This window comes from Poecilia mexicana, unplaced genomic scaffold (assembly GCF_051168715.1).
Source record: "Poecilia mexicana isolate PSO_F unplaced genomic scaffold, ASM5116871v1 scaffold_11, whole genome shotgun sequence".
NCBI lineage: Eukaryota > Metazoa > Chordata > Actinopteri > Cyprinodontiformes > Poeciliidae > Poecilia > Poecilia mexicana.
The window spans coordinates 11,448,093-11,684,477 of NW_028263380.1; the positions used below are offsets into that span (position 1 = coordinate 11,448,093).

General features: G+C 40.2%; 14 protein-coding genes and 2 pseudogenes across 20 annotated transcripts in view; 8 read left to right on the forward strand and 8 right to left on the reverse strand.

Moving 5' to 3' along the window:
* Positions 1 to 228: 228 nt before the first annotated feature.
* On the reverse strand, positions 229 to 1,775 carry LOC106905997 (ladderlectin pseudogene; annotated as a pseudogene).
* Positions 1,776 to 2,268: 493 nt separating this feature from the next.
* rapgef5a (Rap guanine nucleotide exchange factor (GEF) 5a) lies at positions 2,269 to 50,843 on the reverse strand. The gene is made up of 26 exons (XM_088010194.1): positions 48,793 to 50,843; positions 37,803 to 37,853; positions 34,662 to 34,768; positions 34,054 to 34,175; positions 32,450 to 32,627; positions 27,170 to 27,251; positions 26,990 to 27,038; positions 26,791 to 26,864; positions 23,683 to 23,865; positions 16,608 to 16,753; positions 15,644 to 15,744; positions 11,014 to 11,092; positions 10,791 to 10,935; positions 9,285 to 9,376; positions 9,163 to 9,193; positions 8,939 to 9,017; positions 8,567 to 8,716; positions 8,228 to 8,325; positions 7,783 to 7,905; positions 6,967 to 7,145; positions 6,785 to 6,875; positions 6,645 to 6,695; positions 6,410 to 6,497; positions 6,260 to 6,324; positions 5,932 to 5,986; positions 2,269 to 5,009 (listed from the first exon to the last, which is right to left on the reverse strand). Exons 1-26 carry the CDS (start codon positions 48,934 to 48,936, stop codon positions 4,891 to 4,893), a joined length of 2,682 nt encoding a protein of 893 aa, XP_087866320.1. The 5' UTR covers positions 48,937 to 50,843; the 3' UTR covers positions 2,269 to 4,890.
* Positions 50,844 to 63,072: 12,229 nt separating this feature from the next.
* LOC106921012 (interleukin-6-like) lies at positions 63,073 to 64,503 on the forward strand. The gene is made up of 4 exons (XM_088009955.1): positions 63,073 to 63,279; positions 63,386 to 63,466; positions 63,547 to 63,690; positions 64,288 to 64,503. The coding sequence occupies exons 1-4, from the start codon at positions 63,088 to 63,090 to the stop codon at positions 64,501 to 64,503; spliced, it is 633 nt and encodes a 210-aa protein (XP_087866081.1). The 5' UTR covers positions 63,073 to 63,087.
* A 1,308-nt stretch (positions 64,504 to 65,811) lies between these two features.
* On the reverse strand, positions 65,812 to 68,842 carry tomm7 (translocase of outer mitochondrial membrane 7 homolog (yeast)). The gene is made up of 3 exons (XM_014992424.2): positions 68,676 to 68,842; positions 67,229 to 67,277; positions 65,812 to 65,994 (listed from the first exon to the last, which is right to left on the reverse strand). Exons 1-3 carry the CDS (start codon positions 68,776 to 68,778, stop codon positions 65,979 to 65,981), a joined length of 168 nt encoding a protein of 55 aa, XP_014847910.1. The 5' UTR covers positions 68,779 to 68,842; the 3' UTR covers positions 65,812 to 65,978.
* A 1,124-nt stretch (positions 68,843 to 69,966) lies between these two features.
* hycc1 (hyccin PI4KA lipid kinase complex subunit 1) lies at positions 69,967 to 93,435 on the reverse strand. 2 transcript variants are annotated; one of them, XM_088010196.1, is made up of 12 exons: positions 93,246 to 93,435; positions 83,731 to 83,808; positions 81,818 to 81,919; positions 81,469 to 81,648; positions 80,652 to 80,732; positions 80,445 to 80,560; positions 78,047 to 78,142; positions 77,306 to 77,422; positions 76,511 to 76,598; positions 75,229 to 75,385; positions 74,009 to 74,349; positions 71,929 to 72,069 (listed from the first exon to the last, which is right to left on the reverse strand). In XM_088010196.1, exons 2-11 carry the CDS (start codon positions 83,779 to 83,781, stop codon positions 74,054 to 74,056), a joined length of 1,284 nt encoding a protein of 427 aa, XP_087866322.1. In that variant the 5' UTR covers positions 83,782 to 83,808; positions 93,246 to 93,435; the 3' UTR covers positions 71,929 to 72,069; positions 74,009 to 74,053. The 2 variants fall into 2 exon arrangements, with proteins under 2 accessions (XP_087866321.1, XP_087866322.1); XM_088010195.1 differs by lacking the exon at positions 74,009 to 74,349 and having other exon boundaries at positions 69,967 to 72,069.
* Positions 93,436 to 94,495: 1,060 nt separating this feature from the next.
* Positions 94,496 to 97,405, reverse strand: LOC106921017 (uncharacterized). 2 transcript variants are annotated; one of them, XM_014992429.2, is made up of 4 exons: positions 97,266 to 97,405; positions 96,604 to 96,685; positions 96,265 to 96,486; positions 94,496 to 96,167 (listed from the first exon to the last, which is right to left on the reverse strand). In XM_014992429.2, exons 1-4 carry the CDS (start codon positions 97,314 to 97,316, stop codon positions 95,770 to 95,772), a joined length of 753 nt encoding a protein of 250 aa, XP_014847915.2. In that variant the 5' UTR covers positions 97,317 to 97,405; the 3' UTR covers positions 94,496 to 95,769. The 2 variants fall into 2 exon arrangements, with proteins under 2 accessions (XP_014847915.2, XP_014847914.2); XM_014992428.2 differs by having other exon boundaries at positions 96,595 to 96,685.
* Positions 97,372 to 104,027, forward strand: klhl7 (kelch-like family member 7). Of its 3 annotated transcripts, none has more exons than XM_088010197.1 (12): positions 97,372 to 97,463; positions 98,415 to 98,842; positions 99,216 to 99,309; positions 99,756 to 99,880; positions 99,965 to 100,140; positions 100,222 to 100,396; positions 100,513 to 100,655; positions 100,813 to 101,053; positions 101,213 to 101,414; positions 102,775 to 102,872; positions 102,957 to 103,140; positions 103,327 to 104,027. In XM_088010197.1, exons 2-12 carry the CDS (start codon positions 98,521 to 98,523, stop codon positions 103,484 to 103,486), a joined length of 1,920 nt encoding a protein of 639 aa, XP_087866323.1. In that variant the 5' UTR covers positions 97,372 to 97,463; positions 98,415 to 98,520; the 3' UTR covers positions 103,487 to 104,027. The 3 variants fall into 3 exon arrangements, with proteins under 3 accessions (XP_087866323.1, XP_014847921.2, XP_014847923.2); XM_014992437.2 differs by lacking the exon at positions 97,372 to 97,463 and having other exon boundaries at positions 98,175 to 98,649; positions 98,740 to 98,842; XM_014992435.2 differs by lacking the exon at positions 97,372 to 97,463 and having other exon boundaries at positions 98,169 to 98,842.
* A 1,144-nt stretch (positions 104,028 to 105,171) lies between these two features.
* Positions 105,172 to 110,681, reverse strand: aste1b (asteroid structure-specific endonuclease 1b). Of its 2 annotated transcripts, none has more exons than XM_014992432.2 (7): positions 110,599 to 110,681; positions 109,716 to 109,966; positions 109,023 to 109,289; positions 107,938 to 108,890; positions 106,974 to 107,205; positions 106,711 to 106,903; positions 105,172 to 106,613 (listed from the first exon to the last, which is right to left on the reverse strand). In XM_014992432.2, the coding sequence occupies exons 2-7, from the start codon at positions 109,951 to 109,953 to the stop codon at positions 106,295 to 106,297; spliced, it is 2,202 nt and encodes a 733-aa protein (XP_014847918.2). In that variant the 5' UTR covers positions 109,954 to 109,966; positions 110,599 to 110,681; the 3' UTR covers positions 105,172 to 106,294. The 2 variants fall into 2 exon arrangements, with proteins under 2 accessions (XP_014847918.2, XP_014847917.2); XM_014992431.2 differs by lacking the exon at positions 110,599 to 110,681 and adding an exon at positions 110,195 to 110,366.
* Positions 110,581 to 118,178, forward strand: smarcc1b (SWI/SNF related BAF chromatin remodeling complex subunit C1b). The gene is made up of 28 exons (XM_014992430.2): positions 110,581 to 110,736; positions 111,082 to 111,201; positions 111,923 to 112,008; positions 112,103 to 112,184; positions 112,272 to 112,364; positions 112,491 to 112,560; positions 112,676 to 112,745; positions 112,899 to 112,974; positions 113,379 to 113,504; positions 113,763 to 113,842; positions 113,944 to 114,050; positions 114,156 to 114,215; positions 114,303 to 114,331; positions 114,469 to 114,584; positions 114,681 to 114,752; positions 114,843 to 114,956; positions 115,027 to 115,180; positions 115,264 to 115,374; positions 115,453 to 115,512; positions 115,691 to 115,949; positions 116,028 to 116,099; positions 116,198 to 116,238; positions 116,321 to 116,429; positions 116,530 to 116,660; positions 116,925 to 117,059; positions 117,389 to 117,521; positions 117,675 to 117,758; positions 117,862 to 118,178. The coding sequence occupies exons 1-28, from the start codon at positions 110,581 to 110,583 to the stop codon at positions 117,927 to 117,929; spliced, it is 2,814 nt and encodes a 937-aa protein (XP_014847916.2). The 3' UTR covers positions 117,930 to 118,178.
* An 8,913-nt stretch (positions 118,179 to 127,091) lies between these two features.
* cspg5b (chondroitin sulfate proteoglycan 5b) lies at positions 127,092 to 143,598 on the forward strand. Its single transcript, XM_014992438.2, has 6 exons — positions 127,092 to 127,251; positions 133,059 to 133,827; positions 135,740 to 135,928; positions 136,130 to 136,292; positions 138,996 to 139,154; positions 142,593 to 143,598. Exons 1-6 carry the CDS (start codon positions 127,167 to 127,169, stop codon positions 143,139 to 143,141), a joined length of 1,914 nt encoding a protein of 637 aa, XP_014847924.2. The 5' UTR covers positions 127,092 to 127,166; the 3' UTR covers positions 143,142 to 143,598.
* Positions 143,599 to 155,054: 11,456 nt separating this feature from the next.
* mrpl3 (mitochondrial ribosomal protein L3) lies at positions 155,055 to 175,019 on the reverse strand. The gene is made up of 11 exons (XM_014992441.2): positions 174,941 to 175,019; positions 174,759 to 174,862; positions 170,477 to 170,658; positions 170,295 to 170,386; positions 168,982 to 169,080; positions 167,283 to 167,382; positions 167,136 to 167,196; positions 166,498 to 166,609; positions 166,327 to 166,404; positions 166,137 to 166,214; positions 155,055 to 155,255 (listed from the first exon to the last, which is right to left on the reverse strand). The coding sequence occupies exons 2-11, from the start codon at positions 174,839 to 174,841 to the stop codon at positions 155,106 to 155,108; spliced, it is 1,035 nt and encodes a 344-aa protein (XP_014847927.1). The 5' UTR covers positions 174,842 to 174,862; positions 174,941 to 175,019; the 3' UTR covers positions 155,055 to 155,105.
* On the forward strand, positions 159,062 to 161,198 carry LOC148156414 (uncharacterized; annotated as a pseudogene).
* Positions 162,706 to 164,607, forward strand: LOC148156415 (uncharacterized). Its single transcript, XM_088010199.1, has 2 exons — positions 162,706 to 164,009; positions 164,549 to 164,607. The coding sequence occupies exons 1-2, from the start codon at positions 163,049 to 163,051 to the stop codon at positions 164,605 to 164,607; spliced, it is 1,020 nt and encodes a 339-aa protein (XP_087866325.1). The 5' UTR covers positions 162,706 to 163,048.
* A 3,445-nt stretch (positions 175,020 to 178,464) lies between the features above and the next one.
* Positions 178,465 to 206,623, reverse strand: cpne4b (copine IVb). Its single transcript, XM_088010200.1, has 15 exons — positions 205,848 to 206,623; positions 201,719 to 201,898; positions 197,007 to 197,078; positions 196,683 to 196,757; positions 196,038 to 196,121; positions 195,411 to 195,500; positions 190,869 to 190,970; positions 190,581 to 190,667; positions 187,268 to 187,327; positions 187,013 to 187,146; positions 185,322 to 185,376; positions 185,023 to 185,074; positions 184,304 to 184,437; positions 183,632 to 183,868; positions 178,465 to 179,827 (listed from the first exon to the last, which is right to left on the reverse strand). Exons 1-15 carry the CDS (start codon positions 206,016 to 206,018, stop codon positions 179,696 to 179,698), a joined length of 1,665 nt encoding a protein of 554 aa, XP_087866326.1. The 5' UTR covers positions 206,019 to 206,623; the 3' UTR covers positions 178,465 to 179,695.
* A 10,048-nt stretch (positions 206,624 to 216,671) lies between these two features.
* dync1li1 (dynein, cytoplasmic 1, light intermediate chain 1) lies at positions 216,672 to 226,350 on the forward strand. The gene is made up of 13 exons (XM_014992447.2): positions 216,672 to 216,818; positions 217,075 to 217,148; positions 219,659 to 219,775; positions 219,893 to 220,123; positions 220,267 to 220,421; positions 221,339 to 221,432; positions 221,924 to 222,059; positions 222,157 to 222,268; positions 223,421 to 223,480; positions 223,600 to 223,644; positions 223,756 to 223,843; positions 223,966 to 224,085; positions 226,095 to 226,350. The coding sequence occupies exons 1-13, from the start codon at positions 216,715 to 216,717 to the stop codon at positions 226,211 to 226,213; spliced, it is 1,455 nt and encodes a 484-aa protein (XP_014847933.1). The 5' UTR covers positions 216,672 to 216,714; the 3' UTR covers positions 226,214 to 226,350.
* A 3,711-nt stretch (positions 226,351 to 230,061) lies between these two features.
* Positions 230,062 to 236,385, forward strand: part of LOC106921026 (catenin beta-1-like) — a 10,952-nt gene continuing 4,628 nt past the window's right edge. Inside the window, exons 1-8 of one of the 2 annotated variants that reach the window (XM_014992444.2) lie at positions 230,062 to 230,218; positions 231,194 to 231,243; positions 233,101 to 233,310; positions 233,440 to 233,690; positions 233,786 to 234,024; positions 235,684 to 235,885; positions 235,965 to 236,109; positions 236,198 to 236,301. In XM_014992444.2, the coding sequence (XP_014847930.1) occupies positions 231,231 to 231,243; positions 233,101 to 233,310; positions 233,440 to 233,690; positions 233,786 to 234,024; positions 235,684 to 235,885; positions 235,965 to 236,109; positions 236,198 to 236,301 (1,164 nt within the window). In that variant the 5' untranslated portion in view covers positions 230,062 to 230,218; positions 231,194 to 231,230. Of the gene's footprint in view, positions 230,219 to 230,677; positions 231,026 to 231,193; positions 231,244 to 233,100; positions 233,311 to 233,439; positions 233,691 to 233,785; positions 234,025 to 235,683; positions 235,886 to 235,964; positions 236,110 to 236,197; positions 236,302 to 236,385 lie in introns of those variants that run through there. The other variant, XM_014992445.2, reaches the window with a different exon arrangement.

Genomic DNA, 236,385 nt, shown 5'->3' on the forward strand with positions numbered 1-236,385 from the left:
TACAGATGTACAATTTATATTTGTTTTAGTATAAAATACCTTATCTAACCTAAAACGTACTTCTAATTATCTTTATTACAGGAATATAGTTTGATTGATTAAAACTCGAATGATTTAAGATGTTATTCTCCCTCCTAATTAAACCTGTGAAACATGTCATCTAATCTCTGTTATGGTTTTAATATTCCTCACTTCATACATAGATGGAGATAATGAAACCATTGAAAACAAGGACTTATAATTTTAATAAACATTATCAGATTCCTTCAAAACTTAGTTTTTCATGGCGTCACAAAGTAAAAATATTTTTTATACTTCATCAAAATAAAATTTTGTGTACAAAGATGCAAATTTCTTTCATCTCATACACATCTAAAAGATAATATTAGGATACAAAGAAGTATTGATAAGGAGTGATAAAGCAAGGTCCAATTATACAAGTTAAACAAATTATACAAAATATTTGCACTTTTTATGATCAACAAATTTAAAACAACTGAACAGATTTAGAATAACATTGTCTGCAGCTATTGCAAATCTAGGCGAGCTTTACAAACAGAGGAGTATTTGTCTGTGCACACTTTATCGTTCCATCCCTTGGCTGAGCCCCAGTTAGTGTGCACACACGGTTCAGATCCTCCTGCATTATTTGGCTCTCCTGCATTCCACAGCTTGAAGTTGAATCGAGATCCGTCAGACCAGAAGTATGTTCCATCCTTCTGAGCGTCAGACAGTCCGATCCAGTTGATTCCCTCGGCGTGATCAAAGTTTCTGATCAGCATTTTGACAAAGTTCTCTTCTTCCAGACTGTGGATGGACACCAGGTTGGCTCCTTGGTTCACACAGTGCTGCTCTGCATCAGCCCAGGTCATCAAGGTGGCGACGTACTTGTAGCAGCGTCCATTGAAGCCAAACCAGAACGGGGGACAGCCGCCCCGCTGTAGTGTCATTTCCTGTCTGTCTGAAGGAACAACAGCAGCCAGAGAGAGACCAAACATGAAGAACAGCAAAATCATCTTGGAGTCTGATGTTCTTGATTCTGAGAGATTTCAGTGTTTTGCTGGAGGGATGGATGCTGAGGAGAGTTCTGGAGAGACAGGAGTTCACCTGTTCTCTTTTATATTCGTCAGAAAAGGGCGTCTATCGTGTTCCTGTTAATGAGCTACTTTAGTGTTTGCTTTGATTTCCCATAAACGCTGTCCCTTATTGGAACTCTTTATCCGTTTCCTTAACACAGAATGATAATCAATGAAGTTAAGTTTTTTCATATAGCACATTCAAGCAACAAGTTCAAAGTGTTTATGTCATAAAAACACAAGAATAAAAGGAAGTACTTATAAGAAGTACTTATTAACTGACCAGAACATTTGGTTTAATATTTAGAAATTATGTCATCAGACAGACAAGAAGAACAAAGTTAAGTTGCAAGTCTGGTATTTTGAAGAAATAACTAAATAAATAAGTACAAAATAAATTATGGTAAAAGAAACACAAATTATTTGAAAATTTGGGAAAATAAATAAATAAATAAATAAATAAAAAGATAAATTAATAAATAAAAAAAAATAAAGTGTCCCAGACGGTTATTGCTCTATTTTTATTTCCTTATTCTATTCCTGTAAATGTTAATGGTTTACAAGATAAATCTATTCTTGTTCCACTGAAAAGATGCAAAGGTTCAGAAATAAGATGGAGCCATATCTAATATGGTCTTGAAAAGCATCTACGATTTGGCTTTATATATCTTTTATGAAAAGACATGAAAAGCATGGACTGAAAATAGTTTCATTTCAATTTTGGGTTGAAAATAATCATTTCATGTTTGATCCTGACATGACGAGATAAGTCAACACTAGTGTCATGTAATAAATTCTTTTTAATGAGGGGATGTTGATGTCTTTGGAAGAAATTGTTTCAAAATTTGACACCACGAAAACACTTCTTGAAATATTTATGAGTAAGAAGCTTTAACTCATTAACACAAAACTACATGCCACTGTTTACATCCAGAGAGGGAATTTGTGACAAAAAATGCTTTAACAGAGGTTTAATTTCATTATCTTATAATTGGCTCATTTATGGCTCTTCGGAAACATCGCCCAGACTTAAATCATTGGGAAAAAATATGTCAATTGAGTCAAAAAGAGCATCTGTGGACGTCTCATATCCTAGACTGTAATTTTCAATTGAATTTTGAATGACGAAGCTGCATTTTAGAGAAATAAAAGACTTCAGTTGCCTGAGGTTTGAAGAAGACAAGGAGACGAGTTGCTTTGTGATTCACTTCTTTTCCATTTTACAACTGATAAATAACATACCAAACATAGGCATATTTACACATAAACAATATTACAATTGTACAAAGCCTTTTCCTTAAACTCTTACATTGTGAATTTTGTGTATTTTTTTTAATCATGCAAACAGGTTTTGAACAACAGCTTTAAAAAAACAGAACTGTACACTTCTATAACAGCGGCTAATAAAACACTGAATACAGCCTCCTGTTGTCCGTTCAACGTTTGACAGACTTATTGCACTTCTGCTGCCCTCTAGTGGCTACATTACAGCACAAAACGTATTTGACCCCCGGATGCTTTGCAGCTTTAATTAATCTCACATCTGCTCTCCTCAAAAAAACTGTGGATGGCACAAAAACCAAAGACATTTAGTCACTATAAATAAACACAGGTTTTTAATAAATAACCAACTTAACTTCTTTACACATGATCAGCAAAGGGTGTCTGTATGTACATCATGCACGGCTCTATGCTAACCAAAAAGAAAACATTTGAATGTCACTTTGAACTCAAACAGATGTGTGCTCTGATGCATAAGCCTTACCAACTATTCGCTGTGAGAGCGTCACCAGGTGCATCTTTACAATAAAAGCTTGTAATATTGTTAAAGAAGATTTAATTGTGATTATCGTATAAAAAAGTTGACATCTCAAATTGATTTATCTCAGTACACCAAGAGGTTGCTGGTATGCTGTTTAACAGGTTTCAGGCATAACTGCGCTCAATTTAAGACTGTGACATTTTTTCGCTGTTATCCCGACCGACTTCTCGAAGAACAAATACAAACCAGCAGATTTACCGGCACAGTTTCGGTTTCCAAAAGTAAAACTTCTTAAACGATAAGCGCTTGAACATCATCTTTCACTTTTATCGGCTCTAATCCTGTTAAGACAAAGCGTTTAAAGCTCTCAACAATGCTTCCAAATGGATCCAAATCGTAATGGTGACAGTCAGACTGATAACTTTTCATTTTGAAATATTTCTTCACACCATGAACCTAGAAAACATTTGGCACAGTTTGGGGAAATGTCTCCTACTGATGCAACAACTATGAAAAAAGAAAAACAAAAAAAGAAGCTCTTTCTCTGAAATCCAAATGAACACTTGTAAGAGAATCTTCACAGTATTGCACTTTATCCCTAATTGAAACCTTATAAAAGTCCAAAAAAGGCAGCAAATGCTTGTCTGAGTTAACATTTAGAATATCACAGCTGCACTGTTGCAAGGAAGTGACAAGAAGGGAGGAAAAACAAAAACAAAAGGCATTTACAGAAATGTAATAAAATAACCAATGAGCAACAAGAAGGATTTGTTGATTTGTAAGCATCAGTATATCAGACAATAGCTTTCTGCTTTCGTGCTGCATTTGTGTGTGGGCATAAAATAGAAAATGTTATTATCTAGTCAGGCTTTCCCCCACAGTGACTTGAAAAAAAAAATCTCAAAGCCATTTCCTTTGGTTCCATTAATCTGTCAGTGTCCTGAATTAGTTCTCACAGTATAAATGAGATTGTTTCGAAATGAAACATTATTTTCAGTCAGTAGGTATTAATCATCCGTCTTCTTTCTATGAAAGTGAATCAGTGGTACAAAGCTGTTCTGTTGTGCTGCACTTTGAATAAAAGACATCGACACAATAAACCTTAAAGATATATATGTATATATAAAAAAAAGAAGAAAAAAAAAGAGCAAAACATTGATCTCCGCTGGGACCGTTTCCTTGGAGACCAGGCTCAATAGCACATCTCGACAAAAAGCATCTCTGCAAGGAGTCAGGTTGGCTTCGCATGATCCAAGGAGCGGACGTCATGCTTGTTAACGGGGCAAACAGGACAGGAGAGCTGCAGCGCGGCCGGGCTGCAGCGCTCAACAGAAACGCTTGGCACTGAAAACCGCCAGCTCCACGGTATGTACAAAGCTAACTAATCGTTTCTATTCACAATAAAACATCATAGAGGTGAGAGTACGAGGGTTTGTTTCAGGCTTTCAAACCCAGAACCAGTTGGCTTCAGTTATTCCTGCACAATAACTAAAAAAGGCTGCACAACCTAATAGCAAGTCTGTGAAAATAAGTGAGAGTTATGCAATAGAAATCATATTGGACAGTCTATGATGCACAGTTAGTTTTTTTTCCTTTCTTTTTTTGTTAAAAAAAAAAAAGAAAATCTAAATGCTTTTGGGTTTGAAATGGAGACGCGGTTATCAAGTCTTTGTTGATGTTCAATGGGAGCAGCGAGATTCACAAAAATAAAGGAACAGGAAAATAACCAACTGATGACGAGAACAAAACAAAACAAAGGCCTAATCAGCCTGGCAGGTATTGTACAAACTAATCACAGCCTCCTCGTCGCTTCGCTCCGTTTCTCCGTCTTCCTGCACGGATTCGGTTTCTGCAGAAGGTTCCCAGGGAGCGAGTGGAGGTTAGAAACCCTTCACAAGCACAAGTTGAGTGTATGAAAGCCTTTTGAGAGTGGACCGTGTTGGACGACAGACTGCTGTTCATCTCACAGCACTGCTGGTTGTGTGATCTTGCTGCAGTGTACGTGCGGCAGTTTGCTGTACAAAGCGTCCCCATTGTCACACAGGTTTACGCTTAAGCGCGCGGCTCCAGCTTATGCGACAGTTCAAAGAGCGTCTGTTGATTGTCGATGATGTGCAGGTAGTGAACGCTCGCCCTCACCTCCGCGCTGTCCACTCCGATAACCTCATTGCCTAGGAGACAGACGGAGAACATGTGCTGAAGTCAAACACGAGTCTTTCCTGGAAGCCTTCCCGCTGTGAAGCTCAACGGACATGTATAAAAATAAATAAATCGAAAACAAAAAGCCCGTGTAGAAACTGTTGCTTGGTAACTGTATGAGAAAACCAAATCAGCTGACCCAGTGCAGATGCAATGCTCTAACTGAACTGCAGGTGGCAGCAGAACCCCTCCAATAATTAGTTGCAAACATCAAAAACGTTACAAATTTAGACGGTGCATTTCGCAAATTGACTTTACCTTTTATAAAACAGACATTATCCTAAATAATTAGTATAAAGATGCACATGATTCTCATTCTTTGTTTTCTTATGAATGAGTTTAAAGATTCACAAACTGTATTTTAATGAAATTGTTTTATATTGTATGCTTAACTGGTCTGTTCAGAGATGTATTCATGTTTAACATAATCTATTAAATTACACTGTAACGCCACCACTTCCTGTTGACTTTACATGCAAGTGTGCAACATAAAAAAGAAGTTATTTTGAGTGCTCAAGGAAGCATTTCATGCGTATGTGCCAAAGGACAACATTTAGTTCTTGAAGTAGCCGTCATTGCGGGAAAACAAACAAACATTATGACTTTGATCCATTGCACTTTCAGATTAAGAAAAAAAAAATATCTAAGCAGTGCCGCATGCTTGGTTGGAACCTGCTTCTTAAGAAGTGTTTGTTTTCTTTCCTGGTTGGACGTAGATCCACATACCAGACACTGACTTGGCTCTTCCTCTACCCAAAAACATCTGAGCACAAATATCTGTTTCACATCTTTTCTTTTTGTTGGTTCTCCAGATTTGGCAGATAAGAAACCAAAATGTTCTGACAATTTTCTATTTTGCCATTAAAACAAATATCCATAAATGCTGATACACACCTGGCTGGTCACTTTGGCAGTGGCGAATCATCCTCACTGTGTCTGCTATCATATGCTGTTGAAATGAGAGAGGATGTGTTCAAACACTAAAGTTTCATTATTAGCTGTGAAAAAATAGAAGATCTTTTCAGGTAAACCCTACATATTCTGTCACCTACATTTCATTCATATCAAAGGAATGAAATGTAGGTGACATTTCATTCCTTCAAAATTCAAAATATTGAATTTTTTTTCTACAGAAAAACAATCTCAAGGATTTTCAATAAATAATCTGCTGTAATGTTTGATCTAAATGTTTTAACCTGCAAAAACTTAAGACTTCACTCACCAGCTTCTCAAAGTTAACCAGGTTGTCATGAAAGGTCTTATTTCCTTCATGGATGAAAGTGATATCTAAAAGCATTGGACAGGCATATTAAAGTTTAACTCAGTGTTGTTTTTAAAATTCATATTTATGTGTGAAGGATTTAGAGGATACCTTTTAGGAGAAGAGGCATGAAAGGGATCTTAGGAGGTTTCATCCTTTTGAAGGCCTCCCTATAAGCTTTGTGGTTCAGAGATGGATCCTGTGAAGAGTCGGAGGAAGAGAGAAACGCTTTAGAAGGCTTGAAAAGAAGGGGGGAAATTTAAGGATTTGTCTATAAAGAAAGAAAGAAAGAAAAAATGCTGGAGCACATTTGAAGCTCTGCCTGCAACACTCTCTCTATTCTCACCGTGATGAGCTCCAACTCTGAGAACAACTTCTTGAATTTCCCAGGGCATTTCTGAAAACAGGAGTGTTTGAATTTAATAATCATCCAGCGCAGAGTTTGCATCTAAATCTAAATCAAAGACCAGCAACACACATCCTTACCTCCCATGTCTGGTTTAGTCTGCTGACAGCAGCTGTGTTCAGACCCATAATAATGGCAAACGCAGAGTTCAGATTTCGTTGGGCTTTACAGCTACGAATGAAGGAAGAAAACAAAATGGAAACTAAATCAGAATCTCGATGCTCCCAATTAGATTTCCGCTCTTCATTTTGTGTCCACTCACTGAGCTGCGATCTTGATGAACTTCTTCAGCAGCTGCACTCTCTTATTAAGAGACACACACATGAGCACCTCGGACATGACCCACTGCTGGACCTCGTTACAGCGCTGGAGGAGGACCGAGAGTGCCGCCGTGTGGCCGGAGCCAGGAGCGCGACTCAGAGTGTAGTACACCAGCTCCTGCTGCATGACGCATGGAAACATTTTTTGAAAGAAATCAATTGTCGAATCAATAGGAGCTATGACCAAAAAAAAAAAGAAGAATACTGCAATAGAAGCTAGGATACGTCTCCTTCTCTTATGTCAAAACAAAACATTTGACAGCATTTTTTTTTTCATCTTTAGTATCTATTATAGTAACTATAGTATCTACAATAACTATTTTCTGCATCAGCGTCAACTGCAGTGGGACTTCATCCCGTCCACCATTTTTCCCGTTGATATTTCTCACAAAGGTAAGAGGAGAAATGTAGTATTTATTCAGTATTACAGTTCAAGTGTCGTGAATTAATGCTAAATATGACACAGACGCCAGATTCCAAGCAGGTAAAGATGTCAGCTTTATCATAATGTCGATGTGAATTTATTGCTACCGATATTGTTACTGTAATATTCAACAATTTTGCTGATTTCCTAATATTGTGCAGCCTTACATAAATTCTGACAAAAAGTGTAGGAATTGTTTTTCACTAATTAAAAGATTATTAATTGCAAACTCAATTGCGGCGAGACTTGCAGTTATTTAATTTTTTTGACACAATCTGATTTGAAATGCATTAAAATGTTTGAATGCAACTCATTTATGTTTTTGTGTAGATACCTCATGGATGGATTTGAAGAGGCTCCAGTCCAGGTGTGTGAGCGCTGCAGCCACATCCCAGGTGTTGATGCCCAGGAGACGAACCGGCCTCCTACTCAACTCGGCGCAGTCCGTTAGCGGAGGCTGCGATTACAAACACACACAAAAATATATATATATAAAGAAATGTCAGATATACAGACAATCTATTTATTTAAACTGCATTAAATATTGTCTCCTCTTCTGAATAAATTATGTTTTAATAAAAGTGATCCTAATTACGATACTATAGCATGAATTAAAGAAGAAAAAACATCTGAAAATTCATTCCCATGTCTGATTATAACATACCGCTGCTGACGTAACAATACCATAAGGAGAAAAAGTTCTGAGGAAGTGTAACATTATCTTGAGATTCATCTCTACAGAGAAATTGATTCATGAATACAAAAGAATATTTACACACCAAGATCTCAGTGAGGTCCCTGTGACAGGCCACCAGCTTCCCCTGTGGGGTCAGAGACTCTGAATAGACACAGTCGCTGGGCTGCAACATCCTCCGCTCTGCAGAGACAAATAATAACAAAAGGAGAGATGATTATGATAATTAAGATCTAAAAAAAAAAGAGAGATGGAGAGAAGTCAAGTTCCATTTGGGTTTGTATGTTCTAGAAATAGTTGCTCACAAAGCATCCAGGAAATCATCACTAGGTCTGAAGTTACATAAGGTTTTATAAACTCGTGCATAAGTGAATCTCAGGAGAAACATTTATTTTTTGAAAAACGGTGTGAATTCACTGTGCACCTCCGGTATGCGACACCACGGCCAGCACCATGTCCTCCTCTGCTTTGTCCAGCTTCAGACCCAGAATCCGCAGAAGCTCCCGAGCCTCCAGAGCAGCGTGTGTGTGGACACTTAGGTAGGAGTCAGGACTCACGTATACGCAGCATATCACTGGAAAATTGATTGAAAATATTTACCATTAAGGAGAAGAAGCAAAGAGCTTCAGGAGCAAACACATGCAAAGCTCAAAGAGGACAGCTTGACTAAATTAATGTTAAGTACAAAATTGGAGACAAAGACGGAAACCGTCTGTGTTAAGGAAATTTACATAAATCAAAATTCTGTTATTATCCATAATTATGTTGAGCTGCTTTGTATTTTTGTCTCACTCACCCTCTCTCTGGTCCGCTGGTGAATTGCGAAGCTGCAGACTGTTCTCCTTTAAGCTCATCTGCTGGTACGCTTGCTTACTCTGACAGACAAAGAAGAACAACCACTGAGTTTTGAAAACCTCCAAATATGATGTGGCGTCTTTTTAACAGACCTGTTTTAACTCAGTGTGAACAGCAAGTTTACCTTCATGTACTTTTAAATGTGAAACTGCTTACTTTGCGTACCTTTTGGTTGGGAGGGCAGTCGTCCACTGTGCTACAAGACGACAACACACACAGTAGTAAGCAGGAATTTAGCAACTAGATGCACAAACTTAAATTGATCCCATTTGACAAGAAGTGCTTACTGTCTGCGACGCAGAAGCTTCTGAAACTCTTTCAGGTCTTTCTCCAGCGAGGGAAACTCATACAGATCCTCTAGGACGTACCTGTACAGCGTCTGACAGACAGAACAGGAAGATGATGATCATTGATGACAGCAGGACTTATTAAAGGAAGAGTTAGTCTTTTCCAAAAGGGTTAGTGTGATGCTGAATAGTCAGGGTTGTGAGGAAAAAAAAAAAAAACTCAACTTGCAACAAACTGACACCAAATGCGTTAGCTTTACATATTGAATCTTGCAGTACATAGGCTGGTTTATTGTGAGATATACTGAGGTTTTATTTCGCAGCTGTGAGGCATTTTAATGTGAAATTAGTGAAAGTGTGAAAAGCATATGTGAATGTTTATCAAGTAAAAGTCTCTTAGAGTATAAAAATCCTTTCAGACAGAATGAACTAATGGTTCCAGCTAAAAGTATCTTAGGAGCTTTTCCTCAACAGCAGCTGCATAATTCAAAACTTTATTTTCCTGATTGTTGAACTTTGACAGAAACCAATGAACATCAGAAATGCAGAACTATTTCAGCTTTTTTTTTTAAAAAAAATCTAATTAAATAAAAACAAACAAAGACACACATGGTCACACATGAATACAAACTTTTTTGCGGCGCAATCCCAAACCAACATGTCAAGTTTCATTTTCATAACTAACAATACAAGCTTTTTAATTAGTGAGATTAGTCAGATGTTCAAGAAAATATAAGAAAAAAAAAAACTAAATACCATTAAGCTCATTATTACCAGAGTCTGAGCAGCTGATTTAATAACCAATGTGTGATGAAGCACATGATCTGAAGTGCAGCGTGTTCACATGTGTGTATGGTGTAGAATTAATAACAACCTTGTGCAGCTCAACACACTCTCAGACAAACACGCACGCAGGCACGCACACACACACGCACACACACACACACACACACACCTCTTTATCACTGTCATTGACCCTCCGTAGCCCCACAAATCCCAGCTTCCCTCTCATCCCTCTGTTACTAGGCAACTATCACCTGGGTTACGCACTCCACATAAAATGATACCCTTGCCAATCCTACCACTCTGGTTTCTATGGCAACCCGTCGGAGCGCAAAGGAGCAGTCAGTCAGTTTATGAAAGAACGAGCAAGTGGAGGGGTGAGTGTGTGGGTGTAACAGAGTCTGTGTTCGCTGCCCCTCTGGAAGAACCCAAAAAAGGTCCGGTCAGATTCTTCTGGTAAACTCACTTTTGACTTATTACAGCTAATAACTAAACCTAAGCTAGTTACTTTCATCACTGATTAACAACTACAACTATACCCCTTCAATCCATGGTGTTTTTATAGAGCTGGAAACGTTAACATTTAACAGCAAAAAGAAAAAAGTCACAGACAAATAAAGTCCTCAGTTGACCTTATGATAAAAAAAGGACACCTTACGATCAAAATGATGGTGTGTATATAGAAACCCATTGACAAGCAAGTGTTAGAAGTGACTGCCATACCTTCATGAAGCTCCTGACATGCTCCTCCTCTTTGAGGAAGTCCTTGTAAAGCCTGCTCCAGTGGGACACGAGCCGCAGTACTTTGCGCTTCCTAAAGAGGGCGTCTTTGCCTTCCTCCTGGCCCCTGCAGCGTGCACTGCTATAAGTGAACGTGGTCAAGGAGACGACAAACCAAGAAGTGAAGGGGCAGTGTGTGTGTGGGATTTGCATGCTGTAAGGATATTGTCCCAGCAGCGCCTGACAGAGGTCGTGAGTGGACATGAACACAAGGTAGGTCAGCAGGAAGTCGTCCAGCAGCATTTCTGAAACACAAAGCACATCATCATCATGAGTCATTTTAAATACCTCTGATGTTACTTCCTTTATGCTATTAAACATTTAGAATAGACAACATCCGACACCTGAGGCCCTTTGATTTGTTATGAAGTTGATGAAATTAATAAAGGACCAAGCAATGATTGGCAGATAAAAAAATAAACAGATGTTGCACAAAAGGCAACATTCCTTTCTGGAAGAAAAAAAAACTAGAACTACACCAGTTAATGATGATAATTATCCCAGTAACCACTCTGTTGGCTGATTCCTCTCTGGTAAAAGAGCCAGCAAGTGTCAACATGACATTTAATAAACTAAAACTGAATGTTGACTTGGAAATAAACAGATCAGCATTCACTAAAGTGTTAAAATGGTGTAGCTTGAACTCTCTCCACTTGAGGAGGCACAAGATACAAGACTTGAGATCAGCAGATGAAACATCTTAGCCACTACCGAAGTACACTTGTTCTGTCCACTAAGGGCGTTGAAATCAAACCAACTGCCCAAAAAAAGCTTAGAGATATGAAGAATGAATGTTACTTCAAATATTATAGTATGACTCATGACAAATAAAACATCCCAGAACTTCACTTCTTTTTCTTATTATCTTTTGGATATCAGGACCCAGCTTGGCATGAAGAAACTGAGATATCCAGATTTCCCCAAATCTCTGTGAAAACCTTAGCTCTTCTTTGTGAAACCATTATAGTGAATCATCTCTTGTGAGTTGGATCCATGTAGAAGGTGTAGTTTACACTATATCACAAACAAGACACCAATAGCAAATGTTTCCACGTTTGTATTGAAAAAAAATTGTAAACAAGTTAGAAAATTTCATTCGGGTACCAGATGTTTTTTGACAGTTTTACTGCTGTTATTACATATAGTGGCCTGAAAAGGGTTAGGTAATATATGTGCCATAGCTGTAAACGTTAAGAAAATGTTTTAAACATCACCACATCTAAACTAGCTGTGATAGATCAGCTGCATGAAGTTACAGGCTTGTGCATGAACATCATAACCCATTAACTCAAGTGTTTTCATCACAGCACGGGTAGAGTAGAACAGATTGAAGTGCAAGTGGGATATCATGAGAGTGCGAGGCTCAGCAGGTGATCATTGGGTATGAATCAAACGGAAATGGCCCTCAGCGCCCATGGGTAATGAGCCATTGTTGTGGGGTAGGAGTGTGTTCACGTGTGTATGTGTGTGTGGGTGTGTGTGTGTGTGTGCGTGCGTATGTGTGTGTGGTGTCAAAGTGTTTTCCTGCAAAAGAAAAAATTAAAAAATGTGACCCAAATGTGGCCACGTGAGGCAGAGAGCACAGAAATCAATTATAGAAGACCGAGCACAGGCCGTGGCATTAATATTTGATCAGCTGTCCTTCTTTTAGAAATAAAACTGCAACTTTTTTCACAGAAATATTTCAGGCACTTTTAGGGTCTGACAGGGCCCGTCATATCTCAAAAGGCTCTTAACTTGCTTCGCTGTTACCGTCTTTACTTTGCGATCGATAAAACTATTTCTCCACCAGGTCTGTTGCTGCTCCAAGTCTCCCCGCTTGGCCGCTCCATCACGTCTTCCAACAGCTTCCCTTTCTCTCTTTATCCCCCGTTTTTCATTTTCCATGACTTGCCGTTTATATTTCCTCCTACTACTCCTCACCTCCTACGCTCACACTCTCTCGGCTCGGTGCGATGATAAATATCCATTTTCATCTTGAACATATGCCCCCCTGCGTTTGCCCGCTGGCATGCACAAAGTCAAACACATAGTTGCAGATGGCGCAGCGTGCACACACACACATGCAAGCAGCACCCTAATGAATAACTCATTCAGTTCTGACCTTGGGGATTTTATCTCTTGTGAGCAAGAAGGGAAAAAGGTGGATAAAATGTGTGTGCTGAACTAATCGTGGTAATCTGCTGCTTCTGTTTCCCCCCCCCCCACACCTTTGTGAGTGTATGTCCGTTTTTTGTGTTCACAGCAATGGGGTGTTTAGGTAATCGCGCTCCATGAAAGCATGTTAGAGCAGGTTCAACACGCTGCACAGCTAAGCCAGTTAAAACAGCACACTGATGCATGGCACCACCTCAGGGACTCGCGCACACAAACATACGAAACACCATATATGTACATGTTTCCTGCGGCTGCATGAGCGCACAGGACAGGCAAACACGGGCACAGTCTCAGACTCCTGCCTCTCTCTCTCTCTCTCTCTCTTTACGTTCCTTTACTCTCCTCTGTGAATAAATATTAGCCGGACTTCCTCGACAAAGCCCATCTCAGTTCTCTCCCACATTTATCTCTCCCTCTTTCTTCCTCTGCTTCCTGCAATTCAGTGAGATGGCTCCCTGTGGACTATTCGTAGCTGCTGGTACTGAGGTCTGAACTGATGCATAAAGACTCCTTGTCTTTAAAAGCAAAAACAAATCCTAACAGGCAGTGGGATAGCTTAATAATACCCAACTAGTGTCCCTGATGTACCAAATTAATAAAAGTAGAATTTAAGCAGCTTTTGGCTCAAAGATAATGCTTAAAGTGTTATTATTAAAAAAAAAAAGAAAAGAAAGAAGAAGCCATTTTGAGGAAGGTATGCTGGAACAAATTTTAAGAAATACACATTTTTGTTTTACCTTGTGCAGAAATGTTAATCCCAAATTTAGAAACGTTACTGATAATCAGATTTGGAAATGTTGAACAAATCTGAGACTTTCAATTTAGTTTGCATGCACAAACCACTTCTATCAAACGCATAAAGATGGTATTAAACACGTAAAGATAGTATTACTGCACTGTACAATTTCTTTCAAAAGTATTCGCATTCATTAACATGCTAGAATTATTAAGGACAAATTAGAGTAACCAGAAAACGAGGGTGTTGTGTTTTTGGAGCGTGGAAGGAAGTCGTGCCCCGGAGAGAATCCACACATGAACTGGGAGATTTTGTAAACTTTTTAATTAACCTTTATTTCACCAAGAAAACCCCACTGAGATTAAAAAGCTCCATAAAACTTCAAATTGGGATTCTACCCAAGACCTTCTTGCTGCAAGGCATCAGTGGTATCAGCTGCCCCACCATGCAGCATTTTGCCCATCTAGAAACTAAAATTTGTGCTATTGCACTGCTGAAAAATAGTTTGTGCTCAATCAGATGCAGAGTCTAAATGAGAAGCAATTTTAATTGCTTAGTTTCAAATGAATAAGGTTGATACATGAAACAGATTTGATCAAAAGCCTTTTCAGAGCAGCTCTGGCTGCATGTTAAGGTTCACAGTCCTGCTTAGAGCCAGATTCAGTATTTCGCTCCATCCATTCTCCCATCAAAACTGCTGAGCTACGATGCCTCAGGTGAAATACACTATCCTCTCAACCTGATGCTGATAAAGTCCTGAAGTGTTGTTTTTCTACCACATACCATGCAGGACAAAATGTTCACTTTTGGTCTGATTTGACCAGATTACATGTTTGCACTGCTGCTTACGGGGTTCTCCAATAGCACTTTTTCTTCTTGCCACTGTTCTACATGTAATTGTTGTCATTTCAACAGAATAATCCAGTTGAGCGGTGGATCTTTGCAGCTCCTCCAGAGTTACAATTCACCTCTTGGCTGCTTCTTGGAGTAATGTCCTCCTAGTTTAGACTAACGGGTTTTGTAATGGTTGGTTTGCAGCTGTGTCGTACTCCATTTTCAGATGATTCATTTAACACTGCTTTGTGTAATCTTCAAAGCTTTGGATGATGTTTAATAACCCTGCTCTGTTTTAATCTTCTCCACAACCTCATAATACTGTTTTTCACTTAATTGCTTAAGTGAAAAAACTTCCAAAATCTTCACCGAACAGTCTGGTTTATACCAAGATCACACAAATTGTTTTGAACAATTAGCTGACTCCTGGAGGCTACTGGTTATATTGGATTTTATTGAGAACCATCAGAGTAAGGGGGCTGACTAAAGGTGCATGCTACACAGATTTTATTAAAAAGACCACAAGGAACACCAACAAATACCAGCTGCAGCTAAAATAAGACATGAATCCAAAACATCTCTGAACATTACTTGCTGTAGAAATGTCTTGAGTGCCCTCGAGCTGTTATTTCACAGTCTCATTATAGCATTTAACCTCCTAAATGTTCCTCATATTTACGCACAATCACATGGTTGAATGACTGCACCTGGATGGGCTGACTCATGCAGCTGCAATCATATAGAGGCTCCGACAAGAAGTGCACACCTCGTCGGTTTGAAGCCACTTGAGATTAGAGTAAAACTGAAAGCTGGACTGTGTTGGAACTTGTGCTGCACTGAAAAGTTAATTCCTAGGAAGCGTTGTGGTATGAAGCGCCCTGGTATGTTTTTACAAAAGCAAAGTCAGGTATATGATAGGTGCGGTTTGATTATTTGTCTAAAAGCACTTACTGACTTCAGCCATCACCGTTTTAAATCCAAGTTTAGTTTTTTTCTAACATTTCGAATCAATATTTTTACTGATTGTAGTTTGTGACAGAGATTGTTTGGTGTGTGTTTTTAACCTTACCGCTCTCTCTGTTCTCCATCGCTCCCCTCTGATCGTCCAGACGGAGGTCGCTGAGCAGATGCTCCAAGATCTTCAGCGGCGTTCCTGACACTACCACGTACCTGTAGGGCGAAGAACCGCAAAAGTCTTCTTCAAAAAGACTGGAGAACAAAGTGCGGTCACCTCCATCTCTCCATCTCCTCTCCTTCTCTTCCTCCTCCACGTCTTCATCGTCGATGTAGGGAAAATGGGGAACGTCAAACGCACATGTGTCCGAAACGCCACAATCTCCATCCTCAGTGCCCCCCTCACAGTCGTCTTCATCATTATCATCATCGTCAACTATATCCTCCTCTGCCTGTGCAAGAGTAGCTAGCTCAGAGTTCATTTTCATGTCTTATCACATGCCAACAATCTGTCCTCCTCTAAGTTTTGCATCCCCAGGAGGGGTGGGGGGATCCTCCCTGGGGTTCGATGTCTCGCTGGCTGCTGCTGTCAGCTATAAACCTTTGAGATTAAAGCCCTCTCTCTGACAGCTCCTACAGTAGCCCTGCGAGGGAGCTGATTGTTACTGAGGACGCTTTGAATTGTGTACACACACACACACGCAGGCAGACTCCTAACCTGTCTGACACTCCCTGCTTTGTGCCTCAGGGTCTTGGCAGACACTGCAGAAAGAAATCAGCTTTGAATGTGTACACTATACGACCCTAAATAAATAGAATCTTGGTGTCATCTTGTTTCTCCCTTTCAGCTGAGAACAAAAAGCCATTCTCTCTCTTCTGCTCCAAGCTAGAAGCTTAAGCATACATTATCTTGGTCACACACAAGTACAGTTTCAACAGCCCCACTGCTATTTTGCACCTCTGCAAGTTGAGATCCGAAAAGCAAAAAGAGAAAAGTAGAGGGAGGAGGACGGTAATTATGTGTTTTTGTTGTTAATGTTAGTGTGAAGGGTTCTCATTATGAAGGGAGAGGGACAAACCTCTTATTGCAGTCGTCCTCTCTGGACACGCCCCCAGACGATGTAGGTGAGGGCCGGTCGGACGGCGACGTCACTGATGATGTTACTCTCCGCAACACCAACACGTCCCGTCCTCTCTCCTTCAGACAAACCCTCCCCACTGCTTCCTGGAGGGGACCAAAAAAAATAAATAAATAAAGGCATGTCACAAGGACAAAACTGCTGGAAGGCCGAACACGCTTGATGTATAAATCACCCAGACTTCATAATGGATCCTAGTCTTAAATTTCAATACCTTAATCTACAGTGTCTCCTGATTATTTAGACAGTAGTTACTTCATATATACATGTGCATATATATGTAAACCATTCAGGACTAATGCAACCATGTGTGCAAACAGTACATACTAGCAGAGCACACAAAAGCCTGACATGTTGAAATTCCAGGTGCAATTACAGGCTTTGTCCACCAGGGTGCAGTGACAATTCTGAATATCAAGGAACATTCTGAACTACAACAAGAAGCACCTTATAACCACTTTGGCAGGTCATAATAATTAAATCCCTGAAAGAGAAAATTAAATTGTGAAATAAAACTAACTGAAAAGACATGAAATAGTTATACAGCAAGTTCAAGCATATCAACACAGCCTCATCTGGCACCATCAAAGGGAAGCATTACATTTCCCTTCTTTTAAAGGGGTGGTGGTGCTACATATTAAATTACACTGCAGGGAAAGCTAGCTATGTGGGCTGACACCTGAAATTATCTCATCCTCAAAAAAGGAGCAGCAGCAGCTCTGAGAAATACACAGATACACGTTTGCCGTGACAGTCCAGCGAAATAGAAATAAGTCCCAGGTGAACAGAAGAAGAAACAGCCTGAGGTGAGAAGTGAAAAAGAAGACAAGAGATAGAGATCAAAGGCAGTGGAGTAGGAGCAGATGCTCTCTGCAGTCTGTGTCGCAACAAACGACACTGACATGGAGTTCCTGACATAAGGGTTGACTTTTTGTTTAGTTGGGTCATATTTAACAATACTAAACCTAATGATTTTGAGGTGAAAGTTGCACTAAGGGCTAACCTTTTCCAAGCCCTAACAAAAGCATTTATAAGTCAGAGTGTGGAGATTTCTTTAAATGATCGCTCAGATTCCTCGATAACACTAAAAAAAAAAGAAAAAAAAAAGACGTGCACCAGCAAGCAAACATAAACAAATCCACACACGCCATCTCTTTGACTGTCAGATAAAAGGGAGCGTCTGATCCTGAGAGGCAGCAGGTGGGACATGACTTGGGTCAGACAAAACAATATGCTCCCAGATCTCTTTGTGATTCCTAATGAGTCATTCTAGCAAAATGTGCTCCAGATGTTCAGCTGCTACCAGATCCTCCTACCCAGGTGTGATACCGGTGGGTTTTCAGCTGCACGGTGCATTTCCAAGGTGTTACAACCACAAATTCCTGTGACAAAGTATTTGTAAACGTCAATAAAAATACATTGATTTCTAAATGTTTTAATATTCTAAATTTTACTCTGATACCACTAAATAAAACTCAATTCAACCAATTCGCCTAATTAGAAAATAGAGCCCACCTGGGAGTAAATATGAATCCAATTCCTTTTTAACCATCTTAGAAGTTTAGTGGGACAATTAATGAACAAACGGCATCATGAAGACTGACTGTTCATGAATATAGTTTGTCCAGAAGCAGGGTCAGGTTTTAAAACAATATCCTAAGTTTTAGATATCTGTCAGAGCATTTTTAAATGGTGAATTAACTAAATGTTTGCAGTGTTTTCCAAGTTATACAGACCACTCAAAGTGCTTTACAATGGAGAGACTTTCACCAAATGACACAAACATGCAAACTTTCATACAACAATAAGCAGCTCAGTTATGAGGGTAAAGTGAATCATCCTCCCGGCACATTAACATTTGGCTGGAGGATGTTTTTATTTAAATACAACCGCTGTTTTTTATACAATAAATAAATGAGAATAAAATATGTTTAGTTTTTTGCCACCATAGTTTTCATCCCCTTTCTGTCCTGAAGCAAAATTTATCAAATAACTGCAATTCCTCACATTTTTGTTTCAATCACAGGAAACTCCGAAACGCTAAAACGTACTATAAATTACAATGTCGCGTTGTGAATGTGACAAAATTAAACTTCCGCTGCTGTTATCATCATCAAGGTGGAGCCACAAGATTAGCATTGTTTGCCTGTGATGGCCAATTTAACGAGATGTGACACCGTTCAATTAATTACGCTGGGGTCTGGCTCCAACACCACACCCAACAGCTCAGATGTGATGTCAAGATATAACATTTACTACGTGCTGCAGGGGATACATGCAATGAGACCACATTGCCTATGATTCAAAAACCAGCCAACGTTATCAGCACTGGCTGTTCCTGTCTCAAGGGTCAGATATCTAATAAAGGGGAAGCCAGCCAGAACTACAGACGTTATGTAACCAAGAACAAGCACTGTATAAACAAAGAAGAAGAAAATGCGTTGTGTTCCTTTACATCAATGCCAAGAAAAACAGCTCTGGGTTCAAAATAGAGCAATGGAGTGTTAAATACACAAGATTTAAGATAAAAATCTTCCAGAAACCAAGTCAAAGTTAAGCACAATTATTACAATAACTGTTTCGTAACAATAACCTCTGAAAACATTTCTCGATTTGAGCAAGGAGATCATGTTAGCCTCAGAAAGGCTGCAAACCTTTAAAAAGGAAAAATATTCAGAGAAGGAACACAAATATTGTGAATGGGAGAGACCAGAAGCTTATGTAATAAAAAAAAAAAAAAAAAGAGAAAAGCAAGCCAGATGGAAGATGGGAGACTGGAAGCTACTGTGAAAGTACACAAATGAGAATGGGAGTAACAAGGACTTACTAATGACAACAAGCAGAACACATTTAAATCTGATATGCAATATTCAATAAAGTTGTTTAATTTCTTTTTGTTTTGTTTTCACTTGCTAATTCCAACTTTTTTCTAAGGTCGATTAAAACCCTAAAGCAGATTTTATACTGGTATTAGTATTGAATTAAACTGAAAATGAAAGAATGAAGGATTGTACATTAGCAGTTGAACATCATAACTAGCAGGGTGTCAGACAAATTCAGTTTCAATTCAGTTAAATACAGTTTTCTTTCCCAGATTTTGCCACATCTCTGTTTCATAACAGGGAAACTTTATGCGACAGAACCTGGGGATTTTAGAGCAGAAAATAAGCCAATACCCTCAATTCAAACTACAAGTAAAATGTTCATATTAGGTGCATGAAAATAAAAAAAAACATTATGTATTTCACACCCTACAATAAATCAGGATGCTTTTTCACAGTTTTTCTATGTTATTCCTACAGTTTAATATCTTCCATGTGCGGCCATATGATAACATTTCAAGAGGAAAGGTGGACTTCATGGAAACCTGAGAGGAAGTTTTCTCTTCCAGGGACTGGGCCCTATCTGTGCTGTGATAGAGCAGGGCACAGTTCCAGGGAAAAATGGATAAGAAAATGAAACCCAATCCTTTTAGGTCAGCAGCACGAAAAAACAAACACTGTATTGTAATTCCCTCACCATGTGGGAAGTAACACCAGCACAGCTGTGAATATACCTGAATTCATGAGCGCATCAGAAAGTCAGCGACCTTGTACTCAAGTAAACTTTGATGATCAAATAAAGCAATATGAAAACTGAAGTCAGAAGAGACTAGAAGGCAGAGAGGCACTCGGCTCAGTCTGCAGACACCAGTCGTATCGCTATGGAAACAGCTCGCATTGGTTTGTCAGAGCTTATCCATCAAGAAAGAAAGGAAAACAAAATAATCTAGAAAGAAGAACAGCATCTGTTGTGAATAGAACTGATTGCTTAGATTTGATTTCCACCCAGTTCAGATGATTATTTGATTCAGAAGAGCCTCGTTAATTTGAATTAAAAGTTTCCTTTCACGGGTACAGGTAAAAGAGATGTCTGAAATATAATTATAGCCACAAGGTAGAGTCTGACTCTGCAGGCTTAACACGTGAAATTAAGGGAAATGTACCATAAAGTGTGATTCTTAGGATATACTCCAAGTACATCATTTTTACATCCTGATCAAAGCACTTCTACGTCTTCTGTACTTGCAGTGATCCCCTAAGAAGCCATTACTAAGGAAGTACAACAACGCAACACTTGATTTGAAAATGTGTGTTTTATATTTAATTAGAGACAAAAAATACCATCACAAATTAATTAAATCATTAGTTTTTATAAGTTCAGTTAGTTTTTAAAAGAAGATTTGACTTTTATTTCCCCCCAAGTCAAATCTTCAAAAATCTATTTAAATAGTTCTTGAATATTTACATAAAATAACAATGCTAAAGTAACAGCAGTTTAAAATGAAAAAAGTGAGTAGAGCCCGCTTGAAATAAAAAAAATAAATGCAATGACTGTTTATTTGTAATTTTTTTCAAGGGATGCACAACATGAGTGTAATGCAATAACGGCTTTTAATTTACAGCCTGTGGTGGAGGACTACATTTCAAGTGCTTGGAATTTCATTGCAAAAAGAGGAAAACATGGGTTAATTGCAACCAATGTTATAATTCAACAACATCAACTGCATGTTTTGCTTGTGCAGCCCTTTCTTTTAGCACAATTCTTAGTAAAGATAAGCATTACCTCTATGTAACATGAATCAGGATCAGGCTAAATAGATAAAGATTTATAAGATGTTATTATGGGCATTTCCCTTCAAGCAACACTGTACCACTTTCTGAAACACTTCACTGCACAAGCGATTTGCTGAAAAGAATAATCTTAAAATTACCATAGTTAACCTTTGACATTTAGATGTTAAATTCCCAATGAAAATAGTAAAAAAAAAAAAACAACAAAAAAAGACCACTTTACCAATCTAGCAATGATTACAAGGTTGCAGCCATGGGGAACTTCTTTGGCTTTGCATGCTTGGATGTGACATTCCTGCACATATTTACTTTCGCGTTGTTGCAAACAAAAAAGAAAAGTGAAACTGTGCATCAAGCAAAAGCATTTCCACAGCTGGGCTTCAAGCAAACACTAGCTAATCAACAACAAATCTTACAAGCAGCGTGTGATGTAAGGTGAAATCAGGCTGCATCTGCTTCGCTTACTGCCTTTAGATGTACACTGTAGAGTGGGATTATAAGTTAGCTTCACTAACACCCCACTCATTATGAGCATCCACTGACTCAGTCTGCCACAGTGCCCGGGAGCACATGAACATGCGCATAAAAGCTCTTACAAATGATTATAAGCTCCAGCCAGAACAGTGACACGCACACAAGTGAGCACAACTGAAAGACATACAAAGTTCCTGACAGCTTGTAATAAAAGCATGAGCTCACGTTGCAGCGAGCCATTATTAACACCCACCATCAGACGAGCTGCAGCGGAGAAGTGCTGGTTGTTAAAAGAAATCTAAATAAAGCCAAGGCCAGTTTATCTGCAGTGACAGTTCGAGCTGGTGTTTATGTCGGATCACAGTTCTGTCTTCATGAGTGATAATCAGACGGGTCAGAGCTGCAGGAAATGTGCACACTTGTGTGCTTGTCTACACCTTGGAGGCACAGAGGCACCAATCATGTTGATCAGGATTTACTCTCCTGATCCCTGACCTGAATCCATGACTAACACCTGTGATTGTGTTTCAGAGTGACGACAGCAGTGACAACATTACCCGCATGACGTCCATTACTTCCCACTCACGCTAACCATATAGCCGCAAATTATTTTGCAGATTACGAGTAGGAGTTTGCAAAGCGTCACCATCCACCATGGAGATGCATGGTGTTATTAGGCAAGTCATATTGCTGATAGAAGATGACTCTATAAAACAGGTGCAGTAGTTTTGAGACAATCCAAAATCTAATAAATTCAATCTGGATGCCGAACAATGGAGGTATTACATTTTCAAGGAGAGTACAAAAGTGCATAGTTATTATGCAATAGTTAAATTACAGAATCCTTCAGCAAATTAAAGAAAAACCGAGCAAAAAGAGAAGGATTCAACACATTTATTGTGTTCACTGACTGCAATTAACTATGCATAAAAGATAATCCCAATCAGAACTGCTCATAACACCCAAATATGGTTTGAAGAGTTGCTCTCTCTCTCTCTCCTCTTTTTAAATCTCACACTTTAAAATAGGGTTCAATTTAGCTGGCAAATTCAGAAGGACCTGGAAGTTCTCAACAAGATATAAGTCAGGTGAAGAAGACAGCCAGGTTATTATTCCGCCAAGTGGGAGGCCTTCATTGTATACCCATGATCGAACACTTGGCTGCTTGCAATGATGAATTTCCCGGCATAAAAAAACCAATCCTCCTGAATGCTGCTGACTTTTTACAGTCTTAATCCAAGAAGAAAGTCTCCTCTAGAAGCAGATAGTAGATTTTGAAATTTAATACTATTTCCAGGTCAAACTGGTCCAACTACACCTCTCTTAATAATAGCCACCCAAACCTTTAGAAACCTGCAGAAACAATTTCTAATCCAGGTGCTCCAATCAAGACTTGTTTTTTACACATTTGCCCATAAAATCTGTCTTTAGATCATTTCTGGCCCAGTCTTGACATTTCATCCCATTTAGTTTTGGTGATGGTCTTGTTTCAGCTTCTCTCATCTGGCCCAAGTCCCTGCGCTCTAAACGTCTTATGTTTCTACAGTTTTTGGAATATCGCAACACCAGAAGATAAAGTGGTTCCTGGTCTATCAAACTTAGTTTTCTTCTCTACATATATTTAGTTCACATTTGCAACAAAAACGGAACATTTCTCACTTATTTTGCTAAAGTAGTATTTAAAGAGTTATTTTAAAATGAAGCTACCTTATTATTGTGCATAATTGTGTTTCTTATTACATAAATATACATCCACCAAGAATTACAGCATGTGTAGCTAAGAGTTGTAAAATATGCATTTTTAATAAAAAGAAGAAACAAATGATGTCAAAATACTTCCTTCCTGGATAGTAACGCACAAATTGTAAACTGCTATGTCTGGACAGTATTTTATGATAATAAAGTGAATATAGTAAAACTCTACTAACCGCTTGGTTCCTGTCAGGTAGACGGTAGTTGTGGTTCTGCAGCAGCCGGCAGCCATCTTTTGCCAGCCGCTGGACGGCCTCCAGACCCAGCCGACTGGTGAGCTCCTCTCGGCCACAAACGGTCCCCATCCCGCCGCCACCGCCACTTCCATTCCCGTCCCGCAAAGCACACATCCCGCCCAGCTGCAACACAGGAGGCATGAAAACATATCTCAGACCGCAGTCCCAAGACATCCTGGAAAAGTCTGAAAAGCCGGCGTCGCAGCAGATCAATGAGTTTCTCCACAGAGCACAATCCAGAAGTGATGAAAGGAGAAATCTGTGTCCATGTAACAACGATGAAAAGAAATAGTAATCCTGGGTGTCTCCAGGTTATCTTGTTCTCCCTATTATTCTTCTCTGTCTCTAATTCTTTCAATCTCTTAGAGGCTGTAATTCTTTTTATCTGTTGCACCTCTTTGTGTCAGACTAGCTGCTCTGTGTCAGAGGATCTGGCGGCAAAAAGAGTGAGTGTGTGTGATTAGTAGTAAGTGGGCGGGAAGGGTGTCTGTGTGAGAAGGTAGTGTGTGTTGTGTCTGTCTCCTCCCTTCTGTAGTCGAGCTATTAAAAAAAGAGCCCAAGCAGGAATATCAAAGAGTAATGTCTTAAAAGAGAAAAATGACGGGAAAATGATTAGAAAGTTTATTTCAAACAAAAGAGCAGAGGGGCGGTAGGAGAACTGTTGCTTTTCTCCGTGTCTGCATGCATTCCCTTGGGTGCAGCTCGTGTGATGGTTATCACCTGTGGCGGCCAGCTTGGGCTGTTTATTTTCCTTGGAAGAGAGACAGAGCAGCTTGTTTCGTTTGGCTGAGAGTCGGGCAACCCTTCCTGTAAGCTCAACTATCCCACGGTACCACGCTCTAGCAGAGGGTAACGCACACATACACACACACACGCTAAACATCATTTGTTTACTAGGAAAACACCCCCCTTTTCCTCTAACCCAATGACAACTCTTATCTTGTAGAATACCCACGTACACACAGTGATATTACACCACCACTTGTCCCTCTCTGCTTCCTGTAGACCTGCTGTAGTCTTCCTGTCCAAGATTTAAATTTATGTCACTCTCTCCTATTTTTTCTAATGTTTTTTTTTCAAATCACGAAATCCCAAAACATCAATAGATTTAAACTGATGAACTAAAAGCAAATGAGACTCCAGGAATCTTTAGTTGTTTTGCAGTTTAAAAGCTTTGGATTCCAACATGGTGCCCTTGACATTTCGTAGTTGTCCTAGTTATTTATTGATACATATGATCGACTCTGGAGTGCAGATAACTACCTCTGTTGCATGAATATTAGCAGAGGGATTGGAGGATCGATTCAACAGCCAGTGTCAGACAAACACGACTAATGTGATTGTAAGATGTATTATTGACTGGATTGTCTGTCGTTCTCTGATAAACATGAAGTGCTTTGCAAAAGCAAATTCATAATGCTTCATTTTGTCACCTTGCAATCACAAATTCCAATATCACTAGGCTTGAAAGTGACAAATACAAAGTAGTAGGTAATTTTCAACTGCAAGATTTGAATTTGCATTTCTTTAGAAAAGAAAAGAAATCCATTGTTAAAAGCTGGATAGTCTCATATGCTGCTTGCTACACAGCAACCATCTGAAACAAGGACTAGCAGAACAAGTCAGAGTCGGGCCGGGGGGCGGGGCCAATGACCGGGCCCCTCACGTATATCACCTGCGCTGATGAAAACTGTTGAGCAGGGGCGGGGGGCCGGGGAGGTGTTGCCTTTGTCATTTGATTTTTACCCAGGAAGCGCACATCGGCTAAACCGTGAGTGAAACAATTTCAAAATATCTAAAATCTTTAACCCGTTAAGAAATGTGGAAAATCCTGTAAAATGCTAAAAAGCCTCCCGCCATCACTTTAAAGCTTAAATCTGCCATCGGGATATTATAATTATGAGCTTAACTGCGAATTATTTAACAGCTTTCACTTATTGTGCAGAAGTTATTTCTTCACAATCTGTTTTGCGCTTTTCTTTTTCAGTTTGCTAAGTAAGCCCAGATCTGTTGTCGGCTGGAGTATGGGGAAATTAGATTATAGAAGCACCTTTGTAATATAATAACAGCTCATTTTAAAATAATAACCTTTGCAGGTGAAACCAAAATAAAATACATAAACTGGGACCATTTATGCTAACTAGGATATAACTCATGTAAACGACTGAAATATAAAATGCCATGTGTGTTGCTGCTCTTTTCCCCACCTTCCCTGGTCTCAGTGATGTGATGAGAGAATAAATAATTGATGGAGAGAAAAAGGTTTTGACTGTACAGACATGGGATGAGGAAGCACATGGGCCTCGCTCTGCGCTCTTCTCCGACCCCCTTTTCTGAGTTCAGCCATGTGTGTACCTCCACATAAATAAAACTTGAACTCGAATGACCTTTTAAAGGAAACCAAGTAGTCAGCACCACCTATTCATTTTAAGTATGGTGCAACGTCTATGCAGTTTGTGTTACAGTGTATGGATTGTGGTATGTGTATGTGCAACAGCAATATATGCAGGAAGTGAGGAATACAGTAGGATACTGCAAACTCTTTGCAATACAGCAGAAAAAAATGAAACGGTGCAATTTAAACAAACTAGCAGAAGCAGTCGCGATTTATGAGTGTATTATGCTGCACATCAGTCTTTAATGATTGACCTTTCTAAAGATTCAAATAGTTTCAGTGTGGGAGTAAAAAATGCAAATCATTAAGTGACTGCAAATTGTCACAGCAAGGTAAAGAGTAGAGATGCATCAATCAGTCAACTTGGGATCAGCATCTCAGTAAGTAGTTTCTGTCACTTATTTAAAAAAGAACATCTAGGAACTTCCACAATCAAAGAACCCACAACACACATTTCTATTTTGTGCATTATTAAACAAAAGAAAGGAAAAAAAATCAGATTTGGTGGAAAAAGGAGACAGTCGGTCAGAGCTCAAAGAAGTCGGTATCAGCTGGTAAAAGCCTGCTCTAGTAAAAATATATTAAGAATGAAGACTGTGTGTGAATAATGTATATATCATATAAAATGCCGTTTGTATTAGTGTGTATATTACCGGGCTGCTCTCCTCACTGGGGGTGCTGGATTCCTGGCGGCTTGTTTCAGTTGTGTCAGAGTCCTGCTCTGATACTGCAAACAAACAACAGCATATTGCAGATTATTGTTTGTGACATAAGTGTATGGTTTCACGGTAAATCCAAATAATTCCCACTAACAATGCTTCAAGGAAACGATCCAACCACAGCATTACTTACAAGCTTTGCGAGTCTTTCTAGCGAGAGCAGCTGCCAACTCACTTTGTACCTGTTTAAAACAACAACAACAACAAAAAGAGGGAGGGGTTAAAAAATACAAAGTAAATCCCGCAATCATTCCAAGTTTGTTTCAGTTTTGCCACATATTTATCTTGTGCTTTCATTCTGGGTGCCACTGACCGTGGACGTAAGCCTCTCCAGAGCTTTCATCTGAAGAATCTCACTGCAGATGTCCCTGTTACCTTCAGAGTCTTCCTCTGACCTTAAAGAAACAGACGGAGCTTTATTTGCAACTGTTTAATATTCTAATCAAACAGCCCTCAGGTGTAAAACTTCCCTACAGACGTGCCTCTGCAGCCTCTCTGCACCGCCCCCTGGCACTGTGTGAACAGAACTACATCTTACATAATCTTGAAAATCTCTGGATATTTGAAGCCATGGACAGAAAAAAATATACATATGTTAAATATTTTACATGCCTTTATTAAAAAATAAAATAAAATTAACCATTTTAACTATGCAGCTGCTCCACATAAATGTTAATGTTTTATTTCTCACAACACAATATAGAACATTATGAAATAATTGTCCAGGTGCACAAGAGTTAAAGATCACTTTTTTTTTATTTACACAAATTTAAATATGATGGTTTTCTGCATTTTAGCACTGACAACACAAACAGTTTTTTTTTTTTAGTGAAAGACATCCTCCACCGCATTTCAGTCTCTGGGAGCCAAAGCATCTTTTTTAAGAAGTTTTCATTTATATGGCGGCATGTAAAAAAAGCCACACACACACACACGCACACACACACACACACACACACACACACACACACACACACACACACACACACACACACACACATCCTCTCTGTGGATGTAAGCGCAGCAATGCAGCAGCGGCGCGCAGATGTACGTGGATGTCTAAATCTTGAGGATTTTCCTAAGCCTGTGTGCATTCATGAATATATTAGTGTTTGTCCTCATCAGTGTGCATGTCAGACGGTGTTTGTGTTTGGGGTAAACTCTGCATTATTCTAACAGCAGAGAGAAAAGGTTTGCATAGAGGAGTCTTGAGCAGCAACAGACGGCACCCGAGGGTTCCTCATCCAACATAAACTCTAAGAAAACTAAAGCCGGGGGTTGGTTTCCGATGCATTGCCTCACCCCCACACATCCACACACACACGCACACACACACACACACACACACACACACACACACACACACACACACACACACACACACACACACACACACACACACACACACACACACACACACACACACACACACACACACACACACACACACACACAAAGTAAAAACCCTGAAGCATGTATACACACACAAGCTCGTCTCCATTTGCATACAATTTGGATTGCATCCACATTTCCCAGTGAAACTTGGTGTAGAGGAAAGAAGATGAAACCTGGGATGACTTTATGTGTGTGTGTACAGTGTGATCTGATAAAGAGGGACGATAGATGAAGAAGCCAGGGAGTAGGTGATAACACAATAGCCTTCAGCCTGACACAGCAGCTCTAGAGCTCCAGAATAGATATAGACACAGGCAGGTGGATTGCTGGATGCCTTGAAGGAGTGTGAAAATACTGTACGTTTACTGCCATTCTCATATTGTAGGAAAAGAAAATGCAGTGTTTAACTCTTGAATATGGCAAAAAAAAACAGATATGCTTACCAAATATGGAAGTCCATTTTCAAGATAAAAAAAAAAAAAAAAGCTATCTAAATCATCACGCTAAATTTATTCTCTTTGGGATCATTAAGTTTTATTTTCAGCCAGTGTTTCAGCTGGTAATTTGGTGACTCAGTGTGAGCCTGAAGGTACCAAAGCTGGAGGCGAAGCACAGTAGGAGGTGTGTCACCAGCCATTAAGCGGCACAGAGCAGTGCTGGGAAATAACATGATCTGCCTGGACCACCTCCTCGTTCAAAGCCCATCAAAAGCTTCGTGATGCAAAGAATTTCTGCAAATTACCTCAAATCATTCTTCATTCGAATTCTTTAAGCAAGGAAAATGTACATTTTCAGCCTCGAGGAAGACATGAAAGCTGTGCTGTAATGCAGAGAGTCTTATTTATTGGCGTAGGATGTTAGATGACTGGTGTGCTTCAGTTGTATTTAGCATAACTTGACTCTGCCCTTTTCCGTCCAAAACAGAGAAACAAACTGGCTGGAACCAGAACGCAATGCAAAGTGGGCGACAACACTCCTCCTCCCAAGCAAAAGTATCATATTTTAGCTTCTGGCAGTTCTATTGGTCCTGCATTTCAAAGACAGGAAAAACAGCTGCTTAGTTGTTGACCAAGTATTTTGTTTTCTATAGTGAGCTTTGAGGGAATTTTTTTTTTTTCCATTTTGCTTTAATGTTTAAAGCAGCTGAAGTAGCCAAAGATTTAATGAAAGATGCAGGTACTAGGATTAAAATATTAACGTTGCCCGTTCCATAACGAGTTCACAGCCTGATCAGCAAACTTTAACAAACACAGCCTTCCACTGCAGTTGGCAGAACATCTAAAAATTAAACATTAATGTTGTCTCTCCTTGCGCCGTTCCTTTAAAATGTACTTTACGCACACATTTCTCCTGAACTCTGAGTGCTAAATTAAAGCTGCACTCAAATTTTCATACATAAGAGATGTGTGAAGCGAAGTTGCGTGAACTTAGATGAAATGTAAATTTTGTATTTTCAAAGAAAAATAAGAGGGTGTTACAGGAAACACTACTTTCTGATGCTAAATGATTTGCTCAAAGCCTTCATATGAAGTAAATAACTCAAATATAATGATCAAAGTACACATGATGCAGAAAAGTAACTCCATAAAAAACTATGATAGGCTCTTTGGCTTCAGGGATGAAGCATGGCATGCTTTGTTTCAACTTATGCAAAAATCAAAGTAATGCTTCCCTCCTTAGGTAACAGGGAGCAATAATTAACAAAGAATGGAAATAACAGTCTAACGGGGGAGACAAGAGAAGCATGAGGAGCAATTATGTCTGGTCGCTGAAAGCCTGATGATTTTCTGGTACATCAAGTCTTTTGGACCTGCATGGTGGTTATGTAATTTTGGCTTTTTTCCAATGTAGCTTGAAACATTTTAGCTTTATGAAGAAAGGCGAACAGGAGGGAGGCGGTGAGATGGTCGTCTGCAGAGAACTGGAATCACACAGTAAGAAAACCTTAAGTTAGATTTATTATCAGATTTCTATCTAATGAAAAGAAGAAACTCTAAGGGTCTAATTTAATTTGAAGCAAATAGATGATTTGCTGCAGAGCAGTGGGCATGTTGACTCAAACGTACCATTGTGTTATTTTCCAACCACAAGTTGTATTTTATTTGGACCAGTACAAAGTATTGCATAAATATGAAGCTGGAGGGGAAAAAAAGGATGGAGAAATGCAAGGCAAGCGCCTGCAATGTTAAAAGATGATTTCCATCCAGTCTTACTGAACATGAGTTTTTGCTTAGATTAGAATAGTCTAAAATTTCAATCTCTAGACATGCAAAGCTGGTAGAACTACGTAAAATCAAGCAAACTCATTTCTTGAATTTAGGAGTGCTTCTCTCTGATTTATTTCCTCAGCCACTTAAGTTGCTTGCCAAGCATAACGGATACTTCTGGAAATGATCCTGTTCTGTTCATAAATGAATGACTGATTATGGTTAAAAGTATCAAATTTGAAAGATCTTCAGACAGCAATAAGAAATATTTGTGTAAATTATCTTATGAAAATTTCTAGCTCATTATAATCATACTATAAAGAGGAATGATTCAAGACTTTTGCACAGCACTTAAGCGATGAAAATTCATTGATTTTTAGCATTTTACTGTCAAAACATGACAAGTTGGGAAATTCAGTCGGACATAAAGTGGCTCTGATGTTTTCCACTCATTAGTCTGAACCCTGCTGACTTGTGCAAGCAGTGAAATAAAGTAAATCAGAGTGCATGTCAACTGCTATATTGCATACAAAGGTACTGATCCAAAACGCAGAGCCATGTTCGCTTTGATACGCAAGATTTACCACAAATATGACATTTGGGTTCGTCTCGTCAGCCTCTCTGCACGGCGTCTGTACATGCGCTCTTTGAAGCCGACATGCAGAAGAATGCATTGACGTTTGCAACTCTTCGCTCTCCATATATACACTTCAGTTTCATTACCCGCACATACAGATCTGACTTTATTTCTCTGAGTGACAGATTGAGTTCAGCGGCGGGCTCAGCAGGAAGTCGACTTACAGGCGCAGCAAAGCAGGGAACTCTGAGTGACACAACTCAAAGCGTGTGAGTGGGAGTGCCCTGGAGACCAGCTCATGTATGTGACTGATCACATCATGTGCCACTTTTTTGTATACATGTGCCCTTCCTCTGTAGATGTGGTTGTGTATGTGTGCAAATAAATATCCCTCAAAGGAGACAGAGGATGTAAAACACTGAACAGAGATTAGGTTTCTCTAAGAGGATCTTTAAGTAGGGTGACTTTTATATTCCAAGGACAGAGTTGCACACACAGCAGCATTTTTTTCTTTCCTATTTTTTTTTTTTTTACTGCAAATCAAACTGACAAATGACCTTCATCTCAAATCTAAAGTGAAGCTTGTCACTTGGGGCTAGTATAAAGAAGCAATGAGCTTTCCACTTCAGGTCAGTGGAGACCATATAGTGGCTCCAGGGTTCCTACATTTTTCATTCAAAGTTTAGAAGTTCCCAGACTCAGATTTGTTGATTTTTTTTTTTTTTTGGTCACTTGATGTTGAGACATCTTGAATGAAGCCAAAAAGAGTTAGTGTAGATTCACAGAACATGTTTGCAACTTTCTGTACGCGACAGTCACCGTGAAAAATCACAGACTCTTATGAAGGAAACAGCGACGTCTTTAAAGCTTCTTGCTGTAATTCCACCAAAAAACAATTCCACGTTCAATTTAATTAGCTTGCACTATTTGCTCGTCAATCGTATGTAATCTAGATTATTTAAAATGATCTAATTCAGAGTCAAAAATTCCACATTAACTGATTGCTTTAAGATTTATTTGTTTGATCCTAATGCTAACTGCGTAGAAGTGTTAGAAACACTTGCCTCAATGGTAAGACGTGCAGTTAAAAAGTAATGAATTCCCAGACAGTTCTCAGTACTAACAGGCTTCTGTGTGTGCTTAAAATACTAAGAAAACGACCATAAAACTGTGTTTCCACAACATTCAGCTGAATGAGACAACTTTGTTTAGCTGATCCTGTGTCCAGAAACACAGCATTCTTTTTTTTTGCTCAAATCTTTTTGATGGCTTTAAATATAAATACAAGAAATATAACATTTATCTTTTAGCGATTGGAATGGGGAGAAAAGTCTGGAGAAAACAGTTTGCGAGTTTCTGGAGAAAATAGACACATAGAACATAACATTCTCCTGTGGATTTATTTATTACTTACGGGCTATTGGCCCCACCACCAGAGCGAAACTGGACATATGGAGCAAGCTGTAGGAGGAGTTTCACAGCTTCTGGCCACTCCCCCTCATTGGAGCGAAACTCACAGGAAGCGGAGTCACACTCTTCAAAACTGAACTGGTAGTAAGTGTTGGAGTCGGAAAACACCACCCGCTGGTCCACTGGAAATAATTCAATAAAAACAGAAAACAACAGTGAGAAACAGTAAGGTTATTCATTAATTAGGGTGTAATCATGCTGTTGAAAAAATATTTTTAAAAATGTAGCTTTCAATACTGAGGTTAGTTATGCCAGTAAAGATGTAAGTCTTGTACTTGTGTGTAAAGGATGTATTAGCCTGTTTGTTTATTTTCCAGCTAAAAACTCGATGACAAAACCATAACAAAATTTACAATCTTAGCTATTCGACTGTCAAGTGACAGAAAAAGAAACCAGCAAGAGTCAAAGCAGTAAAAAAGACCCATGTGTATGAGGCTGTCTTGGTGTGCAGCAGAGGCAGAAGGATAAACAAGGTAAAAGATTCAAACACTAGATATTCAGAAGAATCTGTGATACGACGATGTGAAATTTAAGAAAAAAAAAAAAGCATGATTCTTTCCTCATCTTGGCTACAGCTTGAAGGCTTACATGGTGCTAAAGAAGAAACACACTCAGCATGAGCTAAACAGCTGCAAGAAAAGAACTGAAGTGAGGCAGACTTCAATGATAAGAAGCAAAACCAGCTTCAGTGGCTACGGGTGGAGCGATAAAAACCAAAGGGCTGGGTGGGTGGATGTTATAGGGTTCTGTGAGTCATTGAGATAGCAGAAATAAAACACTGGCTTCTCCGCTCTACGAGGATATCTATGGATCCCCCTGCATCCCGTCAAACCTGATGAGGTCGACACACTGCAAGGCTGACTTCTAACAAAACCAACCCACAGGGGTGACGTGTTGATTGTTTAATGTTATAACTTTTTAAGCCACATCCATTTTCAATTTTATCAGCCACCCAAACACTTACACAGTCCTCTTGGGTAGCTAATTTAATAAGGTGGATTTTATTCAAGCCAAAACAAAAGCAAGTCTGAGGATCTAAATCTAGACAAATACACATTAACACTTAAAACAGGTTTTATTAACCATTATAAAAATGGAAAGAGTTGGTTTCTAATGCTGACCGAAAGCAAAATCCCACTGCTAAACAGCGGATCTTTGCACCAGACCAATGAACTTTACCTTAGCAGGAGCATTCATTCTTTTCTGCAGAATAATGAAACGATACAGGAAAATGGGGCTTTGATATATGTGGCTGTAATTCCCAGCTTCAGTGTGACAGATCTGCACTAAATTCAAGCTCATTTAGTGCAGGTGAATGAGGCAGCAAATGAAGCTCTCCTTTCTGCTGAAAATAACCGAGTTAAGCACTTGTATCTTTAGAGATGTGCTGATGTCGCTGGTAGGTGGCTATAAATTTGGAAGCACAGTTCTAGCTATCTGCTCGTGTGTGTGTGTGTGTGTGTGTGTGTGTGTGTGTGTGTGTGTGTGTGCGTGTGTGTGTGTGTGTGTGTGTGTGTGTGTGTGTGTGTGTGTGTGTGTGTGTATTACCAGACAGCAGGACTCCCAGCTCCAGCAGCACCTGCCAGACACGCACAGCAGTAGTCCGACAGCGCACGTACACGCACTGCTCACACAGCCACTGCACCAGCTCCACTCCCACATAGCTACGCCTGTTAAAAGCAGATGAACATATGACCACTCTATCGCACAAGTAGGGCCATGTAATGTCATGATGCTCACATACTTTTATTGTACGAAAGCTCTTTTTTTTGTTTAAATCAATACCCATTGATTATTCATTAGCTCTGTGTAAGGGTTTTCCTCGGAAACAGCGAATGCTTTTCCTCTGTTTCCCCGTGAAAATGAAGTCTCTTTGTGTCAGTGTGGCTGTATTTACAGTTCCGGTATCAATGCAGTAATCATTTGTTTTCTTTTTAAGGACCTGGATGTTATGTATGTATGTGTAATTCCATAAAGTGACTGTATTCCCAAAATACTTGTGTTCCACATCTACATTCCTCTTTGCTCATTGTCCTGCATGAACAACCTGACTGACCAATTAAAACGGGGCTCTCCAGCGACTGGTGAGTCAGTCTACATGCTTCGCTGAATTCATCGATCCAGCTCTGCATACAAACAGGCAGAGACGGGCGTACCGTATGATTCTGGCCAGGTGGATCTTATCTTTGGCTGGGTACGGTCCATGAGAGAGGAAGGCATTCCTCACAGATCGACCGGCACATGGAAAACTCTGGGAGCAAGACTGAAACAAACATGTGCAAATTAGCAAACACATATCCTTTATGCAAGTTAAAAACTCCAATTAAAAAAATAAATGAAACAAGAGCTGCAGAATTTGTTAAACATCGAATTATTTACAGATGATATCAGATTGGAGGAAGCTAATGTGGTTATGTGCCGCTGTCATTGAGCGGCTCACAAGGACAGCTCGATTTCTTTCCCCCTGAGGAATCAACCATTGACTATGTCTACAAACTCTGCAATACTCCCGCTGTCTATGCCGTCATAAACACATCTGTATTTCAATTAAAGTGTTTACGTGGCTGCTGGCACTGCTCTGCTCATCAGGCCTTCTACTGTACATGAATCAGAGCAGAGCATTCTGCCTAAGTAAAGAGGCTTCACACATTATATTAAAACATCAAACGCTTTCTGTGAAATCTTTCACATGCTGCAAGCTGGTTTACACATAGTAAAAATCAATAGGTTGCACATGTATTAGCTGAGAGGTCTAACAATAGTGTGTTGGTCCCTCTTCTTCCTATCTCCAACAGACCGGCACCCAAAGGTGAACAGCAGGTCCAAAAAGTCCTATTAACTGGAAGGTGAGGCATCCATGAATCTGACTTTTTTTTTTAACAGAAAATCCCCAAAACTGCTAAATAGGATTGATATCTGGGGAAGTTGTATGCCTAGGTCAACCTCACAGAAATGCTTCCTGTGTACTTTATGAGTTCTGCTTTGGTTCAAGAGTAGCTCCAATTACAGGTTGTTTGTATTTGCATCGAATCTTAGGTAAGTGGTACATGTCAAGGTGGCATCAACAAGGATGGCAGAACCCAATATTTCTCAGCTGAAAATCGTTGGTTATTTGGTGGCGGACAAGGATCAGGTTCTGTATACCCATAACGGTCTGCAACAAACTGCAGTGCCTCCTGTTTTGTGACTTTTATTCTCTCTAAATAGTGAAAATCTGACATTTCAGCACGTGAAAAGTCTTGCCCACAGACAACAAAAGAGGTGGATGGAGCAGAAATCCAACTTGCAACCCAACAATTGCAGGACGAACTCCTACCACCGTTGCTACCATCATCTCATAACATTAAAACAGACAAACATCAGTGCCTGTTGTTTTTCATTCTGACAAGACATAGGGACTATTCTATCTGAAACTCTCTCAGCTATATGATAAAAAAATAAATAAAAAATTGAAGAAATTTACCGGAGTGAAAATGCCAAGTTCACCAGGAGGCATTTCCATGCTGTGCACAACAACATCCTAAAAAAAAGGAGCTAACTGAATCTACAAGCTTCAGTTGCCAAATTAAATGCTAAAAGTTCATAGCAGCAGGTTTAGAAAAGTTGCCAGAATAGGAAGAAAGTCTTTGCTCTCTGAAAAGAAGATGGTTCGTGACTTGGCATATTGACCCAAATGATTAGCTCTCACCCTGCAGCAATCCCTTCAAACTTTGCAATTTCTAGGCTGAGCATAAACTCCCATATAGTTTAAAAAACTGCAGAGTTAAATGTGAACCCTGAAAGCAAAAACCGCCTCTACTGCCTAATGCAACATTCCAGAATATACCAGCATATCCACAACAAAATGACTAAACAGAACACAAGTCAGGTGTTGAAAAGAGCCAAGTCAAAATCACCACCATCACAAAGTACTGTGGAGGACTAAAAAAGGAACCTGCATCTACAAATTCATGTAAACAAATAATGAACTGATGAAAAGCTGTGAAAAAAAAAACATTGACCTAAAGTTTTCCAAAAAGATGTAGGAGACTCATATGGTCATAAGAGCAGCAGATAGCCTGACTAGTTTACCAGTTAATACGAGTCTTTTGGGTTGTGCATTGTTGCTCAGTTGCCATAGCTAAATGCATCAGTGAAGCCATCACAGAAAGCACACTTGATGCATTTTGCAGATGCATCAATTTTTGCAGATGCAGATGTGTCCCCACATTCCTTTAGTTAAAGTCACAGCATTTGCTTTGTAGTATTTTTTTCCCTAAAGCTGCAAGTTTGATTATAAAAAGAAGCACTTGAGCAAAGTGACAATTTCCTTATTCTTAAATCTAACATGTGATATGTATGCACCACATGATTTGAGGAAATTTGCAGTTATTTGTGCTGTAATTCTTTTCTGACTTTTGGTTAGATACTATTTGTATTCTCATACAAAAGGAAGTAAAACTTGCAAAGAACAATATAGGTTTCAGGTGTGAAAACGCATTGAAAGAAAATGGGTAAAAATGGGTTGAATGTAACTGCAGTGTAACCTGCTATCTAGCTTCAAAGTGCTGTTAGTTGATATTTTACCCTCATCTTCTATTTGCGCAAAAGGAAATAGGACGGTAACAAAAAAAAAAAAATGCAAAAACATCTCCAATGGAGACGGTATTTGTTTTGTTTTTTCCTAGTTCCTGTTGAGACCAAGTGGCTCCACACGGAGAAATCAGAATGAGGAAGAAGTGGTGCGATGTTGCCTTTTAGACAAAGACCCGTGCTTTAACAAGAGTTACAAAAGCACTTCTCAAATTTCAAACATCATTCAATCTAATCTGAATGACTGGTTCAAAAGTCAGATCCAGTGACTTCATTGGAATCCCCCCAGACTGTAACAGAGACCTGGCAAGAGATCCTATCAGCGAACATCCTCTTGTCTGGGCGGCAATGTAATGTTCACATGATTTTTAAAAGATAAAGTTTTAAAAATTTAATTATTTGGCAAATTTGTTCTTTATATACTTGCCTGGGATGTGGGTTAATGTTTTATCCACTTTGTTTAAACGTTCAGTGATGAAGGACAATAATTTAATATTTGAACTCTTAGGCTTTTTGCATAGTGCACTGCTTAAAAATATTTCCAAAGCCACATTACATGATCAAATGAGGACCGTGTCAGCAGTGAAAGTAGCTTGGACAATGTTAAAGGTAATATCCCCACTGATGTCATTTGTGAATAAATAAACACTTCATTGTGCTGAACAGAGAAAACTAGAAAGTAATGATGTCATTTATATATATATACTCATGTGATTCCTCCCTACCTTGTGTACTGCAGACCCAGTGCTTGGTCCAGGGATAGTGTCAGGTGATTGCTGTTGAAACAAAACACAAGCCATCAGAGCCAACTCACACAAGATATAACACACACACACACACACACACACACACACACACACACACACACACACACACACACACACACACACACGGTAAACACACTAAACAAACAAGTCTGAGAAGGGGATGACTGGTTTTATTATTCTGAAAACATTAGTCAGGTTTGTTTGAACTCACAGCAGAAGTAAAGCGAGGGAGCAGATCCACACATTAATGCAGGACATGTGTTACCATCAAACACTTTCATCAAACTTAAAGAAAATGTGATCGTGTCATCTGAAAGTTTTGTCAGGGAACTGTACCAGTCATAAACTCAAGCAAACCATTTGTGCCATTTACTTTATATATCCTCGCATGCCTCCTCCACAAGTAAAACTTGTACTTGACAATTCATCCATCGTCAACAAAAACCAACCATCAGTGTAATTGCCACATTTTACAGACAACCCACAACAAATATCTTCCCACTTAATAACACCATCCTTTCCCCCAGGTGCATCCACTTCCTCTATCAGGAAATAAACCCTTAATCTTTATGGATCATTGTGGTGCCACTGCAGGAAGATGAGTGTAGACACGGCGCGGAAAGACTGGTTATAAACCAGATTAACAATGATCAGGATTGTCAGGTAAATAGAGGGGGAGATGACTCATGAAGAGTGTTCAAACGTTTACACTATAGTGTAACGCGATAAAAACATGACAAAACGTCACCCTTAAAAGAAGAATTTAACATTTTCTTTACAGGTATGAAGATGTCCTCTGTTCATGATATTAACTGCACAAACATTAATGTTTTTGCAGTTTTTGCATTACATAAAAATACCAAAAATGAACTCCTGATGAAAAACTGATAAAAAACTATTAGGGCCAAGAAAAAAAAAACCCTTTCTGTTCAACTGAATACCTTCCACACTGGTTCAGGTTGTACTGGTTTACTTTATCAAACAGCAAAGTTGACAAAGCAACAAAACGAGAGCAACTGTTATCATGTTGAGAAATGTCCATAAAACGTGTGAAGCACCACTGTAAACAGAAACTGGTTGCATATTAATCTTTATGCCAACACACCTTAAAGTCACGACTGATGTCATACCATTTATGCATCTCACCAATCAGGCAGAACATTGTAAGATGTGGGTTAGTGTAGCCAAGGTTATTGAGTACAGCATCATAAATGCAACATTAGCATTTTAATATTTGGAAGCAAAACTATGTTTAGTCTAATTCTGCAGCCCCAGTGAAGTCCTAAAACCTGCTTTGTCACATGTAATTTTAACTTTTCCCAGAACATTTTTTTTAGAAATGTTATTTTTTGAATATGTTGAACATTATAAGTGGAGAAACAAGAACTGAGTGTGGCTCATTGTGGGGACATTAAATGACATTCTCTGCAGAATTGAAGGGTATTATTCAGAGAGACTAAGTACAGTATACTTTAAGTAAACTTTATGCAGAAGAGTTGCCCAAACTTTGCCATTTGCTGATGTGTGTACACATTTGTTACACCATGTATTCTTTTATCTACTTTCACTCAGCCAGCTGAAGCAAAAGTGCAGAGGCGTTCACTAAATTACATAAGCCACATTTTTGGCTGCGTACGTATATTGTCAATCTTGTAACGGATTGTAATTTGAACCTCTTTAGTTCAAGCCTCTGTTTGCTTTCCAACAACGTAAGACAATATGAGAAATATGTGAACGAATGGTGCATAGTTAATTTGGCTAATTAAAATGAGATACTAAATAATGTAATGATAATTGAGAGCAGAAATGCCAAGCATTGACACGATGAATACGCCAGCTGGTTTATACCACACTGAACTGAGCTCGGGATTCTTATGTAGCAAATTATTGAAGTGATCCAGCTTAAATTTTTGTGAAAATGAATTTGAAGGTGGCTTTTGTAAAGTGTGAAAATGAACAACATTGAATTTAAAAACAGTTTAAATTTGATGCAGGGGTCCAAACTCCAGCACTCAGTGGAGCCAAGCTGGACACCTTTAATACAGCATTTTCAGGACCTTTTAACTTTTAAAATACTTCAATATGAAACATCATCGAAATCAAGCCATCTTCTTGAACTCACATCCCCCAAAATTTGCACTCTTGGAGAGAATACTGCCTACAAGTAAAAATAAAGAACACCTCCTTAAAAATTTGAAAAATGCAGTATACTAACGGACACGGCTGGAGCAAGGGGGCAAAATGTGTATGTGCATGTTGCACTCCAGGGTAATGCCACCTAAACAAACATACGCTGTAAGTCCATTAGGATGATGATCACGTTTCCAGTTGAGTTTATTGGACAGAGACAGATAAGCAGCTCTGGCAGTCAGAGTTTAACAGGTTTTTGAGCTGACTCAGTGAAACATGAATACTTGTGGGGTTTATAGCTGTTATAGGAGTCTGTGCTAGTAATTGCTGCTGCCCTTCTACTTTTTATACCCACCGACTAAAAAAAAAATGACAACCACATGCAGGTAGATAAAATGAGCAAATGAAAAGCACTTTAATGAACATGAATGATGGATGTAGATATTTTTTTTTAAATTAGCTGAGGCGCCAGAGGGGAAAAGGCTAAACAACTCACAACAATTTCTGAATAAATAAGTGGATGTGTATGACAGATGGAGAAGAGGAGAGATGAGGAGGTGAGAGGCATAAGCATCATTGTAATTATGAAGGAAGTCAGAGAAAGAAAGACAGAGAGGGCAAGTTGTTCAGCAGAGGATTTGAGTTGCAGGGAAATGAGACGGAGAGATGATTAGAGGGATGGAGATCAGTCTGGGTGATCCTCATTACAGCAATGACACTATTTGGAATGCCCCATGCTCACACAAACAAGCCAAAACATAAAAACTACACACACATCTCCATTATTCTTCATCGTATTGAAGCTAAAAAACAAAACAAACAAACATAAAGATCTTTAATACTTTGTCACCAAAAATTGGACAAATTAGATCAGCGCAGATTTTAGGAATCCCTAAATAACAAATTTTGAAAATTTTCCCAACATACACTTCTTATCTTGTTTGCAAAATGCATGAATATTATCTGCGCTAGATCTCACACTCAAACATGCACAACTAGGGATTTGATCACTTTCAGCCTGGCAGGCAAAGAGCACCCCAGGAAGTCTTTAGCTAGCTGATTAGATGTATCCGACTACACGGGTGTTATTGATTCAGAACGTGGCAAAAACAAAGCATTAGGTGTACTTCCAAACACACACAGCCAATTCAGACATCTCCTGTCAAACTGATGCTATTTTATAACTGCAGTTTTTTTCCTTAGTAAAATATTTTCTATAATCCATCAATGAATTGCAGTTGTTCTTCTGTCAGGCAAATGTTTAGCAGTAGATCCTTCTGATTCACAATCTCTTGTTTCTGCTATCGTCTTCACAATCTAACAATAATTTCACTAATCAGAAGAAGACACATAATCCAAACTAATTATGTACAGATTATGCTCAGCCAGAGTGTTCCCCAAAAATTGAACAGTTGTGAACCGTTGACAGGATCATGGGCGCCAAAGCTCAATGATGCTTGGATGAGCTGAAGGTTAACCCGTGTGAACTGGACCTAAGAGCAATGGAAGACGACTCGCATCACATGGATGGCCAAATGTTTGCGCTGTTCACCTGGAGAAACACGTCCCAGCAGGATGCACAATCATGAAAAAAAAAGCCAAGCTGTCAGTGACACTGCAATACTTTGACCAATGAACCTTAGGTCTGCTATCCACATGGACATTGCTTTAACACTTCAAATCATTTATGCCCTCTAATAGAGACAGTATTCCTTTTTAGCTGTAACCTCTTTCAGAAGGATAAGGCTCTCTGCAACAACGCAAAGATGTTGTGGGAATGTTTGAAGAGCACAACAAAGAGTTTGCGGAGATGACTTGGTCTCTAAATTCCCCAGATGACAATCCAATTGTGCATCCATAGGATGTGCTAGGAAAACAGATTTGATCAGAACTTTCCACACAATTTAGACATTTTAGAAGATGTTCCTTTTAAGGGTTCTGTGGAGTCCATGCCTCAAAAGAAAACAAAAAAGACCATAAAGGCTGTTTTGGCAGACGTGATCATAATTGACACTGATACTGACACCAAGACAGTGATCACATAAAAGTTACAGTGGAGATAGAAATGCACTGAAGCCAAATAACAATGGAACTGTAATGTTGAAGTTATGAAGCTCGCTTTCTTGCTGTAAAGATGCCAAGTCGGTGTCGATGCAGTGCAAATGCAGCATTTGGACCAGGGGTTTAACAGAGCACGCCAGCCAGTCATGAACGTAGACAAAATAAAAAATGTCTGTCTCTCCCTCTCGCTCCATGTCTTTCCTTTGTTTTTGACTCTCCATCGTGTCTCGTAATCTCTTTGTCTGTTTTTTCTAGTTATAACACAGATCTTTCAAGGGTTCTTTGTTTATCCAGTGTCATCTCTTCTCACAGACACGCTCGGGAATCGCTCCAGCACCAGAGGTGTTCCATTCGTACTGTATCACACATCAAGATGGAGTTCTGCCGCTATGTTCCTGTGAGTCCTGACATTTGTGCATCACTTCCTCTGCAGAAAAACACTTCCATGTGACAAGGAGTGAGGACTAATGGCATTGTAGCTTTGAAGGGAGAAGAGAAGAAAGAAAGGAGCAGAGAAGAGAAAAGAGAAGTGCACATGCTGACACACTTATCAATGCAATGACTTCAAAGTGCATATACAGAGAGTGAGAAACAGAGCAGGAGCAGCGAGGTCATTATCTGCAAAAAATGGATTACTCTCAGATTAGATTGCTGAGCACAGTGAAGAGCTGGAACACGCTACGCTTGGTGAGCCCCCCTCTCGCACACTCCAGTACACATCCAAGCTAAGCTCCTGTCGACTCCTCGACACGGTCGCCTCTCAGGGAAGTCAAAATGGAGTCATCAGAGGAGACAAACGCAGCACATGCATTCAAACTCTCCAAAGCACAAGCTTTGGCTTGTCCAAACAAGTCTTAAGATAAATCCTGTAATAAGTAAATACTCAAGAAGTTTAAATGATTTTTATGCTATTCTTGTTCAGTCTGGACAGTAATGAGCATATCCACCTCTAATGCTTGCATCAAGAAATAAAAGCGGACCAAAATGTAAGACATGGCAACAGTGGGGGAGTAAAAACTTTGGACAGCTTGTTTACTTTCATGACAAACATGCTAAATTTTTAAACTCTTAAGAGCTTTAGTTCAGTTCATTTAAGGTTTATTTGAGTTCCAGGGGGGCAATTAGTGATAAAAAAGGAAAAAAGTGATAAAAAAAAAAAATACTAAGAAATTCAGAAAAAAAAACAATGAATTATTCAACTAACCCCTCTCAGTTTGGGGTATTTTACTATTGAATGTTGAATTGAATTCATTAGCTTACAGAAACATTTAGATGAAAATGTACTTCATTGGAAAAGCCTGGAATTCTGGAGAACGTGGAAAAAACAAAAAGAGTTGAACAAGTTTCCTATACAATTTATATTTATTTAATATTACGGTTCTCTTGGTGCATTTAAGGATAACTAAGATATTTCTAAAAACAAATTTAACATGACAGATTGGCTTTGTTGTACCAAGACAAATGTTGTGCAAACTGTATTAATCTCTGAGTGACTGGTAAAACTTTTCTTCCATCACAACCAGATTGTTTTTGCATCACTGGCTAATAAGAAGCTGCTACCATTTTCTGATCGCTTGTAAGAAATATGTCATTTTTCAAACAAATTTGGTTGGGAAAATCACAGGCACTCATGATGAGGGAATGAATGGAGCACTAGCTATCACTCTTATTAAGGAAATGTTTTTTATAAAGATGCAGTTGCCAAGCTACAAGCAGCATGACTAGTATAAAACATCTGACTATTGCCTCTAGCAAAGCAGATAACCCAACTAAAAAGACAGCTACTATCCGTCTGCAATATTTGTAGCACTGAAACTGTAAAAGAAATATAAGATTTTATTTTGGAAATAATTTAAATAATTTAAGTACAAGTAATGAAGTAATCTTCCACATTTTTTTATTTAATTAAGATGGCGTATTTTGGATGATTCAGGAATCTCAAGCCAGCTCATGCCTAAATGCTTTCTGCAGAAAGTTGTTGGTAAGAAATTGGATCTTAAAAACTGTTGTGTTTTAAAACTGACCCAAGGCAATCACATAATCAGTACTACTGGTTAAACAATAAACCCAGGTAATGTCAAAGTATGTGTGGCCCTTTAAATCCTTCTCCTGTCTCATGAATATATTTGCTTATTTACTCCCCCCCCCCAACATAAATGCAGTCTAAGTTTTAAATGAGAATAAATGACCCTAAGCTATTCCAGTTGGCACTAAAGTTGCCTTCAAAGGAATTTGTAATAATGCGAGTTTAACTGCTTCTTTCTTCTTTGTTTTATCAGGAATGCCACAAACATCGGCATTGTTATGTAACTTTTCCATTTCATAATTGCCCTTCTGGCTTGAAATATACTCTGTGTGCATACAGACTGGAGCTTTGTATACGTTTCTTCTTAATGAGACTTTTTTTCCCCCAACCCACATCTTTTATCTTTCGTATTTTATGTATGTATAATGCAGTTAAAAAGGGGAAATATTTATGGCAGAGGCCAAATCACATCCGAAGCTACTGTTCGCAGCATTCATATTGTAGAAATTAGATCAGCTCCTGAGGAATATCAACAACCATTCACAGAGGGAGTTTTAGAAAGGGAGGGGAGCATTTCAGAAAAGCATTAACAGTCAAAGGCAATCAACTTTACATTTGAAATTGGCCATCAGTCAATGCGTTTGCATGTCAGAGTTTTCATTAAGGTTTCAATCAACAAGAAATATCAAGTAATTCACATTCATGAGTGCATTTAGGTGTTGAACACGAGCCATTTACTGGTGAGCAAATTACAGCATCCAGGTTGGAACCTGTCAAAAATAATGCATAACAAGGATTTCTTGATCTGATCCCACGAATTGGTGTATATCGAGTATATTGTATCGAGTATATTGAAGAAAATAAACTAAACTCACAGTATTCAGCTTGTGAATTTATATAATTTTTAAAAAGCTACTGACTTGTACTGCCTTGGAATACACAAAGAAGGAGAGACATTCATGTGAACGACTTAAAGTTGATCCAAAACTTTGAACCATGAGCTGAATCTTCTTAATTGTCTCTAGTTCTTTTAAAATGTGAACTTGCCCAACAACTATTTTTGGGTGAATAATTGAGATGTAATCACTAATCAATCAAGGCACCAAGACTTCACAAGGGCAAAGTGAACACTGACAGTAAATCTTTGTTTCTTCTGATACTTGAAACACCTCTGAGCTCACAGCAGATCCCTCCTTCAGCAGCAGAAACATGGAAAGAACCTGGAAATGGTGAACTCGGTTGTCAAAACTCCTCATACATGCGATATCATAGAGCATTTCTGATCCATAGGGAATTAACCCTGGAATCCACAAGACCCACAGGATTCTCCACAAACATCCCAACACCAAGCCCCAAAAGACTCACTCGATGTTTTATCGTGTCATGTTTCACAGATACCTCAGAGAAACAACGACGAGCACAGACAACAATACAAATGTAGTTTTAAATATTGTGGATATTCACCATAACACATGCACAAAAACTATTCAAATTGACCTTTACTACTATTATTTAGCAAGGTATTTGGATCTAAATGCAATTAATTCCAGTGAAAGATACTGCATTGCAATACATTTCAGAGAGATCCATCTCACACCACATGCACAGCGATCTTTCGCTTCAGTTTAAAAAACGACACGCAGTGTTTTCTGGAAAAGTATTCTGCCATTTTGTTAAATCAAAACCCATCAGGAAAAAAAAAAACCCGTCAAGAACTAAAAAATGCAACAAGTGAATGGAAATTTAACCAGATCCAGGGCAGAGCAACATGGTAAATGTGGTAAAAGTTAAAAACTATGCGTTATCAATTCTGTACGCTTCTCTCACACTGCAGAAATCGAAAGAAGTAATAAATGGAGCAACAGAGCAAGTTAAAACAATGTGAGACAGGATTCTCCAAGGTGAGGCTGCTGGAGGCTAGACTCTGAGGCAATTGATGGCTTTAGTGCAACGCAGCAGTTTCTATTCACTCTGGATTTTTATGTGATGTGAGAAACTGCTCATGTCAAAAATTGTGCATTAATAAGCAACAGAAACAAAATGTGTGGTTTTGGGAAAGGTAAACAGGTAAAAAAAAATCTAAATTCATTTTAGTGTAAACCTTTATTAGATTGTCAAGGATTTTTTTTACTGCTATCTCGGTCTCTTCATTGTTTATTTTGTTATACTTATAGTGTGTGCACAAGCTATTGTGAGTGAATGAAAGAAACTGGTGGAATCTAGTGAGAACCAGTCTGCAGTGAACAGTCACGTATTTACTCTAATTTTGTCCATCTCATTGCATAACTCTCACAAAATAAAATAAAAAAAACTAAACTGAAATATTCATCCACTTGATCTTTCTGTTTCCTGTCCTCCAAATGCAGCAGTTTAAAAAACAGAAAACAAAATGTTATCAGAAAAGTGCTCAGGCTTTTTGCAAGATTAAATCAATTTTAAATACTTTTAAAAGATTTTCTGGCACTACTGGCCTTTTTTCACAGCAATCAGCCAGGAAACGGGCTGAGTGAGAATTGGTGAAAAAAAATACAAAGATTAGGGATCAAACCTTTTATAGCTGTGTCGAGTACTACTAGTCATATTGACTAATTTTATGTTAAAATTTGTATATATTTTGGCTTTCAAAATAATAATTTGGATAAGCTTACAATTCTTTAATTTTTTTGTTGGATTAAAAACTATTACATCTATTGGGGAACCTTCAGCCCATTTCCACCACATTTGTTATAGTGCTTAGAAAAATACATATAAATATCAACATCAGCCAAAATCACCATCTGCAGGTTGACCTCAAAGAAAAAAAACACAGTGGCTAGAAAAAGTCAATCAGTTCATCTTTAATTATAGATTATACAATTAAAACCCTAAAGAAAGCCCTTGTGCTACTTTCCATGTTTCAAGTAACATTTTAATTTGGTTCCATGCATGTTTTATTCACCTCTGTGTCAAGGTCCAATATCAGTGAATAATTAGGCAAGAAGATTTCTATATCACATTAACCATTAACAGGACACGGAGTGGCCTCACTCTGTAGTTCATTTGCACATCACTTAAAATTACCAGATGTAACATGACACAAACTGCTCTTCTCGGTGGTCCTATGTGGCTTTAACACAAGAAAAGCTGCATATTTTTAGCACATCTGGCTCCAACGGGACAGGAAGTCCTGGCACGCCACCAATGATTTTCACAAAGGGAGCCGGGGACGAGTGTTTGAGTGGCCGCCGCTGACGACAAGGATGAGCATAGCGGACACTCGGAGCAGGCATTTGGCATGTTGGGTGCTTTTTGTTGGACACAGCAAGGCTCAGAAAAAGCTTCACTGGCTAATCTTTGACAAAGAAAGCCAAAAAGCCGTTGACCGATCAATTAAACAACTGGTATTGTTTAAGAAATACTGAATTTGAGAAGCGAGTCAGACAGGACTAAAAAGGCCTCCAAGGCTGTTTGGCACTAGGAATGGACCTGTTACAAGTCTGAAGGTACACAGAGGCTTTAAAAGGTTAAGTATCAAAGCAGCTATTGTTCCCATGGTTTAATGTGCTTTTTTATAAAGATGTTATAGAAAGTGTTGGCGGGATGTGAGTTTTATTCTGGCTGCAGCATAAGTTAAGAAAGTGATGCCCCACCCCTACAGTTGCTCTTAGATAAATTATGTGCAGTAAGGACTTCAAAACTACAATTGCATTTATTATTGGTGTTTATTCTGTTTCAGTCTAATAATAATAATAATAATATATTATGCTATTTTGCAGCAGTAGAAATACATATTTTTAGTATTTTAAATCATTGTTTGAATATGAAGTCTGGTACTTGTACTCAAGGTCGTCAGTCTTTGAAAATACACCAGGTCATGCCAATTTTGCACCACTAAGCCCACATTTATTTTGCAACTTATTTTTAATTCCCAAAGATGTGGTAGGCACAAAACTGTGAATCTTGAAACAAGAAAGGGGGATTCTTGATATCCCCTTCAGAATCAAAATTCATTTGAAATTTACATCAAGACTTTTGTCCTGCTTCTAATTCAAATTAGCCTATTCTCATACAGGGACTGCAAAAATTAGCATGGTTGTAGTCAAGTCTGTGCAGTCATTATGAGCTCCATTTGTATTGTCAGTCTTTACCACTGTTATTTTATGGGTATCAAAGTAAGATTTGGTAACCAATAACACCCTACGTAATTGTAGTAAACAAATAAAAGGCCACAGCTCTGACATTTTGATATGTCATCTAAGACTTTCACTACTTTCACTATCTCAATGGAATCCTTTTTCCAATAATGTCATAAGTAAACTGACAGATATTAAAAAAAATACAGCTTGATCAGAAAAAAGAAAGAACACTGAGCAATTTGAATGAGAAATGTCATTACCACAGGTACTTTTAATATGACTGTGAATGATGGTGGGGGTGGGTGGTGTTACCTTGACTACGGGACTGTGAAGGTATGGTGTCCAAAAGCTATTCTGGTCATTATGGATGTAGTAGGTAACAAGCACAGTTGTACGCACACACATTTATATATATATATAAATAAAAAAGCTTGCCTCTGCGACATGTATGCCTGTGGGAAAATGAAAAACACCTGAGTCGTGACGAGCTTACAAAACGGCCTCAGAGCACAAAGTGGAGTCATGCAACCTGGCAGTTAAAAGATAACACAGCCAGTAACGTTCATCAAACACGGAAGGACGGACAGTCATTCAGCGGTCTGTTCGAAATACTCACGCTCTTTTTCCGCAGGTGCAGCCCGTGCTTGAGCAGCCCCGGCAGATCCCGGATTTTGTGTTTGAGCTGCGCTTGGTCCCGTGCGCTCCTGTTCCACCGCAAGCCCGCGAGCAAGCCGTCCTCTGCGGGCTCCGAGTCCTCCATGGTTCACCCCCCTTCTCCTCCTCCTCCTCCTCTGACTGCGTGTCCTCGAGCTGCCTGCCGCCTGCCTGACTGCCTCCACTCCCGGTGTCTCTGCCTAGTGTATCCTCAGGAGGCGCACCGCCGCCCGCGCCCGTTCGCCATTTCCCCCCTGTTCCTCGCACTTACGCTCGCCGACCCGCATCTGCATCCAGACCGCGCGCGGCGCGGTTAACAACCTACCGAATGTGTTCCGCAGCACGCGACGCTGCCTGCTCCACCCAGTGGCTCGCGCGTCCCGCTGCTCCGTAGCCTACTACCAGGTTGATGTGTGCGCTGTCCAGAGAGGGGAGGGGAGGGGAGTTACAGGTGCATCGACACATTGCATCACTTCCACCTTTCATTCACTGACGGTCAAACCAAGGAAAAGCAACAAACGGACTGTGATCACCGATGGTCATCACTCGGTGTTAGTACCAGTTTATTTTCAAATCAATGCTTGGTTTTTCCTGTGTGTTTGTCTCAAAAGTTGTAAAACAACACAAAGGATAATGTTTGGGGGAAGGGAGGGGGAAAAGAACAGAAGACAGATCTTGGTACGGCTACGTCACCACATTACCTGGGTCAAATTTCTAAAAGTAAACAAAGAGACAGTCTCTGTCGTTATGTGTGTATGTGTGAGACAGTCCATTTTTCAGGCTTCAAGCTTAGTTTTGTTCTGACAGTGTCGGGAATGTTGTTTAGTCTGAGGCAGGTGTGCAAAATGAAATATGAGAGGTCTTAATCCTGTGTTTTGTTGCTTGGTGCCGAAGAAACGGTCTACGTAGTGTGGCTGCCAAATGACTGTAAATGTTCTTAGTCCTTAAAGTCGGCATCAGACAAAAGCTAGTCTTTTAAAGTCCTTCTTTGGAAGCTTGGCACAATTACATAGGAGAGTGTGTAATGTAAGCTTAAATATGGGCTAGTATAGAAACCTTGTGAAAGGTTCAAGATATCATGGCCATTGGGACTGCAGATGAAATTTAGCATTTTGGCTAATTCTGGCTCTTTTTAACTTATGAACTCGTGTTTTAAGTATATTCCACTGTCCTCTTTCAAATAAATTCAAATATCAGCCAACTAAATAATAAGAAATGTTACTGGTCCATATACAATGTGCAGGAATGCAACATAAAGCAGAATAAGTAATATAGTAGTTGTATTGTTTAGACTTTGGAAATGTAACCATTTTTTTTAAGCAGGAAAGATTTCACTGCACTGCTTTGCAAGATTAAGTCTGCACTGGTCTTTGTGATGATATGTTCTTCAATAAAGATTATCAGAATTGTGTACATCTACTATCCAACTCGTCTCTAAGTTATGGGGTTCCATTTGTGTCAAAAATAAGTAGAAGTCATATGTGTAGATGTGTCGTTGGTCTATGTTGCATGTAGATGATGTATATGTAGATGTTGCATATGTCTATGTTTTATATGTAGATGTTGCATATGTCTATGTTGCATAGCGTTGGCTGCATATGTGGTTCATGTCGTTGGTCCTTGTCGTTTGTCCGTGTTGCTATTGCCTGTTCTCTTCGCCATTAAAAAGTCTTGAAGTAGGTCATGTATGATCAAATTGTTTATTAGATATTACAAAAATGTTGGTCTTTCAATATCAGTGGTTTCAATAAAATTGTTTTAAAAATGTTAAGATTTGTACCTAGTATTTTCTTTAGGCATTAGTCAGGGCAGCTAACGAGGCCAAGGGGTCCTGGCCCAGTGAAGGGGGCGCTAAATTTCTTTTTAAATCTGTGATATATCTTCATTTTAAGAAGTTCAATTATAAAGATCACCCCTTGAAAAAAAATTTAAATGTAATATAATTTTTTTTTTTTACAAAAGATAAATTTCAGGAAATTATTGTTTTTTTATGTCTAGATTTTTTTCAGTGGACATAAAAAATGTAAATTACATTTTTATGTCCACATGAGTAAATTGTCATCATTGATCCTTTGTGAGAAAAACAAAAAAATCATTGCACAAATATTGATTGAAATGGTTAGTATTGGAGTTAATAATCAGATACAAAAAAGTTTTGGAGGATTTTTTTGGTTTCTGACACTGTTGCATAATTAAACACTCTCCGGGTCAAATTGACCCACGAACATTATTGCTGTACCTCAGAAACGAACATAACAGGATGAGAACATATTTATGATTATGCTGTTTGGTTTTTAAGTCTGCCAGCTTGCCCTCCTTCTACTCCACAGAAACAGCTGGAAAACCCGAACCACTTACAAATGCACAGTTAATGTCTAAGAATAAAGGTTGAGGGGTGAAAATGGAATTCAGCCAATAGGTTTTGGTTTTCTTTTTGGTGATCCTGTGATCATCCACCTTACTCATGTTCGTGTCTTGCTGCTTTTAAGTTTACAGAATGTTTTCTGCCTTTTATACACAACAGCCAATTTATGTCTGCATCTGCAATACGTCTTGTTTTTGTAGCCAAAAAGGTCACTCGGATGAAAGTTCATAGTTCACATTTGGAAACATCTTCAGAACTTTTATCATCTTCAGTGAAGAAAAGAGATTGGTGAAAACTGGTAACGGTTTGTTAAATAACGTCTAATTTAATTTCGAAATCACAATTGTTAATAATCTTAAATTCGCAGCTGAGACTTGACACTAAAATATAAAATTTGCACATACCTGTAAGTAAATGTGGCTGGTAAACTGCTAAAATATGGAATGTCTCAATGTTTAAATACATATCAAAGTAACACAGAGTTGAAAAACCTTTCAGTTCTCTACTGTAAAATTATTGATTGCTATTACACGTTTTCTCCAGTAGAGAGCACTTAAAAGTCAGTCAAGAAAATATCGACTCAACATATTCGTCACTGTGCATGCTTTTATTTTTTTATTTTTTATTTGCTAAGCATCAACATAAGTTCATCATCTACTAGGTTAATTTGGCATTTTCTTCTACGTAATGATAATTCAAGTCTAGAATACACAGGTCAGTATCAGGCAAAAACTAACGTGAGGCCTGTAGTGAACTACATGAACTATGAGTGATGCTTTTCTGGGCAAAACTTAGGGAAAATGTATTAAACCTCTCTGCATGACTGCTGTGAAAAGAATCTAAGAAATTTGCCTATTTATGTATATGTTTTTTTTTTTTTGTAACTGTAACCAATCACAGAGAGTTAAGCAATTATACATGGCCTACCAGATGACAATGACTGATCAGCTGTGATTAATATTAACTGCGCAGTTTCTCTTCCTGTATGCGATGTACATCTCGAGTGGCAAACTTGCATTACTTGTCTTTCCATCCTTACAGTGAAATTGTTAAAATTACAAATATTTTATTGAACAGCCATTTATGGTCTTGTGAAGAGAAACCCCGTCATCGTTCACCCCAGCGACCATCGGCAATTCATTCTAGGGAATCCTGATCTCAGACAAAAATGGACGCAAAGCCCTTCCAGTGAGTTCAAGGTCTGCCTCGGTGTCTCCTCCGAGTTGACACTGATTACAGCCGGACTAACTCATTTAAATGTTTTCTTGGCAGAGCAGTAGCATTTACACTCCAAACATCCTCTAGAGAATGGAGCTCCACGCCTCATCTCTCAGCACCAACCCTGTAAACCTATAAAGGAAGTTTAGTTCAGTCATTTTAATCCTGGATCCAGTACTTTGAGTCAAAATCCATATCTCATGAACATAGGCAAAGGTCAGAATGTGTAGCTCCAAAGTGACACACTGGCATGGCTTTCTTTAGACGGGCTCTTTTTATTAAATGCCGTGAAAACTATAGAAACAAAACACAAAGCTTTAGACATAGATACATTTACAGACAGACGACACGTGCTTTAACAAAGTTACCTCGTGGCCGCCTGCCACTTCGGAGGTCTTTAGCAGAATACTACTTCGTCGTCCGCTCAAAATCAAAATATTAAGTAATTAAAACACCATAACCAATAAATTTACTAAATATTACAAACATAACTACAAAATACCTTAAATGTGACACGAGACACAAGGCTGCTGCACGTGGCTCAACTCCAGGCTTCTGCTCCTTCTCTGTTTATTCAAGTCTCGCAGCACAAATGCACAAATCACATATACACAAATCTCGCGATAATTTCCAACAAAAAATAGTTCGACATGAAATAAAATATAATCATTTTACACAAATCTCAAAAAGTGTACCAAACAACTTAAAATCCTGTTAGAAATAAACACATTTTTTCATAACATAAATCATTTCAGTGACACTTACAGAAAGTAAATCAACTTGTCAACTGAGAGCTTTTCTTCCAGCCACCCTACTCATCATCTACCTTTAGACTCTGTGTATGAATCCTATAAAAACATAATCTATGACAAAGAGCAGCTTTACTGGCAACAAACCCGATCAAAACCCAAACTGCTTGTTCTCAAGCTGAGGTTCAAAGATAAGTTGTAGCCTTCTTTCCAACACTCAAGGGAAAACCTTTCCCCGAAGGATGAGGATGAGAAGTGTGATCCCTTGACACTTTGAACTCACTCTCTGGCCCATTTTTATCCCACTCCACAAAGGGCTTCATGCTTTGGTTACAACATTCAGTTCTGTAACAACATAAATTTTAGGGAATATAGTAGATCACATACATGCAGTTTGATTAAAACTTCATACATATTTATGTATAACTGAAACCATAACCTAATTTTTCTCTGTGTGAATTCAATTTCCAGAGGGTTACCACAAATCTATCATTTGCTAAAAAGCTACTGTGTCCTTCCTGAATACCACCCTGTTACACTGACCCTCGTAAAAACGAAATGTTTTGAGCAGCTTCTTCAATCGCGCATCACAGTCGGCCTTCCTGCATTTGCTAGATCTGTACAACTTGACATTGTGGCAACCGTTACACAAAGGATGCAATATTCACCACCCTGCACACAGTACTTAATCATCCAGACAAAAAAAAAAAAAAACACATCCCTGTACATTGATTTTAGCTTTCTGTTAAATACTGTCTTTCTTCAGAGACTCAAAGAGAAATTTCTATTTAGCCTAAAATCTATTCCGTGTCACATTAAACTTCCTGAATCAGACCACGGTGAGTCCATTTCAGATAAGATGTTTGAATCTCTATTATGGTTGGGTAACCTCCAAGGTCGTGTGCTCGGTCCATTGATGTTCAGGCTGCTAACACATGACTGTGATTATACATCCACGCCTGAGGGAAACCTGATTGTTACGTTTGCAGGTGGACTCATTCGTGGAAGCAATGAATCCGTGCTTTGACGGACTGGTTAATCCAGAGCACCGTTTATATAAGAGCAGAATATAATGTGATTTGATAATTTTGTCAGTTTATATTATTTGATCTCTTTATTGGTTAGAACAAAGTGCATTTTTACTCTTAGCTGAATCGTGGTATGAGTTGCTGCACTTTTCCTGCATCGTAGTCGATGTAAATGAAAGCTACTGTTCATTATTTTTCTGCACCATCTTTTTTTGTGTGTTTTTAAACAGAGAATAAAACATGGATAAATAGTAAAATACAACAGTGCTTGGTCTAATAAGAACTTGCTGATTACTGAATAATTTAATTAAAGAATTCCCTCCGATAAGATATGAAAGAGAATTCATTTAAGCTCGGTAGATATGCGAGGGCCTGAGCCCAGTATTCCCAGACAACATGAAGTCAAGCAGAGTTCAGCCTGAGTGCGGCTGGTTCAGTCGGATAACTCGAGTGTCGGATCTGGCTTTTGATAGGGTTTGTAATTTGGGATGATTGGCTCTCTTTCAGATACTCGGATTATGGCAGCACTATTGCAGCGAATTACAGTGAGGCGGTATGTGCCGGAGTGTCTGTCAAATGAATAATGCATGAACAGAAACACAACACAACACAAGTAAAATGACAGTTTTATATTCAAGACTGAGAAGTGAAACAGTAAAAGCCTTGCCTATATTTGAGATACTATTTTCACATTTTCTATGGCAATTTATATACATTGCTTAGACTTTATTTGTTAATCAAATGTCGTTTTCTGGCAATGTGGTCATAAGCTCGACATGGATGTAAATCAAGTGTTATTTCAAAGCAAAAGTGTCTAACCAAGGTTAAAAAAATGGGATGGATTATATTGCAGAAGTCACTACTTACAGTTAAAACAAATTGGTGTCAAAGTCAAATGAATCAAATCAAAGTGAACATTTTACACAAACCCATGTTATATTATCTGCGGTTTGCATTAATTATAAGCATTGTAAGTGTTTACTAGCACTCAAGATAAATGCCATGTCGGCATGCTGGATTTGGACTTTACGCTCAGAATTGGAAGCAAATAGTTTTAATAATTAGCATATTTTATATGACCAGACCTCAACTTTTCGGTATAGTTGAAATCAGGGCTTTAGGAAGGGGATTCAGAAGCTTTACGTTGACATGTTTTAGCCATTTCACACCGTTTTGATGCATGTCTGGTACTGATACCACCACTGGTTTCCACATTTCAACCATCTCTCTGTCGACTTAAGTTCGAGTTGTAGAATCAGGACGTGAGCCTCCTCCTTTAAAACTCCATGATGCTACCACCGCCGTGCTTCAGAGCAAGAACAATGTTCCTGGGTTTGACTCCTCCAAACTCATTTGCTGTCACCGCATATATAGATGCCTTGACCTTTCTTTCATCTGACCATAAAACCTTTCTGCAGACGACATTTGTCAGACGCAATTTTCAGTGGATTCCGTGTCATTTTTGATCAAATAAAGCATTAGAACCCCAAACTTCTTAGTAGAATTGCATTTCACTTTTTTTTTTTTTTTTTTTTTTAGATGACATGTGGAAAAACATTAAAACGATTTTTTTTTTCAGTACCTAAACAATCTGTTGCAGTAAAATAAACAGCTTTTCTTCGTCTTTAACACTTTTAAGATGTGGAACCCATCAATAAGATCACGTTAGTTGCTCCCAAATTAATTGCATAGAAATGACTTTCCAAGAAGATGCAACTAAGACAAAAAAATAGCTCTTATTATCAAAGGGCTATTAAAAGGTCACCTGCGTGTAAAATTACAGTAATCTGGTCACTCAGTTTGTTTCAGAGAGTGTCCCCTGAAATTTTCAGATGACATCAAAGCAGAGGCTGAGTAATATGGACATCTCCATGCGGACAAAATGACTACGGGGGAGGAGTTTGCATGTGTAAAATCCTTTTTTGGGGGAAGAAGGGGTATTCCCTCTTATTTAGATTGTTTGTGTAACGCGGGGAGAGTCCTAAACCTATGTCTACCTCAGAACGTCTGAACTGGGTTTTTCTCTTTTGCGGTTCAGCAAGCCTAATTTAACGACCCTGATACTAAGTCTAAACCTTCATCCTCCAGCTGTATAAAAAAAAAGAAAACATCTCACTCTGTCTCATTAAGTTCCTTTTCAAATCAGCTACGATTTGAAAAGAGGAAGCGAGAGAGGTTACACACAGTGATTTTTTTTGCTACTTTTACTTATGTAAAAAACCTTACTTTTTTTCTCCCACAAAGTTAAAGGAGACGCATAGCTAATGAGAAGCCAGTTTTCAAAGGAATATGGAACAAAACTTCAAGAGCTCTTGTATAAACCCAAAGAGAGTTGCAAATTCCTCCTCTGAAGACCAGAATCAACCTAAAAGCGAAAGAAGGAAGCGAGGAAAGCACTGTCTTAACGTAGGAAAATTGCTGAAGATGCAAAAGAAGAGCAGGGAACTTTCTCTTTTGTGTGTGTGTGCTCTGTCTGGACGATGATGAAATATGCTGCTGTGGGTGTCCCCGGGGAGCACCCTGAAACCAGCCCACGACACGAGCACACACAAGTCACACATGCACACGCAGCAAATTCAAATACACACGACAAGAGAAAAAAAGAAAGAAAGAAAGAAAGAAAAAGGCATTGTTCGCATGCAGTGCAGGGCTATACGGCGCATGGTGGTTATAAGATGAGGCAGCGAGAGAAGAATGAGATTATAGGGGAGGGGCGGGAATAAAGGAGGGGGTGGGAAAAGAAAGCAAAAGAGAGACAATAAACTATTTACCGTGTGGGGACAGCCTTTCATCAACTGTCACCACATGCACAAATATACAGTGCACGCTCTGCTCTCGGTTTTTCTGCCTGCCCTGCATTGAAATGCAGCAGACAGCTCACGTCGGTCAGACGTCCCTCTTTATCTTTCACTCTCACTCACATTCTGGGCTCTCTTCAAACAAATGCAGACTTGATTAAATATTGAAGAGAGCCCAGAGCGAACTGAGCAGAGATACAATCCCTCTCGTCACTTATGGAACGGCACGTGCAGTTGGGTTTAAAAAAAAAAAAAATAAATCAATAAAATAAAGAAAGGAAGAGGAAGATGGAAGAGAAGAACACACTGACCCGAGGAACAAAAAGGCACAAAACGGTAGCGGTGGATGAAGAGGAGGATGGGAGACGGGGCTGAGGAACTGCACGATAATGACCGGCAGGAGAGAAGAAGATGAGGCAGAATCAGGAAAAAAGGAAAGAGATGAGCAACTATCATGTTAGAGTGAAACGTGAGGCTACGTATTGCACACAGACAGATTTGGATCCTCCGTTGCAAACTCTCTCACAAATTTTATTCCAGATAATAAAAAGAGCCTCCACTCTAAAGCAGTTTTTTTTTTTACCCAACACAGCTGCTTGGAATTGGTACTTCTAAATACAGTAGCAATTCTTACTTCATGCTATTTTAAAACTCAGCTGGCAATATGCTGCTTTTTAAAGTGCAAGGTGTGCACATAAAATGCCCAGTAAAAGGCGTTTTACTAGGCGTTTTACTAGGCATTTTTTACGCTTTATATTACAGACACAAACTCCAACGGCTAAAAAGAAAAAAAGAGTCATGGTTTCCAAAGATTTTTATAAACACAAATCTGACCAAGCGTGGCATGCAATTGTATTTAACCCCCTTACTTTGATACCCTTAGATAAAATATAGTATAGCCAATTGCTTTCAGATTTAATAACTGAGTCTACCCGCTTGTAATATAATATAGACAGTTAGATTGGACTCAGTAGATTAATATCACTTTTTTAGTTGCTTTGTTAAGTGACACCTTCATCTCAATAATATAATCAGCCTAAAATTTTAGAACATATTTTTAAGAATGGGTAAGATGAGGCAATGGCTTCATGAAAGATGAGTTTCTCAATTTCGAATTGCGAACCCATTCAAATGCAAATCGCTACATTGCAGTGACATGTTCCACAAGCTGGCTCTGATCGCTGTGAAAGTTATAAATCACTGGAGTGTGTGCAAGAAGACGTTAGCATCTTCTTGCCTGAGGACATCGCCTCGCAGACAGGAATCAGAGTCCCTCTTGTCAGAATTTAAGCATGACTGCCACCTAGCTGCAACTTCCGAGAACTGCAGACTGAGCACCAAGAGATCAAAGTCTCTTTTCCAGTTTAATAAGCCACAGATGGCATTGTTTTATACTAAACCTCAAAACCTTTAGTGATTTGGTTCATAAAAGAGCTCTTGGTACAGGTGGTTGAATGAAAGAATTCCCTTTTTTATGTTTTTTTTTTCTATATTTGCTGTTTATGAAAAAATAGAGATAGCTTCATCACATTTGCAGAAGTAGACATCTACATAAACTGATCATTCTTTACTCTGTTGTGCAATGTGTGATTTAACAAGATGCTAAACTTCCCTAAGTTTCATTCATGCAAAACTCGTAAAAGAGGATTTTACCAATTGAGTCCCTAAATTTGGTTTTCCAGGGTTGTCCTTAAGACTCGTCAGCGCTTTTCTGGACATGTTCATAAGTTAGAAAGCCGTAGCTTTCCCCCCCCCCCCTGTGGTGGTGGTGATTTCTACTGGGAGTAATTTCCCCTTAAAAAATTAGCAAATTTTTTGTTAGAATTTTTCTACTTGTGCCAAGTAACTGTCTAAATTCTCACAAAGTCAGCGATCCTGTTGAAATGTATTTAAAAACGCAGAACCATGATGTCACAATTTGTGATATTTATGGCACGCCGAGCTAAGTTCTTCCTCAATTATGCAGCTTCTTGAACTAAAAATGCATAAAGGGAAGCGAGTGACAGGGATTGCCGATGTAAATGTGGTGTGTGAGCATGCTGAAATGCACAGCTTTATTATCATTTCAAATTTTAAAGTGGGCCTTTTTCGGAGGCTTAAACATACCCAAAACCTCAACACGTTTAGCACACGTGTTACAGCTGGACAAAATCTAAATACATTAAGGGTTGAAAAAACATATATTCAAAAATGTCTATCCGCACACGCAAATGTTCTCAAAGGGCCAATTCTGTAAGAAAATATCGATAAAACTACCCACTAAACTGTTACAATATGAACAAATGGCTAAATCTGCAACTGACAAGTACTTCTTAAAGTTAAATACTACTGAGTATCTTCTTACATTGATGCATTACATTGAGGCAGTAATTAAATGGGAAAAAAAAAATTGTGATTTTTTTTTTTCCTTTGTCATCAGTTGCTACAGGGAGTGTTCTTTTTTCCTTTTCTTTAATCAGCAAATTTAAGTGTCTGTGTACAGGAGACGGATGACTGAAGGAAGAAAAGATGACAGCAGGACCAGTGGAACCTCACTGATTCACTTGCAGACGATGGACTGGCTCTAATGCGCTGAATGACGTTCCCTTGATCAAGATGACCTTTATCATCTTCTGTGAGGCCGGTCAGATCCAGGGTGCAACAACGCACTGACACAGGACTTACAAGATTTTTAAGTAATCCGAGTTGTGGCAAAACTTCTGATGTAGGGAGGGGTTGTTTGCCTGGGAAGCATTCTTATATCTTGAGTATTTTGAATAAAGCACCTGAGGTCGGCAAAGAGGGAGCAAGGTTTATGGAGAAAGTATGTCATAGGAATCACGCAGTCATTTATTTTGTGATAAGAGGCAGCGACACACAGGTATTATCATTACACACCCATGCATTAAATGCCTGGGGAGAGTAATTCCTGCATGCACAAGCTGCTCTCTTAAGTCTGTCCTCTGGAAGTGGCGGTAAAACCTTTGGACTTCACTTTCGAAAGCGCCACTGCTGCGGTTCATGAATGAGAAATTAACAGGTTAGTGTTATGTATCACATATGTAGAAATGGAGGTAATGTGTGCCTATGTTTGTCGGTTTTGCCTCAATTTAAAACGTTTGTGTCTTTGTGTTTGCTGTAACACTGCTATGTCTATGTGATGTGTTTCTGTAGCTCTTTGACTGCTTTTAGTTTCTTAAACTCATCTAGGGTTCAGTCCAGTTGGCCCATCTGTTATTATTTTTACTTTACTTTTATAGGGACAAATCACAAGTATTAATAAATACCATAGATTAACACATTTTGTCTAAGGTTATTTCCAGTACCCAGTTCTTTGATGAGCTTTTGATTACATAAAACCTAAAGCTAAAATGTGAACACAAACCTGGATTCGCATTTTGACAAACAAGGTCGTTCTGCGTTTGTTGGTTCTTGGTTTTTAAGCAGAATTCATACAAAGAATCAAATTTCAACCCAATTAGGCTCATTCAATAATTTTCCTATACAGCTAAAAAGAGCAATATTCAGCTAAAATGCTTTTGTGCTCACCACAGCATCAAAGCATGAAGAAATTGGAAGTTCCTGTAAATTATTTTTAGTTAGAGAATATTTTGATGCTTTCACTTTTTTTCTTTATCAGAACAAGGAGCTGCTTTTACATTTTTACAAGGTCTAGTATCCATATTCCTATACACCAATTGCATATTGAAAACTGTTCAAAGACGACCTCTAATATTTCCCTGAAACGGCACCAAAACATTTCCCAAAAAACCACCAGGTACCTAAAACAAAACCTAGGAAGCAAGTAAGGAACAATTCAGAAATGTGTAAGACAAAACAGAGTTACATAACACTGGCCTAAGAGTTAAAGCACTAAACAAACGTACATTTAGTCAAAAACAAACGTCTACATGTTAGACCATATCGGTTTGATCGCTGAAACCCAAACGCAGGATTCAAAATGAAACAGCTGCTTCTGTTTCACCACACTCTGTTTATTTCCAGAAAAAAGGAATAAAATAAGCAGAAACTTTATGAATGCATTATGAATGGGATTTTTCTTTTTTTTTTTTGCCAAAATTCAGTAAACCCTAACAAACTTGATGGTGGTTTGAGGACGAGAATGTTGAAGATTGGGCACTTCCCAGTAACTGCCCCCGCTGCCCCATAACCACCAACTTATTCTCACTTACTTAGTCTCAAACATCACAGCAAAAAATACCAGAATACTTCCCTGTTCAAAATGCAAAGCTACTATATACAATATATGCATCCCCACAGGAGACACTGTGGTGGAAGCAACATGGGATGTTTCCCTCAGAAGCCAAAGTGATGCTGGGTTTAAATGTGCAAAACTGGAAGAAACTCAAGAAACTCACCAAAGAAGAGCTGCAGCTGAAAGTACAAGGGAAAGGTGTTGACCCAGAGAACTCAATATATGTTCATGACATGTTTTTGGATTTTATTTTTTTTTTTGTTAAAAAATGCAAATACAGAAACAGTTATAGTTTCTTTACATTTCCATAATTACACAGTACTTTGTGTTGCGCAATCACATAAAGTTTGATTAAAAATGTTGAGGTTTTTGTGTTTATAATCGGTCATATTGTTTTTTTTTTAAAGGAAACATAATTAATCAACTTTTTAAGAGTTGCTGCATACTGGATTAATATTGACGTTTTGTTGTTTTTTTTAAACTACCAGCTGTACTCAGAAATCCTTTGTTAGACTACTTAAATAAATTTGTGTTGAGAACTTGTTCATCTTCTACAATAATTAAAAGTTAACTTTTTCTAACATCCCTATGTGGGAAGGAAGTGTTTTTAAATAAACTCTATAGAAACTTATAAAAGTCCTTTTATTGCACAGAATTTAAAATGTAGATCTTAGTTTCTGACAGCGACGAATAAGATCTAGATTGCGTCATTCGAGTTGCTTGACATCAAAACCTCAGATGTGTTTAAATTCATTATGTTAATTTTGATGAGTCCAAAATGTTTCCTTTTTTTTTTTTTAACTCTGTGGTCTTACTAATATGCAGAACCGTTTGGAACTTGCTGCAATCTACATAAAATTCATTCACTAATTTTGAGATGAAACAGCACTTTATTGAGCTCTGGAATATAATTCACCTCACAGGCCTTATTCTGGGAACATTTATTTAATCTTTAATTCTGCATCATGTTTATGTTACAAAGGGGGGAAAAAAAGTGAAGGTTTCTTCTTAAAGTGCAGTGAAAAAATAATGATTCTAACAAGATTCTTTACAATTAAAATAAACTGTGAATGAAAATAAATAAATACATGTAATGGAAATCTTATGGTACGTGAAATAAACTAACTGAGTAACATTGGTGAAACTCTATACCTGACGACACGCAGTCGCACTGCGACATATCCCAAAGCTCAATTTTGTTCCAAAAGATAAAAACATAGACGTTACAATAAGTTTATAATTTTGAAATATTTCAGGATTGCTCGTCATAAAAATACCAAAATATGCTTACAACTCACCTGATACAGCCTATGACTCTGATATGAAGCAATATGTTTGCAAAACACAAATTCATAAAAAAAAATAAATAAATAAAAAAAATAAAAGAAATTATTTAGCTCTATAAGCTCTTTCTAAAGTCTGACCCAGGGTTTTCCAACAATTAGATGAATAATTATGATTATTCTTAACATTTATTTTTGTGTAGTTTCTTCTTAATGGGTGAAGCAACAATAATAATAATAATAATAATAAACTGCGATAGTAAAAATACATAGCGTAGTTTCTGGGTTTTCACCTCACACTCATTAAAACATCTCATTATAAATATTCGCAATCATGCAAACTTGTGTTACGGAGGCAGTCCTGTTGGAAAATCCCTCTGCAGGATATAAAACGAGGGCCCGTCTCCAGGACGGGGCATCTCATTCAGGGTCCGACAGCAACGAGGAAACCCTCTCAGAGCTTCCCAGCAGCGCGTCATGCACTCTAAATTTAGTAAGTCACTTTGCAGCCGGAGCTGCTGCTGCGAGCAGCTTCCTGTGTGTTGGTTTCCTCTTTTCATTCATTCATTCATTCATGGTTTAACTGTCTGGTTCTCAGATCTCCGTCTGCTCGCCGCCCTGATGCTGGCAGCAGCCCTGCCGCTCTGCGTCCCGGGAGCTCCTCTGGAAGGAGCCGTCACCGTTCTGCCTCCGGAGGAGAGCTCAGGTGATGGAGAGGAGGAGGTCCAGACGAAGCCGAGCCCGACCGATCCTTCCAACATCACCGAGACTTTGGCGCAGATCCTTAAAGTCACCAAGGGCCACAAAGAGGAGGTGAGATCTCGCTTCCTTAAGTGATTTGAATTTATTTAGCTCATTTTAAAACATCTAAATCCTTCTTTTTTAACGATCATTGTGTGTCGTCGTTTGCTTTTGTCAGTTTAAGAATGAATTCCGTGGAAATGTTGATTACAACTCGTTGAACAGGACCTTGATCCCGGTTAAATTCCCAAAGTCCAAGGTGAGCCAGATCTCCTTCTCTGTTCACTCTGATGCTTCTCGTGAAGCGGAAATCTGACGGCGCTTCCCGTGACTTTCTAGGAGGCTGGCCTCCAGCAGCTGGCTCAGGATCTGACCAAGTACTCGGTTCTCCTGAAACACGTCGACAAGGAGTACCCCGGCAAACTCATCGTGACCGAACTGAAAGCGACCCTTCCTCGGCTGATCACAAAGATCAAGCGAACGGTGAGTCCTCGGCTGTCCATCTCAGTCAATTCGATTAAGGCAACAGAGTTGCCACGGATAAATCACGATAAATAAAGGCTTACACATGAAATCCCTGTAAGGTGGTCATGTGAAGTTGCAATAAGTGGAAAGAAAATGATGAAAATCAGCACCTACATGGTAAATCATATTACACCGGGTGGTTTAGATGAACAAGTTCTTAGTACCTTCTTTTATAAGCTGTAAAGCAGCCGTTTGTAAGGCAATATGCAGCGCTAGAAAAAAAACACAGTAAAGGTCTAAATGTGAAATTTTACATTTTGTTTTGCTGGTTTAAAGCAAATGTTTAACGCATCCAAAAAATATTTTGACTTGAAATGTGTCCGATTATGCTTCTGTTTTTGTCAGGTGCTGCTAGGAGCACAGCTGCATCCCAGCAAATTATGGTGTTAGTGAGAGTAAAAAAGTAAATCTCCTCCTGTACAGAATACGCTTATTGCTCATAAAACGCAACAGTGTTAATGGAAAGTGGAAGGACAGAGTCATGTTTTCTTCTGTATTTGGCCCCTGCGCTTGCAGACACCTCTATAAACATCTTGGCGTTTCTGTCCCCCGCAGATGAGAAACGCTGACCGTGTCGTGGCTCTGACCGGCAGCCAGGAGCTGCAGCTGCTCAAGGACCTCGAAAGCCTCGATTCGTACCACAGGAAGATGATGGCGCACAGCGTCCTTAGCTCGATCCGCGATTTCCTTGTCGAGTGGAAGAGGGAGCTGACTAAAAAGCAGGTGCGAAAAGCGCAGAGCAGTAATCTCAGCGAGACGGAAGCCGACTAGCGTCTTTTAGGAAGGAACCGCTCAGGTCCATCAGGTGATCTCTGCTCTTCGCAAGAGTGTTCAAGTCACAGTAGTTTACTGGATCCCCAAGTTAAATAATCATTCTGAGAATATTTAATTATTTATATTAAGCACTGTATTTATTGGAGAAGAGATATTTATTGAATACATTTTATATTTTATTGTGACTTTTTGTTAAATTCCTTTTGTTTTCAGTTTACAGCAATTTTTCTTTTTTTACAAAATTTATATGTAAGAAATAATATTTGAATTCATGTTGTATTTTTTTTACATTCATAAATAAAAAAATGTTATTAATAATACATAAGAATCATGTTTCTTCATGTTAACCCCCCAGAATATTTTGTTTATGTCAAATATTATATGAGACTGTCCAAAATTTGGCAGTCATGCTTACTCAGCAGAAGCAGAGTAATATGAAAAAGGAGAAAATTAAACATACAGGCAAATATATAAATACACCCACAGTCACATTTGGATGAGGTTGCAGATAAATCACAAACTTTTTAACAAGCTTTCTGGATTATTCTGGGTTGATATTTTATCAAGACTTTCTAGTCTGTTGATTTGAGCCGAAAAAAATGGATGTAGATCATTATGAATAATACATCAGTGCCGTACACCGGCCCCTCAGCATAACACTGCCACCATCGTGACGAGCTATAAGAACTGCAAGTTGAGTGTTTTGAGGTGTAAAAATCTTATTTTAACTACTTCAAACATGTACGTCACAACAGCTGATCTTGACCTCATCTAATTATTAAACTTCCTTCTGAAGCGTATTCTGCTTCCTCACTGACTGCCACGTTCAGTCAAACATCAAAAGTGTTGATTTTGGGTTTTTGGTCCGCAGTCTCTCAGTTCAAGCCGATGTTAAACTCGCCTTGCTTCGGATGGCGACTCTGGAGTTTGTGTAGCTTTTTAAATTTGAGACATTTAGTCAAAAATATTAGCGCAGTGTGTGCATGTTTTGAGATTGTGTGCCGCACGTTGGTCTCGTGCGAGTCGGAGAAACTGATTATTTTAAAACTCGAGTCACATTCAGACTGAAGAAATTAAAATCGTTGCTTAAACAGAGTACTTGTCTTATTAAGCATGTGACAATTAGATAATTAATTTCTCGATTTAAACGCCACGAGAATCGGATTTCTTTCACATTTTACTGTCTTTTAAATTACTAATAAAAAAAAGTAAACCGGGTTCCTTCTGTACACCCAAATCAAAACATAAAACATTTGGAATACACTGAGACAATCTAATTTAGAGACATGGGAGTCCAGAGACATATGACTCTGTACAATATATTTCTGCGCTTTGAACATGTTGCCCCACAGCTGTCAGACATTAGGGTTTACAGAGAGCAGGGAGAATGATGGAAGTCCGTTTCTTGGTCTTCTAAAAACGCGTCACATGGTCTCGATGAGAGGCGGGGTCTGGCCGAGTGAAGGTGTTCCTCAACCCCAGAGCAAACTAGAGCAAATCAGAAAAATAAATGTTAGAAAAATATCTAATATCTGGCTTTCCCTCCCAAAGTTCAGGTTAGAAACCTGCGTTTCTAACTTGAACTAGCTAAAAACACTGCCAAGCGGTGTGTTTGTAGCTAGAAAATATTTCTGGAGAAACCAAACAATAGTTCTCTCTTTCAACCACAGCAAACATTCAAGAGTCTCAGCTGAGTTTTTGTTTTTACCCTAAAGAAAAAATCGTAGCATTAGCTTAATCTGGCTCATTTTCCTAAGCCAAGTCATCATTTAGTCAGCAAAAAACGACAACATTTTATTAGGTTACAGAAATCCACATTTGTCCAGTTTGCTTCCACTAAAATAAAGGCAGACACCTTATAGGACACTACAGTTTCTACTCGAGGTTTAACGCACCAGTTGCTGCGTAGGAAAAGTCAACCAGTGTGAAATCACACTTCACTCAGGGATGACTCAGTCCGAAATACGATGTCTTAATAGAAATGAGTTTCCATTTAAATGAGTAACTTTTGGGCAAGACACACCAGTGAACTCTGACTTAGTTTGAGGATTTTGTTTTTGTGTTTTCAACACACATTTGAGTGGAGCAGATGACAGAATTTAAAACTGGGCTAAGTGCACGAAAACCAGTTCTCATTTATTCTGAGTTATCATCAAATTAGAAGACAATCGATTATTTGGATCGAGAAACATTGGTCATGAAGCCAACTACAAAGAAATGCATCCATTTGTTTCTCTCTCCATTGTTTAAAACGGGGATAATTGTTTTGGAATATTTACTTGCATGAAAAAAAACATGAGGAGCCACTTTGTGGAAATGAAAGTTTTAAAGCGATATAAACCTTTGAGAAACCGTGAATATAAGGCTAAGAAGCTGACTGTAAAAACATTTAAATATAAATTTAAGTTATATTAAACATTTTTATTTTACTCAAGGTTACATGTGAAATCTCAAAACTGACCCTGGCAGAAGTGGAAGTTCCAAAATGTCCAAAAGTCAAAATAAATCCCAGCATAATGTTTTAAGAAGAAAGTGAAGCCCATCGGATCACATTCTGTTCCTTTTTTTTTTTTTTTTAATCGAGGCATCTTCTTCCCCCTCCACCCGACCCAAAAAAATCTTGCAACAGTTACATCTTCTCAAGAGTCCAGATGGTTTCATTTCAGTAAAAACATGTGAGCATCAAACCTCGTAAGCAAAAAAAATATATATATATTCTTACCTCAACAGCGTAGGTTCAGGCATGCCTGGATCTGCTCCTCGTTTGAAACCTGCCACGCAGAAGATTTTAAGACACTTACTTCAATGTTGTAATAAACAGAAAGCCTGAAGATTAACCAGGGGGATTACTATATTTCTAAACTGTATAAAACATCAGCAGAGGTGGAAAAAAAAATGAAAGCAACAGTAGTATCTCCATCATCATTCCTAAATAATTCTCATCTCTGTCATTTGTTCCAAAGCGTCAAACTCGGTGCAACGGATTCTTTGGAAACGGAAGACTAAAAACGGCTATGTTTTACTTTTAGGGAAATAACTATTCTCGCTGGAGTTTCAGCGACTGGCTTTCTCATATTTGTCTCACTGATGAGCAATCGAAACTACTTTCACTGATACGCTAAAGTATAAAGTTGTTTCTATTAATCTGTACTGTGACAGTGTGAAAATGATAAGCTTGAAATACCATTTAAAGTGAAGTGGTTTAAGCTATTTCATTATACTTCTACGTACATTTTCATACCTCTTTTTTTTGCATATTTTCTTACAACTTTAAACTTTCTTGTATTTTATTGGTAGTTTGTGTAAACAACTAGTAAAAAGTTGTTTACTAGTGAAAGGTGGGGGTGGGGGGACACAAGGCTGACAATTTCTTTTTTTTGTTTCAGATAAAGATCTGAAAAGTGTGGCATGAGTTAATATTTTCCAGAGCCAACCCCGAACTTTTATTGCAATCACAGCTGCACGGCTCGCTTCCATGCACAGAACAGCGACGTTTATACTCATTCAGAATATATGCACTTGCTTCACTTCTCATATACTTAAATATAAAGCCAAATTTTGCTTCCACTTTACAATTATGCATCACTTTGTGTTGGCCTATCGCATAAAATACAGAACCACGTCACAAGTGTGCCTAAACCAGAGAAGAGACCTGTGTGATTTAAAAAAAAAGAAAGTGTGACATCAGAACTGGTGATTCCGATATGCTGAAGTCAGAGAAGATCCTGACACAGATAGCTAGAGGATGTGTGTGGTCAAAAGATTTAAGTTCCCCATTAGTAGTCCCCACAGCACATCTATGCAAAGTTCTCAAGTTTCCCATCGTTGCTGCTGATCTAAAATCAGATCATTTTCTGTTCCCCCCTTCCCCTCAGGCCTCATTTAGGAACTACAGTGTTTAAGCCACGGGGAGGCGGGGGGGTTGTTCTCATTGGGTCCTTTACATTTTTCGGGTCATAAAAAAGGTGGTTTGTTCATAAAACTGCGTCGGTGAGCATATTGGAGAGTCACAACAAAACTATAAATGCGTCACATTTAAAATGAAGAAAGAAACAGGGAAATCAACAGTACCTCTCAGTCAAAAGCTAGCATGCAAGGCTAATTAGCCGACATTAGCCATGCATGTCTCATTTCTCCCCTCCTCCGCCTTCATTTGTTTTAATACTAACCGAGGTAAAGCACGGTGGGAATGAAGCCCCATCGGATGACGAACTGGCTGCACTGGAACAGCTGCTGCAGCCGCTGTTTGGTCTCCTTGCTCAGTTTAGCCATGTTTTTGCTCCGACAACGAAGACCTCGACGCTTCTACCAAGGACAGGAAAAAGGAAGAGACGTGGAGGATAAAGAAACTAGCTGACGGCCTCGGACTTCCAGCTGCCGCCACCTGGTGGATAGAGGCGTTGCTGCAACCCCTGCTAAAACAAACAGCACGTATCGGGGGTCAACATTTGCTCATGACTAAATAAATTTGCTAAACGTAAACAGTATTGGGGCAGCATTTGCACTGTTTGTGATAGTATTGGCTTCTTATTTATTCAAGTACCTTTTTTTGTCACATACTTGCTTTTTACCCATTTTTTTTATTGAGTATTAAATGTTTCTGACAGGTTTTGTACATTTGTTCTGTTAATAATTGCACATTAAATGTTTAAGATAAACAGTAATATTTTTACTAAGTTTTTTTTGTTCAATGTATGAAAACCAGATAAGTAGTGCATTCACAGTAGAAAAAATATTCACCAGACACCCAATGTTCACCCAAAAGTGGGTTACTTCATTAAACAATTATTTTGACATCCAGTTCAATCTGCCGTTTACTTTCAAGAAATCTAATTTGGAAAAGTGACCTAATACTTGTCCTGACAACATCTTGATTTTTATTCTGAAGTAGTTTCAAGTTGGAAAAAAAAAATCAATTGGATCCCCTTAAGTCAATTCTTAAGTCAGGAATAAGTCAGCAGTGCCATGTGTATGAAATACATAGAAATGTGCATATATAGTCTTTATTTGCATCTGCATCCCGATATGATTTACATGTTCTACTTTCCAAGTCAAATATGCAGCATAGGTTCACCAAAAATGTTTTAGCCAATTTTACATGGCTTTGCAGGATCCATTAAGTCTCTTACAGAAGTTTTCAGATTTTATCAAAAGGGTTCAGAAGGGCAGAAAGGACTCCTGGCACTCAGCAGGTGGTTTTGTGATCTAGTGATGCCAACTCTCACTACTCTGGAGAGAGAGACTCAAGACTTCATTTCTATTGCCTCACACAGTCCAGATAAATCTCACTCCAAATTGAGAGTGTCTACACTTAAAAATGAAATAATTTCTTCCAGATTTGAAGGCTGCATTAATAAACCAGATTTCCGCTGAGTTATTATAATGCAGCTTTGACAAATCTGGTCTGAATAATACGAATGCCCCCTAGTGGAAGAAGAGAAACATCTCAGAGCGCACCAGTGAAATATAGAAACACTTTATTTCCAGAACTTGTAGCAATGAGTTATTTTCAGACATAGAAAGGCAAATATAACCAACTTTAGTATAACAGTATGATGTACAAGGATAGCTTAACCATTTTACTGTAAACCCACATACAAAGAAATATGATTGGTATCGTCCCACCAAGCTATAGACACTCAACAGCTATAGTAAACAGACCGAGGGTGGAGCAGCATGACGGCTTGATTTAGAACATCAATTGTAGCAGATGGTTGGAGTTTTATTCACTTCTTGGTATTAACATGTCTTTTGACATGTGGATGAAGTAACGAACAAGAGGAGAGGCAGGAATTACGTCACCTTAGTACTACAAACATCTGACATGGCTGGGTTAGAACATGTGCCCCCATATTGCTTGAACACTTACAGTTTAGGGATAATTAGAAATAACTTTGTTGAATCTAATCAACCTGCTGCTGTATGGGGTTGTTGCATCACACAAAAGTTGGGAAGGAGTCTGAAAGGAGTGAAAAAAAAAAGCAAGTCCCCTTGGGGAAAAAATACAATTTCAGAGTCAAAAACTCTTGTTCGTATGAAAAATACCAAAGTTCATTACAACCGATTAGCTCTTCTTTGTGCAAAATTCAGTTCTCAATCATTCATATTCATCGTCCTCAAAGATGCAAATCATCTTCGTCATTTTTAAGAAGTCGGGATCCAAAGTGTTGCCATTTATGACGCGGCATGTAAAGAAGGTGCCCTAAAAGGAGCAATGAGGAAGGAAAGTATTGCTTCTCCGTCACGGTGAGAATACTGTGTGATTGTAAACAGAAGAGCTGATTCTATTCATACCGGTTGATTATTCAGTGGCTTGCTTTTCAATGCGGTTCAGGAAGAATCGAGAAGCAGCGCGTTTAAAACTGCTGTCCAATGAGGTCGGAGTGATCAGCCCCAAAACATTAAAAAAATACTGAATAGAAGTGTTCTGTATTGCTATGGGAAGGGAATTACTAGTAATATAAAAGTAGTAGAAACACATATTTGGACTAAGAATCACACTTTACTCACTGTACCAATCAGCAGCCGTTTTCTAAAAAACAAACAAAAAACAAAAAAAAAAGACATACACACACGCATGCTCGCACATATAGTACACCTGCCCACAGACACAAAGAGCATGGGTGGAAAACTGGGCAACAAATGCAGGTTTAATAACTTTTTAAACAGGTTTTTTTTTTAGTGATCATTTTAAGTGCATTTATTTATGAGGGCAGACTTATGACCTGCCTTGACTTCAACTCAAAAATAACAACAAAGACAAGAAACCTGAAAGTGGTACACCCGATGCCCTCCCTCCATCATTCGCCGAGCTGCTCTGGATGTCGGACTGAAGCGAGACGACAAGCCGGTTTACGGCACGCAGAGTCGGAAACGCCTAAAACGAAGTGATGGAGAAAAACACGCGGGGAGGTTGGGGGAGTTTTTCTTCACACTTTTGTGGTCGAATGCAGTTGGCATGGCTTGGAGTTCCAGATCACAGGTACAGGGTCACAAGATCACAGGATCAGAGATGAGGGTTCGTTTGAGTAAAAGAGTCTTAAAGGGCTCAAAGGTCGGGGCTGAAGTGAACGCTAATGCTTGTGGAGCGCGGGGTGTGGTTCGGCTTAGGGCTCAGGTACCCCATCTTGTCCTCCTGCAGACTGCAGGAGAAGCAGCCCACCTCGGAGGCCGGGTGGTTGGGAGTGGGGCTGCTGCTGGCAACGAGCTCGAAGGAACGAGAGAAGACGGCGCTGGCAGTGCGAGTCAGGCTGGTGAGGGCGCCCGCCCTGGGCACCGACTGGCTGGAAGTGAGCGTCAGCCGCTTGTTGGACAGGTCCGCGTTCTCGCTGGCGGCCCGCCCCGTTGTCAGGGCGTTGCACTCCTTGTCCTTGTCCTTGCTGCTGCGCCCGTTGAGCCGAACCTTCTTCAGCGCTTTAGCTCCCAGGTTCAGTGTGGTGGTGCTGCTGCTGATAGTGATGGCGGGAGGGTTCATGTCGGGAACCACCGCCGCTACCGGCCAGACCCCTTCGTCCAGCTCGGCTATGTCCATCAACTCGTCCGGGGAACCCAGATCCACTGCGTCTGTGAGGCAGACGGAGGAAAAGAAAACAAAAACAAACAGGCACTCATGTTACCAAAGAGGTGCAGGATTATCAACCTCATCTGCTGTCCATCTTATTTAATCCAATGATGACTACATGGATTTGAAATAAACAGAATAATTGTTTTTAAAAGACTAAATTGGCTGGACGTCAGATGAGGTTTACTACCAACCAGCAGGTGGCGCCTTTACACTGCAATGTCATCTTAAAAAGAACGTCTTGCCACCAAGCAAAAGATTATTAGTTAAAAGTCCAGCACACATTAGAATGAGGAGCAGAGGTGTGAGACAACAGCTAGTAATCTAGTTTTAAAGGAGTGCATGTTTTGTCCCAAAGGAAAGCAGGAATAGTGTTTAAAAGCACAAGCCTTGGAAAAAAATTACAAAGGGAAAGTTGATGAAAGCAAATAAAAAGGACAATTAAAAAAAAAAGACTTCTTCCCTTCTTCTGATTAAAAACTCACTATTTTCTGCTTTCTGTAAAACATGAAACCAGACCCGCATGAAGGGCAGCATGTTCACAACTACAGATCAGAGCTGTCGCTATCGTGACAACAACACGAGTACAGAGCAGATAAAACAGACAGATAGGAAGGTCCTGCTGAAGTCCTCCAGATTCAGCCCGCTCAGAGCAGGTCAGGAGATATTTGTCTTTAATTAAATTTAAGTTCAAGACCTGCATATCCTTCCTTGGCTCCTAACTACAGGTCAGAAGCAAACAATCTGCTTCCAGTTGCAACCCAGGATTAATGTGTTGAGGTGTTTTGACCTTCCGAGTACCTTTGCCTTTTTTCCTGGTAAAGACGACAAAAACTTTTCTGCAGCCTTCTAGAGATCCTCTAAGCTCACTGCTTCAAGGTCATTGGGATTAGTCTCATTTTTCTGATATATTGAACAAAAAACAGACTAATTGATAAGCCTACCTTACAGTGCCTTGTAAAAGTATTCATAGTCCTTGAATGTTTTGGCATTGTGTAGTGCAACAACCAGATAATGTATTTTCTGAGATAAACACAAAGCAGAGTACAACTGGGAAGAGGAAGACGTAGCCATGCATGAAATCTATTCAGTTTCTCTCTCTCTGCTAAAAAAAAAAAAAAAAAAAAGACATCCCCAAATCACAATGCTGCCACTACTCTGTTCACAATGAGGATGTTACTTCAACTGTCTGTTTTTCTGCTTATTACTTGCCAAACCCATCAGTTTCCATTAATACCAAACTGTTTTTATCTGCAGGTGATGGATTAAACAGTTCTTTGTGAAATGCACAAAACCTGGGAAATGTAGTCCCGACTTGTCTAGTGCGTTTTTTGGCCTTCACTAGTCTTCCCAAACAAAAATTCTGATGCGTCCAAAGCACTTCTGGACAATTCACGAGGCTAAACACAATTACATGCTACACTTTGTGATTTTATTAGTAAAAAAACAACAACAAAAAAAACCTAAAAGAAAAAAAGTTGAACACTATATGTTTCAACTTTTCAATTACATGCCACTTTGTGTTGAATAAAATTCAACACAAAGTTAATAGTTTGTGGTTGTGACATAAACAGGTTTAATTGTATAAATACTTTTACAAGGCGTTGTCAATCTCCTCCAATAAAAATCACCTTTATTTTATGTATTTTTAAAAAAAAAGTATGATCTGAAAAGACACCAAAAGACATATTTAGGTGGTTATTCAAATTATTCAGAGAGGTTATAAATAACTGACTGGACTTAAGTCATGGAGGCTGGTCTTAATAATGAAGCTAAACCCACACGGGAGAGCGTGAATAAATGAAATGACGATTGATACCGATTGACAGGTGAGAGAAATGAGTGTATTTAGGTGAAGAGAGGGTGGTGGAGCCCAGCGCAAAAGGTAAAGGGGAAAGTCATCATGCAGCGTTTTCAGACCACTCCCCCACACATGGTTACCTAGGTTACCCCTGGAGTGGGGCTAGGGAGAGGGAAGGCTGGGTCTCAGTACTGGCTCCTCCCTGCGGAGGCCAACCCAGAACCCTCATTCTCCACCATTCGCCTCACAGACTTCTGCCTCCTGACCTCCTGACTCCGACTTCCGGAGTCGTGACCTCGGGAGTCCGTGCTGACCTCGGAAGAGGCCCCCAACGAGTCGTCGAGGTGGTTGCGTCCGTCGGAGCGCGGCCGCAGGGAGTCTCCATTGGCCATTCGCTCGCCGCTCACGCCAGTCACACTGATCTCGGGGACGGCCACGCCCCCCAGTGTTGGGTCACCGTCTACACTCACCTCCTGGGTCTCTGGTGGCGGGGAGCATGGAGGGGATGGGGCGGGACAGTACATAAACAAACCACACACACACAAACACACACACATGCAAACACAGATGGAAAGATGCATTTCATGCACATAGATAAAAAACAAACAAAACAAAAAAAAGACAGTCATGTGCACAGACACACACAACCACAGAAACACAAAACAAACAAAAAGGTAATAAATTTAACAGACATAAATAAAATAACAAAACGTTACTGATCAAAACATAACATAAAGTACATGCTGTGTGGAGATGAAGAGGACCACACTAACTGAATGGATTTGCAGTGTTTCCCAAACATTCAATCATCCTTTCCTCCGTCATCTGAACATACATAAGCTGCTTGCATGTTCCTGTCAGAAGCGCAGACGGCACAAGATAAAACCCTCTCATTAAAACAGCAGAAGGCTGTAATTTACCTGATGGATGTTTGTTCTGGGAAAGGAGAGGAAATCTCTCCTAAAACTAAAAACACATTTTGCCCCCAAGAGAGCGGAAACTTCCAACATACAGGACAAACACGTGACTTGCTTCACACTGCTAACATGACCATGCATGTTTTTAAGTTAGAAGATATATTTAAAAAAAAAAATTAAAAATGGAGCAGATCCTATCAAACTGATAGATGATCTATAGTTTAAAGGTTGGTCACCATTATATTGTTTATAATAGTGAGCGTAAATGAAATGGGTGGTTGAATAATGACATTTTGCCCTCTCCTTTGGTGTGGAACGATCCAAAACGATATGTTTCTTACAAAATGCTGAGAAAAAAGGGGAAAAAAAAAGTCTAGACGAGAACTTTTCGCTCCTTCACCTCAGTTTTCCTTCTTTTTCCTGTGTGCGTGTGTGCATCTCACCGTTTCTCTTCCAGCGGTGTCCTCTTATAGAGAGGGAGGTGACAGCATTGCGGGAGATCCTGGAGGCGGTGGGCGTAATCTCCACTTGGATACTTCGACCGCCCTCCTTGCTTTTCAGTGCTGCGCTGTGTAGTGAAGACTTGATGGCATTACCCACCTACAGATAAAAAAAAAAAAAAAAAAAAAAAAAAAAAAAAGAGGACATGTTCATACTAAATTTCTGATGATGACAGTTTGAAATCAGCTTTGGACAGTTTACAAAGAGTCCTTCTGTTTGTATTCTAGGAATTATTAACGCTTCTTTTGTCCTTGTGTTGCTCTATTGATCAGCTGCTGTAATCCCCAAATCAATGACTGCTCAAGTAAAACAAAGCATCGCCTTAGACAAATATTCACACTCATTACACGCACAATTGTTCTAATTTAAACAACAGATATCAGTGAATTTTAAATATGCTTTCAGTAAATGAGGTAGACAACAACAGAGGAGTTCTTTTTCATTTAATCGAGTCAAGACTACGCAACCTACTGAAGTAAAACAATTAAAGGACAAAGCAGAATACCAGAGTTGCTACCAGGAATATCAGATGCACAAAAAAAAAAAAAAAAAAAGGATTTTGGGTGTCACAACTCCTTACATAACAAAAATCTGCTCACACTTATAAATTCTTATGTGGCAATCGCAAAGTGATCATGTAACAACTGAGAGCGCATCATGGGGTAGAAAGCATTAGGATTGGAACAACATGTCTTTTGTGTGCAGCGCTGCGGCAAATTGGTCCCGTGAAGAACACGTCACAGTTTTATGCTGAGCTTGGGGGCCACTGTGTATGTTCCAAATACAACAAGCGTGTGTGTGTGTGTGCGCGCATTTGTGATAAATGTCCAAAGACTGTACTCAAAGTCTCAGACTTTTCTTTTCATGTAAAACACTCTTTCTGTAAATGTGCATCGAGATGTTGTGTTTTGATTGCGCCAGAGTCGTGCACCTTGACTCGTGTAGTAATATTGTGAGCTTACTAGATTCAATCCTCTACTCTCTGGGCCTCAAGGATTACAGCTTAACTGAGCAGAAGGGAAAGCATGTAAATAATCTAGTGGGATTACACTGTGCTCACAGTTGCAGACACACAGAGACCCAACAGGAAGCAGCACACAATACTGGACACAAAGCAAGACTGAGGCCAGCACGTGCGTCTTAATCAGGGTTTTTTCTCACGCGCTCACCAATTTCTGAGGACAAGCGCAGAGGAAGGGGAAATGAAAAAAGCGATGCACCCACCAAGAGAGCCTCAGGAAATAACTCCAGCTGGGCTCGATACAGGACGTCATCCAGCGCTTTGGATCCCAGCTCCGCTTCACCGTTGGACCTGTTCAACAGGAGAAACAAGCGATTTCACAAACAAACAAGAGTCTCGATAGATCAGAAAATACAATACAGGTCATTTTTCCTAACATTTTATACATTTTGCTCTTGAACAGAAAGCAGAACAAGAACTGTGCTAAAGTACATTTACAGAAACTTATATTAAACACTTCAGCGAACCAAGAGCAGCTAGGAAGTGTAAAACCTTAACTGGAGATGAACTGAATTACACCACTAACATTCTGAATTTTAAAGCAATACAATGTAATGCAGAAGACATTGATTCTCACGTAGATGTTTGATTTTAGGACATATTTTGTTCAAAAGGGGAAAAAAAATAGATTAATCACAAATGACAGTGGGGACATGTTACAGTGTAGTCTTGTGCAAAAGTCTGAAATTATTACATTATTTTTGCTCTAAAGAAGCCACACTTTGTTGTTTTAGCAGTACCATGGATATCCAACTAACATGTCTGTTTAAATTAGTTCTAACAGAATGGATTAAAAATGGGAGAAAAAAAAGTTGCTCCAAGTAAAGCTACTTTAATAGATTTACAGTCTTGCTTCGTGTTTGCAAAATGCACAAATAAATCATTAAGTACCAATATCGCCTTCATTCAATATTGAGCACACTGTGGAAAAACTAGGAACTGAAACCCTCAAATCTCACTGCATAGTTGCGGTTAAATTATATGCGTCAAATACTCACAAGGCATAGTGGATCCCTGTTATGAGCTGAACCAAAAACTCTGACGTGACCGTGAGTCGTGTGCTGATGCCTTTATAGCGTCTCATCTGTTGCCGAGGGTAGCCACATATACTCACCCTGGAGCGGAAAAGCAATTATTATTAAACACAATGGAGCAGCTTGCAACATGGGAAGCCAAACAATGACTCCACAGGGGACACTTGATTACAGGTACTTTATGACAGCTTACTTCCCCCACCGTGAGCTAATATGAAACTAAATGTCAGCTGAACATAAACGGTCACAAACACGGCAGCAAGAATGAACAACTTATTAAAATTTTACAATAAATAATTCATTGGTTGCATATGGGGTTTTACACAAGCCAGAACCAAAACTTAGGTAGGCTTAAACTTCTTGTACACAACTATCAAATAGCAAAGGGGAAATCCAAGCTGATGACTCCTCGTCAGACTGGTGCTCAGCTGCAGCTGGCAGCTTACTAAAAAAAAAAAAAAAAAATGACTGTGCCTGGATGAGTGCTCATAGCAGCTCGAAGCCAGATAGTGGTATCTTGGATCTCGCTGGCAGCAAAGGCCATAGGAGGATCAGATCAGCGGCTGCTTGCAAACTAGCGCGGACGTGTTGACATTAACGATGATGAATCTAAGATTATAAATGGCCTGTGTTTGCAACATTTCCTAAGAGAAGCAAGCAAACACTACATTACATTAAGAGCTTTGGAGTGTCTGTTTCTCTTACCTGGAGCTGAGCTGACAGAGGGACTGCAGGGAGGCGGGGGTCATGTAGCTGAGAGCCGCGTTGTAGCACAGCAGCAGGAAGGTCAGCACCTCAAATCTCATTATCAGAAAACAAAACAGAACATTGCAGTCAAAGTGCGTCGTGAGGTGACTCACCAAAATATTAAACATTACTGCAGACTCAACTGTACTTCCACCTGTTTGCTAATTAACAAAACAACACAAAGGGCCTTGCAAAACTGATCGTGTCCCTTAAGCCTTTTAATGGACTCCATTAGGATTAAATGTAACAGAACATAGTGTGTACTTTCAGCAGTGAGGGGAAGAGGGAACATAGTTTCTATAGATGAAAATATATGCAGCTCTCCTGAGTAACACTTTTTCAAAACACTTTGTCCTGCAATTACAGCTGCAAGTCTTTTGAATAATTCCTCTACCAAGACTCTGTTTTTCCAAAAAAAAGGAGAAAAAAAAAAAAAAAAAAAAAAAAGACACTAATCAGCTGTGATCAGCTCTTTTCTGGTATTCCCAAAGATGCTGAATTAGATGAGGTAGAGTTAAGTTTCTGCCACACAGCATTTTTTTATGTCGACCAAAATGTTTCACTATGGTCTCATCTGACCAGAGCAGCTTGTGACGGAAAGTTTTTTTTTTTAAATGCTAATGTCTCGTGACTGTGTAAACTTATTGTTAGGTTATGTCTTACAACGCTATGAAATAACACTTTTTTCTAAAATGCTCAGGAACTTTAGCAGAATAAGCTTGTCTGAGTCATCACACTGAGAAGGTGTTGCTTTGTAGCTGCATAGGAACATAAAAACAGGGAGTAGTTCTCTTTAAAGTCTGTCTTGTAAATATTTTTAGACTTATTCTGTCCTTAGGTATAAAAAGACATTTTGAACTCTGCAAGTCAAAGATGACACCGACGGAGCTCTTTTGCTTTGACCTGGACACCCGTGTTAGAGTTGTTCTCTCTCATCTTGTGGAGGATTCATAATAAACCGGAGTGAGCGCTTTTCACCTTTCACAGTGCTCAGATAAATTCTTTTTCTTTTCTTCCCACAGTGTTCTCCACAGGTTTTCTGTGGTGCCTTACAGAGCTTTTGTCCAACTGCACTCAGAACTTCTAATCATGCGCTTTCATTAGAGTTTCATCTTGCCTCTATTACACCATGTCAAATTTAGGGTGCAGGACTAATAACTATCCTGTCAGTAGATCTCTGCAGCTCTTGCAGAGTTGCTATGGAGTCTGTAGGAGGGTCAGCAAAAAAATATAAAGTCTGTATTGCAATGCATTGAGATGCAGCAATTGAAAACTCGACTGTCGAGCGTCAACACTCAGTTATCTTAATGTTTAATTTGTGACCTAATTTTGGGTAATGCAAAAGGTGGAACTTCAAAGTGCATTGATAGTAAACAAATAAGGTCACGTGCACCAAATTCAGCACAGGTGAAAACTAAAAGGGAATATTTTGAAACAAAACACACACAAAAAAAGCCATATTATATGGCTTTTGCTACTTGTCGCCTTAAACAGTAAGAGCACAGAGACGGCAATGTGAAAGCTCACCCATAACTCAGTGTAGTCGAAGCTAATTGCAAAGATCAGAGAAACTTTTACCACTGAGGATCTGCGACCATTCAGAGTCACTGAGAATGTGCTTTATGGAGCTCCACTTTAATAGAAAGATGCAACCTACAGCAGATTTCAAGTAAACTGTGATCCACATCCTCCACACCACCATAACAAAGTGACAATGTCAAAAAACAGAAAAGGTTAGCTCTATGGACCACTGCAGAATCTCATCACAGTGGAGCATTTTTTTTGTTAAATTTTCATCTGCGATGGACAATTTTGCAAGGCACTGCAAGGACAAGTTTTGTTGCATTTAATTAAAAGCATGAGATTAAACAGTCCAACTAAAGAGGGGGGAAAAAAAGACAGAAAGAAGCTGGGAAGGCAAACATGAGCGATTTAGATTATTTAAAGTTGCATTAATTTAGGAAATCCTTAAGGCAACATAACAACTTCAGATAAAATGAAGCAAAGACAATTGCCAAAGGCAATCAATGAGTCAAGTGCATCATGAATAAAATAATCTGTTATGGCAGCAGCTCAACGAGCCCCCACCACACCACGATGAGTCTTCAACAATACACTTGAGGGAGTCTAATATTCAAGTTGAAATTCATAACTTACAATGACACTGAACTGTTTTTATTCAGACCCTGAGCATCCTTTGTGGGTGCTAGTATTTCAGTTACGCGTTGACGTTAGCTACAGTTTGTTACCGTCGTCGTCCCACCAGGAAAGTTACATTTAAAATTACCGCTGTTCAGCGCTTCTCAATAATCTGCCCACCAGGGAAGTAAAACTGTAACTAAAACATTCCTCCTACCTGTTTTGTGCTGTAAAAGTCTCTCTCTGGAGGTGTGGCCCACTATACACAACCCTGCTCAGCCCGTGATTGGCTAAAGCTCCTTCTGTGAGAGCTATGGAGCCGATGGCTGATGGCTAGAAGCAAAATGAAGAAGTTTAAAATGCGAGAAAATGTAAATAAATTGAGGATTTCTTTTGTTGTTGCAAGTTTGAGTGTGGAACGCACCTCATGATATACTGAGGGTTTGGAGAGGGAAGGGACGGTGAAAGACAATATTTTACTTTGTCCATCTTTGTCAACTATTTCCTGTGAAGAAAGAAAGAGGAAAAGGGATAAATAGTTCTGTGGGTAAAAAAAAAAACAAAACAAAAAAAACCCACGATTTTCACTGTAGTGAAGCTTTTGATCACTTAAGGCCCACCCATTTGCTATGTGTGGGCGTTTGCACGTAGACCACAGGGTCTTATTTCCCCACAAGCTCTGTGGGGAGTGTGAATACTTATTTGTGTGAACACACACACACACACACACACACACACACACAATCAAAAACCCCAGGGCTTTAATGTCCCCTGTGTGCCTCTGAATGTCAAACAGATTATTAGAAGCCAGTCAACGTGCTGACTGAGTGACAGCTGACCTATTCTGGTATTCAGAGAGGAAATGAGGAGATGCTGCACTTTGCTGATAGAGCACTTAGAGCCAAAGTGGAATAATTTTAATAATAAAAGTGCTGCAATATCTGTGAAATGATTAAGGGCGTTTATAAGTTGCAAACTGACTGTGTTTCAGTTCCTCTATTTCTCACCCTAACTTCCTGTCACCCCCAATGCTCAACTTTCTAGTAATACAAGAAAAAAAACGTAACTTTTAAAACTTATGATTCTACAATAACCTGAGTATTTCAGCATATATTTAACCTGAACCGCAATAAAGATTTGGGAAATCAAAAGACATGGTTTGTTTGCTCTCACCACAATGGAAATACTTAATCAACATTAATCAAGACCAGGTCCTCTCTGGGGCTCATTCTTTCTCCTACCAGGTTGTAAATGCCCAGCAGCAGTGCCTCGATGCAGCCCGACGTGTGGGGGTCTCTGGCAGCGCTGACAGACAGGAGGCTCCACAGGAGCTCTGGCAGGAACTGCAGTGTGAAACGCTGCAGCTGTGGCACGCCGCTCCGGTAAAACTCAAACAACTGGTGACAAACTGGCTCCAGCAGCTGAAAAAGGGAGAAAAAAAAAAAAAAAAAAAAAAGACTAAAAGTTGTGGAAATGGTAAAAATACACAACGGTAATGCATGTTTTTGTGATTCAAGTCTAGAAATAAAACTTGTATGTTGCCAAATTAAAACTTTTTATTCCAAACAGATTAAATCTGTGTGTACGTACGTCGCTGTAGTTTTCTCGTATGACCTTGTAGAGTGCCGGTATCAGAGAGCCTTTCTCTTTAAGTGAAGCGGCATAGGTGGCGATGGCACTGTCTGGGAGGGTCTGAAATGATGCAAACACAGAGAAGTTTGCAACACTGTTTTAATAAATTAGAATAGTGGAAAGTTTAAGCATTTCAGTAACTCAGTCTCTTGAAACACTTTATGTAGCTTAATTACACACAGGCTGACACTCTGAGGCCTTTATTTGTATTAACTATGATTTCCTGTTAACATCCATTTAAAAAAAAAAAAAAACATTTAAGATGAGAATAATACATTGGATCAAAAGGGAGGAAAAATGGGTTAGCACAAAAATGTGGGCTTTATGAACAGCATACTAAATATCTGCTTAAGGATTATTTTTTTTAAATGTACCTTTAATCCCATTTGATAAACCATTTTCTATCGGTAGTTCACTATTTTCATTACTTGTGTAGAATTTTTTTTTTTTTTTCAAATTTCATACAGTATTTTATTCTTTCCTAAAAACTTTAAATTATACCCTACTTCAATTGATTTTGATTCTCATCCTATAACTATCGACAGAATGTGACTCTTAGTCGCCTTCTGCCTGTAGATGCTATTACTTGTTGCCACAAAACCACATTTCCTCACCACAGATTATGTGTAGACTCGCAGCAAGTAACAACTGACACAGAGTTGGTGCAAAATGTCCAGTGACAAGACAGTTCCTGAAAAAACAACAAAAACCTGCAAAAGTCTACGGCAATTAGATTCCATTAGAGCAAATAAATATTTGTATACAAGTTCTCACATTTGGAACAGTTAAGAAATATTGCATCCCTTATAGTTTTTTTTGTGACATCACTCTAACAAACAATGATTTTACTATTTAATAGAGTATAATTAACTGCAGCCCTGCTCATAAATTATTCAACTTTAAGCAACATCTTGCATTAAAAGCACCGTCAGTGGTTAGGTTTCTAAACAAACATGGTTTCCGACTCTACCCTGCTGCTCTTCCTGTTTGGTGTGCACCACTTTAACTGTGTTCAGAAAGTAAAAAAAGAAAAAAGAAAAAAAAATCTAAATGTGTGCGACCATTCAAAGCAACATAAGATCCCAGATGCTTGATTGGTGAACCAGATGTGGGTAAAGAGGACAGAAATGACAAGCATAAGTTCCTAATAGGTCAACAATGTCTGCAAGAAGTTGGTTTTTACATGGTGGTTTCTCTGACAAACAAGGCCAAGTTTTATTTTATTTTGGTACCACATATAATAAATAAAATGGTAAAAAAAAAATTTTTTACAGATGTTAATGCGACAAAGCCTCTGTAACAATTGCTGGATGCTATATACATAACAACCAGTAATTTGAGAGTGATGCGAGAGAAAAAAAAAAAAAGTTATTTTTTGTGCCATCATCACAACCCTTTGAATTAAACTCAATTACATTTTTTTAATAGTATTTATGCTAATTAAATTAACAGAGTTTCCTTTTGTTCTCATGAACTGTTGGGTCTTAATGAGTGTAAAAAGTTACATCATGGGCAACGAGACATTAGAGCTGATGGCCAATAAGTGGCATTTTGACACCTTTTTACAACTTGCTCTAACATATTTCGCCTTAGATGTAGCTCATCAATAACACTAGTTACTTGCTTTTGGAGGATAATAGATTTATCTTTATATATTTACGCTAAGATTCATCTTTTGCTCCGTGTACCAGGTGAGTCCTCGTGTTTTGAGTGGGAGCGCTGCAATTCTCTAGGCACAAAGCACTTCACGCAGCGCGTTCGTTTCTGTGAGTGAAATACGTTCTGCCAGTAAGAAGGAGCAGCAGAAACGTCTCGCATACAGATGATGGGTGAAGGACGTTTCAGACTTCGTACTCAGAATAAAGTCCTACCTTAAATTCGGACAGCCATTCCTCCACCACTCCTTGGTCCATTGCCAACATGTTCCCTCATTTGCAGTGGAGTCGCTTCTACCCAAGAAAGACAAAAATACAGATTAAACACACAAACTATTTATACGTAGATGTGGTTCGTATTGATCGACACGCACACACACACACACACACACACACACATACATGGAGGAACCTTCTATTATTCAACATCCTCCTGATAAAAATACTCAAATAAAAATAGCAAAACAGTGAATGTACATGCTCCGGGGCTGCAGCACTTAAAAGAAGTACAAGTCTCTCCATCCTTTTGCTTTTTTCTCTTGCCTGCCTCTCATCCCTCTCCAGACTAACACCTCTGCATCAAGCACCATCTCAACTTAGGCTTGTAAATCTAACATCACCCACACAGAAAAAAAACCATGGCTGACACCACCGCTGAGAGAAATATATATATTAAAAAAAAAAAAAAAAAGAGATCTTGCTGAACAAGCTGTACAGATTGGATGTCTATGAAGAGAGAAAAAGTGGATGCTATGTCAATTTATGTATTTTTATCTGGAACAAATCTCACTCTTCATCTCTACTTAAAGCCTCATCATTATTTTCTGTTACATTGAAAAAGGCACTTAAGAGTTTCTGCGCAAAACACCCCCCCCCCCCACCCCCAGTGCATTTATGGTGTGTGCCATCAGGCTTAGTTTTAAAAGAAACACCATTAGGCACTCTTTCTCTGCACGACTCTCTACATAAGTGAGTTTCCCCACCCTAAATGTAATTTTCAAAATGAGTAATGAAGCTTTGTAGTGTTTCAGTCAAACTTGTCACAGCCAGCACTGGAAGAAGAAGAAAAAAAGAAACTAAGAAGATGATGACACAGCAGAACTTCTTTACAGGTTAACAGCTGTTCAGTTTGGTTGCTTAAAGCTCAATGATGGAACAGAATTAAGATCGATAGAGGGCATTCATAATGCATGAGGTGTTCCTCTGGCTAAAAAATAATTTATTAATCAACTCAGTGCACTGGCAGATTTCCAAATGAAGTAATCTGTAGACGTTGTTTACAGACGAACAAAACAAAAGTCTGCAGCTTCACTTTTTGTGGTGCAATTGATTATTTCTGATAAGTTTCCACAGGAATATGGAATATCTGTCATTTTATTTTAGGCTATAAAATAAAGAAAAACATAAAACAGTTGCAACAGCGAAGCGTAAAAATATAAAGCAAATCCACCCATCACTTTTAAAAAGATAGTGCTGTTTTACAGAGTAATTAACAGATATGTACAGAATTTACATAATAAGCAATTGAAAATACTACAAACCAAAGCATACCGAAATTCTACAAACATACCAGTGTGGGCTGGTAGAAGAGTCTTCTTACCTGAAACTACCACAAATTCACAGTTTCAGAAGATGTAAACCCAAAACCCATGACGTGATCTATTCCTTTCAGTCAAAACAGAAAATCAATTCCTAATGCCGCTTAGACAACACACTAATATTACAATTATAACATCACATTTACAACACACAGACGTAAATGAGAGAAAAAGATTATAGGGGAGTGCGTTTGTCAGTTTGTTTAAAATCAAAGCTGCCCCTTTGGTTTGCCAGTTTAGCTTAATTTAAGGGACTTTAAATTAAATTAGATAAGAATCAAAGACACTGCCACTGTTTTAAAAGATTAGCATTTTAGTCCAAGTTTCTAACTGAAGATAACTACTGCACAGGACGTCAACACTCTAGTCATTCTAGAGTAGCAGAGAGAGTCTGCGTTAGTTAATTAGCCAGGCTATCTGCTCATGTTGCTACCATGTGGTTCGTTTCTAAACCTACATGCTGAACCAGCCTCTTTGCATGCCAACTGTACTATGAAAGCATTACGTTTAATGCTAGTAATTGTCAGCAATCTCCTAGATTCCAGGCTATGACTTTTTAAAAAAGCCAGTTATCTTTCTTGTACATGAGAGGAATGTGGAGGAGTGCCCATTACTGCCAAAAGAGGTCAGGTAGGGTGGACTGGAGAGATTCTGTTACAAAAACAAAACAAAAAAAAAACCTCTGGTGGCTTGTTAACTTTTTCTGATGTCTCATTTATAGCACTTTAAATGTGAGGAATTATCGGATAGCAAATATTTTGAGTTTTTTGAGTAAAAAAATATTTCAACGTTTTGAGATAAGTGGGTCACGCATACTGTTTAATTAATATTCAAATTTTTGTGCAAATAACATACCACAAAATTGTAGTATTTTTATGTAAGTTAAGGTAATTTTATTTACATAGCACATTTTCAGCAACAAGTCAATTCAAAGTGCTTTTACTCAAAGTGATTTGAATAAGAGAAATTCATGGACGTCAATGTGAAGATAGGTTGCATCTGTTGCATGGTGTTAAATTTAAACAGAAAATAGTCGTATTCAGATGAAAAGTATTGGTTAAATCCAAATGCTGATGGCATAACAAAACATAAAAAAGGTGTCCAATATATTTTTTAAAGTGTGAGCCGAAGACAAGGAAATTTATTTTAAGTACAGGGACAACTCAGTGCCTTGGATGAATTATCTGTTTTCATTCAAGGCTGCATTGTGCCTGTGTCTTGTCTGAGCTACGCAATAACAAGCACAAGGCTACATTAGCAGCTGAATGCAACAACCAAGTCCATGTTTGGTGTGTCTGGTGATGCAGTCACAGAGAAAGCAAGTGGGAGGAAAAAGTCCTTCGATGTAAAAACGTGGAGAAAAGGAAACGCTCTTAGACTGAGACAAGAGATGGGATAATTGTTGGGGACAGGTCTTTAACTCCCTCTCTTTTATTCACAGTAGTCGAACATAGTCAGACACTGACAAAGTTGAACCTCTTACAGATTTTTCACATTTCAGCTCATCTATAATCAAACTGTCAAACAATAATCTTTCATACTGAAGAAGTGAATCCAGAAAAATGACTGAACAGTACAGATTTAGAAGCTTACAAAACAGAAACGATGAAAAATTACGTTATCCTCCAACTCTCCACCTTTCCTTGACTCCTACTGTCCTTTGGTGGATCCTTCAAAACAAAATTTCACCTTCTACATCTTCCCTGGTCCTGGATGTAGATTTTTTTATTTTTTTATTTATAAATCCATCTTGTTACACGTTTTTTTCTGCCGCATGGGTTCCTCCACTGCAGCCAGGTGTCTATTTATGGACTGTACCAATGACAGGAATGACAAGGGGGAGGGGAGCCAGTGACTCATGAAATGAGGAAGAATTAAAAATCAGAATAGCCTCCTTTTAGAGAAATTAAGTCCTTTGTGGCAGCTTGTTGTTCCATTCTTTCGCACAGACAACAAAGAAAATGTCATTTTCTAAGGCCAGCATATGCGTTTTAATAAAGGCTGTGATTAAACTGTGGATGAGTCAGTCTTGTAAGAGGGAGAATTTTCCTCCTCCAAAGTGACTTCTAACTCATTAACTTTGTCCGGGGTGACGTCTGGGGCATGTAATTTCAATCAACTGCACCCAGAAAAAGGCTACATACAGCAGCTGCCCATTGTGCTGCCAATAGGTGAGATTTACTTCCCACTGAAGCTACAGGAAGAAACTGATGCAAAGTCAGTGATAAGGACAAAGAGGAAGTACAAAGCAAAAAATAAATAAATAAATCTGACAAATCAATTGTCCAACATAAGATAATGGGTACAACAAAACAAAAGATGTATTTATTACTCAACGTCAATAAGAATGGACATTAGAAAAAAAAAAAAAAAAAAACTCTTAAAAGTACCTGCTAGTTGTTGGGATATATTTTGACTTCAGAGTTGTTTTTTACAAACAAGAAAAATAAAAAGCATAAGTATTTTAAAGAGTGTTCAGATCATCAAAAATGGAGCTCTTGGGGGGACATTCCCAGTCAACTACTTGTCAAGCGAACTCATTGATGCCTCATTGGGGAGTGAAAGCTAGCCCATGTGGTCCCATCTAACAAGTAAAGTAGCTGAAGTTGGTAGAGAAGTCCATTCTGGTTCTGATAGAGAAGTCAGAATGCACATTGCACTGTAGTTTAAGCATGAGTCTTCTCAATCGACACCAGTCAGGGTAGGAATACTGACCCTTCTCAGTCGATGAGAACTTCAGCAATAAACACACGAGCATCAGGGCGCAATGGAAAAAGTAAGTCTGTTTTGATAAATCGTGTTTTCTTTTACGTCACCAGAACATTGCTGAAGTGAAACTGTATTCTTTGATGGGTGTGGCATCTTACAAACTGGATAATGAAGACATGCCACAAAGCCAAACTTGTTCAGGAACAGTTAAAAGACCACAACAAAAAAATCTGAGTTTGAGGTGTTGAGCTGGCCTCCAAATTCCCCAATCGAATCGAGTCTCTGTGGTATTTGCTGAGCAAACAGGTTTGATCCCACACCTCACATCTTACAGGACCTTCAGGATCTGCAGCTACAGCTCGGCATCAGACATCACAGTATACCTCCAGGAGTCTACGCCTCAATTGTCAGGGATGTTTTGGCAACAAGGGAACCAACACCCTATTAGGCCATTGGTCATTCTCTTTTGGTCTATTCAGTGTATAATGTTAATGGGCAATGTGCTGTTAACACAAAAGAATTATTCGGAATACAACAATGTTTCATGCTGTGAAAAGTCAAAACGTCAGCTTTTGGTTTTACTAATATCCCTGAATGAAAGTAATATAAAAACATTCACTTCATTATGAAACATAAAATACATGTTAGCTCTCTAAAGTAAAAGTTTAATTGTACATTTAATCTTTCACACTTGACTAAATGACCTGCCCCTGGCCCTAAGAGTGATCTATTTTGACAAGACAAAAATTAAATTCATCTCTAGGAATGAAAGTCTATTTTAATGAAAAGAAAAACAGCGCTAAGATGTCTGAGCTCTTGGGAGTCTCTACACAGACTGATGCAAAACGATCTTGTGGAGGAAAACAGAAAACTACTCATGCTGGGAGAACTCCGCAGCATGCAATTATGTTCATAGGGGCATCTTCATCGCTCGTCTTTGTCTGCTGAACTGATTATGTCAGAAGTCGATATTTATTGGGAGAGCATCCCTGAACAACTCAGACAACAGGTGGTGAGGTAATTCTGCGTTCATGCAGAGCAACCAGATAACACACTCACACAGTTCACAGCTGAGAAGACTTGAGATGCAGGAGCAAGAGCATGTCCAAGTTATGAATAAGTAGAATAGGAAACAGTTGAAAAGATGAGGTGGCAAGCAGAACAGCAGGGGTGAGAATTCATTAGCAGACTTCTGCAGAACTTTATGGTATGCTGAGGGGGACGTTGGACCTTTTGAATTGGCTGTTTTGAAGCAGAGACAGATCTAAAACTGGCAGGACACCACAGACCTTTGAGGACCAGAGCTGAACACCCAGTTCAGGATGATGAATAAAACGAACGCCTATTAGATGAACAAAGTTGGAGATATACAGAGCTAAACTTTTTTATATAGTTTCAAGTGATTCTGATAGATTTCAATGTATCAAAATTTGAATCAGCAGATCAGACTACACTGAAATCTGATTGGCGCATCTCTATTTAGGAACGCTTTTAATTAAAATACAGATTATTTGACTCTTTTGCACTGTGATGAAAAAAAGAGGTTTCCCTTTTTACGCAGCTGTGGTAAATATGAAAATGGAGAAGCTACCACAAAACTCAATCTCCCAGCTCTGCTGTTGAATCAAATTTTTTCTGCTGTTGCCTGCAAAAGAGCAAGTTGGTGTGTGGAACAACTCAAGAGGTGGATAACTCAATAGGAGTGAGACACTGGAGTAAATAAATCAGAGAGTTCATTAGGTTTCGATCTGTGCTGGCCGGCTGGCAGTCTTTCAGCCTCTGAGAAACAAAAAAAAGAAGCCAGAAGAATCTTTCGACGCACACACCTCCCTAAAACCCAGAACAGCTCAAACAAAGGAAGTTCTGCTCCAGCAGGGCAAAGTTCTGCTGAAATCAGCCACATGCCGTGGGGTGATGGAGAATGTTTTATGCATTGCAGAAGTGTGTGTGACGAAACCTGTTCCTGTGAAGCTCGCTGAAGTTGACAACTCACTCCCTCTGAACTTCCACCAACACCACAGAGTTAAACTCTGACACAGCAGACGCTGTGTGCTGCCCAGTCCAAATGAGCTTATTTTTAACTCCTTCTTGAAGACCTCTTTCGACACAAGTCTCCTGTAAGTTTACATTCCTAATCCCTGTTGTTGCGGTTGAACGTTCTGGCAAACACACCCACCAAGCTGACACACAATCCTCATGTATTAAGCTCATATGGAAAATTACAGATGCTTAAGAAGAAGAGATGGGGAAAAAAAAACCTCTGCAGTAACAACAAACATACCTGCCAGTGAACTGCAGTGAGTCCCAGTGAGAATGATTTAGAAGGACATTCCCTCTCATTTACACCCCCCGCCTCCCAACTGATTACCTCATTTCCTATTGCACACATATGTTCCTTCTTTTTTTATTTTTTGTTTTGTTTCGTTTTGTTTGGTTTGAGGAAGAAACTTGACTGTTAAGAATGGAGGCTCAAAAAGAGGGAAGACAGACAGAAAGAATGACGAACTGGGTGGTTTTTGTGAGCCACCAAGCCGCCCAGGCTGCTTTTTCCTGTGGTACAGGCTTGCAGCTGCATTGAGCGACTGGTTAGGGTGAGATAATCACAATGACTCCTCCAATGTGAAACCCGGCTTAGAATAAATTATACATTACTTGCATTCTTTAATTGAGCTCCAATATGAGATCTGTTACTATAATTATATATGATCCAATCGGACGTCTCAGCAACTCGATGGAAATGTTTTAACCTACAAATGGTACAAAGTTGGGGTGTGACAGTGATTACATGACTCTGTTCATGCATGCCCCAACCTCACCTGCTCACCATTCCAGCTCTGCCAGGAGCTCCTAACAGCACCCAAAAGAGCGTTATTTTGACATCCCTCTTTTGCTTCTGTCTACTCCAGTCTTGTTTATTTGGACTATCGTGGCCTGCGGACAGTCTTGTTGCATCACTGCCTCCCACCATGCTCCCCTCCCGCCCCCAAGGTCTTTCACAACAGTAGGTAGCTTTACGCTGAGAGGAACTGGCGAGAGCCGGGGCGATACTTCTGTTTTCATTCTCTTCTTCAAACAATAATGCCTGACAGAAAACTGCCTGCAGCAAACATGACAACAGTCTCTGGCTTGTGTCTGCTTCAGCGCTGAGGGACAAGGAGCAATCCTACAGAGAGGAATCCTCTTATAGCAGCCCACACTCTCTTCTACTTTGCCTCTAAGCCAGCGATGCGTCTTCATCCCATCAATTCTCCGTCTCCGTGCAGCAAGTGCGCTGGAGGATACAGCGCACAACAGCTCCTACAAGCGTTCCTCCGCTCGTTTCCCCTCCGTGTGTCCCAGCTTGGCTCGTCGCAGTTTGATAACTTACCCAATGTGAAAACGCGGACCTAAATTGAAATGCTCTTCAGATGTCTGCTGGATCAGAGCGCTCAAAATACGGCTGCACAATTTACATCGTCATGACAATATGTAATGTGGAAACTGCGAGGGACTGCTTGGATGTAATGTCTTTGGAGACGAGCATTAAAAGCATTAAAACTCTGCTTGGCAACATAATTGGCCACTTGACATCGGATGAACTTTCGCTATCCTTTGCTCAGCATTGACAATACTGTTATGGCAATATTAAACAATATTTCATGCCTCCCAGCCCTGCACACACACAAAATTTTAACTTTTACTGAGAAAATGAGTCTCTCTGTGCCACCTGTGCTGTTATTGTGCAAATACAAGGAGAACTGCTCAGTGTGAGACAATATTGCACTAACCTTCTGGCTCTAGTGCATATTGGTGATGCTAGATGACAGAAAAGCCCACTCTATCTTCCGACTCCATAACCTTAGGGCTTCGCTGTCACAAAACATTAAGAGGCCTGGCACATGGATGCCACTGCAGATGCACACATTCCTTCAGCAAGCCAACAGTGGGCAGTCACCTCCTTAACTAAAGGCAAAAGAAATGTTGACCTCAACGATGCTCACATGACAGAAAGCAATAATCTCTGGTTAAAGTTACACAGAGAATCTAACAATATAGTTCATGCATTTTAACTATTATAATTATTTATATTCGGTCAGACTCAAATTAAAGCAGTACAAGCCACTGACCGCTGCAGCAACAGTTCTGTTGAGAATCAAAGGAGATATCACATTTGTCCCTATCAAATCCAAATTTGAACTTAAAATTTTATTATCAAGTATAATCCCCTCAATAGTCAAGCTCCAAACCTATATCAGAGATCCGATTGTTCTAAAATGTTCCCAACAGAGCTCTTTGCTGTCTGACAGCAAGTTTATTGGTGGATAGTATATCTACAAACGATTGGGATGGAAATCTAAAGGCTCTTTTTTCCCCCCTGTGAAACCAACTGTGGTTATGTCTCCTATCTGGGCACTCCTCTGGTTAACTCTCTTTCAGACAAAGCCATTAACACAGCTAATGATATCATCAAATGTCTTCCTGTGTGTTAACCCCAAATTGCTTGAAGCAGATGGGCTCTTAAAGCCAGACTTGCTCACATGGAGGTTGCTTCTTGTTAAAAAGGAGTTGCTCCCCTCCACTTTTGGCCCCTGGCTTGTTCACAAGGACAGATTCCTGCAAAGGCTTTGACTCAATGCAGTCAGCTGTCTGCCCTTCCTTAGATAGAAAATGACAAACTGATTTGACTGAAATGTATGATAACTGGGCAAACTGTATGTAGGAGGACCTGAATGTGATCATATGATCTAATTGTAAAAGAAACCAATTTTGCCTTCTGAGGAAATGAATACCAAGGCATAAGAGGTGATACACATATACAGGAAACCCAACAGTCAGAGTAGGGAAAAGCTACGTCACATGACAGATTATTAAAAATATTCTAACAACGCATTATCCAACATCCCAATCTGCTGAGGTGTTTTTTTTAGCTTCCCTTTCAAACAAGAAGAAAAAACACCTGAAGAATCTTAATAGGTCCACACCCTGATACACACGGCTATAGCTAATCAGCCAAGTACAAAGTCTCACTCTTTAAACAGATAGATACTTTCTATTTCTGAGACAGAACATTTACAACTGAAAGAGACGAATCCTGTAGCTTACCCATTACTTTTAATGTTTAACAATGCTAACTGTTCGGTTTAGTTCACTACTGTCTCGTTCGTTATTAAGCTCCATACAGCTTGTACTAAACTACGTTTTTTCTCCCCAAACTAAAATTGTCGACTAGTACTAAATAAGACCAACGCTTATAGTTGTTATTTATATCGTATTTCTTAGGCGGTGACTCCCAGAGAGTGTAAATTAATCCCCCGCCGCCTCTCTGTCACGGCTTACTGAATGACTTCGAGCTGTCACCCCGGCTGCTGCATCCACATTAGCAACTCAGCTAGCTCGGATACGGCGCCGCACCGAGTGAAATTCAGAAAGTTACTCCACACTTACTGGCATGCTACCCGTCAGGTTCCCGATATTATTGTCCTTCGTCGGCCCAAAGATTTCAGTAAAAGGTTAACCGGTTGCTAGTCCATAAATCTCCTTAATAATTCAACACCATCAGCTCCTTCCATCTTCGTTACTTTCTCCGGTCAGACTACCACCAACGGCGAAGACGCAAGCTCCGCTGAGTGGCAGGTGTGTTAGCCAATCAGAGAGCAGGAGGTCAATTGTAACCACGCCTTCAAATATGGCGTTCAATCAAATTAGTCTATGAGGCGCAAAGTGATAATTTCCATGGTCAAGCTAGGTTGTCGATGTCATTCTTTGGTCTTTGACAGCCAAGTGATCTACAGAATATGAACAAGATTAATCAAAGATAATAAAATATTTTATGCAACACATAAAGTCGCATATGTTGCGACTTTATACTTAGTGAGCAAACTGTAAAGGCACTTTATCTGAAAATCTGCTGTACAATAAACTGACATTACTTGCATAGCTTTATGTATTTTCAATTAAACACATTCTCTGCCTCGTCATTATTTACCATAATTATTTGACATTTGACATTTAGATTAATGAAATCTAAATGCAAAACGGCGTCTCTGTGTATTTGTAGCAAACAATGCAAGGGCATTTTGACACGAATTTACAACACCATGGATTTTCAAGAATTAATCATCGTGATGACCATGTGTTTGTATGCTTTCATGTTAATAACAATGGCAAATCTACGATTTTTAATCAGTTAATACGGGGTAAGCTGCAAATCTGCTCCCACTGAATGTCTCATCATAAAAAACACATTTCGCACAAACCAATAGTAAAATATTTTTTTCTTAGTTACAGAAAAGATTTCTCATTTCATCAGTTGTGTAAGCACACGTGTAGCACTTCTTTTTTGGGGGAAAATAAATGGAACCAGAATATTCAGTACATTTATTATAAAATAACTGGTTTAAGAAAATCGACATTTTTTCAATCCAGATTTAGACAGTGAAGTTTAAAAATGTGACAAAGACCAAGCATTAAGGTGACTCTCTGCTGCCCCCTTCTGCTTTTTATAGTTATATGCTCAGAAAAATTGATCAGTTAGGTTACTGATAGGCATGTAGATAAACTGAAAATATGTGTTTTAAAAAACATGTGGGCCTCGGACTTTATCATAAGTATACTATACCACAAATATTGAAAATAAAATTACGTCAAAAACAGATAAAGCAATAAGTGATAGAAAAAAGAAAATAACCACCACGTAAGTTAGTATATTTCTGTATTTGCCCTTTTCAGGTGTCCTCACTGTGACCCTCGAAGAATATTCAGGTATAGGCAATGGATGGATACATGAATTTCTGTATTCTTGTATTAACTTATTCTTGGTCAAATAGAAAAAGCACCGTACATACAATTGCATTTTTACGCTAAGATTTACATTTCCAGTTTGCTGTGTTATCACTATTTTCATTGTTGTTTATTGTAGTGTCATTAGTATTGCTGTTGTTCTGTGTTTATTTGTATGCTTATATTTGACAATCACTTTAATCAGAATACATTTGTGCATTGAGGGGCAAAAAAAGCACATAAGATGTGTAAAAGGCCTGCAAGAAATACAACAGGTGCAATTAAAATCAAAACAAGGCACTGAACAGTGCTTTTGTCAGTTGCAGTAAGTTAATTTCTAAGACTAGTTAGGGCCATTATTATTTAAATCTAAGACCAACATGAATCATGTAAAGAGGAGAGAATAAAAAAAAGAAATGGACATTTCAAAATAGAATGTGACTAAAGTGTCTTTGAATCTATTAAATAAAATCTGGACATTTGAAGATTTCCCAAGGCCTAAAATTTAAACAAAAACAAAACTGAAATAAAGCAAATATAAAACAACAACAAAAATTAAAATAAGACAGTGGTGTGAAAAAAAACAACACAAGTGAAACTATAAAAATGAGAACAAACATCAATTAAACAAGCTAACAAATAATCTGAGTCTATAAGCCAACTACAAAAACCAACAAAATGCCTAGATAATATGCATTTTTTTAAGTCAAAGAAATTTGCCATAATTGATGAAAAAGTAAACATTTCTATAGATAATTGGCTAAGTATAGTGATGTACAGCTGAAAACATGGTCCGGTGGTATTTTTAACCTCTGAAGATGGTTCCCTTTAATCCAAGAAGCAAAGTCTGAAACTTACCACGATTCTGTGAGTACTTTGCTGATAATAAATTTGGCCACCGCCGTTTATTTTGTAAAAGAAGAAAAAAAAAACAATGACATGTAACGTTCTTTGCTATCATCTAGTTTCCCACATGCAAAATGTTTTCATTTTTCTGTTTTCTGAACATTTAAAAGAAAAATTTGAATTCAAGATTTCAACATCTTGAATCAAGCATGGTACAAAAGATCACAAAGATAGAAAATTTCTAAGCTTGTAATTCAACCGTTCCAGATAATAACATATATCACAAAGATAAGTGTTTTGTTTTTTTGTTTGTTTTAAATGAACTATTTAAAAACTGTGGAAATTATACATCAATCCCTGCTATCTGTACAGCTTCAGTGTAAACTTCATCTGCCTGTTTCCTGTATCTCTGAGATAACTCTTTAGCCCTTCTCACTTCCTTGATATTCTCTTCCAGGTTGTCATTCAGTCTTCCTTGTTCTTGGTAGGTTTCTGCTGCTCCCTTCACTTGCTCAACCATTTGACTGTTGCTCCGTAGCAGCCAGTCCATAAGCTGAAGGAGTTTGGCACCCTTTGAGACGGTGGCTTTGGCGCTGTCTGAAATACCCCTGAACTCATTCTGGGCTCTCTGCAGAGCGAGAGGCAGTGGCTCCTCCTCAGTTTCTCCCTCTGGGCCCACAGGATCCAATATGAGGGAGAAGTCATAGCCCTTCATCTTCAAAGATACCCTGTATGTGGTCTCTGACGACAGAAAGGTGGACAGAAATTAAATCAACCAACAGAAAAAAGAACCACCTGCTTATCATGCTGCTTTCAACAAAAATTGTTTGCTGCTCACCATGCTCCTTCCTTATGGCCCCTATGCACTCGGCAAAAGCCAGGTTATCAACATCCGTAATGTCGCAGCTCTGTTTCAACTTTCTGATGTGTGCAACCATGGCTTCATAGTGTGCCTGCTGCTCATTGAAGATCTCTGCCATGTCAGTAAACCTGTGATCCAACTCTGGCACATTCACCCGTCTCATCACCAGCTTTCCACTCCTTTTCACTGTCGGCGCATCTGGACGTCGCACAAAAGACACACAAAGGCAGCAGGCAAAAAGAAAAGCGTGAAATAGAAGATTCTGGAATTCATACAACATTTCAGTGCAGATCGTGAAACGCAGACCTGGTTTACCGTTGTGAGCTGAGGGGGCCCGTCTGGCTGATTCAGCTTCAGTCACTTCAGATGGAGATCCAGGCTGCAACAAAGGCTGCCTCTGAAACAGCAGAGATGGTTCTCTCATATTTATACACACACACACAATGTTGGTCTCATTTAATTAATCCCCTGTAAAGATGTGTTGAGAGATTTAAAAAAATATATTTTATTGCTGTAGCATAATCTTATGCAGGACATTAAAAAATATGGTTAAATATACACAGAAATAGATCAAAAGAGTAAAAATCAGCCTCCTTTCTGGCCATCTCACTCCCTAGATCTACAATTCATAGATTTTAGATATAAAAAAAGGTCAACCTAATGGCCATAATTTTACAGGAGTAACTAATGCTGTCCTAATGGCAAAAGACAACAAAGTTTTGTACTGTAGAAATTGAGCAAAACAATGAGAACAGCAAAACCTATTATGAAATTTAGATCTAAAGTGAGTTTTGTTTACAGCCTCTCAAGCAAAAAAAAAAAAAATCATCTTCTATAAACATACATAGACGTGATTTATAGTTCTTGTACACATAATACGTTCGAGAAAACTACTGAAGCTCGACAGATCTCTCCATTCGTTTCATTTTACTCGCGAGAAGTTATAGAAACCTCGGTGCGATGTATCGACAGCATACCTCGCCGAGACTGTCGCTGGAGACAAAGCAACAGCAGAGGAGACGGAGCATTTTCACCAGCGTTAGTTTCCTTTAGCTTGTTTTTAGGTCACTTATTGTGTTCATGAAGTTTTTGTCGTCCACATTCCACATGACGTCAGTGTCACGCGGGCCATGAAAAAAAATCTTCCGTGCTATGCTTGAACGTTGTAACTACAGGTGAGCGTCAGGTGACAGACGCACACACACGCACACACATACGCACGCACACAAGGTAAAAGCACTGAAGGCCTGATACTTGCATTTGCACCGACAGATATGACTACCAAAATGACAGTCTATTCCAAACTGTTATTGCATTTCATGGATTTTATTGGTAAATGTTGCTAAATTTGTAAAAAAAAAAAAAAAAAAAAATTAATAAACTTGGAAAAAAAATAATACACAGACACAACCACAACAGACAAAATTAATCATCATACAAACAATTAGGTCCCAAAAGGTTAAGAAAAAGTAAAAAAATGTAAGAATTTCTTTAAACAACTGCTTTGCCCAATACAGAAACTGTTAAAAGTACATACATACAACCTAATCTTGCCCCTATCAGTTATTAATAACTAAAGCTGTTAAAAAAAACCGCATCTGTGAAAATCAGAGTTGGATGAAGACTCACATTTATTTGATTACTTTGTGAAGAAATGTTTTCTAAAGCTTCCTTAAAAGTTGCACTTTTTTCACGTCAACAATTGAGGAGGATTATGTAAGTCCATGTAAGTGTCTTTCAGAGCAGTAATCTCCAACTTTTATTTATTTATTTATTTATTTATTTATTTATTTATTTATTTATTTGTTTGTTTGTTTGTTTATTTATTTATTTAAAAGTATGTATATAATTCTATTTAAATTATCACAAATATTTACTGTTCTTATTAAACTCAACCGAAGGGGGCAGCATAATTCCTTCTCTAGAACTCCTACGCTGCCTCGACGATGGAGAAGAAGACGACAAAAGAAGGGAGATACATAGCTAAGCTGAGCACTATCTTACTAAATTAATGCTCAATCTCCCATAAGTGTCTAGTTTCTGTCCTAGTCACCCCATTAAGAAAAGTGACATCTAACATTCGTCTTTAAATTTAAAAATTGAAAACAAGTCGTTGTCTTTGTTAGCACGAACAACGCTGGCTGGTTGCTGAGCGACAACAAAAGCCACACACCGCCGGCAGTGAGCCTGCTATTGCTTTACGTGAACTAGTCAGACAAATACCTACCTGACATGACGGGCGTAGCGTCTCCGGAGAAGGCAGCAAGCTCCAAGAAGAAGAGCGAGAGGAAGTGTGCCTCCAAAGAAGAATACAGGCAGCTGTCCGGCATCATGGCAGGCATGAACATTCTCAGAAAGCAGGTGCAAAGATTTGTTTTAAACTGGCTTTGCATGGGAGATGTGACTGTTTTAATGTATTACCACCCAATTGTGTTTGGTGTTTACCTCAAGGGCACACTCTGTGATGTGACCCTGGTGGTTCAGGGGAAACACTTTCCTGCCCACAGAGTGGTCCTCGCTGCTGCCAGCCACTTCTTCAGCCTCATGTTCACCAGTAAAAATCACACACGGACACATGCAAAAAAAAGTTCTTTGTAAACATCATTGCAAATTATGTTTAAAGCTACAAACAAGATTTTTCCGTAAGATCACTCAAATTTACTTTAAATACAGATTCTCAGATGATTACCCTGATTCCTGTGCCAATATACACAGGAATCATATTTCCTGTGCATATTGGGAAATATTTTTTCTTAAGAAAATGTATATATATATTTTTTTTCTTAAATGCACTTTTTAAAAACTTTGTGCATTTTTAAACCGTCCATTGAAAGTCTATGCTTAGTACAAAGAATTTATATATAAAAAAAAACCCCCACAATGTTCAGTTTGGTTCTCTTTTACACTGCTTATTTTCTCGTGTCCAGCCAGAATGATGGAATCAATGTCTCATGAGGTGGAACTGAGGAGTGCTGAGCCCGAGATCATTGAGCTGTTGATTGAATTCATTTACACAGCAAGGTAAGATTCTGCCATAAAATGTCTTCTCAAGCTTTGTCATAAATATGTAATTTGTGGTTCCCTTTCAGTCGATCCACTCAGTACAACCCTCATATAACGCCCCCACATGGCCTGACTGAAGACACCTTGAATCACACCTGTTGGACAATGACGGGTGATAATGGGTGGCAGGCCCCACCTGGATATAAATAACCTATCATCACTGACGGTTCTAAAGGGGATTTGATATCTCGAAAGAAATGGCATAACATTGCTTGAAGGACCTACATAAACAAAGGGTCACTTACCTCCCTTCTTGGAGCTATGTGTTGTACCTCGTTCCTCTTCTTTAGGGAACAGTGGTTATATTCATAACATTTTATTAAAGAAAGTCCAAATGTTTCTAAATGAGGCTTATGTTCTGTGTGTTTTTGTCTCCCCCCCCGATACGTGTCTTTGTGTGTCAGAATCTCTGTGAACAGCAGCAACGTTCAGTCTTTGCTGGACGCAGCCAACCAGTACCAGATTGAGCCAGTGAAGAAGATGTGTGTGGAGTTCCTTAAAGGACAGATCGATGCCACAAACTGCCTGGGTACATGCTTGAAATACAATCCCAGCTCCAACAAATTACGGCAATGAGATGTATTTACTAGTTTGTCTTTCTGTCCTTGTGCAGGCATCTCAGCCTTAGCAGACTGTATGGACTGTCCTGAGCTGAAGGCCGCAGCAGAGGACTTTTTCCAGCTCCACTTTACAGAAGTCTATAAGCTGGATGAGTTCTTGCAGCTGGACGTTACGCAGCTCACACATTTGCTCCACCAGGACAAGCTCACTGTTCGTGCAGAGGCTCAGGTACGCACATATTCAATTTATAGATTGACCGTGGTAACTTTGTTTTTCTGATCTGCTTTTTTTCGTACGTTTGTGTTTTAGATTTATGACGCGGCGGTGCGTTGGCTGAAATATGACGTGTGCAACAGAGAGCAGTACATGGTGGAGGTGCTGGGGTGCGTTCGCTTCCCTCTGGTCTCCAAAACCTTCCTCTCAAAGACCGTGCAGGCAGAGCCGCTCATCCAGGACAACCCGCAGTGCCTCAAGATGGTCATCAGTGAGTAGGAAGAGAGCAGGGGTTTATTTGTTAAACGAAATTGTGCATTATAGATAAGCATTTTATTCAGAAGAATAACGTTGGTTGACGTCAGCATCCCACTTCTTTTCTCCAAGGCGGGATGCGTTACCATCTATTGTCTCTGGAGGACCGGGAAGACCTGGGAGAGAGCAGCCGGCCACGGCGCAAGAAGCACGACTATCGCATCGCCTTGTTCGGAGGCTCGCAGCCTCAATCCTGCCGCTACTTCAACCCCAAGGTATTAGGGATATATATGAAAACACATCTGAGCACGAGTGCTATGATGTTGGTGCAGAAGCATTTGCTAGGTATATCCTTCAAAATCATTTGAGTAATCTCCATAAAACCATGTCTCTTCGAATTGTATTGGTGAAGCGTCGGTGTTCTCCATGCAGGACTCCACCTGGACAGACATCCGCTGCCCCTTTGAGAAACGCCGCGATGCCACCGCCGTCTTCTGGGACAACGTGGTGTACATCCTGGGGGGCTCGCAGCTGTTTCCTATTAAGCGGATGGACTGCTACAATGTCCTGAAAGACAGCTGGTATTCCAAGCTAGGTCCACCCACTCCTCGCGACAGCCTGGCCGCTTGCGCTTCTCAGGGCAAGATCTACACATCGGGCGGATCGGAAGTGGGTAAGCGTCAAGATGCAGGATAAAAACCTTTCAGATGTTAGACTGAGTTATTTTTATTTCTACTAATGGGGATGCAGACAGTGAAATGCAGTGGTTTAGTTGAAGTTGTTGCACGTGTGAGGCTTGTGGTCATTGGATTCCGGCGTTGTTCGTCTGCAGGCAGCTCGGTTTTGGACCTTTTTGAATGTTACGACACAAGGACAGAGTCGTGGCAGGTGAAGACCAGCATGCTGTTGGCCCGCTGCAGCCACGGCTCCGTCGAAGCCAACGGACTCATTTATGTTTGTGGAGGAACGGTGGGCAACAACGTCTCCGGGAGGATCCTCAACAACTGCGAGGTGTACGACCCCGGCACACAGCAGTGAGTACAATGTGCCGGAGAAAGGATAGGGAGTGTGGCGAAAACGTTAAATTAATCAGTGACGGTGAAGCTCTGAGAGTTTAGTGAGGTTTAATTAATTGCTGGTCAAAGGAGATGATCGGCCCACAACACGGAGAGTGTAATCAAGACTTCCTTCAGAGTCCAACGTGCTTAGTCCATTCGTTCTCTTCAGGACATCCCTCAGAGACAAACTGTTTCTTGGTTTTCAATTGCAGTCAGCCTTCACCCCGTTCCTCTCTCAGCTCTTCCCTGGGTCTGCTTAACCTTCGTGTGTTTGACGCAAACAATTCTCATTCCAAAGATTGTGTTAGACTATAATAAACCCTCTTTGTGTAGTAAAAAAAAAAAAAGATTGCTACATTTCTTTCAGAGCGGGAGGGATATTTCCATGACTTCCCATGTCTTTGTAGTCGATGGAAAAACTAAGTACAGCTTGGCTGCTTTCAGAGGCGTTGAGATGCAAAGTATCCAAATGTGCTTGATTAACTCATCTTCCCTGTAAAAGCAGAAGCTTCAGGACCTCGGACTGCTTTCTCCCGACTCCTTACTCTATGTTTATTCTGAGGTTAACAGGGTGGATGATTTACACCTTCGTGTTTATCTGTTTAACATGGATTAGTTAATTCGGATGTGATAGTTTGCCCACAGACACAACAGAATGACATTTTGGCATATTCCTACAAATATGTGCAAATATTTCCCTTAACTCATGTAAATTTTAGATATTTACTTTATTTATTTTATTCATATAGTAGCGCAAATAATTAGTGGGTCAAATTCCATTAGCTTACTAATCAGTTACAATTACTGCTTCCTCATATCTTGGCAGCAGAAAGAGCAGTTAGTCAGTAGAGTTTGATATAGCAGTAAATTAGACCTCAATAATACAGACTCTGAACACAGATAATTGCGTTTTTATTAGAGGTGGCAAGAACAAAGTTCTTTCTGGCCAGGTCATTTGTTATGTCACAAAAACTCCTGTGAAGTCCTTAAAAGTCACTTTTACTGCAGCATCTGTATATAATAGTTGCCAAACATTGCACCACAAGAACAAGCTCCAAGAACTGAATGACAACCATTTTGTTCTTACAGCCCAGAGAAGAAGCTTCAAGTTTTTGAAAATTACATTTGAATCACATTTAAATAGCACATCCAAACAGAAGTCCAAGAATAACTATAATTTAACTTGATGCAGAGTAGACTTGAGGATTTTTTAAAAAATTTATTTATCTAGTAAATTTCAGAAAGGCTTTCTCAAACCAGTAACTTTTAAAATAGAACAAGCAGCTGTTGTCCAGCTGGCAACTATTTTCTCCTAAACCCTAATTGCACATTTCAGATGGCGAGAGCTGTGTGGCATGAGAGAGGCCAGGAAGAACCATGGACTGGTGGTCGTCAACAACAGGATCTATGCTGTGGGAGGACAGGGGCCTTTGGGTAACTGCGACCACCACGGGGGGACCAGTAAGGATCGGTAAATCAGGGCAGCTGCTATACAAGGATGTTTTTGTGGTCTTGTAGGTGGACTGGATTCAGTGGAGTACTACGATATTGCCAGCAACGAGTGGCGAGCTGCCTCACCAATGCCATGGCGGGGCGTGACGGTAAAGTGTGCAGCTGTCGGCGATGCAATCTATGTGCTGGCAGGCTTCCAGGGGGTGGGACGGCTCGGGCACGTCCTGGAGTACCACACTGAAACCGACAGGTTGGTATTTTAGCTTGCTTTCCAGGAAATTCTAACTGCTGTTTTTTTTTTTTTTTTTTTTTGCTCTGAGGTTTATGTGTGAAAGCACGACTCGATTGTCTTCATTTCGCACGTATGCGCATTTCTGCGTTGCATTTTTCAGACCCTTAACCGATTCAAATCGTCCTCATCTTTTCCTGCTGTCAGGTGGGTGACGTGCAGCAAGGTGCGAGCGTTCCCCGTCACCAGCTGCCTGATCTGCGTGGTCGACACTTGCGGAGTGAACGAAGATGAAGATATGGACCTCATAGACTCTCAGCCGCATGCCGCGACCTCTTCCTCAGCCCCCACCACTTCCCCCTCGTAGTGAAAGAATCTTATCTAGTGTATTTTAATTTTCGAACGTATGTTTACAGTTTTGAAAGAAACCGATTTGACTCACAAAAGGCAGGGTTTTTCTTTGTTTTTGTTGGGGTTTTTTTTTACCCCCCTGAAAGATCCAGTCGTGCTGTGACGGCTCACACTATTGTAAGAACGTCCTCTTACAGACATGTTTTTACTACATTATTTAATATTTAACTTATATTCACTCTAAAACTGCAGTTTTTTTATGTTACGTGTTGCGTTTTTCTTTTATTTCAAGCAAAAGCTTTAGTGCCATCTTAATGCTTTATAATAATACCACACACAGGCCTTTGAAGAAAATGTGTAAACATTTTATTTTCAGCTTTAGTTACAAGTAAAACAGTGGGAATAAAAATAGGAATGTAAATTCTGTACTGCTCTCATGTACGGTACATTTTTAATACATAATTGTAGACAGCACCACGTGAATTAACGTTGAAGAAATAATGTTTTAAAAAATGTGTAAAATATTCTTGTGTATTCATAAATCGCAGAAGTCATAATAGTGGTGGTCATCTTGCCCCTTTGCCATTTTCTTTTTTTTTTTTACTTTTGCAGCTTTCATGCCAGTCATGCGTCAAATCATACCAGCTGTGACCACTGATGACTTTAAAGTAATTCACTATAATCTGCTCTGCCTCCAGCTGGTCAGTAATACTTACTTTTATTTGCCATATTTCATAATAAGACGACTCTCCCAATGTAGAAGCACCAGAAACGGAGTAAAATCATAATTGGACTATGTTGTAAAATTTCTGCAAAATGTAAAATCCTGGTTGAGGTGTGAGCTTTTTTATACAAGTCAATGGGTTTAAAACGGAAAATTGATCTGCAGTCGTTCCCTTTTGCTGCCACTTAACACTGCTTGCTTGTTGATATTTTGAAGAGTTAGAACACAAAAAATTTACTTTTTTTAACAGACTTTTTTTTTTTTTTTACATAATGTTATTGGTCAAAATTTAGAAAAAAAAAACAATTCAGAACTCCCATCATTGCCAAAACTGTTTGGTAGTTTGTCACTTTTTACAGCACCACATTTGGTCTAAAAAAATCTTAAGTTCAGCAGTAGAATATTTTTTTTCAATACAAGAGATGCACAATCAAAATGTCCCCGTTATCTACTCGTCAGCTCTGTTTGAGCTGAATTGCCATAACTTCCAATTTTTTTTTGTTTCTAAATGCATTGGACACGCTTCGATCTAGTCGAGTAAAAATCAGTGGTTCTGATGCAAAAATGGAGAAAATCTTGAATGCTAGTATTCTCCTTTTTTGGACTCATTCAGAACATTGAGCACATTTTTCTCTTCTTAGGCGTTCTTTGAATAAATAACCCAAATCAGCAGCTTAGACCTCAAATAAAACTCAAAATCCTCATCTGCCAGACAAAGTCTGATTGGCCCATTTCTAGTTCACACCTACTGGCATTGCTCTTATTACCTCTATAATAAAAACACTATTATTTTGCATTCAGTGTTCAGTCCTTAAGCAAACATGACTGGGTAAATATAATTACCGTATTTTCCGCACTATAAGGCGCACCGGATTATAAGGCGCACCTTCAATGAATGGCCTATTTTAGGACTTTTTTCATACATTAGGCGCACCGCATTATAAGGCGCATAGAATAGACGCTTCATACTCTATTATTACACATCCACATTAATAAAGAAATGGTCCCCGAGTACTTTATATAGTAGGCTGGCCCAGCCGTTGTTTCACTCACGGTGTTGGTGTTGCGATATTATGCCCAACTGCTTTCTGGGTAACACAGACCAACCGACACGCTGCCGCTGCAGTCTCTGTCTCTCTTCCCCTGCCCCTCCCCCCCTTTAAATGTATTATCGAACTTTATTAACAAACCAGTGTTCTGACAACTATCCCAGCATGCACCGCGCACTACTTCTTCTACGGGGGAAAAAGAAGTAGGCGGCTGCTTACCGTAGTGGACCAACTACGTAAGCAGCCTACTGCATGTCTGTGTAAACATGACGTCTTTCATTTCGATCTGAGTTAATTAGCGTAGCATTTCTGCCGGATTTTCACAACATATCAGCCACGACAATGGACAGGGGAACCAACAAGTTCATGTCATCTTTTTTGGACGACATCAAGGTGTTTGAGCCACTGGATGCCTCCAACATTGTGCGCGTCACAGCTAAAAGCTACCGATAGATGAGGAAAACGGCAGATCCTCACACCCTCAGCATAAATATAGCTGTGGACAAGATCACTGATGCCTATTGTTCTTGCAAGGCTGGGTAAGTCGGCATTCATGGTTTTGAATGTACATTAGCATATGTTTACTACTGTAGCTTGTGTTTGTGAGACGGTCACGCACGTGGTAGCTGCACTGTGACCTAAAATGGGCATTAGCCAATGAAACGCGGCCCCTGTGGTAAGGTCCGTTGCTGGACCTGTTGTGGCTCAATATTGGTCCATATATAAGGCGCACCGGATTATAAGGCGCACTGTCGGCTTTTGAGGAAATTGAAGGTTTTTAGGTGCGTCTTATAGTGCGGAAAATACGGTAGTCTATGTATTAAAAAATGCTTGTAAAATGGTGCACGTGGTTTGAAACAGCTGATCAGAGAAGTTTATACACCACATTTTAGATGGCTGCTTCAAACTTAAAACGCAAGCACCTGCGTATCACTGGAAGAGGTTAAAATAGTGCAAAGCATGACGGCAAAGATTAACAATATTATTCTCCTCCAAAGAATAACCTTTGATCATAGTGTTCTAGATCTGTGCATTTCTCATTGCCTCTCTATCAATCCTCCTCCTCCTCTTCTTCCTCACTCATAAGGAGAGCAAACCTGTTGTTTATCTCCTCTGAACCCCTCCCTCCACCCCGAGACCGTCCTCTTCCTCCTCTTCCGCCTCTCCCTCTCCTCCCTCTGCCTCTGCCTCTGTTCTTCTTGCCTGATCCGAAGCTGGAGGGGTTTGCCTTGAGGCTGCAGCCCTTCACAGCATCCAGCAGGCAGAAACAGAGCTGTCCAGATAAAGACCCACCAGGCAGTAACGACTCCACAGGCCAGCCTTCTTTCAGGTACCTGAAGAGGCCGTGCACCAAGGTACCGCTGAACAACCTAAGCAAGAAGGATTTTTTTGTTTTTCATTACAGGAAATCTAGCTCGTACCTCAATAGGTGGTTGAATATGTAGAAAAATGTTTCAATCCTCTTACAATGACACATTGGGCTCGGGCAGCGGCACCAGCAGCAGCTGATTCAGGCACAGGGCACTCCAGAGGCAGGACTGCCATTGGCTGAGGCAGTGGGCCGCCCCGACGTCCATTCTTCGTCTTTCACCAGATCTCACCCGCTGGCGATCTAGCGCTGACAGAAAACCTCGCTCGGCGGCCCAGTTTAGCTGTGGGGCTAGAACGTTTCACCCGTTAAGAGGCGGATCTCTTGACTTGACAAACTGCATATTTTCAAATCAACTAACCAACAGGTACTTTGCGGGGCGCTCCAGGCTGATTGTTTGATGTCAACTCTCCATAAATCATGCCTATCACTAAAGCCTGCAGCAGGGGCTGCGAAGGCGCTGGTGTGGCCTCACGCAACCAGAATCCAGTCACCGCAACGGCAAGCTGCAGATGGAGAGGAACTGGAGCCAGGGCCGACTGCGTCACACCCAAGACTTCGAACAGGACACCACGGCGCACTGCAGCAGGAGCCTGGATATGACACGTATAGAAAAACAACCATGGTCAAACAAGAAACGGCTCGACAGATGAACCCAAAGTCTTATCAATGGGGATTTTTCTTATTTCATCAGTCAAAAGTTAAGATGTTTCAGGCTGCTAATGAGTCAAGCAGAGCAAACATTTCCAACAAAGTCAAATCATTCAAACTGGAACAGACCTGTACTCAAATCTGTATGCATAGAGGATTAGAAAAATGCCTGTTTTGTTGTTTTTTTACTTACTTTATAATGAATTATTTTACAATTGAAATCAGTATTTTAAAGAATTTAAACTCTTCAAAATCCAAAAGATTTGCAAAAGTACCCTCAAACATTTTCACAATACAACCACACACTTCTATTCAGTTTTGTTCCCTGCATTTGGGCTTATCCTGCTATCAACAATGGACTGACCTAAAAATGTTAATTAACTTTTTAAATAATCTTACCCTGCCTTATTTAATGGTTCTCCTGAATCTTCACTAAAGGGACTGAAGTCAGCCAGCTGGTTGTTTAAGATGTCCCAAGTTCCAGATGGGAATATAAAGATGACTGAGCTTTTGCATTAGCAAAAACATGGAACAGTGTGCCTTTTTATGCAAGCAATGTGCAATTTTGTAATAATATTAAGAGATCTTGTACAATTTCCTTCCACTTTGACAGTTTGCACCAACTAGTTAATGAACAACCTGCAATACTGTTAATTAATACAACATGTGTTTACCTGACTGAGCCCATCCAGATGTATGTGGTTCCAGAGGATGACTGGTTCCACTTGCTTTTTGCTTAGGTTCAGGTCCAAACGGTCATACTCTTCCACGAAAATTGGAGAACCAGAGCCATGTGACTGTGTTTGTACTGGAGCTGCATTGAACACGTGTTCTGGCCCCTGCTGGCCCCTACCTCCACCACCTCTTCCTCTTCCCCTTCCCTGCATTTGGACTTGTCCTGCCTTTGCCGGCAGTGCGCCACTCGCTGGGCTTGCAGTGTTTTCAGCTTTTTGCAGTAAAATCCCATACACAGCCTGACGTATTGGTCTAGAACTACAGTGGCTGCTGGCTAGTTTGCTATTCTCCACCTGCGGGATGAGAAGGACCCTCTGCATGACAAAAGCGTCAAGAGCCAAGGGAGACAGCTGTCCCCGTGCTGCAGCCAGAGACAAGCACTCTGGCAGCTGTGCCAGACCAGATGTCTTCCCCTTTGGAGCTAACGTACCTTCGGAGAACCATGGAGCAAGAGGGCTTTGAGCCTTGATGTTGTACTCTTGCATAGCAGCCAACAGCTTGGAGCTGAGCCCACCTCCTTGTCCTCTCCTGCCTGCCCCAGCCGCTCCATCCATTAACCTGCTAACCTCCTTCAGTGCCTCCGTCACATTTGGAAACGATGACAGCCAAATAAGGATGCCCTCGACACGAGAAACGGGTGCCTTCCCCCTGCCTCGGCCACCGCCTCTTCCTAATGCACTCACGTCTGCGAGAGCAAGGAGGGTCTCGGTCTCTTTTGGAGCAGCGTAGTCATTACCAGTTAGGACTGCACACAAAGGCAGCAACTCGCGATTCATGCCCCCAAAACAGCGACACAGATTGTTAGTGGTGTAACATCGGGATGGGATGTAGCGCTGAGAAGCTTTTCCGTTAAGATTGGTCCACTGGAAAAAATTAAGTGGCAGATAACCAGCTGAGATAAAAAAAAGAAGAGAAGAGAAAACAATGGGACATAAATCGCAGTGTAAATAACAAAGTGCAAGTTATTAGAAAGGGTTATTTGAATCATCAACAATGTAGGAACACTTTCTCTTCAGCCACACACCTGGAAGGTCAAATATGTAAAAGTCGCTGTCATTTGTCAGCACTGGACAGTTCCACTGGCGCGCCAAGCAGGCAATCTCCCAGTCTGCCTCTGCTGGACACTGCACCAGCGGGATTCCTCTTTGATTCAGGACCTGAAGGAAGACTTTCCTTACAAGGATTGGGAGGACAGAGCCATTGCGACCATGACAAATGCTGTCTGCCTCCTTTATCCTGGACTGCAGACGCTGACGCAGAGTAGCAAACTTCTTGTCACTTGGGTCCATTCCTTAATATGATTTAAAAAAAAAAATTGCCTTAATAAAGTCTGTTGGTGCAAAGTCCTTTTTATCATTCAGTCACACCTATATATAGCTTTTTATAAATATAAATGTTACCAAAAGACAAGACTTTCCCTCTGAAAGGAAAAATGAAGAATTACAGAAAACCAAACGCATCACATCAGCTCAAACTTGTTAAGCCACCTATTATTTATCATGCTGCACTCTGGAGGGATGATTATTTGAGCTCATACCATTCCAGTGATTTAAAGTCTTTTTCACCAGTTACCAGAAAAAGAGACAGGTAAATTGTAGGCATATGCCACAACATTACATTGAAAGGGTGATCAACTAAGCTGCGTTTTGATAGTATAACTTATCAATTAAACATGCCAGTCATGAGCTGAAAGAACTGACAGTAACTGTATCCTTACCCCCATCCAGCACTACATAGGGCTTGATGTTACAAGTTTCCAAAGCAGATAGGAACTCGTTGAGAAAGCAGGCGAACGCGTCGTAGTCTCCTCCATGCTGCTGATCAAATCCGTACTTAAAGTAGAGGCGGAAATATAGACTGCAGCCGTCAATGACCAGCCGACTATCCCTGAACCTCACATCTTGAAGGAAGTTTCTGTTGGACTCCACATATGTTGTCAACCCCTGAACACCCATGACATCCCAGTGCCTGCAAAATGAAGATTAAAGCAAAAACATGTGAACGACAGTGGGAACAGTGATGCATGGGCAAAGATCAATACAGGATAATAACAACTAGTTAGTACGCTTGGCAGAATGTCAAGTACTAATATTATTTTCTCTTGTTACATTTCTGGTTGTTTTCGCGAATTATGACACAATAATATTAACTACAGCGACATGATGCACAAAGCCCAAGCAAGTAATTTATACTTACTAAGTTGTCATACAAACTAGGTAGGAAGTTAGGAGCAGTACATGTGCCACTTAACTTGTTTTCTTGAAATGCGAACGTACTTCCTTATTGGTTACATTTCAAAATAAAGGTGTGGTCTGCCATAAATCTGTTGAGATTTTAAGTCTTCATTCTCCAAATTTTGAAAGAAAAATAACACACAAATATATATATAAATTTAAAAAAAAACTTGAAAAACATACCATCTATGGAAGGCTAATCCTTTACAAAAAAAAAATTACCCATTATTTCACTACGGTAGAGCTGCAATCTCGCGATAGAAGACGAGAACGCAAACCGCTAACAACCGCGCTAGCCAGTTTCGTTTTTTCGTGTTTGAAAATTTATACCGTACTGCAGTGGCTACAATGTCCGGAGGAACAAACCTCGGCTTTCCGGGGACAAACCAAGCGTTGGCGCATCGCAAAAAAGACAGTAGTCCCTCTGCTCGGTTCTGGGAGAGTCCGGACACTTTAACCCAGCTGGAGGTGGTGCGACAGTGGATCGGGAAGCACTACAAAAAGGTAGCTAGGTGGAAACGCTAGCCGCCCCCTGCTAGTAGTAACCCTGTAGACACACTGTAAACAAATCTCTTCTGCTGAATAACTTCACATGGGGATGCTCAGTTTTTCTTTTAAAGATTACAGAGCTGCACCGCTTTAAAGTTTAGCAAAAAAAATAGAACAAAAAAAAAAAAAATAGCGACCAGATGTGTAACTAAATGTAAGATTATATTCGTTGTTTAATTTCTTCCGATAAGTTGGGAATATTGCTTGTAAAGTGTAAGAAATTAAGTTGTTTTTCTATTTAACAAAACCATTAATTGATCAATGCCTTCTTCTCTCGAAATCCTTGTTTTTGTGTGTTAGTATGTGCTGGTGGACGCTCCATCTTGTCAGGTCCTGGCTGCAGTCACCTTGCAGCTTCTCCAGTTCCAGGAGGATGCCTTTGGCAGACAAGCTCCCAACCCTGCTCTTACAAAGCTTCCAGTGAGTACCCCAGTACTGTTTCTTTTGACTGTTGTCTAACAAACGAACCTCCCACCTCAGTGGTACTTTTGTTGCCTTTCTTGCTACCTAAAATTTATGCTGGTATTGCTAGTTGCTATGTAAATATCAACGATGATGTAAAAGTAATAAGCACCTACAGGCACAAAGATGAGATGTTCAAACATGCGGATTTATCTTTTGTATATTCATTTATATTATTTTCTGATGTCTTTTTTAATTCCTATTTTCATTTATTTAGGTTCTGGTTCAACCTAAATAAGCCGTTATAAAACAGGAATATTATGCAGTCTGATCAAACTAAAATAACTCTAAGTGACCCCCTGTTGTTAGATCTTCTATATTAGAGCGACCTAGCAACAATTCACTTTATTAGTCTGATAACAGAATATGGGAGATTTCTTCAAATTGTTGGTTGTCAAAGCTGGTACTAATTGGCACACAGTCAGCACTAAATGTCGTGTTACAGACAGCTCCATTTTGTATTCAAAATGGGTAAAGAATGGCAAACTAATCTGCTCTTGTTTCCTCGACGGTTGGGAGGAAATATTTGCCGTTCCCATTGGAAATTTTCATTTCTAAAGGAAACTTCTGTTAACTTCTGTTCATTTTTTTTCCAACATAAAACTTAAAGATTTCATCATCAGAGTAAATGATGAACATTTACTGAAACTGGGTAGCTAAATTGATCTGTTCTCTGCAGGCACATTGTTTCCTGGACTTGCAACCAGGCGGCGGACTCTGTCACATCCTAGGCACCGCTTACAAATTCAAGGTTGAACAGGGCTGGTGGGTAACAAGCATCCTGCGCTTTTGCTCCTTCATATCCATCTTTTTCCCAGACAGAGATGTTTGATGTTGTCCCCTGCTTTTCTTCACACAGGAGAAGGTTTGACCTGCAGAATCCGTCAAGAACTGAGAGAAACGTCGAGATGTTTGGCGTGATTGAAAAAGCTTTAATCCAGGTATCAAATCTGCAGACGTGTAAGAAAACTCAGACTTTTATACAAATGATTTTATATTAAACGGCTGTGGACATTTTGTGTCATCAGAACAACTGTGTCTCCATCCCTGTGGTATTTATTGACCCTACTGTTGACCTGGAGCTGTCCAGCAGACTCACTGGCATCATCATCAAACACAAGGTAAAGCGATCCCAACTGTAAAGTAAAGGAGGAAATATTTCCTTACATGTTGAACAGAGATTATATTTCTTGTCAGGATATATCAGCACTGTTTAGCTCTGATATGAGTGACTTTGTTCTCCACAGGGTGCAATTACCGAGGACAGTATAATGGCCACTCATCACGTATACGGCCCACTTGCTTCCACAGAGGAGGGTCAGTGAATCTTCTTTCACATATCTGTGCTTAGTAACATATATGACCATTTTCTAAACTTTTTTTTTTTTTTTTTTTTTTTTTTACTCAATTTTCCATTTGTATTTATTCTCAGATGAGTGGATGCGTCCTGTTATGCGAAAGGACAAACACGTTTTGGTCCACTGGGGCATGCACCCTGACAGGTAATGGAAGAGAATACATCGCTAAGCATAAATGACGTCAGAAGGCATTATTTATTAAAAAATGTGCGCAAACAAAAAGGTTACACGCAGCAAGTTTTGTGGACCCACTGCCATATTCACTTGACTCTTAAAGAATGTGACTCTGTTTAACAGTTATGACAGCTGGCTGTCCTCAAGTGACGTGGAAGGAGACGTCGAAGACGTGCCGCACGTAGAGAGGCCGTGGAGGGTTAGTTGGACACTATGCACAGAAATGAAAAAATGTTGACAAAGCTTTGTCACTATGCGTGTTTAAAGAGTAGTTTTGAGCTCTGCAGAATGTCAACCTTCACATTAAAACTTTTAAGTGGAAAAAGAACAGAACAGCTGAAGAAGCTAAGGTTGTAGCAGGCAGTCTCGCAACAGATCTATAGACTATAGAGACCTCTGCCTGGATGTCTGTAGTTGCTAACATGCTAACAGCTCAAATTCTAGGCAGTAGAGAGGATATTTAATGGTAACATGTCCTAGATGGTGGCAGAAATGACTTTCTAAATGAGCTAATAACTTGTGATCTACCTTTATTTTGTGCATTCCTCCTTTCGTGAGGATTTTTTTTTTTTTAAGATTTGTGTGCGTGTCTGTGTGCTCCAGGTTCATGCCGGTTGGGTTCTGGACACAGACGTGTTTAATGAGTGGATGAACGAGGAGGACTATTGTGTAAATGAGAGGAACCTGCCGCTCATCCTTCGACAGCGAATCCACCTACAAGAAGATCAGGTTCGTGTGAATTTGTTCGCATTTAATGTTGTGTTTTTAGTTGGATCCAAAACGTCGTGAAGACAACATAAAAAAAAAAACACAATTACGAGTGTTATAAATCAATTATGGGAATTAGAAATATATATATTTTTTACGTTCTTGGTGTTTTGTTGTGATTCCAATTCTTTTCATCCTGTGAAATTGTTAATGCTTTTGTCAAATTAGGTTGCGCTCCTGATTTAAGTTTTCTGCGTCTACCTGACTGTTTTCCCGCAGGACTCCAAGTCCACTCCGTTCAAAAAGAGAAGACGCTCACCCTCTCCTTCCACTGATGGCAGAAAAAAAGGGAAGAAAGGGTAATTGTTCAACGTATCCTTCAAACACGCATATGTTTTTGGTTTGCAGCCACAAACTAAGTTGTCAGATTTAATATGTGTGTGTGCGTGTGCTGACACAGGAGAAGGCGCGGCCAACAGGAAGAGGAGCCAGAAGAAGACCTGACCAAAGACATGGAGGACCCAACGCCTGTGCCAAACATGGAAGTAGTCACTCTACCCAAGAATGGTAAAACTCCTGGAACAACATCCGTACCTAGTGAAAAAATATCTAAAATAGTGATTTTAGACATTTAATCCAATTTTGTCTTCAATTTATATTCAACTTGTGTAGTGAACCTAAAGAAAGACAGTGAGAATACGCCAGTGAAGGGAGGCATCATGGCTGACCTCGGTATGGTTGCTTTTAACACAAAAAAATTGAAACATTGACTTACCATTATGTGCACACATTCATTGTTCATTTTTGATTTTATTTCAGATGATCAGGAAGATGACTTTCCTGGAAGGGTGATTTTATTATTTTTTTTTTTTTTACGGCGTTAATAGTATCTCGTGTGTGTGATGCAAAAGTTTTATAACAGAGAAGAGGATGGAATATTCTTGGAAAGTAAAACTAATATATTTATGTGAAATAATGTGTCTAGGAAGAAGATGAGGGAAGAAGTGAGATCCCCCGCTTATCAGAGGGAGAGGACAATATCACTGAACAAACTCATCATATCATAATACCAAGCTACACATCATGGTTCAATTACAACAGGTAAACATTTCACCGACTTTTAACTGTTTAGCTTTCAATTACGTTATCATAAATTCACGGTTTCTAAAAAATATCCGTGCAAACGTTCTCCTCCAGCATTCACTCGATAGAGAAACGTGCTCTTCCTGAATTCTTCAACGGAAAGAACAAATCAAAAACTCCTGAAATGTGAGGGCCTCTGACGCTCAGCCATCTTTGTACGATTCTACAATGATGGCGAAGCTTATTTCAGGTTTGATTGTCCCTTGTGCATTTTAGCTTCTTGGCGTATCGTAACTTCATGATCGACACGTACCGGCTCAACCCCCAGGACTACCTCAGCTCAACGTCCTGCAGGCGCAACCTCACTGGAGACGTCTGTGCCCTTATAAGGTAGGGTTTCGTACGAGCGTGAAATCCTGCGGTGGCGTCTGTGCTTCAGTAAGACGTTATTTGTGTCCAGGGTTCATGCTTTTTTAGAACAGTGGGGTTTGATCAACTACCAAGTGGATGCAGAGAGCCGACCCCTCCCCATGGGACCTCCTCCAACCCCTCATTTCAACGTCCTGGCCGACACGCCGTCCGGGCTGGCACCCCTGCAGCACAAACCCCTCCAGGTCGGCTCTGTTGCTCTCACGCAGGACTCGCGTCTCCAGATTTTCTTTTGGAGATTTCATCGTAACGACTGTTGTTCTTGCAGGTGTCCGCCTCACAGCACATGTTGAATTTCCCAGAGAAGAGCAGAGAGAAACCTTCAGACTACCAGAACTTTGGTCTGCGCACCGACATCTACGCCAGGAAACACCCAAAGGTCTATATATAACTATAACTAAACGCGATAATTTTAAGTCTGAAACTTTTTGCAACATCTTTTTTTTTTTTTTTATAGACTAAAGGAGCAAACGCAGGACGAGAATGGACAGAGCAGGAGACACTGTTACTGTTGGAGGTGAGACTGAAAAGTTGTATTTCTTTATACGCCGTTGTGGATCCATACTTGATAAATGATCTGGCTCTATATTTAAAATATTTATTTATTTCTTACTGCTTTTTCACCTTTTTTTTTATTTTCCTGTTCAGTACATGTCATCTGACGCAGAAATATGTTTTATCCTTCAATCTGTCAGGCCTTAGAAGTGTACAGGGACGACTGGAACAAAGTGTCGGAGCACGTGGGCTCCAGAACGCAGGACGAATGCATCCTACACTTTCTACGTTTGCCCATCGAGGACCCCTACCTGGAGGACTCGTCGGCCTCTCTGGGGCCGCTGGCGTATCAGCCCGTGCCTTTTAGCCAGTCGGAAAACCCCGTCATGAGCACCGTGGCCTTCCTGGCGTCTGTGGTAGATCCACGTGTGGCGTCGGCCGCAGCGAAGGCGGCGCTCGGTGAGAATCGTTTGAGTCGATGTGAGGTGTTAAGTTTCAGGTAAGATGTTTTGACATGATTTTTTTTTTTTCCCCCAGAGGAGTTCTCCAGAGCACAGGAAGACTCGCTGTATAAAACCTCTGATCCATCCAACCAGTCAGAACAAACGGGTAAAAAACAAAAAACAAAAAAAAAAAGCACATAAATTACTCCAGAACGTCTGTCTGAATCCTGCTGTGTGTTATTGATCAATTTCTTTGTCGAATAGATGCAATGGAAGCGGAAAGACTTGATTCCAGCTCCCTTCAGGTAGAGAGAGAGGGAAAATTAGTAAGAGCGTTCCCCGATCACGTCGGGTGTTTCTTCCTTTTTCAATTTGCACGTGTTGCAGGTTCCTGTGAGGCTGGACGGAGTCAAGATGGAGCCTGGCATGCCAAAAGTGGACGGAGATCAAGTTAAAAGAGAACATAGTGAAAGTATTCTGACGGAGGAGGGCGATGGTATGTGTGTTTGTTTGCTTGTGTGTGTGTAATGAGAACTTTTCAAAAATACTCTTGAGTATCTGTGTAAGATTAACTGTGTAATTTATTTGTGTTCTAGTCAGGGGGGAGGATGGTGAGAACAGGGGAGAAGGGGACGATGGGAGGAGAGGGATGGAGCTGGACCTGGTGGAGGGAAGCGTTCCCACGGCGGCGGCAGCAGCTCTGTCATCTGCTGCCTCAAAGGCCAAGGTGAAGCTCACCCTCCCCAATCATATGGAATATTTAAGGAGGAAATAGCAGTTCCAGTCTCTTAGAACTCCAATCATTGAGACTCCATTCACTCTCCTTTTATGAATCTAAGAAAAAATATAAAGCAGAGAAAAACTGAAATCTGCCTCAGCCACTTATCGAGTTCTTCCCTTTCTTCTCTCTATTATTTGTCGACATCTACTATAAATTGTTGTTTGTGTCTTAAAGGTTGTGTTTTTTCCCTCTTGATTTTGTTTCTTGTAGCACTTAGCAGCAGTAGAAGAGAGGAAGATCAAGTCTCTGGTGGCTCTCCTGGTGGAGACACAGATGAAGAAGCTGGAGATCAAACTGAGACACTTTGAAGAGCTGGAAACCATCATGGACAGAGAGAAGGAGGCTGTGAGTACAATATATGCCTCACTGTTGCCCAAATTTGAAACTCTAAGCCTCTTGCACATTTAACTTCTGTAAAGTGAGATAAGGTTTACTTCTGTGACTTTTTTTTTTGTGTATAAAAGGCAATTGAATTTGATCTAAGTGTTTTAATATCTTGATAACGTCGTCAAGACATTATATCTCCTTATTTGTGGAGATGTAAATTAATCTAAAATTCTGAGGAATTTTTACTCAAGTGAAGCGCTCAATAATCAAACTTTTACGTGTGTGTGTGTATGTGTGTGTGTGTGTGTGTGTGTGTGTGTGTGTGTGTGTGTGTGTGTGTTTTGCAGCTGGAGCAGCAGCGCCAACAGCTGCTGACAGAGAGGCAGACTTTCCATACTGAGCAGCTGCAACAGGCAGAGATGAAGGTTCGCCAGCAGAGGGAGCAGCAGAGCCAGCCGGGTTACACAATGCAACATTCAGGTCTGAACCAAATGCACAACTATCAACTGAAAGATGACACTTTTTTTTTTTTTTTCACTTATCCTCACGCTAATATCCCTACTTCTCTTTGCTGCGTTGTTGCTTCTTGGTCCTATGTGTTCAGTATTGATACTTTGGTCTTACGTTCTTCAGGCCAGTCTGCGGCCAACAGGATGGTACCTGGAGGAAACGGTCAGACGATGGCCCCTCGACACCCCGGAGCTCCAAATGGGATGTGTGAGTATTTTCCGACGTTGCCGCGGGGTTTTCACGTGCTGCTGTTATTTTAATTTACTTAAAGCTTTTAGAGAACTAACTGAAACTCTCCGATCTGTCTCAGACCCGTCGTCACAGCCTGATGGGATAGCATCCGCTCAGCCCACTCCTCCGTCATCCAGTCACAGCTGAACTGACCACCAGACAAGACACACATGAAAGAAATGTGCTTTAATACGGAAGGACGACTAGATTAAGTGTTCAAGTCAATTGTTTGGTAGTCCGTTGTTTCTAGACTGAAAACTTTGTGAGCACATAAACCCAGCTGATGTGTGTTTGGTCATCAGTTGATTTTGTCTTATATTTGTGAAATAATTGTTCTCTGGCATCAAGAGTTGAGAAACTCGACTCATTAAAGTTGCTTTTTTTTTTTTTTTTTTTTTAAAGAATCTTTGTGTGTGCATCTGTGTGTTTACAAGAAAATCACTTGAATGTGGAGAGTTCAGAAATCTATTCTAACTCTGCATAATGATAGCCTAAACTTGAGCAACTCCGTTAATTCTTTACAAACTGAAGTACTTGTGCTTGAAACATCAGTTTCTAATTTGAAAATGTTTCGGAAAGCATATAAGAGCTTGCTTCTGTTTTCAGTCAGTAGCACTAAAGCCTGTCTTGACTATTTAATTCATATTCATCCTTAAGAAACGTTTAATAAATCAAAGGGTGAAATGTTTCACTGCTGTTAAAGAAAACACAAGCAAAAAATTGAATGACTCAATAAGCTACTGTTTCAGAAATTGTAAAATATTGTGGGGACAGAAAGATAGGTTGTGATACTTATGGCACTGCAACCCATCATTAAAAAACATTTCTGCACAGACCCACAGCTCAGGTGGAGGGGGATCTGTGGACAGGAGGACCATCTCTGCAAATTAGTTCTTTTTTTTTTATGGAGGAATGGACAGATGAAAACCATGAAGAGTCCTGGTTGCAGTTTGTAGGGTACAAAAAAAAAACAACGTGGACAAACATGTTCTGGTCAGATGAGGCCAAAATAAACTATTTGGCTTACATGTAATTGCTATGCAGTAGTGACGTGATGTCAGGGTGTGATTAGGTATGTGTGAGCCAGTCATGTTCCTGCGCAGGTGTTCCCAATCATTAGCTGCTGGCCGTCACTCTGACCCTGGCAATTAGAGGCATCATTGGCTGGAAGGGAGCTGTCTGAGACAGCGGTCCTCAGATCTGGACCTGGAGGGTTCCTGCTTCAACACACTTCAGTCAAGTAGCCTAATTGCATCCTGAGTATGGAGGCACGGCCTCAAGGATCTATCTTTAAGTCTTCTGATTTGAAAAAGATTTTTGATCTTCTTCAGCTTCACCTTGCTAGAAAAGACATGGGAGGTTTCCACAGCCACATCCCACACTGAACTCTAATTCTGACAAATTTAGTTTCCTGACAAATGCTAACAAGAAATTAACAGGACTTTCAATTATCCATCAGCAAGAAGCACTGTTACACTAAGGTAATGAAAGTATGTATTTTAATATGGCTCGCTTCCAGTGGCAGTGTAAAAATCGGTGGCTTTTTTTAAAATTTATTAATACTTTGTCAATTGCTCTGGTCAGATATGATTAAAAATAATCTGATCTTCAGTAAGTATTTTTACATGGAAGATCAGTAGCACATTCCAGGTCTTGGTCCAAAACTATGAAAGTGGGTTTAAATTCAGAGTGGTTTCATATCGCACCGAACCTTTTGAAATTGGAGTTATTTTGAAATGGTGGAAGTTCACCTTAGAACTACCTTCACGTTATCAATTAGCATCATTCACAGGAATGAACAAATCTGGTTCAAATATTAGGTAAATCCCAAAGCTTTGTAGTTGCTACTTCGAGAGGTACTATAGAAAATACTTTTTATTCAATGTCTTAATTGGCTTGGATGTTTTGTTTGTTTGTTTTTTTCCATTAAGTTAACCTGAACTGGTTGTAACGGTGTGATTAGGTGGTATGTCTGACGGTTTAAAGTAAGATGTGAACATACATTTTATTTACTTTGCAATAACCCTGCCTCCCCCTCAAAAAAAACCTTTTGAATAAAATATTTTTGTGTGTAAAGTAACTTGTATTTTGATGCTCAGCCAACAAAAGCCCAGTATTTCTGCACACACAATTCTTCCGTTTCACAGGTGAAATGGAGATTATGGAACTAATAAGCGTCGCAGCTGAAGCTGATTGACTATGTAATCCTCTTTTTTTTCACGGAGTATAGTGCTCCAGTTTATTGTATTATTTTCTTCTTCTCATCATTCTCTACCTGTCATCTCTGGACTCATCAGTTTACCCCTTCAGGTGTCTATAATTACAAGCTGTGTCCAATCACCTGGACTTTACTAACCTAACTGCAGGGAAACTCAGTGGCTGTGATCAACACACTGCGGCGGACGGGTTGTCCAACAGGCACTGGATACGGTTTATGCAGCTGCAACATGGAACATCAAATTGTTTGGAGGTTATTCTTACTGTGCAAAGGGATCAATCCAGGTTGAAAGACAAAACACTGAAATGGAAATATTTGTCTGAGTTCCAGTTCTAGAGTAATCTTTGAAAACTCTACTTGTTTCGGAGTCTGCAGTGGTTGTATGTCAGAGGAAAGACCTCCATCTGAAGGACTTGCTAACACCAGCATTGTGCGTAGTTTAAAAAGTTATCTTAATGTTTTCCAACTCTGAAGATTCTGGGATTATTTAGAACCCTCCAGTTATATTGGAACAAAAAGGGTTTGACCATACACCACAATATAAGAGCAAAATTAAATTTAGATCCATTTTAAACTTTTTTCTTCTTCGTTTTTTTTTATACATTTTACTTGTCTTCAGGTTGACATCATCCAAGGAAATTCACACCTACAATGGAAAAATAATTGTATGGAAACAAATACTTGCTGCTGGTCATGTGCCTACATAAAATCCCTCAAATGGTTACTGATTAAACTTAAATTTTATGACAAAATCAAATTGTAGAAGTAAAAATCTAATTAATGGATCTCCCCCAAACTCCCCAATGTTCTTTAAGTGACCTGTTATGATTTAGTTGTAATGTAGATGGTCGTAGGGTCGATCCTTTTATCATTTTTGCTGTGATTCAATTAGCATTCTGTTAGCTGACATTTAAAATGTTCATGTAATGCAGTGTATCTGATGCTGCATCAAGGTTTGATGATTCAAATACCCTGAAAGCACACTGATAAAAGGTCCCCAAAGGGTTAGATCTTTTGTTTTACTAATCGGTTAAACAAATCCACTGTGAAAATGAATCGATGTCTTTAACTGCTGTGGCTTCCAGTAAATCGCTTTCTTGACCCTGTTGATGACGGTGCGTCCTCTGTATCTCAGTCGTCTCCAATACAGAAGCTGTATTAAGGGCCCTCGCTCATTACGAGAAATGGAGCTTGTGGAAGTGATACATTTTGGAGTGGACCTTTTGATTCACAAGAGCCAGAGTGTTACCATGAGAGCCACAATGTCAGATGTTACTGATCCTGTTATAAAGGTGCATGTCAATGACAACCAACAGCCATAATATTTACTTGGATTTTACTTGAATATGAGCAATAAAGTCATGGTTGTGACTGAAAGAATAACCAGCAAGTTTTCCCTTTTCTTATTTTAGTCTTAGTTTCTAGAGAGGTTTAAGGAGAAGTCTGATTCTAGTAAGTAATCAGGAATTTTGTGTAAGATTACAAAAAAAACTGGATTGGACTTGAAACCTTGCATTTGTTCTCCCAGCAGGAGTTTTTTTACTCCAACATGAAAGCCAAAGGTCATTTCCCACTTGGATTAGTTGACTTTACGTTTCAGATCATTAAAAAGGTGTTTTCTGTTTCTGCCCTTTGGTTTTTGCTGGCTTGTTTTGAGTGCACTGACGTTTCTTAACTTTGCATTGTGTTGCTTTTTTTTTTTTTTCTTTAAAGCTTTAAGAGAATTGTTTATCCTGTTCAAATAAAAATTAAATTAACTCTTGTTCCTATTTCATGTGGCTAATTTGACTGATATTTTTAACAAACTTGTAACTAAAATGAGTGGACAAATTTGTGCATTTTATTTTTGGTATGTACATGGGGGGGGGGGGGAGATGAGAAATGCAAATGTATTTTTATGTCAACATAAAACCAAGTGGGGGTGTTGAATCATATTGTTGATCTTGTTGACTTCCTGTTGTGGGTGAAGATTTACACAGGTGGGCGCAATTTGTTAATTGCAGGCCACGGGCTGCTCTGGTGAGCGTTGCACTCGGGCCAAATGTAACTGAAGGCTGTGTTTTTCCTCCGTCACATCCACACCCTCGATACTTACATTTGAAAGAAAAAAACTAATTTGAGATGTCTTTTTCAACAGAGGCTTCTGAACCATAGAAAGCAATAACCACTGGAGTAGTTTTAGAAAATATTTAAGCTCAAATTGTTGTTTTTTTTTATTCTCTCTGACTTTTGCACCAGTTTTGTATTGAGCAGAACATATTTCTCCATCCCTCTTTTGGTATAAATATTTTGAGGTTTTAAAACACCTCACAGTTCATTATTATTATTATTATTAATAATACTTTTGGAATGTATGAAATTGTTAAAACATTTTTCCAAAATACTTTTTTCTTTACAATTTCCTTATCTGAAAGCAAAAAAAAAGCACAGACTCTACACACCACCTTCCTCGTTTTGAAAAAAATGGGAAGCACAGATGTCATTTTTATTCACAAAGTAATACCCATATACATCTGATGTGAGTCAGGTTGTAAAAAAAAAAAAAAAGAGGAAAGCAAGGAAGAGATTTGCAAATGAAAAATGCAACAGAAGCATATAGTAGCTGTAGGAAGGAACATAATGGAATGCAGCAGGAAAGCCCCAGTGAAAATATATTTATAGATATGACATCCAGAGCTCCCAGATCCTTTTCTCAGCAGGTCTCAGGCATTATCACCGCTGTAGAGTTACAAAGCCATCTGTGTCCGAGAGATAAGCATCATGAAAACCTCCAAAACGCTGGAGGTCACTGGAAAAAAAAAAAAAGAAAAAACATTTCGTGTGCTTTTAAGGATTCCTCCGTGTATTGAACCAGTAAAAAAATGTGACCTAAAATAAAATACCAATGTGATGATTTCTTTCAGACTCTGGGAAATTCCATAAAATACTCATACAGTCATATCAGAGCAAATTAGCTACAAACATGTAGAAAGTATATAGTTTATCCTCACAAATTTGGAAATTCTTGAGACACTTCACTAATATTGACACATTAATATGATATAAGCAATGTATAGTGCAGCCTATTTCATTTTCAGTTTTTTTTTTTTTTTAATGATCAAAAATCTGACCTCAGCAAGGAAACAATTCACTATTCCTAGATGTGTTGCAAAATCTATGTGTGAACATAGTCTTGTTATGCAGAGAGAAAAGGTTTCAGCCATTTGTGCTGAGGGAATTTTGGACGTCCTGTCCACCTCTTACTGTTCAACATGGGAACAGGAAGCAACTCATGCGGCCCGAACGCCACATGCAAAGGGAGAGACACATACACAAAGCTTGACGTCACCTAAGGTGTGTTTTTCAGCCCCTCTGGGTCCCATCCATCTGCTCATCCCCGTGAAAAGAGCCCTTCTTGTTCTTCATGTGTATGTCTGGTTGTTATTATTTTTTTCCCCAGCAAAAAAGAAAATACAGTAAAATAACCAATTGGCTTTATTGTAAAAAATGTGAAAAACATTGAATATGTATATCTATATGACATACTGTATACGTGTGTGTGTATGCGTGTATGCGTGTGTGTGTGTGTGTGTGTGTGTGTGTGTGTGTGTGTGTGTGTGTGTGTGTGTGTGCAGGGATGTTAGGTGGAAGCGGGAACAATTTTGTTCTGCTCTGTTTGGCAGTACATCAGTGTGATTTTTTTTTTTTTTTTCGTGTTTTGTCAGACTGCACCATTCTTCTGCTCCCCTTCTTCAACACTCACCCATCTATTTTCATCCTCCAAAACTCTCCGTCTCCCACGTTTTGTGACAGTCCCTGCTCGCTCCCGTCATAGCACTCGCGGTTGGAAAAAGAAAATGCTCTGTGGTTTGTTTAAAATATGGGAATATGAAGTACAGAAACAAATCCTTGATGCTGCAGAATATGAAAATGGATGAGGAGAAGGAGCAGGTATACCACATAAAAAGGTTATAAAATTAATTCGTCTTTGTCCCCCCCAGTAGTATCTGTCACTGACACCATTTTAAAACCTTTTAATTTTACAACATTTCTTAAGTTTAAAACAAAAATATATATTTTATAATATATTTGTTATTATGTAGTATCAAAGTTATTCATACCACTCATATTTATATGTGTACAACAATCTTCTGCCAGCAGAATAGCATCAAATTTTTGATACTTGCTTATGCCCTGATTAGGAGTATCCAGTTTATTTACTTTGGATCAACATTATTAGCTTTTTCTTCTTTTGCTCTTTCCTTTGTTTTGTTTTGTTTGTATTTCCTTTTAATTCCCGTAAAGCACTTTGTATTGCCTTGTTGCTGAAAATATACACATAAAATTATCTTTACCTTTACCTTTCTCTACAGCTCACCTCGCAGGGTTTGTGTGGGCTTTTGTTTTGATGACTGGGAAGTCCCATAGGAGTGCTAAAAAGCACCTTAACGCTCTCAGCCCCTGTAGAGGATAAACCGATCCACACAGTAGCTCTTCCACCAATTAAAAAGCATTCGGTAATGCTTTTTAATGATCAAAATGTGTTTTTTCCATAAAATCCAGTCATTTGTTTCAGTCCAAACAACCCAAATTGTTTAGTTCCTTGTGTTTCCGTGTGTCTTTGAAGTCTGGGACCTCTCTTTGGTTTGTTTGCCACGTCCTGGTTATGCCATGGAATCCCAAGCCACCGTACACACAAAGACTAAATAAGAGGATATGCTGAACCTACTCACTTGAAGTGCTTGCTGTCACAGGTAAGGGAGAAAACAAACCAGTATTTTACCAACACCTATCTGCCTGTCCACCCACAATCCTCATATTGTAAGTCAAGCCACCAACCAACAACTAAAAAGAAACAAAACGACTCTTACTACTTCCTGCTTCAGCCATTTTGACATTTCCAGCCGCCCTCTGCCGCCTGAGCACTGACAACAAGAAAATAAGGCAAACAATTTTAAATAATTCTTTTCATTTACCACTTTAGTGTCACTAATACTTCCTTCCCGCTTCCAAACAAGAATTGACCTCTTTTGCATGTGAAAAAAATCAAGACTTGTTATTTCCGTCTTGTGGCAGTAAACCGTTTGAGCTGCCGTTACACTCTCTAAGTGTTTCATATAATTGACTCATAAACCTTTGCAAAACATGACACTCTTGTCTGGCCGAGGCACACGACACTAAAACAAAAAAAACTGCTAAAACTATATCTAAATTAAAGCAGTCATTGCGGGTCCTAATAATTGTGCTTGCGGGGAGTCTATGAAATGCAATTATTTCTTAACATGAAATTTCTTTTCTTCTAAAAGAATGTATTAAACTGAACGTATACTTCCTATAAAACAAAATAAAAATAAGTGAGATTATACAGCAGAAATAACATATCTTAACATCTACGCATCTTTACCAAGGACACACACAAAAATCTCTGTATAGCAGCGGTTTGTCTCAATTCAATTCCAGATTCAATTACCGATGAAAATGGTAGAGCAACTAATTCACTGAAATCAATGCATTCAATCCTAATTATTTCATAATGTCTCTTACATAATCCAATTTAGGAGGGGAATGGGATGACAGCCCTCTGCAGGCTATTCCTGTTTGCTGGATTAGTGCCAGTGAACTGTGATTATGCCCGCTTAGGGTGATAAAAGGAACAGATAAGGAAATGTGATTGAGTAAAATATATATAAGCTAACATCGATGTAGAGCAAAAGGTTACATACATAAAAAGACATGTTTTTTTTTTCCTTCACTGTTTTACTTGGTATTTGCAAATTAGTAGTTCTTGCATGCATAATGCCCCTCCTTCTTCGTTCTGCTGCCCCACGCATACCCATAGACACACACCCTCTCCCACATACAAACCGACAGACAAAACTTTTTTATTTATCTGAACACACACAAGAAAATCTCTTTTCAGTGTAAAAATAAGCCAGTTTAACTTTGACCAGTCTAAAAACAAAAGATTTTGTGCTGGAAATGGTGTGTGCAGTTCAAATCAAATAGCATGCTTAGTAAAACCTCCAAGTAGCCCTTCAGACACCAGATTCAGTTTTGTCAGCCACCAGTGGCGGTGCAATATTTTCTTGCACTAATACTGCACAGAGGTGGATATCCCACTGACTGACATGTGCATACACGATGCATATTATTTTGGTGTGCAATTGACAGAATTTTCTTCTTTTCCTTTAACACCCTGGGAAGACAGGTGTATCCCCTGCATCAAAAACTGCCAATGAATACAATGGTGTATTGTTGGTCATTATGTTGTGTGCAGTAGAGTCCTGCTATTCAGGGAGCCCTAAGCAGACGTCAAGTTCGCTTTTGCTTCAAGCCTGTCCTGCATGACAAAGTGATTAAGGAGCAGATGCCATTGTCTCTAGTCGATAGCATAACATAAAGAGGATTATCCAATCCTGTGCGTGTACACACCAATTTCTGCTGGCAGTTACAGGCAGCATGCACCCAATAACCTACTGACACATAAACGCCACCCAAAGTGGGGGGCCCCCGTAATGCGCTCTCATGCATCCGAACTGGGGTCTAAAATGGAGCATATTGACGCGCAATTGACAACAAATCCCGTAAATCCCCACGTTCGCTCCCATTCTACACGAACCGCACATGCTGAAGCCGGACTCGGAGAGGAGCATTTACCGTGTGTGTGTGTGTGTGCGCGCGTGTGTCGACGTGTGTGAGAGTGTGTGTACGCCGGCACTTTGACACCCGAACGCACTCTGCGCGCGCTGCTCCGCTCAGACAGGCAGACAGGCGAGCGAGCAAGCGCGAGAGACTCGTGTCATTAAAATCTCGTCTACGGACCCCTCCGTTGGTCGCGCGCGTCATTACGCTACAACTACAACTCCTGGCGGCGCTGCTGCTGTCTGTCGACCGAACCCCAACGGCGCACCGAGAAACGCGAGAAACGCGCGCGCAAAAAGGTGCGAGAGGGACAGGCCAGCCGCTTGGGGACAATGGGACCGTCCCCTCGCTGTTAAGCCAAGCAGAAGGCGGCATGACCAAAACGGAGCAGATCTGAACTTTGACAGGATCCGCTTTGATCTGGATTTAATTGCGGCCGCATCTGACCGGTGTGAAGAAGGGGACAAGATCAGATCAGATCCTTTATTATTATTATTATTATCATTATTATCATCAGCGTGTCAAGGGAATAGCTAACCCACACTATGGCTCGTGGAGAGAGTCGACTGGGGACCTGGCAGGTGCTGCTGACCATCTCCATGTTCATCATCCCTCTGTGTGCACATAACGGTAAGACCACCGCTCCACCGGAGACCCACCCTGCGCGTGTGCGCGGCAGTGTAGTTCGGTCATTTGTGCAAGACAGCGCGCACGTGCGTGGATCAAATCACACCTGCACTTTGACGAGGATTTAATAAAACGTGGAAAATGTCCAGATAGAGATGCAACGTTCAGCTAAATATTTATTTCTCGTCAACCACATGGACACAGGCTTTGCATTGATTTACTATTGCCACTATGTTGTAATAGTGCAGTACTGCTATTATATTTCATTAATTCGGTAAAGGTAGCAAGAGGAATGTATATAATTAGGAGGAGGACATGCAGGTGTCCTCCTAATTATAACCAGTGTAACATTTCTGTTTCACTCGCTATTTTTTTACCCTATAGTATTCTTAATTATAGGTTCAGAATACTATAGGTTCTTAATGATAGGTTTTAGCTACATTGCTATAGATACAATTGTCACTGTTGAATAGTTCGAGTATGTAACAAGGAAAACATACATAATATATATACCATGATATTCTTTTTCTGATCCAAAATCCTCGTTTAAATAGCAATAAATTAATGCATTCTGTATTTATAAGTGAGATATGCTTATAGATGGTAAGAATTGACGCGGTTCATCCCCAGACAAAGGCCGGATTAGGTGCTCTGTGGTCGGTCTACATGAAGCCCATTGTGCCGCAAAATGCAGTAAATTCCACCAGACATTAGAGGGGGTGGACGGTTGGGGGTCACAGGACAACCCAATCTGCCCCCCCCCCCCTCTCCCTCCCTCCTTCTTCTAATTTCGTCTTTCCGTTTCCAACATATAAAAGAAAAATCCCAGCAGACTACTGGAAATAAAGGAAGAAAAATCTTTCGGGCGTAAAAAAGAAAAAGAAAAAAGAAAGAAAAACGAGCGCCGCCGCTGCCCAGCAACAGGGCGGCTCGTGCACGCACATGGGGTCGCTGGGGTTCACGCGGGAGCGCGCAGACTGTACCCCGCGCCTCCCATTCCTCGTCGCATCCCTCGACCTCGATGTGTAACCAGGCGTTAATGCTGTGACATATTGACCAGGAAATAGGCACGCAGGCCTGGCGACCTCCCTCTTGTGATTTAGACCACGTGAGAAGGGGGATGTGATCAATTAGGACCGTGAGCTCAGGTGAATCATTTGTATCATTGGCCTGGTGGAACAGTTTTATCTATTGGTAAAATTCCTATAATATCTATCTATCTATCTATCTGTCTGTCTGTCTGTCTGTCTGTCTGTATATATATATATATATATATATATATATATATATATATATATATATATATATATATATATATAACTTTTAAGCCATGCTTGTATTGAGCAGTGATTTTCACAGAAGCAAACAATTATAGGTAGGCATCACACTACAAATGGTCTTCAAATGCATTATTCTATTCTATTCTATTCTATTTATGAACTATTTACCTAATTAATTAATTGCTTAAGCTTCTGTGATTGCAATTGCACCTTTGGAAATTTTTCTGTGAGGAATTAATCAACATTTTTTCTAAGAACTAATCGGGTAAAAGGCTAATAAATCCTTAAGTACATAGCAATTGGTTTTTGTTGATGCAGTCGTGGAAAATAACTTGGATTGATTCCAGACTCTTGGGTGCACTGTCATGCGAATGTGTGTGTACTAACTCAGAGACTACATACTGTGAGGTCCATCTGCCCTGCAGCCCTAGAAACCTCATGATATGTCAGAATAGATCAGCTTGTCTCCAACTTTCACACCAAAACACACTGAAGGAGGTGATGTCAGGATGGTATTTATAGCTTAACAAGCAGTGAGAGACCCACAAGAGATGATGGATAGAGTCATTTTAAAATGCCTGAAACAAAAATTATGAATAAATTATGATTGCATTCTCAATTTTTAATTTTAGTCTTTTAGCCCTCCTTGACTATTTTGCCATTTTTAGTTTGCAACTTTGCAGCTGTGTCTCTTTCTCACAGTGTTTTCCCCTGTGAGAAAACACTGTGTTTAAAATCGGTGCAACTCCTTCAAGTCTCCCCCCGAAACAATCAAAATGACCTCAGGTAGAACTTGTTACCATGGTGACTCGCTCAATGCAGTGCCAGAGGTTTGCAAGCTGACTGTCAGTTAAAAGCACAAATCACAGCCTGCAAAAGACAGATGTCACACAGCAAAAGCAGAGAGTTGTGCGTTCAGTTTCAGCATCTTGTAATCTCCTCATGTTCCCCTTTTACTCTTGGACTCTCTACAAAGACTTCCAGCTGCTAACAGGATGCAGCTTCGCCTAAGTCTCAACAGAGCAAATTGGCAGATTGAGCCCTTAAGTGAGAGCTGAATCCGCTGCAATCAGTTTGAGTCGGCGGGGAATGTCTCTTCCTACAAAAGAGAAGAAAAAAAATAAAACATAGGCCTTCAGACTCATTCCAAATCCTTCTTTTCCCAGAGATGGAGCTGGCATCCAGCACCTACGGACTGGCCGGGCAGTTGATTGAAAATCAGGGAAGAGAAAGAGCACTAACACTAGATTCTCTGTTTCCACTGCAATTCCCTCGCCCTGCTCCTCCTTTCAACACAGCACCTCTTTACATCTCACCATGGCAACTGCGCTCCACGAGTGTGTGCGAGCGAGGTGAATCTCATGGCTTCTCAGCCGCCACTGGTCTTCGTGACTCGAGGCACGTTCGGACGGTTTTTGTTTGAGGTCTGAATGAAGAGCCGTGTATTGAAAGGTGGCACCTCTTTTTGAACCGAGGAATTTGTGGGTGGCAATGGAAGACAAGCCATCCAGCAAACCTTTTGGCTAGGCTTAGCTGTATCTGTAGCCATAGGCCAAAAGAAAAGTGGAAAGAAATGACAGACAACTGTGGGAACATACAAAAGTAGTCCCAGAAGATAAAGACCTTAATGGCTGGTACTTAAAAACCACTTTTCTAGCCTTGCAGGCCACTTATATGACTTTCTTTTAACACAACAAGCCACTTTCACCTATCCACACACGCTTGTACACGCCGATTTGCAGATTAGGGGCAATGTGGCATTCACTGTCTAAGTATAGTGTGACATGAAGCTATGGACAATCTGCCTATTGGGAGAAGACTACACATCTACCTAAGTCATAGCTGCCCTCTGTCTTTTCATCTAGCTCCAAGCAGGAATTTCAATAGGATAAGAGTCAGCATTAGTGTTTAATAATATTATATTATTGTATTCCCTTACTGGGTACCAAGTAACCCAGTAAAGGAATACTGGGTTACATATTAAGTAACCCATACTATGGAACCAAATGCCCTTCATTTTAATGATTGCACTATCTTGATATTAGATCGAACGAGTTAGAATATTAACCATACTATCCTTTCACATGCACATCCACCCTAGCATCATGCTAGGGTAGTGGGGGTGTTATAAAGGGTGCAGAAGACTTGATAGAGGTGGGGAGTTTAATTTTTAACCTGGATCATAACCTTAAACAAACAGCCAGAGCTAATGTGGGGTGGTTTATGTGAAATTATATTTATGTGTTAAAATGCATGGAGAATGTGTAGCAAAATTGTAAGCTGATGTTTTGAATCTTTCCAACCAATTAAACTAGGAGTTGGCTTCCCCCCCCGCACCCCCCAAAAAATACTTTAAAAAAATAAATAAATCCAGTCTGTGTATGGACATATACACATGACTAGCTGTGATAGCTGTGATCACAATTAAAGGTGATTCTATACAGTATTGATAAAACACTCAAAATGTCAATTATACACAACTTGATTAAAGTTTCTGGTTTATTTATACCAGGTAACCCCTTGAGATAAAATCTCTTCTTTGAGGAAGACCTAGCCAAGAGGCGATGAGACAACATTTGAAAATGTTCTACTACATCTACTACTTTCTAGATGCCTCTTAGAAAGTTTTTGTAGATCTTTTTTACACTTAACCTGTCATTCACGAGAGGACCCAAATTTGGGTCCTCTCGTGACAGGGGTGTCAAACTCCAGTCCTCAAGGGCCGCTGTCCTGCAACTTTTAGATGTGCCTCTGCTGCACCACACCTGAAAAGAATAATTAGGTCATTAGCAAGGCTCAGGAGAACCGATCTACACAGGGAGGAGGTAATTAAGCCATTTCATTCCACTGTTTTTTACCTGTGGCACATCTAAACACTGCAGGACAGCGGCCCTTGAGGACTGGAGTTTGACACCCCTGTCATTGTGAATGACAACCTGTGAATGACAGGTTAAATGTAATTTGAGTGCAGTTACCATGTAATATCAAGAACTTTTACTTCGTTGTGTATTTGCACCCCTGTTGTCTGAGTCCTTCTCCCCAGACTGCAAAGTGCAGACAAGCCTGACCAGTCAGGCTCTAAATCCTGATTTAATCCTCAACAAGTCTCAGTCACCCGAGAACATTGGTCAGTCACTTACTGTAACAAATCCTGCATAGGACATGCAGACTGCACACTTCCATCTTCAACTTTTGCTTTTATTTCTATAAAAATCTTATTTGATTCCTATGAGATATTTCCAGTTTTTTTTTTAGAATGCATCTCTCATTAAGAGATTTTATTACGATAAACATGTAACACGTTTATCAAAGGTGACGGTGCGATTGTGGCGTATCCTGCTGGGAAACGAGCCCAGGAAAACTTTCAGACATTTCCTCTGAGTGCTGTAAAGAGACACTAACGTTATGCACAAAGCAGAGTCGGAAACTTGGGAATTGTCAGCCTTGCCTTTAGGTAAGATGCTAGATAACGACAGCATAACTCAAAGCGTTCCCTCTCACAGTCATGCTGACAGCGGCTGTTAAACTCAGTCACAATTGATTTTATTCCGAATTGTCAGCTTGCGTGTCGGGTTGTGTACGTGATCTTGTCATAACGCGGACGCAGTACCTGCCACCCCTGGCGTAAAGTGTGTTAAAAGGAATAGCACACAGTGTTGACACTGAAAAATAATCCACCTTTTAGAAATGCCACGTTCAGAAGCTAATAAATTAGGATATTTAAGCAGAAATATAAGAATAACTCTTATTAGCACCCCGAAAACAATTCCTATAAAATAAATATAAGTGTTATTTAATACATTTTTGATTCATGTTTTCTAAACTGCTGGTGCTGCTTTAGTAGATTTGTGGTCTATATTAAAAATAGCTGCTGTTTATACATCCCATCATTTTTGATCAAGAAAAAATGACTGTGGCAACTGTGATAAATAAGACTAGGAAAGAACTGGGCTTGTCTTACCACCAGAATGAGATTTTGAGGAGACTAAGTCTCCATGGCAACTAGTAGAAGCTATGACTTGTCCTACTCTCACTAATGTGAATGAGGCGAGTTGGCTAAATTTGCCAAATGCTTCTGAGGTTTTAACTGGACATGTGTGCTTGAGGCTTTGATATCTGGCCGGGCAAGAATTGGCCTTTGAAGCAACAACCACTTCAGGTAGGTATAATGTGAAAGAAAGAAACAAGATGTGAAAAAGCTCTTCATCACCATTGTTACAAATGGTGTAGAATCTATCACCTATGTGGAAAATTTCATAAAGTCTTTGAAATGCCAGAAGATTTCCAATACAAATTCTTCTGACCAAAGCACAAAATGTTTTGTCTTTGGGAGTTTCTGCAAGATAACAGCCTTCATGGGGTCACAAGGCGCTGAAGCAACCTTCTTGCATTGCCAAGCCTAAGGCAGATATAAACTATCATGACTTACCAAGAGCTCAGAGTTTTGTTTTGCTTGTGCAAGAATAAGGAATCACAATACAAATGACCTTTGCGGTTAAAAAAATATTTCTTGCTGTTTCTGATTGACAGGGCGGCATTCGCTGGCCAGACGTCACCCTCACCACAACCACTCGTCCGTCCACAAGGAGGCCTTGGACACCAGGATGGTTCTCAGTGACGACTCAGCAGAGAGAGAGCACCTGATCGGAGCAGGAATCGGTGCCAGACTCCCACTCAGCTCCACCAGGCATCACCACTCTCACAAACGCCACTACTTGGATTTTGTGGAGGAGGACCAACACGGGGAGGAGTTTACAGCCGGAGGGGCGGGGCCAGACCATCCCGGGAACCCGTTGTCCGATGACGTCATCACGGTGGCGTTTCACAGTCCAGCGCCAGATGTTGTGCCCGCCGACGTCACTCTGGATTGGGCAAAAACCCCCAAAGCTCAAAAGCAGAGAGGTGGAGAACCTAATAAATACTCCCTGACTGAGTACTACGACTACCTGTCCTCTGACAACGACGTCTCAGCAGTAGACACGACCCCAGAACCTGATCCGACCCCTTCGCCTCCGCCCGACATGGAGGATGAGAATCCGCTCCTGGCAGGTTCTCCGGTGATCCGCAAAAACTCAAGGCCAAACACCAGTGGCGGGTCATCTTTGCCAGCTCCTCCTATGCAGGGACCAGACAACACCAACGGAATGGGTGTAGGTGGGGCTGTGGGTGCAGATGGCTGCAGGCTGGGCTTTGTGCTGTCCGGACCAGGAGTTTGTGTTTCTCAGTGTGACATTGAACCAAACTTTTGCTTCAACGGAGGGGTGTGCACAGTGGTGGCAGGAATGGGTGCCTTCTGCAGGTGAGAGACGTGATGAGGCTTCAGGTCAGCTTCATTTTGTCGCTTTTATGCGTGTTTAGCGTATTGCAAACACAGCGTTGCCACGAGGCTGATAAGTGGCCCCTCTGATTTGGATCAAAAAACATTCTCCTTATTAATTTGGCTTATTGCAATCATTCCCAAATGTTTTGTCCTCTGACACAAAAGGAAAGATTAAGGGAAATACATGCAAACACACACACACACACACACACGCATGCACAAAGACAGAAGGCTGGCTTAATGTGTCATGTGGGTTCGTCAAGATCACAGCAGGGTCCCCGATGGATTAGCTCTGTTTTTTGAGGTAAGAGATGTAGAGAGCACATGGCAGTCGCCTGCTCAAAGAAGTGTGAGGAAAATGACAACAGAGAAATGCACACACACACACACACACACACACACACACACACTCACGCGCACAGTATCCTCGCATGCACAATGCCAACACACAACGAAGACCGGACGCATCATGTTGGAACCATCTGCCCCATCTGCAGTTTGACCGTCAGCTTGGTGACAAACTGTTGCTCATCCTGTCCTATGCACGATCTGAAGCATATGCACAAATACATACATACACTTGCACCTTATTAAGATAAGTGCTGTCAGTTGCACAGGTAGAACAGGTTAAGGCTAAAATACAAGCATGTATGCATGCACATGCTCTGATCCTTTGATCTCATTAGAAGCAAGGCTGCTTGTTGGACAGCCTCCAGGTTGCACCACATAACGTGCAAGTACTATTGCACTCCTGTTTGAAAAATGTTGCACATCTTGCAGTCTACCTTGCAAAAGTATCTGTACCACTTGAGTTCTTCCGGATTTTATCACATTGCAGCGTCAAAATTTAATGTATTTTATGAGGATTTCATTTGATAGGTTTGTTTTCAGATGTTCTTCACTCTTTGGGACCTGTTTGGATCTGTTAATCCTAAAGAAAACTGGTGAAACCTCTTGATTTTGGTCCACTTCTATTCCATTATGAATCTAGCAGATGAGCGAAGGCCTCAGAGGTCGATTGGAGGTCACACACCAGTGCCAGATGGCAAACAAGTTAGGAGTAAAGTTGTGAAGAGGCTTTGAACATTAACAAAAATTAAAGTACAAATTTGAGATGTAGCATATAGTCGCTCATGGTGACTCCAGAGGAGCTGCAGAGATTCACAGTTTTGGTGAAAAAAATGTCGACAGAAACACCGTAAGCCATGTACTCCACAAATCTGTTGTATATGGAAGAGTGGGCTAAAGAAAATCATTATTGTTAGAAAGAAATTAGAAGAATTGTCGGTAATTTGCCACATGTAATGCAGGAAACTCAACAAGTATCTGGAAGAAAGTGCTCCTTACAATCAGAACACCAGCTGTGGTGAAAAACTGGCAACTGAACAACACGAAACATGGCGGTGGCACCGCCAGTCTGCTGTTTTCCTGAAGCAGGAACAGGAAAAATAAGTACATTTTGATGGAAAAATGGATGGAGGTAAAATCCTAACATATATTAACTTACATATGTTCAAAAAGGATTGGGATGTTTTCAGTCAGTCGCACAGGCAGAACAGGTTAACGGAAAAATACAACATATGCTTTAAGATACTCTGATTTTGTACAAAAAAAAAAAAAAAAAAAGGAGGCAATTAAAATGATATGAAAAGCCAAAAACTGTGTTTGTCTGTGTGGTTTGAATACACATACACTTTAAATCTGCCAATGCCACGAGCTCACAGAATGGGCCTTTCAATACTGACTCACTGACAGCAGGCGTCATTATCTACAAGGTCAAAGTGGTGATAGTACTTACAAGGCTAATTTAGCATTCAGCACTAAGGGGGGGGGGTCTTATTGTCTGCTTTGCGTATCATATTTGTTCTTCCCTCCATCCCTTTGTGTCCAGGTGTAACGTACAGGACTACATCTGGAATAAAGGCCTGCGCTGTGAATGGGCCGTCACAGAGTTCCAGGTGCTGTGCGTTGTGGTGGCCGTGGCCTGCTTCGTCTTCCTCCTGCTCTTCATGATCATCGTGTTCTTCGCCAAGAGCCTGTACCGCCTCAAAAACGAGAACATGCGCCTTCACAAACGCAGGTGTGTGTGTGTGTGTGTGTGTGTGTGTGTGTGTGTGTGTGTGTGGGCTGGATCCCCCTTTGCATTCCACAGTGTTGTTCAAATTTTTTTTTGTTGTTGTTTTGTTTTTACTGTGACTCATATCGCAGCGAAGGGAGAAACAAAAAGACACTTCTGTAAATATTTATATCGCGCCTTGTGTCCCTCATTGCGTTCCCGCAGTAAGTACCGCCCCCAGAGCAGCGAGCCGCAGACGGACGGCCTCTCGGTTTCGACGACAGCTGACGGGTCGCAGCCAAATGTAAGGAAACTGTGTGACACCCCTCCGCCTGCCCCCCAAGCTCATACTCACAACCTGGCGTACTATGACAACATTATCTGTCAGGTATGCCTCCACTCTCCTCCTGTTTTGCTCTTGTCCCTCTGTTTTCAGTATTTCCAGTCTGTCTCTCTTCAGCTTTACCTTTTGTTCTCGCTTCTTCCTTATTATGTTCTCTCCTACGCCCCCCAAGCCAGCTTAAACAGTGATCTGCTGTATTCTATGAATCTGTCGTGTTCTGCTGCCATGTGTGTGTGCGTGTGTGTGTGAGAGAGGAACTTTGCCATCTGTCAGTTTGACTCCAAACCATCAGCTAAATCAGAAGACTGTCATTAGGATGTTCACTTGCAGATAGTTTGTGCGGCATGCTTGTGTTTAACCATTTTCACACCCACCACCCACCTCTCAGAGGCCATCAACAACCAGCAATCCCTGGGAGTATAGCCACAGAAAGCCTCATAACCACCTCCAGGTAAGCCCAGTGGAGAAGTCTGCGTTGCCTCCTCTCCCCTCCCTGTCTTTGTTGGAAGCCCACCCTCTGTGCAATCACTACTAGCTGTCAATTTAGCTGGAAACCTTACTTCAAACGTTTTCTCTCCTGAACCCAGACCGACGCACGCGCCGGGTGAAATGACAAATGGCCGAGCTCTCGCGAGGCAGCCACTCGTTCACGTGTGTTCTGCGGTAGCCTCTGCAGTACGATTAAACACTAGGCTGCCTCATTTGTTTCCTTTCTCACCCGCGTCCCTGCAGCCTCCCGAGGTGCTCGGCGAGGCAGGAGCGCCTCCATTTCCCTGAGCACAGCGCATGCAGCCATTTTAGCTCCTTGTGCAGCTCTTCTCTATATCTTCTTTGAAGCTTATTTAGGGCTTGCTATGATGTTGTGTACCAAACTGCTCTGTAGCAGCACACAAATAGGTGCAAATGACAGCCCATTAATTACCGTCTTGATAGAGGGACTAAAGGGGGTGGGAGGAGAGTATTTTCTGCTTTGTGTGCATAAATCTTTGTTGTTCCTGCAAAACAGCGAAGTTGGGTTCAAATAAGATGGTTTCACTCAGTCTACAGATACCAGCAAAGACCATTGAGTAGAGTAGAAATGTAGCTTTCAACTTTTAAAACCTTTCATCTGTCATGCTGAGGCGTACTTGGTGAGTTGTGTCCAGCAGCAGCTAAGCGTGACCGATCAATGGTGCCCTATTTACGGCCTGCTGTGACGTTGACCTTCAAACGTCCATGACACTCCAATAAATGACATGCTTGAACATTTACATACGGACACATAAACAAATGCATAAACACCCAAACGACACAGACACGTCTCTTTGACTGATAATAAGGTCTGTTTAATTCAAATGTTGGAACTTAAGCACTAATGCATTTATTTATTTTATTTGTTTTCCAATAAGTCCTGCACCTGCAGCGAAAAAAACCTTCACAATTGAAAACAATTGCGGTTTTTCTTTTTTTCAACCTTAGTCTGTGCTTTCAGCTCTGTTAACGCTTCCCTGCAGCGATTATAGATGAGTTTCCGTGACTACCGGATGCTCTAAATGTCAGGGCTAGAGGCTAAAAAGCCACGGCAAGCTCACAGCCTGGACTGCATTTTCGGAAATGTCACAAAACTAATAGGTAGTTTTTATAAGCCAGGGGCATTACATAAGAAGGCACCATGTCAGCCTACATGATAACTTCTAAAGATAACAAATGGAACCTCTTTTGATCTCTCACTCTTCATTAAACATTTTTCTTCATCCGATGTAAATACAGAAGATAAGTTACCAGTAATTATTTTTGCTCAGTCCAGCAACTCTTCATAATTGCTTGTGACGGTTCCTTTCCTCAAGCCTCTCCCCCGTCCCATGTTGACGTGGTCGTGAAACTTACCTTGAACCTAAAAATCGACACATTCTCCTATCCAAATACTGGCGCTTGCTGAAAGCCTACCATAAAAACATTTTCATAAAGCCACACTTAAATGTTTCAGATCATCAAACATACCTTCAGTCACACACAACAACAAAAAATCAGAGAGAAAATGCAAAAAATCCCCCAAAAAACAGTTTTCACATAATGAAAAGCTGAAATGAGGCATTTACGATAAGTTCCAGTCTTTTACATCATTCTGGGGGAATTTTGACGCACTCATTTTTTTATTGTTTTTGTCCGAATTGTCATCTAGTCAAGGTGCAGCATCTGAATTAGATTTAAGTCCATTCTTTGATTAGGCCACACCAAATCAATTCTGTCTTTTGAACTGGTGTTGTTCTGCTGCATAACCCCAATGGTTTTCACTTTCTGCTCATTTCCCCTTTCTGGTATTGAGCACCTGGGTGGTCTAGAATAAAAGTTCAAAATGCAAATATCAATAGTTTTAAAGACCAATAAAAGCAATTTAACATTGATTCTAAAATGCACCATATTGTGGAGACATTAAAATCTGCACGTGTTATGGGAACTTGTTTTCTAGTCTCCATTTCCATCTCTACAGACATTACTAGACTGCTTTTGTCAACTTTTACTTTTAGTTTAGTTAGAAGCAGTCTCTTTTCATTAATTTCTAGTAGATAAAATCATTCTGCACAGTAAACACAACCCCGGCTATACTCCTGCAAATTGCTCTGTTTGGTCTCGGTGAGACGTGCGTGTTTTATTACACAAGGACGTTTCCTCTGAGAAAGCATTTGTCTATTGAATAAAGCGCCGTTTGACTTGCCACGTCTCATTCGTAGCTGAACGGGAACTGACTCTCTCTCTCTCTCTCCGCAGGACGAGCCACAGAAGAAGGAGAACCAAGCCAAATCCCCCCAACCTAAAGAGGAGGGGTCCATGAACATCCTGAACTCCCACTCCCCCAAGCACGAGAACAACCGCCCCGCCTCCGTCGTCCACGGCCACACCCCCAACAACACGGAGGAAAACGCAGAGGTAAACATGCTCCAGAACAACCTGGTGTAACGTCGGCACACGATCGAGTGTGCGGCGGTTGAATCAGACCAAAATATTTTACGGTGCGCGCGCACACAGAGGTTTTTGGAAGAAAAAAAAGATTTTAAAAAAGTAAAAGTTTACACCTTGCTAAGTAAGATTTTCTAAAAGGAACTAACGAGATCTAAAGTTAAAAGTGAGCACAAAACATATTTATAGTTCCAACGCGAGAAGCACAATAGTTCTGTTTACGAGGCTGCCATGCTGCTCACGTCGATCACACAGTGGCGCCGCTGCCTCCTTTTTCTCCTTCTATCTGCCTTTAATGCTGGACTAAAATCTCTGGCTCGGACCAACTACTGACTGACTGTTCTCTCTACTGATGCTCTGCCTTGGTCTTTTGACCAATGAACTTCTGCATTGTCTTTTCTCCTGTTTCCCTGAGCTTCCCCTCTCTCTCTCTCTCTCTGCCTTTCCCCCTCTGCCTCAGCCTTTCCCCCCAACCTAACCGTGTCTCTCTGCCCGCATGCATTGGTGTTATCAGCGAAAATGTGTCTGAAAAAAAACGTACAATTTGAAAAAAAAAGAAGAAGAAGAAGAAAATATGTGGAAATAAAGTGAATCTGTATTTGCAAACTATTAATGTGCAGCATTGCTAAAATAAGTTGATATGTCTAGATTACCTGAGGATAAAGTAATTGCTTTAGAGTTGATATTTGAATCTATATGCATATATTACAAGCGCTGTGTCTTGGTTTTCAATGTGTTTTGCTATCTTTAATGTACTTGATATTCTTTTCTACCTTTTTGGCTATTCATGGAGGGTCACAGTTCACAGTTGTTGGAATAAATCTTTTTCATTTTACCCAGCTTGTCCCCGTGTGTTGCTATGAGCTCCATCTCCCCTCCCCTCCTACCCCCAAACGCCGCCTTCCTCTTTTGCTCTTTCCTCTTTTTTTCTTTTTCTGCTTGTCTGCACACAATGACGCTTAGTGCTGCCCAACCAAATAATAACTGAATGCATGGCTGACCCGACTTTTGTGCTGCAGTAGGCCTGCTCCTCACAGATTACGCAGCAGAAACACAATAGCGAGTGTGAACCTTTTCAGAACCGCGGACAGCTCCTAGAGTGTGACTGCATTAGGAACTCCCACGAAAACCTTTCCTCTTTCTTTCTATACATTCCTAACTATAAACTGCAGTTTCAGTCAGAGGTTTGCACGCTTTCATAACGGGCATAAATGTTTAGTTAATTTGGGGCCGGTAGTGATGCATCTGAATACTTTTTCCAAAAGCTGAATGACCACACAACAAACAGCTTCAGTGTTTTGTTTGGACCTGTGGAGGTCCACGTTACAGCGGTTCTGACTGAAGACTCTGACTGAAGACAACGTGTTTTTTGTATAACAGCTTAATGAAGGGGATTTCTGGGGTCATCAGTAATTTTATCGATTTCCTCTTTGCACAAATAAGCTCCAGATGTTCCATTTGCAGAATTGGCAGCCGGTTGGGTTTTTAAGTAAAGCCTGCCCAATTAACTATTCCAGATGTTTTATTTTCGTCTACAGCAAAGTAACAGTCACAGTTCTTACAAACCAAGTAAGACCCCCTTTTTCCAAAATCAGCACTTTCAGGTTTGACTGAAACTTTATTTTTTTTGAGAAAGCACAAAGACAAAGAGTGAGACATTTGGGCCAATCTAAAACTTTCACAGCATAAAACATAGTACAGTAATGTGTGGTGGTATTATGGTATGGGTGGGATGGTGTTATTCACACATTGCACAAAGTGAGTGTAATAATTAAAGACCAAATCCAAACTATTCAACTTCATCTTAAATGAATGGTTAGATAGCAGAGACATGGACTCAGTTGGGTATTTAAGCCAAAAAATAGCCGATACCAAACAAACCAATAAATGCAAAAATACTTTGCCAATCCCAGAGGACAATAAAAGTTGTAGCTCATATTATTCAAGGTTATCTGAAGAGATGTTGTCGATTCCGTGGACAAGAAGGATCTCCTGTAGTGGTTTGTGTTACAGCAAAGTCTCTGATTAAAGACACTGTCTTTGTATGGCATTGTCATGAAGAGGATGGCCAAGGTTGCCAATCATTTTCTCGATTTTATATAAACGCCTTCTTTGCATCATCATCATCATGATCTCCAGAGGTTCCACAGTCGTCCTCAGAACAGAACCAACCTTCTTCATCAGATTACTGGGCCTTTTTAGGTCCCTGGCTCCGATGCTGCTGCCCCCAACAGGTGATGTCAGAAGAGATAACGCTCTCGACAACAATTATTGATCTTAAGAATCCTTGAAGCTGTTTGTTGTATGATTACTACCTAAAAAAGAAAGTAATGATTTAAAATGGCTTTCATGTATGTAAACTTCTGACCAGAAATGCGTATGCTTATTTAACCCCCTGTTAGCACATTTCAATCAAAATGTGCTAACAGTGCGAATGTGTGTTCCTTTCTCTGCTTTCTTAATGCTAAACAGAGAAAGCTTGATTTGAGTCATCAGAAGGCCTAATGATTTGTCTTGTTCTTTAGTAAACCTCCAATATTACATAATGGGTGTCCTGCTTAAGCACAAACAACCTCCTCTGTGAAATCCAGGCTATTTATCTGCAGCAGCATTTCCACCTCATTTTGATAAGTCTGTTCTGGATTAAGAGAACTTACTAGAAGGTGCAAAAACCCATCTAATGTTGGAAACATTATAAAATGTGATTGTAAACATTATTTTCTAGCCTTGGTAAGAAGGTTTTCTTTATTTTATAAAAGCCTAAGGAAATAAAGGATTAAACTTCAAATTGTCATATTTTTTTGCCATATTTCAAAGCATGGTGTTAGTGACAGAAATAATGTTAATTTTATTCTTGAATCATTCTGTGTATCTACCTCCCAGCCTTGGAGATGGTGTTAGTTTCCAGGTTATAATCCCCTCTGATTCATCCACGTTGCCATCTGGTGGTGTGCTTAAGTAATATTTGCAGTTCGAACTCCTGGATTTACTTATGGAGATATACACATTCCAAATTCCCACTTATGAAATGTTTCGCTTAAAGAAATATTAAGTGTTGCTTGTAAAATTTAGCCAATGAAATACTGAAGGGAAACATCACTTAAAGCTGATGGTGTGCAAGGAGGCTGTCGCCGTTCACCTCGCAGTCAAAGTTTTGAGAAATAAAACTTAGCTTTTCCCTGGCATCACTCCTGCACTTTACGGAGCTCTGATTCTTCTCAGCCAAACTTTATTAATTTAAAATTACACAATTACAATCAGTCCTCCACTTTTCCTGCACCAAGAAACTATGTCACATGATCAACCCACCCATGTTTTTTTTTCTGTTTTAGTCCTTATTTTATCATTTTGTTTTACTTTCCCTACATTGTTGCATCCTTTTTTTTCCTTACCATATTTCCTCATCAGGATGGAGTCACCATTGGCCTGGAAGTGCTACTGCCCAAAGAGGCCAAGCTGCACCAGGAGGTCAGCCCACCACTTCAGTACGATGTCTTCCTCTACAAAGTTGCCAACAATGGAGACTCCACCTCTCACAGCCAAGGAGCTCCCTCTAGCTCCTCCGTCTCTCAACCCGTTCCCAAATCTCCCAAAACACCCAAATCACCTAAACTCACCACGGGTGCCGCGTCTGGGAGGCACTCCTCACCCGGCCGTCACTCCTTATCTGGTCGCCACCCATCACCCAGTCGTCACCCAGCACCTGGGTGTCACCCTAATTCCCCCCACGCCTCCTCCCAACAGCAATATCTTCCCGGCCTCTCCTCCACCCCTCCCCAGCAGCGCAGCCCCCGAGGCGGAGCTCCCAACTCGGAGCGCTCAGCGAGGTGGAGAGACCACCAGAGCGGACCCATTCACTCATCTCCCTCCTCGCCTCATCTCACCCAGCTGCCTCCATCGCCATCCAGAGCAAAGTGCAGCGCGGTCAGCACCCGCTCTCTGCCGCCTCTCTCCTGACCAAATGTTTCCTCTGTCTGTCCCCAACAACTTGCACATCCAAACACACAAAAATATGTCTTAATCCCATCTGTTTGGTCCAGTTTTGTACTAGCTTTTCGTAGATATTTCTACCAAAACTACCCATCTGTGCGCTCTCAACCCACATATTTATTGCTCAGAGGAAAACGGACCGCACCAGGTTCACCGGACCAGAGCTGGAAGTGCTGGAATTCAACATGGATGCACAAAACTACAAAAGGCAAATCATTCTGTTGTCGCTGCAGCCTCAGATATTATCTTTGATGTGAATAACAAGCTTTCTAAACTCAGGTTCAAGACACCTCAGATACAACTCCCATAGCGCGGTGCCAACGTCAGCAGAAACTGAGGAAGACGTAGCTCAGAGAAACTTAATACTGTTATCATTGTTTTATATGAATCTTTTGCTAAAAAAAATTCTGTTCTTGTTTTCATGTTTCTAATCCTAAATAAATAATAAAGAGAGAACAACGGGCCGTCGTGATGTTTTGTTCAGGCAAGAGAAAAGGCAGAGCTGACAGTATGAAGACCTCTGCTTCCACCTTGTGGACAATGTAGGCATTGCGACAGAAGGCTTAGTAATTCTGTTGTGCCTTAAATTTTGTTTCCATCAGGTAAATCTTTTGCTAGCGTTTATTTTAAAAACACAAGACGGTTTGATTTTGCTACATTAGAATTGGAAATGTTATGTGAAACTCTATTTCTGACATATTCACACACATTCACAATTCAAAAAGCACTTTCAGTGCCAGAAAAAAAGACTGAGTAGAAAAGACGAGGATGTTTTATTGCATAAGGACTGGATTCGTGGAAGCAGGATGGACAGTGTGAATTGGACACTTTGCTAAAGGCAGCATAATTAGAGATGTGGAAGCAAAGTGGAATTGACCACAGCCGACATAAATAAAGATCACATCGACACTGAGATGAGACAAACAAACAAAATGAGAAGAGGGGTCAGACAACGTAGAGATTAAAAGCCCACAAAAGGGCAATAGCACAAAAATGATTTAAAATCTTCTATCCTATCAGCTGATGTGCCAGCCTACCAGATGGTGGTAAACAACATTTGCAAGGACAAACAATGTTAATTGTGCCATTTTCCTCACACATTACTGGAGGAATTACAGCAGTTATCTCTTTTTATGTGTTGTGACCTAACAACTAACTGCAGTATTTTGTCAAAAAAAAAATGTTTGCAGTTACAGTCACTGGTAAAGCATTCTGAGCTTCTTCTTTTTTAACTTTTAATCTGTCAGAAGCCATATAAAAGTTAGTCTTTATTGGCCTGACAGAAGGACAGTCATATAAAAAGCTCTGAAGTTCACAAACTCTCTAAAAAGTAGGTTTTGACCTCCCCCTGGTGGTCAAAGCTGCACTCCTTCAGATTGCAGCTTTGTGCATTTAGTCTGACAACGCAAGGCCACGTTAGAAGCTGATTAATTAGATGTCAAAAATACACCAGCAGAGCATTTTACATGTCTTTACCATTGCTATAATTATGCTTGAAAGCTATTTATAAATCAAGCCTGCTTCAAATCTTCAATCACTTTGTCGCGTATGTCAATGTCAATTTATTTATGAAGCACTTCAAAAACAGCTAATAAGTGCACCAAAGTGCTGCGTGGTATTCTCAAAACCACAGATAAGAACGCATAAGAATAAAACACAATAGATTAAACAGACAGAACAAGTAGATTACAATGTCAGGGCTTATGATCTAATGGTGAAGAGTTATTACTGGTCTGAATGGGTTCTACGGTGCAATGGTTGCACTCTGACCTTTGAAACAAGTGGTTTGAGTTAAAGTCTGAGTAGGGCCTTCTGATAGTGCACATAATCTTTTACATAAAGCAACATTTTCCAGATAGTAGCTGCTCTCAGTTTCTTCAGTCTGCTAAAGGAAAGACTTTTTTTTATTTTAGTCTAGCTGTTAAGATTTAGCTCTTGATCATTCTGCTAGAGCTTTTAGAGGTGGAAACAAAACCCATGGCTTGTTTTGTTTATCTCAAGAGGCTTTGCAATTTTCCACTCAGAATTAGATAGCAGAGGAGAAAATACAAGAGGACATGTTCAAGTAAAGAAAAAAAATATTTCATGCAACGCCAACATTTTGGGAAATTTTGCAGCCGACTCCTCAGAGGAATGTCCTATTTCAAGTGTCCAATCTGCTTGATGTGCATTTGGAGGTCAATCCGGTGTTTCTCTGCAGAGCCTCACTACAGTGCAGCTAAGGAGAGATCTTGAGCGCTCTTTAGTGTGTTTTAAATCAGCTGTTACCATCCACTGCGTTGCAGCATGCTGTTTAAAAAAAAAAAAAAACTAATGAAAACGTTGCATTGAGAGGGTCTGATGAAATAGATCCTCTCAGTTCACAGATCCATCGGTTGATTTTTGTAGCAAAATCACCTGATTACCTCCAAATGAATCATTAGCTTAACGAATGCAGAACCTCACACCGTTTCCATACAGCCTATGTAGTCCTGTGTGATGTTACCTCGCTCGACCCGCCCGCCCCCCTCCCGCTTCGTCGCTCCGCCTGTGCACCTTTCGCAGGAACCTCTCAGCGGCGGTGTTGCTCCACAGCCTGAGCTCGCACTCCTTTCGGTGGAAGAATATAACATAACCCTCAGGCACTTTTGAAACCACTGATCTGCATCCTCATTAGCATTCCCTCTGAGCGGACTGAGGCAACGTGTGCTGATTCAACATCATGCAGTGATAATAGATTCCGTTATCGTATAGATATCTGGGCGATCTCTGGTGATCCCCCAGTGTGTTTAAAGATCAGATTAAAGCCGGGACGGTGCGTAAATCTGTGATTGTGTGTGTGTGTGTGTGTGTGTGTGTGTGTGTGTGTGTGTGTGCGTGTGTGTGTGTGTGTATACTCCAATCCAAGCAGGGCTGAACAGATGATTGTGTATTTTCATACGTGTGATCTGCTTAAGTGTGCTGCCTTTTAGAGACGTCGTTACCGCCTCCTTCTGACAGGCTGTAAAGTATTATTGCTGACCCAAAACAGATGTAATTTTTTTTTCAGCTTTGCTCTCACTCCGCCCACCCTTCTGTCTGTAGCTCATCCAATGCACACACACACACATTCACACACACACGCACACACACACACACACACACACACACACACACATTCACACATGCACACCCACGCACACAGAGGCACGCTCCCGTCCCCTGAGACGCCTTCATGGCAGATGAATATTCTTATAATTAGTGGAAAACACACAGAGCGGAGGACTGACTGTGTTTCTCAAACATTTCAAGCTTTTGTTGTTTTCTTTCGTCACTATGCTTTTTTTGTGTGTCTAATCTCATGCCACTTTGAACTTTTTAGCCTTTTGTCACTTTCTCACCAAAAAAAAAAAAAAAAAAAACTCAATGATTTTATGTAACAGAGAAACACAGAGTGGTGTATAATTTGTATTCGGCCCCCATGAGTCAATACTTTCCAAAAACCAACCATTTGCTGCAATAGCAGCTCCATGTTGTTGGCATATTGTCTTCACAAGCTTTGCACATCTTGAGACTCAGAATTTTGCACATTGGCTACTGTGAATGACAGCTTTTAAGATGTTTTCAAAGATCCTCAGTTTGATTTAGCTCTGGCTGTTTAAAGTTGTTTTTCCCCTCCCCTTTTTTCAAGTCTTTTTCACCCCCTAACATGCTTTTTTTTCTCTCTAAAGTGCCTTGTATTAAGCTCCACTTATCCTCTGTTTGAATCTTACACTTTCCCTCTTCCTGCCTAAGAGAAGTGTCCCCCAAAGCATGACGCTGCCATTACCATCTTTCGCCTTGGTTATGAGGTGTTGTGTAGTGTGACTTTCAACCACACAAATAACACTTCTAGTACAAATAAACTTTTGATATATGAGGATTATTGACGGCAAATCTTATGTAGTATTTAGAGTTTTATTTAGGGGTGTCAAAAGTGGATGTTTCTGCACGAATGGGCAAAGGCAAAAGTTATTTTGTTTTCATCTGGTTCGCATTCACTCCCTTTCTAATGTCGCCGTGGGTAGCTGCCCATGTGACCCAATTACAAAACTACCATTGCATATAAGAGAAAAGGGGGAGTAAAGGCTAGAGCCTGCCACACTTTTCAGATGTATGTTGCTTCACTTCACAATGACACCACTTTGCCTATCACATAAAATCCCAACAAAACACATCAAAATTTGTGGTTGTAACGTGACAAAACGTGATAAAAGCGTAGTTGAGACGCAACGCAAACTATGAAACAGTTTTTTTTTAACAACTATTTTCAAGTTGTAAAACAAATCTTTTTAGCCTCCAACATAATACCAGACCTCCTGCTCAGTCTTTCTTCTTCTTCTTTTTCTCTTTTGATGTTGTCTCCTTTGTATACCCTCCAGTTTCTCTGAATCAGGCTGAATGAATGGCTTCCTGTTCAGGAGCTGTCATTTCGGCTCCATTTGTGGGAGTACAAAGAATCATTTCATTTAAACACACACACACACACACACACACACACACACACACACACACACACACACACACACACACACACACACACACACACACACACACACACACACACACACACACACACACACAAATATCTACTGTTAACTTTCTGAATGTACTAATTCAATGCCTGAGTGTTGAGAAGAAAAGCAAAATGTCATTTTGCTTGGATCAGGTAGGTGACAGACGTCTGAACAGACTACAGTTGTTTGAGAAACAAGGTATGATTTTGAAATTGACTTTTTGTTTGTATTATTCCTTTCCAGAAAAAAAAGTGGCTGAAATCTTTGGAGACGTGCAAAAAATTGTTTGTGTTTCTTATAGTATTACATGCAAAAATGATTTTTTTTTTTTTAGGCTTTTCTTTCACACACTTGCTGGACTTTATTGTTTTGTCTCTTACTGAGACCCTATATGTAGGATTTTCTAAAATGCCAAGGACAGGTCTGTCTTTGATTTTTCTCACTGGAGCACAATATTTCTTCAGGCGTTCTTTTCACCTGTGAGATCACTGAAAAAAAAATCTTTTCTCTAAGGGGTGTTTTTTTTTTCTTTTCTTTTTTTTGTTTTTTTTTGGACAGCAAAGACTTTTTCACGGTGCATTCCTGATACAGGTTAAAGGGTTACTATCTCTATCTGACTGCAAGCGCCAAACTCTGACAGCTTCGAGAAATGCCCAGACTTTTATATTGCATTTGCAGTTAATTGTGGTTTTTGCTATTCGGTTTTAAATCAAACGCTCTCCTCCAGGGCTGAATTTCTACAGAAGCGGGCAGAACTAAAACAAGTGTTGGTTGTAGCCGAGTTTCTTTACAGTAGTGACTCATTTCAAGTTGAAGATATATATATATATTTTTTTAATTTCATGCCAGACTCGTGGGCATACAGAACCTTTTTTTTTTTTTTTACGTCAAAGGATTTTTAAAAAGTCTGGATTTTGACGTGATGACGCAGGAATGTTCGATATAAAAGAGAACAGCAGGTTTATAAGTCAGAATACGAAATGCTTGCATGTATGGTCATGCAAATTTTTACATTTAAATAACAGAATGCATTGTGGTTTAGTATGTATATTTGTGTCTTTGTGTGAGTTTTATAGATAAAAAAATATATTTTTTAAAATCATAGCAGCAGAGCTACATTTATGTTAATGGATTTCTTTTACAATGTCAGTATCATTGTTAAATATTACAATGATGTTATCAATTGCAATAAATCCATATTTTTCTCATTCCTCCCTGGGAATACCTTATTCTGAGAATTGGTTTTGTCGGGTCTTTCGGGAGGATAATGATATAGAGTCAATAAAAGAAAACAACTGATGTGGATGTGGACTTTTTCAGGTTGCTGTGTTCTATATCAAACAATAAAACAAACGCAAAAAAACAAAAAAAAAAAAATCCAAGCTCAATGCATTTGCACCACTTCGACTGCTCGAAGAATGTAGTTTTATTTATTTATTTCTTTTTTTAAATGTTACTTTCCAAGTTTGTTGTTGGAAAAGTTGAATGAAAGGCGCCTTAAAGTTGGAGTTGTGACTGGGAAAGTCAAACGTTCGTCACCAACGCTGATCTCAAAATCCAATATGGCTGCCTTGTATATGGAAGTCAGCGGTAGGCACGCATCCAAAGTGATCATTTGATCATTTTTGTATTTCATCAAATGCTTCGAAAATATAGAGTAACAGTTATTATTATGCAACTTTGCTAAAATGTGGTCTCCCTAGTGATTGAACACTAAAATGAGCAAATCCCACTAGTTTTCCAACATGCAATTCATTTTGGGAATTTCTGAACATTTTCTCCTCTACCATTTCTCCTTTGGTCAATACGCTTGTCTATATGCTTTATAGATCTACATTGTCCATCCTGCAAACAATTAATATTAGATTTTATACAGTGTTGCTAACAGCAACCAAAGGATCACCAGTGACACCTGCAACTGAGTTTAAGATGCTTTTGGGCTGTTGAGCAGAGCTTTTACGACATTTAAGAGACACGTTTCTATTGTTTTTATCATTTCAACAGTTTCTATTAATATCACTCCAAACACTGGCTTCTATCCAGCTCTTTCGAGGTTTCCAGCGAACTGGATGTGGACACAGTTCCTAAGAGACTTTAGGATGACAGAAGCAGACTCAGGAACTGACAGAGGAGTTAAGTTGTGCTGCCCCAGTGATCGGGTCAAAGAAACAACATCGGTCTGAGTACAACATTTCTGCTCCGTCCTTTTCTGACGGGCTGTCATTTCCCTCTTCAAAGCCACCATGACTCCCCCTCGACAAAAACAGTAATTTTACCTTGCAGCAAACCAAAATTGCCATCCAAGTGCTGCCTGAATCACTCTGAGTCGCTGTGAAAAACCGAATTCAAAACTACCTCGGTTTCCCCCCCCCACCCCCTCCTCTTGTTTTCCCGCCAAAGAATAAGCAAATATGTCCGACTCTCTCATCTCCTCAGTTCTTGTTCTTTTAGTTTTGTATGAGGCCTTAACTCGGCATGCCGTCTCCTCTCGCTAATTGAAGTGCTATCCAAGTTTCAGCTGAATCTAAGCGTTCTCGGGGAGGGGAAATTACTTGAGAGTGTTTGAGAGAGAAGGTCGGCCTGAGATTTCGACCCTGTTCCGACATGATGGATCTGCTTGCTCCACTTCTGCTGGCTCAACACACGAGCAATCTGATTTCAATTAGTAAAGAGGACGCACACGCACACACTCTCTATCTTACTGTCGCACTCTATCTTATTGTGACTATCTCTAAATCAGAGTGTAATTAGTTATTTATTTATTACCTCCAGATTCTCTTGTCCAGGGCTTGTCAGCACTTACAGTTGCAACCTTCCTTCTGGGTTCATACAAGAGTCGGTGAACTGATGAGCCGACCCGCATCTACACACTTTACGCACACACACATTATGTGTGTACGCGTGTGTCTTGCAGCATGAATTATTGAGTGTGTTATTTGAGGGACAGCTGGCTCTTGAGCACATCAACTGCCTCAGTCATACAGTGACGGCGTAGAAGAAGAAGAAGAGTGAGAGGGCGCCGAGCCAATTTCACTCAGACTCGTATCATTAAGCAATTGGGCCACAAAGTGTTTGTGTAAGCACTCGAGTCAGTTAATCTGAGGAACTGAAATAAATTCTTCCTTTTTTTTTTTTCTTTTTTTTGCAACGATGAAATTCTTTGTAGGAGCTTTATTTGCTGTCCGTAAATAGAGTGGAGTCGATTGTGAATTGATTACCCGCTGTGAAAGCTCTGCTTCATGCGTAGCACCACGACTCCTCTCCATCGTGGCACAATTTTCCTTGTTCCATGATGGAGAGTTGCCGAAATTATTGGACCGGGGTTATTTTTCCTCAAATCAAGTACAGTATCGTGAAAATTGAGTCTGTTTTGGTGCTTACACTCATGAAACACAGTGATGCGTTACTACGGCCTGCGAAAACACGAAACATGTTTCTCGGAGGGTTTGGATATTACATCAGAGCGTTAAAAATAAATTGCTATTGACAGTATTGCTATTTTATGGCCTAAACAATTATGGGGAAGACTTCTGACTCGAAAGCTGTCTAGTAAAAAGTAAGTGACACACTCTACACAACAAGAGTAGTAACTTTATCGCCAAAGATGTTGGCTGATTGAAGTGCTGATGGAAAGTTGAGGAAGAAAAAACTGATAGGAGAAAAATGGTTTTTTGTTTATCACTTCTCACTTCCCTCTGTTGTCAATCTTTTCGGAGATGCTGGTTGATTTCCCAGCTGGACTTGCCACCTGACTGCTCTACCAAAAGTACAAATAAAAGTGCAGATATCTGCTTTTCACACCGAGATGTCATTCTTAATGATTGGCCTGCAAACCGTCCTGACCTAAACAAAGAAGAGACACATCAGAGACAATGAAGCAATGCACAACCTGAAGGCCATTATTGAAGCAACCTGGGATTCCCAAACACCTCAGCAGAACCACATGCCACACTGCATGAATGCATATGGTGTGCACTTAGAGTCCAACATTTTTGTAATAAACGTATATATATTATTTTTTTTATTTATCTGATGTAATATTCACATTTTCGGTGAAACTGGATTTTGTGTTTCTGTTGGCTGTAAAATTAACAGGAACATATAGACGTGCAACACACAGCACTAAGGAATCTGAAATTCAGTTCAGTTAAACGGCTGAAATAAATAAGTTTTCAATAATAATCTCATTTGCTGAGACAAACCTGTAGCCAGCGGCACTAAATCCAGAACGAGGACAGAAAGTATAGAGCCTCTTGTTCACAGCCGCCACCACGTTTCCCTTTAAGCTGAGCTGCCGGGGATCCTGCTGTGGCAAGCCCTTCCCACTTGCTCACACCTGCGTCTCCTGTGTGTGTGTGTGTGTGTGTGTGTGTGTGTGTGTGTGTGTGTGTGTTTGCCTCCCACCCACTTTGGTAAATTTGGGTTCCTTCCTTGCAGCGCTGCTGGGTGAGAGCAGGGTGCAGCCTTTGGGTCCCCACTTTCCTCTCGGTAGGCGTCCCCATCCTGCCTTCAGATGTTTGCATGTGTGTCTTACATGACCTTACAAAATCCCTGTCTCACTAATTCCCACTCAGTTGAGTCCCACTTTAAGACCTGAGACATAAGAGGAGTCAAGAAGGAGTGAAAATCCATGAACGAGGAGCACACGAATGTTGATGTTTATTAAAGACACTCCAGTCCTTGATTTACCCTACACACACACACACACACACACACACACACACACACACACACACACACACACAAAAAACAACAACCCAAAAACATTAAATCACTCCATTACCTTGTTAGAAATATTTGCAGTTGCCCATTACTTCTTGTGGGGCGGGGAGGGGGGGCAGCCGACATGTAAAATCATCCCATTTTGCGAAGTTTAAATGAGCCATGTTGTGACTCCGAGGTAAATGTCAGGAAGGGGAGAAGGGGGGGGTTCAGCCGGAAACCTTCGCCACAAGAATGTGACCGCGGGATGTCAAGTAAATCAATATGGAAGCAGAGGGAGAAGGGCTGAGTGCGGGTGGGTGGGGGTAAAGAAAGAGGTGGAGGAGAGCTGGGGGAGCAGGGGGTTTAGTGCTGCAGGTGAAAAGGAAAACGATGGCAAAAGGAGGAGAAGCAGGAGAGAATGAGAAGAAGAATGACAAGTGGAAGAGGAGGGACTGAGAAGTGTTCTTTGCTTTCTGTGTGACTCTTGAGGAGTAGGTCAATCTGTGACATTATCACATTATGTGTGTGTGTGTGTGTGTGTGTGTGTGTGTGTGTGTGTGTGTGTGTGTGTGTGCGTGTGTGTGTGTGTGTGTGTGTGTGTGTGTGTGTGTACAGTTGTGTAAGAATAGGCCGTTTTATGCGCTTTGTTTTTGCTGCTTTAGTAAAATATTCACTCAAAAGCTATGCTAAATAGAATACAATTCTGCAATTTTTTTGGTTGAAATTGCTTTATCCTGGTAAAGATGTATACAAAAAACAAAAAAACACCTTAAAATCAATTTTATTGATGGTGGTCATGGAGACAGGGTCTAATTGTTGTTAGGAAGACTTGTTCATTTCAAGTCGCCACTCTTTGCTGCAGTTCTTAACGGCGAGGCTTGAAGATTTATTATGACTTTCAATTGTTACCATTCGTGGGGGAAAGATAATTATGAGACTTCCTCCAGACTTGTCAGAAGAAAAATGGGTCACATTATTACCCAGGGGAAAAAGAAACATATTGATTGTTGATGAAAGGTTTGTAGACATTGAGATCTACTTTTACGGGTGCCCACAAGCGTTGTTGAATAAGGAATTGCTTGTAAACAATGAATTTTTGACTTTCTAAGTGTTATTCTGCAAAAAAAAAGAGAAAAAAAAAACACTGTAGTTGAAGAATTATGACATTTCTTCAACTAGTGCCAATAGGTCTGAATGCCAGCCTAGATTTTTTTTTTTTCTGTTAATCATAAATAAGTAGCACCATACACATCCTCATTTCCAACCTTGTAAGTGCTAAAAGCTTAACTGAGTTTTGATCCGTTAGCTGATGGCGTTGCCACAACAACCAACCAAAGCACAATAACCAGAAGGTGAGGCATTCATCGGCGTACTTCGTTTTGTCCCTCTGCTGACGCGAGTCAAAGTTGTTCAGCAATATGAACTCAACTCTCGGGTCCCAAATCAAGGACGGGTTTGGTTTTCTGCGTTTCTGCTCTGCTGCTTTATAAAGACGCCAACCTTCCCAACCCACCCTCCTCCCCCTCCAACCAACCAGGAGCCTGACGATGTGCAGGCTCTGCAGAACAGGACTTTCAAACGACATCGTTTCCATTTCAAAGCGCCCGCTGCTTCCTCGCAGACCTACAAGCTGTGGCATGTTACACAGAGCAGGACGCCACAAACCGCCTCGTCACTCGCGCTCCTTTGTTGCCTAAATGATAGTTAACCCCGTGGATGTCCCTCCCACCCGGGTTTCAAAGAGCGAGCCGCTGTGTGCCGTTTCAATTAGGGAGCAGGCGTGGGATGCAGAGGCCGTCCGCCGACGTCGCAGGGGTTTCCTGAGAGGCGTCGCTGCCGCTCGACAGCGGTTTCAGACAAAAAAAAAGGGGGGGGGGGCCTTGTTACCGCGGCTGTCAATTACACGGCAGATATCCAGAGCAGAAAGGGCAGCTGATTTATATGCAGGCGGCTGAGGATAGAGCCGCTAAACGGCACTAAACAGTTCAGAGGAAGGCAATTATGTGATTATTTATCCAACACACCACTGAAAAACTTTCATCGCTACCACATATAAATATATAAATAAAAAGAGAGCGAGAGATTTAAGATCCCCAAATTAATCTCCCTCATCTGAAAACTGCTGAACATGAACACACAAGCGCACACTTAAGCGCACAGCGGTTTCTCCTGCAACTTTAATGTTCTCATTTATCCTCTTATGCACAAATGTCAACCTTTGTCAGCCCTCAACTCTGCCTCTCCCTCTGCTGCCCTCCACACCTTCTCCAGCTCTTCCCTCTTCCTTTGTGTTTGCTTCCATCCCTTACACCCCGTTCACTGCCCTCCTCTTCCGCGACAGCTCGTCCTTCTTCTTGTCTGCACTCCACTCGCTTTTCCTCTTATTGTGTTCGGCTCAGCTGCTCCCCTGCCCTCTCCTCTCCACCGCGCATAGATATTACACATTTCTCCAACATATCCGGCTCTCTCTTTGTTTTGCTTCATTGTCTTTCCCTTCTTGCTCTCTCTCTCTGCTTGGGGATCCTCTAGTGACATCATCACTCCTACAGTTACCATGGTTTCAGGGTGGAGAGGGACACCAAAATCATTTTTTGATCAAACAGACCGGCTCGCCGCTACTCTCTTGCTTATTTTGACGCTCGCCGAGAAACAACGAGGCAGATCCAGGGGTGATTCTTTTATTAAAGCATTAAAACACACAGTTACACGCAGGTCAGGTCAGCGTTACGGACGGCTCCGTGTGAACGAACAGGTTGTCATCGTACAGATCTTCGTCCAGGTCGACCTCCTCTTCGGTGAAGTAGGTGGGGAAAGGCGGGTTGAGCAGAGTAGAGCGTCTAGTTGGGAGTACAGTGTCTCTCACCTGCAACGCAAACGCACACACTTAACTAGAAGAACAAAAATCTAATGGATTTTTTCTGAGCGGCAGAAAATAAAATTTCAAATTAACAGGAGTTTATTACTCAGAGAAGCACATTTGCATCATAAGCCGCTATAATGGCATAAAAAGGTCAAGGCAGGCATCATACTCAAACAAATTCATTAAAAATTTGCCAAAAGGCTCGCTGAGGAGCGCTGAAGCAAGAAAAGATGACAAGCTATTCTTTTTTTCTGTTCACAATAAATAAACTGGGGAAGTCCCAAACCAATCTCAAGATTCCACTCAGGCATTTTTAAATGATTAGTATTAAAAGTCTTAGACAAAAACTCAACTTCGCACGACTGCTGATGTACCATCTGCCGTATCCATAATGGAAGCCGTGGAAATGCAAAACGTGCTTTGAATTGTAAATGTCTTCAAAATAATTGCTTGTTTTCAGGTGAAAGGCTTGTAAAACCGAGATGCGCCGACACACATCTCAGCTTTCAAAGCACTGCCTACTATGTCACATATTTATTTTATAAATCAACATTTTTTTCATCAGATTTTTGGAGGGGAAACATTCTGCAACCAGTCTGTTTGCTTGCAGTCAAAAATGGACTGTAATACATATGGTGTAACAGTAGGGGGTGATATGATTGACGTTAACGACATCCATAGTGCTGGACTAAACAGTGGCAGCTCTTGTTTTCCTTTCCACTTAAGCAGCTCTTTGTGCTTTCATTTGGAGTTTAATGTAACAGAATGTGGACAAAGTTAGAAAGATAAAAAAAAAAACTACACCAAAAAGACTGAAATGTTCCTGTAGTATACAAACTAATAGTGTCTATCTTATTGTATTATTCATCTATTTCATATCAACTCACCATAGGTTGGCATGAGAGGTTAAAATGCAACAGAAAATTTCAGTTTTAACAAGGCAGAGATTCAGCATCACAACTCAATATTTAAAGATGCACTGACAAACTGACAAAATCAGAGAAGTGCAGCAAGAGTCACAGCCACACACACATACACACACACACACACACACACACACACACACACACACACACACTGGTGTTTATCTTGAGCTGAATCTCACAAAGTTTGGCGTAAATGAAATTTGTATCTCAGAAGGGAAGCTTTCTGCCCTAAGCATGGCATGAACTGTAGATGCTCCACAGCTCTTGGATCAATGACTAAATACCATTAAGACAAAACCACAGAGAAGTCGGAGCTACCGACTAACACTCAGTAAAAAGCTCCAAGCAGATCAGATAACTCCGATTTTATGCGGATCGGGATGTGAGACGAGCGAACGAAGGAGCAGCAACTTGTTACTTGGAAAATGAGATTTAGTAAAAAAATGATTTTACTTTTGCAATTATACATTTTCGTCTCTTACTTTAACTTTTATTCTTTGCACATCGAGAGCTAAGTGAAACACGGTCCTGTTTCTTGATTCAATTAGAAATCCTCTGCATTTTTCAAGCAACAAAAATCTTTTTTTTTTTCTTACGTAATCTGTCAAGTTTTAAACTGAAGAAAGAAAAAAAAATAGCTGAATGTGACCATAACAGAAAAGAGGGAGGAGGGAAACATTATTGTGAATTTCTGCGGCTGCTGCTCCTCAGGCTACATTGTTTAGTCGATTCTAACAATGACAAACACTCCGCCTGCCAGCGAGGGAACGTGGAAAATGAATGAGCACAGAGGAAGGAGGAGGACCTGCGCTCGAATCCGTTCTGTTCAAGTGGGGAGATAGTGCCCAGTCACGTAACACGCGAGGCCATGAATGAAACCTTAATGACAATGACGGAGGAACAGCCACCGATTGAGGCTAATTTTAAAGCTTCCACTGGATATTCTGTGCAATTTATTGTGTTCCAAACACACGAAGCAGCTCAAGGACCTGAGATCACATTGCAGTGTCTGCACACTGCTTTAAATTCATGCAATAACAATGCAAATAACCATTAGATGGTGATCTGCATGATAAACTAGGAAACAAGTGTGTGTGTGTGTGTGTGTGTGTGTGTGTGTGGGAGGAAAGGAAAACCTTCCTTTAAAGTCCCTAAATGCTCATCCATCATATCCAGAAGATATGATGGATAAACCTTTAGTTTTCCCACATGAATCACTTTAATTTTCCCTGAGCTACACATCAAAGAGACCCTGACAAAGTGTACAAACTACCGGCTCAAATGAGTTGCTAATTAGATGTTCAAATAATAAGGATGCAGAAAAAAAATGCTTAGCAGTTAGCTATAGTGCTAAACTCAGACATAATCCTCATTTGCATTTGGGCATTAAGGTTCATCAGAACAACAAAAACAACCAACGCGTATTTATTATTAACCTGTAGCCTTTGGGGTGTTGCAATCTAAAGGGTGTGTGTGTGTGTGTGTGTGTGTGTGTGTGTGTGTGTGTGTGTGTGTGTATACCAGGTTTTCATATCCTTATGGGAACCTATTTCTGTCTACAATGTGGGTGTTAGATATTTTTTGGTATTATCATTATTACTTTAGTTCATATTCAGTCTAATGTTAATCAGTATTATTGTGATTTTGAGTTTAAAGTTCTCTCTTCCTTATGTGTGTATAAACTGACCTGGAGGTCGCAACTGTCTGTTTCATCTCCATGTGAAACAGTTAACTCTGTGTTTCTCAGACCTTAACAACCAGAATACCTCCTAACTTAAGATGTTAATCTACATCTTTATTGTTAGTTTGACCTAGAGCTGAACTGGGCTCAGACCGTAGATCAGATATCACACCTGGCTGGTTTGTTTAGGTTAAATGTTTTACGACCTTTGTTGTTCTTCCTGACTGCCCCTTTTGGCTGTTCTGCTTTGACAATAAAAGAAGGAGCTCACGTGAAAGCAGATCAGAACTCTCTGTGAACGGCTGATGAGGTTGTTGATGGAGAGTTTTCCTTTTGCAAAAGCTTGTCTATGAAATTCATATACGTTGTCTGTGGTCTTTTTATGTAGGTTCGAGAAAAAGTACCTATCATTTGGTGCCGAAATCCGGGATCTCTCAACCCCCCGCTGACAGGCAGAGGAAGACGCGCTGAATCCGTGCACGGCCAGAGTCAACTGGACCTGGAAAGAAAGACCCAGGAAGCAAAATTCTTCGCTGGGCCAGCGACACATGTCCGACTTTGTCTGCCAGCGGCGGAGTGACGAGATCCGACTGGACAACCCGAAAACTACAGAAACGTAGGTGAATTTTAAAATGACTATTTTAGAGGTTTGAGTATCCTTGTTAAACAGCGTTTTGACTAAAACTCTGGGGTTTGAGTATCCTTGTATGATGTCGCTCTGCTAAAACTCTGAGGTTTGAGTATCCTTGTATGATGTCGCTCTGCTAAAACTCTGAGGTTTGAGTATCCTTGTATGATGTCGCTCTGCTAAAACTCTGAGGTTTGAGTATCCTTGTATGATGTCGCTCTGCTAAAACTCTGAGGTTTGAGTCCTTGTCAAATATCAGCTTGACTAAAGTAAGGTTTGAGTCCTTGTCAGATACCAGCTTGACTAAAGAAGTTATAAGGGTCCCAGTTGACAGAGTTTCAACTAAAGGCAAAAGGAAAGGCTCTTAGAGAGCCTCCTTATTTAGAGGACACCTCTTAAGGGTAAGTCCTCATGAGATAGGAAGTTTATTATTACTGTTCTGTTATTACTGTGCTGATATTGCTGTTTGCTTGCTGCTTTGATGTGTGTGTGCGTGAAAGAGTGGTTGGAGGTTTAAATACTGCTCAGTATTTTACCTCATATAAAACAGTGGGGCTAAACAGCAAACCTCTTGTGGATGCAAAGGCGAGATTCTCCCACTCAAAAGAGTTGAAGTGGAGAATACCACAACAAGGTATTTTTAATTGCTGGCCTACTGAAAAGATCTCCAGTTCATAGGACTCCCTAGGAGTCAACGAACCTGGACTAAATTTAAATAAATAAAAAGCTAAAATTGCAAGTAAGTTGAATAATGGGAAATGCAAATTCTTGTAATTCCTCACTTGTTGAGGGCCCCGATGGGGATGAGAAGTACATGCTGTCCAGATTTCCTGGTAGCATTGTACACATGAAAAAATGGAAAAAGAAATATAAAATAGATGGAAAACTAAAAATTGATCAATGGCAAACAATTGTGGGAATTTTGGAGAGTAGTGTAGAAAGAAAAACTAAAAAGGAGGATGAACTAAGGTGTGCTAAATTATGGTTAAAAGCAGCCATAGACGGGAAAGAACAAATTAAAAAGGTTAAAGATAAAAAAATTTGTAGAAGCAAAAAACCTATTTGTTAGACCGAAAGATAATAAAATCATTCTAAGCACACGGAATGCTGTAATGGTGCAGGGAGTGCAAGCTCCTGCAGCTGCTCCTCCCCTCGCCGCTGCAGCAGCTCCGTCTGCCCCAGTCCCAGCAGCACGACTGTACCCCTCATTAGAGGAAGGTGCACAAAACTTATATGTTTTTGCACCCTGGATCTTGAAAGAGGCCGGAAAAGGGTAGAAGGAATAACGCCTGTAACAGAAGACCCCGATAAGTGGATAGAAGACATGACTGGATTAATCCATTCGTATAGATTAAATGGGGTAGAAGCAGGAGAAGCAGCCATACCCTCATTAGGAAAAGATTGGGTAGAAGTAAGAGGAAATTATACAGGGAAAATAACTAATAATAATATTTTAGCTCCAATTCCATACCCTCCAGGAGCTAACCTCTCTCTCTCTCTGATAATTTAAAAAAAAAAAACAATGGGACCCGTTGTGTGAGAGAGTTAGAACAAATTTCCGTAAAAAGGCAAATTATAGTCATCTGTCAGGAATTAAACAAAAAGTTGGAGAAGACGTGGACGATTTTCGTCTACGATTTGAGAAGGAGTTCAAAGTTCACAGTGGGATCACTTATGATGAAGGACTAGAAAGCGTATATCAACAACAACTAAAAAACGCTTTAATGTCTAGTTTCCGCCCTGAAATTGAGGGCTGGATCAAAAAACACCTGGTTGAATATGATGCTGCCTTAGTCCCATAGCTGATGACGTGGGCACGTCATGCAGAAAAAGTAGTCAAAAAACCAAAAAAAAAACAGGATCAGATGTTTTTCATCTGGAGGATTTTGGAGAAGTAGATACCTCTGAGAAACAGAGGCAGAGGAGGTCACCCTAGGCAGCGACCCCTAAGTCATAAACCAAAGGACAACGATGTCTGTTGGACTTGTGGCAATACTGGCCACTGGCCAAGAAATTGCCCTTCAAAGAATGCTGCACGGGGCAACAAGAGGAATGGTGGAGTGAGGAGACCACAAACAGGAGAAATACACAGCATGATCAGACTCTACCACACCCCAAAAAGTCACACCACCAGACAAAATTGATGAAATGGTGGACACATGTGCAGCTTGTTACACGTTAAATAAATAAATAAATAAATAAATAAAGAAATTGAATTTCGGTATGAAACCAGTGCATGCAAAATAATATTTACTGATACTAAAAATTAGGTTTAAGCCTCACAAGTCAGAAATAATTATTTTTAGGAAACACTGGTGTTTGTTTTGTTTGTTTTGTTTGTTTGTTTTGTTTTTTAGTGTTCCTACACTTTCAAAGAAAAACCAGTTGAGAGACGTCTCACTGAAATAAAAACATGGGAAAAACTTCTTTGTATGCTAAAAGTGGAATTATGACTTTCCTGAAGGAGGAGAAGCTGAAAAATAAAATTAAATAATAAAATTCTCCCCAGAGAACAATGTTTAATATATTGTGTCGTAATCAGATTACAACACCAACTTGGTGAAATGATCCTTTGGCTGTATAACTGGAGGGGTCAGAGGTCAGAGTAAGGAACCGACCTGGATAATATTCCAGCCTCTTGACTCTCTTAGGCCTTTTTGAGAGGAGGGCTGCCCGCTGACCTCACAGTCTGCAGCACTAAGATCGACAAATTTAGAGAAATCCATTGTTCTCTGGTGAAATGTGACTCAGATGAAGTTAACATAAACTTACATTCTACATTTTAAAGGTTAATATTGTACAGGTTAAAAGAAACTACAACTTTTAACATGTTACATGTTAAAAGTTGAATAAGGAAAGGATTTATGATTTCTTAAAATGTTGGGTAATAAGCGGCTAAACACTATACGATCACAAGAGAAAACTTATATGGAAAATGTTTGTAAAAAGAAAAAAGACACAGAAAGACGAACAAACCCTAATAGACTCTTATTTGCTTCTTTCCTTTCCCTCTGTCTGAGCCTCGCTGCGGTGAGTCTGACCTCCGACCTCAACTCAAACCTGTCCTGCCGATCAGATGACGTCCCTTTTTCATCACCAGCCAATGACAGTTGACATGATGATTTCTGCTACCTGAAGGCACTAAGATGTCCGCCGATCCTGATTCCTGGACATCTGGGAACTGCCATGCAGCAAACTACTGTATGGAGTCCTGCTGGACGTTTAGACTGGAACTAAATTCATTGGTGGACAACCTGGACATTCACTAAGGGACGGTCTGGACAACTTATCCAACACCAGAGCTAGTTGGACTGACAGGGAGCTGGAGGAGAGGCGGGGGGAGGACCAGCTGCAGCGACGCCAACAGCAAGAGGGGGAAGCGAGAAGTGAGACAGTGGAGAAATGCGAGATAAGTTATACACACACCACTGTGATAAAGAATGTGCTCACTAATCCTGTTTGCATATAGGAACAATCTACCCAGAAAAGAACATTTTAAAAGGTTTTTAGGTACAATGTTAGATAAAATCGTTCATTTTGTACCCGTTAACTCAGTCCTTAACAGAAGGACCAGTGATCCTCTTAGGGCCCACGGGCCATAGGTTGGGAAACCATGAAGAAGACAAAGTATAATCATTAAAAGTTTAACAAAGAAAAACCAAAATGTAACCCTGCAATTATAATATGTGTCTGCTAAAATATCTTCTATAAACCTATGAGTTCACCTGCACTAACTACTAATCCTCCCAAAGACTTTATAACAGTTAAAGTGATTGTGACACATGGGCAATGCCATGTGTAAAAAGGGGGGAAGAGGGAAAATGGTGAGGTAACTACATACTATATAACTACTAAATTCTTACATAAAATTTTTTTGTTATGAATTTTTGAGTTAACAAATACTGTTAGATGATGATTGATGCTTTTTCTAAATGGGTTGAAATAGTTCCAGCAAAGCACGCAGATGCTTTGACAGTAGCTAAGGCTATCTGCAAAACTATATCCCAACACACGGTATTCCACAGAATGTTTAGATTTAGTGAAGCTCTATATGTGAATCACCCCGACAGCTGATGGTCTAACACCTTTTGAAATAATTCATGGGAGAGCTTACAGATTGCCTCTGTTTGCTCCAGAATACAAAAAGCTGATGAAGATCAGACATTAGCAGATTATATGATCAGGATCCTGAAACAGAAAGAGGTGTTAAATGCAAATTTACTGCCGTCTGATTCTCTTCCCTCGCAGGAAGAGCAAGGTGACTGGGTCTACATAAAGGTCATCAAACGAAAGAATTGGACGAGTCCACGGTGGAAAGGACCGTTCCAGGTGCTGATGACCACACCAACAGGTGTAAAGATTGCTGAAAGACCCAGCTGGATACATCTCAGTCACTGCAAGCTGCAGAGAGTGTTGGATCCCTAATCCGGAGTGGCGGGGAAGGCTGGCTACACAGGGATTCTTGACCAATAGGGCGGTTTGTCTCAACGCCAGTGAAGAAACTCGACAGATCCTCACTCTTTAGTTTGGGGGTTCTAACATCTCTGTACGCCCAGCAGCAATGGGGACTCCATATGCCAGATGGATCTTCTACTGTGCTGTGACTGCAGCATGTCTGATGTTTGGAGAAGGAAGCGAGCCTGAGTTCCACCCACACGACTACAGTACCAATCTGTGGTGGAAACTGATGAACAGAACCGCTTATGAGGGACATGCTGTGAACTGCTACGTGTGTGCGCAGCTGCCGGTTTCCATACACAACTCAGGTCTCCGACCAGGTAACATTACTGACGACAAACAGATGTGTCTCTATGTTCTAAGCACCAGACCGCGCCGCATCCCACCCCTAAGGGGAGACAGACCACGTGAGAAGGACTATTCAGCTGACCTCCGGATGGGAGAGGCTGTGCAAGGACTGTTTCAATTTTTAAATTGTTCACTTGCAGACGATGTACTTCCTTTTCCGTCATCTCAACAAACTATATGGAAAATACCAGAGATCATTTCGTTAGCGGGAGCCAAAGCAGGATCTCTGAGGAACTGTGTTTATAATAATGGACATGTTGTTCTAGGGACGTTGCCCTGGAACTTGTGTAACAGAGTTTACACCTACTGCGAACCGACACAGGATTTCATCGACTGCACAGCCTGCAGGGGTCAAAGGGCGACTCCACACTGCAAAGTCTGGAAGGATAACCCAGACTGTGACAACTTGCTTCAGGAGAGGAGTTTCAACATCACGCATAAGACAAAGAGGAGACAAGTGACAACACTGTGCAGCTCCATAGTGCCAGGAGATTATGGCTCACGGATGTTGGCAGACTGGTACTTCATATGCGGGAATGAAGCATACATGTTCTTGCCGAAAAATTGGGGAGGACTGTGTGCTGTGGTACCTCTAATCAACCCGATTGCGTTCATCAGGAAAGCACAGAATGATCTACACACCCGCTCCAAACGAACAGTTATGTCAGAGGTCAAAAGATGGGGAGGCCTAACAACACATACTGGAGTTCCATGGGAATTCAGGATTTGGAACGGCGGAGAAAAATTCATGCAAAGTCTTTTTCCGTGGGTTGATCTAGGAGAGATTCGGGACCACGTTGAGATAAACAGGTACGGATTACTGCGACTAATCAACATCACATACCAGCTGGCCAATGGCACCATGAAAGAACTGACTGAACTGAGAAACATGGTTATGCAAAACCGTGTTGTCCTGGACTTTCTCACTGCCCCTCAGGGAGGGGTCTGCAAAATCATTGGCCCGACGTGCTGTACTTTTGTGCCAGATGAAGCAGGAACTGGAGGAACTATTTCTGATGCTCTATATGAGCTGGAAGATTTAAAACAGTATGTGGAGAGCGGAACACGCGGCTCATCCTCTTTTGATTTGCTTTCATGGCTTACTTCTGGACCATGGTGGTCCTTGCTGTTAAAGCTCGTGACACCTGTTCTGATTGTTTTAGTTCTGTTCTGTCTTTTCACAAGTTGCATTATTCCTTGTCTACGACATGATGTTTAAAACAGTTAACACAACTGTTATCAACTATCAGTTGGCAAAAGCATCTTATGAGACAACTGAAGAAGACTTGTTCCAAGTTTCTGACGATTTTCTGAACAATGATGAATTTCTGTAATCAATAAACAGATAAATTCATTTGCTGAATGATTCCTACACCGAAAATGTGGAAACAAGTGGTTGAAGAGATGAGTAACCTGCATTTGATTTTTTGTTGTTTCTTTTATTTTTCATTTATTTCATTATATTACATTTATTCATTGTGTATTTTCTGTGTTTAGATTAGAAAAAAAAAACTCTTGCATTTATTGGTTCTTTTCTTTTCTTTTCTTTTCTATGCTTGGCTTTTGCATAAAGTTTACACACATAGTAAAATGATAAAAAGGGGGGAATGTTAGATATTTTTTGGTATTATCATTATTACTTTAGTTCATATTCAGTCTAATGTTAATCAGTATTATTGTGATTTTGAGTTTAAAGTTCTCTCTTCCTTATGTGTGTATAAACTGACCTGGAGGTCGCAACTGTCTGTTTCATCTCCATGTGAAACAGTTAACTCTGTGTTTCTCAGACCTTAACAACCAGAATACCTCCTAACTTAAGATGTTAATCTACATCTTTATTGTTAGTTTGACCTAGAGCTGAACTGGGCTCAGACCGTAGATCAGATATCACACCTGGCTGGTTTGTTTAGGTTAAATGTTTTACGACCTTTGTTGTTCTTCCTGACTGCCCCTTTTGGCTGTTCTGCTTTGACAATAAAAGAAGGAGCTCACGTGAAAGCAGATCAGAACTCTCTGTGAACGGCTGATGAGGTTGTTGATGGAGAGTTTTCCTTTTGCAAAAGCTTGTCTATGAAATTCATATACGTTGTCTGTGGTCTTTTTATGTAGGTTCGAGAAAAAGTACCTATCAGTGGGGTTTCGGGGACCATTGCTCCCTGTGGGGACATTTTCTTGGTAAATTGTTGTTTTTGAGTTAGTGGTTAGGTCTGTGATGATTAGGTTTAGGGTAAAGGTTAAGGTAAGGGTTATGTAGGTGATGGTTAGGATTATGGTAAGGGTTAGGCTGCAGAAATTAATGGAAGTCAATGTGAAGTCCCCACAAGTGATGAAAACACAACTGTGTGTGCACGTGTGTGTGTGTGTGTGTGTGTGTGCGTGTGGGTGTGTGCATGTGTGTGTGTGCATGCTTGTGCGTGCGTGTGCACGTGTGTGTGTAAAATTCAAAGAGCATTTGTATTCATTATTACTTGTCTCCAGATCAAATAAGAGTCCAGGTAAATGCAACACTCCCACGCTGATGAGGTGAGCACAACACGCAGGGTAGGGAGATGGATGCTGAGGGTATTACTAACATCATTAGGCTACACGCTTCCATTTCCCGTCCCATGAGAAATAAATACGCGTGCACCAACACACACACATGCACACACACCCATGCATGCTGCTGATCCAGCACACTGTCAATGAAGATAAATCGCACCATCTTGCAGATGTGACGGTGTTTCACAGGTGCAAGGTCACCCGTCGCAGTCAGATTTCTAAACATGCTGGAGCTGACCGCTGACTTCACACTCCACTTTGTGTGCATGTGTGTGTGTGTGTGAGATTCTGTTTTGCTTTACCTTCAGGACGCAGTTCCGGTGACCAGGGACGGTGCCGTGAACGTACAGCACGTTATACTTGGTATTCACCCTCCATACCTGGAAGGCGGGAATGTGAAAACAAAGCAGATTGGACAAGATTGGATTAATAAAGGAGCGAAGAACAAACAGGCTGAAGGCAGAAATCGCCCGCGCTTGGATCGGCGCTCACCTTCAGTCCGTGAGCCGTGATGTACGTGTTGCCCATCCTGCCAGGCATCTTCTTCCCTTTGAAAACTTTGGCTGGATCCTAGACGCAGATGAATAACACAAATGCTTAAAGTAATGGATAAAGAGAAGCAAACCGCTCGTGTGTGTGGGTGTGTATGAGTTCATATCTTACCCCTCCTGGTCCGGAAGCTCCTGGTCTGCGGTGAGTTTTGGTTTGACCGTGGCTCGCTGGCTGACCTTTGAATCCCCATCGCTTCATCACACCTTGGAAACCTTTACCAATGCTACCAAAATACACAAGAAATTCACCAATACACACACACGCAATATGGAACCGCAGTTACAGTGCTTTAGGAAAGCCTATCCATATGTTAGAATGGCCTAATCAAAGTCCAGACCTAAATCCAAATAGAAAATTAAAACTCTCCATCCAGTCTGACTGAGCTTGAGCTACTCCTCAAAGAATAGACAAAAAACTGGTAGCTGTAATTGCAACAGAGAGGTTTTCTAAAAACAACTAAATCACAGGGATTGGATATAAATGCACACCGCACTGTTCAGATTGTCATTATTCTCTTTTCTTTCCAAATTACACACCATCTTGTTAGGTATACATACTCTTTCAAGGCATTTCAATGGATTTAAGTAGATTAGTTGGTTCAGTGGAGAAAACTAATTAGACAACAGATTTAAATTTGTATGTAAAGTGAAATTTGCCGAAACAAATTAATTGGCAAGAACTGGAAAAGAGAGCACCAAAACGGGAAGACGTGCAAAAAATCCCCAACAAAAACCAAAAACCAAACTCACGATTTAGCTGTGACGTCTACATATTGGCCCGGACGGAAATGTGCTGCATACAGAGGCGTGCCTTTACACGAACGACACAAAATAAAGGAGTTAATATCCAGAATTCCAGCTGAGTGTATAAAAGCAGGAGCAAATTCCTACCCATACCTGGTTTAATGATCGCATTGTCAGACACTTTAAAGATGGTGAGTTTCTGTTTAGGGGGAACTCCTGCATTCCTGAACATCTCCATTTGTTCCTCTGACCTCTGCCGATCATTGTGACGGGAAGGAGGAAAGAAGAAAAGAAAAAAAATCGAGATTGATGGATAGAGGCAGGAGAAGTAGGAAGCAGTGAGCAGCAACAGTTGGACTTTTGAAATATACCATCATCCTGTTACGTCTGTACGGGAGCCAAAGAGACACGCTCGCATGCAGACGCAAGCAGTCTTGGCAGCGAGAGTCTCTCTGACATTTGCTTTCGCTCCCCTCGCTCTCAAACTCGGCGCCTCCAATCACTCCAGAACTCTCCCTCTTCCCTTCTGTTAACTGGAAATCAGTCTGCCAAAGCTGCTCCCTCCAGCTGACGCTGACTGAGGAGTGATTTTGGCTGTGAGGAGGGTTTTAAAGCATCTCCGCCACTGAAGCCCCGACACTGATCCATCAGGCATCCGTCGAGCCGCAATGAATGAACTGCACCTTCGTTTATTCAGTCTTGCGCCGCTGTTTTTCCATCTCACGACAATTAATTTCTTACCGTGCACACGGCACGAGTGGATTGGCTTTGAAAAACTAATTTTTTTTAACACGTGACAGAGGATGGATACGCTGCGTATGTTCACAATGTGAGAAAAATGGTACCAAAAAAAAAAGTATACAGTCATTCAGGTTATCTGGTTTTGAAATGCATTTTTTTTTTTTTTTTTAGGAATTTTTGGAACTGAAATTAAAAATATTTCAGTACTAAAACAACTTTTTCATGTTAACTGGGACAGAAGCAATTGGACTCCAACAAGTTTAACATGAAGTTAGTAATAATCAGCGACTAGATTGACTTTAAACAGGCTTAAATGAAAGTTGAAGCTTGGCATAGATAAGAGAATGAAAGTTAAGATCCACTCACTGGCCACTTTATTAGGTACACTTTACCAACACTACTTGGCTTGTAGGCTTGTCATCTTCATCGGGTCCAGATGCCTAAAGCTATTGCTCTCCGTCCATGTGACTGACAGATTAACTTTGTGTTAACAAGCAATTACACTGAAATACCTCATAAAACGGTCGATAATACACTACGCTAATGTCGAAGGCAACAATAATTTTCTGAGTCTTCGTTTGCTCGGAGGCCTCAGGACTTCTGTGGTTTTGCAGTCACCAGCAGAATATCCGGTGTTGCTGAGATGCCTTCACGAAGGCGCCGCGGCTCCGGAGGGAAACTAAAACGGGCAGATTGCGAAGCAGAAGCTCGTCTTTTATTTTGGGATGGCGCCAAATCAGCTCTGTGGGGAAAGACTAATAAAGATGCGTAAAACGGGGATTAAACAGAAGCGGCGAGAAGAAGCCTTAAACAAAAGTATGGTAATTCAGGAATTCCAGGAGTCGCATTCGTTATCGCGCTGCAAACCGAGTCCTTTGGAGAATTTCAGGAGACAGATGAATAAGCTGCTGGATTTCAAAAACGTGCTGTTGTGTCTTTTTGAAGAGAAAAAAATAAACAAATATATCAGTGTGTTTCCAAGAACAAGAGCAACAACAAATGCCTTATGAACAGAACCAAAAGAAGGCAATAAAAATACTCCATTCCATTTTGCACACAATTCTCAAAGCAGCACATAAAACGCTGCGATTATGACAATTTCAACACTTACATGGAACGGTGACACGTTCTTCCCTCCTACTACAAGAGCAGCAGTGTGTCCATCAAACTCTTCTTTGGGGAGACACTTTATTACGTGGCAATCTTGCACCTGGGAGACAATATTGCAAGAAAACTGAGGAAGACAATGTCAGCAAAGCGTCTGATTAAACACCTGCCTGACTGCAGTTTGCACTGCTGCTCAGCCTGGTCCTTGTGAGCAGTGGACATAAATAGCTGAGCAATTAGACGGAAGTCCCTGTTGTAAAGCGTTAATATTCATCCACAGGGTTAATTTGCTCTCCCAGCATTTGGTCTAATCTAAATGGACGGCATCAAATCACGACACACATGCGCCTCCGTATGCAGTGCGTTACATAAGGATGCAATAAAAACAGATGGGTTTTTTTTTACAAGTTAAAATGAGCCTCTAATCCAAAATATTTAATTAAGTAAGCGAAGCGAGTATGTAGGTACAACTAATTATAGAGCACCTTTCAAGAAAAATCTTGAAGCGCTTCAATAAACAGATTTAAAGAGGTGCATTTTTTTAACGCCCTGATAAAAAAAAAAACACGTGGCGATACTTTCAAACCACGAACACAAACTGAAAATTTTAACGTATTTTACAAAAACCCCAAATGTTACAGCAGGAAAGTGAATTACTTGCACAAACTGAATGGGCATTTTCTTTCAACTGGAACAAAAGACGACAAAATAGGAAGATTTTGAATTCGCCAAGAGAAAATATTCATATCTTGCTTAGTTAATTTTTCCACTTTGCAATCATATTTTAATGTATTTTCTCAGGATTATACTTGAAGTGTACTGTACGTACGCCTTATTTAAAATACATATGTACTTACTGTACTGTAGGCCTCTATATGCACACATTCTATATGTTACTACCCACTGCAATCTAACGCTCCACGTGTTTAAGCCACTTTGTAAACTCTAACTTTTCAATGCTTTTAACGTTGAGCAGGACAATCCTGATACGATCTTTCCAATCTACTTTAATAAGTGCTGGTTGGAAAACATGGTGTGCCCAATGAGCAGGCTGTCTGCGTTGCCGTTTAAACATGATCAGAAACACCTTTCACAAAGGCAGACTGTGGAACAATCAAACGGAGCATGAAGAGATGCTTTCATTGTTATATTTTCCGCCTTTAGTGTCAGTAAAGCCAGTCATTCTTTCAAAGAAAATTGGTTTGGTTTCTTTTTTTTTCCACCGTTGCTCATTTCCCTTCAGATAACAAGAATTCATGCTTATTTTGATGCAAAGCAGACATAAAAAGTGTTTTTTTTTTGTTTTTTTTGTACTACCTGCAACAGCGTGACTACGTGTCTTTCTCCTGTTTTAGTCCAGATAGGAGCCATCCCCAGCTTGACAGCGACTAACCCAACTCGGCGACTTCCTGCGGAGAGGACAGATGAAAAGCTGGTGAGGACAGCTGATGGGAACGGCGGTCCTGATGAACGGAGCGCTAACCGATCACGGCTCCTACCTTCTGTCCAGTCCTGTCGCGGCCAGGGCTCGTCTCTGAGAGGGTTGAGCTTCGAGGCTGTCTGTTTTCTGTATTCCTCTGCCATGAGGTTTCTCAAGTACGTCTGGTTGTCCTCTGTGAGGTGCTCTTCGAACCACGTCGTTTTCTTTAAAGTCCTGACGCAACCCAACAGCTGGACGGGGCTGAAGGAGAGAAGGCAAGAAAGATTCTGAATCGGCTTTAATTCACAAGATTTTGTGCATAAACAAGGAATTTCACATGATACCTGACAATAAACATAAATATATGAACTTTCGAGGAGTTGGAAGATAAAAACGAATATATGCACACCGAATATCTTGAAAAACAGTGCAAATACACTTTTCTTATTTTAGAGCTGAGTAGATGATTAAAGTGGCTTTATGGTGTTTGTTGTGTCCATCAGAGAGAGACTGTGGGAAGAAGTAGTCTAAACAGTTAGTGTCCAGGATGTGTGGGGTCTGCAGGGATTGCAGCTGCCCCTAACTAGAGGCAAGTTGCAATATATTGACACTTTGGAATAAAGAAATAATGATAAATCACTGCTTGCATTTCAGATTATTGCAGCTCAACAAATCAGCCATTGACTAAAATCAGGCGCGCTGAAGCTGAAGCAGAAGCAGAAGCAGTGTGCCATAGGGAAACACTGTCCTAAAGCATCCCTAATGAAGATTATACCATTTTATTTGTCAAATTCAAATTGATCACTGGTAGACATCCAAGCAAAATTAATGCAATAAAAAAACAGATTTGAAATGACAGAACTTTAAAAATTTTACTGAATATTCAACTTTTCTCCCCCAAGAACAACATAAATATATATATTGAGTAAAATATTCCAAACCTTCAGACTCATACATTTAAATCAGGGTTTGAAATGAAAAAAAAAAAATCTTGCTGCTCCCTTTAAAAAAAGAAAAGAAAAAAAAAGTCCAATTTGACACACAAACCAAACAACAATAATTCTTCAAACCTCTCAAGATTGCTTTCTACATTTTTGCCAGACCCTTTCAGACACCAACCTCTTCCTGGGCCTCATCAACATCCTCTGTAAGAAAAGCGGCCTCAATACCCCAAGGTACTAGAAATCATCTGTGCATGTAATGGAAGGATACACAGTGCATCTAGAGGACGTGGCCTCAGTACCCCTGTGGGAAGCGGTGTGCTATGCGCATACTTCCATGAAATCTGGTAGTTCTGCCAGAAAACGCTGTGCTATTTGTAACCAATCTAAAGTTGAGTCAATGTTCAACATTTCAAACTACAGGTTTATTCCTTTAAATGCCTGTTCATTTTCTAATTTAGAAGATTCCTGGGATTTTGCTGCCATAGAAACAGGAACACATTATAGAAGATAACCACCACAGGGAGACTAACTTCTAGCAACTAATTTCCAGCTGTCATTGTGATTTAATTGGTAGAGAGACCAGTTAAAATATCTATTAAAACCTTGTGAGGATGACCTAATATCCCAGACCAATTGATTATCCGGAAAACTATAGATTATGCCATTAAGTTGCACAAGTACCATCCAAACTTCCCTCATATCTAAACATATAGCTTCAGATCGAAAACATTCTTTGCTCAGGTCATTTATTTCATTGTCCAAAACTCAATATGTCTCATCTGGACCTTTTCGATTCAGTAAAGCCAGTAAATGAAAACAAAAATCGACTGATATCTTCTGAGTACCGCCCTAACTCATTAAGTCTTAGAACGGTTTTCTCATCCCAACATGTCTTTAGTATCTGAGCATTAGACGACTGGAGGTGGACAGTTCCAAAGCTCTGGGCTGGGTAGGTGTCCCTTCTGCGGCACAGCTAATTGAATTGGCTGAATTATCTTCTCGTTTTTGTCACAAACTTCTGCAGGAGCCTGATAATGGCCCATTCATTTCAATTTGGAGAGAAACTTCTAAAGTATCTGAAACGCCGGTCCTCTAGGACCACAGTTGCTTTTAACCTGCTTTTACATGCGCAGCGAGGTAATTCAACCCGAGGGTGTCTTAAAGCAAGTCTCAAAAAGAAAAGAAACATTCCCCCCCCCCAAAAAAGACAAAGAATCAGAAAGCCCTTAGGTGCAACATTCAATATGCAGAGGAAGTGAGTAGAGAAAGATTTCTACTGAATAATAAGTTTATAACTGATTACAGTGTTGATTTGTTTTTGCGCTATTCACATTTTCTTTGACTTCATTAGGGGAGAATTATGTAAACACAATTTCTGTTGCCATTTATCCGCTGATTAGCAACAAATAGCAGGGAGGTGGGAGGGGAGTAACATTATAGAAGTCCTTCACAGCTTTTTCGGGCTGGTTTTCCATAAGAAGCCTTTAAAAATGCTGATCAGAAAGCTGCATTAGAAGGAATTTTATCTCACTAAACCGTATGAATAAGTCATTGGCACAAAAAAAAAAAAAAAATATATATATATATATATATGCAGTCTTTCTGAGCTCATTACACAAATACAAGCGTCCAAGATGGATAGGAAAACAGGTTTAGCTTTTCAGAGTTTAGTGTGAGTAAGTGTGTCAGCACAGTTTGTCACCAAAAAGATGAACTGCGCACATGAGTCATTACTGCTGAGCTATTTGAGTCGTCTCCGCTAACTGTGTGCGCGGAGCTTTTTTTCCAAAAGTTGCAGAATGCTGCCTGAGGTTAGACGCATTGCATGTCTGCGATGCATTCCCAGCTTTTTACTCTTATTTGAACCTTTAAGGCTGTGCACGCATGTGTTACTGTGAAGACTATATTCAGCAACTCGAAATAATTTTACTTCACCCTGCCTTAATCACATTTAAATAAGTATGTGAGTCAGATTTATACGAAACACATACCTATATTTTAATAGATTGCTTTTGTCTATTGCCAGTTTTTTTTTTTTTAATAAGAGCTTTATTTTTGGCACTTTATACATATATTCAAGTCCAAAACTGGTACTATGTTACACTTTTTTTTTAGTAAAATTAATATAAAAATTAATAGTAAAAATTATTATACTTTTTTCTTTTTCAGAATCACCTGCCTTTTTTTATTTTTACTATCCTAAACAACAAGGTAGGTTTATCTTTCCAAATGCCAACCTCTGAAGTTAGTTTTTTGTCATTTCATAACACTACATTGTCTCCTAATCCTATTGAGAACCTGAGATTTTTCTTAAACATGATATTTACAGTGAAGGGAAACAGTTTGCTGTTTTGTGCAAACTGGTGACCATGGTTACTCTACAAGCTGATCATAAGGTAATCAAGTTGAGTGTTGAAAAGAAAAGTATCAAAATTGGTCACTGACTCTTTTTGAAATAGCAGAAATGTTTATTTGTACATTTTGAGTTGTGTGCTCATTATTGTCTAATTTAGTTGCATAATAAGTCTACATAATAATGCTTGCCCAATAACTGTGCACACAGATATTTTCCCCAACAACATCAAAATCTCACTTTCACTTTTTAAAATATTCAGTAATAAAACAACTGTGCAAACAATGACATCAGAAACATTTTTCAAGCAAAGGTTTTCTATAATATAAAGACTTATTAGATTATCAGTCTAAAAATTCTGGAGGCAAGTCCTTGAATATGATTACAGAGCTGTGCTGCTTGAAGCTTTCAATGTGCTTGGGAACTAAATCAAGGCATGTAAAACCCGAACATAGCCCTGGAAGGTGGATTCTTACATGTAAAAACTGCTCACAGCACTCCTTTTGGTTGAATTATGGTTATATCTTATGATTCAAATCCGTCTGGAATTAAGCAGAGGGATTAATTTCAAAATATATTATTAATTCTTCTGGAAACTGGGGCAGCAGCTTAAATACTGTTATTAATAAATACCCCATCAAATAAATAACCTCCCCCCACGAAATAATTAAATATTAATTTAGTTTGTTTTAATTTCATGAGTGAGTATATTTATATGATTAATTATTAATATTTATTACATTTTGAATTATATAGTTCTTAAATCAACGGCATCATAGGACTAATGAGTGTTCATAGCTCTGCTATTATAGCTGTATATTATAGCTAGTAATTTCTGACAGAATAAAAGTGTTCAGTTTAGTTTTTAAGCTACACCAATAACTGGCGATATGACTGAAAACATATTTCAGTATCCCAGCCCCAAACATTGACATATGTCTTACGATCCCAATACTATATTAAATGTTAATGTAAAAATGATCAGTATTTTCACCATAAAGAGACTCGCCTTCAAAGCAATCAGGGATGAGTTCTTAGCACAATTAGCCAGTTAGCATCTTTACCTTTCAGCAGCTGCCCGAGGAGAAATGAGCTGTGCTCCCCGCTGGAGAAGAAGCCGACAGCCCAACTTTGCCAGCATCTTCATTCTTCGCACTCATTCATAAATCTGACACCAGAAAAAGTAAATTAAGTTATGTTATCGGTTTAAGCATGAAAACACATGCTTTTGTCTTCGTCCACTTACCTAATGTCACCCCTACCATTTCCGGTACGTTAGCAAAATAGTTCCGCAGGACTACGGTCAATGCAAAAGGTTCCCTATCACATTAGAACTGTACAACAGCGGTTTAAATCTTTATCGCTTACTTCTGAATCCAAAAATATAATAAACATTGATGCTAACAATATACAGCTTTAGTTTCACATAATTTTACTTTTATTTTTACATGTCGTTATTATGTTGTACTTTGGATATAGGTATTCTTCTTTCTTTTGTGTTATTTCCAAAAATCCTATGTTTGACTCTAGCATTAAAATCAAATAAAAGAAAAGTTGAAAAATAGAATTAAACATTTACAACTGGTTTGAAATAGATTAACTTAGACGCTCTTAGGTCATCATTACTGTTTCCAGGCTATTTTCTGAATAAGAAATAGATGTCGGCTAGTCTTCTGTTGAATACTAATTGGCCTTTTCACAGAATGAGACATTCATAGAGTGTACCCAAATGACAGACTAAGTTTAGTTCCCCCTAATTATCTGTGTGGAGATTGGTGCAATAATTTATTCTTGCATATTTATTGTCTGTGTGGGAGCTAGTGAAAGAATATGTCGTCTGGAAAGGTGTCAGTTGTGTTGGCAGTGTTAATTATAGCAAAGGACATGTGTACAAAGTGTAGATGTGTGTGTCAATGTTGATTGACACTCACATCACTCTCAAAGTTCCAGATTATTTACTAAGATGTCACTGTGCATACATCTTTTTAGAACCAAGCATTTTTTTTACTGTTTGTTTTGTGTTGACACATCACAATGCCTTGAATTTTATTTTATTTTTTTTACAGTGAGATGCTTAATAATTTATTGCAAAAGGTTTTATCAGCATTTACTCTTATAACAAAGCACACAAACCTCAGATGTGAGGTTTAACCTACAGCTCTGTCCTTGAACTTTTAGTTACTGATTTGGGCAATTGGATAAACACAAACCAAAATCAACTACACAAGTACACTTTCACAAGTAAAACTCTGATTACCAACATAATTTGGAGCAAGCTAGACTTCATATAGCTTGCATTGAACAGATGTCTTTTTTTTCTTCTTTTTTTTCTCAGCACTCTTCAATAAAAGTTAGATTTGTGGAACGCACAAATAATATTTGGCCTCTCAGCAGATTCTCCCACTGGAGCCGTTGCCTCTGAGTTACTACGAGCCTGTTGGCTGCTTCTCTGATCAATTTTCCCCCTGGCCGACCTGCCAGTTTAGGTGGACGGTCATGTCTCGGTATGATTACGATTGTGCGACACTTCTATCACACTTTTATTTTTGGATGATGGGTTGAACATTGCTCGAGTGACGATCAAAGATTAGGATACTGTTTTATAACCTAAATCTATTCTAACGTCGCAACACGTTTGTCCCTGATCTGTCTGTGGTCTTGGACCTTAATGTGCTGTTAAGTTCAATAATTTATTGAACACATTTCTAAGGTTTTCACAGAACAGCTGCAATATAATCAAAATCAATTAGACAAGGACTGAATTTATTGTCCAATTTGGTAATTTCTGAAGTAAGTCTGTTGCACTAGATTTTCTAGGGGTGTCAAGAAAACAAATATGTGCGATTCTCTAAAAAGATTCAGGTTTCTATCGTAGTAACAAATCCTTTCTCTCTCTTTCTCTCTCTCTCTTTCTCTATCTTATACAAACAGACACACTAACAAAAAAAGATAATGCAAAGTGAGAAACCCAAATCATCTTTATTATAATCAACATGCAGGATACAGAAAAAGGAAACAATTTCCAGCTTACAAATTAGACTCTACCACACACGCTTTTCTACCATCCTGAAACTCTTTACAATGTAAGAAGGTTATTAAGAAATTGTTACAATTATCCATTAGTTATTCATTTTCCATTTAGCAAAATCACAAGCAAATCTGTAAAAAAAAGAACCCCAAATGCCCGAGATTACCCCACTGCTTCACACAAATGACAGAGATACTTTATTTCATAACTAGCAAGCGGCTACTCGAGATTGGATATTAGTGGGAGCTGAATTATGCATGCATTCATGCAGTACACTAAATCGAATGCCACCAGTCCCACAAATAACATTTGCAATGCTAATTCTAAGCATTTGGGGGGAGGGGAGGGAGTTTGCAGGCTCATGTTCAGGCTTTTTCCCCTTAAATATTGGGGAACTTTTAGCATTGTGTACTTGCTAGTTATCTAAATAAGGTAGAAGTGTCATTTCTTTCAGTGGGATATGGTCAGACTATGCATGCCGGTTCCGAAGACTGTTAATATTTCTACAAATACATTTTCAATATACAGTATATAGCAATAATTTCCCAAGTGATCCCATTGTGGCCAAACATGCAATAGTCATCAATGGAGTAGTTCAAATTGCTTTACCATAACAAGCTAATTCTCTCAGCTAGACTACTGTATGTTGTATTGATGTGTATATGTATTTGCTTATGTCTCCTTGTGCTTTTAGACATGTATATATTGTACAATATTTGGATGTATTTTATATAACTTATCAGGGGTGTAACAAGATCTGGTTATGAAATCCCACAGGATTAAAACACTTTACTTTCACAATCAGTCAGACTTTGACTTTAGCTTAGTAATTATGGTTGATGCAAGAGTGTTTTTAGTCATTTACGTATGTTTATATTTGTAGTTCTTGAATTGAGTGGTTTCACCCCTGTGCCACAAATACTCCTTGGTTTAATTTGCTCCATTGTCAGAGCCTCTACTGTCTTCAGCCTGCTGCTGGCAGTCTGTTCTTGTCTCCTGAGTTGTGTTATCAAAATCCTTTATTTACTAAGCTCCGTCTGTCCTAGTCTCTGCATCTGGGACCCCAGCAAAACCGAAACATGACATAATTCAGACTGAAGTGAAGCCAGGGATGGAAAGCGCTATCCAGTTTGTATCATTTTGTGACTTTTGTCTTGTCAAGCAAAACCGAGCTATTGTCATGGGCCCTGTACGTTGACCAAGAGCTGCTATTTATGTTTGAGACTGCAACTTTAAAGTAGGAAAGTAAGTCGTTTTTGAGATGAACTGATGCGGTGAACAATCACGGAGACCGTTTGTCGGGCTTGCCGACAACACTGGTTACAAAACCAACGAAGAAGCGTCTGTAGCTTTTTAAATTATTTATCACAAAGCGTTCAGGTACTCAAAAGAACACAGGAACAGTGAGACATGAGATCTGAACAATTTCCTGAAGCATCGTGAGCATCTTAGGCTAACTGTGTGCCAGAACTGATGGCAAAGTTGGGGTTTGTTTCACAGGTTCATTATAGAGCTAAAGTTAGCACCCCGGTCACACTACTGCTTAACTGCCCTGAATTTCAATGGCACCCGAAGATGCACTGCCTAAGGTAAATAATGCTTCCTCTTACATGTTACTCCGTAGAATACGTAATTTGATTTCCAGGTAAACCAGGCAGGCGCAGACTTTTCTAGAGATGTCAAAAAAAAACTCAGCAGCATGGGTGCTGCAGGAGTCACATGCCATGTGTGCCACATATGCAGCACTTCACTGCTACACATTTATTGCTGCAATAACCCATCCATCCATCATCTTCTGCTTAATCCAAGGGCAGGGTAAAGCAGAGAGGTCCAGACTTCCCTCTCCAAAGCCACTTGGGCTAACTTCCTGGTGGGAATCCCAAGGCTTTCCAAGACAGCCGAGAAAACAAAGAACCTCCAGCATGTCCTGGGTCGTCCTCTGGGTCACCACCCGGTAAAACGGACCCGGAACGTGGAACATTTCCCCATGGAGGCATCCAGGAGACATTCTAACCACACAACCAGCGCAAAATCCCAAGAATAATACTAATAAATCTCATGCAACACTACTATCTGATTTATTTGGCTTTTTTTTTTTTCTGGCCACCTAAGGGCATTTATTCTGCACCATAAAATTCATTCGGATCAGCTGAAGGATACTTCAACTATACAATGATGTGATTTCAAAAGTAACAGAGAACTTGTTATCACAGATGGACAATGTGAATTCCACACTCTTGATCCCAGTATACACGCTCTATTCAAAACGGACGCGGATCAAAAGCAACACACTTCGGAAGCATAGCGAGACAAATTAATTAGCTTAATTCCCTCACCTTTTAGACCCGCATGCGATCCAGCACGGCAACATGCACAGCAAAGTAAGAAACCGCATGATCAGCAGTTTGAGGACTATTCAAAGTTTTTAGGAATTACAGACCTCAGTTTAGTATCTCCAGCTTAAAAGCTAAAATACTTTAAGTATTCAATTTGGATTAATTATACTATTATTTCATTATAAAAGCACAAAAAGGAACAAGTTTGTTTATTGCTTTAGTGAAATTATAATCCCCTCCCCCTTTCTGCCCCCTACCAAAAATGAATAAGCATCCATCCCTGCTTTGTCTGGACCCCACTTATCATTGCTGGGTTGTGGAGAGGCTGCTGCCTATTTCCAGCGGTCATTTGATAAGCATAATAACCTCATTATATGGACTGGTCATAGCCGGACTGAATTATTTTAAATTAATTACTTACTGACTCATGGAAGGCAGATTGTTAAAGCAAAAAAAAAAAATTCCTAGACTCCCCCAAGCTACTGCTAAAAAAGGATCATGCTTCCCTTTTGAGAACCCGTTGTTTTTGCATTGCTTTGCGTGGTCTTGTTTCATTAAATGGATGTTTTGTTACACCCCTGTAACTTATATATGTATATGAAAGTGTTACATATACACATGTGCATGTTGTACATCGTCAGGGGCTAAAGGTTCTTGAGGACTCGTAGTCCGATATACACTTAGGTTTGATCCCCTTCGCGTTGTAGTAATCCACCACTTGGTTGGGAACTTCGGCCAAAACACTCTTAGCCAAAGCAGCTGGAGAGGCCTGAAGAAAACGGAGACAAAGACGAGATGTGTTAGAAACATACTCACACACACACACACATCACTATCCACTCTAAGATCTTGAGGGGAAGAATGTCAGCTATACTGTGTGTAGACCACCGAGACTGAAGCGATCCGACAAGATTGTCTGACAGCCTCTAAAATATTCTTGCTTTCCGTTTTTTTTTTTGTTTTGTTTTGGTTTTTTTTGTTCTCTGGTGTCACTTGATTTTTGTGCACAGCACGTGTGTGTGTGCATTTGTTTGTAATACCTTGTGGGGACGATTTTCCTGACATATACTACGTTGTGGGGACCAATTGCTCCTCGTGGGGACCGGAGCCTGGGGAAAACCTGTTTTTGGGTCAGGGGTCAGATTTAGGGCTAAGGTATGAATTGAGTTTTGGTTAGGGTTAGGGTTAGGTATATGATGGTTAGGGTTAGGAAAAGGGTAAAGGTAAGGTTTAGGCTGTAGAAATGAATGGAAGTCAATGGAAAGTCCCCACAAAGATAGCAAAACAAACATGTGTGTGTGTGTTTGTGTGTGTGTGTGTGTGTGTGTGTGCGTGTGTTTGTGTGTGTGTGTGTGTGTGTGTGTGTGTGTGTGTGTGTGTGTGTGTGTGTGTGTGCGTGCGTGTGTTTGTGTGCGTGTGTGTGGGTGTGTGTGTGTTGGGAAAATGGCCCAGAAGAAAAAAAAAAAAGAGGAATTGCATCATATTCTTTGAGCTCCTGTCACCCTTCTGCATAAAAGCGCTGTCTTCACACAACATGAAAGTAAACGATCGCACAAAAACTAAGCCGCAGACTCTGCTTTTGCATGGAATTAATAATGCACAGTACCGAGATGATGTTTGTTCTTGTTTGCTCAACGTATATTGATCTTTAAGTTAACTGGGCTGACAATAGGCCTCTTCTCCAAGAAGGTCATTTTGACAGTAAGCTGCTACTTTGTTTGACCTTGAGAATGTCAGGGTTTTTTTTATTTTCCACTGGCATGTAACAATGTAGAATTAAACAAATCCAGTGCGACATTATCATCATCATCATAATCTCAGCAATGCAACTTTATTATTTTATGCATCATGATTTATTGAGATGTGGGAGCTACTTAGCTGAAAGTTTGTGTTTAAGGGACACAATGGACTCGTCACCAAATACAACCTCTGACTGAGTGAGACGTGTGCAGGTTTAGCTGTCGCTGTCAGAAACAGGCCCATATTTATACAACTCTCAGTGTGTGCACATAGTTTTCAACGCAGCCTCGTACGGAGCAATAAAGTGCAATTTGTCATTTGTCTAGTGAGAAGAAAGGGAAGAACTGAACAGAAATTGGTTTCTCATTGCCGTATCACTGCAGAGTTTTCCTTTATTGTCCCATAGTGACAAAGTGTCCCAGTCGGGAAATCAGGAAGTACAAGCATAAGTGTTGTTTTTCTTCTTCTTCTCCGCCTGATCTGATTTGCAATTTTTTTTTGTCTGCTTTGTATTTATTGCCACCATTTGAATGGGAGGTCACTGATACTGCTGGTGCACACAGTGTAAAAATCTGATGTCTGTGGTGAGACCTAGCAAGTCTAAATCAGCAGCTGGTAACTAGGACTGGATTACTTTAATCTTGACCAACCCTGACTTGATGGCTGGCTGGTCGGATGCTCAAAAGCCTGACTTTTTTTTTCTGGTTGGTGAACACATTATGCCTAGTTGCAGAAAGATCATGCTTAAAAATCAGGAAGTGAGACTTCACCTGTGAGAAACACCTTCAGGTGTTTTTCTCTGATTTATTTTAATTCACATTTATATGTCTAAGAAACATGGCATAGATAAGATTGATGTAAAGTGGCTATCAAAGAAATGTGTTCTTTGCATGAATTTCTTCATTTTTTTTTTTAAACGTGGGATTTTCTTATGTAGCTCACCTGCTCTAGATATTTTTATTTTTCCTCGGACATTCTCTTTGTCCTCGTTCTGTCACATTCTCTTATTTGTAAGTATGCACTGCACAATATGCTCTAATGGTGAGGCACCAGGACTGAACAGAAACTTTAGTTGAAACCTGTTAAGACCTTCAGAATGTAATAAAAGTAAAAATCAAGGGCAAGTTAAAACACTACAAGAGAAGCCTGTTCTGTTTTTTTTTTTTTTTTTTTTTGTATGCAGGTGCTGTTTAAAGAAATCAATTACGGTTGAAAATACAAAAACATTTTGTTCATGTTTAGCTAATAAATGTGTAAAGATATGCTGAAAACACCGAAGAACTTCAGTCACCGTCCCATTTTTCAGTGCTTTCAGGAACACCAGGAATCAAGCAGACAGATTCACATGACTTCTGAATCCTCAAAGTCAGAGAGGCCGCTGCACTCCATCTCACATAATTCCACGAGACAATGCATCATCAAAGAGCCTTCACCCGGGCTTCCTCACCCTCTTCTCCCTCCGTTCCCCTCCTCTCATTTCTAGCCTCCCCCCTCCTCTCTCGTTCCTCCGCTCCTGCTTACCTGTTATCCCCCACTCCGCCTGTCACCCGGCAGCTCCGTCCTCCTAATCCCTTCTGAAAAGAGACGACGGAGCAGAAAATCACCTCTCCACCTCTGTCACACACTCCCTCGCTCTCTTTTGTCTTTAGCTCTGGTCTCCAGCTGACCCCCTCGAATGCCATCTCTAGCGAGCTGTCTCCCTACCTCATCTCCCTCCACAATATTCATCGCCTCACTCCTCCCTGGCCAATTCTCCCTCCTCAAACACTCGGTACATGTTCCCTCTCCTTAACTTGCTGATGCGATGGGATATAATTGCTTAATTTCCCAGCTTGTCACAGGCCAAACTCACCATAACGGACCCCGCCAAATCCATCTGGTCAGAGCCAAGCGAAATTAACGCCGGTGGAGAGGGAAAGACGTAAACACAAATGAACACGAACACACAAACACTCAAGGGAGAGGAGACCTGATGTGCTTTGACGAGACTGGCAAGCATATTACACCCATATTGGGGGGGTGGAGAAATCCCTGTCATTTTAAGTGTAAGCGCAACAAATGTCCTAACTTCAAAAGCTGAGTCTCACAAATATATATATATATATATATATATATATATATATATATATATATATATATATATATATATATATATATATATAAAGTTTGGGTATTTAATTTTCTCCTTACAAAAGTTCCAAATCTAAATTGTTTCTCCACAAACTTTCTGCCAGCAACGGCTTCAAGGAGAAATAAATAACCTGCCCGACCTCTCTCGTCTGATCTTTATCCTTCTTGACTAATTCGCCTCTCCTAACTGGAGAAGAAAAACAATCTATCTTTATAAAAGTCTTTAGGAACTTCTCTGCTTGACAAATAAAAGTGGTTTGTGACCAGGGGGCTGGTTGTGCCATCAGGACGTGCGGGAAGCTTTCCGAAAAGCTGGTCTGCTCAGGTCTGAACACTGGGAATTTTTTTTTTCTTTTTTTACCCCATAGAGAAGCAGCGCTGTCCTAATGGCCACAGGTGCAGAGTGAAATGTCAGTCTGATAGTTTGCCTATTAGGGGTTAGTTTCAAGCAGTGCCTCCGATTTGAAAAATAAGAGGGAAAAAGGAAATTTAAGGAGGGGGAAAAAAAAGTTAGTGAAGGATGTAGTCAAATCCGCCAAATTATCAAATATTTTCAGAGGCGTAGGCAATAAGACAAACGTTATTCCTTCAGTAACATAATAACATATTAGTGGGACTTCTGTGAGTCAAACCTTACAGTTGCTTGATAAAGTGGCAGCGTTTGGTAGGAGTGCGACTGCATGTATTGGTGATGTCCACCTACGTGTTTGAAATCCTTGAAGGGGACAAACTGAACGATGTCCCGGAGGACGGGCTCGCCCTTGGGGGAGCGCAGGATCCCGTCGTCGCCGTCTAGGATCTGCATGTCCGTGAAGTCGGCGTTGCCCACGCCGACGATGATGACCGACATGGGGAGGTGGGAGGCGTGCACGATGGCCTCCCGCGTGTCCGCCATGTCTGTGATGACTCCGTCGGTCAAGATTAGCAGGATGAAGTATTCCTGGTGTGACGAGGTTAAAAAAAAAAAAAGAAGAAAAAAAAAAAGGGAGGAACGAAGCTGATGTTTCGAGAGCGACTTCCTGTCAGCGACTGATTTAAATAAAAGCCATTCTAATCCACCGGAGAGACGGAGGGAAGCAGATGGCATTAATGCAGAGAAAAGTCATGCTCTAAAATTTATAACTGGAATTAAATTAATATCAATCAGCCCTCTTCAAACGCACACACACACACACACACACACACACACACACACACACACACACAACCACGCACATCTCCTTCTTCAGTTTATTACATTTACCTCGTCTTATCCTTTCTGATCTGTCGCTTTTTGTCTTTTTCCTTTCTTCCATTTCTCCTTGTCTTACAATAGTAAAAGGTCACAGCTATAAAAATATATTTCATATTTCATCTGTTCCATTCACTCTCTCACCATGGCCTCTTTGGTGTGCATCTCCTCGGAGGCAGAGGAGGCCACTTTCTGGATGATTGGGGCGATGTTGGTGGGCCCGTACAGCTGGATTTTAGGAAGGCAATTCTGGTAGGCCTCCACCACACCTTGGATCCCTGCAACACAGAACGTATATGTGGGTTCTCACTGCTTTGTTTATTTGTTTCTCCCCACCGCCCCCCCCACCCTTCCACCAGTGTGTAAGTTGCGCACACGACGGCCTCGCAGAGTTGAAGTTCGCATACTTGCAAACGTGTCTGCTAGAATAAATCAGGCTCTCTGTGTGTGTGTGTGTGTGTGTAATTGCGCCACAGGGTGACTGAGCATTTTTCGAAAAGCATTCCCCTCATGGTACGCACAAACACACGACGCGACACACAAACACACCTTCGCAACAGGGACTGCAGCTATGTGCGGAGAGGAGCACGGAAGCCCATTTCACACATACAGATTAGTGTTGTTTCTCTCTGTGTCGTGGAGCCTGAAATACATCCTGCAGCATTCTGACAAACCTCCCAGCTGCATTGGTCTGCGCGTGTGCTAATGTGTGCATGCATGGCCGTGTGTGTGTGTGTGTGTGTGTGTGTGTGTGTGTGTGTGTGTGTGTGTGTGTGAGAAAGACAGGCCTATAGTGCTTTCTGTCTGTTTTGGTGCATCTAAAAGTGAGCAAAGTTATGTGTGTTTGAGTTGCGTTAAATCACCGGCACATTCCGGATTTTCCTCATCAAAGTTCACAGCGAAGTCATGTGAAACCTGCAGGCATGAAAGAGAGGACAGAGGAGAGAGGAGACAGAGGGGAGAGAGGGTCTTCAACAGCTGCGACGAGCCGATCGCTCAGCACAATGTGTCAAGTCCAGTTTACAGGTCTGACGCACAATTTCTGCTTTCATGCTGATCAAAAGTAAGCGGCACCTCCGAAGGAGGCTTAAAATGTAATCTGAACCATCCAGAACTCCCCTTGCTTCGCCGAGTGTACAAGCGTAAAACTCTGGTTTCCTACCTTGAAATCCGGTGGTATCAGAGCTCCGAAACCAAACGCAGGAAACATTTTATCACTGCAACAAAGGAACGACACACAAATTACTGGAAACCAAGAGAGAAAGAGCGAGAGAGAGAGAGAGAGAGAGAGATAGAGAGAGACAATACTATAATAATAATAATATACGATTTTTTAATTAATTTACATTTGCACGTTACATATACAGAATTCAGTGTGCTATTTGGTTTTAGCAGCACATCTAAATAAATAAGCTTACATTGCCTTCAGAGGTAAAATAGATGTTTGCTTTTTTTTTTCTTTTTTTAGAAAACTTTAATAAACAAAGAGCATTAGGAAAACCAAGAAAGACAGTAGACAGGCCAGAAGTAATATACTTGTGAAGAAGTTAAAATTCATGCACTTTACAAATCTTGGCTCTATTATGTTATTGCTATTGGGCGGCAATAACAAAACCGATCAAGTCCAACGAGCCGTAGGGAAAAATCGAAAGCGAACATTTATCCCTACATTTAAAGCGCCATCTGCGCCAGAAAACATAGCCCCCCTAACCACCATCCCCAGCAGTGATGCGTCTTCTTAATGGTACTTTGAGGGAGCTTCTGCCGCCCCACCGAAGCCCAACTAGACAAAACACAGGAAATTATGAGAAATTCTAGGAAGAGATAAAATGCATCGCAGTCCCACACAAAGCATGTTGGCTAATCTTGCTATTCTTAGCAGCGTTCAGCAAGGGGACGCCTACTACACATTTGGGGGTGGCAACCCCCCACTGACGAGGCAAAGCAATAGAAACTTTCTCATTACACAATTGCTAATGCCACCCCGGAGAAGAATGCGTAAGGGCCACATCCAAAACCACCACTAATGTGTGGAAATGCTTTTCTTTTTTTCTTACAGCGGGGATGGAAAAGCTGGTCAGAGTTAATTGGAGTATGGGTGAAGCTAGACACGAGGCAACACTGAAAGAAAATCTGTTGGAGGCTTGAGAGTGGGGCAGAGGTTTTCCTTCCAGCATGACAACAAACCCTCAACACACAGCTGCAAAGAAGTGGTTTAGATCAAAGCATGCTTTGTGTTAGAGTAGATCTAACACAACGCATGAATCCAAATTCAATTAAAAGTCCGTGGCAGTCCTTTAAAATAGGTGTTTACAGATATTCTCCATCCAACATCAAGTCCAACAATGACTTGATGCAATCCGCTGGGTTTCCTTAAATAGAAACTTTTTAAATTACTTTAAGTAATTAACTGAGCATACTGCACTGTTTGATAGTGTGGTTGAATTGAAATGCATATTTTTGTAAAAATGCCTTGAGGTGACATTTGTTGTGAATTGGGGCTACATAAATAAACTGAATTGAATGAAACTGAACTTGGGTTAAATTGCATACAAGAACGGACGGTGTTTGGTTGTTGAAGATTGCTGGAACATTCCTCAAACCCTGGCTGCTGTTTACTGCAATGAAAGGTTGCTCTATAAACTGATAGAATACACATGCATACCAACAAAAAAAAAATCCTACTTTTTTTTTACTTTGTTTAATCTACTTTTTAGTTTCACATCATTTTTAGGGGTTTCTTAGTAGTGGCCAATCATAGACACTGTTTAGCACAAAGTAAAAAAAAAACAAAACTCTGCGTCAAGGATTTTAGATATAAAAGCAAAACACTACAACTGCAAGTTACTTCACCTGTCATAGTCCTGACAGATCTCCCCTACAGCCACCAGGGCTTTGAGGTACTCGTTGGGTTGGTAGGGATGGATGTAATGGAGAGAGCAGCTATTTCTTGGATCCCCATTGGATGCTGTGAAGTCTATGGCCACCTGGGGCAGAATAAAAAAATAAATAAATAAAATAAAAACAGTCACAAAGCACGAGTGAGCACAAACTAGCGATGGAGCGCACAAGTGCAAAATATCAATGACTGTGTCCTGGATGTCTTACTGTGAACTGAATCTGGCAGCCTCCCATGATGTAATCCAGGAAGGAGTACATTTTGATGATCTGTCAGGAGAGATCACTTTAATTAAGGCTGTGGTCATGAATTGTTCATGGGGGTATGAAAAGACAGATAGATAGTGGTTGCTGCCTCGGTGGGAGAAGTGCCTCCCCGACAGGCTCAAACCGGCTTTCCGCATGAATCGTGACAATGAAATATGCAGAGTACAATGAACACATGCTCGCATATTAAGAAAAAAAGTACACCAATGCCATTACATTTATTACCACGAATAGCTGGGTAAGCAACAAGAACTGTGTTTTATCAAAACCGACAAAGAATCAGACTCAGCACGTGCTGACTGGAATGAGACGGAGCGTTTTGGAAGAGGGGAATCGGTTCATTTGACGGCGCCGGCCACGATCTCTGGCACTGCTGGCAAAGATCGCAAACAGCATTGAAAAAAAAAAATATATATCTTGTATTGCAGTAACATAACCACCCTGTAAAGTTTTGAAAAGTCCTATCTTTAATTTAGGTACAATTATTCAATAGAGGGGAAAAATACCAGTAATAAGAAATAGTTTTTTTGCAAAATCTCCAGGGTTATAGAAACCATCACTGTTCATGGCTGGAGCGTTGAGAGAGGACTAAGACAATCTTAGAGGTAGGCTGGATTTGTGACTGACAAAAAAAACTAGTATATTGACATGGTTATATCATATCAATATTTATGTTCTGGGTGACAAAAATGAGACCTTAAGTCCTCCAAAAGCCTACTGAATCACCAAATGTAACGTCTGCAGGCGGTCATGAACTCTCAAAAGGCTCCCAAAGAGCAAACTCTCCATATTTACATTAGTGATATTAGAAGAGAAACATATTTATGTCTGTGTTTGTTTCTCATATAAATTAAGTCTTGTGTGACATAAATAAGGCCTGAAGTCCTCCAAAAGCCCTGTATATACCTCCAAATACCTTGTGGATTTATTTTCCAGCGATCATGTGCAGAACGCTTGTTTTTGTTGAATCCAAATCATTGCACACCGACAGCCAGCAGAAGTTTTGAATAGACACATCTCGGTGTCGCATGCAAGAATCTCTGTACGTGTTGAAAGCTAAACTGAATTGTCCCCCAAAACCATTATTAGACAACAAAAACAAAAAAACAAAAATGACACCACTAAACAGGTGCAACGATAATTTCCAAATATTTTTTCATACGCTTGCACCAGCCAAAGCAACAGTTGGGTCGTTCTGGTAGCTCTGTGGCACCAGCACAAAGATACATTTGGATTGGAGCACTCTCGCGGGCCGCTCCGGGGGAACATTTGGATATCTCCACTCTGCTGACATGTCCTCAGGCCCCACACTGCCTAAGCAGTCCAGATGGGACCCCAGGCAGGATGGAGCAATTCATGAGCCCAGAAAGCGGGGAGAACAGTCGTGGGGGATTGAAAGGTCAAAGAAATATGTTTTCTAGTTACGTCTACTGGGAAGTATGAGGATGCGATAAATGGAAAACAACCAGTAAGTCAATATTATTGTCCATGAATTGGAAGTAATATTAACATGTAGTCTCTAGCATGCTGGGTTTATGACAGTGGAGCAAAATTCACTCCTTTTTTTCCATCTAGTCACTTTACAGTATATTCTATAACACTGACAATAATATTTAAAAATATTTTGTTCAAACTACACAATGACAAGGTTTTACACACAATTTTAGAAAATGGTTGGATTAACGGTTGGAAGAAAAGAATAAAGAGAGAAAAAGATAAATCCAACTTGGGTCCCTTTGAGTGTCATGTAGATTATCTCAGCGTTCCGGAGCGTGCTTGGCTCTGGTCATCCTCTCTATATGAGCCAAAAATGCAAGAAAATCTGCTTGTTCGCCTAATCTGGGCAGCCCGCTACCGACACTGATGCATTCATATGCATCTAAAGCTCTTTTTAGCACGTGTTGCAGAAAGGACACGGTCTTCTCAAAGCAGCATACAATTAGCCAGTAAAATGTGCCAGAAAACAGGGACGCCTCAAGTAAATGTGTGTATAAAAGCACCTGTTGAACATTCCCACAGTTTGTCACGCTACAAACACGCGTTTCGGTGTGTTTTATCGGGATTTTGTGTGCAAGACCAACACAAAATAGTCTCCAACAGTGAAGTAGAAGGAAAAGTATTCATGGTTTTCAAAATTATATAAAAAAAAAAAACAACAAAACTTTAAAAAGTGTAGTGTTTGTATTCAACTTCCCTCAGTCTGCTCTGTTGAATCACTTTTTATTTCAACTCTTTTGGTGTGCCTCAACCAGTTTTAGCATCTAGAGAGTTTTTTTGCCCGTTCTTCTCCGCAAATTAGCTCCAGCTCAGTCAGAGTGGACAGCTTGTCTGGGAAAGTGTCCCTATTGCACGACGCTCCATGTTCCACAGTTGGGTGGATTTGCTCAGGGTGTCGCTTAATGTGACTTTTCTACCACAAAAAAAAAAAAAAAAAAAAAAAAAAAAAGCAACGTATCCATAACATCAAGTTTGTGGATACTGTGGGTAGTTTAAACCGAGATTCTCCTCTGCGAGCCATCGATCTGTACAGCTTGTCCAGAGCTGCCACATGCCTCTTGGCTGCTTCTCTGATGGATGCTCTCCTTGCCCAGCCTGAGTTCAGAAGATGTCCAACTGTGCCACACTCTCTATTTGTGCATGAGGGAAGAAACAAAGCTCTGTGAGATGTTCAATTCCTATTAGATAATTTTATAACTTAACCCTGCTTTTAACTTCTATGTAAATTAATTCCCTCACTTGTCCGCCGTGTTCCTGATCTTTGTGATTCTGTTTATTCTCAAGCAAACCTCGGGAGGCCGTCGCAAATGACAGTTTTCATACTGAGATTAAATTAACCAACTTACTAATTATACACAAGGCAGTGGATTTTAACTATGGGTACCAGAGAAAAAGGGGTTACGTCAAAACGGAAGGCCATGCTTTCCAGATTTTTTTTTTTTTAATAAAAAAAGAAAATCAAAACCACAAATCAGTTTGCTTTCACTTCATAGTTGTACGCTGCTTTGTGTAGGTCTGTCACATTACACCAACCCCCTGCAAAATATCTTATTATATTAAGTTTAAGTGAGAAATTGTGAAGAAAGTATACTTTTGTTAAACAGGGTTGCAATCTTGCCATTATGTTAAGCTCTGAATTACAGGACATTTTAAAGGTACAACAACTAATCACCAAAGCAGTCGTCGCCCTCATCGTTTGTTTCAAAAGAAGCGCACAAACGTCAGAAGATGCCGATCAGGATTATGCTGTGTAAGTTACCTTGCAGTGGTTGAGTATGACGGTTCCAGAGTTTCTGTAATTCTTCTTCTTCATCTGATATTTGGGGTTGATGCATTCCCACTGAATCTGAGAAAAGACAAGAAGAAGGTGGCAGCGGCGGCGGTGGGTGCTTTGCACTCGAGGGTAATTTTAAGGCACTTTCTGGATATTGTTGCACGGGAAATTATTTAAATGCGGCGCGGAGGGAGCGCAGAGGCAGCCGCGCGCCCAATTACATGCAGAGCACATACGAGTCACAGCTTTGATTTTGAGCGTCCATTTTCTTACCTGCTTGCCCTCCTGCTCTGCCCTCATCATCTCCTTATACGTGGTCTGAAACTCTCCAATAAAGTCATGTTTGCCGTTGGAGTCCCAGTCCCAAACCGTGCACTAGCGCAGAAACAAACACACACGCACGCACACACACACACACACACACACAGAGGAACACATGGTAAGAAGAACTGCTACCTGAGCATCCACACATGCACACCACACGTCTGCAAAGAAATGCCATGCTGAATGATTGATGGGGTGGAGTTGGTGGGGGGGCCGTGGAGCAGTGAAATATTAATCTGACGATGCTGAGAGGCTTTAGAGACGGCTTTATGAGTGTCAGGGTTTAGACGTAATAGTTTTTTTTTTTCCTCTCTCTCTCGGAGGAGCCATTTGGCAATATAAACGACGACAATCAAAACGGGGTCAAAGGACAAAGCTTCAACACCTCACGAAGAAGCAATCTGATCATTTCAAAACATGACAAAAGACTTTTATATGTACAGACACGCACAGGCCACTTTATTAGGTACCTTTTTTTTTTCTTACGGTTGCATCAAACGTGAAAGTAACACGGTGGGAAAACAGTTGTCTTGCAAACCCAAAGTCGTGGTTTCCATTACAGCTTTCAGCTGCCACCAGGCACATAACCCAAATCTCCCTACTGATCCGCATATTGGTGTGTTGATGTGCGCGTGTTAGTGAGCATGACTGGGTGAATGGGGCTCTAGTTTGAAGCGCTTCAAGTGGTTTGTATGATTAGGGATTTGCTGCTGTATATAATATTGGTTTATTTGGCATCTTCATGTTGAATAGCTTGTTAATAGAAACAGTGAATCAGACACTCAGTGAAGTTAGCTGTCTAAATAAAAGGAAGATAACTATTTAAAGTTCTAACTTAGCACCAGAATGGTAAACAAAGGGGACTGTCAAAAAAAAAAAAGAAAAGAAAAAAGAAATGGGGAAAAGTACCTTGATTGATGATAGCAATCAGATTAAGCAGGTTTAAGATAATAGAAAGGTGACTCTCTATTAATATCTAGAAATATCATCTTTCTAAGCAGAAAATGCCCAACCTGGAAGCAGAAGGGCCACAGCAACAGAAGATAACATCAGGTCGTCTCACTCCTGTCGGCGAACAAGACACTGAGACCTCAGTTTCCACCGAATTTCGGACAGTTTGTGTAAATGCTGCTTCATCCAAAGAGCCTCAATTTAAGGTACAGCATTAACATCACAAGATCAAAAAGTTGGTGCAAACCTAATGATGGCATGGATCCATCATGGAAGTTGTGGTGTAAGGAACATTTTACTGGCACGCCTTTAGTTCCTCAACTTTTCATTGCTTAAACACTGCAGCCTATTGTTGCTGACCACCTCAATCCCTTTATGGCCAGTTTATGTGTCATGTTATAAAGCTCAAATCTTCTCCTGACGATGATTTCATTGCACACCAGTTGCCTCCAAACTCAAGAGAACTCAATCCCAGTGGAGCGCCTTTGAGACTTGCCTCATTTGGTTGTTATGCCACAAAGAATTAAATGGACAGAATTTATAAAACACCTTTCCAGTCATTCTGATCGCAGCGCTTCATACTGCAGACACATTCGCCCATTCACGCTTACAGATCGGAAGGCGACGTCAGGTTAAGTGCCTTGTCAGGAGGAAGCTGGAATCAATCCCATGACCTTGTGATTGCAAAGTGACTACCACTGAACTACAGTCACCCCACAGTGAAATATTTCTGCAAGGCAAAATGTGACGCAAAGTGGCACACCAGCAAGGTGTACCACGGAAATAATAATAATAATTTGTAAGTGCATATGGGCTTTTCCACTGAGGTACGGTGTTCAATGACATCCTAGAGAGTAGATTTCTGATGTAGCACTTATATCCAGATGATTCCTATGTCTGTTCTGCTGTAGTGGGCTAATTTACTGTAAATCCTGTGACCCTCTTGCCTTTTAGGTCAAACCAGCCACCAGCAATCTGAACCAGTACAACAGTGGTGATTAGAAAACAAGGACCAGCAATAATCCTCTTATTTCCTGTCTCCCACTTAAGCTGTTGAGAGCCTGCACCTGAAGTGCGCATGCCCTTTTTTTTTGTCTTTGTAATTTGTGTTATTTTTTGTGTGTGTGTCTGTGTGTGTTTTTTTTTGTTAGTAATTTCCTTGTAGAAGGGAAGGGGGTGCTTGCTTTTGCAGCCGTGCTTCACTTCAAGAGGCAGAGAGGCTGTGCAAAGGACTAATGAAAAAATGAAGAAGCTCTGTTCCATTCACTGAATACTAACTGGCGGCGAGAGCAAGAGACCAATGAGAGCGGGGAGAGAAGGAAGAGTAGGGAGGTGAAGAAACGAGCAGGAAGAAGTACAAAGGAAGAGGCAGCCAGACTCCACAGAGGAGGGTAATGCATTTATGCATTGGTCACTTAAAGACCCTGGCGAAAGTAAAGTCCTGGACTGAATAGAAATCTCTGCCCTCCCGTTCCTAACCATTGCCGTGATGCTTCAAACAGGTAGCCCTGGAAGCCTGTGGTCGATGGCATCCATGCGCGCGTTTCAGAGTGTGCCAGGCCTTTCTCCTGCTGTCAGGAGCCACGCAGAGTTAAGAAGCCCTTGAATAATTAATGAGCAAGTTCATGTTTATTCATGAGGAGAATAAAAGTTCACAGCTGATGTTGCAGCGTTGCGCGCACACAGCAGCGCAGGCGAGGGAAGGTGAGAGTTTAAGATGACCACTGAGCCCATTAAACAAAACGGACAGCTGCACCGAAACCGAGCCGAGTGCCAAACTGGCAGACCTACTTGAGCATTTTTGCAATGGTACTTTTAATATATATATATATATATATATATATATATATATATATATATATATATATATATATATATATATATATATATATATATATATATATATATATATATATATATATGTATGTATATTTATCTGTGGATTAAAGGTGTTTAAATAGTTGTGTGTGTGCGCCCACGACTCTGGTAGCATCATAGTGTCTTTGTAGCATGTGTCCCTCCCACATGGTACAACTGAGCTGTGAAAAAGGCCTGAATCTAAAAATCGCATTGTGCGTTAGTTTCCTTCAAGCACGAGTCATTGTGTGGTTCAATCTAATTCTACTTTGAAAAAGTCTCAGTAGATAAGAAGAAAGATGGACTGGAGCTGAGAAAGCCTTGAATAACCACACAGCAAAAAGCAGATCTAAGGCAGTCTAGGGTTTGTTGTTTTGGCGTTGTTACACAGAGAAAATAGATCTGGTATGAAAGATAAAATGAAAACTTATGGCCAGTTTTCAACCATTAGAATGATTTCTGATGGGTGGATGTATTATTAGTGTCATAAAACTTTTTAGCGATTCTTAAATTCAAAAACGTTTGAGTCCTTTGTCAGCATTTCTCAAATAGAAAGGGACCAAAAAAAGAGAAAAAGAAAAAGATTGTGGGTTTTGCATTGCAATTCTGTTTTTTTTTTTTACTCTGCAGATCCTGCTATGAGCATGGAGTGAGACCAGCTACAGGTTTGATATGAGCAAGAGGACACTTCTTACTTTATTGGATCATTGCACTGGCGAATATAGATGCAACTAACACAGGCAAAGATTATTGGCAAAGATTTTTGTCTTTTGTGGTGATGTGTTTAAACTGGAGCTGAAATCGTAGTGCATTGATGTTTCCTGCAAAATGTCAATTTTCACTTAAGTGAAAATATTGATGTTCTGTTTTCTGACAATTAAAGTGGGGAAATAAATGAATGAGCGCAGATTTATTTTTTAGTTCTACCTTGGCAAAATATAGCCCATGTAAAGCAAGACAGAGGGACAGAAATTAATAGAAGATGTAAATAAGCTGACAAAGCCTAGTTTCAAAAGACTTTGTGCTGACATAATCAATTTAATAAGGAGAGCATAATGACTGCTACTGATTTTATTAAATAAAAATATAGGGGACAAGTGACTTTAGTTGAGAATTTAGTTAAGAAAATTTAAAATCAACAATGACAATGAATTAATTCAGTTTTAACCTTTGACCTCCTGTATTTCTGTTGATTGGAACTTGCTGATTATATTACATACTCAGAAAGCAACAGCCTTCAATAGTCTTTGTCACATTTATCTGCAATCAACTTGCATAGTTTCCTGATTCCAGGGAGAATAAATAACTTGCTGATTGTCGGCACAGGCTATTAGGAGCAAGTGTGTTTATTTAGCTTTGACTTTTATATTTCTTGAACAAGCCATAGCCAAAAATATCTAATTAAGGTCTGCACCCTTTCCAAGGGAGCGCAAACTTGTGCGTGTTACTTAATGTAGATGGTCTCTCGAGAACTAAGAAAAAAACATTTATGTAGAGAATCAGGTTAAAAAGAAACTTCAGCAGGCGTCGATGTGCTTATGTGGCCTATAAGAAAGCTGTGTGTCAAGTTACATTATGAAACCAGCTCTGCCCAAGCTTTTCCGCTCAGCGGTGGATTGTGTTTGAGGCTAACTGGCTCCTATTATTTTCTCTTTTCTCACACAGTGGGACTTTCAAACTCACCTTTAGCTCCCTGTCATGGTCTCCACTGCAGAGAGTGTTCAATGAAACTTTAAATGATTTCCAGACTGGGCTCAGGTTGTTCATCACTGTCTGTAGAGGAAAACAAAACAACTGTCAGAAGAGCTCTGTAACAGTTGACCACAAAATGTGAGAAACTAGACGTTTTTTTTTTTTTTTTAATATATATTTTGTCATGCTTTGATCTATCGCCTACTGTAACTCTGGCTAAAGAGCCGTTGTCCCGATGAAAGGTGAATCTGGTTTGCATGTTCTAACAGCTTTTCTTCATGGACTGTCCTGTATTTAGCTTCATCCATCTGCATAATTACTCCAACCAACTTCCTTGCACATATGCCGCAGGGACGGTTACAGACGAGACGCAGGTTTGCTGTGTTCCCTGCATGGCTCACAGTAAACGAGGCTTCTTGTGGCTTTCTTTTAACAAAGGTTTTCTTCTTACAGTCCCATTAAGGCCAAATTGCAACAGCTTCTCCCATCCAAGCTGTGGATATCAGGAGGTCCTACAGAGTTACCAAAAGGGCTCTTGGCTGCGTTTATTCTTTTTACTGATGGAGTGTAAAAAAAAAAAAAGAGGTCAGAATGCTTTGGTAGATACACTGCAGTTACCTCGGTCCGGTGTACGAGCGACTCAGTCCCATCGTCGTTTACTCTAAAGATCTCCAGAAAAGGGTCTGACTTGCTGAAGAAATCCTTGACAGAGAAAAAGAAGAAAGAAAACACACACTTTGATCATAAACATAAATCATTCATGCAACTACCAGAGCCATCATTTCACCTTCTGTCTCTGGCTTTCTTTTTCTTTTTTTTTTTTTTGTTTCAACCAGCCATCTCTCTCTCCTCTGTCCTCTCCGATTTATGCACCCCTCCCTCGTTTATACTCCATCATTCCTCTTGGGCACAACTCGTTTGGATTAGTCATCCGTGGCTGTGGGTGAGGGCGCGTGTGTGTTAAGGGAAGCCAAAAATTAATCTAGTACTCTGTGTGTGTGTGTGTGTGTGTGTGTGTGTGTGTGTGTGTGTCTCTGATTGGGTTGTCTAGATAAAAGAGGGTTATTGTACCAGGGAGGTGCCCACCTATCTCCGCAGGTCTTCTTGCATGAGCCCAGATTGTACCCTTGTGTTTTGCATGAGTTATTTCATCATCAAATCTCACTGGCTTCCACCCACCCACACACACACACACACACACACACATATATATATATATAAAGCTCACATTCCTAAACTTCAAAAACAAGCATCTGGACAAACCTTGTCGTCTAGCTTCCGAGCGCTGAAAGAGAGTTCAACGTAATCGTCGTTTCCTGACAACTCCTCTGCTGTCACCTATACAGACAAATTTCGGGGGTGAGGGGGTGGACGGGTGGGATTAGGGTAGCAGAGGGGGAGATGGACACAGAGGCGTAAGAAGGAGGTGAGAGGAAATGAGATGGAAATGAGGAACGGTGCAGAGCGAGAGGGAAACATCATCAAATTAATTATCTCCAGAGCTTGTGAGCGCGCGCTTGGCGTCAAGCGCGTGCTCTGGGTGCGTTGAACTGAGGTGGAGCCGGTTTTCGGGAAGGGACGTCGTACCATTATTGAAGACTTTCCAGCGGTGTTTCCCTGTTTGAGCAGAGCTTTGGTCAGTTTCCTCTGAGAGACGATCTGAAACGAGCACACAAACGGATGAAATGCATGAAGATCAAAGGACCAAAACCCTTTTGTTTTTTGGTATGTTTCATATTTAAAAAAAACAACAAAAAACCACATTCATTCATATTTAATGCAACAATTATATAACTCCAAAATCAAAAAGTGACTAAATTTTTTTATCAGATGTTTTACTTGTGTTTTCTGCCAGCTAGTTTGAAGTAGAGGAACTAATTTAACGTAGACGTGTTGCACTTGCTTTGTTTTCTAAAAGTATTCAAACTCGTTTAACCTTTACACATTTTGTTAATATATTTTATTGTGTGACAGACAAGTGCGGCGGCTTATCATAATGGTAGCACTGAAAGAAAACAATGTAAGGTTTTCTAATTTTAAAGAATAAAGGGGGACTGAATTCTGGCTTTTGCTTTCCTACGACATAAAACTGTTTTCATTCCACCTCATAATTAGGCAATAGAAAAAAGAAAAAAAAAAGAAAAATACTTGTGCTTGTAACAAGACAAAAAAAAGTTTATCTGATATGAACAAAGGGCATGTAAAGTTGGTGGCACACCGCTGATTGGTCTCCCACATCAACTCCCTCCACCTCTTACAAATTTTTCGGCAGCAACAACAAACTCTGCTCCCTGATAATGGCTTTTAGAGCCAAGTTCACGCAGCAATTTCGTCTACAGAGAAAAGCGTCTCTCCTTAGCAGACTACCAAATGCTGCCCTGATAATTGCAGCTTTCATACAGTCAGCATGATAAATTACAGTATTGAACCCTTACATAATCTTGGCAGAGAACTTTCTGGTGTCTCTCGTTTTATGAACAGGTCAACTGCTTCCTCCTCACTGATATTCCTCTGCACAAGTTTATCGATTCGTATTAAACAGAAACAAGGCTGTCATATTCTTAACACAACCCTGGATAAACAGTGGGATATTACACATAAATAATAATAAAAATAAAAAAAAATTGGCACGGTGTCATTCTATTAAGCTGCACCTCTCTGGCATTAAAAATATTTCCCCTCCTCTTCTGAGGCTGTTATCTTATGTCTACCAACAATTGTAAATCCACCAGCTTTATGCTGCTGATAACATCTCTGACCTGAAAAAGTAACAGCAAACATATTTCACTCTTCTGCAGTGCCAACCGGATCTTTGAGATGCTGCTCTTGCCATTTCCTTACATTCAATATGTCACCAGGGGGCTACTCTCTGAGGGGGGAAAAAAAAAAAAAAAAAATCAACCAACTCATCGTCTTAATGAGCATCGAAGCAATAAACGTTTTCTCTTTAAATGGCCCCGGATGCTGAGTGATTGGAGTAAATGAAGAGAATCTTTAAATATTGATTGCAGCTATCAGCGGGTGAGGCTACATGTATTAGCATATGCACATATAAATGTGCCGAAAACAGTCTGGAAGAGCTTTCTAAAGCCTTATGTAAATAGAAACACCATGGAGGACGCCGAAAGTGTGAATGCAAGATGCTGCTAGTAGCTGAACCAAAAAGGGTTCCACAGTTAAAGCCGGCTAATGTTATCCATCTGCAAAAGTGCTAACCGGCAGAGACCTTTACAACTGGTTCTTCAACAAACTGTGAAATGTTATCTTAAGCACCTTTGCTTTCAAGCAGCTCTGGAGTGGAGATCGTCCAAACTAGCACACCCAGAGGTGGCTCTTCTACCCAAATGTAGCAGGTTTCAAGCACATTTAAAAAGCAGAGAAACTCATCTACTCATCGGGTGAGCTCACTTTAGAGTATGTTCAGATGTGAGTCATAAACATCTCTTACACGCCCCAGTTCTCCTATGGAGGCGACCTACCTAACACCGTGTTCTACGTTCAGGCTGCATGATGCGGTGGAGATCGACAGTAAGTAGTGTGACCGTACTTATAGATCTTGCGTAACTGTGGTCAGTGCTTTAAAGAACATGTCGTGTTCATGAGAATGAATTTAACCCCAGACAGGAAAGTGAATCAGAGCAAATAGGGATTGACATCTTAAGAAAGAAAATATACAATTAAATGAAACTGAACCGTGCCCAAAAATATTCAAAGTATATACATACATATATATATATATATATATATATATATATATATATATATATATATATATATATATATATATATATATATATATATATGTATGTATATATATATTTATTAGGGATGTGCCGATCAGGTTTTTTCCTGCCGATACCGATACCGATCACCCATGAGGGCCGATACACCGATACCGATCACCGATACCGATCACATAATTATTATTATTATTTTATTTATTTTTTTTATCAAACACTACCGGTTACATTATGTGGAAAAAGGAACCATGAATTCACCTTAATTTAGACAAAAACGTGTTTTTAATAACTTTTTTCAAGAAGAAAACTAAACAAAACAGGCATTGTGCAAATTGTACTGTTATTGATAATACTATCTTTAACAGACTGATAACATATGAAGGCTCTGAAGAGGCTAAATAATGCAATGAGCCAAAATAAAACCTCTCAACATTGCCAAAAAAATTCAAGTATAAAACTTAAAACTTAACATTCAAAGGCAAAAACAGGTTCCATTACAATAAACAATCCAGAGTTACTGAATGAAAACTTCCTGATAGCATGGCGGCTAGCTGATTACTGCTAGCTCTGATTGGCTGTTTCTGACTGAGCGGAGTAATTATGCAGATCAGGGAGGAGATCAATTATTTTTTCAGAGATTATCTGTCTCATGTTAGGACAGCGAAAGTTTTAATACGTATGTAAAATGTTTTTTTTTTTTTTTTTTTTAAGTTAGATGCTGCAGCTTTAAGCAGAGGTTCGGTGTGAGAGTCACTACCAGATGGAGCAGAAGCGGCGCTCCGTCTGTGAAATATTACTACTTGTAGCGTAGCAGCGGTTCAACAGCGAGAGCAGAACCAGCGTCTTACATCGCAGCTCGAAGACTTAAATAATTTTCCAGGTTATTTGTTTAGCTTTCTGACCGTCATGCTAATCCGGGTGAGTGTTTGTAGCTGTGCGCTGTTTTACCTGCTATCTGATCCTCCGTATGTCTTTTTTACTGCAGTGAGCCTCGATGTAGCCAAACTCCGTCAAGTATGGCACTGTTTTTATGTCGTATTAGCTTCGTTGTGTTGATGCATTTTGACGTGCTTCAATTTTCCGCAGCAACAAGCAGCAAACTTCCCCATTCACTCAGTGCGTTATAGTTGCACATCGCTTAAGATTTGTTGTTGCGCGTTTGCGCAGAGTGAAGGAAAGAGGAGACCAGCTGCACAGGCAGGATGCGAAATGAGAAGTAGGTGATCGGTATCGGTAAAAGAGACAATGATCGCCGATCACCGATCATGCACTTTTTCACGAAAATCGGCCCGATTATGATCGGTGACCGATCGATCGGCACACCTCTAATATTTATTTTTTTTTTTTACATTTTGCAGTTACAAAATTATATAAGAATAGTTCTGCTGACAAGTTTCAACCTGTTTTCAGACATTTTGTAAATAAAGTAATACAAACATTTAACAGCTGCATAATCTATTACACTTATGGCTTGATATTTTGATAAAGCACCTTTCACAGCTTCAAGTTTTGTTAGGCATGTCTCTCTAAGCTTGGGAGATTGTTTTTTACAGGGAATTGTTTTGACAAAGATCAGTTTTTTGAAGATCGTTGTAAGCTTATTAATATTGGATGGGTAGCATAGGCAGAAAGCCCCAGTTAAGTCTTTTCATAGTGGTATTCTAGCAATGCCATGCAGTCAGTCTGAGGTGCAGACAGAGCGCTTGGTGAAGGTTTTCCAGAAGACTTTCTTTCTAATCTGCTGCTACCAACTCGACTTCTAAGGACAGTTCCTGCTAAAACATCCCCAGATCATGTTTGACAGTGGGGATGGTGTCAGCAAGGAATGAGGAGTTCCCTTTTTTTATGACAAAATGCTTGGAGTACACGAGAAAAATCTTGCTATGTGGCTGATAAGATGAATGGGGTCTGTCCTACTGATGCATTGCATTAGGACTGTTGGATCTGGTGGATGGTTCTTCTAACTTCGCAAGAGAGCAGTGCAGCTTTCCCGTCAGTAAGACATAGATTTTTGGCTAGCTCTTTGACCGAGGTGCTTCTTCCCACAATTACTCAGTTAGGTTGAGCTGCCGTGTCTGAGAAAGGTCAACGTAGTTCTAAATTTCTTCAATGTCCAAATAAGAGAGACCTCCAGACATTTTGGGACGTTTAATGGAGTCTGTTTTTTGTTTTGTTTTTTCTCCTTGGTTTATGCTCTGACATCCACCTTAAATAGGTAAGTGTGTTCCATACAAAAATGTCTGAAAACACGTCTGCACTTTGTCATCACAGATTGTTTTGTGAACTGAACTTGAAGTGGTTTCAAGTCTCTAACTAAATGAGGTCAAAATTAAGGATTGTCAATACCATTTGGCTTCATGTCAAGTGATATTTAAGCATTTTATGATTATTTATTGACACAATTTATACAAATCTGTACTAACAAAGACAGGTAAGCACGCAGACACAGTGGGTTTATAACCGATGCAAAACGGCATTAAGTTGGGACAAAAATGTACAGAGTGGGAAGAGAATAGGGGCAAGCTTCCTCTTTGCTGCCCAATCAGAAGGCAGACTGACCTGTCCCAATGTGCACTCCATGGCTCCCAGGAAGTCCGCGTCTCGGAGGCCGTTGTTTCCAGAGCTGATGTCGTGCAGCTCGAATCGAAGCCTCTGGACCTCCTCGAAGTAGTAATCTACCAGGAAGATCTTAGAGAAGACGGGGCTGCTGCTGCTGCGGATCACTTCGGTGCGGTCCACCTGCGCACGGTTAAACGCATGACACGCATCAGCAAATCTGGCAAAATTAAAGTAAAGCAAAACATGTTCTCATGAGAATAATAACCTTGAAAAGTGACAGCATTTGCAAATTCTGGTCATGTTTAGGAAAGCTTAAAAATTCTAGCGAGAAAAACAAAAATACAAGCAATATATTTCCTTTAAATGAGTTCTACCCTGATCAAATTTTAACAAACTGGCTTGTTCTGTCAATTGGGCTAAATTCAACTATAGTTATGTAAATAGTTTTGTATTATTTTGATAAAATATCCATTAAAAAAAACAACAACGAGATCTTCAGCATTCTGATATAGTTGCCTTCACTCAAATATCAAACTTTTAATACTCCTGTCAATACAAATTGAAGTTAGTTCTGTTTAAATTATGCCCCGGGACACGTAGGGGCAACAGCACACATAAACAAATTGGCTTAATGCGAAACGCTATGTAGAACAGATAACTCCGCACATCTCCCCAAACACGCCGTCCCCCATGGTGGAAAGAGGCGGTGGCTCCATTACCATTATTGCCCGAGTCACTTTAAATAGACCTCTTTGTATTCACGCGTGCTGAAGTATGAAACTCTCGCTGAGCGTCCAGCGCACTGCAACTCGGCATCGATTGTGAGCTTTGCGAGACTTTCCAGCTCCGCAGCAATTACCACAAATAGCCATTACCACATTGTTTACACTTATCAACTTGAGGACTGCAAACATTGATTTTTCTTGATGCTTTAGAAAAATCCCACTAGCTGTTTGACTACACAGAAATCCGACTGGAGCTGCAGCATTGATCTCAGATTTTCTTCTCTCTGACTGCCTGACACAGAAAGGATCACAGTGCCAAATTAAAGTCCGTCACAGCGCTGACAACAAAAAGCTCGAGAACGCTGGCAGGAGCGAACGCCCGCTTTTTTCTCTCTCTTTTTTTTTTCTCGCTATTAACCCTGTGGCTCACACACAAGCACCAAAAAAAAGAAAAAAGAAAAAAGAAAAAGTGAAATATAACAGAACATGCACCAGATGTTGCCCGTTTTTTTTTAACCTCACCTCAATGAGTTGGCAACTCATTGAAGCAAAAAAAAGGAGCCTTTAACACATTAAATATGCACAAACACACCCAGCTGCTTCCCAACAACAATCCAATTGAGGAAGTAATTCTGATCGGCAGAGATTGTCCACTCTCAGATCCACACACACACACACACACTCACACACACATGAATTCTCTCTCCTTTTTTTCCATATGAATAAACACACAGACACTACTCTGCTGCACAAAGTAGCTTTTTCTGGACTCCCCTGAGATACAGTTGCCTAACACTGCACTACTTTTTTGAGCACTTGATCTTGGGCCCCTGTGGAAAAAGCACTGCTTTTTGTGAGTCTGTGCGAGTTTGAGTAAGGAAGTTTTCCTGACTTTTTGTGTCATGCTTGAGTTTGTGTGTTCACACATGTCTGCTAGACCCCCAGCCCCTCTATGTAGAACAGGAATTTGACAGAAAAAAAAAGAGAAAAAAATGCAATGGATATTTACGAGTGACAAATTGAAAAGATGTCTCACTTAATTAGAAGATCATTGGGAATTACTTTCATCTGAAAAGAGGATTATGTAACACTGAGCAACAACCCAGTCCTTTAGCTCAGCTTAGATGCATCTGATGTCTCTAGTTCAGGAGTGGCACAAAAATAATGTGACAGCTGTAGTTCATATCCCTGATGAGACTGTGTGTGACAGCACTGACTTTAGCTTTAATCAATACCGTATGAATCCCCCCTAGCCTCTCCAATTTTTGTTGCCCAGGCAACCTTTTCGGTCAGTTTTTCCTTCCACCTAACTTTACACTGCATCAGTGGTGTTTGGTGAGCAAGTCAGCAGCTTTCCTCAGGTCGTTGTAAGACATACCATATTATTTCTATATTATATATCATAATAATAAAACTATTAAAATGTGAAAAAGAAATATGCCACGCCGTGTAACTAACTTGTATAAATTTCACTTTTTGAACTGAATCGTTGAAAATAATGAGTTTTTTCAATTATATTCTGTATTACTGACACCGACTCGCGTCTGCTCCATACATTGAAAAGAAAAGACAAAGAACGTGTCTCAATCTGTGGCCTGTTTAACTCAAAACGAATGAAAATTTGCTTATTCTAAAAATCCATTAGGATTTATCTTTCACCTAATGTTGGATTTTTAATTATGCTCAGATAGTCTTTTGTCTAGTCCATTAGAAAGGGCCGGGAAAGCGCGTGTGCCTCACTGATAATTGGAAATGGAGTGGAACACTTTAAAGCAGCACCAGTTATCCATTTCCACAGCCAAAACAACCTACTACACAGAGAAGATGTTTCCTCCATTTATTTGGGACCTCTTTAGCTTCAAACGAGGCCAATAAAGCTGAAAATGTGGGTTTGAGGGTCTGATTGCTTTCATTACCAAAAAAAAGAAAAAGAAAAACAAATACATTGCATCTGTTAAAAGGGCATTTGCTAAATAAACACAATTTATACTCTGCTTGTAGCAAAGGTTGGGATTCCAGTTGAGCTGCGTAATAATTAGGACACGTGGCTCATGCAAGCTGAAAGGAAAACAACACAACACACTCACAGTCTGAAATGGCGACTTGACTTTTCTGATTTAGTGCCATAATTTCACCAAACATTCCTTTCAGCGGAGTGCTTGGATCATCCCAGGCAGCCCGATACCCATAGTGGTACTCAGAGGCCGCCTCTAGTGGCACTCAAAAGAAATTTTGCTATCAATTATTTTAACCAGTTAGCTCTATGACATATTTCAGCACTTCACCAAAACACTATTTAATTGGTGTTTTCATGTCAATTCTGCCTCTGCAAGATAACAGAATTTGCACCAAATATGAGGTACAAAACGTCCACAACAGTTAATCATTTGTGCTCATCAAAGTAGCATTTTTTTTTTTATTCCTTTCAACAAAACACAAATCCTTTTAATCTCAATAGATAGAGTAATATGTCATTTATTAGTGTGTTTCGTGAGAGGAGTAGATTTCAAATGGCACATAGTGCTGTCTTGAGCATTGTCAGGTAAAGTCACCAGAGTCTGACTTTTTTTTTTTTTTTTTTTTTGCACTGGAAAGCATCAACAGAGTAAACAATCATAATGAAAACATGACAAAGCGATTTGTTCATCAAAAAGGACATTGGGACTTTTCATTTTGATCACACTGACACTTTCTTTGACATGAAAACTCGCTTTTGAGGGATGAAAATTTGATTTTTAACAAGAGACGGACCAACCATTGTGCAAATACTAATAGTGATGTGGGAAAATCGTCAAAGTGCCTGAGAAAGATTCATTTGACATTAAAGTGAATAAAACTAAACAAAAATAACGTACTAAACAATAATACACCAAAATGAAACAGCCTGATGTTTACATAAAAGTGATTTCAGATTATTATTTTTTTATTAGCTAAATGTTATCTTTATAATTAGTTTAGACCCCATTTCCTCCAATGCACAACTGCTATTTTTTTTTTTTACTTAAATGACTTAATACCTTGTCATAACATTAAAAGTCAGTATTATTACAAAGAAGTGTCAAAATATATCCATGGTCTTCCATCAAATATTACAAATGACTCCATTATACAGGTGACATTCATTGTAATCCATAGAGGAGCAACATTAGAAGTCGCTTTGACAAGCCAGATCGCACCTTGAAACGTTCAGAGTCACTGCCACTTCACTTAATATTCAGAATGCTTCATAACGGCTGAATAGGTGTCATATAAAAGAACACTTAAGAATGACAAACTCCTGATTCACTCCTGGCCTCACCATTAAACCTTCATTTTCCGAGTGTGAAATAGCCCTTCGCAACTGGAGACTCATTTGCGTGGAGCGCGGCATCTCTCTCATTACCCTCTCCCCGTTTCCATCGTACCTCAAACCACTGGCCGTGTGACTGCATTTTCAGCACCACGCACGGGTCGGGCTTGGAGAGGGCGTCGCGGTCCGAGATCCCCCGGCAGGCCACTCTCAGCTCCACTTTGGTCAGGCATGGGGAGCTGATGAAGCCCAGCGTGGCCTCTGCAGACTCATAGATGTTACTCATGACGGCCGTGCAATCACACACTGAACGGAAAGAGAGGAAAAAGTAGAGCTCGTTTATACAACATCATACATAGAGATAGATAGATAGATAGATAGATAGATAGATAGATAGATAGATAGATAGATAGATAGATAGATAGATACTTTGCTTTATTTTACTGACCAACACAAAATACTGCAGTGTTGTGAATTATAAGGGAAAGGAACAATCTTTTTTATTATTATTATAATTTCTATCAGCTTTGCAAATCTTGAGATTAAGTTATTTTTTGTCTATTTTTCTTTTTTAAAAAAAAAAAAAGATAAATAAAAACTGCCTCACAGTATAATGCTGTCAAGACAATTATTGGTAAAAAAAAAAAAAAAAAAAAGGAAGCCAAAGATCTGTTTGCCAGATTGAACCTATCTTGTTAATATCCATCTGAGACAAACCTTAGACCTACATAGGAGGTGTAACGTATGTTTTTAGCCCAACTGGGTTCAAAAAATAAAAACATAAAGACAACCACGGCTCTACATCGCACCCTCCCAGCCTCAGCATAATCCATACACGTGGTTTACTTTGGGATGGCATGTTCAGGGCTGTATGCATTATTGATTTTTCAACATACGTTTTGAACATGAGGCTAAATATCACATATCTGCTTTATTTAACCAGAGGTGTTTACTATGTCTAGCTTTCTGTTGTCATGGATGGATGGATGGATGGATGGATGGATGGATGGATGGATGGATGGATGGATGGATGGATGCTGCAGTACATCTGAGCTGTCGTCTGTCTGGAAAAAAAAAAGCAGATGCAGAGGATCTGACTAAGCAAACAGAGCTCGAACTGTCAGGACAAGGTCAGGACTCTGACGCTACTCAGTTTCGGGCACGGTGCTCGAATGCACACGAAAAAACACGTGTAACATACGCAACAAACACACACGCACTCGCGCATCCTGAATGCAACACATAAGTTTAAGTCTATCACAATGCTGATGATTGCAAATACGCACTAACACACACACACACACACACACACACACAAACGCGCTGTGAGCGGCGCTGAGTCTCCGGTACACGAGATATGTCCCTCCTCGGGTTTCCACAGACTGCATAGCGTTTCCTGCCCCTAAATAAGAACATTCTAAAGAATGTAATCACAGCAACGCTGACATTATTCTAATATCATGTCGATTGAATTGATAATAACTCATCGCATTTTACAGTGAAACGTGGCTGGAATACAACTAATTATGATCAAGCCTAACAGAAGCTTTAAATTGGATTATGCCACAGCATTCCTTATGATATAGTTAAGACATGAAGGCATAATTATCAGTAAAGGGATATAAATAAATATATATGAGGACAAATGTCTAATGGGTTAACAGGGATCACATCTACCAGCCGCCCACACAGGTGTTTTCAAACATTCTGCTTAATAAGACCTTCTCGCAGGACTGTGTGGGTGTGTGCAAATTCAGCTCCGCATCCTTCTGTGGGGTTGCTGCACCTGTTTCAGTGTTTATGGCTGAACAAAAAAGTACACTGGTAATTCCCCGCATATCCTAAAGCCCCGTCTGCAGCCTTCAAAAGAAGCTGCGCAGGAGCTTTGAGGGATTAGTTCAGCGTGTTGGCGCGATGTTTGGAGCACCTGCTTTGAATGCGAGCAGCCCGACTTCACAGCCCATTCTCATGATAAGGCAATAAAAGCTGACACGTAGTGGAAATTATTTATTGCTGCTGATATCTTGGAAGGGTTCGCATTTATCTAGGCGTGAGATTTCTCTCGTATCTTAGATTCGGCTGGAACACAACAGATGCCCCAGCGAGCTCAAGAAACTGAGATTTCTAACATTCATACCAGGAAGATCTACTAATGTAGGTCAAAACTTTTTTTTTTTTTTTTTTTTTGAAAACCTACCGTATACATTTTTTAACAACTAATTCCAACCAAGCACTGAGAAAAGGTGAAATAAAGCAGAAAATATGCTGGGTGGGATAGGAGTGGAACCGGGGTCCTCTGGGTTATAGCGACTAAAAATAAAGGATACTCTGTTCCGCCTGTCAAAACCTGCAATTTAGACCAGCTTTAAAGGCTACGGGATTTTAAATAGCATCATTTCCCTTTAAAAACTTTAGGATTTGCGAGTTGCCACAAACTTCCGTGTATTTTTACAGAAAACTATATGCAAAGTAGAGCATCAATATGGAGTGCAAGAAAAATTAGACTTGGTTTTATAATCTTTTCACAGATAAAACACTGGAAAGTTGTGCATCTGTATTCATCCCCTTTCGTCAGAGCTTTGCACTGTAATTACAACTGCAAGTCCTTTGGGTCATGTCTCCACTAGCTTCACACATTTAAAACAGGATTTAACTCAGTACTAGAATATATGTATTTTTTTTTTAGCTAAATCCAGCCTCCCATTTGCTTTGACCATTTTAACAGTACTTCTCATCCCTTTATTTCACCAAGGACTTTCTTCTTCTTGCCATTCAAATCCAGAGTGAATGCTTCTGTCCTGTCTTCAGTTTCTCCCACCCGAGCATGAAACTGATGGAGCTCCTCCAGAGTTGCCGTGTGCCTCAGCTGAAAAAGTGCATATATACTTATGACTTTTTTTTCAGCTGCTCATTCTCATAAAAGCAAATGATTCAGTCATTAAGTTAAACCCTTGGCAACGTTGCAAGTTCAGAGTCAGCCACAACTCTACCTCCCTTCATCCCTTCTGTAATAAACATGAAGCTACGAGCGGGAGCTGTTCATGTTTAACAGACATAAAGACCGGAGCTGGAAACAAACAACTCGGCTCAGTCATTTTCTGGCTCGCTGCTATGAAGACGCAAAATTAGCAAACCAGATCTTCTCAAGCTCGCAAATTAACAAGTTATGTTAAATAAATGAACGCGCCACATAATCGGGTGCAAAAATGACAGCGTGTTAATCAGTGGCCTGAAGAGGTGTTGATGGGCCTGTTTTTAACATCTCGACTGAGATGTATCCGGGCAAACTGTTCCCTCGCTGCAGCCTCACCGTTTAGCGATTTACGACAAGAGAAGTAACTTCTAAAAAAAAACAAAAAAAAACGTCGAACCGTTTTCTTTTCGAGTCACACATACAGTTATATATTTATCAGTCTGTAATGTAAAAACCTAAGCCCTTCTCTGACCCTGGGTACGGTTAACCTAAGCTGAAGGAAGAACACAGGTTCGGTGCTCCAGATGATACCAGCTGAATTTTAATGCTGCGGTCTAGTAGTACCATCCTGAGGGAACGAAGCTCTTAGAACTGGGTCTGACTCTGACCTGAATGTCTCTCCCTCTCTCTCTCTCCATCCTCCATAATTCATGTCCTAACTGTGTGTGTGTGAGTATTTTTAGCTAAGCACGGTGAACAGGCTGTGTACAGACAAACGGACGTGGACAGAGCCACATGGCAGGTGTGTGACATACAGCCGTCCTGTGAAGGAGAGAAGTTTCACTGGTTGTGGCTCCACTATTTCAGCCTCAGTGTGGAAATGCGTGTGTATGTGTGTGTGAAGAAGCAGATGCCTGTCTGTTCTGGTCGACAGCAGATGACACTGATAGTGAAGGGAGATGTGGAAGATTTCCACATTCATCTTCTGGGTGCAGAGTCTGTCCTTGCAGCCCAGCAAAGCATCAGCTGTCACATGCGTTACACACTGGCGGAGGTGACAATTAATTTTCACATTGCACCTCATCATAGGATCTCACACTGCCGTCAGTGCAGTGTGAGTGCCGAAAAACACTCTAGTCAACTGCTTAATTTTGACATTTATGTGCCATATTACTCATTGATGGTGCAGCAAAAAAAACAAAAAAAAAAACACAACTGGATCATGGGCAGTGAAAGAAACGGGAAGGGATGTTTGAGAAAACTTAACAACCACATGGAAAATCCCTAATCATTAGAGAAAATAATGAAATGTCAGGAAGATCAAATACAAGATGAACAAGCTAAACAACTATTACAAATCTGAGTTTATGTGTCCTAATTCTGAAACTGGACACAAAGAGAGAGTTGCTCATAGAAAGGCCCTGCCAATCAAATACTGTCTCTTTGCACTTCGCCATTTGCACATATTTAAAGTAGGCGTAAAGCACGCATTTAGGGTAAAGCCTGCCAGTATTTATGCCAATTACGACGAGAGTCAGAAGAGCTGTGTGTTACGCTCCAATTGCCTGGTAAAAAATACCATCTGCTGAAAGGAGGAAAGTAAAGATTTTGTTACAGGTGACTAAAGTAAAAAGTAAAAACCAATGTTTTAGTGTTCTAGTTATCCATTCTCTATCTAACAAATGATTGTTAGCGGTGGAACCTGAATCCCACTTAATCTCTTAGTCCTCAATCTCAACATACATGTTTCAAGTACATGTTTGATTCTGTGGAGCAGGTTATAAATTCAGACTCTTCAGTTGCAAACATAAAACAAAAGCCTAGTAAATGTAATGTAAATACTCAATATGTCTTTGAAGCAAGTCTTCAGATGTATTCTGCCTCTGTGTTAAAGCTGCAGTTGGTAACTTCTATAAAAGTATGCTTTTATATATTTACTAAAACCGTCACCATGTCGTAACATGAGACAGATAATCTGTGCAAAAGTCCGGCTCCTTTGCCTCCTTCCTCCCTGTGGACCTATTGCCATCTGCAGAAACTCCTGGTCAGAAAACACAATCGGAGAAGGATGAAGGTCTTTGCACTGTCAACCACACTTGTGTACGCGCCGCTCGTGACTGCCAGCTTGCTGAAACAACTTACCATTGCAGGAAAACTGTTTATCCGTGGCAATTGCTTACTAGCTTTGCAGAGAAGAGAGCAAGTGGAAGGGTGTGAGCAACGTACACAAGTGTAATTGACATCAGTAAGACTCTCCTCTTGGCTCTGAGTGGCTGTTTCTGGTTGGGATCATTGCATCTCAGTTGGACCACAGGAAAGAGGCAGAGCAGCTCGATTTTTATTTTTTCTTTCACAGCCTATCTGTGGAAACATATTTTCTATAAGTTACCTACTGCCTCTTTAATGATTTTCAACAAATATAGTGGAAACGTCATTTTTCTATTCAATACATTTACTAATGTAACTATTATTATAATGATTATTACTATTATGCATACTTAGATATTTGTTTGTTATTGTCTCCAGTTCTTCTCAACAAGCCAAAACAGAAAAAGAAACATTATTGTGAAGAAAACATTAAAAAATATAACTCCTTCTGTAGCATGACCGATTCTAAGATATCCAAGTGAAAAAACTTAATATTACATTTACTTACATGTTTGCTTATATTATATTATATGCATATTTTCAGTAGAGTAATCGTCAACACACTTCAAGTACGATTATGGATAAGAATAGCAAGGCCAGTTTTTGCGATAATCATAACGTCGTTGTCTTGTTTTGTTTCCGTCTTCCAGGTCTAATGATTGTTTGGCCATCTTGAAGCGAAAGTTAATGTTGTAGCATAAAAAAGTATAAGACTGCCCCCAAACGGCCAAACTATTCTGAGATGAATTCTCAGAAAATAGCTCAACTTCACTGCCATGTCTACCACTTTGCGCATTCAGCACTCAGAGTGACTCTTTTGTTGATGCAGACAGAGCATCTGCATACTGCAGCATGAGATTGAGTACCATTATAAGGTCATTGCGACTAGATTTGTGATTTTTTTTTTTTTTTTGGTGGATCCTGTAGCAGTAAACCTATGAACTGCATCTCTTAGTTACAATCTTGATGGCATAGAATTCATTGAAACTTTAAAAAGTTTGTGACCGCCTGGTTTGGCTGGACGTTAACTTATGTTTGCGTCGGTATTCCACATGTGAAAGGATAACGATCTTCAAATATGACACAACGGGAAAACAGTTTGTCGGATTTGCTGGTAAGCAATAAAAAAAACGGTAAATTTAATTACTTAGTTGAAACCCCAACACATAGTACTTTGGGATTCCTACTTTTTAAATATAACTCTCTGCATTTGACTGCAATATTTTCATAGCGGCAACAGATTCAGCAGAGTGAGACTTTTTTCAAGCAGTTCTCAAATAAAAACTCAACCGGTTGCGGAGTTGGGGTTTAGAGCCCTGAGTGCCCTCTTCTCTGCACACTGTGACAATCACCAGCTCCACTGCCTTGACCCTTGCCTCAGAGTGTACATGCCGGTGTGTGAGTGTGACCGCTCACCTTCACATACAAGCGAAGCAGCCACTCTGACAGATATTGCCATCAACACTGCAGTCGCAGGAAGGTGTGTGACACCATCTATAATTGCTTGGCCACATATTGATTATCAGACATATAGAGGGGTTGCATTCACAAGCACCTTGTCCTATAAAGACGGTACGTGGCATTTGCTGGAAAGCAGACATAATCATAAAATCTCACCGGGATGGAGAAAAGCAGAAAGGAACGTAGAAAAAGGGGAAACTTTTTCGGGGAACTTTCAGTGGTACTGGAGCTGAAATATGAGGATGAATGTGGAGAGTTTGGGAGGGAGAGAGGGGATTAGTGAGACTGATTCTGAGAGAAAAGAAGAAAAAAGGTAACTGGGGAAGGATGAAGCAGAGCATGACACAAGTGAAGCAAAGAATGTGGATCTTCATGGAGCACATCTTTTCTTCTGAAAGTGTTATATTAATTAATATTTTTGTTTCTCAGTAATATATATATATATATATATATATATATATATATATATATATATATATATATATATATATTTAAATTCACTGCAATTCATTTATCTACGAAGTCAATAAAGATGCTAAACTATATATATTTTTTTTAAAGAATCCTCCTTTTTTTCTCTTGCTTCATACGCATGTTTACATCATAAGCGGTGTTTTTTGGGTTTTTTTTTTTACAGGTATGTAGTACTGTTAAATTATCCAGAGCAAATAGCAGTCTATTGCCAGAGATTGCAGAGGGGAAACTCACCTCAGGGTCCTGGAGGAAAGATCCGAGCGGAGCAGAAGAACTTCACCCCAACGTTCACTCAACAATACGAATACCTGACCGCCTCCGGACCCATCTCACTCTTGTTGTGTAGCTATGTTTCCCCCTCAACACACCCCCCACCCCTCCTATACTCACATTCGCGCGCGCACACTTCCCACCTCCACCCCCTCCTTGCACTGCAGAGCTCGAGCAGTTTTTGGGGCGCTGACTAGAGAAGCGGGGATGAACAGCCGCTGCTTCCAGGACGGAGAGGATTCGCTCCGCACGCCTGGTTCTGCTCCGGGCGCAAGATGTGGAGGAGGAGGGGATGGCGCGCCACTTAACAGGAGTTTGTAATCCGCTGGCTCCATCGGGGGCCGCAGGGAGCGCACCCTATACCGAGGGAGCAGCGGACACTGATCGCAGTGTTTTAACGCCATCTAGTGGTTGCTTGAGGAACGCTTCTCCATTAGAAGAAGAAGGAAAAAAAACTGCTTCTCTGCTGCTCAGCTTTGATTGGCTGCGATGCGCTTCAGCGGTTTCATAATAGGGACTGACCACACACACCTGAGACCGCTTAGGAGCTGAAGTTCACAGTGTTCCCAGCAGATTCGTCCCCTGAGATCAATTTAATGTGCTCAGAAGCCCTGCGCATGGCTGAATTATCTGCATGACAATTCAACATGGAAACAGCACAAAAATCCACGTTTTTATAAATATGTTATTGTAAAACACATTGTTAGACTTAAACCAATTAGACATTTGAACACATTTTATTTAGGTGCATTTTGTCATGTTAATTTATAATCATTTTTTAAGTTAATTTCTCCACTTAAATAATTTAATTGCTCAGATAAATTAAGTTATTTTTTAACTATTATTTATTTATTTATTTATTTATTCATAATGATTTAAACCTTAGGTTGATAACTTGCAAAATTATATTTTACGGGTGCATCTGGACATCACCAAAACGTTAATACATTGCAGTAAATCAGTTTAAAAGTAAAGTTCCTGAATTAAATAGATCCCCATGTGCTGTGGGTCCAGGTACTGTGCAGTAAATGCACTGGATACTTGTTAGGCACTCCCTTTTGCACGAATTTCCTCAGTGGAGATGATCAATCTGTGGCCCTACTGGGGTGTTAAGGAAGCCTAAGTTACTTTAATAGCAGCTCTCATCTGCATTGCTACCTGCATCTTCTTCTTGACAATCTTCCACGGTTTCACCATGAGGTTTTTGTGTCAGGCGAGTTAAATAAGCATCACAACGCTATGGTCCTTAAAGCTGCTATTGGCACTTAAAGCAGTGTGGGCAGATGCCAAGTACTGCTGGAAAATGAAATCGGCATCCCCTGCTAATCTGCAGGAATGCATGACATGCTCTGACTTTGGACTTGATCAAGCACAGCGGACACCAGCGGCAGCAGATAACATGGCTCCCTAAGTCATCGCCGACAGTGGAGTCTTCACACTGGGTCTCAAGCAGCTTCGAGTCTGCGCCTCTTCACTCTGCTTAGAGCCTCTTCAAGTCTACATGAAATGCAGAGTTCACTTTCATCTGAGTACAGGACTTTGTGTACCATTAAGCAAGAATGCAGTCCTTTTCGTAACACAATCCTCTCAAGGTTGGAGTTAGTCCAACTCTTTGTGCATCGTTTCCTAACGCACTTTTTTCCCATCCGCTCAACCGTCTATTAATTTGCTTGTCGTTTGAAGTCTTGATTGGGTGGGCCTTAGCATAACCTCCCTGTGAATATTTTGTTTTTGTTTCTCTAATAAAATACTTTCATCCTGAGAAACTTGAGTTTTTGACTGTCATTAACTGTAAGCCACAGTCCTCTCAATGACAGAAATAAACACTTTGAATGTACGGTGTGACACACAGGGTGTAATGAATCTACATAATGAGTTTGCATAACTAAATTCTGAGTTCCTAAATGGCGTCTGTATTAGTCAGACTGAAATGTAAAATCTCTTCACGTTCAACCGTTTGTAACAGAACGTCCACGTAAAAATCACATATCTCAATCTACAAACATCTTTTGTTGTGTAAATTCAAAATCCACAAGCTCTCTTCGATCAATGGTTGTCCATTATTCATGTGCCCCATTTCTAATGCTGTCCTGGGCAATTGCCCTTAAGGCAAGTAACAATTATTCTCTACCAGTGTATATTACAAATAACACTCCTATCTCCAGTCAAATTCTTAAAAGGTTTAGCTAGGACTTGTTACCAAATTAAATGTTATACATTGCATTGATAACCTAAAATGTTGAATCAAAAGTTAAAGGAGTTCAACGGCTCACATTTATTACAAATGTTTTAATTTTTATAATGTAGTTTTGCAAAGAAATACGGACTGTGGCCAACAACCTCTGTTTGAAGTGCCTCCAAATCCTACATGGAATTATGGCTTTATCTCCTTACAAGCTTAGGCCCGGTGCCATTTCATTCACAAATCAGTGGCAGTGATTTAGAAGGCAGCATATTTAGGGGGATAATTCGTCTAAAACGGATTTGTGTTGAAAATGCATTTAACCAGATAATTTTGGGGGGTAAAAAAGGCCAACATATTCAACAATATATTTCGTTAAAGTCCTCTATATTGTGCAGTCATTGGTGATTTCTTTCTCTCAAGGAGAGTTTATCTATCACGTGGATGTTTACTATATCGTTTTAGATTCTTACAGTTTAATACATCTTGCTGCTTTTTTTTTTAATGCCTCACTGATGCAAATACTTCACTATTCTGTCAGATGTTCTGTAACAAGCTGATGACCTTCCAGTAAATAGGAAAAGGGAAAACATGCCTGGAAAACTGGTGACAGCGTGTTTCAGCAATAAAAGGTGATTGTACAATATAGTAGCTCAAGAGGATTATTTTTTTGTTGTCTGGTTTATATCAGATAAAATTCCAAGAATAAAATACAATAGAGTCTCTAGTTTTAATTTGGCAAACATCCTTGACTACCTTTTTACTACAAAAGGTAGTCAAGTATATGACTACCTTTTGTTCCGTGATAAAATGACAATACATCCGGCTGTTTTCTCAATCCAACTTTAACAAATCAATATCTGACTAAAATTTTCTTTCAGATCTGAAAGGGTTGTTATTATTGGCGCAGATTTTGTGAAGATATTGAGAAAGAAACGCTGACACGGGTGCATTTTTCGATATGAAACGCTGCATTTATCCACTGTCTTCTCCATCTTTCTGCGTGAAGGTTCAGTCCTGATGTGACATCGTTGTCTGATGTCTATAGCGGAGCTAAAGCTTTGTGCGGGCGGACCACGCCCCGGCCACGGCGTGCGGCGTTGTCTAACGAACTGGGTTAGCTCACTGCTGCCACTGCTGCTTACTTCAAGGTGTTGCGCCGAATAATGTACCCCTGCAATAAAAAGCACATCCACCTGGAGGATGTCATTGATTTACCTAATAGTAATTTTATTAACAGTATTTGTCATGGAAAAGTAAAGTATTTTTAATTAAAATAAATAAAAAATAACACATATATCGTGGGGCATGTTGTCAACTTAGCGTATACAACCTTTTCTTTTTCTTTGGAAAAATTATTTAATGTCACTGATATTGTCTACCAGAACCAGTCATCAGTTCCATTAACAAGATATTTTTTTAATTGAAAAAGGGGAATAAAAACTGCCTTCAAACCATTGAACTTCAAATAACTGGGGGTGCGTTTTTCGACATAACACCGTGCGTCCAGTTAGGTTTACAAGCCCTGCGAAGATGGCGACTTCAGGGAGGAGTGCATTATTATCCTCCACATCAGCTGGATCTAAGAGCACACTGGAGAGCTCCAACCCAGAGGAGGAGGACGGGCAGAACCTATGGTGGGCGATGCGAAATTAAAACTGTTTCAGTGCGCACAGGTTTTGAAGTTTCACGGCGTAGAGTCACAGTGTTGGGATAAGGATGGTTTGACAGCTAGTCTGCTAGCGATGCTAACTAGCATCAGCACCAGACTCAGTGGTGACACAGCGGCACCAGCTCGCGCTAGCCTCTCGCTGCTGCCAGTCATTGTTTATGTATGAGTGAACAAACAAGCCTCGTTCGGTTGCGTCTTTAACGGCCCCGCTCTGTCTGCAGGTCCACCATCCTGAGTGAAGTGTCCACCCATTCAAGATCAAAGCTACCGTCTGGGAAAAATGTCCTGGTCATGGGTGGGTATCTGTCTGCAGTCTCCTGGCTAGCCAATGGGCATCGCTAGCTCGGATAGCCCTGTAGCTGCTGATCACCTCATCCTGTTCCCTTGACTTATACCTGCTTTGTAGCTAAGCTAGCTTGCCTCTGGTGATGGGGCTTTTGTGTCAAAGCTTTGTGGCTGGAGAGACGGAGACAGGTGTATTTTCCCGACACAGTCGTTCATCATCACATTATGAGAGAAACCCTGCAAGTCATTCTAGCTCCCAGTGATGCTAGTCGCTGCTAGGCAACGATAATTCTACGAAATGGGTGAATAAAAAAAATGACGTGCAAAATACACAGAGGCTGTTTGGTGTTTTTAGTTTGATTGAAGCAGAAAGGGTGCCTCCCAGACCTCGCTAATGTCCGCACACATTAACACCCAGCACACACACATCCGCCTGAGATAATCCGCTGCATGCTATCCATTACAGCTAATCAGCCACTTGGTTACCTATGTATGGAGTGCTGTGTGTGTGAGGCCATTTGCTTGTTATGCTGTCCATGACAACATCAGCAAGCTCAGCTGTAATACACCGTGTCCCCCCTGTTGGTATAGATTAATATGACACACAGCAAGAATGGGTGCAGAGCTGACCTTATAAACACGTTGTATGAAACAATGCTATGGATGGTGGTTCCATGCAGACATTCACAGCTGTTTCAACGAAGTAGGGTGATGTTTAAGCTTATTTGAAAACTTCCTCCACTTAGTTCTAATTATGAAATTTGAAAATCAGTGTCTATCAATTTCACCAAATTGTCAAATCCCCATGAACTATACACATATAAAATATTCATTCTAGACCAGGGATCTCAAACTCAATTTACCCGGGGGCCGCTGGAGGCAGAGTCTGGGCCACATAAAGGAAAAACATTTAAAAAACATTTTAAGAATATCCTCAAATGTCATCAACGTTTAATTATTTCTCCAGTACATGAACTGCAGGCTTTGGCTTTGACAAAGACATAATGAGGGTGTGACAAAATTTAGGGTGCCCTCACACTGCAGCCTGAAGTGACCCAATTCCGATTTTTTTGTTAAATCGGATTTTTTTTTTTTTGCCGGGCCATTCACACTGCCACACATATGCGACCTGTATGTGTTCTGCAGTCGGAACGGGCAAACGACCTGAAAGTGTTCCGCATGCGCAGTAGAGGGCGCAATAGCGTCAGCGTTCTTAGTGTTCTGCCAACCGCCATAAAAAGAAGTGCTCAGTGTTTGCGGAAGTAAACATGGAGGCTAACGGTGGAACTTAGCTTACATATTTGAAGTTGCTGTCCGACCGGAGCAGCATATTAACAACTTAATCCTCGTTATAGTCCATCATAGTTGTTTTTCTTCCCACTTGCGCGTATCAGGACGCAGAATTTGTTGAGTATCAGTGACATTCAGTTCGGATGAATGCGGCCTGGACTTTAGGTCGCATTTGAGTCAAATACGTATCTGATATGGGTCGCATTCGAAAAGAATCCGACCTGTGCTGGTCAGACTGTCATGAAAAGATCAGATACAGGTCGTATTATGTCAAATAAGTAGTCGGAATTGGGTCACTTCAGTGTGAACGCACCCTAAGTTTACTCCACTTGGCGTCGCTCTTGTTCTACGTTTCACAGAAGTCTTTAGCCAGCTAGCAACGTATGGAAAACTCTCGACGCGTGACGTCACTGCCGCTTCTACTTGTCACAACCATATGTCTATGGTCACAACAGCGCGGCGGTTGACGAACAGCCCGGTAGCAGTCGCCTTTCTCTGCGTTTGATCGTGGCATTTGTTAATGGTAGAAAGTACCGGAATGGCGACTGCATAAAAAGCCAACTGGTACCGGACTGGTCCATCATCAGCCGCTCTATTGTTACAAGCATAGTGAGCATGAAGTCAGTGTAGCTTAGCTTAGCCTAGCACCGAATGTCAGCCATGACGAGAAACTGCGGGCAGGACTTCCTTCAGATGTCCGCTCACCCTGTGGGCCGCACTAATATTATACTTTCATATCACGTTGGGGGCCACAAGAGAATGAGACCTCTGTTCTAGACAAAGCAACCCTTGCTTTTGGTACCCTAATACATAGCTGTAACTTCAAAAAGTAATGTCTTTATATATTTCATAAACAAAACTAAGGACATTAGTTGAATTCTACACTACACGTGGATATAAAAATACTCTTTCTGGTCATCTGAATACTATGAAACGTTAGTTTAATAGACACTTTAAAGTTGTAGCACCCCTCTCTAACAATTAACTGGGAGTACTTGACAGCGCACTACAGTACGTGAATAAAAGGATGCAGATTAAAAGTTCTTCATCCTTACCAGCTGCAAAATGTTGGTTGAGGTCAGTCACTTTTTAACTTGACCACTATTCAATCTTAAAGCTTTTTTTTTTTAAATAAATAAAAAAAAAAACATTGAAATGTAAATTTGAATCAAATGGTGTGATTGATTGTCCGTATGGGATCCATGTTATTCACCTATTTCCTGTATTTAGGTGAGGTGGGCTCGGGGAAGACCACCTTGGTTGCAAAGTTACAAGGTATTGAGGAGTACATGAAAGGGCGTGGCCTGGAATATCTCTACTTCAGCGTTCACGATGATGACATTGATGGTAACCAGACTGCAGATTCTCTTTTTTTTTATTTATTTTTTTAATCTCCATCACACCAATAGTACCGCGTATCAAGGCAAGATTTTAAATATTGACCTAGTTTGTGTGTTTGTTTAGATTACACTCGATGCAACGCGTGGGTCTTGGACGGAGACCTCTACCACAAAGGCCTGCAGGGAGTAGCCGTCCCAGTGGGCTCCATCGAAGACACTTTGCTGCTGATAACAGTTGACATGTCACGGCCATGGAACGCCCTGGACTCTCTTCAGAAGTGGGCTGCCGTTGCTAGGGAACACATCGACAAACTCCGAGTCGCTCCAGAAAAGCTGCGGGAGCTGGAACACAAAAGTGAGTCAACTGGGGGGAGTGAAGGGAGCGGTCTTTACAGAAGCACGTCTTATTTGAAGTTTTATCTAAAGAATGTTTCAGAATGTGCCTGTGTTTCAAATGTTGACCTTACTTTGTTTTTTGTTTTTTTTAATGGTTTTTAGTCGTAAAACAGTTTCAGGAGTACACAGAGCCGGGCAGCGGAGAGGACGGCACGCCACAGAGGAGGAGTGACGAGGAGGAAGGCGTGCTGCTGCCGTTGGGGGACAACACACTCACGCACAACCTAGGGATACCGGTGGTGGTGGTTTGCACAAAGGTACAAACTTTCCAAAGTGTGTCTTTACGTACGGTTTTGGTCAGAAGGTGCTGCATTGGAACTCTTCTATTTTTTTTTAGGGTGGAGTGCTATCATCAATAAAGTTAATAGGTTTTTAAAAGAAGTAAAGGGTGCACTTTGAATTTATTATGAATTGTTTTTATTCCACACACTTTCAGAATAATACATGCAGGCTTTCATGTAATGTGGTTGCTTTTTGGATGTAGGTTTCAATGAACCATCTAGCTGTTGTTTTGAGGTGCAATTGAAGAGTTTTTGGGGTAAATTTCCCAAATAGTTACTTTTTTTTGTTCTTTAAATAAACATTTTGTTCAGAAGGCACGTAGCTTTATCATGTAGGAGCACAGTATGCTCTTAGTCTTGATGCTTTTCTATAATTGGTGACACTGATGTTCCAGCAGCTTTCTTAGTTTGTTCCCGAGAAAACTTGGCATTTATGTCCTTTAAATTTTGAGGGTTATCGTTTTGGTCACACATTTGCAACTGAGAAACATTTGGGTTTTTAAAGAGACATAGCAGGCTGCCATTAACCTCCAGCTGTGGCCAACAGCTGAGTTTTTGAAAACCAGTCAATTTAAGTGTAGAAAGTTCTAATGAGACTGGTCAAACGTTTAGCCAAAACTATGGCAGAGTCTGCACTCATTATTCCGACCTTTTTATGGATTAGCATAAATTCCCAATGAATTCAAACTGCGGACTCAGATCAATTTTTTTTTTCATAAAAATCAGTAAAGTTGTTTTTCATTCAAGACTCCAATGAGTGTAAGTAATCTTATCTACGAAACGACTTTTATATGAAACTTTTACTTTAAGGTACACTGTGGATAAACGCTGATTTATTGCATGTGTTGGCAAACCTTCAAACTGATTTCTGCTACCTGCTCATCTGTCCTCAGTGCGATGCTATCAGCACACTGGAGAAGGAGCACGACTACAGAGACGAACACTTGGACTTCATCCAGTCCCACATCAGACATTTCTGTCTGCAGTGTATCCTTGAACTAACACAATGCTGCACCCTTGATGCTGCAGCAGAATATACAGCGCTAGCACTGCTACATTGCAACACATACTTTCTGATCATTCAGCAGTTTACCCATGAAGTAACTTTTTTTTTTTCTTTTCGTTGATATGATAGTAAAAAAAACCTGTGCCCTTCTGTGTACAAGGATTTGGCTATGAACAGATCATCTGTCACTGCTTCTGATAATTTGTTCTTCTGTTTTGCTTTATCTTGTCATGGTTTTTTTGTTGTTTCTTTTTTTAAGAAAAAAGCTTTCAATGGTTGTTTGAAAAATGTCCAGGATTTGTATTCCTTTCTGAGTGGATTTCGATGAGCCAAAGTTCGAATCGGTCCATCTGAAAGTCTGTTTTCTTTTTCTTTTCTTTTTTTTTTTTTTAAAGATGTTTGTCACCATGGTTTTCAGGCCCCTGTTAGGCTGTAATTGCTTTGTTCAGAATAGCCTTGACAGTGCGCTCAGATGGCGCCTCTTTGCTTTACACGTCAGTGAAGGAGATGAAAAACCTGGACATCCTTTACAAGTATCTTGTTCACAGACTCTACGGCTTTCCCTTCCACTGCCCGGCTCAGGTGGTGGAGAGAGACGCCGTTTTCATGTAAGCTCGTACGGTTCCTCTCCCGGAGGACGACAGGATCTCCTTTTGGTTTGGTTTGTAACACTCACCCCCCCCCCCCCCATCTGTCTTCTGCCAGTCCGTCAGGTTGGGATAACGAGAAAAAGATCGCTATACTTCATGAGAACTTCCAGACGCTGAAATCAGACGACAGCTACGAGGACGTAGTAGTCAAACCGCCAGTTAGAAAGGTACAAACTCACAAAAGAGCATCATGGCTTTTGTCACACATTTTTACAGCCAATAGACTGTAAACAACCTAATGGGGCAGTTGCCTTGTGAAAGTACTGATATCTGACCAACGCAAAAGTAACACAAAATTACAAAACAGGAAGAAAATAATCTCTTTTCAACACTTTTACAGATCAAAATCCGAGGAGAGTGGTGTTTATTTACATTTAGCTCTACTGACACGATACTTTGTAGAGCGCCTTGGACCGTAATTACAGCTGCGAGTCTTGGAACGCTTCACCAGCTTTGCACTTCTAAAGGCTAACGTATTTGCCAGTTCTCAGAAAAGTTGCTCAAGATTCGATGGAGAGCATCTGTGAAGATCTTTATTTGAAGTTTTGCCGCGGGTTTTTAATTAGATTTAGGACTAGATTTTGACTGGGGCCAATCTAACATAAAAAAAACAGACTGAACAGATTTCACAGCTCTCGCTGTCCGTTCAGAGGATGACCCTGCACCTCGCTTTCCAGACCAGACATTTTGCGGAAACCACGTTATCTTGGAAGTGTTTACCCCGGAGGCTACAAGCAAGGACTTCTTGGGGATTTCTTCTACCAGTGCCTTTTCTTTTTGCTGCTTCTCCATAAAAAAAAGCCACATTTGCGAATTACCCAACGAATTGCTTCCATGTCAACAGATCTTCCCACTTGAGTTGTGGATCTCTGCAGCTACTCCAGAGCTACCACGGCTACTTTGGCTGTTTTTGTTTTGTTTGATGCTCTCCTTTCTCAGCCTGTGAGTTTATGTTTATGTCGACGTCCGTGTCCTGGGTGTGCAGATGTGTTGCTCTTTTTTTTAAATGGTGGCATGTCCAAGGCTTGGAACTTGTTTTCTAACCCTGCTTTAAATTTTGCCACAGTTTTTCCCCTGACGTCGCATCTCAGTGATGCTTGTTCATTAATCTTCTCTAACAAAAAAAAAAAAAAAAAGCCTATGAAGCCTTCACAGAACAGCTGTCATTATGCTCACACTGTATTTAAGAAAACGTCTCATGACAATCAGTTCGCATTAAATCGCACAAAAACTCAATGCATCTGACTTTTGGCAATCGTAAGGTGCACCCAGATCTAATAAGCTGCAGGCTGTAATGTTTTTCCCTTTTTTTTCTCTAGATTGTCCATGAAAAAGAGATTCAAGCAGAAGATGACCAAGTGTTTCTGGTAAAGCTGCAGGTCAGGAAACATTTCCACTTTGCTAAAGCGTGCTGGGGCCGCACAAAAGTTAAATCTGTCTTCATATGTTAATTAGGGGCTAATTGTTGGGACTGTGCATATTGTCCTCTGATTTGCAGACGCTGCTTGCCAAACAGCCCGCTGTAACAGCAGGGCGACCTGTGGTGAGTGGCTCTGTTATTTATTTTTTTCCCCCCCCAAAACCCTTTGGCTCCAGTAAAGGGAATCCTCCTGAGTGGCCATATGTGTGATTTTTTTGTTGTTTTGATCTATAGGACACGACTAGCAGGGCGCCCACAGGTTCCCCGAGAACAAGCAATCGCTCCGCAGCGGCCAACGTGGCCAACGCAATGCCACAGTCAGGTGTGAACTCATCTGTCTTTGTTCCTTGCTCTCTCCTTGTGTCTGCATTTTTCTCTTTTCATTTTTATTTTTTATTTTTTTTGCGCTACATAAATGTTGTCCTTAATTATTCACACCGGCAGGTCAGACAAGCGAGGGTGTGCTGGCCAATTTCTTCAACAGTCTACTGACAAAGAAAGCCGGGACAGGCGGCCCCGGGACACCAGGCGGTAACAACACTCCAGGAACCGTACGGAAGTCAGGTGAGAACACGAAGCCTCTCACTTTTCCTTGTTTTTTTTCAGTGTGACTTGTTAGACAACTGTGCTTGAGGAAAAACATTTCCATCCTTAGTCACGCCTCATCACCTCAGCTCCCATTTGTTGTCTGTTATCTGTACTTTCCCACTTGTTCTCCACTCCATTTATAATGTGTGTATGCACTAGTCAGAGGATGCTGGCCACGTTAAGGTGTGTGTGAGCAAGATATTTCTCATTTACTGCTCCTCGCCTTTTTTTTGTGTTTTTTTTCTTTGTTTTTTTTTTAATCAAACCCTCCTCCCTCTTCTGACTGTCTGTCCCAAGCGTCATAAGAGGAACATTTATATCACCTACATATTTTTTTTTTTTTGTCAAAAATGCCTTTTTTTGGCAATCAACTTATCTTACTAAAATTAATTTAAAGCAAGAAAATCACGAGCTTACAACTAAAATATTTGATTATTTTTTTGCATAGCTACATTTTTAGTTGCAAATTGGATTTTACAACAAAGCAGATCCAGTCATTTCAAATGACATCATCAGCATAAAGGCAAAAAGACATGAATGATACGCAGTCGTTGCATGTTCCCCTTTCTCGTGCCCTGCTCCTCTCTGCTTGCCAAAAATATTTTTTTCTTTCTTTTTGGAGTATTTATTTATTTATTTATTTATTTATTGTCTTGTCTGCATGTTGGAATTTATTTCTAATCCCTAACATCTGTATCAGTAAATGCACATGATTCTAACTAAGAATAAAACACAGTGAAGGAGCAACAAGCAGCACGGAATGTGCTGAAAGCCCAAATGCAGACATCGTTGACTCTGTACTACACTGCTGTTGTTGGAGACAGACGTTGATCAGAACCAGATGTCCTCTTCTGTTGCATAAATTATCTTGAAACTTCTCCCATCCACACATCAGATGGCATCAGGCTTATTTAGCTGTTTTTTTAAGGTTAGGTATTCTCCTATCCACAACTACAGAGTCTGCAAAGTCTTTCTTTTATTTTTTTTTTTACTTCTTTCTGAACAGTTTCTTGATCAGTCAAGCTTCAGCTTGACTATCATTTCTGTTTTTTACATCTTCTCATTTGGCATCAGATATATTTTAGCTGTGTGTTTGACTGCTGAGTTGTATGCAGTCAAACACAAAACGCTAATAGCAGTTGGTCTTGGTATCCTCTTAAGTTTAGGATGTGGAAGTCTACCAAACTGAAAAACTGTGTGGAAGTGTTTGTCTGCAATGGACGCATTTTTTTTTTTTTTTTTAGAGCATTTGTATGCATGTGTTAGAACGGAAAAGTTAAAGTTCAGACCTAAATCTATGTGAGAATTGCGGTTCAGACTCCCTCCGTTACATCTGATTGAGTGTAAGCTATTTTTTCCAATTTCAATTTTTAAGAAAATTTTCAGATGTGAAAAAATAAATGGATACCTCATAAGTCCAGCAAAACCGTCTGAATGCAAACGTGTGACAAAACGTGGAAAAGGGTTACAAAATACTCCACTTGCTTGGCGCTATATGGCAGATAAATCAGGCTGGAATTGATCATGTCCAGCTTCTTTGCAACACTCTGTGGCTTTTTATTGATTTCCTGTTACCGTTCTGGGATTATTCCTGTCGGTGTTGGCTGTTATTCTCAGCTGCAGCGATGCAACAGCAGCTGCTCTTTCCTTCTGCTAATGAGTTCAGACACAATGAGACCACTGGAAGCGCAGCAGCCTTCCGAGATGTTTGCATTAATCTGAGAAAAACGGCCTAATTAACAATACTGCAACTGCGGTAGTGCTTCTTCTCATCCATTCAGAATGATAATAAGACCTTTTAGGGCTAAGGAGGCAAATTAAGCCAGACTACTGCTGTCCTAGTTTCACCCACTTCTTATTTTAATCATGTGCATTTGAAACACGGCTTATCGCATTGTGGGTAAAAACTGCGTCAGTGTTCACTCCTCTACAATGTAGTAGCAATTGTTTCCTTTTTTTTTCTTTTTATTTTTTTTAAACTTCAGGTTCAAAGCTGGGACTGAGCGACGTCCAGGCAGAGCTGGACCGCATATCCAACCGGGAAACTGACTCGGACTTGTCCAATGCCAACGACACCGCCGCCACCGACGGACAGGACACATGAAGAGCAACGCACTTCACCCCCCCGCCGCCCTCCCCCCAGCTCTCCTTCTTCTATTCCCTCCTCTGCACCTCCATCCACCTCTCTTCTTCCCTCCTCCACCTTCAGCCTCCACTTCATCATAAAGAACGCGGTGAGGGCGGGATCGGGGGGGGTCGGATGGGGCGGACAGATACCGTCGTTCTCATCGCTTTCTTCTCGAAGAGAAGAACTCGCCATCTCTTCCCCCTTACGCCTTCCCTCACCCACACCTCGTTCCTGCCCCCCTCGTTTTTTTTTTTGTTTTTTTTTGTCTTCTCAGCTGTTACACCAAGGACAAGTTTGTGTCACTGTTACATGCAAGTACGTGTCCGTGGGGAAAGCCGGGGTCCAGTTGGAGTGAGAGGGTGAAAAAGGATCGACTGAAAGTGAGGATGTTTTATGCATCCAACTTACTGTGATGGTACAGTTTCCAGTATAAATGCTGAGGGCGCATGTTGATGAAACTGCACTTAGGGTAAAATAGAAGGGACGCTGTGTTTATTGTACAAAAAGCACCAGATGGGGGGGACAAAAAAAAAGAAACAAAAATGCAAATTGTCTTTTTTTTTTTTAAGATGAAGGGAAAAACATACCAGTATTTGTGTGTGTGTGTGTATTTGTGTGTGTGTGTGTGTGTGTGTGTGTGTGTGCGCGCGTGTGCGTGCTTGTATGGATGTGTGATTGCGTGAATAAAAGTATAAGAATGTGGGTAGATAGAGGATAACTAGCAAAGTTTCGACCAGAACCCGTTTCTTACGAGAGATTTTTGGGCTGTTCACTACCAAATGGGAAACGTCATTACCATTTGTCATACACTACAATTACACCAGCTGCATCTGTTACACTACCAGACTTAACTGAGAAATACAAAAAAAATAAATAAATGAACATTGATACGCAAACGCTAAGGTTTCTTGTCCTATAACTGGCCAAACGACCCGCTGGGGTGCTGCTACCAAACACATACAGCAAGAGGCGGTGCAGCAAACTGAAAGAGTGCTAAGCAGTCGGGTGGGGGTGGCTGAGCTTTACTTGTACAGAAGATAAAAGCATTTGCAAGTTTAATAGTTGCTCCTTACGGGGTGGGTGGCGGCAAAGGTTTAAGGGGAGGAAGGGGAGTTGGAACAGAGGGAGGGTCAGAGGGTCACATCCAGAATGTACAGTCATTGTCTTCGCTGATTGGTCCTGTTATTTCAGAGCTCCGTGTTGGCGTTTGTATAATCAGACATGTCAATCAGTCAAATAAAAAGGTGTATTTATTCGGATTTACCTTTCATCTCCTTTGTTTTTTGTTTTTTTTGTTCAGAATTCTTACGCAGTCTGGAAGAGCGTAGGATTTGATTTAGATGATCTGGATCTGAAACACCATATTAGGAGTTTATGTTACTGTTCCAGTGTTAAAAAGTTCCCCTTATCTGTTCATCAATCTATCTACCCATCATTTTATCCGTCTTTGCCCATCATTACTCCCTTTAGTCATCCATTCCTGTCTAGCAAGCATCTATACATCCAACTATCCATGAAACCTCAAGATCATTCATCCACCTCCCTCTCATCTACCCATTTTCTATCCATCTATCAATCCATCCATTCTTACACATCACACCCTCACCTCAATAGAAATATCTGCAGAAAATTGATTTAACTTTTTTTAAAATTATTTATCCTCTGCTAATTTGAGTCTGGAGGAGAGTGGGATTTGGGGGGGCGATAAATGTGCACGAGCCCTGTCAAATGTTCACATCACATACACCTAATTAAATTATACAGATCATTTAGAAATAAAACGGTGCTCCGATGAACACCCTCAAGTGCTCTCGAACGTCAAATGTGGGACTCAAGACTGGAATAAATGGGTGAGGTGGGGGGAGAGAGTTATGGTTTCCTCATTACTTTGATCAAATTCAATGGTTTGTGCAGGGCACCAAAAAAAAAAAAGATCCAGAGCTCCCTGTCTCAGGACTTTAGGAATCCTCTATTGGCAGCTTGATTTCAGATACCACACAGCAAGCCATTGGTGGATTGGGGAAATGCATTCCTTGATAAGATAGGGCCGTTTTTAAGCACACAGTAGTAGCAGTGCTACATGAGGTGAAAAGTTGGTTCATTGGTGTGTTTTATTCTGAGTTGTCTTTTTTTTTTTTTTTTGCATGAGCAGCAAAAAGCCATTTAAGCCTTTGATGTTGCATTTACAGCAGTTCCCAGTTATCTTTTTTTTATGTAATGAGCAAACTATGAGGCTGCTAAAATTTAATTTATTTCCTTACCCAGTGTCGAGGTAAATTAGGCAGGGGTTAAGCTTCATTTAGCTTTATTCCAAAGGGCTGATTTTATCTACCTTCACATACTAAATTCACTAAATTACAATGCTATGTGAAGGTTAATATATTTCTCTCAATTCTCTATGAGAAACACATCATACAAATTATTCACACGCAGACTGTTTTCAAGTCTTTCTGTTAATCATCACATTTTTTTTTGTTTCACATACAGAAATACTAGTTCACTAAAAGAAATATTTTTAAAACCCGAGACTCGCTGGAACATGCGCTCTAACTTATTGGATATGAATACAAATCTGAACGAAAACCTGAAAAGAAACAATAACGTAAAAACAAGAAAGAAATGTCCACACCGTAAAGTATTTTTCCTTGAGTGTTCCACCCCTTCAGTGGACACGTCGCACAGTACCGTACAGCTTCCTGGTGCATTTCCTGCTGCTAGAACAATGTGTTTCTCAATAACCCGTCTTGGACTTTCACCTTTTGAGGTCTGTGGCACGCGTTGCACACATGGCCATGCATTGCTGTGCATGCATGGTACTTGCTTTTTTGTTTATTTTACTTTCATCTGTAGCTGTTCTGCTCCCTTTCTGGGCTAGCCTATTGACTCGACTGGAGTTTTCAGTTATAATTTAACTAACACTTGAGTTTGTTGGTGAAAATGCTTCGGCACAGGCAAGACTTCATTAACAACATACGACCACAGCGCTCCCATTATTCAGCTGTTGCAATTCCCACAATGAAAAACAAAACAAAACTTCTTTTTTCATCCGTGAGTTATGTCTAACAAAAGCACTAACTTTGTCGTCCCATGTAGAAATGAGGAGCATAAACTGCTTGCCTATTTGTAAGATGTTAATCTATTAAAAAACAAGTATTTTATTATCAGCGACTGACCACATAGGTTTGCATATACAATTTAAAAATATGACATCTCAGGTGTTTTTGTTATCACTTTGAAAAGAAAGAGAGAAAGAAAAGAAACGGCATTTGTGAGCCAGACTTGCGTGATAATTTCAGCTTTTGGATTACATATCAATGTCATCTATAAATAAAAACAAACCATCACATATCCTGTAGGCAGCAGACTACATCTGAAGTAAGTTAAAGTTGACAAGAACCTGGTTTGAAAATCCAAGAAAGGGAATCTACTCATTTATTTACAAGTTACACAGTTTTTTTTCTCAAAACAATAACTACATTTTGCCATTTAAAGAAAAGCTCCTTGTACCTAACTATTAATCTATTGTAATTTGCATTAATACTAAAAAAAAAAAACACATAAGGGAACGGTACCAAAACTGTTTCATACAAAGGATCCAATGTCCTCATTGCTACTTTTAAATCTGTAAACTGAAAAGGCAATAAACACTTCATAAAAACTTTAGATTAAAAGAGGCAGATTGGCCTTATAGGGGAAACGTGTAGCTTTTAAGAGATAATTTTAAATCACTGTCAGTATGCTAAAAACTTATTTTGAGGAGAAGCTCTATTTTTTGAAGCGCGGCAGAATACCGTGATTTTGCCCCCTTCGCCATCTTAATGTTCGATTCCATTGGCGGAAGCAACATCTTCGACTGAGCAGCAAGCGGGTGTGGTTTGGACCAGGACGGGTGGTTCACCTAGCAGTCCTTTTACTATTTTCAGCCAAGAGAAAGGAGAAAATTCGGCCCAACAGAAACAACGGAGGAGCCTTTCGACTCTGGTAAATGCCGCATGTTTAGCGCAGACATCAGTCGGTGTGTCAGTTCCATGCTTTAACCAAGAAAATCATCTCTGGTCGATCGAGGAGGGAGGCTCCGGTGGGGTTTTCTGATTCGGCTGGCAGCAGCACAGCAGGTTTTCTATGGTTGCGCCTGGATCTACTTTTTCGTACGTCTCGGATGGCTAAGCTAATCAAATCTGAATTAAACATTTGAGGGTTTTCCTCCCATGCCAAGGTTCCTGTGAATTAAAATGACATTCTTCAGTAGAGGTAGCCACGGGTCACACCGGCTGTGCCCATGAACAAAGGCTTGTTGCTAGGTGTTTCAATCATTCAGCATTGATTGTTTATGTTAGCTAGCTAGTTAGCTAACTAACGGTGAGGATAGCTGCGCACGTTAGGTGGCTAATTCTTGTTAGCACTCCTGTTATTCAGCACGCTGATTAAAAATCACTGTATTGGTGCAACAGACAGTTTATCACTCGGCGTCGATTAGTACGCTTGTTATTCTTCCAGTTTGAGCCTCCACGAGAGAGGAGGAGTCGTGGAAGTGATTGCGGGTAGAGGGGGTTGTGTCTCTCATTGGAAACCCAAGCTTCGAGGTCGGAACTTGGCCGTGGTAAGGGGGGAGGGGGAGAAATATGCCTTTGATGTTGTATGCCGCTGAATAGTGAATTGTGTTCGTGCTGGAAATACCCACCGCTTCGCTCTCTCCTCTCTCTCGGTTTGAGGTGGAGACTCGGCATTTCCCCCCTCCTGTCCTATCTGCGTTAACTAGCCAAACAAGCGGTGAAGACCTGGCAAAAGGTAGCGGAGCAAAAAAGAGGAAAGAAAAAAAAAAGAGAGGCAGACGGTGGTTTATTCCAACACTTGGAATAAAAACACCACGATTTGATTAGGCTGTGACAAATATGACATTTAGTTGAGGCCGTGTTTTCTTACTTTTCCGTGCGCTACTTTTACCATTTTTTCCAGACATATTTGCTGTGCGGGCTGAGGGCAGGCAAGAACAATGGCTACCCAGTGTGAGTATCGCAAACTTATTTATTCTCAGTTTTTTTTTCTTTTTCTTCTATTCCAATTTTGTCCCCTTCCCCCGCCCCACACACATACACATCGCTTTCTCGGGCTCAATTTGTACACATCTTAATTGGTGAGTTACAGTAACACTTTGTCAATTGTGGACTTTTGGTTGGAGCACATGTAACAGTAACTTTTTTTTTTTTTTGTTTAGTATTTTTGTTCTTTATCATTACCTTAGGGTACAAGGCACAGAGTTAAACATGATTTCCGTGCTTTAAATAATTTTCATTCCGTTTTAAGTTTTGCCATTTACATTCTTTAATCCTTTTGGATCTTTATCATTGCTTAGATTATTGCAGAGAACAGGCAGTAACAGGCCCTGTTCAGACATGGCATTGACATGCGCTGACTCGGATAAAAGAGCAAAGCCTAACCATTCACACCTGGTATTAACACCAGTCCGAAGCGATCTGATTACTGCTGCCCACTTTATTTCCACAAAGATATGTAGCCACATCAACAGGTTTGTTGTTTTTTCTGCAACATCCTTTCCTTTCCATCCTTAAATTCACAAGGTCTATTTTTTTTTCTGTTTTACAAGCCATTCTATTCTAAATGCCTAGAAATCATAGCTAAACAGTCCATTAAAAAAAAAATCTAGATTTTTAGGAAAATTTTGAAAATTCAATGTTAAAAATGCACCCTTGCTTTGCTGAAGTCTCTTTAGTTACTATTTTGCTTTGTAGTATGTTGGCTTCATTGCAGTTATTTGTGTGCAGACCTGCCTCATTAATTAAGTACCTTGATATTTAATCACATGCGTCATAGCAGCATCCATGGAGCATGTTGCATCAAATGGCAGCAGTGGCCAATAAGGTTGGAGTTTCACTGTGAATGTTGGTCTTTTTTTTTTTTTTTTACTGTGGAATCACTTAGATTGTTGGGCCAAAATCACAAATCGTGCTGTTTCAGTTGGGAGCACATTTTAATTGTCAAAGTCTTCAAAGTCATCCATATTTTCGACGTCACAGAAGTCATAGGATTGTATATACAGTCAGTTACATGAGCTGTATTAATCAGACATTAATGTGTACTGTTTGCCCATCTATTTAACAGATTGTCATACTGGTGGCCATTTTATTGTAACATTTATCGTTATCCTGCAAAATTGCTTATCATAAGAACTTTCATTCATTGTGACAATGAGGAATTACAATTAATGACGTTAGAAAGCTCCTAGAACCGTCTTTATTGTTGGAGTTATTTCTGTTTCCGTTTTCTTCACTGTTGGTTTCACGAGCATATCAATAAATGAGAAAATCTCAATAAGTGCTATTACTGTTTGCAGTTTATTCTTATGTCAGGAGTCTTGAAGAAGCCCCTTCCAAAACAGGTTTTCAATTTAAGGGAGACATTTTGTTTGTTGTGCTTTGACAGCAGTTGCCTTAAGACTAAAAAGAAGTTGAAAACCCTTTTTTTTTGTATTGTGATCACAATAATTAGCGCAACATATTGCAATGAGGTTTAAGTTTATATTGCCCACCCCTGTTGTGAACTAACAGAGTAGTAAAAACATTTTGTATTTTAGGATTCTTAAGAGTCAAGAAAACTCTGGAGTTTGATCACTGTTTTCTTTAATATTGCTTTTAAAGATCTGTAGGAACCATCATAATTACACAGGTGGGACTCTGGTAGTTACAGTAGCACTAGAACACGACATTGGTATTTTCTAAATATGTATTTTTGCACAAACTCCGCAATTGTTAACACAGCAATCAGATCAGTCTGTTGTCGCTGGGAATTCCTGGTGAGAATTTGTTCGTCTCTTGTCTCATTTTGTCTTTCTTCTGCTCGTGTAGCTGATCTGATGGAGTTGGACATGGCTATGGGTGACAGCAAGGTCGCTGTGAGCCAGTGGCAGCAGCAGTCCTATCTAGATTCAGGAATCCAGTCTGGCGTCACCACCACAGCACCATCTTTGAGTGGCAAAGGGAACCCCGATGCCGAGGAAGATGATCCAACTCTGTATGACTGGGAGTTTAACCAGCCCTTCACTCCTGAGGCTGCAGGTAAGTCGAGCGTAAAACAATTTGGTAAATGTATAGATTGAACTCTAGAAAAATTATGATGAATTTCGGTAAAGATGTCCTTGACCACACACACAATGTAATTATGATTTTTCTGTGTTTGTTTCCCAGACATCGAAGGTTACGCCATGACCCGAGCCCAGCGTGTGCGAGCTGCTATGTTCCCCGAGACCCTAGAGGAGGGGATTCAGATCCCGCCCACCCAGCTGGACGCTGCCCATCCAACGGCAGTACAGCGTCTGGCGGAGCCCTCTCAGATGCTAAAGCATGCCGTGGTTAACCTCATCAACTATCAGGACGATGCCGAGCTGGCCACCCGGGCCATACCCGAGCTCACCAAACTGCTCAACGATGAGGATCAGGTCTGTGAACAAACCATTACTTTAATTACTCAAAAGTACTTATCATTCATCTTTTTCAGATTGTCACCATTCTTAACAAAACTCTTGCCCTGTAGGTTGTTGTGAACAAAGCTGCCGTGATGGTGCATCAGTTGTCAAAGAAGGAGGCGTCGCGTCACGCCCTGATGCGCTCGCCACAGATGGTTTCAGCGGTCGTCCGTGCCATGCAGAACACCAACGACGTGGAGACGGCTCGCTGTTCTGCCGGCACGTTGCACAACCTTTCCCATCACCGTGAGGGGCTCCTCGCCATCTTCAAGTCTGGAGGCATTCCTGCTCTGGTCAAGATGCTGGGGTAAGATGTGAAGGATTTTGTATTTACATGCCGTCGCAGCTTTTTCATGTCTACTTTATGTGAAGCTTTGATCTGCCATCACAGATTCCTACCTGATTTCTCTTTAGGAAATGTATTTACATGAAAGTTAGTGTTTGTGTGCGATGTATCTAATCATTATGAGGAGCAGAATAGATGGATTATCATAGGGGGGAGAACAGAAGCTCTAAAATGTGATTTTTATAGTGTTATCTGCTCACTCTCAGCCTGATTGAACCACAGTCTTCTCTTGTTTTCTGACAATCATTTCCTTTAATATTCTGTTTAATTTATTCATTTATGAAGCAATTTAAAGTAAAGAGATCAAAGTTCATAGCAATAAAAGCATGATAATTAAATAGCATTGTATCGTTCAGCTTTTCAACGCCTCACTAATATTAAAGAGTTAACTTTAGATGTTTGTTCAGTTATATAGAAGAGTGTTGTTTCTGTTATGTCTTGGTAGAGCTGACGTTTGGCGTGCTGACTAAAAACTAAAGTTGGGAGCACTCTGACCTTATACTGATGTCATCATTTTTGGATTTCATATTGCATTTAGACTCCATGGTCCTGTAGATACTGCAAGTCATACTTTGCCAGATTATTTCTGTTTCTAGTCTAGAGCATGTATTAGTTAGATTTGCCAGATTACTCAGGTTTGTCACAGTAGGTTGCTGTCGGTGGATAACCTCGCTACTCAAAGCTCATTTTATTGTTCAAAGTGAAATAAAAAAACAAAACAACTATATGTTTGTGGGAAACAGTTAGAGGGATAACGTTTACGTGAGATTGTTGCAGTAATGGACTACATCAGTCAGTAGCCAGCAGATATTCAAAGTCTGTAGTGGTAATAGTTGCTAGCTTCATCTTTTTTTTTCTGCTGACTATTTTTGCTGGCCTGCTTCTTGCTTCTGTGAATACATTTTCACAACAAAGCTACTTCTATTGTCCCCAGTTCGAAAATGGAGCGATTTGTTTTTTTGTCAATTCACTCTGTTCTGTTGTGTGCATAGTAGAGCAATTTACAGAGCCCCAAACCCCCAAACTATTCTATAAATGAGCAGCTATTTTGGAAAAGTGTGATGCAAAATTTCCACAGAAACTCCTGCACTTTTCATGCGTTTGAAAGCTCATAAAGGCCTAAAGTTGCAGACAAAACACTTGGCTACAAGGCAAGTTGAGACCTGTTGGATGGAGCACCTGTGTTTGACTTCTTTATTGTCTCACGTTACTATGTTTGCAGTGGATGTTGGAACGTTTACAAGTTGTATAGATTTTCACCTGGCTTAGAACTGAATATTGTGTTCTAATGGTCTTCATAAATACATTTTAAAAGAAGGTGCTCTGCTTGCTTTCTGTCTAATTTGACAGTGATTGCATCAACATTTCTTCCTTGTTTGCCTACTTGGGTGGACACTTGGTGCACTGTAGCATCACTTTGCAGTAATTATCTCTACCGGTCATTGCCTGAATTTAGTAATTGCCACAAGCTAAACAACATGTTTGATGCTAGATTAAGGAATCGGAAGGTAAAAGGCGGCGTTTTGGAGTATTAATTGCAGTTAGTATTTTTAAAACGATTTAAAGTTGTTGGTGCTCGCTGCTCCTTGTGTTGGCTCACCTTTTTCTTTTGTCTTTCAGCTCCCCAGTGGACAGCGTGTTGTTCTATGCCATCACTACACTCCACAACCTGTTGCTGCACCAGGAAGGCGCCAAGATGGCGGTGCGCCTCGCCGGAGGGCTGCAAAAGATGGTAGCCCTGCTGTCCAACACCAACGTCAAGTTCTTGGCCATCACTACTGACTGTCTGCAGATCCTGGCATATGGCAATCAGGAAAGCAAGGTACAGGAAGATCTGTTTTTTGTCAATGCGTCGTCTTTGTTTTGGCGGTGTGTAGTAAACACGAAACTCTTTGTTTTAGCTGATCATTCTGGCCAGCGGTGGACCTCAGGCCCTGGTCAACATCATGAGGACTTTTACATACGAGAAACTGCTGTGGACCACAAGCAGAGTGCTAAAAGTGCTCTCTGTCTGCTCAAGCAACAAGCCGGCCATTGTAGAAGCTGGTACTTGTGACAGAAATGAAACGGATTAAAACAATGCCGCTGCATTAATGATTTGATTATTCATGCGATCTTTTATTTAACTTTTTAGGAGGGATGCAAGCTTTGGGTCTTCATCTAACAGACCCCAGCCAGCGTCTGGTTCAGAACTGCCTCTGGACTCTGAGGAATCTTTCAGATGCTGCCACTAAACAGGTACTGTTGGACATAATTTAATAGATGATAAAAAAGAAAGTAGCTGCTGACTTGAATTAAGTCAATTTTACAGTCGAGTGGTCC

What these genes read in the sequence shown, in the direction of transcription:
- dync1li1 (XM_014992447.2), top strand. Translation starts at nt 216,715, where the DNA reads ATGGCGACTTCAGGGAGGAGTGCATTATTATCCTCCACATCAGCTGGA. An exon ending in TAACAGCAGGGCGACCTGTG is followed by an intron (nt 223,645 to 223,755) that starts GTGAGTGGCTCT and finishes TTTGATCTATAG; the next exon opens with GACACGACTAGCAGGGCGCC. An exon ending in CAACGCAATGCCACAGTCAG is followed by an intron (nt 223,844 to 223,965) that starts GTGTGAACTCAT and finishes TCACACCGGCAG; the next exon opens with GTCAGACAAGCGAGGGTGTG.
- smarcc1b (XM_014992430.2), top strand. Translation starts at nt 110,581, where the DNA reads ATGTCCGGAGGAACAAACCTCGGCTTTCCGGGGACAAACCAAGCGTTG. An exon ending in TTCAAGGTTGAACAGGGCTG is followed by an intron (nt 112,009 to 112,102) that starts GTGGGTAACAAG and finishes TTCTTCACACAG; the next exon opens with GAGAAGGTTTGACCTGCAGA. An exon ending in TCTGACGGAGGAGGGCGATG is followed by an intron (nt 116,430 to 116,529) that starts GTATGTGTGTTT and finishes TTTGTGTTCTAG; the next exon opens with TCAGGGGGGAGGATGGTGAG.
- hycc1 (XM_088010195.1), bottom strand. Translation starts at nt 83,781, where the DNA reads ATGTTGGCAATGGACCAAGGAGTGGTGGAGGAATGGCTGTCCGAATTT. An exon ending in CTCTGTCAGCTCAGCTCCAG is followed by an intron (nt 77,423 to 78,046) that starts GTAAGAGAAACA and finishes TTTCCGCTCCAG; the next exon opens with GGTGAGTATATGTGGCTACC. An exon ending in ACACCGCTGGAAGAGAAACG is followed by an intron (nt 72,070 to 75,228) that starts GTGAGATGCACA and finishes TCTGCCTCACAG; the next exon opens with ACGCAGTGGATCTGGGTTCC.
- cspg5b (XM_014992438.2), top strand. Translation starts at nt 127,167, where the DNA reads ATGGCTCGTGGAGAGAGTCGACTGGGGACCTGGCAGGTGCTGCTGACC. An exon ending in CCCTCTGTGTGCACATAACG is followed by an intron (nt 127,252 to 133,058) that starts GTAAGACCACCG and finishes TCTGATTGACAG; the next exon opens with GGCGGCATTCGCTGGCCAGA. An exon ending in ACACGGAGGAAAACGCAGAG is followed by an intron (nt 139,155 to 142,592) that starts GTAAACATGCTC and finishes TTTCCTCATCAG; the next exon opens with GATGGAGTCACCATTGGCCT.
- LOC106921017 (XM_014992428.2), bottom strand. Translation starts at nt 97,316, where the DNA reads ATGCTCCGTCTCCTCTGCTGTTGCTTTGTCTCCAGCGACAGTCTCGGC. An exon ending in AGCTCACAACGGTAAACCAG is followed by an intron (nt 96,487 to 96,594) that starts GTCTGCGTTTCA and finishes TGCGACGTCCAG; the next exon opens with ATGCGCCGACAGTGAAAAGG. An exon ending in GGCCATAAGGAAGGAGCATG is followed by an intron (nt 96,168 to 96,264) that starts GTGAGCAGCAAA and finishes TTCTGTCGTCAG; the next exon opens with AGACCACATACAGGGTATCT.
- cpne4b (XM_088010200.1), bottom strand. Translation starts at nt 206,018, where the DNA reads ATGAGTAACATCTATGAGTCTGCAGAGGCCACGCTGGGCTTCATCAGC. An exon ending in CTGGAAAGTCTTCAATAATG is followed by an intron (nt 196,758 to 197,006) that starts GTACGACGTCCC and finishes TTGTCTGTATAG; the next exon opens with GTGACAGCAGAGGAGTTGTC. An exon ending in CGCTCGTACACCGGACCGAG is followed by an intron (nt 195,501 to 196,037) that starts GTAACTGCAGTG and finishes TTTCCTCTACAG; the next exon opens with ACAGTGATGAACAACCTGAG.
- LOC148156415 (XM_088010199.1), top strand. Translation starts at nt 163,049, where the DNA reads ATGGGGACTCCATATGCCAGATGGATCTTCTACTGTGCTGTGACTGCA. An exon ending in ACATACTGGAGTTCCATGGG is followed by an intron (nt 164,010 to 164,548) that starts AATTCAGGATTT and finishes CTATCAGTTGGC; the next exon opens with AAAAGCATCTTATGAGACAA.
- LOC106921012 (XM_088009955.1), top strand. Translation starts at nt 63,088, where the DNA reads ATGCTGGCAGCAGCCCTGCCGCTCTGCGTCCCGGGAGCTCCTCTGGAA. An exon ending in CCAAGGGCCACAAAGAGGAG is followed by an intron (nt 63,280 to 63,385) that starts GTGAGATCTCGC and finishes TGCTTTTGTCAG; the next exon opens with TTTAAGAATGAATTCCGTGG. An exon ending in TTAAATTCCCAAAGTCCAAG is followed by an intron (nt 63,467 to 63,546) that starts GTGAGCCAGATC and finishes GTGACTTTCTAG; the next exon opens with GAGGCTGGCCTCCAGCAGCT.
- tomm7 (XM_014992424.2), bottom strand. Translation starts at nt 68,778, where the DNA reads ATGGCTAAACTGAGCAAGGAGACCAAACAGCGGCTGCAGCAGCTGTTC. An exon ending in TCCCACCGTGCTTTACCTCG is followed by an intron (nt 67,278 to 68,675) that starts GTTAGTATTAAA and finishes TCTGCGTGGCAG; the next exon opens with GTTTCAAACGAGGAGCAGAT.
- rapgef5a (XM_088010194.1), bottom strand. Translation starts at nt 48,936, where the DNA reads ATGGAGGACTCGGAGCCCGCAGAGGACGGCTTGCTCGCGGGCTTGCGG. An exon ending in GCTGGGAGTCCTGCTGTCTG is followed by an intron (nt 32,628 to 34,053) that starts GTAATACACACA and finishes AATTATTTCCAG; the next exon opens with TGGACCAGCGGGTGGTGTTT. An exon ending in TGGTTAACTTTGAGAAGCTG is followed by an intron (nt 5,987 to 6,259) that starts GTGAGTGAAGTC and finishes TCATTTCAACAG; the next exon opens with CATATGATAGCAGACACAGT.
- klhl7 (XM_088010197.1), top strand. Translation starts at nt 98,521, where the DNA reads ATGACGGGCGTAGCGTCTCCGGAGAAGGCAGCAAGCTCCAAGAAGAAG. An exon ending in GCCGCTACTTCAACCCCAAG is followed by an intron (nt 100,656 to 100,812) that starts GTATTAGGGATA and finishes TTCTCCATGCAG; the next exon opens with GACTCCACCTGGACAGACAT. An exon ending in ATCGGGCGGATCGGAAGTGG is followed by an intron (nt 101,054 to 101,212) that starts GTAAGCGTCAAG and finishes GTTCGTCTGCAG; the next exon opens with GCAGCTCGGTTTTGGACCTT.
- aste1b (XM_014992432.2), bottom strand. Translation starts at nt 109,953, where the DNA reads ATGGGTGTTCAGGGGTTGACAACATATGTGGAGTCCAACAGAAACTTC. An exon ending in TTACATATTTGACCTTCCAG is followed by an intron (nt 108,891 to 109,022) that starts GTGTGTGGCTGA and finishes TTTTTATCTCAG; the next exon opens with CTGGTTATCTGCCACTTAAT. An exon ending in ATCTGGATGGGCTCAGTCAG is followed by an intron (nt 107,206 to 107,937) that starts GTAAACACATGT and finishes TGTCATATCCAG; the next exon opens with GCTCCTGCTGCAGTGCGCCG.
- mrpl3 (XM_014992441.2), bottom strand. Translation starts at nt 174,841, where the DNA reads ATGAAGATGCTGGCAAAGTTGGGCTGTCGGCTTCTTCTCCAGCGGGGA. An exon ending in CAATGCGATCATTAAACCAG is followed by an intron (nt 167,197 to 167,282) that starts GTATGGGTAGGA and finishes GTTCGTGTAAAG; the next exon opens with GCACGCCTCTGTATGCAGCA. An exon ending in TCACGGCTCACGGACTGAAG is followed by an intron (nt 166,215 to 166,326) that starts GTGAGCGCCGAT and finishes CCCGCCTTCCAG; the next exon opens with GTATGGAGGGTGAATACCAA.